A 280931-nucleotide genomic window follows, 5' to 3' on the forward strand; every position below is an offset into this window, starting at 1 on the left:
GGAGGAGAGGGAGGGGGGGGAGAGGGAGGGGGGAGAGGGAGGGGGGGGAGAGGGAGGGGGGGGAGAGGGGAGGAGAGGGGAGGAGAGGAGAGGGAGAGGGGAGGAGAGGAGAGGGAGAGGGGAGGGAGAGGGGAGGGAGAGGAGAGGGAGAGGGGAGGGAGAGGGGAGGGAGAGGGGAGGGAGAGGGGAGGGAGAGGGGAGGGAGAGGGAGAGGGGAGGGAGAGAGCTGGCTCAGCCATCCCCACCCATCCAGGAAGGATCCAAAGCCCCCTGAGCACCCAGAGCTGCAGGAAAGGACCTTCTCAAAAACAAAAGCACAGTTCTGGTCCTTCAAAAGACACTTCGTGTGAAACAATCGATAGAGGTGAATCCCAACAGTCACTTTTTCCTTCCAATCCTTGGGGACATCCCTGCTCCCACCACAGACAAGGGAACTGCAGCCAGGAATGCTGGTGTGGACCTTCCCCCCCCACCACCAGCCTGGGGGGGTCACAACACCCCTTTTAACACTGTCAGACTTGTTTGAACAACTTCTTGTCTCCTTTCCTGGGTTTCTTTGGACATTCCTAATCCAATAACAGTTACTGACCCCACTGTATCCCCCTGCTGAGTCTGTTGCACCAGGTGGTGCCAGCGGGAATTCCACAACCCACGTGGGAATTCAGGCATTGTTTTCCCCCTTCACAAGTTGCACCATTTATTTGGCTGTCTCAGCCCCCCCATCACATCCCAGAGCTCGGCAAGGCTGGTTTGGGTCTCAGGGCTCCTCCCCAAATAATTAACGCACTTAATTAGTTACTGCCCTTGATTGCAGATGTTTCCTTGGCAACAGCTCTTGAGCTGAGACAGAGACACCTGCAGAGTCACCAGGAGGGGAACCTCTGGGAGCTGCTGGTGCCACAAATCTGGGGAACTCCAGCACTTGGAAAGTGCAGCATCCCCACCCCTGGGCTGTGCGAGGGGTCCCTGCCCAGGGCAGAAGGTGGGACTGGTCCCTCCCAACCCAAATCATTCCAGATATCCAATATCAAGCAAAGATTAAAATTTACAGGGGTGGTTCTTAAAAAACCCAGTTTTAAAGCAAATAAACCTCTATCTCACATAAACCCCACACACAACACTTAAATTTAAACTACTATAATTTTTCATTTCCTGCTTTAATATTTCAGGCATTGCATGTTGAGAAACTGCTCACACATCAAGCCCCACAGAAATACCCTTTTGTCTTGCTGAGATGTGCAGAAATCTCCCTTTTTCTGCAGTGCTGACTTGGTGTTTGTGGGACAGCAACTCAAACGAAGTTAAGGCCAATTATTTCTCATCTCAGGACCTCAAGCACATATAAAATATTCTTTGCACATTGTAGTGGAGACCAGGCTGGGAAAGGGTCCCAGACTCCTCCCATCAGTGGCACAGGGAGGGTCTCCCAAGCCCCGATTTCCCTGCTGGGATCACCAGAAAATGCTCCTTCCTTGTTACCAAGAATGGCCAATAAATTCAGAGGGTGCAAAGCAGGACCAGAGTAAGTGGGAGAGCCCAGAGTGAGCAGCAGCAAGCCCAGGGGAGCCAGCAGGATTTGGGAATTTCCCTCTCAAACAAAGCCCTCTGTGCTCCCAGAGCTGCAAATGAACCTGTTCTAAGCCAGGGCAGGAGGTTTGGCTGGGGCTGGGAAGCACCTTGAGCTCCTCACCCACCTCCCATCCCAGTTTCCCCCTGAGGACCAGCCAGGACCAGCCCCTGCAAACTGGGCTGAAAAGACACCTGAGAGCACAAAGATGTTGTCCCACCTCACTGACCTCACTCCCAAATCAAATTAATTAAGAAATAGTGTATCCTACCTCTCATTCCATGTGGTGCTTCCAGGACAGGCTCTGCTGCAGCTTCTCCTGGGACAGGTGACAAACTCAGGCCCAGCTCAGAGGTGGGGTTTATCCAAGCCTGGCACAGCCTCTTCCTCCCTTGCCCAGGCTCCCCCCAGCCCAGGACACCTGGAGCTGCTGACCAGGAGGTGGGAAGGGCTGGACCCTCAGCCTGGTTCCCTTTATTCCATTCCCAGCTCCCAAAGTAAGAGGTGACTCCATCCCATCCAAATAAACCCCCTCTCTCATCCCTTATCCATCGAAACAGGGACTGGGTGTTGTTCTGTGGGAAAAGGATCTGGTGGCATTGGCAGATTAATGGGATTTTTAATTGCCCTTTGCAAAGGACACTGTCAGCTGCTACTCTGAGCAGAGTGTTCCACATTATCCCAAGATCCAAGGCCTTTGAGAAGCCTGAAATATTAAGGAAATATTGATTATACATTGCCAGATTGTGAAGTTTGTTGTGTGGACCAGGAATTTGTTGGGATCAAACTGAGAACTGACTCTAAAATGGATTTTCAGTCCCAGAGATTTTTTGGTGTTTTCACCCCATGCACTTGAGCTCTGCATGGGAATGTTTTCCAGCACATCTGCACCAGCTGGAACCTCTTCCCCACAGCCTCTGGATTTCTCCACAGGTGCCAGTGCAACATCTCCCAGGTGGATTTGGGAATTACCAGCAGATTGGCTTCCAGCTGCTCACAGATGGCACTTCGGGATGTGACTGATGGCACAGCAACCCAGAGGCTGCTTTCCTTAAAATGGTGCTTTGCTCAGTCTTGCTTTTCCCAAAAAATCTATCAAAACATAATTTAAGTTAATTTAAATACCAGGTGTTAATTATTCCTTGGTTTGATAGAATCCTGGAATGTTTGGTTGGAAGGATCTTAAAGATCATCTCAGTCCATGGGCAGGGACACCTCCCACCAGCCCAGGTGGCTCCAGCCTGGCCTTGGACACTCCCAAGGATCCAGGGGCAGCCACAGCTTCTCTGCCCAACCTGTGCCAGGGTCTGCCCACCCTCCCACCCACCAATTCCTTCCCAATATCCCCCCAGCCCTGCCCTCTGGCAGTGGGAAGCCATTCCCTGTGTCCTGTCCCTCCATCCCTTGTCCCCAGTCCCTCTCCAGCTCTCCTGGAGCCCCTTCAGGCCCTGCCAGGGGCTCTCAGGTGTCCCTGGAGCCTTCTCTTCTCCAGGTGACCCTCCCAGCTCTCCCAGCCTGGCTCCAGCCCAGAGGGATCCAGCCCTGCAGCATCTCTGGGGCCTCCCCTGGACTCTCCAGCAGCTCCAGGTCCTTGTGCTGCTGTTCCCAGGGCTGGGGCAGCTCTGCAGGGTGAGGGGTCCCACCTGAGGGGGCAGAGGGGCAGAGTCCCCCCCTCTCCTGCTGCCCACACTGTGGGATCAGCCCAGCACAGGGGGGATTTTCTGGAATGTGAACACACTTGGCATGGGCATGTGGAGCTTCTTCTCCACCAACAGCCCCAAGTCCTTCTCCCCAGGGCTGCTCTCCCTGCAAAACTGAATCAAACCCCACCAATCCCTGGGATTGGTTTCCACACTTCCATTATGGATTTTTCCACTTTTTCTAACAAAGTGGAGGAGAACCAAGTTGAGAATATTTATAGCCTGGAGGATCCCGTGGTGGGACATGAGCTGTGCTGCCAGCAGGGGGTTCCCAGCTGGAGCCTGGGATGAAAGGGATCCTGGCACAATCCTGCCTCAACATTCAAAGGAAAAGCTCCTGAAAACACCTGCCTGTTCTCTTCATTAAGCTCTGCTGATGAGCAGCTCGGGGGAGCTGATCAGCACAGATAATTCTCCATGTCTAAGTAGAATAAACAAATCCAGTTCAAGTCAGCCCCCAAATGAGGGTGTATTTATGGGTAATTACAGTGGGATTCACCCGGAATGGCACCCAGTGTGTTTCCTCCATCCCCTGACCGAGGTGTTTTATAAATACTCCATTTCTCACTGCCTCACATCGAGCAGTTGAAAAGCCCAAGTCTTGTTTTCATTGCACTGATGAAAACAGAACAAATTCAGACAGTAAGTAAAGTGAAAATGTGGAAAAAATATATGAAAAAACCCCACAAAGCTGCAAGGGTTCTAAAATCTCCCTGGGGACATCCCCAGACTTTCATGAGCCACTGGAATTCCCAGGGTAAATCCCACAGCAGAGGGGGGTGTTTAGGAGGCGTGTTCTACCCCCGGGATCCATCCAGGGTACCCTAAGCCTGGCACGTGGGTACCCGGAGAGGGGCTGTGCCCCTCAGTGCCCCTCGGTGGTCCCCAGGCTGGGGGTGTAATGATTTCCACTGCCAGAGGGCAGGGCTGGGGGGGATATTGGGAAGGAATTGGTGGCTGGAAGGGTGGGCAGGCCCTGGCACAGGTTGGGCAGAGAAGCTGTAGCTGCCACTGGATCCCTGGGAGTGCCCAAGGCCAGGCTGGAGCACCCTGGGCAGGTGGGAGGTGTCCCTGCCATGGACAGGACGAGATGGGCTTTAAAGTTCTGGGATTCCACGGCTCGTCATTCCAGCCTGGTCGGGCAGGGCCAGGGATCTGGAGCTGGGGCAGGAGAGGGGCTCTGCGGGGACAGAGACTCGGGCGGGCGCTCCCCCGAGTTCAGATGGGATTTCTGCCCCGAAGAGAAGCTCTGTCCGTCCCCACGCTCGCCCCCGTGGCCATCCCCGTGGCCATCCCCGTGGCCAGCCCCGGTGCCCGGTGCCCACGGTGTCACCAGGTGGCACTGCTGCCCCGGCAATCCCGGCTCGCTCCGCAACCCGGGGGCGCGCCCGGATCGGGCACGGCGCGGTGGGACAGGAACCGGGACAGGGACGGAAACCCAGAGCCGGGACAGGGACGGATACCCAGAGCCGGGACAGGGACGGATACCCAGAGCCGGGACAGGGACAGGGACGGACAGAGCCCAGAACCGGGACAGGGACGGACACCCAGAGCCGGGACAGGGACGGACACCCAGGGCCGGGACAGGGACGGACAGAGCCCAGAACCGGGACAGGGACGGACACCCAGAGCCGGGACAGGGACGGACAGAGCCCAGAGCCGGGACAGGGACGGACAGAGCCCAGAACCGGGACAGGGACGGACACCCAGAGCCGGGACAGGGACGGACAGAGCCCAGAGCCGGGACAGGGACGGACAGAGCCCAGAGCCGGGACAGGGACGGACACCCAGGGCCGGGACAGGGAGTGACAGAGCCCAGAGCCGGGACAGGGACGGACAGAGCCCAGAGCCGGGACAGGGACGGACAGAGCCCAGAGCCGGGACAGGGAGTGACAGAGCCCAGAGCCGGGACAGGAGCGGACAGAGCCCAGAGCCGGGACAGGGAGTGACAGGAGCCCAGAGCCGGGACAGGGACAATCCCCTCCCTGAGCCTTGACAGGCTCTGCACCCACCTGACACTGCACTGCCCGAAATCTCTATCCCCAAAGCTCTGAGCAGCTTTTGTCACTGGGAAGCAGCAATACAATTTACTTTTCAATGCTAATCCAATTCCAGTTTGCAAACTGTAAGGATAAAAGTGCCCAAAGCAGTGCCAGGGATGAGAAGAGATTCAATCACAAATCCTGCCTTCATCCTGCCTTGAAATTCCAGTGGAGAGATAGGAAAACCACCCAAGTGGGCCTGCTCAGACCAAGGCTACTCTTGATACTGTTTCCTTATCCCAGAAAACTAATAAAGATGAAACCACCATGTTAAAGATACTGTGCTATCCATAATTTCCCTTTTTGGTACATTTTGGACACAGTTGTGGTATTTTTCTGACACAACCATTACCACCATGAGGCTGCAATGCCCCCCCAAGTCGGGTCTAACTGCTGCTGCCTCACGGCTCCGGTAGAAAACACTCCCAAAGCACTTTCAGTTTAGGAATTGCAAGTGATAATCCATGGAAAACGCTAGAGATCCATGGAGCAGGAGTGGGCATGTGGATCCAGCTCTCCTTGCCCTCAGCCACTCCCTTCCCAGAGCTGAAAGCACACACAGGACCTCCCAGACATAACTTAGGGAGGGGATCAATTTTCCTGTCGTAACTGAGGGATGGGAATAATTTTCCCAACTCCTGCTGAGGTGCCAAGAGCTGGGAGGTGGAGAGGGGCAGGAGGGCAGACCTTGACCCACGTTCCTGCTGGGAAGGCACAGACCACACGCTGCAGGAATCATGTGGAGTTCCATCGACTCCTCCAGACTTTCTCTGGCTGAAATAACTGCCAGCACTCCCATTTCTAATTAGAATGAATTCTGTCTCCTTCCTCTGGCAGGAAAAACAAACTGTTCCCGCCGTGTCCCCTGTGATGAGGCAGTGGCACATCCAGCACGGCCGCGGGGGCGGGTGGCACTCGGGGATACACCGGGAGGGGACCCCCCGAGGGGACTGTCACCCCCAAGGGGGCCAAAGGGGGGCCTGCAGCGGGACCAGGGCGTGGGGAATGGGTTATATCCAGGCTCTGGATGGTTGGGTCAGTTATTCATGGACTCATGGAATTGTTAGTTGGGAAAAGCCCTCTCGGACCATCGAGTCCACCCATCCCCCAGCGCTGCCACACCCACCACTAACCCGCGTCCCCAAGTGCCACATCCACACATGAAACAGCCACCAGAGACAAGTTCTCTGCCAGAGCTTCAAACGCATCATTTCTCCATGCCTGGCCTCGGCCTCCCCTCTGGTTTATTCCCATGGGGACAATCCCTGAACCATCCAAGGTGCCACCCGGCCACTGCACCCCCTGTGCCATGGGCAGGGTTTGTTCAGCCCCCCCAGTTCCTGGGGCTCTTTGGGATGATGGACACTCCACTCTGGCACAGGGAGGGCAGGGTTAACGACGGCAGCTCCGAGCTCTGCCTGCCTGCACAGCCTCCTCCGGCAAATATCCCCAGTCATTGCTCAGCCGAGCAGGGGAGTGCCCGTCCTGCCCAGCCCTGGGCGTGCCAGGGAGCTGGAGTGCCAGGACACACCCAAAGCCCGGCCCCGGCTCGGGGGAGCTGCTGCCACCTGCCATTTGTCCCCCAAACCTCCAAAGCTGCGAAGGGAAACTGGTCCCAGGAGCAGCACCAGGGCTGGGCACCCCCTGAGCAACTGCTGAGGGGGACCCGAATTCCCAACCATTCCCAGGCACTCGGGTGCCTCTGGGAAGCCTTTGTGGTCCCCGAACTGCTCGGGTGCCTCCCCAGGGATGGGCAGTGGATTCAGGGGGTGCAGTCCCTGTGCCCCCGTGCCCAAGTGTAGCCCCAGTGCCACACCGGGCTGTCACCTCTCCTGGTGTCACCTCACCCGGACCACGGGGAGGCTGCAAAAACTCACCCTGGCTGGATCTTCAGTGAAAACAGACCGGGGGGTCTTTGGGAGGGGGTTCAACCAACTCAGCCCACAGGTCCCCAGAGGGCTGGTGTGGCTCTTCCTACAGCCCCCGGGACTGGCACTGCACCCCCTCACTGCAGAAACCTCCTCCAGAACAAGTTTCCCCCCAAACACACCCGAAATCCACTCCTTAGAAACGCACTCGGGAACTCCTGCTCCCCCCAAATCTGATCTCTGCAAGTCCATTCCCCTAAACACACTCCCGAACCCCATTCCCTCAGAGCCATCCCCCAAAGCTCCTTCCCGCAGGAAAAGTCCATCCCCGAAATCCATTTGCCAAAGCCACAGTACAAACCCCACTGGCCAAAGTCCTGCTCCCCTCCCCATCCCCTTCCCACGCCGACCCTCCCTCCGGCCCCCCAAACCCGCTCCCCAATCCCCCTCCCCAATCCCCCTCCCTGCCCTCCCGCCCCACAACCCTCTCCCCTCCCTCCTTTCCCCCCGCCCTTCTCGACCCCTCCCCACTCCCACCCTCCCTCCGGCCCCCAAACCCGCTCCCCAATCCCCCTCCCCAATCCCCCTCCCTGCCCTCCCGCCCCACAACCCTCTCCCCTCCCTCCTTTCCCCCCGCCCTTCTCGACCCCTCCCCACTTCCACCCTCCCTCCGGCCCCCCAAACCCGCTCCTTCCTCCCCTTTCCCGCTCCCCTCCCCGATTCCTTCCCACTCCCACCCTCCCTCCGGCCCCCCAACCTCTCCCTCCGCTCCCCTCGCTCCCCACTCCCACCCTCCCCTCCCTCCGTTCCTCCTCCCCTCCCTCCGTTCCTCCTCCCCTCTGCGCTCCCTCCCTCTCTCCGTGGCCCTGCGGGGCGGGGCGGGCACTGCGGGGCGGGGGCGCGGAGGCTCCGCGGGCGCGGGGGCAGCGCGGAGCGGGCACGGTGCGCTCGGCTGGGCTCGGCACGGCTCGGCCCGGCCCGGCACGGCCCGCCTGCATGCGGCGGCGGCGGCGACGGGGCTGCCGGGCGGCACGAACGGCTCGGGAATCCTCCGGGCGGGGCTGGGCGGGATGAACGGCTCGGCGGCGGCAATGCCGGCCGGGATGAGCGGCCCCGCGGGGCTCCCCGGAGCTCTGAGCGGCCCCGCGGGGATCCCGGGGGGCCCGACCGACCCGTCGGCGGGCGCGGGGCTGCTGGCGGGCGCGGGGAGCGCGGCGCTGGAGCTGGAGCGGGCGCTGCGCTGCTGCACCGCCGCCTCCGTGGTGACCGACGGCAGCGGCGCGGCGGGCGAGGAGCGCAGCCTGTACATCATGCGGGTCGTGCAGATCGCCGTCATGTGCGTGCTCGCCCTCACCGTCGTCTTCGGCATCTTCTTCCTCGGCTGCAACCTCCTCATCAAGTCCGAGGGGATGATCAACTTCCTGGTGAAGGACCGCCGGCCGTCCAAGGAGGTGGAGGCGGTGGTGGTGGGGCCGTACTGACCGCCCGAGCCCCGGGGGACAGCGCCCGGCCCTCCTGCAGACACACCGCCGGGCTGACTTGGAGCTTTTTCCTCCTTGAAAACCCTTCCACGGAGGATTCCCGGGATCCCGGAGGCCGCGGAGATACGCGGGGCGCCCGGAGCCGCCCGCCCCGTCCCGTCCCGTCCCGTCCGCCCGCGGGCTGCCAAGTAAAACGTGCTCTGATGGCAACAGGTCTGGGGGTCCTTATTCCGTCCTGCTCCATCCAAACCTCCCTCCCTGCGGGTCGCGGGTGCCGCGGGAGGGGCTCGGGGGGCGGCCGGGCTGCGTCGGGATGAAGCTTTCCCTCTCCCCTCGGGCCCGGCCGTGCAGGTTTGTCCTCGCAGCTGTGCTAAACCCTCCCTTTCCCAGCGCTTTTCCAGCCGCCCCGGGCTCACAAGGCTGCTGAACGTGGGACCCGCGTCCCTGGGTGCGGGGATGATGCTGGGACCGCGGTCCTGCCCCGCGCATCCCGTGCATCCCGCGTATCCCGCGCATCCCGCGGATCCTGCGCATCCCGGGCATCCCGCGCATCCCGTGGATCCCGCGCATCCCGTGGATCCCGTCCGTGGCCACGGAAACAACCCAAAGCACGGCTGTTGTGTCCCCTCAGCCCGGGTTTGGCTCTGGAAAACCGCAGCCCCCGGTTTTTGTCAATCCAACTAAAAGCCTGACCAACAGGTGACTTTGCTCGGTCACGTTTAAAGGAGGCAGGAGCTGCTGCTCGCCCAGGGTTGTGTTTTCTCCGTCCGTTTCTAACGCAGGGACACCAGAGCATCTCTCTGAGCTGTTTATCACATCCCCGGGGGCTCCGCTGGCTGCTGGTGATAAATCAATGTCTCCGCCTTTGCTGGAAGGGCGGTGGGACCGGCACAGACGCTGCCAGGGACCACAGCAGCAGGATGGGGGCAAAAAGGGCTTAACTGTGTGTCTGGGAGATAATAGTTCTCATGACACCCCAATTCCTGCAGTAAGATGTTAATTGTCGGTATTTTTAACGCTGAGAGGAATCGGGAAGTTTTCTGGGGCAGCCGCACAGCTCTCGGGCTTCTTGGTTTATTATCCTGGGTGTGAAGATGGCCGAGCTGCCAAAGTGTTCCAGACACCTCCAGGAGATGTTATCAGGAGTGTTTAAATTGTGATGGACAAGGTGAAACTCATTGACACCTGAGCTAGAAATAAAGCTGGAACCTGCCACAGCCAGTTCCGAGGGAGCCTGAACCAAAGCAGAGCACCCCGAGCAGCCCAGTCCCCGCGGGCTCCCTCATTTACTGCCACATTTAAGGCAAAGACAAAGAACAGATCTGCCTGTTCTCTGGGGAACAAACACGCTGCGGACTCGGTCATTACATCCAAATAAATGTTCCTGAGCCAGCTCAGCTGAAACAGCCCCGAGAAATTGAACCAAAACTCTCCTTTGTTTACCCTTTAGTGCCAGAGATATGGTAGATAAGGCAGAATTTTAAGATAATAAGAGGGATAAACCATAAGAGAGAAAATTAATACAGATGTTGCAGCCCTTGCAGAGCATTTCCTGCTGTTTAATCTGCATCACTTGGTGGTGTTATGGAGAACAGAATCACTCCCATGTCCTGCCGTGCAAGGAGTGCCCTGCGTGCTTGGACACTTGGGGAGCTGGATTCATTAGGCATCTTTTATTAATTAAGGGGAATGTTTGGAGTATAACACATTTTGATGAACCTTTGCCAGAGGCCACAGGTTTTTCCATAAATCTGAGGGACCCTCAGGAGGTGGGAGCCCCCACCCTAATCCAGCGCTCATGACTCTTTAATCCCTGAGAAGATGCTCCATTTTAGGCAGGAAAAGGGCTGAGCAGATGCTCAGACACATCCAGCCCGTCCGTGGTGCTTGGATCCCTCTCTGTACCCTGGGGATTTGGAACTGGCACAGGGAATAGATGGAGACTGGGATCTCCATGACCCCTCGGTGGGCAGGAGGATGGATGGGGAATGTCTCAGACCCCCCAGAGCTCTGGCATTGCCTCCCCCCAACACTGTGCAGGGGGATGGAGGGGCCCAGCTCCGAGTGGTGCCCGGGCAGGTGCCACCTGCCCATCCTCTGGGTGCCACAGGCACCTCCCTGCCCCAGGAACCTGCTCCTCCTGCCCAGGGAGTGCCTTGGGCCCTTCAAACACGTGTGTAGAGCCATGACCTGCATGTTCTAGAGTCAGGAACCTCCAGGGAGTGCCTTGGACCCTTCAAACTCATGTGTAGAGCCATGACCTGCGTGTTCCAGGGGCAGGAACCTCCAGGGAGTGCCTTGGGCCCTTCAAACTCATGTGTAGAGCCATGACCTGCGTGTTCCAGGGGCAGGAACCTCCAGGGAGTGCCTTGGGCCCTTCAAACACGTGTGTAGAGCCATGACCTGTGTGTTCAGGGGCAGGAACCTTCAGGGAGTGCCTTGGGCCCCTCAAACACGTGTGTAGAGCCATGACCTGTGTGTTCCAGGGGCAGGAACCTCCCAGGGAGTGCCTTGGGCCCCTCAAACACGTGTGTAGAGCCATGACCTGTGTGTTCCAGGGGCAGGAACCTCCCAGGGAGTGCCTTGGGCCCTTCAAACACGTGTGTAGAGCCATGACCTGTGTGTTCCAGGGGCAGGAACCTCCCAGGGAACGGAGATTCTTTGGCTGCACCCATCATTTCAGGGGCACTTTGGGGAAAGCTCCTGGAAAGCTGGGAGGGGAGTCTGGGGGTCCCCAAGCCCAGCTCCATCTGCCTCTTGTGGTGCTGAGGGGTCAGGAAATGGGGGGATTTGGGATCAGAGCAGGGTGGATACCCCAGAGGGGGCTCCCCAGTCCTGCAGTTGGGATGAGGACAGTCCAACCCACTGCCCTGCTGCTTCTCTGTGCTGGTGCCTTCTTTGTTGGGCTGAAATGGTTGAGCAGTTCCATTTCAACACCAAAGCTCCAGGGGCCTCTTGGTGATGTGCATTCCTGTTTCTCCATAATGTTTCCATCCATCACATTCCCAGAGGAGCAGACTGAGTGACCTGGGAGGCCTGAGCACCTCTCAGTCATTGCTGACAGATGATGGAAAGGGAGAATCCTGGAATGTCTTGGGACCTTTAACAGTCAGATAGTCCCACCCCTGCCATGGGCAAGGACACCTCCCACCAGCCCAGGGGGCTCCAGCCTGGCCTTGGACACTCCCAGGGATCCAGGGGCAGCCACAGCTTCTCTGCCCAACCTGTGCCAGGGCCTGCCCACCCTCCCACCCAGCAATTCCTTCCCAATATCCCACCTGTCCCTGCCCTCTGGCAGTGGGAAGCCATTCCCTGTGTCCTGTCCCTCCAGGCCCTGCTACAACACCATCTCATACAAGGAATATTTCCAGCCTGTGAGACAGTCCTGCCCCTTGCAATTCCCAGGGACTCCCGGGGTGACAAGGACTTGGCAGCCACACCTGTCCCAGTGGGATTCCCACCGGGACCTGCCCATGGCTGTGGAGTTGGAACTGGATGATCTTTAAGGTCCCTTCCCACCCAAACCTTTGTGGGACTCTCTGACCTCCCACTTCAGCCTCCCAGAGGCTGTTTGGGGGAAAACAACACCCAGAAAGTCTGTTCAGCCCCAACCAGAGCAGGTCCCTCATGGTGTATTTGCAATTCTCCGAGTGCTACAATAAAACAGCTCAAATGGGACTTTTCTGAAGTCAAGGGTGAAGTGGCCTCACCTCAGACTGCCTGAATTCCCAGTTACTGTCTCCACAGTCATCCCATCACGGCTTTTGCCTGGAATTAAACTCGTGGTGTTGGTGCAGCAGAGCTTGAGGCCACACAGAGCTCAGTTCCCAGCAGGAAAACCTCTGGAGTCAGAGCAATCCTGGGAATAAACCCCCCAAACTCGTCCTGGCCTCCTGCTGCCCCTCAGCCCTCCTGCCCTCCCACCTCCCCAGGAACAGCAGGGCATGGATTTCACCCTTCCACCTCTCCAGGAACAGCAGGGCATGGATTTCACCCTTCCATCTCCCCAGGAACAGCAGGGCATGGATTTCACCCTTCCACCTCCCCAGGAACAGCAGGGCATGGATTTCACCCTTCCACCTCCCCAGGAACAGCAGGGCATGGATTTCACCCTTCCATCTCCCCAGGAACAGCAGGGCATGGATTTCACCCTTCCACCTCCCCAAGAACAGCAGGGCATGGATTTCACCCTTCCATCTCCCCAAGAACAGCAGAGCATGGATTTCACCCTTCCACCTCCCCAGGAACAGCAGGGCATGGATTTCATCCTTCCATCTCCCCAGGAACAGCAGGGCATGGATTTCATCCTTCCATCTCCCCAGGAACAGCAGGGCATGGATTTCACCCTCCCACCTCCCCAGGAACAGCAGGGCATGGATTTCACCCTTCCATGTCCCCAGGAACAGCAGGGCATGGATTTCACCCTTCCACCTCCCCAAGAACAGCAGGGCATGGATTTCATCCTTCCATCTCCCCAGGAACAGCAGGGCATGGATTTCACCCTCCCACCTCCAAACTCCTGCGAGTCCTCCAGGACAGACACAGGAGCTGCCTCAGTCACTCCCCCGACACCCTCTGCAGTGGTTTATTCCCTCTCTCAAATGGGAGACGCTCCTGGAAGCCACTCCAGCACCTGCAATTGCTGTCAGAGAAGCCTGGGAGTGCTCTCAGCCTAATTGCTCGAGACGGCTGAACAGTTTTAATTGTCTGCTTTCCACCTCTTTGGGGTGATAATGATCCAGCGCTGTCTGAGAGGTGAGCAGAAGATGCACTTTAGCAGCTCAGCCACACTCAGCTGGGGGGGAACTGCAGCCTCACATTCAGGCAAAGTCCCATCGATTTTTAGAGCAGTTCAGCTCTAATAAAGAAAACAAGATCCTGCAGTCCATTTGCAGGTTAAAAAAAATCAAACTTCACCGTAAGGGACAGTTGCAACTTCAGGATTTGCCTTAATGTTTATAATTATATCATAATAATTAGGTATGGAGTGATCCTGGATCCTGCAGCTCTGCCAGGATGCCCAGCTGGGCATGGGGCTCCCAACCCTCAATGTGAGTGTGCCCCCTGAAATGCCCCTGCCCGGCTGGGCACCCTCTTTAGCAGGAGCCCGCAGTGCTGCTCATTAGGGAGGGATCATTAGAGGAGCTGCCCTCCCTCCCTCCCTCCCTCCCTCCCTCCCTCCCTCCCTCCCTCCCTCCTGGCCCCGTGTGGGGCGGGAATGGATTGTTGCCATTGATTCCAGCCAGCGCTGGGAATGTCTGACAGCCCCTGGAGCCCGGGGGGACAGCAGAGCTTTCAGTTCTTTCAGGAGATGAACCAGCAGTGTCATCTCCATCACTGAGGTTCAAACTTGCTGTCCAAGCCCTCATTTTCTGTAGCTGCCCCTGAGCTGCTCCTGGAGCCAAATTCTGCTCCTGGAGCCAATTCTGGAGCTTCTGGAGCCTCACCCAAGGGGTGTCCCAGAGCCTGAGCCAGGAAATGTGTTTCACAAACACAGGAGTTGTGGGGCTGTTGCAGAAACCATTTGTTGGTGCTCAGGCACCTTCTTGCATTCAGGTTTGGCTTCTCTCCCACCCCAAAGCTGTCCATGTGCTCCAAGGAAGAATTTCACCAGCACCAGCTTCTCCTCCCTTCTTCAGTGACCTTAAACCCAGAGCAAGGTTGTTGGGGAATGTGCAGTTTGTACTCTCTGTAATATGGACACAGGCTGGGAGAGCTGGGAATGTTCCCCTGGAGAAGAGAAGGCTCCAGGGATACCTGAGAGCCCCTGGCAGGGCCTGAAGGGGCTCCAGGAGAGCTGGAGAGGGACTGGGGACAAGGGCTGGAGGGACAGGACACAGGGAATGGCTTCCCACTGCCAGAGGGCAGGGCTGGGAAAGGGGATATTGGGAAGGAATTGGTGGCTGGGAGGGTGGGCAGGCCCTGGCACAGGTTGGGCAGAGAAGCTGTGGCTGCCCCTGGATCCCTGGGAGTGTCCAAGGCCAGGTTGGAGCCACTTGGGCTGGTGGGAGGTGTCCCTGCCCATGGCAGGGGGTGGGACTGGATGAACTTTGAGGTCTCTTCCATCCCAAACCATTCCAGGATTCCATGACTCCCTCTAAGGTCACTGCTGTATTTATGGGAGGCAAATTGTTCATGTGACACCTCAAGTTTTTGATGCCAAAATTTAGATTTTTTTTCTCACTGAGGACCAGCCACTTTCTCTGAAGCCAGAAAGCAAAGGAAGCCTGAGCTCCTCAGGGCTGAGCTTATCCATCACCTCAGCACCAGCAGCTTGGGACCTATTCTGCAGTTATGGGATGTATTTTTAGCACATGGAAAAACAATGTCATGAGCACATGATATGAAAAATACACAAAGCAATATATCACTTTTCTGTCCTTTATTCCATCATAATCAGGTTAGGAGGCTTTTTCTCCCCCTACTTTCTTCTATTTTGGAAGTGTCTCCAAGGAGCCCAACTGGAGGAACCTCAGGGCCATCAAACCCACAGCAAAGGTGTCCAGCACAGTGAAGGAGATGGAGTGACACTGCACTGGGATGGAGGGGATGGAGTGACACAGCACTGGGATGGAGTGACATGGCACTGGGATGGAGGGGATGGAGTGACACGGCACTGGGATGGAGTGACACAGCACTGGGATGGAGTGACACGGCACTGGGATGGAGGGGATGGAGTGACACAGAACTGGGATGGAGTGACATGGCACTGGGATGGAGTGACACGGCACTGGGATGGAGTGACAGAGCACTGGGATGGAGGGGATGGAGTGACAGAGCACTGGGATGGAGTGACATGGCACTGGGATGGAGTGACAGAGCACTGGGATGGAGGGGATGGAGTGACAGAGCACTGGGATGGAGTGACATGGCACTGGGATGGAGTGACATGGCACTGGGATGGAGTGACAGAACACTGGGATGGAGGGGTTGGAGTGACAGAGCACTGGGATGGAGGGGATGGAGTGGTAGAGCACTGGGATGGAGTGACACGGCACTGGGATGGAGTGACAGAACACTGGGATGGAGGGGATGGAGTGACAGAGCACTGGGATGGAGGGGATGGAGTGACAGAGCACTGGGATGGAGGGGATGGAGTGGTAGAGCACTGGGATGGAGTGACAGAGCACTGGGATGGAGTGACAGAGCACTGGGATGGCGGGGAATGAAGGGAGAGGTTCTGGTGGGACCCCAGGAGGGCAGGAGGGGCCCAGTCCCAGTGGTGCTGTGGAGCTCTGTGCTCCTATTCCATCCCTGTGCTCCCATTCCATCCCTGTGCTCCCATTCCATCCCTGTGCTCCCATTCCATCCCTGTACTCCATTCCATCCCTGTGCTCCCATTCCATCCCTGTGCTCCATTCCATCCCTGTTCTCCCATTCCATCCCTGTGCTCCCATTCCATTCCTGTGCTCCCAGTGCTCCCATTCCATCCCTGTGCTCCCATTCCATCCCTGTGCTCCATTCCATCCCTGTGCTCCCATTCCATCCCTGTTCTCCCATTCCATCCCGGTTCTCCCTGTGCTCCCATTCCATCCCTGTGCTCCCAGTGCTCCCATTCCATCCCTGTGCTCCCATTCCATCCCTGTGCTCCCATTCCATCCCTGTGCTCCCATGCCATCCCTGTGCTCCCATTCCAACCCTGTGCTCCCATTCCATCCCTGTGCTCCCATTCCATCCCTGTGCTCCCATTCCATCCCTGTTCTCCCTGTGCTCCCATTCCAACCCTGTGCTCCCATTCCATCCCTGTGCTCCCATTCCAACCCTGTGCTCCCATTCCATTCCTGTGCTCCCATTCCATCCCTGTGTTTCCATTCCATCCCTTTGCTCCCAGTGCTCCCATTCCATTCTTGTGCTCCCATTCCATTCCTGTGCTCCATTCCATCCCAGTGCTCCATTCCATCCCTTTGCTCCATTCCATCCCTGTGTTTCCATTCCATCCCTTTGCTCCCAGTGCTCCCATTCCATCCCAGTGCTCCCATTCCATCCCTGTTCTCCCATTCCATTCCTGCCATTTCCTCGGTGCAAATTCCCTTTTATTTCTCTCATTTCAACTCCTTTCATTCCCTGTCACAGCAAATAGAGAAGAAGATGCTCAGTGGAGGGAGCAGGTGACTTACATTGAGGGGCAATATCACAAAATCAGGACATAGAAGGGGTGTCCTTGCCCTCATTCCCACAAAACCCAAGTCCTTCCCGAGCTCCAGGAGCTGAAGTGATGGACACAAAGGTTTCCTCACAGACTTTGGGTCTACAAAGAAGTTTGTGATGATTTTACAGTGTGAAAAATGTAAATGGGCACCAAAAACTCTCCCATGAAATCCCAGCTTTGTTTGGGGCTCGGGAACACCCCATGAAACAAATGATGGACTCGCAGTCCCTGCTCTGGGAACAGCAACAACAGGTGCAAAAAACCTCACAGAGAAACAAATCCACCTGAAAAACCCACCTGTGGGCTTGGACAAAGGAGTGGAAACAAGGGCATGGAATGTGTGATGCACAACCTGCTGGGGTGGAAACCAGTTTGGAGGTGAGTTCTGTCCAGAAAAGATGGGCTGGAAGAGGCCAGGATGGAATAAAGCAATTTTGTTGGGTTGTAGGAAAGGCTTGTCAGTGAGAGCTGCTGGCTGTGGAAAAATCCCTGTAGGGAAGACAGAAAACTTCTTTTATTTATGACTTGAGAATAATTTCCCTGTGGGCTGTTGCTGCTTCCACCAGCAGCTCGCTGTGGTTTCCCTGTGCAGGTTCTCCATCACTGTCTGCTGGAGCTCCCTGGCCAGGCTGATCCTGTCTCTCTCCAAGGCTGTGGGAATGCCACGTGCCAATCAGGCTGCAAATATTAATTCCACCTGAAAACCACTCAGAAGTTATTAGGAAAAGAGAACCAGCTGAATTCCACTGGGTAGTTTCAGGGAATGGAGGAAAGGAGCCGATTTTCTGAATTCCCTCCCCTGCAGACCCACCCTGGCTGTGGGACAGGGGACAGGGCTCAAATCCTGCTGCTCCTCAGGGAATTTGGGAAGGGGGAGTGATGGAGCTGCCACAAGGGATGGAGGGACAGGACACAGGGAATGGGATATTGGGAATAGATGGGATATTGGGAAGGAATTGGTGGCTGGGAGGGTGGGCAGGCCCTGGCACAGGTTGGGCAGAGAAGCTGTGGCTGCCCCTGGATCCATCCCTGGGAGTGTCCAAGGCCAGGCTGGAGCCACCTGGGCTGGTGGGAGGTGTCCCTGCCCATGGCAGGGGTGGCACTGGGTGACCCTCAATGTCCTTTCCACCCCAAACCATCCTGGGATTCCATGACTCAGTTTCACTAAACCCCCCATGGGTGACCAAAGCCACAACTCCCCTTCCCTTTGGCAGACTCTGAGCTGCTGAAGAGCAGCTGTGGGAGATGGAGGAGACCCCTGAGACCACCTGGAGCTCTTCCCCCAGCTGAGCCCATGCTGCCAGCACAGACAAACCACCCCCTGGTGTCACATCCTTAGAAAGGTCACAAATGTTGGGCTGACTCATTCCCTGGCAGAGAAGTGCCCTGTGGGCTCACAGACCTCCCTTCCTCTTGTACCAATCCACAAATAATCCCTAATTCCACATCTCTGGTTTTCCCTGGTGGCAAAACTGCTTGGAATATCAGCAGAGAGGAAACCACACCTCACCTCAGTTCTGTGCTTTGCACACTTCAGATCCCTTTTCCCCTGTTCAAACACCACACCACGACTTTTTTATACACAAATAACACTCTGAGCCTGAACAAAGCAAATCCACGGGATGCTCTTTGAGTGAGAAATGAATTACCTTGGGAGAAAATACAGAGTTGTTGGCAAATGGAGCCCAGCAGGTGGTAGTTGATGACACCTCCCATTCATCAGAGCTGGGACAGAAAATGAAAATACACACATTAATTAAAAGGAGGCTTTGGGGGAAAAATGATTAACTTGTGCTATAATAAGAGCTAAAGGCTCCCAGGGAGCTCCAGTGTGCTGTGGGTTGGTTGAAGTTGTGCAGTGGGTTTGGTTAAAGGCAGAGGCTCAGCAGGGCAGGGAACAGCTTTGGGAAAGGGACAAGAGGGGTGGGACATCCCGGGGGACTGGGACACTCAGTGTGGAATTGTGGAATCCTCAAGGCTGGAAAAATCCTTTAGGTCATCAAGTCCAACCATCAACCAGCACCACCACCCTGGTCCCCACTGCCCCGTGGCCTCAGGTGCCACATCCACAGGGTTTGAGCACTTCCAGGGACTGGGATCCACCCCTGCCCTGCAAGGGCGCACCACCCTTTCCATGCAGCAATTCCTGCTCTGTGCCCCCTGCCCTGCCCTGGGCACTGTGCCAGTGCCTGACAGCCCTTTCCATGCCACAATTCCTGCTCTGTGTCCCCTGCCCTGCCCTGGGCAGCTCCTGCCAGGGCCTGCCCACCTTTCCATGCAGCAATTCCTGCTCTGTGCCCCCTGCCATGGGCACTGTGCCAGCGCCTGACAGCCCTTTCCATGCCACAATTCCTGCTCTGTGCCCCCTGCCCTGCCCTGAGCACTGTGCCAGGGCCTGCCCACCTTTCCATGCAGCAATTCCTGCTCTGTGCCCCCTGCCCTGCCCTGGCCCAGCCTGAGGCCGTGCCCTCCCCTCCTGTCCCTGTGCCCTGGGGCACAGCCCGACCCCCTGTCCCGGCTCCCCCCTCCTGGCAGGGATTGCAGAGCCAGAAGGTGCCCCCTGAGCCTCCTTTGCTCCAGCTGAGCCCCCCCAGCTCCCTCAGCTGCTGCTCCAGCCCCTTCCCAGCTCCACTCCCTGCCCTGGGCACCTCCAGCCCCTCCGTGTCCCTCCTGGCTGAGGGGCCAGAGCTGCCCCAGCACTGGAGGTGCCCCAGCAGTGCCAGGGCAGGGACGGGCACTGCCCTGGGCTGTGACACACTGGGGCTGGCACAGCCCAGGGGCCACTGCCCTGTGCCCACCTGGGCACACCCACATCTGGGTGCTGGGCAAGACTTCACCTCCTCACTAAATACTTTGACCAAAACAGCCCCCATTTGTCCCCCTCAGAGGAGAAATCAGAGTCCCACCTCACTCCGGTGACTCTCCTCAGTCAAACAAAGATGGATCAAGGAAGAAAACCACAATTCCATATTTCCTACCTCGCCCTCAGAGCTGGTGGGCACTGCCCGTGGCACGGGCTGTGCCTGTGGGAGTCCAACTCAACCATGGCAAGTGTGAAGTTAGGCTGGAAAATCACTTCTACCAGATTTGTGCCAATTATTGACCTCCTGGCATTTGCCAGCTGAGGGCTGGCAGCGTTTGGGGCACTCGATTGTATCAGGGCACTGTTTTAGCTTTAATTCGCAGCCCCGCGATGGGCACAGCCACTCCCCGCCCACCCAGGGTGGCACCGCGGCTCAGCCTCTGGAAACAGCCCCTTTTGTTCCTCTCTCCGTGCCCTGATTGCCTGACGGGGGAGGGTTTAGCAACACACCAGCGGTGGAAAGTGCGAACTGCCATCGATCCCCCCCAGCGCTCGGGATCAGGCTGGAAATGATGTGTCTGCCCTTCCCCAGCGCGGGCACGATCGATAGCCCGGCGGCAGAGAGCCAGCCGGGGTGCCAGGGGGTGCCAGGGGCACCCAGCAGCTCTGGGGGCACCGAGTCCCCAGCCAGGACTGCGTTTCTTCCTTTATTCTTGAAGGGTTTATGTCAAAAGGCCAAATCAAGCCTGACAGAACTAATGCCCTGGCACCTCCTGATGGGGGCTGTGGGTGCCCCTGGTGACGGCTGTGGGTGCCCCTGGTGAGGGCTGTGGAAGTCCCTGGTGGGGGGCTGTGGGTGCCCCTGGTGGGGGCTGTGGGTGCCTCAGGTGGGGGGCTGTGGGTGCCCCTGGTGAGGGCTGTGGGTGCCTCAGGTGGGGGGCTGTGGGTGCCCCTGGTGAGGGCTGTGGATGCCCCTGGTGGGGGCTGTGGGTGCCCCTGGTGGGGGGCTGTGGGTGCCCCTGGTGAGGGCTGTGGGTGCCCCTGGTGGGGGGCTGTGGGTGCCCCTGGTGAGGGCTGTGGGTGCCCCTGGTGGGGGGCTGTGGGTGCCCCTGGTGAGGGCTGTGGGTGCCCCTGGTGGGGGGCTGTGGGTGCCCCTGGTGAGGGCTGTGGGTGCCCATTGTGGGGACTGTGGATGCCCCTGGTGGGGGCTGTGGGTGCCCCTGGTGGGGGCTGTGGGTGCCCCTGGTGGGGGGCTGTGGATGCCCATTGTGGGGACTGTGGGTGCCCCTGGTGGGAGGCTGTGGGTACCCCTGGTGAGGGCTGTGGGTGCCCCAGGTGGGGGGTTGTGGATGCCCATTGTGGGGACTGTGGATGCCCCTGGTGAGGGGCTGTGGGTGCCCCTGGTGGGGGGCTGTGGGTGCCCCTGGTGAGGGGCTGTGTGTGCCCATGGTGGGGGGCTGTGGGTGCCCATTGTGGGGACTGTGTGTGCCCCTGGTGGGGGGCTGTGGATGCCCCTGGTGGGGGGCTGTGGGTGCCCCTGGTGGGGGCTGTGGGTGCCCCTGGTGGGGGGCTGTGGGTGCCCCTGGTGGGGGCTGTGGGTGCCCATTGGGGAGGGCTGTGGATGCCCCTGGTGGGGGCTGTGGGTGCCCCTGGTGGGGGCTGTGGATGCCCCTGGTGGGGGGCTGTGGGTGCCCCTGGTGGGGGGCTGTGGGTGCCCCTGGTGATCCCAGGGTCTGCCCACATCCCTGCTCCAGGATTCCCACTCCCTTCCCTCTGGAATTTTGGATTGCCATTAACAGAACCCCAATTTTTACCAAGAGCAGCTTTAAAAACCCACTTTTTGTGGCTCAGTCCCCAGAAAACCATCCGGCTGATGCTCGTGGCAGTTCCAAGAGATGCTCCCAAGTACAGACTCCCAAAAATTCCTGCCATTTCTTCCCTCCCTTTGGCAATTTTAGCCCTAATGAAGAGCTCATGAATTAAATTATCAGGGATTTTTTGCTCTTTCTTTGCTAATAACACCATATGGAGCCCCCAGAACCAGCAGGGCATAAAAAGCTTTATTTTGGCTCTTTTTTTTAATAACTCTGTGTTGCTTTTTCCACCCAAATTTATGGGGTGACCAGAGGAGCACCTTGAACTTCCCTCTGCCTGAGCAGGATAAAAACACTGAGCAATGTTTTGAAAGGCAGGAGGGCTCTGCAGAGGGAGCTGGACAGGCAGGAGGGCTCTGCAGAGGGAGCTGGACAGGCAGGAGGGCTCTGCAGAGGGACCTGGACAGGCAGGAGGGCTCTGCAGAGGGAGCTGGACAGGCAGGAGGGCTCTGCAGAGGGACCTGGACAGGCAGGAGGGCTCTGCAGAGGGAGCTGGACAGGCAGGAGGGCTCTGCAGAGGGAGCTGGACAGGCAGGAGGGCTCTGCAGAGGGACCTGGACAGGCAGGAGGGCTCTGCAGAGGGAGCTGGACAGGCAGGAGGGCTCTGCAGAGGGACCTGGACAGGCAGGAGGGCTCTGCAGAGGGAGCTGGACAGGCAGGAGGGCTCTGCAGAGGGAGCTGGACAGGCAGGAGGGCTCTGCAGAGGGACCTGGACAGGCAGGAGGGATGGGCTGATTCCAATGGGATGAGGTTCAACAAGGCCAAGTGCAGGTCCTGCCCTTTGGCCACCCCAAGCCCTGCAGCGCTCCAGGCTGGGCACAGAGTGGCTGGAGAGCAGCCAGGCAGAGGGACCTGGGGGGACTGAGGGACAGGGAGCTCAACAGGAGCCACCAGTGTGCCCAGGTGGCCAAGAAGGCCAAGGGGATCCTGGCCTGGATCCAAACTAGCGTGGCCAGCAGGCCCAGGGCAGTGACCCTTCCCCTGGACTCTGCCTTGGGGAGGCCACACCTTGAGTGTTGTGTTCAGTTCTGGGCCCCTCAGTTGAGGAAAGAGATTGAGGGGCTGGAGAAGGGACTGGATGTGGCACTGAGTGTCCTCTGAAACACCTCCAGGGGCAGAGAATCCACCATGTCTTGATCCAACCCCACTGTGATCACTCTGTGCCCTGGGCTGGTGATCCCAGTGGGGTTGGATCAAGGGTTGATGATCTCAGAGGTCTCTTCCAACCCAACTGAGAAGAGCAACGAGGCTGGAGAAGGGACTGGAGCACAAGTGCTGTGGGGAGAGGCTGAGGGAGCTGGGGGTGTTCAGCCTGGAGAAGAGGAGGCTCAGAGGTGACCTCAGCACTGTCTGGAACCTGACCTGAGCAGCTGAAGATGTTCATTGGTGCTTCTGCTGCTTGACAGGTAAAAAGAATAAAAAATAATAAAAGCTATAAATGTAAAAAGTAAATAAAAATAAAAATTAAAAATAAAAATTAAAATAAATAAAAATAAAATAAATAAAAATAAATAAAAATTAAAATAAAATAAAAATAAAAATAAATAAAAATAAAATAAAAATAAAAATAAATAAAAATAAAAATAAATAAAAATAAAATAAAAATAAAAATAAATAAAAATAAAATAAAAATAAAGTAAAATAAAAATAAAAAATAAAAAATAAAAATAAAAATTAAAGTAAAATAAAAATAAAAAAATAAAAATAAAAATAAAATAAATTAAAAAATAAAAATAAAAAGTAAATTCTGGGCATTTAAACTCCCAGAACTTACAGAGCCACAGGGAAGTCCTGGGTTGTCCAGCCCTGGAGGGGTTTCAAAGCCCTGTGGATGTGGCACTCAGGGACACGGGGCAGGGGTGGCCCTGGCATTGCCCAGGGGATGGTTGGACTCGATGAGCTCTGAGGGTTTTTCCAACCTAAATAATTCCATAATTCCATGACTTTATGCATCCCACAGCACGAGCAGAAAGTCCCCTGAGGGACCCTGAGGGTCACTTTGAGTGCTGAGGGACCAGTTTCTTTCAGGATGAAGATGAAGGTGCAAAGAGTGGGATGCAAACAGGGAATGGGGCTGAGGGAAAAATCAGTAAGTGAAATATCCTTTAACTCTGAATTCTGAGTGACTCCAAAGACTTCCCAAGGAGCAAGAAGTGCCCTGAAGTCCCACTGGCACTGGGAGAGGCTGAGGGTTCATGGAAGGGAGGAATGCAGAGCTGTTCTCTCCCTCAGTCAGGCTCCAAAGCCCCTTCCCCTGGGAGGGATTGCAAGGGGAGAAAAGCCCCTTCCAGCAGCTCCTGCCCATCTCCTGGTCCTGCCCAAGGGGTGCTCTGGGTGGCAGCACAGCCAGCTGGGCCATATTGCTGTGCCAGGATGGACACTGTGCCACAGAAATGGTTCCACCTCTGCTGGTGTCTCTGAGTTTTGTTGTTCTCCTTCCAAAAGCCAGGGCAGAGCAACAGGGACAATTCATTCCCTGAGGGCTTTGTGCTTCCACTGACAAACGAGATGTCTCTGCATCTCCTTTTCATTCCTTCTAATTCAGGAGCCCACAGGGGGTGGGAGAGAAGCAGGGAGAGAGAGAGGACAAAGCCCCCACTCAGAGCCAGGGCTGCTCCTCTCTGAAGGGGCTGTCACCAGGATGGGAGAACAAGGAGCAACTCACAAAGCCAATTAAACTTAAAAGAAATTGAGTTTTGTAGCTTCGTGAGAGGGAAAAAAAACAATCCCACATTCATTTAGTTGGTTTAAATATTTAGAAGAGTCAGACACTCAGGCCATACAACATTTTGGCAGGTGAAGCTGCTGCAGCCAATTCATAACGTGGCAGATGAAGCTGTCACTGGAGCTGACACTGCAAATTAAACCCTGAATTCCCTGAGCAGCCACCCCGGAGCAGCTGGACTGAGCCTGCCTGGCTGTGGATGTGGGGCTGGGCTGGGTGGCTCAGTGGGCTGGGAGAGCTTCCCCGTGAGAACCCTCTGCCCCAGTGTGGTCACCACAACCAGCCCTGCTCTGGCTGGAAGGGGACAAGGCTTGTCCCACAGCAGCATCTTCAGAGCAGGGTGTCCTTGGGCCCAGCAAAGGCAGAGCTGGGCATGGAATCAGGGAATGGGTTGGGTTGGGAAGGACTCAAAGCTCATCTGTCCCATGGGCAGGGGCACCTTCTGCTATGCCAGGTTGCTCCAAGCCCTGTCCAGCCTGGCCTGGGACACTCCCAGGGATGGGGAGCAATAATTGTATTTTCTGTGCTTCAAATAGCCAATAAGTACTAATTAATATTCCCTGTATTTCAGTCACACTTTGGCTTGAATCCTTCTCCGAAAATTCCACATGCAGGCTGAGAAGGAATGAAGGAACCTGGTGGTGCTTCCATGGATTGATTGTGCCCTCACAAATGCCCCCAGTGATCCCCTCCCCATGGAAAGGGGGCTCCTCTCTGCACTCCCTTTTTAGACAGTTTTAATGGGCACTTAGTTTGGTTTTGGAATACAAGGGCACCACTGCCAGGAAACGGGCCCTGGATGCCCACAGTGGTCAGTGCCAGGTATTTTGCCCCAGTTCCCAGAGATGCCACCTGGATCTCTGTGGCTCCTGTGGGGATGAGCTGGAGCAGAAAGGGAAGGAAGACAACCTGGTTTGCAGCACACAGGAGGGCTTAGCCCTGTCTCGTTTGAAACTGAAAAATAACCTGCTGTGGTTCAGCCTCCAGGAGAGGATTAGAAACTGTCTGGGATACGGAGAAGGAAAATAAAAGATGAAGGGTCTTATGACAGAAGAAAAATGAACAATATGAAAATCCTCTATTGTCCATTCTCCGGGGGAGAGAAGGAGCCAATCTGAGCTTTCGGAGGCTTTTGGCTGCAAATAATGTAATTTCTCAGGCCTTTCACTGCCTGATCAGTGGGGGTGGAGTGTTTGTTTCAGGAGAATTGGGCACGGCCAGGACGGAGCGGGGAAGAAAAGCTCGGGCGAGGGGATGAGCGGGGAGAGGAGAATGGAGATGGTATCGGGGCTGGCACAGGCTGGCCAGGCTGCCCGTGCTAATTAGCCGGAATTAGAGCCCCGCCGCAAACCCCCTCGGAAAGCCCATTACGGGCTCAATTAAAACTCCCCGATCAGCAGCTCATTAGCACGTGGGCAGACACGGGGGTGAGGAAGGAGAGATCTGAAGAGCAGCAGAAGCAGAGCCAGCCCCGGCGCCTCCGGGCAGCGCTCGGCTGGAGCCCCCCGGGCAGGGGCAGGGGCAGGGAAAGGGGCAGGGAAAGGGGCAGGGAATGGGCATGGGCAGGGAAAGGGGCAGGGAAAGGGGCATGGGCATGGGCAGGGACACGGGCAGGGGCAGGGAAAGGGGCAGGGACAGGGACAGGGAAAGGGGCATGGGCAGGGACAGGGACACGGGCACAGGAATGGGCACGGGAATGGACACGGGCATGGGCACTGGAATGGGCATGGGCTTGGGAATGGGCAGGAGAATGGGGGCACGGGCATGGACACGGGCATGAACAGAGGCATGGGCACAGACATGGACACTGGAATGGGAATGGGCACGGGAATGGGCACAGGCATGGGAACGGGAATGAGCACAGGAATGGGCATGGGCATGGGTACAGGAATGAGCATGGGAATGGGCACAGGAATGGGCATGGGAATGAGCACAGGAATGGGCATGGGAATGGGCATGGGCACACAGCTGCCTCCGGGATCAGGGCTCCAGCTTGGGGTCAGGGAGCTGAGACCCCTGGGAACCCCCAGCAGATCCACCCCAAGCCTGGCTTGGAGGGCAGAGAGGGCCAGCCTGTGCCCAGGGTTGGCTTTAGGCTCAGGTTGGCTCTGGGGGCAGAGAGGGCCAGCCCATGCCCGGGGCTGATTTCAGGCTCAGGTTGGCTCTGGGGGCAGAGAGGACCAGCCCATGCCCGGGGCTGATTTCAGGCTCAGGTTGGCTTTGGTTTAACTTCGGGTCACGCGTCTCCTCCCCGTGTGTGCTCACCAGGTAGGACTTCCCACTAAGGGTGGGTTCCCCTGTTCCTCCTGCAGCCCCAGCTGTGGTTCAGGGATGGGGCAGGACCATCCCTGCCTTCCTCCTCCTCCTCCTCTTCCTCCCAGCTACATCACTATCTCCAAGGTCCCTTCAGGAAAGGCTGGACACCAATTCAGTCTTCCCATAAAATGTCAAGAGCATCCTGCAAATCCCCAGAGAAATCATGGAATGCTCAAGGTTGGAAAGGCCCTCTGAGGTCACCGAGCCCATCTGTGACCCCAACACCACCGTGGTCACCACCGACCCCTGACCCCAAGGGACAGTCATGGAGCCCAATCTTGACTTGCTCTTAAAAACTGCCTCGTGCTGGACCAGACCAGGATTTCTGCCCCCACTCTGTGATTCTGCTCCTGCTCTGCCAGAGGAGAGAACTGGAACCCCACCAAAGTCCTAAAACCTTGGGAGGGCTTCTCCAAACACTGGCAGAAGTGAGACAGGGGAGAGCAGGGACTTGTGCCAGTTTGGGGAGTTTTGAGATCCAGACTGGTGAGCACAGATGAGGGAGGGAAAACTTTCAGTAACCCAGAGGTTTCCAGCAGCAGCTTGTCCTGCCAGGCCAATAACCCAGCCCTGCCCTCCCTGCTGCTAAATTTAAAATTTGGAATGACCTTTGGGGCTGCTCCTCACCCAAAAAGATGCCAGAAATTTCCCTGTGGGGGGAAAGCCCATCAGCCAAACTCTTGGGCCCATTTTCTCCCCTTTAAAAAGTGGTTCCATTAACACTCCTCCAGTTTTCCTCAGCCTTTAGGTCTGGAAAATTCCAGCAGAATATTCTTATGGAAAATTCAGGATGGCCAGATATAACAGATATCCAAGGAAAGTCAGGCCACCTGGGGTTGACCATGACAAGTGTTTATGTTTTCCCACCACAACTCATTTAAACATCCTGTCAGGCTCAGGAATCTGCTTTGCCAGAAATAACACTGATTTTTGAGTAAAATCCAATTGTTTTCAGGAATCTGCTTCATTTGGTAAAATCTTTCAAGCCCTGGAAACTCTTCAGAGTGACCTCCCTTAAAATACTCTAAAGAAGAAAAGCTGAGCTGGCTGGAGAACACTCTGAAGACAAACAATTCTTGAATTTGTGGTTTTCCATCGTGTCTTATTGTCAGAAATGAACCCCAGCAGCTCCACAAGGGTGGCAGAAACTCCAGGATAAAGTGCCACAAGGTGCTGGAGGCTCTGCCAGGCAATGCAGTGAGACTGGCAGAGTTTCTGTGCCTTGCTCAGACACTTCTCCAACGGCCACACAAAGGGAAAAGGGCAATTCCAGCCGTGGAAACAGCTCGGTGGTTTCCCTGGCAATTGTCACTGTGCAAAGCCTTGGCCTTCCTGCCCAGTGACAGCAAATGTTGGGGCCTGGTCCATGAGGATCAGCCCAAGGGAAATCACACCCTCATTGACTGCACATCACAGGGACACATCCAGGGAAATGGAGTTGCACCAAGGGATGTTTATCAGGTTGGATATCAGGGAAATTCCTTCCTGGAAAGGGTTGTCCAGGCCTGGCACAGGGTGGAGTCCCCAGCCCTGGAGGGATTTGAAGTCTATGTTGATGTGACACTTGGGGACATGGGTTGGTGGTGGCCTTGGCAGTGCCAGGGGATGGTTGGCCATGATGACCTCAGAGAGCTTTTCCAACTCAAAGCATTCCGTGGTTTACTACAGCCCTGGGAGCATTCCTGAGTCCCAGGGGCTCCCTGGAAGCTTCTCAGGAGCCCTAAAAAGCACTAAATGGAATATTTGCATATAAATTAACAGCAAACCACAACAGAATTTACATTAACTCGTCCCATTGGCCTCCCCAGCACTCTGAGAGCTGAGTTTGGCTCACAAACCCATCCTGAACATTCAGACCTCGATTTCCTTTTCCTCATTTCTTGTCATTCCTTGTATTTTTGGGCTCACTGCTCTGGCTGTGGCACCTCAGCACTGGGCAAACGAGCCCTGGGCTTTGGAGGGATGAGGAGGACCCTGTGGGGCACCACTCCAGCCTTTCCTCCTGGTCTCACCAGGGGAGGTGGAATGGAGCAGGGCAGGGAGCAGGTCTGTGGTGCCCTCATGGAATTCCTCAGGGATTCAAAGAACCCCTGGCTGCAGCAAACAGACAGATTGGTGGCAGCACACCCAGAAAACTCCCCTTTTCCAGGCAATCAGGATGCTCTGCAAAGACTTCCAGTAGCTCCCAAGCTCCTGTTGGACCTGCAGGGAGAAGGAAAAGACTGGAAGAGCTGGGTGTGGGGGGGAGGGTGGTTCTCATCTCTCAGGACCTCACGTGGTGCCTTGGGACAACCAGCTCCTGGCTCTCAACCCAAAGCCAAGAGCTACTGAAGCGATTTCCCAACGCTGAGAGTGCCTGAGAGCTGCTGTGATGGGCACCATAAATCTCTGCAGGCACAGAGAGCAGAGCCAGGACCAGCAGCTCTGCTCTGCCAGCCCTGGGGCACACGCTGCTCCCACTGCTCCTGCAGGGACAGGGGCACGACTGGCTGGGGCACTCAGTGCCCTGGGCTGGGGGACAGGGTGGGCATCGGGCACAGGGTGGGCTCCAGGGGCTGGGAGGGCTTTGCCAAGGTGGGCATCGGGCACAGGGTGGGCTCCATGGGCTGGGAGGGCTTTGCCAAGGTGGGCATCGGGCACAGGATGGGCTCCGTGGGCTGGGAGGGCTTTGCCAAGGTGGGCATTGGGCACAGGATGGGCTCCAGGGGCTGGGAGGGCTTTTCCAAGGTGGGCATCGGGCACAGGGTGGGCTCCAAGGGCTGGAAGGGCTTTGCCAAGGTGGGCATCGGGCACAGGATGGGCTCCGTGGGCTGGGAGGGCTTTGCCAAGGTGGGCATCAGGCACAGGGTGGGCTCCAGGGGCTGGGAGGGCTTTGCTAAGGAGGGCATTGGGCACAGGGTGGGCTCCAGGGGCTGGGAGGGCTTTGCCAACCTCAGAGATCCTGGGATTCTGTGCTATTGCCAAGCACAGCAGTGAGACATCAGGGACCAGCCTGATTTCCAACCCTCACCATGGCCCTCCATTAACACCCTAATCTCCAATAACTCATTCCAGAGGCTTGGCACCATCCCTGGAGGCCCTGGCACCATCCCTGGAGGCCGTGGCACCATCCCTGGAGGCCAACCCTCACCATGGCCCTCAGTTACACCCTAATATCCAGTAACTCATTCCAAGGGTTTGGCACCATCCCTGGGGCTGTGACACCATCCCTGAGGCCACAACACCGTCCCTGGGGCTGTGGCACCATCCCTGGGGGTTGTGGCACCATCCCTGGGGCCCTGGTACCATCCCTGGGGCTGTGACACCATCCCTCGGGCTGTGGCACCGTCCCTGAGGTCACAACACTGTCCCTGGGGGCTGTGGCTCTGTCTGTGGGGTTGTGGCACCGTCTCTGGGGCCATGGCACCATCCCTGGGTTGTGGAACCATCTCTGAGGCCATGGCACCAACCCTGGGGGCCCTGGTACCATTCCTGGGGACATGGCACCATCCCTGGAGTCGTGGCACCATCCCTGGAGTCGTGGCACACACAGAGCCCGAGGTGGCTTCTCCTGGAGATCACTGGGCTTGATTAGTTCCCTCATTTCCTCAGTTATTAACATTAATGAAATTTTGCCCTCTAATAGCTGCAAAGCCATTGATTTTTAATTGGTCTGTTTGTGCCTTGAATTGATGAATCTCCACTCCAGAGGAGGCCCAGCAGGGACAGCCATTTCTCATCTGCCAATTAACACAAAACCCAAACGAATCTCGTGAGGGACCTCCTGGAGCATCCCTGGCCCAGACCCAGGGGGTCCTGGGATGGTTTGGGTGGGAAGGGACCTCAGAGCCCACCCAGTCCCACCCCCTGCCATGGGCAGGGACACCTCCCACCAACCCAGGGTGCTCCAGCCTGGCCTTGGACACTCCCAGGGATGGATCCAGGAGCAGCCACAGCTGCTCTGGCCAACCTGTGCCAGGGCCTGCCCACCCCGTGGTTTGCACTTTTGAAAGAGCTTTGAGATCATTCAAAAATCTTATTTTCCCATTGAAAGGAAACTTATGAGTTGGAAAACAGAGTGAGCAAAGAGATGGAAGACAGGAAATGTGTGGTCACAGTGAGTGTGAAGGAGCAGCTTCTGTTCATCCTTCAGTGACTGCAGAAGTCCAGTCTTGGTCTCATTAAAGTGTGAAGAGCTCACTGTGGTTGTTCAAGAGAGTTGGAAGTTATTTGTTTCTTTAGAAAACATTCTGGAGTGGAGTTCTGGCATTACAGAACTGCCCTTTCCACAACTTCTGCTTTGCTGAGCTGCTTCTTCAAAAAAAAAACCCAAACAAAACCCAAACCAGCCAACCAAAGTCACCCCCAAACAGCCCAACAAACCCCCAATATCGTTTCCTGGCAGGTGCTGTCCTGGTGGGGCTTCAGCTCTTGCTGCTTTTTGAGCACATTTTAATGGACAAAACATGGTGGAAATCACCAGTTCCTGACCAGTCTGTGCCCCTGATGATTCCCAGCACATCCCTGGCGTTCCCAGCACATCCCTGGCGTTCCCAGCACATCCCTGGCATTCCCAGCAGTGTCCCTGGCATTCCCAGCACATCCCTGCCGTTCCCAGCACATCCCTGCCGTTCCCAGCGGCATCCCTGCCATTCCCAGCGGCATCCCTGCCATTCCCAGCGGCATTCCTGACATTCCCAGCACATCCCTGCCATTCCCAGCGGCATTCCTGACATTCCCAGCACATCCCTGCCATTCCCAGCAGCACCCCTGCCATTCCCAGCAGCTTCCCTGCCATTCCCAGCACATCCCTGCCATTCCCAGCGGCTTCCCTGCCATTCCCAGCGGCTTCCCTGCCATTCCCAGCGGCTTCCCTGACATTCCCAGCGGCTTCCCTGACATTCCCAGCGGCTTCCCTGACATTCCCAGCGGCATCCCTGGCATTCCCAGCAGCATTCCTGCTATTCCCAGCACTCCTGGCATTCCCAGCACATCCCTGCCATTCCCAGCAGCACCCCTGCCATTCCCAGCGGCATCCCTGGCATTCCCAGCACATCCCTGACATTCCCAGCACATCCCTGCCATTCCCAGCACATCCCTGCCATTCCCAGCATGACTCTTGCTTTACCAAGGCACTTTACCCCTGAGCACTGTCCTGCTGCAATCCAGTGCCAGGGCATTTCTGGGGCATTTCTGGGGCATTTCTGCCCCCCACCGGGAGCCCAAAGCCCAGCCCAGGGCAGAGCCCACCCGTGCCCAGCCTGGGGTGACTCTGCAAAGGCTGCTCAGCCCCGACCTCCTGGCTCAGCTCCTCAGGGGCACTTAAGGGCCAGACCTGGTGAGTGCCACGGAGCCATTTCCCAGCTGGCACTGCCCCTCTCAGCAGATGCTCCCCCGGGCTGGGCCTGGCAGGTGGATGTGGCTCTCCAGGAGGTCAGGGCTGCTCTGCCCCATCTCCCCAGGGCTTTTCACCTAATGCAAGGCTGGGCTCAGGCCAAGCCCAGCTCCTCAAGGGTTTTCCTGCAGAAAGCACAATACACTGAGTGCCACCTTGTACAGAGAAAGCCAAGGGGAAGAGGGAAAGGAGGTTTGCAAGAAACATCTACAGAAGCAGCTGCAGGTGCAGCCCTTTGTGGATAAAAAGGTTCATCTGGAGAAAATAATTTATAAAGAGCAGAGGAGGAAAGGGGGGAAACCACCCCATTGTTCTCCACATCTCTGGACAGGAGAAAACAGCCTTGAGTCCTATCAGGGGAGGCTGAGGTTGGATATTGGGAAAAATCCCTGCCCAGGAAGGTGCCAGGCACTGAACAGGCTGCCCAGGGCACTGGTGGAGTCCCCAGCCCGGGGTGGGATCAGCTCCTGCCTGGGAAGGGCTCCAGAGCTGGCCCTGACATCACGTCTGGCCTAACCCAGCTTGTCAATATGTGCATTTTCCAAAACACTGGGAGAAGACCAACCCTTTCCCACGTGTCCCCTCAACCCCCACTCTGCTTTCCCTGCTCCTCCTCCTGCCTAAACCAGCACAGCAACATCTCCCCACGTTATAAACAAGAGGCATTCACCAAATTCTCAAACCTTGGCTGGGTGTTTTTGTCTTTTTTAATCCCATTTTTCAAATCCCCCCATAAGTGAGAGGAAAATATTTCAGCTTCCAAAGTTAGGGCTGGTTGGAGTCCTGCACAATCCACAGAGAATCCCAGAATGGTTTGGCTGGAAGGGGCTTTAAATCCCATCCCATGGGCAGGGACACCTCCCACCAGCCCAGGTGGCTCCAGCCTGGCCTTGGACACTCCCAGAGATCCAGGGGCAGCCACAGCTTCTCTGCCCAACCTGTGCCAGGGCCTGCCCACCCTCCCAGCAGGAATTTCTCCCCAGTATCCCATCCAGCCCTGCTGTTCTGTGAGCCTTACACAGAATCACAATCCCACACTGGGTTGGGTTGGAAGGGACATTCCTTAAAGATGCTCCAGTGCCACCCCTGCCATGGGCAGGGACACCTCCCACCAGCCCAGGGTGCTCCAGCCTGGCCTTGGACACTCCCAGGGATCCAGGGGCAGCCACAGCTGCTCTGCCCAACCTGTGCCAGGGCCTGCCCACCCTCCCAGCCACCAATTCCTTCCCAATACCCCCCCCAGCCCTGCCCTCTGCAGTGGGAAGCCATTCCCTGTGTCCTGTCCCTCCATCCCTTGTCCCAAGTCCTTCTCCAGAGGGACTGATTCTGATCCATGTTTGAGGCATCACTCAGAGCTCCTTGACCTGCTCATGGATAATGATTCCCATGGTCAGGCTGTAATTTAGAACCAAAATAGGGCAGGGAATGCCCGTGGGACTCAGATTTTACAGGGGTAAACCCATGGATTGATTTCATACAATCCCAGAAAGTTTGCGTTGCAGGGACCTCAAAGCCCACCCAGTGCCACCCCTGCCATAGGCAGGGACACCTCCCACCAGCCCAGCTGGCTCCAACCTGGCCTTGGACACTCCCAGGGATCCAGGGGCAGCCACAGCTTCTCTGCCCAACCTGTGCCAGGGCCTGCCCACCCTCTCAGCCACCAATTCCTGCCCCAAATCCCACCTGACAGCAAGAACAACCTGTTCAGGTGACATTTGAACAACCCCCCAACACCTTCAAAGGAAAATTTGGTTTTGGAAATCTTTACTTTTCCCCCACACAACAATAAAGTCAGTGCTGGAAGAGCTCCAGAAGTGGCTCCTTTCTGACTGAATAAAGGAAGGAGGCTCAAGCCTTGACTGCAGCTCCTTCTCCAGACCTTGGAGGGGTTTACTCTGCACACCCAGAGTGTCTGAGCTGTTGGATTTGAGGGGTGGGTTCTTTGGGGTGTTTTCAGTTGGGTTTTGATTTTTTCCTAAGACAGTGAAACACTAAAACCAAACCCATCACCAGAAACAAAGTCAGACCCCCCTTCTGTGATGGGTTTCATTTGCTGCTGCCAACCCCCCTGGGTGTCTTTTCCTCCAGCCCCAGCCCCTGGTTGGGTGCAGTTACTTTGCAGTTATTTTCTGCACAGCTGAAGACAACAAATTAAATTTTTAGTGCTCCAAAGAGCAAAGCCCATCCCTTGCAATAATTAAATCCACTTTAAGGGCTGGAGGAAGCACCACAATGACATTAAGAGGTTTCTCCTCACTGACTCCCACAACCTGCCCTGGCAGGACCTCAACTTTCCTCAGAGCTTCAGCATCTTCCCCAGGCTCACCCAGCCCTCATTACAGACGTGCATAATTCACCCCCTAATGGTCATTAATTATTCTCATTCCTTAATGTTGCCACTGCCCTGAATTGCCATCCCACAGAATTCCTTCCCAAGCCCTTTTCTTTCCTGGGGTGTTTTCTCATTTTCCCGGAGTTTTCCCTTCAGGAAAAGCCTTTCCTGGGGCCTGAGGCAGTTCCTTTGTTGGATGGGACCCTTTGGGCCACTCAGCAGCACTTGGGAAGCTGCAGAAAACAACCTGGGCTATTTTGGGCTGCACTTAAGGAGCAATTTCATCTTATTACAAGGCCAAGTTCTTCTCAACTTGGAGAAATATTTGGATGACTCTCCCAAGTTCTATTCCAGTGCAATTCCTTCGTTTGGAGGAGTTCATTGAACAGTCACAACAACCAGCTGAGTGGGTTTGAGCTGCACATCCAGCCTGGAACTGCAAAGCCCAACTGGGGGTGGTGGATCCTCAGCCAAACAGCCCCCAGAGGAGCAGGACCAGCCCCAAATAACTCAGTTTGTCTCCAGGGGGTCCCTATCTCAGTTCCCACTTGTACAACAGCACAGGGAACAACCTCAACCCCCCCTGCAGAACAGGAATAACAAAACCCCTGAGATATCAGAGGGGAAATAAAATTTAAATTAATTTTAAGCATGGTATTGTTGGACTTTGATGGAAATTATTCACTCAGTTTGGCAGCAAGAAATAAAAAGTATTTTCATCCCTCACAGACTAATTTATTGCTCTGTTTTATTTGATCTGAATGGATTTTGCTTGGGAAACAAACATGTGAGTTTAGATGGAAACTCTTGGTACTCTCTGTCCTCATTAAGAACTAATTGCTGCTGTTTATCTGGCCAGCCCTTCTCAACAAGACAACCCTTCCAAAGCCCTTTTTTCTCCTTTAAATCAACCCACATTTGTTGGAATAAATGGAGCAGCTTCAGATCTATTTCTGATTAATTCTATTTCCTCCCATACCACCCCAACCTCTCCAGGCAGCCCAGGGGGAGTTTGGGGGAGCAGCTTTGCTGCATTTCCCCCAGGGCAGGGGGGGTTTGGGTTCCTGCTGCCAACCAGGGCACAGCCCCTGCAGCTCTGGGGCAAGAGATGCTGCAAAACCCTTGGACAGGCTTTGGAGCCACCTGGGCTGGTGGGAGGTGTCCCTGTCCATGGCAGGGGTGGGAAGGGATGAGCTTCAAGATCCCTCCCAACTCTTTTGGGGTTCCATGAGCCAAATCCACATTTTTTTGTGTGTTTCTGTGGGTTTGTGGCACAGGGAAATCAAGGCCAAGGGCAGGAAGAGCCTCTGGCCACTCCTTGCAGCCCAAGATCACCCACAGCCCCAGCTCTCATCTCCTTCTGGGGGAGAACTTCCCAAATCCTGTCCCTCCCTCCACCTCCCAGCCTTTCATTCATTTCCACCACCATCCCTGAGCTGAGATGGTGCAACAGGACATAAAAATCCCTGGATTTCACCCAGTTTGGGGGGGCTGGAGCTGTGCAGGCCCAAAGGTGCTGGGCTGTGAGTCAGTCCCACCTTTCCCTCCATCCTTCTCCATCCCAACCCACCTGTGGAGCTCCACAGGGCTGGACAGGAAGGATTCTCAGAGCTCTCACCCATCCTTTATGGATAGAGGGTGACACAACAGCACAGCCTGGGAAGCAAAAAATGCAGCCAGAAAATCCAATAAACCTGAGAGTGCCTGTCCTGCCTCCAGCCCAAGGCACTGCCCAAATCACATCAAGGGATAAAGCCCTTCCTGCCTTTATGAGGAGAAAGGGCAGCAAACTGGGCCTAAAATAAGAACCAGACACGGATTAAACTCCATCTATCAGGAGCAACAATGGCCTTGGGGGTTAAAGTGCATTTCAAGTCATTTTTCCTCTCACTCATTTTCCTTTAAATTTATAATCCAGGGGGAAATTAGGAGCCTGTGGCCACCAGCAGGAGGTTGCACAAGCACATGGACAGTGAGAAGCTCCTGCCCAAACTCCTGCCCAGACTCCTGCCCAAACCCAAACTCCTGCCCAGACTCCTGCCCAGACTCCTGCCCAGACTCCTGCCCAGACTCCTGCCCAGACTCCTGCCCAGACTCCTGCCCAGACTCCTGCCCAGACTCCTGTCCAAACCCAAACTCCTGCTCAGACTCCTGCCCAGACTCCTGCCCAGACTCCTGCCCAGACCCAGACTCCTGCCCAGACTCCTGCCCAGACTCCTGCCCAAACCCAAACTCCTGCCCAGACCCCTACCCAGACCCCTGCCCAGACCCCTGCCCAGACTCCTGCCCAGACTCCTGCCCAGACCCAGACTCCTGCCCAGACTCCTGCCCAGACTCCTGCCCAGACCCAGACCCCTGCCCAGACTCCTGCCCAGACTCCTGCCCAGACTCCTGCCCAGACCCAGACTCCTGCCCAGACTCCTGCCCAGACTCCTGCCCAAAGCTGGCACTGCTGCCAGGGGGAAGAGGGAACTCTTCAAGCACTGTCAGCCAAGCCCCAGAGGGCAGAGAGGGGCAGAGAGGAAGGGGGGAGATGGTAACCAGAAAATCCAGCTTTGTTGGGCTGGTCTCTGTCATGGAGAAAATGCCACCTCAAGGACAGCAGGTCTGGAAGGGCTTTTCTCACTGAGGCTGAACTGGCTTTGAAATGGGGAACTTTCCATGTCCTTGGAAAGGATTTCAGGGCATTGTGTAGGAAAAGCCAAAGGAATTGTTGAGGGTTAAACATCTAGAGAAGGTCAGAAAGGTTCTCCATTGCCCAGAGCAGCTGTGGCTGGCTCCTGGATCCCTGGGGTGTCCAAGGCCAGGCTGGACAGGGCTTGGAGCCACCTGGGCTGGTGGGAGGTGTCCCTGCCATGGCAGGGGTGGAATTAATGATCAGAATCATTTCACTCTTATTTTTCTGGTCCTAACCCTGGAGTTTTATTTCCAGGGAACATCAAGGGAGGGAATGAAGAAAGAAAGACTTTCTGAAGGCATCAGGAATTTATCTGTAACTCTGGAGTGGTTCAAACTACCCCAGAGTGCTGGGAAATGGTGGGGCATGAAGGGACTGTGGTGCTGAGTGACTTCTCCCTGCACAGGAGGGGGCAGAGCCTGTCATAGAATCACAGAATGATGGAATGGATTGGGTTGGAAAAGCCCTCTGAGATCATCAAGTCCAACCCTTGGGCCAACTCCAGTCCCTTTACCAGATCATGGCACTCAGTGCCACGGCCAAGCTCAGCTGAAAAACCTCCAGGGATGGGGAATCCACCCCCTCTCTGGGCAGCCCATTCCAATGCCTGAGCACTCTCTCTGCAAAGAATTTCTTCCTGCTCTCCAACTTCAATTTCCCCTGGCAGAGCTTGAGCCCATCGTGCCCCCTTGTCCTATTGCTGAGTGCCTGGGAGAAGAGACCAACCCCCAGCTGGCCAGAACTTCCCTTCAGGCAGTTCCAGACAGTGCTGAGGTCACCTCTGAGCCTCCTCTTCTCCAGGCTGAACACCCCCAGCTCCCTCAGCCTCTCCCCACAGCACTTGTGCTCCAGTCCCTTCTCCAGCCTCGTTGCTCTTCTCACTTGGGTTGGAAGAGACCTCTGAGATCATCAACCCTTGATCCAACCCCACTGTGATCACCAGGCCCAGACCTCCCCCCTGGTGCTTCCCTTCGACTGGGCTTTCATTTTATCCAGAATCACTTTGTGGAGCTCTGAAAGCTCCAGGACCCCCTTTCTGTATGTCAGTGACTTGCACAGGTCTCTCCCAGAGCAGGTGATGGTTTGGGGGCCACAGGATGGAACTGCTCATGGGAAGCAAATTCCCTTCCTCCCTGAGCTGAGTGACCACAAACCCCCTGAATCTCTGCCATGAGAAACCTGAACTCAGTGACCACAAATCCCCTGAACTTTGCCATGAGAAACCTGAACTCAGTGACCACAAACCCCCTGAAGCTCTGCCATGAGAAACCTGAACTCAGTGACCACAAACCCCCTGAAGTTTGCCATGAGAAACCTGAACTCAGTGACCACAAACCCCCTGAAGTTTTGCCATGAGAAACCTGAACTCAGTGACTCCAAACCCCCTGAAGCTCTGCCATGAGAAGGTGTTTCCCTGAGGATGGCACAGGATGCCATCTGGGAAGAGGGGACACCCCAGTATTCCAGGGGAATTAATTCCCTGAGGGTCAGGGTTTGTTTGTTCCCCCACCCAGGACAGCAGACTTGGCTCACCAGAGTCCAACACCCCCCAAAAATGCCACCCAGGATTTGGTGACAACCAAAGGCAGCTTTGCCAAGGGAACATCACCCAAAGGTACAGAAGGTCCAACAGGGGCTTTTCCCATCTCCATTCCCCCCAAAAGCCATCCCAGGTGGACACAGGACCCCCCCAGGTGATCCCCCAGGGCAGGAGCTCCAGCCTTGCCCCCCAAACCTCCCACAGCCCAGCACCAAGCCCTGAGCCACTGGAATCTTCCATCCCCTCCAGGCACCAGAGGGCTCAGCCCAAACGTTCCCCTGCTCAGCTCTCCCCCCTCAGACTCCAGATGGAAACCACACGACTTATTCCTGGTATTTACTTTTCATCTTCCATTTTGTCATAAAATAAATTCCACCTCAGACTCCACTGCATTTCAAAGCTTTGCCTCTTCAGGGGAATGGGGGAGATGAAGGAGGGTTTTATTCCTGGGAAAAATAGCTACAAAAACTGCTGAAGAATTCAATTAACTTGGAAAACTTCCTGTCATTGCAGATGATTGAAGAGAAAAGATGAAAATAAACACATTTACAGGTGTGGGACTGAGGAAAGGCTTCTCCCAGTGCTTGGGGCACACAATCCATCAGCTCTAATTGGCACAGTGCAAACTCCTGGTGGCAGAGCACACTTTTACCTGGTTTCTGGAATTTTCCAGGCTGCTTTCCCTGCCCCATGAACCACCCAAGCCAGCCCAGATGTCCCATGGCCAGACCCAGCTGGCAGGTGGTGCTGCTCCAGCAGGGACTTCCCAGCAGAGACTCTCCTGCATCTCCTTTAGTGGAAAAATCCCAATAAAATCCTGTTTGAGGCCCAATTCCCCAGCCCAGCTCTGCTCTGCCCCCAGCCCAGGCTGTTCCCCTCCCTCTTCACTTGAGCCTTGGATCCAAACCCTGTTCTGCTGCTCACAACTCCTGATTCCTGAGGAGGGGCAGGAGCAGGGGCAGAACCACCCCCAGGGAACTGCAGAGCCCCTTCCTGGGGCAGAACCACAAACAGGGAATAGGGCAGAACCATCCCAGGGAACTGCAAAGCCCCTTCCTGGGGCAGAACCATCCCAGGGAACTGCAAAGCCCCTTCCTGGGGCAGAACCATCCCAGGGAACTGCAAAGCCCCTTCCTGGGGCAGAACCATCCCAGGGAACTGCAAAGCCCCTTCCTGGGGCAGAACCACCCCCAGGGAACTGCAGAGCCCCTTCCTGGGGCAGAACCACAAACAGGGAACTGCAGAGCCCCTTCCTGGGGCAGAACCAAAACCAGGGAACTGCAGAGCCCCTTCCTGGGGCAGAACCACCCCCAGGGAACTTCAGAGCCCCTTCCTGGGGCAGAACCAAAACCAGGGAACTGCAGAGCCCCTTCCTGGGGCAGAACCACCCCCAGGGAACTGCAGAGCCCCTTCCTGGGGCAGAACCACCCCCAGGGAACTGCAGAGCCCCTTCCTGGGGCAGAACCACCCCCAGGGAACTGCAGAGCCCCATCCTGGGGCAGAACCACAAACAGGGAACTTCAGAGCTCTTTCCTGGGGCAGAACCACAAACAGGGAATGGGGCAGAACCACCCCAGGGAACTGCAGAGCCCCATCCTGGGGCAGAACCACCCCCAGGGAACTGCAGAGCCCCATCCTGGGGCAGAACCACCCCCAGGGAACTGCAGAGCTCTTTCCTGGGGCAGAACCACAAACAGGGAATGGGGCAGAACCACCCCAGGGAACTGCAGAGCCCCATCCTGAGGCAGAACCACCCCCAGGGAACTGCAGAGCCCCTTCCTGGGGCAGAGCCACCCCCAGGGAGCTGCAGAACTCACCTTTCTCCAGGTGTTTCCCAGGCAGAGCTGCATCCAGCACACAGACTGTTTGTTCCCATGGCCCAGCTATTCCTGGGCCTTCCCAGGTGCAAAGTGCCAGCAGAGACTCAGGAGGTTCCAATTAAGAGCAATTAATTCCCAGCTTCTGTCCTACCCCAGGTTTTGTGCCAAGGGAGCACAAGGGGGAAAAGCAACAATTGCTCAGGAAGGACCAATTTCTTACAGACATTTGTACCCAGCACTTCAGGGGGAGCCCAAACAAGCCACTCCCATTGGAAATCCTGGGACATCCTGAGCTGGGAGGGTCCCCCAAGGATCAAATCTTGCCCCTGCACAGGATGCCCCAATCCCACCATGTGTCTGATGTTGTACAAACACTCCTTGAGCTGCAGCTGAGGGAAAGCTGAGCAGGTTTTGGCTCCAGCTGGTGGCCCAAAGACCCAGAGCCAGGCAGGTCCCACCAGGGAGATCCCACCAGGCAGAGCCCACCAGGCAGAGCCCACCAGGGAGATCCCACCAGGCAAGTCCCACCAGGGAGGTCCCACCAGGAAGGTTCCACCAGGGAGGTCCCACCAGGCAGAGCCCACCAGGCAGGTAGGTCCCACCAGGCAGGTCCCACCAGGGAGATCCCACCAGGGAGGTCCCACCAGGCAGAGCCCACCAGGGAGGTCCCACCAGGAAGGTCCCACCAGGGAGGTCCCACCAGGCAGAGCCCACCAGGCAGGTCCCACCAGGCAGAGCCCACCAGGCAGAGCCCACCAGGGAGATCCCACCAGGCAGAGCCCACCAGGGAGTTCCCACCAGGAAGGTCCCACCAGGCAGAGCCCACCAGGCAGGTCCCACCAGCGAGATCCCACCAGGGAGGTCCCACCAGGCAGAGCCCACCAGGCAGGTCCCACCAGGGAGATCCCACCAGGCAGAGCCCACCAGGGAGGTCCCACCAGGCAGAGCCCACCAGGCAGGTCCCACCAGGGAGGTCCCACCAGGCAGGTCCCACCAGGGAGATCCCACCAGGGAGGTCCCACCAGGGAGATCCCACCAGGGAGGTCCCACCAGGCAGAGCCCACCAGGCAGGTCCCACCAGGCAGAGCCCACCAGGCAGAGCCCAACAGGCAGAGCCCACCAGGCAGGTCCCACCAGGGAGGTCCCACCAGGCAGAGCTCACCAGGGAGGTCCCACCAGGCAGAGCCCACCAGGCAGAGCCCAACAGGCAGAGCCCACCAGGCAGGTCCCACCAGGGAGGTCCCACCAGGCAGGTCCCACCAGGCAGAGCCCAGGGAATCCTTCAGGCAATGACCAGCTCCATTCCCAACATTCCACTCCATCCAGGGAGGGTTTGTAACCTCATCCCCCTCACTCCCTGCAGAAGGTCCTGATGTGCTTCCCAGGGCTCCTCAAAGGGGGAAAACACAGCAGGAAAGTTGGGAAAGGGGCTGGAGCTCCAAGGGAATGGCGGATTGCAGGGTGGGGTTCATTGTGGAGCTCTCAGAGCACCCACAGCTCCTCTGCCAGCCCATTTTCTGGGGGCAGCCATTCCCAAGGGAATTCCCTGGCCAGGAACAGCTTTCCAAGCTCTCTGCTCCCCCTGCCCAGCTCTGAGCAGGGTTTAAAGGAGGGGAAATCTCCTGTCTGGGAGCCTGGGCTGCCTCCATGTGCCCAATAAACCCCCAAAGCAGAGCTGTTGTCCCCCCCTGGCTGAGTGGGAGGACTGGGCACCACTCCAGCCCCCCAGCCATGGACTGGGACAGGGTCAGGGACACGGACAGGGACAGCTCCAAGGCTCCAAACATCCATCCCAAATCGCTTTGTGAATCATTTTCCCCTCTGGGAAACCGAAAAAAAACAACAAAGCAAACCAGCCTCAGCCCCGCAGTTATTTTGTGTTTCTTTGCCATCATGTCCCGGTGCCACCTGCTGGGGGAGGGTTTGTGCTCCATTTCCTCCAGTTCTCTGTTTCTGGGGGGGGAAACTCATTTATTCTGTGCAGGTTTGGGGGGTGAGGGGGGGTGTGGGGGGTGGGTGCTGCTCTCCAGGGCTGGAGGTCCGTGGGGTGGGAGGAACAGGAGCACTGGTGTGGCACAAGGGGCAGTGCCCTGTGGGCACAGCGAGCTCTGAGGACCCCCCAACCACCCTCAGCAGGGCCATTCTGCTTTGGGGGTTCAGGAACCCAGCAGGGCAGGAGGAGTTCTGTGACCCAAGCAGGGGACAAGCTGCTCCAGGAACCTGCTGTCCCCAAGTGCCACCAGCCCAGGAGGCTCCTCTGAGCCCAAGGGGCAGTGCCCTGCCCGGGGGGGCTGCAGGACTGTCCTGCTGTCCCCCCAGCAGAGCTGCCCTGGTCCCCCTTCCCTTCCAGCCCCAGGAGGAACCTGATGCCTGAAGTTTTCTCCTTTCCTCGGTCTCCTGCAAGGCAAAGCCCCCCGTGCTGTCAGTGCCCTCCCAGCCCCGCAGGGGTTGTTGAGCAGCTGCTCCAGGACCCGGGGCAGCTCCTCCAGACCCACATCCAGGACCCGGGGCAGCTCCTCCAGACCCACATCCAGGACCCGGGGCAGCTCCTCCAGACCCACATCCAGGACCCGGGGCAGCTCCTCCAGACCCACATCCAGGACCCGGGGCAGCTCCTCCAGACCCACATCCAGGACCCGGGGCAGCTCCTCCAGACCCACATCCATCTCTCCGGGAGGCTGATGGGCCTTGTCCTCCAGGCAGGGATTGCCTCAGACACGGAGGGAGGTTTATTGATCACTGAGACAGGACGTTGATGCTCCTCACCCTTCAGGAGGCCAAAGGGAGAGGCTGGGGAGGCTCAGGGGTGGCACAAAGCTGTGCCCACCTCTGCCAGCAGTGCTGCTGCCCCAGGACAGCCCCCCATGGATGGGGTACAGAGGGAGGAGGTTCAGGGGTGGCACAAAGCCATGCCCACCTCCTCACCTCTGCCAGCAGTGCTGCTGCCCCAGGGCACCCCAGCCACGGGTGGGATGCAGAGAGAGGAGGCTCAGGGGTGGCACAAAGCCATGCCCACCTCCTCACCTCTGCCAGCAGTGCTGCTGCCCCAGGACAGCCCCCCATGGATGGGGTACAGAGAGAGGAGGCTCAGGGGTGGCACAAAGCTGTGCCCACTCTGCTGCCCCAGGACAGCCCAGCCATGGGTGGGATGCAGAGAGAGGAGGCTCAGGGGTGGCACAAAGCCATGCCCACCTCTGCCATCTGTGCTGCTGCCCCAGGACAGCCCAGCCATGGGTGGGATGCAGAGAGAGGAGGCTCAGGGGTGGCACAAAGCCATGCCCACCTCTGCCATCTGTGCTGCTGCCCCAGGACAGCCCAGCCATGGGTGGGATGCAGAGAGAGGAGGCTCAGGGGTGGCACAAAGCTGTGCCCACCTCCTCACCTCTGCCATCTGTGCTGCTGCCCCAGGACAGCCCAGCCATGGGTGGGATGCAGAGAGAGGAGGCTCAGGGGTGGCACAAAGCTGTGCCCACCTCCTCACCTCTGCCAGCAGTGCTGCTGCCCCAGGACAGCCCCCCATGGATGGGATTCAGAGGGAGGGGGCTCAGGGGTGGCACAAAGCTGTGCCCACCTCTCCCATCAGTGCTGCTGCCCCAGGACAGCCCAGCCATGGGTGGGATGCAGAGAGAGGAGGCTCAGGGTGGCACAAAGCTGTGCCCACCTCTGCCAGCAGTGCTGCTGCCCCAGGATCCTTGGGCAGACCCAGAGGAGCTGCCCCTGCTCTGCAGCCCTTTGACAAACCCCAATTTAGTGTCACCCCAGCAAGGACAGGTTTGTCTCTCCACACATTCACCACTGATGTCCATGTTGGTGTGAACACCTGTCCATGTCCCTCTGGATCTCCAGCATTCCAAGGAAGCACAGAGAGTTTTCCTGGCTGATTGCTGATGTTCTCCCGTTTGTCCAAGCCCTGGCTCTTGCAGAAGCCACCAGAGCAGCAGCAGAAGAGAAGGGGAAGCAGAAACCCAATTTCTCTTGTCTTTCTTGTCACACCTGATGCTCCAACTGGTCCCCACCTGCTCCTGCTCCCACCTGGCCCAGCACTGGCACCCCCAGGACCACTGGGCACGACCCACCACCCATTTCCCAGAGCTCTGACGTTCCTTTGCCATCCAGCATGGGGTGGTTTGTGTTCTCCTTCCTGGTAAAAAGCAGGAATCTTTAGAGTTTCAGCAGGAAGAAAAACCTCCAGCAGAGACATCCCAATATTCTGCATTTTCCATGCAGGGCAATAATGGTCAGTACACCCTTGGGATAAAAAATTCTAATTAACTTTGGAAATGGCCACTTGCTGATGTTTTATTGCTCATTAGATGCTAAAAAGTCTTGATTTCTGTGAAGCACTTCAATTAGTCCCAGCCCAGTCCCTTCTGGTAAATATTAAACTGAACATTAAGAGATAAAGAACAACCTCCCCCACCCACCCTGGAGCTTCCCAGCGTTCCTTTCCTGTCAGAAACACAACCCCAAAGGGCATTTATGAAACCCAGGCTGCAGTTCCAGCCTGGATGTCCCTCTGGAGCCTCCACCCCCTGTGACATCACAGCTGGTTCCAGCAGAACCCATTCCATGCCCCGGGCACAAACTGGGGGGAAGCAGCAGGAGCAGGGGGAGCTCAGATGGAATATTTGTGTGGCTCTTCCCTGCAGTGTGGGCAGGGCCAGGGATGCTCCTGGAACCAGGATTGGTCCTGGAACCAGGATTAGTCCTGGAACCAAGATTAGTCCTGGAACTAAGGGTAGTCCTGGAACCAGGATTAGTCCTGGAACCAGGATTAGTCCTGGAACTAAGGGTAGTCCTGGAACTAAGGGTAGTCCTGGAACCAGGATTAGTCCTGGAACCAGGATTGGTCCTGGAACCAGGATTAGTCCTGGAACCAAGATTAGTCCTGGAACCAAGGGTAGTCCTGGAACTAAGGGTAGTCCTGGAACTAAGGGTAGTCCTGGAACCAGGATTAGTCCTGGAACCAGGATTAGTCCTGGAACCAAGATTAGTCCTGGAACTAAGGGTAGTCCTGGAACCAGGATTAGTCCTGGAACCAAGGGTAGTCCTGAAACCAGGATTAGTCCTGGAACCAGGATTAGTTCTGGAACCAAGGGTAGTCCTGGAACAAGGATTGGTGTCCCCTCAGGATGAAAGGGAAGGGTTGGAGCTCTGGGGGGTGTCAGAGCTCAGATAAAGCCCAACTGCTACTGCCTGGGGAGAAGAAACCAAAATAAAATCCTGCAGATGTTCCTGTGAGAGGCAGGAAAAACAACTCAGCAGGTGGAATGGAGCAAAGTCAGTGCCTGAAGGGGCTCCAGGAGAGCTGGAGAGGGACTGGGGACAAGGATGGAGGGACAGGACACAGGGAATGTCTTCACATGGACAGAGGGCAGGGCTGGGGGGGATATTGGGAAGGAATTGGTGGCTGGGAGGGTGGGCAGGCCCTGGCACAGGTTGGGCAGAGCAGCTGTGGCTGCCCCTGGATCCATCCCTGGGAGTGTCCAAGGCCAGGCTGGAGCACCCTGGGCTGGTGGGAGGTGTCCCTGCCCATGGACTGAGATGGACTTTAAGGTCCCCTCTCATCCAAACCATCCTGGGATTCCAGGATTCCATTTACTGTTCTGGCACAGGAATCTGACAGAGGAAGAGCTGTGACCATTTGGAGCCTCCTCCTGGAACAGGAGGGATCATTTCTGCCAGCCAGGAATGCCCCTGTGCCCTGCAGCCCAGCTGGCACCTGGCACAGTGCAGAGCTCTCCCTCCTGGGCCGAGCTGCTCCTCAGATCCCACTCCTGGAACAAAGAAATCCCAAACCCACTCCTGGAAATGCCAACTGGCAGCACATGCTCATACAAGGTCCCCATTTTCCATGAGGACTTTCTGATTTTCCTAAGAATAATTTTATAACTGTGGCATGAGGACCCACCACTCTGGAGGAGGGTGGGAGGAATTCACCTCTGGGTTGATCTTTTGGAACATCAAATCCCATTTTATGCCTCTGGAATGGGCTGAGCCTGGAGCAGTTTAAGGAAGTCAGCAAAGACAAAGTGATATTTCCTTGAGTAAGAGCAGAAAAAGAAACTCTGCATGGAGAGCTCCATCCCTAATGACTGAAGGCTTAATATGCATTTTAAATCTTGCCTCATTAGAAGCTACTCTTAATTACAAGGCATCAATCTTTAAATTACTGCAGAGTAGAAAAAATCCTACATGGAAACCAAAGAGCACATTGTAAAGGGGTGTCTTTGCTGGAAAGGCAATTAATGGTCAGGTGTGACCCCTTCAAAGAGCCCAAATGCTCCTGACAGGAATCCAGGAGAGCTGGAGAGGGACTGGGGACAAGGATGGAGGGACAGGACACAGGGAATGGCTTCCCACTGCCAGAGGGCAGGGCTGGGGGGGATACTGAAAGGAATTGGTGGGTGAGGGTGGGCAGGCCCTGGCACAGGTTGGGCAGAGCAGCTGTGGCTGCCCCTGGATCCATCCCTGGGAGTGTCCAAGGCCAGGCTGGAGCCACCTGGGCTGGTGGGAGGTGTCCCTGCCCATGGCAGGGGTTGGGTGGGATGAACTTTGAGGTCTATTCCCACCCAAATAATTCTGGGATTCAGAACAACAATCCTTCCACTCAGCTACTAAAGAGAGACAGTCACTCACTTGAGGGACAACATTCAGTTCCTGACAAGCCCCTTCCCCTCAGGTTATCCCACTTTCCCCTCCAGCATGGACAGCACCTGCTCCTGCTTTGCCACCTCCCAGCCCAGCTGCTCCTGAGACAAATCATCCTCCTCATTTTCTGTCATTGTTCATCCCAAGGTAAAAACCCAACCCCCAAAGTACCTGGAACTTCCCCGTGGGCAAATCCCCCGAGTGTTTGTGCAGGTGATCGATCATTAACAAACAGCCTGTTCATTAAGGGGCTGATTAAACGAGAGGAGCATCAAAGCTGCACCTGCTTTCCCCATTGATCTGCCTTCAGGGTAAATATTTTCCTTCTCAGGCTGGGCAAACAGAGTGTCCCAGTGTTGAAAGGGATGGCAGAGCCCCGGGGGGAGCAGCTCCCAGGAGGAGCCACTGCTGAGGACGGGCCTGGGCAACCCGGGCAGGGTGTTGGAGCTGGCACAGAGCTCAGAAAGGATCAGGACAGTGACAGCTGCAAAGGGACTCACTGCTGGGGCTTTTCTTCTTTCTTAACAGTTTCATTTATGCAGATCAGGGCTTTGCTTCCAGATGTTCAATGATCTGCTCCTTGAGTGATTAACCATTTTCCTCTCTATTCTGCAGCTGCCTCTCCCCAGCACACCCAGCCAGGTCTCCATTTAGCACCAACTCCCCACCCTCCCAGCCACCAATTCCTTCCCAATATCCCCCCCAGCCCTGCCCTCTGGCAGTGGGAAGCCATTCCCTGTGTCCTGTCCCTCCATCCCTTGTCCCCAGTCCCTCTCCAGCTCTCCTGGAGCCCCTTCAGACCCTGCCAGGGGCTCTCAGGTCTCCCTGGAGCCTTCTCTTCTCCAGGTGACCCCCCCAGCATTCCCAGCCTGGCTCCAGAGCAGAGGGATCCAGCCCTGCAGCATCTCCAGGGCCTTCTCTGGATTCCTCCAGCATCTCCACATCCTTCTTGGGATGTGGGACCAGGAGCTGATTTTGTTAAGTCCTGTCTTAGATTTCAAGTTCTCAATGTCCCCAAATCCACAACTTTCCCAAGAGCTCAGCAATGAATTAAGAACTGGTTTGGGCTTTGATCAAGACCAGTCATTGATATTTGAGAGCCCAAAGCCCACCCAGAGAACCCTCGTGGAGCCTGAGCAGGAGGAGCTGCTGGGAAGGAGCTGCAGGGGGACCAGGAGGGGCTGCAGGGGGAACAGGAGGAGCTGCAGGGAGAGCAGGAGGGTCTGCAGGGCAGGTGATGCTGCAGGGCAGGAGGGGCTGCAGGGGGAGCAGGAGGGACTGCAGAGGGAGCAGGAGGAGCTGCAGGGCAGGTGATGCTGCAGGGGGAGCAGGAGGGGCTGCAGGGGGAGCAGGAGGGACTGCAGGGGGAGCAGGAGGGGCTGCAGAGGGAGCAGGAGATGCTGCAGGGCAGGAGGGGCTGCAGAGGGAGCAGGAGGGACTGCAGGGGGAGCAGGAGATGCTGCAGGGCAGGAGGGGCTGCAGGGCAGGAGGGGCTGCAGGACAGGAGGAGCTGCAGGGGGAGCAGGAGGAGCTGCAGGGGGAGCAGGAGGGGCTGCAGGGGGAGCAGGAGGGGCTGCAGGGGGAGCAGGAGGGGCTGCAGGGGGAGCAGGAGGAGCTGCAGGGCAGGAGGAGCTGCAGGGCAGGAGGGGCTGCAGGGCAGAAGATGCTGCAGGGCAGGATCCAATCCTGGCGTCTTTGATGGGCATTTGGGACTAAGAAGTCTTTGTGCTGATGTCAGGACGGTCAGAGCTTTGTCACTGGGTGTGAAAGGAGGCAAATGAGCCCCAGAGCAAATAGCTCGTTACAATCCGAGCCAGAAAGACTCCAGATGGAAAGTAAAGTCTCCGTAAGCCGCTCCCGCAAAGCCCCTCCGGGATCAGGGACGTCCTCGTGTAACTCCGGCCAAGTTCAGGAATCCCTTCCTTGGCTCTGGGTTTGAACAGCTCAGACCAACCCCGACCTCCACCTTCCCACCCAGCCCTTGGGGCAGTCCCACCAGGCACAGCCTCCAGGGGGGCACTTTGGGCACTGGGAGCTCCTCCGTCCCTGGGGATGGGCACTGGGATGGGCACTGGGGTGGGCAAACCCGCCGTGCCGTGCCTGGGTCAGCACAGGGGGCCGTGGGGTGAGGGGCTCCATCAGCTTCATCAGAGGTTGGACCTGATGTTCTTGGAGGTGTTTTCCAGCCCTAATGGCTCTGGGATGGCTCTGGGATTGCAGGAGCTGCAGGTGGGCACGACCCAGGCAGGGGCAGCTCCATCAGGCTCTTATTGCACCTCCATGGATTGCAAAGGCACTGCCACTTCCACACTGAAAGGGGGAACTTCACCCAAAATGTCACATTAATGCAGGCATATGACAGTCCAGAATGTCCCAGTCATGCAGATATATTAAATATAGGTTGAATATATTCAATATCAAATATTATATAATAATATCTTGATTATATGTTGATACAATTATGTGTATTATGTGTAATATGCATTTATTGTTGGCTGCTTGGGGGAGTGAGGGCTACCAGAGACCATCCTTCTCCTTCCCATCCTTCTCCTTCCCATCCTTTTCCTTCCCATCCTTCTCCTTCCCTCCCTTCTCCTTCCCGCCCTTCTCCTTCCCACCCTTCTCCTTCCCATCCTCCTTCCAGTGCTTCTTCCCGTCCTCTTTCCAATCTTTCTCCTTCCCATCCCTGCTCCTCCCAATCCTTCTCTATCTTATCCTCCTTCCCATCCTCCTTCTTCCCATCCTCCTTCTTCCCATCCTCCTTCTTCCCATCCTCCTTCTTCCCATCCTCCTTCTTCCCATCCTCCTTCTTCCCATCCTCCTTCTTCCCATCCTCCTTCTTCCCATCCTCCTTCTTCCCATCCTCCTTCTTCCCATCCTTCTCCTTCCCAACCTCCTCCTTCCCACCCTTCTCCTTCCCATCCCTGCTCCTCATCACTGTGCCCTCTGCTCAGCCATCAGCACTTCCCTGCTAATTAACATCCTGGTGCTAATTAGAGAGTGAGCCTTGCCCAGATGCTTGTCCTGCTCCCAGGTGTGATGCCAAGATGTCCAAAGCCCCGGCTGTGCCAGGAGCAGCTCCCTGTCCCTGAGCTCTGCTCATGCCCAGCTCACACCTGCCCTGCCCTTGTCCCCTCCCGTGTGGTGGCACCAACATCTGGCAGGAGCTGAAACCTCTGCGGGCCAAGCGAGGCCTGGGGCAGATGCTGCACATCTGGTGGCAGCTCTGCCATTCCAGGACACATCCCTGGAAATGTGGGATGAGGGGAGGTCCCACAAACCTGGCTCAGACAGGGACAAGGACCAGGAGCAGTGGGACAGCAGCGAAGAGCTTCAGTTGGGAAACACCCTCTGAGGGCTGAGCTGGGCACTGCCCTTTGCTCTCCAGGGAATCCTCCTTGGGATCTGTGTGGCCAGGGGGCAGGGGGACCTTCTCCATGCCCAGGACCTGGTCCCACAGTGGCAGCTGAGGGAGCTGGGGGGGGCTCAGCTGGAGCAAAGGAGGCTCAGGGGGCACCTTCTGGCTCTGCAATCCCTGCCAGGAGGGGGGAGCCGGGACAGGGGGTCGGGCAGGTGGGATAGTGGGAAAATTCCTTCCTGAAAAGGGCTGTCCAGCCCTGGCACAGCTGCCCAGAGCAGGGGGGGATCCCCATTCCCAGGAATGGTCAGAAAACACGTGGATGTGCCAGGAGGACATGGCTCACTCGTGCCTGTGCTGCTGGTGCTGGGTTGAGGGTTGAACTGTGTAATCCTAAAGATCTTTTCCAACCTTAGTCATTCCATGGTTCCATCATCTCTCAGTCACTACCAGCACCATCACTCCAAGCAGAATTCCACACAGGAATGATCAGATCCCACCTTGTGCCCTGGGTCCTGAGCAGAACCACCAGTTTTCTGAATGCCAAGCACCACCAGGGGGTATTTGAGCCCAAAGCTCAGCCCAGCCTGGGTTTGTACAACAGGAGAACTCGGAGGTGCCCAAGGACATCTCTCAAAAACCTGCTCAGGGCACCTCCACACCCTCAGCCCAATTCCTTGGATCACCCTCTGGAGTCCAGCAACACAAACTCCAGCCAGACTGCACTGTCTGTGTCTCATTCCAAGAGTTTCCAGACAGGGAAGAATTTCAACCCAGTGTGGAGGAGCCAGAGAGCAGCAAAAGGGTCGAGGCACCGCTTGGTTTTTGCTTTCTTGCATTAAAACCTCTCCCAGAAATGGGCTCTCCAGAGCCAGAATTTTATATCCCCTAAAAATTCCCTCTGATGGAAACTTTGGTGATGGACCAGTTGGAGGTCAGGGAGGCCATGCCCTCATCCCACCCATCCCAGGAACCACAGGGGGACATGGAGAACCCAGGGATGCAGAACCCAGGGATGTGGAGATATCAGGAATGGGGAGAGCCCAGGGATGGGGAGAGATCAGGAATGGGGAGAGCCCAGGGATGGGGAGAGCCCAGGGATGGGGAGAGATCAGGAATGGGGAGAGCCCAGGGATGGGGAGAGCCCAGGGATGGGGAGACATCAGGAATGGGGAGAGCCCAGGGATGGGGAGAGCCCGGGGATGGGGAGAGCCCAGGGATGGGGAGAGCCCAGGGATGGGGAGACACCAGGAATGGGGAGATCCTGGGGATGGGGAGAACCCGGGGATGGGGAGAGCCCAGGGATGCAAAGTCCAGGGATTCAAAGCCCAGGGATTCAGAGCCCAGGGATTCAGAGCCCAGGGATGCAGAGCCCAGGGATTCAGAGCCCAGGGATGGGGAGTCCAGGGTTTCAGAGTCCAGGAATGCAAACCCCATGGATGAGGAGCCCAGGGATGCAGAGCCCAGGGATGCAGAGTCCAGGGATGCAGAGTCCAGGGATGCAGAGCCCAGGGATGGAGAGCCCAGGGATGCAGGAGCCCAGGGATGCAGGAGCCCAGGGATGCAGAGCCCAGGGATGGGAAGCCCAGGGATGCAGAGCCCAGGGATGCAGAGCCCAGGGATGCAGAGCTCAGGGATGCAGAGCCCAGGGATGCAGAGCCCCAGGGATGCAGAGCCCAGGGATGGGGAGCCCAGGGATGCAGAGCCCCAGGGATGCAGAGCCCAAGGATTCAGAAGCCAAGGATTCAGAGCCCAGGGATGGGGAGCCCAGGGATGCAGAGCCCAGGGATGGGAAGCCCAGAGATGCAGAGCCCAGGGATGCAGAGCTCAGGGATGGGGAGCCCAGGGATGGGGAGCCCAGGGATGCAGAGCCCCAGGGATGCAGAGCCCAGGGATGCAGAGCTCAGGGATGCAGAGCCCAGGGATGCAGAGCCCAGGGATGCAGAGCCCAGGGATGCAGAGCCCAGGGATGGGAAGCCCAGAGATGCAAAGCCCAGGGATGGGGAGCCCAGGGATGCAGAGCTCAGGGATGCAGAGCCCAGGGATGCAGAGCCCAGGGATGCAGAGCCCAGGGATGCAGAGCCCCAGGGATGCAGAGCCCAGGGATGGGAAGCCCAGGGATGCAGAGCCCAGGCATGCAGAGCCCAGGCATGCAGGGATTCAGAGTGCAGCTTCTTTGCCTTTGCTCTCCCCTCCTGTGTATCCAGGAGATGCTCCAGCCCTGACTACCAAAGCTGGCACCTGCCACCACGTCAATGAGCTCCTTGCTCATCCAACTGGCAGCAGAGCTGCAGGAACTTGGAGAATGGTCCCAAGGTGACTTTGGAGCAGACTGAGAGGGACAACAGGAGCTGCACAAGCAGCAGGGGCAGAGGAAGCCACAGCTCGAGGAGCACCAGATGTTCTGCTGCTCGACCTGCTGTGTTGTCTGACCACTTGGACACAGAAATCAGCCAAGTGACAAGAAACCCATCCCCAGTGTCCCAAATGTCCTTGAGGGTGTGAGTTGCTGTTACTGGCTCGAATTAGGCCATTTTGGGGCTGTCACCAATGAGTGATGCCCAGTGAGAACAACCCCAGACCTGCCTCTCCAGCAGCTCGGCTGCTCCAGACACGAACTGTTCAACACAGGCAAGGCAGGAGGGTTTGATTCTTTGCATAATCTTCAACTAAAGCCTGATCTGGCCGAGAGTGCTCTCACTTTGCAGCAGAGGCTCCTAATTTGCAGCTAAACCACTTTGGGAGGGATATTCATCAGCAAATGGATTATCCCTGCATTTGTGGCCAGAGCCATTGGCAGCTCTGGCTCAGTCACCAACAGCTCGAAGGGCAGTGTGAGCACAGAGGGTCCAGTCCAGCCCACCTGCCCCTGGGGAGGGGCTGCTCCTCAGACACCTTCCCTCCTGGATGTCACAGAGTCTTCCAACATCTCCAGCCCACCCCTTCTGCTCCTGGGGAGGGGCTGCTCCTCAGTCACCTTCCCTCCTGGATGTCACAGAGTCTTCCAACATCTCCAGCCCACCCATCCTGCTCCTGGGGAGGGGCTGCTCCTCAGACACCTTCTCTCCTGGATGTCACAGAGTCTTCCAACATCTCCAGCCCACCCATCCTGCTCCTGGACAGGGGCTGCTCCTCAGCCACCTTTTCCTTCCTGGATGTCAGAGAGTCTTCCTGGGCTTGGGAGGAGATGGGGAACGTGTGAGAGGGGAGAGCAAACCTCTCCAGGGAAAGTTTTGTAAGGAAGGGACTGGGCTGAGAGTCACAGAATCATAGAATGGATTGGGTTGGGAAAACCCTTCGAGATCAGCAAGTCCAACCCTTGATCCAACCCCACTGTGATCACCAGCCCAGGGCACTCCGTGATCACAGTGGGGTTGGATCAAGACATGGTGGATTCTCACTGAGTGCCACATCCACAGAATCACAGAATGATGGAATGGATTGGGTTGGAAAAGCCCTCTGAGATCATCAAGTCCAACCCTTGGGCCAACTCCAGTCCCTTTACCAGATCATGGCACTCAGTGCCACGGCCAAGCTCAGCTGAAAAACCTCCAGGGATGGGGAATCCACCCCCTCTCTGGGCAGCCCATTCCAATCCCTGAGCACTCTCTCTGCAAAGAATTTCTTTCTCATCTCCAACTTCAGTTTCCCCTGACAGAGCTTGAGCCCCCCTTGTCCTGTTGCTGAGTGCCCAGGAGCTCCCCTGCCAGGCCCCAACATGCCAGTCCTTACTCACGGTGCCCTTGGATCTTCTCCAACACCCAAAGCAGAGGGCACGGGCCTGACTCCCCGTGGTGTTGCCCAAACTCCCACTTGTGCTCCCCAGAGCCCCCCAGGTCTGCAGGGGTGCAAAGGGAGCTGTTTTCCATCCTGGCAAAGTGCCCTGAACTCCAGGAGGACCTCGGGAACCTCCTCCCAGCTGCTGCTTCTCCCCCAGTTGGAGTCCATGGAATCAAAGGTTGCTCAGAGGTTCAAATCCAGCTCTGCCAATGCCCTCCAAGCTGCAAATTGCTCTTTACCCACAAGATCAGACAGAGCAATCCCAACAAAGACAGACACCAAACTGTCTGGACATGGGAAGTTCTCCATTTCCACTTGGGAATCTCCATCTGTTCCTCCCCAATGGATCTCCCTGGTGCTGTCAGCTGTTGGTCCATGATCTGCTGCCCCGGGTGCCTCCCAGTCCTCCATCCAGCTCCAGAGCTCTGCACACTCAGTCCTGGAACTCCTGGAGCTTGGGAGCACCTGAACACTTTGGATACAACTGGATTGGGTGCTTTGGTCAGGTCGGGGGCTGGCCCAGGTTGGACTCGACCTCTCAGGGGTCTGTTCCAGCCTCGGTGGTTCTGGGGCTTGAGGATTTTATGAAATGGAATCAACTTTATGCTTCACGTAACCAACAACGGTCACATTTGATCTGCAGGAAAACAAGTCTCTCAAGGACTTTAAAACCATTTCCATCTACAAATGAGTCATTTCCAGCAGAAAATCCATTCAAGTGTTGCCTTCTGAGCTGAGTGAAGCTCAGCAGGTGTGAAAACGCATCGGCAGCCGCTCCCCCGGGGATCTCCACCTTTCTCATGTAAAAAGCCTCATCAGCCTCTGCTGCTAATTAAAAAGGGCCACTTTCCCCCTCCCTCATCAATGCCGAAAACAGCATTTTAATCCCAGCCCAGACTGCTGAGTTGGACAACATGGAAGGGGCAGGAGAGGGTGGGGGAAAATCCCCACCCCAAAGGAACTCTCAGGAATTATGGAAGGCGTTTTTAGCTGCTTTGGAAACATAAAATTCAGCAACACTTAGAGAAAATCCAAGCCCTGATTAGCCAGGCCTCTTAATGAAGCTGCACTTCAGGGGGGAGCACATTAATGGGGGCTTTGTCATGGAATTCCCAACTGGTTTGGGTTGGAAGGGACCCCAAAGCCCACCCAGTGCCAGCCCTGCCATGGGCAGGGACACCTCCCACCTGCCCAGGTGGCTCCAGCCTGGCCTTGGACACTCCCAGGGATCCAGGGGCAGCCACAGCTGCTCTGCCCAACCTGTGCCAGGGCCTGCCCACCCTCCCAGACACCAATTCCTTCCCAATACCCCCCCCAGCCCTGCCCTCTGGCAGTGGGAAGCCATTCCCTGTGTCCTGTCCCTCCATCCCTTGTCCCAAGTCCTTCTCCAGAGGGACTGATTGTGATCCATGTTTGAGGCATCACTCAGAGGTCCTTGACCTGCTCATGGATAATGATTCCCATGGTCAGGCTGTAATTTAGAACCAAAATAGGGCAGGGAATGCCCGTGGGACTCAGATTTTACAGGGGTAAACCCATGGATTGATTTCATACAATCCCAGACTGGTTTGGGTTGGAGGGACCTCAAAGCCCACCCAGTGCCACCCCTGCCATGGGCAGGGACACCTCCCACTGTCCCAGGTGGCTCCAGCCTGGCCTTGGACACTCCCAGGGATCCAGGGGCAGCCACAGCTTCTCTGCCCAACCTGTGCCAGGGCCTGCCCACCCTCCCAGCCACCAATTCCTTCCCAATATCCCACCTAAGGCCACTCTCCAACAGCAGAAGCAAAACCAAACTGCTGGAGGATTCATCATGGAAAGGCTCCTCAAGCCCAGGGGGGCGTTTCAGGTGCCTCATTTGCATCAGGATCAGCCCCTGCAGCCAATTAAGGGATCGTGGCTGGAGGGTTTGATTGTCCTCAGGGCTCAACAGCCCTGGGAACATCCAGGTCCAGCTGGGGGTGAGCAAAGCAAGGCAAGGAGGGTGGTTATCCCTGAGGAGCAGTTCCTGCCAAGGAATGTCAGAGCCTTCCTACGAGGGTTGTGTCAGGAGGACTCCACGAAGGGACCATCCTGGAATGGGCTGAAAAACTCCTCCTAAAAGGGTGGTCCTGGGATTGTTCAGCCTGGAGAGGAGAAACTTCAGGGTGACCTAATTGTGGCCTTCCAGGACCTGAGGGGAGACTGCAGGAAACATGGAGAGGGACTGGGGACAAGGATGGAGGGACAGGACACAGGGAATGGCTTCCCACTGCCAGAGGGCAGGGCTGGGAAAGGGGATATTGGGAAGGAATTGATGGGTGGGAGGGTGGGCAGGCCCTGGCACAGGTTGGGCAGAGAAGCTGTGGCTGCCCCTGGATCCCTGGGAGTGTCCAAGGCCAGGCTGGATCACCCTGGGCTGGTGGGAGGTGTCCCTGCCCATGGCAGGGGTGGCACTGGGTGGGCTTTGAGGTCCTTCCAACCCAAACCACCCCAGAATTCTGGGATCTTCAGGCAATTCCAGGCACTGCAAACTGTGGGATGTGCCATTTAGGAACACACAATCCTTGGGGTCTGTGTCTGGTGCTGTGGGAGAAGAGGATCCAGTGATTCATTTTGGAGTCACCCCCCCAGCTCCCCCCTCCCTCTGCACCCCTGCCCAGGTGCCAGGAGAGCAGCTCAGCCCAGTGCCAGGGGCTGGGAGCTCAGAGCTCTCCAGGAAGGAAAAAGGGACAATCCTGGACCTGCAGATCCATTTACAGTGAGATGGACAAACAATGTGGCAAAGCTCAGACCCCCAAACTCCTGGCATGCCCTGGGAGGGGCACAGGGACCACTGAGCCAACTGCTGGCACTGCCACCACAGCCCTGGCCAGGTGGGGTGAGGACCTGCAGCCCCGGGGCACATCCAGAGGGCTGGGACAGGAGGGCAGAGCCAGAGGGCTGGGGCAGGAGGGCACATCCAGAGGGCTGGGGCAGGAGGGCACATCCAGAGGGCTGGGACAGGAGGGCACATCCAGAGGGCTGGGACAGGAGGGCAGAGCCAGAGGGCTGGGGCAGGAGGGCACATCCAGAGGGCTGGGGCAGGAGGGCACATCCAGAGGGCTGGGACAGGAGGGCACATCCAGAGGGCTGGGGCAGGAGGGCACATCCAGAGGGCTGGGACAGGAGGGCAGAGCCAGAGGGCTGGGGCAGGAGGGCAAAGCCAGAGGGCTGGGGCAGGAGGGCACATCCAGAGGGCTGGGGCAGGAGGGCAGAGCCAGAGGGCTGGGGCAGGAGGGCACATCCAGAGGGCTGGGGCAGGAGGGCACATCCAGAGGGCTGGGGCAGGAGGGCAAAGCCAGAGGGCTGGGGCAGGAGGGCACATCCAGAGGGCTGGGGCAGGAGGGCAGAGCCAGAGGGCTGGGGCAGAGGGGCACATGGAGGGGCAGTTCCTGGGGCATGAGAAGGGACTGAGGCCAAAGAGAGACCAAACAGCACAGTTTGCTTCATTATTTCCAGGGAAATGCTACTCAGCCCTGATTTTCACTCCCTGCCGAGCTCTGAGCCAGCAGCAGCTCCTGTTGGCAGCGCTAATTACGCTAATTACGCCCATTCCCAGGGAGATTTCGGGACTGATTGTGTGCAGAGCAGCTCTCAGGCCATCACACATTCCCTCTTGGATTCCAACACGAAGCACTCCTTAATTCTGCTGGAGAATCGGCACAGAAGTTTATTAAACACCAGTGGCACAGATGAAACACTTTTTTTCATATTAAAAATGGAGATGCAGTTCCAGCAAAGCCCAGAACAACAGAGGTTTCTGTTTATTTCTACCAAAAGCACAAAAGATGCAGCAAATGGCACTTGAACTGCTGAGGGAGGGGGTGTGGAAGTCCCGTCAGAGCCACGGTGGGATTGTGGCTGAGCTGCCACTGCAGAGACACCAAGGGAGGGCTTGGGGGGGGCTTTTAAACTGCTTTTTGCTCGTTATTTAATGGAATCATCCCAGAGGGGTTTGGGTGGGAAGGGATATGGAAGTTCATCCCATCCCACCCCTGCCATGGGCAGGGACACCTCCCACTGTCCCAGGTGGCTCCAAGCCCCATCCAACCTGGCCTTGGACACTCCCAGGGATCCAGGGGCAGCCACAGCTTCTCTGCCCAACCTGTGCCAGGGCCTGCCCACCCTCCCACCCACCAATTCCTTCCCAATATCCCTTTTCCCAGCCCTGCCCTCTGGCAGTGGGAAGCCATTCCCTGTGTCCTGTCCCTCCATCCCTTGTCCCAAGTCCTTCTCCAGAGGGACTGATTCTGATCCATGTTTGAGGCATCACTCAGAGGTCCTTGACCTGCTCATGGATAATGATTCCCATGGTCAGGCTGTAATTTAGAACCAAAATAGGGCAGGGAATGCCTGTGGGACTCAGATTTTACAGGGGTAAACCCATGGATTGGTTTCATACAATCCCAGACTGGTTTGGGTTGGAGGGACCTCAAAGCCCACCCAGTGCCATCCCTGGAGCCTTCCCTTCTCCAGGGGAACATTCCCAGCTCTCCCAGCCTGGCTCCAGAGCAGCTCTGGCATCTCTGGACCCACAAGATCATTCCCATTTATTTTCCACCAAGAGCAAAGAGGGAGCAGAAGGTTCTACTGGAGCTTCTCTCCTGTCCCACCCTGGCAGGAGGGTGAGATTTCTCCCAACCCACCAGCACAACCTTCTCCCAGTTTTCTTGCTTTTTTTCCCAGGATTTTGCTCTGGAAACAGGAGGTATTTCTTTAATGCTTCTTTATTGCCTGGAAAACACCTCAGTGACAGCTCAGCTCAGTCACCCCCAATATCTCCCTGCTGGCAAAGCAGGACAGGGATGGGCCCTTTGGAAAAGCTGAAGGAACAGGGAATTCTCCTCATTTACAGCAAATGTGCAGAGTTGTGGTGATGAAGGAATGAGCTCAGGTCACCTGCAGCTCCCCAGGACAATTTTCTTGTTCTCACCAGCCAGTTATAAAAGTGCAAATTCAAACCAGCCACGAGTTCTGCATCCAAAAGGATAAACCCCAGGGAACATTAAAATCCCTGCAAACCCAAAGTGGGTGTTTTTTTACCATTCTGGGAGTCTCTTTAGAGGAATGTTTTCCTGGAGAACTGTGTGCTTTCCTCCCCCAGCCTGCACAGGCTCCATTAGTGGCTGACACAGCGCCAGGTCAGGCATCAGGTGTGGTCCCATCTCCTCATTCCTGCCAGCACAGCCTGCCAAGCTCCAGCTGCAAACGCTGCAGCCACTCATTTCCCTGTGCCTCTTCTTTTGGTCCCTCTCAAACAGCCCCTTTCCCACATCCCCTGGAACCCAAGGAAGGAGCAGAGACTCGGAGTGCAGCGAGGGAGCTGGGAGGGGGCTGGAGGTGCCCAGAGCAGGGAATGGAGCTGGGAGGGGGCTGGAGGTGCCCAGGGCAGGGAATGGAGCTGGGAAGGGGCTGGAGGTGCCCAGGGCAGGGAATGGAGCTGGGAAGGGGCTGGAGGTGCCCAGGGCAGGGAATGGAGCTGGGAAGGGGCTGGAGGTGCCCAGGGTAGGGAATGGAGCTGGGAAGGGGCTGGAGGTGCCCAGGGCAGGGAATGGAGCTGGGAAGGGGCTGGAGGTGCCCAGGGCAGGGAATGGAGCTGGGAAGGGGCTGGAGGTGCCCAGGGCAGGGAATGGAGCTGGGAAGGGGCTGGAGCAGCAGCTGAGGGAGCTGGGGGGGCTCAGCTGGAGCAAAGGAGGCTCAGGGGGCACCTTCTGGCTCTGCAATCCCTGCCAGGAGGGGGTAGCCTGGACAGGGGGTCGGGCTGTGCCCCAGGGCACAGGGACAGGAGGAGAGGGCACGGCCTCAGGCTGGGCCAGGGCAGGGCAGGGGGCACAGAGCAGGAATTGCTGCATGGAAAGGGTGGGCAGGCCCTGGCACAGTGCCCAGGGCAGGGGGCACAGAGCAGGAATTGCTGCATGGAAAGGGTGGGCAGGCACTGGCACAGTGCCCAGGGCAGGGCAGAGGTCCCCAGCCCTGAAGGCATTTAAAATCCCTGTGGATGTGGCACTTGGGGACAAATGGTGGCCTTGGCTGTGCTGAGGGTTGGGTGGATGGTCTAAAAGCTTTTTTCCAACTTAAACACCCAATGATTCCATCCATGAGCATCATTCCCTTTAACACCATTTTCCCCTTTCTGCCCCATCTCCATCTCCTCTCTCTGCCCCTTCCCTTTCCCTTGGTGCCCTCCAGGAGCCCTTTCCCGAGGGCAGCCCGTGCCAGGTGCCAGGAGGGAGGGAGGGTGGGATGGCACAGCCCAGTGTGGATTCCCAAAGCCGCTCCTGCATCCCAGGGGGTGAGTGTGGGAATAATTCATGGCTGGGCTATCAAGCCCTGCCTTTGCAGGTCACTGTGCTGGTGACAGACACTCCCCACACCAACTGCCCGGGGTGAAACCTGATCCAAAGGGTTGAATTATTGGGAAGAGCTGCAAAGAAACCTCCAGAAATGCCCGGGGATGGTGGGAGCGCTCAGGAAGAGCAGGGAGGGGTTTCCCACCCTGGGATAGCCACAGTGAATCCCCTACACGTGCTGAGGATTTGGGGGAGCAGCTCAAGGGCTGAAAGGTCGTGTTTCAACCCCCAGTGAGGAGAAGGGAAGGCAGAAGGGCCGAGGCCACTGAGCACCACCTGAGAACTCTCAACACTCTTTCAGTGACATGGAATCGGATCCTGCTTTGCTTCCAGAGGGCTGAGTGGTGAGAGAAGTGTCAAAGCTCCAGGGAAAACCTGACCCTGCTCAGGGAAAGGTGCAAGTCCAGGGCAGGGATGGGCTGACCCATAAAACCCAGCCAGGAACTGGCACAGCTGGGGCACCTCCAGTGCTGGGGCAGCTCTGGGACCCTCAGACAGGACCGGGCTCTGCCCAACTGCCCAGGCAGGGCTGGGCTCTGCCCCACTGCCCAGGCACTGCCCAGCTCTGCCCCACTACCCAGGCACTGCCCAGCTCTGCCCCACTGCCCAGGCAGGGCTTGGCTCTGCCCCACTGTCCAGGCAATGCCCAGCCCTGCCCCACTGCCCAGGCAATGCCCCACTGCCCAGCTCTGCCCCACTACCCAGGCACTGCCCAGCTCTGCCCCACTGCCCAGGCAGGGCTTGGCTCTGCCCCACTGTCCAGGCAATGCCCAGCTCTGCCCCACTGCCCAGGTAATACCCAGCTCTGCCCCACTGCCCAGGCACTGCCCAGCCCTGCCCCACTGCCCAGGCACTGCTCAGCCCTGCCCCACTGCCCAAGTAATACCCAGCTCTGCCCCACTGCCCAGGCAATGCCCAGCCCTGCCCCACTGCCCAGGCACTGCTCAGCCCTGCCCCACTGCCCAGGCACTGCTCAGCTCTGCCCCACTGCCCAGGTAATACCCAGCCCTGCCCCACTGCCCAGGCAATGCCCCACTGCCCAGCTCTGCCCCACTACCCAGGCACTGCCCAGCCCTGCCCCACTGCCCAGGCACTGCTCAGCTCTGCCCCACTGCCCAGGCACTGCCCAGCTCTGCCCCACTGCCCAGGCAATGCCCAGCCCTGCCCCACTGCCCAGGCACTGCCCAGCCCTGCCCCACTGCCCAGGCAGTGCCCAGCTCTGCCCCACTGCCCAGGCACTGCTCAGCTCTGCCCCACTGCCCAGACACTGCCCAGCTCTGCCCCACTGCCCAGGCAGTGCCCAGCTCTGCCCCACTGCCCAGGCACTTCTCAGCTCTGCCCCACTGCCCAGGTAATGCCCAGCTCTGCCCCACTGCCCAGGCAATGCCCAGCTGTGCCAACATTCCTGCTGGGCTTCCAGCTGCATTTTGTTTACCAGGAATACTGCCTGAAACATTAAACCAGGCTCTGCAGAGCCCTGACCACTTCAACGTGGATTTATTTTGATTTTCTCCTGTCAGTGAGAGTCAGGAGAGACTCGAAAGGGGAGCAGCAGTTTGTTGTGCCAGTCGTGGCACTGCCAGCTGGGGCAGGAACAGGCCAGCCCTCCTTTGGCTGCTTTGTACAATAAATACAAAACCTGGTGGGTGGTTTCCCAGCCAGCACCTGCATTAATAAACCTGGGGGTTATACAGTTTTAATCTGAACTGTCAGTCACTCCCAAACCTGCTGTGACTGGGGCTCTGTTTCTGCACAGCTCTGAAGGCAAAGCCTCTGACAGGTCCATTTTCAGGGTTCTCCTGCAGAGCACAGAGTGAGACTTTGGGTGGATGAGGAGCTGGAAGGCAAAGCCTCTGACAGGCCCATTTTCAGGGTTCTCCTGCAGAGCAGAGCGTGGCTTGGGTGGATGAGGAGCTGGAAGGCAAAGCCTCTGACAGGCCCATTTTCAGGGTTCTCCTGCAGAGCACAGAGTGGGAGTTTGGGTGGATGAGGAGCTGGAAGGCAAAGTCTGGGGGTGGGAAGGGACTGGGGGTTGCAGGGAGGGTCAGTCAGGGAATCCCACACTGGTTTGGGGTGGGAGGGACCTCAGTGCCCACCCAGCCCCAGCCCCCTGGGCAGGGACACCTCCCACCAGCGCAGGGTGCTCAGAGCCACATCCCAGTGATTCCAACTCCTGCCCTGGTGGGATTTGGTGCCAGGGAAAGGGACCACCAGCCTCACAGCCCAGCTCTGCACTGACCTTGCCCTCCATGACTGGCACCCATGCCTGGGCACTTCAATGAAGGCAGAAATCCAGCATACTCTGGGTTGGTGGCACTTCACCCTCCCAGCTTTGTGTTGAATAAAGCTCCTTTTCCAGCTCAGCCACCTCAGTGCTTTGACACTGGCAAGGTCCACTTCAGCCAGGCATTCCCATTGCTCCAGTAAAGCAGCACATCAGGAGGGCAGACACAGGAGGGACTGAGCTAAAGTGCCCTCACCAAACCCAGCTCTGCAGCCCCTTGGACCTGGGAGGAGCTGCAATTCCAGCACAGGGAATCCAAAAAGACACTGAAGGTACAAAGAGAAGGCACATCCCTATTCCAGAGCAGCTGTGGCTGCCCCATCCTGGGAATGTCCAAGGCCAGGCAGGACAGGGCTTGGAACAACCTGGGATAGTGGGAGGTGTCCCTGGGGCTGGAACAAGATGAGCTTTAAGGTCCTTTCCCACCCAAAGTATTCCAGGATTTTCTGAGCAGGAAGAAGAACAGGCAACTTTGGCTGTTGCTGAGACTGGGCAGGTTTGGGGAAGGGAAATCCAGCTGGACAGATCCAGGTGCCAGGGCACAGGCAGCCCTTGGGACACCCCAAACCAATAATCAAGAGTGGAAATTCCAAAGAATATTGACTCAAAATCACAGCACTTTCTTAGAAGGGAATGTTTGTCCACAATAAACACAACCAGCTGAGATTTGCCTGAGCCAGATAAATCCTGATAAATCCTGACCAGCAAAAGAAGGGAGACAACCCCAACTCCACACACCACTGGAGGCCTGACCCTCCCAAAGCACAGGGAAAGTGCTGCAGGAAAGGCAGTTCAGGAAAGAGATTGAGGGGCTGGAGCTGGGCCAGAGAAGAGCAACGAGGCTGGAGAAGGGACTGGATGTGGCACTGAGTGTCCTCTGAAACACCTCCAGGGACAGAGAATCCACCATGTCTTGATCCAACCCCACTGTGATCAGGGACAGAGAATCCACCATGTCTTGATCCAACCCCACTGTGATCAGGGACAGAGAATCCACCATGTCTTGATCCAACCCTACTGTGATCAGGGACAGAGAATCCACCATGTCTTGATCCAACCCTACTGTGATCAGGGACAGAGAATCCACCATGTCTTGATCCAACCCCACTGTGATCAGGGACAGAGAATCCACCATGTCTTGATCCAACCCTACTGTGATCAGGGACAGAGAATCCACCATGTCTTGATCCAACCCTACTGTGATCACCAGCCCAGGGCACTGAGTGCCCTGGGCTGGTGATCACAGTAGGGTTGGATCAAGGGTTGATGATCTCAGAGGTCTCTTCCAACCCAACTGAGAAGAGCAACGAGGCTGGAGAAGGGACTGGAGCACAAGTGCTGTGGGGAGAGGCTGAGGGAGCTGGGGGTGTTCAGCCTGGAGAAGAGGAGGCTCAGAGGTGACCTCAGCACTGTCTGGAACTGCCTGAAGGGAAGTTCTGGCCAGCTGGGGGTTGGTCTCTTCTCCCAGGCACTCAGCAATAGGACAAGGGGGCACGATGGGCTCAAGCTCTGCCAGGGGAAATTGAAGTTGGAGATCAGGAAGAAATTCTTTGCAGAGAGAGTGCTCAGGGATTGGAATGGGCTGCCCAGAGAGGGGGTGGATTCCCCATCCCTGGAGGTTTTTCAGCTGAGCTTGGCCGTGGCACTGAGTGCCATGATCTGGTAAAGGGACTGGAGTTGGACCAAGGGTTGGACTTGATGATGTCAGAGGGCTTTTCCAACCCAATCCATTCTATGATTCTGTGATTCTATGGATGTGGCACTGAGTGAGAATCCACCATGTCTTGATCCAACCCCACTGTCTTGATCCAACCCTTCTGTCTTGATCCAACCCCACTGTGATCACCAGCCCAGGGCACTCCGTGCCCTGGGCTGATGATCACAGTAGGGTTGGATCAAGGGTTGGACTTGCTGATCTCTGAGGTCTTTTCCAACTCTGTGCCCTGGGCTGGTGATCACAGTGGGGTTGGATCAAGGGTTGGACTTGCTGATCTCGGAGGTCTTTTCCAACCCAATCCATTCTGTGATTCTACACCATTTGTAAAGACAAAAGTTGCCATAATTCCTCCTGCAGTTCTTCAGTGTCTGAACCAGCAAGCAGGTCCCAAACCACACTAATACAGAGATTGAAGTGCACAATAACACAGCAGCAATTTCGTCCTTTGTCTCTTCCTCAAAACCTTTTTATGTCCTCAGTTAAATTATTCTGGGACATTCACTAATGGCAGGAAATCCCTTGCAAGGAACTACAACTCCAGGAACTTTCACAGGAGAGATGGGTTATTAAAACCATAGCAAAGAGAAGCTGCGAAAATCAGAGAGAACAGCCACATATTTTCTCTGAATCCAATAAAAATGCCTCAATAACTTAAGTCCCTGCAGTGCTAGAAAATAAAACGGTGCTGTACAAATATCAGAGGCCAAGAATTTGACTGCATGGACTAAAAATTGCTGGTTTTTATCAGGTGCAAGTCAAACAGAAGGAGAGGTGGGGAAAAAAAAACTCACTGGACTTCATCACATTTTAATTGCAAATTGATTTACTCACCTTTGTCACCTGCCCAAAAGCAGCACAAAACTAATACCCAAAAAATCAGAAAATATCCCATGGCTTTGGAAGTTTGTCCTTCTGGAAGATGAGTAGTTATGTTTTCTATTTAAACATATTTTGGAGACCTTCCCCACCCTTCTCCACAGGGTTATTTAAGACACCAAACTCCACCCTGGGCTCTGGGGGCACCATCAGGGGAGGTCAGCAAATGTCCCTGGGTCCCACCAGGGCCCAGGAAAACACAGGAGCAGCTCCTGGCTCGAAGGATGTGCCCCTGGAAGTGTCCCAGGCCAGGTTGGGACAGCCTGGGCCAAGGGAAGGTGTCCCTGCCCGTGGCAGGGGGTGGGACAAGGTGGGCTTTGAGGTGCCTCCAACCCAAACCAGTGTGGGATTCTACAAGATGAACCCCAGGAGTGAAATGAGGTACAAAGATTTAGTCAAAGAAGAAGAAAGACAAAAGAAGAAACAAGAAGGAAAAGCCCTGCAAAGGCCATTCCCAAGGAATCCATTTGCCTTCCTTGAGGAAAGGCCATGCTGGGTCTGGAGGGAGCGGCACATCCCCAGTTACAGCCACACATTTCCTTCCAGGGCTTTTGTTCCCACCCTCCCATCCCATTCCCTGCAGAGCCTGCCCTTGGTTTGCTCTCCAGCCCCTCCTGCTGCCCTGCAGGGAAGGAGCAGCGGGCATGGCATCATCTGATCCAGCCCTGCCCAGGAGCAGCGGGCATGGCATCGTCTGACCCAGCCCTGCCCAGGAGCAGCGGGCATGGCATCATCTGATCCAGCCCCTCTTCCCTGCCCAGGAGCAGCGGGCATGGCATCATCTGACCCAGCCCTGCCCAGGAGCAGCGGGCATGGCATCATCTGATCCAGCCCCTCTTCCCTGCCCAGGAGCAGCGGGCATGGCCATCACCTGACCCAGCCCTGCCCAGGAGCAGCGGGCATGGCCATTATCCAGCCCCTCTTCCCTGCCCAGGAACAGCGGGCATGGCCATTATCCAGCCCCTCTTCCCTGCCCAGGAACAGCGGGCATGGCCATTATCCAGCCCCTCTTCCCTGCCCAGGAACAGCGGGCACGGCCATTATCCAGCCCCTCTTCCCTGCCCAGGAACAGCGGGCATGGCCATTATCCAATCCAGCCCCTTTTCCCTGCCCAGGAGCAGCGGGCATGGCCATTATCCAATCCAGCCCTGCCCAGGAGCAGCGGGCACGGCCATTATCCAATCCAGCCCCTCTTCCTTGCCCAGGAGCAGCGGGCATGGCCATCATCTGATCCAGCCCTGCCCAGGAGCAGCGGGCACGGCCATTATCCAGCTCCTCTTCCCTGCCCAGGAGCAGCGGGCACGGCCATTATCCAGCCCCTCTTCCCTGCCCAGGAGCAGCGGGCACGGCCATTATCCAGCCCCTCTTCCCTGCCCAGGAGCAGCGGGCACGGCCATTATCCAGCCCCTCTTCCCTGCCCAGGAGCAGCGGGCACGGCCATTATCCAGCCCCTCTTCCCTGCCCAGGAGCAGCGGGCATGGCCATTATCCAGCCCTGCCCAGGAGCAGCGGGCATGGCCATTATCCAGCCCCTCTCCCCCTGCCGGTTGGTGGGAATTAAACCCGGCTCTGTTGCCCTTTAAGCTTTATCCGCTCGCTTTTATCTTTTATCATCTTTTCTCTGAGTGTCCTCGGGGCACTCCTCAGCCCCAGGAGCCCCACCTGGCCCAGCCCCTGCCCTGTCCTGCCCGCTCCCCACGTCCCTCCCCCGGCATTCCCGGCTGGAGCAGGAGCTGCAGCTGCACTTTGGGCAGCAGATGCCGCCGCTCCCTTTGCTCTGCCACGTCTCTCGGGAGAGATTTTTTTTTGTATCTTTGCCCATTTTAATCCTCTCTTACGGCTCCGGATTTGGGTTTGCCCAAACAGTGCCCAGCACATTTTTATTTCTAGCACTTGCTGGAAATGAAATGGGGATTATTTGCCTTAAATCCATGAATTCATCAGCTATGCAGCAGCAGGATCAAGCCATAAGCATCACTGATCCATGTTCTGGGGCGTGAGTTCCGTGGAGCACAACGAGCATATGAGAACAATAAAGCAGGAGCTGCAATTCCTGAGCACAAAACGCCTGGTGGACCAGCAGAGGCTTTAACTGGGCCCAGGATTTTAACAGATTTCACCCTGGATTCTCCTGCAGAGCTCAGCAGGTGGGAAAAGCTGATACTTATAATAAAAACCTGCAAATGCACCAGTTACCCGTGTTGGGGTGAGAATTGCCCTGAGCCACAAGGCCCCCAAGGTGAAGATCAATTTATTTTGTGAATTATCCCAGATTTTGCTTTGCCTTTTGCCTTAACTTTGCCCCCACATCCTTCCCTTGGCTCTGGATCTGGGATGTGCTGCTCCTTGTGGACCCCAGCACTCAAACTCTGCCCTTCCTGAGCTGTTCCAAATCAGGGATTCCGGTGGTTTCCCAGGACCTGAGTTTTCCAGGCTCCCACATTCCCTCAAATGGCCCTCAGGGGACTGGACACCTTCCTGATCGAGGTGCTCAAAGGACATTCCAGAGATGGCACCTCATTCCAGAGCCATTCCTGCTGCTTCCTCTGGCATTCCCTAGAAATTATTAATCCTCACCTTTAGATTTCTTTTTTTTTTCCAGGAAGAAAAGTTGGACTTTTGTTACTTTGCCCTCTGTCACGTGAAAGGGAAGAGGGAGACAGAAATACAGAGATTTCTGGTCTTAATTGTATTAATTAAAAGTTATTAGCTGTAAGTGCTTCCAGACAGTCAGATCCTTCTGTACCCAACTCTGTCTGTCTTTTAACTGAAAACCCACAGGATGGAAGGGGTTCTGAGCTCTGATGTGAAGCCACACCTCAGCCAGGGAGAAAATCATTAGCAATAAGCACCTGCAGAAAAATTAGAGCCTTATGAACCCAGCACTGTCTGCTGAATGAGACAGAACAGGCTGGAAGGTTTTCTAACCCCTGGTGGGAGGGCCACACTGAACAGCAACAAGAGAAAAGAACCTTTCTCAGGATAACTCAAGAAATAACATTTATTATCATGGAATCATAGAATGGTTTGGGTTGGAAAAGACCTCAGAGAGCAGCAAGTCCAACCCTTGATCCAACCCCACTGTGATCACCAGCCCAGGGCACAGAGTTGGAAAAGACCTCAGAGAGCAGCAAGTCCAACCCTTGATCCAACCCCACTGTGATCACCAGCCCAGGACACTCTGTGCCCTGGGCTGGTGATCACAGTGGGGTTGGATCAAGACATGGTGGATTCTCTGTCCCTGATCACAGTAGGGTTGGATCAAGACATGGTGGATTCTCACTCAGTGCCACATCCATAGAATCACAGAATGATGGAATGGATTGGGTTGGAAAAGCCCTCTGAGATCATCAAGTCCAACCCTTGGTCCAACCCCACTGTGATCACCAGCCCAGGAAAAACAAACAACCCCGACCTCCCACACCAGATCTGAGGGTTTAAAAGTCAAAATCAATCCAATTCTTAAATTACTTATGAGCTCTAATGGAAAAAAAAAAAAGAGATAAATCCTCGTGTCTGACTCCAGGCACATCTGTTGGGAAATAACCAGCCAAGCAAAACCGGCTCCAGGAGGAATTTTATTCCCTCATTTGTATCATTTGGGATGTGCAGGGAGACTGTTGGAACTCGAGGTGTTGGAAACAACAGCTCTGACTTGTCCAAAAAATAAGCTGGTGGTTGGTGGGGCAGCTCTGCCCCCAAACCCGCCGGCTCGGGATGAACAGCCCGATGGGAGGAGCTTCCCCAGGGCCTGGGAAGCAGCACAGAATTCCAAAGGGAGAAGGAGAGGGAGAGGGAAGGGAAATGGAAAAAGGAAAATGGAAAGGAGAAAGGAAAAAGGAGAAAGGGGAAAGGGGGAAAAGGGAAAGGGGGAAAAGGGAAAGGGGAAAGGGGAAAGGGGAAAAGGGAAGGGGGAAAAGGGAAGGGGGAAAAGGGGAAGGGGGGAAAGGGGAAGGGGGGAAAGGAAAGGGGGAAAAGGGAAGGGGGAAAAGGGAAGGGGGAAAGGGAAAGGGGGAAAAGGGAAGGGGGAAAAGGGAAGGGGGAAAAGGGAAGGGGGGAAAGGGAAGGGGGAAAAAGGAAGGGGGGAAAGGGGAAGGGGGAAAAGGGGAAGGGGGGAAAGGGAAAGGGGGGAAAGGGAAGGGGGGAAAGGGAAGGGGGAAAGGGAAGGGGAAAAGGGAAGGGGGAAAAGGGAAGGGGGAAAAGGGAAGGGGGGAAAGGGGAAGGGGGGAAAGGGGAAGGGGGGAAAGGGGAAGGGGGGAAAGGGGAAGGGGGGAAAGGGGAAGGGGGGAAAGGGGAAGGGGGGAAAGGGAAGGGGGGAAAGGGAAGGGGGGAAAGGGAAGGGGGAAAAGGGAAGGGGAAAAGGGAAGGAAAGGAAAGGAAAGGAAAGGAAAGGAAAGGAAAGGAAAGGAAAGGAAAGGAAAGGAAAGGAAAGGAAAGGAAAGGAAAGGAAAGGAAAGGAAAGGAAAGGAAAGGAAAGGAAAGGAAAGGAAAGGAAAAGGGAAAGGGAAAGGGAAAGGGAAAGGAGGAAAGGAATCCCTCGCAAATGGTGTTCCCTGCAAAGGCTCATTCCCGAGTCCCAGGACAGACCAAGTGGAGCTGCACCGACACTGCCTTTGCAGCTCCGGGCTTGGAGCACATTCCGTGGGCGAGTTCTCTCCCTGCTGGTCACTCCACAGATCGCTTGGAATTCTCCAGGATTCCTAAAACAGCCATCTGGCGTCTGGGAAACATCTGAGAGCAGGTTTATATTTCATTTATCCACAGGAAATGGATCTGCGTTTGTAAGAGTAAAATAAAGAACAAGGTGTGTCTAAAAATCCTCTAACTCACAGTTACCATTCCATGGAAAAGGAATTAAAGTCCTCCCAAAAATTCTGCATTTCAGATTTTGTATCCAGAATTCTGTGTGTTTCCAGAAAATACCCATCTGTTCCTACAGCAACTGTGGAAGGAAAATTCTGAGAGTAATTTTATGTTCAGTTTATACACAGGAAATATAAATTTATTTCTAAGAGGAAAATCAAAGCTCAGTGTGTGTTTTATTACATAAAGACACACATTAAACTTGTGCCTTAATATACTACATTTAAATCCACTGTAACTGGTAGTTATTCTGCAGAAAAGGAATTTAAATGCTCCTTAAATGCTCCCAGAAAATCCTGGATTGCAGAATTTGTATTTCCCAATTTGTGTTTTAGAATTCTGGATTTCAGAGTTTGTATTTCAGATTTTCTGTGATTCCTAAAAATATCCATCAGTTCATGTAAGCAAGTGGAGTCCAGGAAACTCCTGAGAGTAAGTTGGTATTTATTATATACATAAGAAATATAAATGTGTTTCTAAGGGGAAAATAAAGACCAAGGTGGGTTTAAATATATTAAATATATTATAATTAGTTCTTGTTCTGTGGAAAAAAATGTGTGTTTAAAAACAGGGAGGAAACCTTTGTGGAGAGCCAAGAGTTACTTTTTAGGCCAAGTTATGCCAAGTTTTAACTTTGTGACACTGCTCAGGTCTCATTTCTGGGCTTTTGATACAGGCCTGGGGTGACAGGAGGAGGGAAAGGCTTCCCAGGGGATGGGTGGGATGAGGAAGGAATTCCCGGCCTTGAGGCTGGTGAGGCCTGGCTGAGGCTGCCCCTGGATCCTCCTGGAAGTGTCCCATCCCTTCAGGTGGGATGAGGAAGGAATTCCCGGCCTTGAGGCTGGTGAGGCCTGGCTGAGGCTGCCCCTGGATTCCCCTGGAAGTGTCCTGTCCCATTGGGTGGGATGAGGAAGGAATTCCCTGCTGTGAGGTTGGTGATCCCTAGCACAGGCTACCCCTGGATCCCCCTGGAAGTGTCCCATACCCTTAGGTGGGATGAGGAAGGAATTCCCTGCCATGAGGTGGGTGAGGCCTGGCACAGGCTGCCCCTGGATCCCGGGAAGTGTCCTATCCCCTTTGGATGGGATGAGGAAGGAATTCCCGGCCATGAGGTGGGTGATCCCTGGCACAGGCTGCCCCTGGATCCCTCTGGAAGTGTCCCATCCCTTCAGGTGGGATGAGGAAGGAATTCCCTGCTGTGGGGTTGGTGAGCCCTGGCACAGGCTGCCCCTGGATCCCCCTGGAAGTGTCCTGTCCCTCTGGGTGGGATGAGGAAGGAATTCCCTGCTGTGGGGTTGGTGATCCCTGGCACAGGCTGTCCCTGGATCCCCCTGGAAGTGTCCCATACCCTTAGGTGGGATGAGGAAGGAATTCCCTGCCATGAGGTGGGTGAGGCCTGGCACAGGCTGCCCCTGGATCCCGGGAAGTGTCCTATCCCCTTTGGATGGGATGAGGAAGGAATTCCTGGCCGTGAGGTGGGTGAGGCCTGGCTGAGGCAGCCCCTGGATCCCCCTGGAAGTGTCCCATCCCCTTTGGATGGGATGAGGAAGGAATTCCCTGCTGTGAGGTTGGTGAGCCCTGGCACAGGCTGCCCCTGGATCCTGGGAACTGTCTCATCCCTTCAGGCGAGATGAGGAAGGAATTCCCTGCTGTGAGGTTGGTGATCCCTGGCACAGGCTGCCCCTGGATCCTGGGAAGTGTCCCATCCCCTTTGGATGGCATGAGGAAGGAATTCCCGGCCATGAGGTGGGTGATCCCTGGCACAGGCTGCCCCTGGATCCTCCTGGAAGTGTCCCACCCCCTTTGGATGGGATGAGGAAGGAATTCCCTGCTGTAGGGTTGGTGATCCCTGGCACAGGCTGCCCCTGGATCCTGGGAAGTGTCCCATCCCTTTAGGTGGGATGAGGAAGGAATTCCCAGCCATGAGGTGGGTGAGGCCTGACAGAGACTGCCACTGGATCCTCCTGGAAGTGTCCTGTCCCATTGGGTGGGATGAGGAGGGAATTCCCTGCTGTGGGGTTGGTGATCCCTGGCACAGGCTGTCCCTGGATCCTCCTGGAAGTGTCCCATCCCTTTATGTGGGATGAGGAAGGAATTCCCTGCCATGAGGTGGGTGATCTCTGGCACAGGCTGCCCCTGGATCCCGGGAAGTGTTTCATCCCTTTAGGTGGGATGAGGAAGGAATTCCCAGCCGTGAGGTTGGTGATCCCTGGCAGAGGGACTGCCTGGGTGTGCAGGGGCAGGGGCTGCATCCCTGGTGTTTCCCATTCCCCCCGAAATTCCCCCGACATTCCCGGTTTCCCCCCGCTATTCCCGGTGCCCCCCCCATTCCCTGTCCCCCCCCGACACTCCCTTTTCCCCCGCTATTCCCTGTCCCCCCCCCATTCCCTGTCCCCCCCCACATTCCCATTCCCCCCCCCACATTCCCTGTTCCCCCCCCCCCACATTCCCATTCCCCCCCACATTCCCTGTTTCCCCCCACATTCCCTGTTTCCCCCCACACACTCCCGTTCCCCCCCCACATTCCCATTCCCCCCCCCACATTCCCTGTCCCCCCCACACTCCCATTCCCCCCTGACATTCCCTGTTCCCCCCCACATTCCCTGTTCCCCCCCCACATTCCCTGTTCCCCCCCCCACATTCCCTGTCCCCCCACACTCCCATTCCCCCCCACACTCCCATTCCCCCCCACACTCCCATTCCCCCCCCACACTCCCGTTCCCCCCCACATTCCCTGTTTCCCCCCCGCCATTCCCGCCCCTCCGCTCTCCCCTCCCGCCATGGCGGTCGCTGACCCCCAGTCGGGCCCAACCACCGCGCTCAGGGCAGAGGGGGGGGCCGGGCCGCGCTCGGCACGTACCACCCGCACCTCCGCGGAGGGGGGAGCGGTGCCCGCGCGTACCACCGCAGCGCGGCCGAGGGGGGATCTACCACTGGACTGAATGGGATTCGAATTGGCGGTGGGCGGGAATCCCCCCCTATCTCGTTGACAGTGGTGCCGCCCGCCCGCTCGCGCACCGCCCTCGGCCCCACGTGAGCGGCTTCCCGCAGTGCCCCGCGCGCCGCCGCAGCCGCCGCTTCGCTGCGCGCCCGGAGCGGCCTCGGCCACACCGGCCCGGCCCAGCCCAGCCCGGCCCGGCACAGCCCGGCCCTGCCCGGCCCGGCACAGCCCAGCCCGGTACAGCACAGCCCGGCACAGCCCAGCCCGGCACAGCCCGGCCCGGCACAGCCCAGCCCAGCCCGGCACAGCCCAGCCCGGCACAGCCCAGCCCGGCACAGCCCAGCCCGGCCCGGCCCGGCCCCGCCACCGCCGCCATGTCCAGCGGGGACTCCACCGCGGCCGCCGCCGCCGCGTCCCCGCAGCCGCTGCCGTTCTCGCTGCCGAAGCCGCCGCCCCTCATGCAGCTGACGCCGGGGGACGCCGTGCGGCCCGTGGGCTCCGGCGCCGACCAGTCCCCGAAGAGCGGGCGGCTGGGAGCGCGCCCCGATTGGCCGGCGGGCAAGCCCGTCAGTCTCCTGGCGCCGCTGCTGCCGCCCCGAGGGGACCCCGAGCCCCTCCTGCCCTTCGGGCCCGCCGCGCCCCGCCCGCCCCTGCGGGGCCGCCTGCTCGGCCGCTGCGGAGGGTCCCTGCTCAGCCCCGCCATGCGCCCCGGAGCCGTGGACAGGGGGTCCCTCATGGTGAGTGCCCGCAGCAGCCCCGCGGAGGGGGCGCGGGGTCACGGCGGGGGGCGGCGGGGGGGAGGCGCGGGGGGTCAGCGTGGGGCAGGGCCGGGACCTGAGGTACAGGCGGGGCGGGTGTGCAGAGTGTCAGGATGGGGCAGGTTGGAATGTCAGAGTCACACAGGGGGGCAGGTTGGGTACCCAGAGTCCCAGGATGGGGCAGGTTGGAATGTCAGAGTCACACAGTGGGGCAGGTTGGAATTCCAGAGTATCAGGGTGGAGCAGGGTGGAATCTCAGAGTCCCAGGATGGGGCAGGTTGGAACCTCAGAGTTACACAGTGGAGCAGGTTGGAATCCCAGAGCCCCAGGATGGGGCAGGTTGGAATCCCAGAGTCCCAGGATGGGGCAGGTTGGAATCCCAGAGTCCCAGGATGGGGCAGGTTGGAATCCCAGAGTCCCAGGAAGGGGCAGGTTGGAATCTCAAGAGTTACACAGTGGGACAGGTTGGATACCCAGAGTCCCAGAATGGAGCAGGTTGGATACCCAGAGTCACACAGTGGGACAGGTTGGAATCTCAGAGTCCCAGGATGGGGCAGGTTGGAAGCCCAGAGTCCCAGGATGGGGCAGGTTGGAATCCCAGAGTATCAGGATGGAGCAGGTTGAAATCTTGGAATGGGACAGGTTCATATCCCAGAGTATTAGGATGGGGCAGGTTGGAATCTCAGGATGGGGCAGGTTGGATACGCAGAGTATCAAAGATGGAGCAGGTTGGAATCCCAGAGTCCCAGGGTGGGCCAGGTTTAACTCCAGAGCCCCAGGGTGGGCCAGGTTTAACTCCAGAGCCCCAGGATGGGGCAGGTTGGAAGGGACTGCCCTGGGGTGCTGGTGCCACCTCCCAGCTCTATCAGGGTCACCCCCAGCTGGGTGCAGTGAGCACTCCATGGCACAGGATTGTGTCCCAGAGTTCTGGGACATCCCCAGAGAGGGAGGCTCCACCACCACTCTGGGCAACCTGGCACTTGCACAGGGAAGTTCTTCCTCCTGTCCAGGTGGCACTTCCTGGGCATCAATTCCTGCCTGTTCCTCCTGTGCCATTCCTGGGCCGCCCAAGCAGAGCCTGGTCCTGCTCTGCCCCCTCCCTGGGCATCAATTCCTGCCTGTTCCTCCTGTGCCATTCCTGTGCCCCCCAAGCAGAGCCTGGTCTGTGCTCTGCCCCCTCCCTGGGCATCAATTCCTGCCTGTTCCTCCTGTGCCATTCCTGGGCCTCCTGAGCAGAGCCTGGTCCTGCTCTGCCCCCTCCCTGGGCATCAATTCCTGCCTGTTCCTCCTGTGCCATTCCTGGGCCCCCTGAGCAGAGCCTGGTCCTGCTCTGCCCCCTCCCTGGGCATCAATTCCTGCCTGTTCCTCCTGTGCCATTCCTGGCCTCCCTGAGCAGAGCCTGGTCCTGCTCTGCCCCCTCCCTGGGCATCAATTCCTGCCTGTTCCTCCTGTGCCATTCCTGGCCTCCCTGAGCAGAGCCTGGTCCATACTCAGCCCCCTCCCTGAGGCACTGCCAGCCATGGGGAGGTGCTCTCAGTGTCCCCTGCTCTGCCCCCTCCCTGAGGCACTGCCAGCCATGGGGAGGTGCCCTCAGTGTCCCCTGCTCTGCCCCCTCCCTGAGGCACTGCCAGCCATGGGGAGGTCCCTCTCAGTGTCCCCTCTGGAGTCTGTTCTTCCAAGGAAGATCTGCCCAGGGTTTGCCCCGAGGTGCTCTCAGAGCTGCTGCTTCTGCCTTGAGTAGAAAGCTCTGAATGTGTTTTGGTAATTCAAGTAGGAAAGGGGCCCATGTCCCTTTCTGTGCTGCAGTGACCACACCAAGGTTAGGGCAGCACCAGAGTTGGGGTTTTTAGGCAAAGAGCCAGGGCTGGATGTCACTGTAGGAGCAATTCCTTGGATTTGGACATCAGGAGCAGAAGACACTTCACCTGCTGGACTCCTCTGCCATGTCTGGAAAGCACATGGAAACAGCTGAATTCCTGCTTTGTGTGGGATTTTCTGTGAGAAACCATAAGGGGAAAGGTGATGGAGGGGATTCCTTTTCCATTGGGATGTTGGCTTGAGCTTTGGAATGTTTTGTTGATGCCCATGGACTCTGGGGGTGGGGGACTGGGAGGTGCCCAGCCCTGGGACTGGTTCCAGTGCCAGTGTGGATGTTCCTCCCTCTGGGGTTGGGGCACTGGGAGGTGCCCAGCCCTGGGACTGGTTCCAGTGCCAGTGGGTGTTCCTCTCTCTGGGGTGGGTGCTGCCCTCCTGCTGACGTGCCCCATGTGCTGCTCTCTCTCTTCCAGATGGGCCACCCCGGGATGCCCCACTACCCACCCATGGGGATGCACCCCATGGGGCAGAGACCGCCCAACATGCCCCCGGTGCCCCACGGGATGATGCCCCAGATGATGCCCCCCATGGGGGGCCCCCCCATGGGACAGGTGAGGCTCTCACTGCTGGTGTTGGGGACATGACATTCCCAATGGGAATATTCCTCTTGTCTTGGGGTCTGTGCACAAGTCATTCCCAGTATGAATATTCCTCCTTTGTTTTGGGATTTGTTGACATTCCCAGTACAAATATTCCTCTTATTTTGGGATTATGGACATGTTATTCCCAATATGAATATTCCTCCTTTGTTTTGGGATTTGTTGACATTCCCAATATGAATATTCCTCTTACCTTGGGATCTGTGGACATTCCCATTATGAATATTCCTCTTATTTTGGGATTATGGACATGTTATTCCCAATATGAATATTCCTCTTAGTTTGGGATTTGTTGACATTCCCAGTACGAATATTCCTCTTATTTTGGGATCTATGGACATGTTATTCCCAACATGAATATTCCTCCTTTGGTTTGGGTTTTGTTGACATTCCCAATATGAATATTCCTGATATTTTGGGATCTATGGACATGTTATTCCCAATATGAATATTCCTCCTTTGTTTTTGGATTTGTTGACATTCCCAGTGTGAATATTCCTATTTTAGTTTGGGATCTGTGGACATGTTAGTCCCACTATGAATATTCCTTCTTTGGGGATTTGTTGACATTCCCAGTATGAATATTCCTCTTATTTTGGGATTATGGACATGTTATTCCCAATATGAATATTCCTCCTTTGTTTTGGGATTTGTTGACATTCCCAATATGAATATTCCTCTTATTTTGGGATCTGTGGCCATTCCCATTATGAATATTCCTTTTATTTTGGGATCTGTGGCCATTCCCATTATGAATATTCCTCTTATTTTGGGATCTATGGACATGTTATTCCCAATATGAACACTCCTCCTTTGGTTTGGGATCTGTGGCCATTCCCAGTACGAATATTCCTCTTTTGGGGATCTGTGGCCATTCCCAATAGGAATATTCCTCTTATTTTGGGATCTGTGGCCATTCCCATTATGAATATTCCTCTCAGTTTGGGATTATGGACATGCTATTCCCAGTATGAACATTCCCCTTGTGTTTTGGGCTCTGGGCATGTTCTTCCTAATGTGAACATTCCTCTTTGGGGGGACGTGGATTTTAATTTTTGCTGCCTTAGGGGGTGTGTTGGTTGGTTGTTTGTGGCACCCAAAGCTCTCCCCAGGTAACCTGTGCCCCCCTGTGCCCCCCGTGCCCCCCGTGCCCTGCCCTGTGCCCGCAGATGCCCGGGATGATGCAGTCGGTGATGCCCGGCATGATGATGTCCCACATGTCCCAGGCTGCCCTGCAGCCCACCGTGCCCGTGAGTGCCCCCCAGACCCTTCCTGTCCTCCAAGCCCCCCCAGACCCTTCCTATCCCCGAGACCCTTCCTGCCCTCCAAGCCCCCCGAGACCCTTCCTGCCCTCCAAGCCCCCCCAGACCCTTCCTGTCCTCCAAGCCCCCCCAGACCCTTCCTATCCCCGAGACCCTTCCTGCCCTCCAAGCCCCCCGAGACCCTTCCTGTCCTCCAAGCCCCCCCAGACCCTTCCTATCCCCGAGACCCTTCCTGCCCTCCAAGCCCCCCGAGACCCTTCCTGCCCTCCAAGCCCCCCGAGACCCTTCCTGCCCTCCAAGCCCCCCGAGACCCTTCCTGCCCTCCAAGCCCCCCGAGACCCTTCCTGCCCTCCAAGCCCCCCGAGACCCTTCCTGTCCTCCAAGCCCCCCGAGACCCTTCCTGTCCTCCAAGCACTTAGACCCTTCCTGCCCCTGAGACCCTTCCTGCCCTCCAAGCCCCCCCAGACCCTTCCTGCCCTCCAAGCCCCCCCAGACCCTTCCTGCCCTCCAAGCCCCCCCAGACCCTTCCTGCCCTCCAAGCCCCCTGAGACCCTTCCTGCCCCTGAGACCCTTCCTGCCCCTGAGACCCTTCCTGCCCTCCAAGCCCCCCCAGACCCTTCCTGCCCTCCAAGCCCCCCCAGACCCTTCCTGCCCTCCAAGCCCCCCCAGACCCTTCCTGCCCTCCAAGCCCCCCCAGACCCTTCCTGCCCTCCAAGCCCCCTGAGACCCTTCCTGCCCCTGAGACCCTTCCTGCCCTCCAAGCCCCCCGAGACCCTTCCTGCCCTCCAAGCCCCCCCAGACCCTTCCTGCCCTCCAAGCCCCCCCAGACCCTTCCTGCCCTCCAAGCCCCCCCGAGACCCTTCCTGCCCTCCAAGCCCCCCCGAGACCCTTCCTGCCCTCCAAGCCCCCCCGAGACCCTTCCTGCCCTCCAAGCCCCCCCGAGACCCTTCCTGCCCTCCAAGCCCCCCCGAGACCCTTCCTGCCCTCCAAGCCCCCCCGAGACCCTTCCTGCCCTCCAAGCCCCCCCGAGACCCTTCCTGCCCTCCAAGCCCCCCCGAGACCCTTCCTGCCCTCCAAGCCCCCCCGAGACCCTTCCTGTCCTCCAAGCCCTGAGACCCTTCCTATCCCCGAGACCCTTCCTGTCCTCCAAGCCCTGAGACCCTTCCTGCCCTCCAAGCCCCCCGAGACCCTTCCTGCCCTCCAAGCCCTGAGACCCTTCCTGCCCTCCAAGCCCTGAGACCCTTCCTGCCCTCCAAGCCCCCCGAGACCCTTCCTGTCCTCCAAGCCCCCCGAGACCCTTCCTGCCCTCCAAGCCCCCCGAGACCCTTCCTGCCCTCCAAGCCCTGAGACCCTTCCTGCCCTCCAAGCCCCCCCAGACCCTTCCTGCCCCCGAGACCCTTCCTGCCCTCCAAGCCCCCCGAGACCCTTCCTGCCCCCCAGACCCTTCCTGCCCTCCAAGCCCCCCCAGACCCTTCCTGCCCCTGAGACCCTTCCTGCCCTCCAAGCCCCCCCAGACCCTTCCTGCCCCTGAGACCCTTCCTGCCCCCCAAGCCCCTCCAAGCCCCCCCAGACCCTTCCTGCCCCTGAGACCCTTCCTGCCCTCCAAGCCCCCCCAGACCCTTCCTGCCCCCCAAGCCCCCTCCCTGCTGCCCAGCCCTGGCTTTGGGGTGGGAAGTACACCCGGGTGGTGCTCCCTGTGCTGATGTTCATCCAGCTCTTCAGCTGGGACAAATCAGATTAATTTTGGGTTAATTGGAGCAGTTGAGATTCCTGTCACAGGTAGAGCTGGTGGGGCTTGTTCTCAGCAGGGCTGAAATCCCTCTGGCTTTTCTCTCCCTGGATTCTGCTGCTCTTGTGCTTCTCTTGGAGCTCAGCAGGAACCAGTTTGGGTGGAGGGCTGAGAATCTGGCCAGTATAAATCAGATTTTTTTAATCTATTATATTGTAATTTTTAAATTTTAATTTCATTAATAAATAGATTTTGATTAAAGAGATTTTTTGTCAAAGTTCCTGAAATTCAGCACAGTGAGCAAAGTTTGTTGGAATTTGATGGAATAAAGGAGGGCTGATAATCTGGCCAATAAATCATAAACCAGATTTTTTTAATCTATTATATTGTAATTTTTAAATTTTAATTTCATTAATAAATAGATTTTGATTTACTAGAAATTCTTTTTTTATCAAAGTTCCTGAAATTCAGCAAATTGAGCAAAGTTTGTTGGAATTTGATGGAATAAAGGAGGGCTGAGAATTTGGCCAATAAATCATAAATCAGATTATTTATTATATTTTAAATTTTTAATTTCATTAATAAATAGATTTTGATTTCCTATAAAAAGATTTTTTGTCAAAGTTCCTGAAATTCAGCAAAGTGAGCGAAGTTTGTTGGAATTTGGGGGAATAAAGGAGGGCTGAGAATGTGGCCAATAAATCATAAATCAGATTTTTTTAATCTATTATATTGTAATTTTTAAATTTTAATTTCATTAATAAATAGATTTTGATTTACTAGAAATTCTTTTTTTGTCAAAGTTCCTGAAATTCAGCACAGTGAGCAAAGTTTGTTGGAATTTGGAGGAATAAAGGAGGGCTGAGAATTGGCCAATAAATCATAAATCAGATTATTTTTATCTATTATATTTTAAAATTTTAATTTAATTAATAGATTTTGATTTACTATAAAGAGATTTTTTGTCAAAGTCTCTGAAATTCAGCACAGTGAGCAAAGTTTGCTGGAATTTGGGGGAATAAAAAAGGGCTGAGAATGTGGCCAATAAATCATAAACCAGATTATTTTTATCCATTATATTTTAAAATTTTAATTTCATTAATAAATAGATTTTGATTAAAGAGATTTTTTGTCAAAGTTTCTGAAATTCAGCAAAGTGAGCAAAGTTTGTTGGAATTTGGGGGAGTAAAAGAGGACTGATAATGTGGCCAATAAATCATAAATCAGATTATTTTTATCTATTATATTGTAATTTTTAAATTTTAATTTCATTAATAAATAGATTTTGATTTACTAGAAATTCTTTTTTTTGTCAAAACTCCTGAAATTCAGCAAATTGAGCAAAGTTTGTTGGAATTGCTGGAATTTGGAGGAATAAAGGAGGGGTGATAATTGGCCAATAAATCATAAATCAGATTATTTATTATATTTTAAAATTTTAATTTCATTAATAAATAGATTTTGATTTAATAGAAATTCTTTTTTTGTCAAAGTTTCTGAAATTCAGCACAGTGAGCAAAGTTTGTTGGAATTTGGGGGAATAAAAGAGGACTGATAATGTGGCCAATAAATCATAAACCAAATTATTTATTATATTTCAAAAATTTAATTTCATTAATAAATAGATTTTGATTTACTATAAAGAGATTTTTTGTCAAAGTCTCTGAAATTCAGCAAAGTGAGCAAAGTTTGCTGGAATTTGATGGAATTTGAAGTGCTGATAATGTGGCCAATAAATCATAAATCAGATTATTTATTATATTTCATTAATAAATAGATTTTGATTTACTCTAAAGAGATTTTTTATCAAAGTTCCTGAAATTCAGGAGCAAAGTTTGCTGCAATTGCTGGAATTTGGAGGAATAAAGGAGGGCTGATAATTGGCCAATAAATCATAAATCAGATTATTTATTATATTTTAAAATTTTAATTTCATTAATAAATAGATTTTGATTAAAGAGATTTTTTGTCAAAGATTCTGAAATTCAGCAAAGTGAGCGAAGTTTGTTGGAATTGCTGGAATTTGAAGGAATAAAAGAGGGCTGAGAATGTGGCCAATAAATCATAAATCAGATTATTTTTATCTATTATTGTAATTTTAAAATTTTAATTCAATTAATAAATAGGTTTTGATTTACTCTAAAGAGATTCTTTGTCAAAGTTCCTGAAATTCAGCAAATTGAGCAAAGTTTGTTGGAATTTGATGGAATAAAGGAGGGCTGAGAATGTGGCCAATAAATCATAAATCAGATTATTTATTATATTTTAAATGTTTAATTTCATTAATAAATAGATTTTGATTTACTCAAAATAGATTTTTTGTCAAAGTTCCTGAAATTCAGGAGCAAAGTTTGCTGGAATGTGAAGGAATAAAGGAGGGATTTGGGTGGAAGTGCAGAGGGAGGAGTTCACACAGTCCAGGTGAAATCTCTGAAGTGGAAAAAACTCCATTTCTTTCCTGTGTCCACAAATTTAATTCAAATTTCAGCAGGAAATCCACTTAGAGCCAGCTGTAGCCTCTTGAATTTCTAAAGAAATGATCTGGTATTTTCTTCCCATGCAGATTTTTTATCCCTGGCTCAGATTCCAGCCTGGGAAAAGTCTGGGATTTCCTGGAGCAAACCCCTTTGCTGCTCCTTCTGTGGGTTATTTTAACACTTAACTTGGTTAATAATCCACAGGTTTGCTCATTAAGGGTTTGTTGAAAGAGAGATTTAATTAATTACTGAATATTTTTGTGGGACCAGATGTAACTGTGTCATCCAGAGCATTTAAAGGAATAAACTCCAGGGTGTTTAAAGTTCCCAGGGATACAAAATTCCTGCAAAAGAAATAAAGTCAGGAATGGGATGGAACAGGGAAATATTTAATGTACAGAAAACACTTAAAAGGCTTAAAAAAGTGGGGAGAATTTCCCTGGTCTCTCCTGGTGGAAAATATGGAACAGAATTGATCCCATGGGACCAACTTGGCTTTGGTTCTTCAAGGGTTTTGTGACTGAAATTGGTAGGACAGAAGTGAAAATAAACCTCAAATCCACCAGCTCTGGTTTGACCTCCAGGGAAAGGAATTGGGAAAACCTTTGGAATTCTGTTCATCTTTTTCCTTACTTTGAAAAAAATTCCCAAGAGGAGCATCTGGAAAAGCTCCAGACTCGTGAATGCAACACTAAGACACCCAAAGGCTTCTGGCACATAATTATCCTGCTGCTGATGTTCCTAATTGCTTATTAAGGGCCAGGAATAATTAGGGGGGAAGGTGGGAATCCCATTGAAGGAGCTGGAGCGGTTTGTGGCAGGAAGCAGCAGTTGGGATGGCCCTGGCTTGTGTTTCTTGGTGATTAATTACAGTTGCTCTCAGTAATGAGCTCTCTTGTCTCTGCAGCCAGGGGTGAACAGCATGGAGGCACAAGTAGGTGAGTAGCAAAAACTTCCTGGAATGTAAAAATATCCCACCAAAATAAGTTGAAATATCAAAATTACCCTTTTCTGTAAATGTGGCATTTCAGGGGCTGAAATCTTCTTTGCTTCCCAGGCTGGTTTTTGTTCCCCACATCAATTAATGTGCAGGAGAATGAAGCAGCCCAGCCCTTCCTAATTTCTCTGTATTTATTTTCCAGGTGTGACACCTCCTGGGACTCAGGTATGTGGAAAACCAAATTCCAGAAGGCTGGAATGCTGTGGAGATTTAAAAGACCAGCTTGGCTCTTGTTTCCCTCTCATGCAGAGCTTTGTGTTTGCTTATTTGACTGTCAGTCTGTAATTAATGCAGGCAGTTAAATTAGGGAGGTTTCTGTTGGATCTCCTTCATTTCTGAGCATTGAACTCTCTGTCCAGTTCTTCTAGAAACAAGTCCTTTCCTTACCCCTTTCCCTGCCCCCTTTCCCTGCCCCCTTTCCCTGCCCCCTTTCCCTGCCCCCTTTCCCTGCCCCCTTTCCCTGCCCCTTTCCCTGCCCCTTTCCCTGCCCCTTTCCCTGCCCCCTTGCCCTGCCCCCTTGCCCTGCCCCCTTGCCCCCCGCCCCTCTCCCCCCGCCCCTGCCCCTGTCCCTGCCCCTGTCCTTGCCCTGCCCCTCTCCCCCTGCCCCTCTCCCCCCGCCCCTCCCTTGCCCCTCTCCCCCTGCCCCTCACCCTTGCCCCTCTCCCTGCCCTTCCCTTTTGCCCCTTCCAAGGATTTCACTGTTGCCTGAAGTCTGGGGGTCTTGTCTCCTCTTAATTATTAAATACAGATGATAATCACCATTATTGCCACGAGGTTTGCAGTTGGACTGTAGGGAAGTGCAGCTCTCCCATATCCCCTCACTGATCCAGAGCAGGTGGAGCTTCTCCCAGTCTTGATTTCAGGGAGTTCAGATGGAAACTGTCCATGGCAAACAGCAGGAAACTCAAACAAGAGTTCAGTGTGAACTCAGGAAGCCACAATGTTCTCAAAGCAAACGTTCCTTAACTCTTGGAAAGAGGGTTTGCTCTTGGAACTTTGCCTTGGAGTTGTTGGAGTCTGAGCTCTTCATTTCCACTTCTGGTGGGCATTGGTGCCTTGGGAATGGAGAATGGAAGGACTGGGCAGCTCCAGTCACAGGGAATGGGCAGTGAAATTTAACTTGGAGATCAGAAAGAAATTCTTTGCAGAGAGAGTGCTCAGGGATTGGAATGGGCTGCCCAGAGAGGGGGTGGATTTCCCATCCCTGGAGGTTTTTCAGCTGAGCTTGGCCGTGGCACTGAGTGCCATGATCTGGGAAAGGGACTGGAGTTGGCCCAAGGGTTGGACTCGATGATCTTGGAGGTCTTTTCCAACCCAATCCATTCTGTGATTCTATGGATGTGGCACTGAGTGAGAATCCACCATGTCTTGATCCAACCCCACTGTCTTGATCCAACCCCACTGTGATCACCAGCCCAGGGCACTCTGTGCCCTGGGCTGGTGATCACAGTGGGGTTGGATCAAGGGTTGGACTTGCTGATCTCAGAGATCTTTTCCAACCCATTCCATTCTATGAAAGCCCTTCCTTGTGAGAGCCCTGACTCAATGTGTGCCCCTGATCCCAGGGGTTGGGTGTGTTGGCACTGGGGTCACAGCGGGGTCACAGCTCTCCTGTCTCTCCCCAGACCACCCACCCCGTGGTGCCCTCGGTTCAGCCCACGGGCACCGCCAGCAGCGCCGCCGGTGATGAGCTCTCCAAGCAGGTCTGGCTGCCTCCCCCTGGGAATCCCTTTGGCACAGCCTCAGGTGCCATCCTGGGCACTGTTCTGCTCCCTCATTCATGGGATCTTTGTGGTGTTTTCCCAGAAATCCACATGGACAGAACACAAATCTCCGGATGGAAGGACCTACTATTACAACACGGAGACAAAGCAGTCGACGTGGGAGAAGCCAGATGACCTCAAAACCCCTGCTGAGGTGACCCCAATGTCCCCTCCCAATGTCCCCTCCCAATGTCCCCTCCCAATGTCCCCCCATGTCCCCCTGTCTCCTCACACTCCGCGGTGACATTGAAGGTGACACTGCTGTGCCTGTGCTGGTTCTCTGCCTGACACTCGTACTCATCCCTGTCCCCCCAGTGTCCCCCCCAAGCCCCCCCAGTGTCCCCCCAGTGTCCCCCATGTCCTCCTGTCCCCTCCCACTCCACAGTGACATTGAAGGTGACACTGCTGTGTCCGTGCTGGTTCTCTGCCCCACACTCATACTCGCCCCTGTCCCCCCAGTGTCCCCCCCAGTGCCCCCCCAAGACCCCCCATGTCCTCCTGTCCCCTCACACTCCATGGTGACATTGAAGGTGACACTGCTGTGCCTGTGCTGGTTCTCTGCCCGACACTTGTACTCGCCCTTGTCCCCACCAGTGCCCCCCCCCAATGTCCCACCAGTGCCCCCCCAATCCCCCCCTAAGCCCCCCCAAGTCCCCCCATGCCCCCCGTCCCCTCACACTCCACGGTGACATTGAAGGTGACACTGCTGTGCCTGTGCTGGTTCTCTGCCCCACACTCATACTCGCCCCTGTTCCCCCAATGTCCCCCCCAGTGCCCCCCCCCCCAAGTCCCCCCATGTCCCCCTGTCCCCTCACACTCCACGGTGACATTGAAGGTGACACTGCTGTACCTGTGCTGGTTCTCTGCCCCACACTCATACTCGCCCCTGTCCCCACCAGTGTCCCCACCAGTGCCCCCCCAGTGTCCCCCCATGTCCCCCTGTCCCCTCCCACTCCACAGTGACATTGAATGTGACACTGCTGTGCCCGTGTTGGTTCTCTGCCCCACACTCATACTCGCCCCTGTTCCCCCAATGTCCCCCCCCAGTGCCCCCCCCAAGTCCCCCCATGTCCCCCCGTCTCCTCACACTCCACGGTGACATTGAAGGTGACACTGCTGTGCCCGTGCTGGTTCTCTGCCCCACACTCATACTTGTCCCTGTCCCCCCCAGTGTCCCCCCAATGTCCCCCCCCAGTGTCTCCCCATGGCCCCCTGTCCCCTCACACTCCACAGTGACATTGAAGGTGACACTGCTGTGCCCGTGCTGGTTCTCTGCCCCACACTCATACTCGCCCCTGTTCGCCCAATGTCCCCCCCAATGCCCCCCCGAAGTCCCCCCATGTCCCCCTGTCCCCTCACACTCCACGGTGACATTGAAGGTGACACTGCTGTGCCTGTGCTGGTTCTCTGCCCAACACTTGTACTCGCCCTTGTCCCCCCCAGTGCCCCCCCCAATGTCCCACCAGTGCCCCCCCAATCCCCCCCTAAGCCCCCCCAAGTCGCCCCATGTCCTCCTGTCCCCTCACACTCCACAGTGACATTGAAGGTGACACTGCTGTACCTGTGCTGGTTCTCTGCCCCACACTCATACTCGCCCCTGTCCCCCCAGTGTCCCCCCCAGTGCCCCCCCCAATGTCTCCCCATGGCCCCCTGTCCCCTCACACTCCATGGTGACATTGAAGGTGACACTGCTGTGCCTGTGCTGGTTCTCTGCCCGACACTTGTACTCGCCCTTGTCCCCACCAGTGCCCCCCCCACAATGTCCCACCAGTGCCCCCCTAAGCCCCCCCAAGTCCCCCCATGTCCCCCTGTCCCCTCACACTCCATGGTGACATTGAAGGTGACACAGCTGTGCCCGTACTGGTTCTCTGCCCGATACTCATGCTCGCCCTTGTCCCCCCCAGTGTCCCCCCAATGGATGGGGCTGTGGGACCCCAGGATTGCTGAGCAGAACTAACAGGCCAATGGCTCTGCCAAGGGATTTGCTTCCCACTGGGAGCAAACTCTTCAGATATCACCAAAATGTTTGTCTCCTGCTCCTTGTGTGTCGGTAGAACTTGATGCTACAAAGCAGAAAAAACTCTTCAGCTTTCCTCATTTTTAGATATTTTTTTATTATTAAAAATATGTAATTATTATTTAGATAAGTAATGTAGAATCCCAAAATCCCAGGTTGGTTTGGGTGGGAAGGGACCTTAAAGCTCGTCCCATGCCATGGGCAGGGACACCTCCCACCAGCCCAGGTGGCTCCAGCCTGGCCTTGGACACTCCCAGGGATCCAAGGGCAGCCACAGCTGCTCTGCCCAACCTGTGCCAGGGCCTGCCCACCCTCCCAGCCACCAATTCCTTCCCAATATCCCCCCCAGCCCTGCCCTCTGGCAGTGGGAAGCCATTCCCTGTGTTCTGTCCCTCCATCCCTTGTCCCAAGTCCTTCTCCAGAGGGACTGATTCTGATCCATGTTTGAGGCATCACTCAGAGCTCCTTGACCTGCTCATGGATAATGATTCCCATGGTCAGGCTGTAATTTGGAACCAAAATAGGGCAGGGAATGCCTGTGGGACTCAGATTTTACAGGGGTAAACCCATGGATTGATTTCATAGAATCCCAGACTGGTTTGGGTTGGAGGGACCTCAAAGCCCACCCAGTGCCACCCCTGCCATGGGCAGGGACACCTCCCACCAGCCCAGGGTGCTCCAGCCTGGCCTTGGACACTCCCAGGGATGGATCCAGGGGCAGCCACAGCTTCTCTGCCCAACCTGTGCCAGGGCCTGCCCACCCTCCCAGCCACCAATTCCTTCCCAGTATCCCCCCTGGGGGATTGGGATTCTGGCCACCCCCCCTCATCCCGTCACTGCCCATATAAAAGGTCCCTCTCCCTCCTTATATAACAAGCTATTTATTTGATTGGTTCTGATTTAGGATTTTGTTTTCTCTCCATCAGCAATTGCTGTCCAAGTGTCCCTGGAAGGAGTACAAATCAGACTCTGGAAAGCCTTATTACTACAATTCCCAAACCAAGGAATCCCGCTGGGCAAAACCCAAAGAGCTGGAGGACCTGGAAGGTAAAGGGAACAAGGAAAGGGCAGAGCTCGGCAGACAGACCTCAATTAGAGGGTTAATTACTGAAAGAAGCTGGAGTAGAGTTGATGCAGTTTTTATAAATAAATATATATATCTATCTAAATATATATGTATGTATAAATATATATAAATATAAATGTATATATAAATATATATATATCCATATCTGTCTATATAGATATATAAAGGCTGTGACCCCTTTGGTACAAATGCACCAATAGTTGATGCAGTTTTTATAAATATATATATATATTTCTAAATATATATATATATAAAAATACATATATTAATATAAATATGTGTCTATATCTATCTATGTAGATATATAAAGGCTGTGATCCCTTTGGTACAAATGTACCAACAGTTGATGCAGTTTTTATAAATATATATATGTATATATATCTAAATATATATATGTATAAATATATATAAATATAAATATATATATAAATATGAATATATATAAAAATATAAATATATATATCTCCATATCTATATCTATCTATGTAGATATATAAAGGCTGTGATCCCTTTGGCACAAATGTACCAACAGTTGGTGCAGTTTTTATACATACATACATACATATATATATATATATAAATATAAATCTATATCTATCTATATAGATATAGATATATCTCTAAAAATATATATATATATAAAAATATATATATTAATATAAATATCTATCTCTATATAGATATATAAAGGCTGTGACCCCTTTGGTACAAATGTACCAATAGTTAATGCAGTTTTTATAAATATATATATATATATATATATATATATATATATATATATATCTAAATATATATGTATGTATAGATATATATAAATATAAATATATATATATATATAAATATATATATCCATATCTATATCTATCTATATAGATATATAAAGGTTGTGACCCCTTTGGTACAAATGTACCAACAGTTGATGCAGTTTTTATAAATATATGTATATCTAAATATATATATAAAAATATATATATTAATACAAATATATATCTATAGCTATATAGATATAGATATCTATCTCTAAAAATATATATATATAAATATATATTAATATAAATATATATCTATATCTATATAGATAGATATAGATATATATCTCAAAATATATATATATATATAAATATATATCACTATAAATATGTATCTATATCTATCTAGATATAGATATATAGATATATAAAAATATATATATTAATATAAATTTATGTCTATATCGATATAGATATATATCTCTAAATATATATATAGATAGATATATATCTAGATCTAGATAGATAGATAGATAGATAGATAGATAGATAGATATATTAATATAAATATCTCTCTCTCTCTCTATAGATATCTAAAGGCTGTGACCCCTTTGGTACAAATGTCAATGATGGTCCCATTTTTGAACTTGCTTTGGTTTGGGACTGTGAGGAAATAAAACACCTACAAAAGCAGCTGGGAAGAAAGAGCTGTTTAAAACAGAATCAGCAGCAGTGACTCAGTTCCTGCTGGGTTTTGTTGCTTTGTAGTCCTTGTTCTTGGAGCAAGTCTGTAAAGTGGAAATAAGCCCTAATTTTTCTGGAGTGGGTTTGGTTTAGTCTGAATTGATTTCATTATTCAGTAAAATTATTGGTAGTAACAAAAGTATGCAAAGCTGTTCTTTATGATATCAATAATTGTCTCACAGGAGCTTTGTATCAAATGCATCCAAACTATTTCCAAGCTGTATTTTCACTGGTTTTCTCTTTTCTCCTCCAGCAATGATTAAAGCTGAAGAAAACAGGTATGTTTGTAATAATATCCTGATTTTTCTTTGCCTCTTCCTTACAAATGCAGGCTGCTCTTCAAATCTTCAGACATTCTCCTTGCAGCTTCGCACTCCAATGTGTGTAAATAATGCCTGAATTTTATGTATAAATAATACATAGTTTGTGGGGTTTATGAGAGGCTTGAAACCTTTTGCTCAGCCTTGAAACCTTTTTCTGAAAGTCTTTAAACTTTTTTTGAGAGTCTTTAAACAATTTCTGGGAGTCTTTAAGCAATTTCTGGGAGTCTTTAAACAATTTCTGAGAGTTTCTAAGCAATTTCTGAGCATCTTTAAACCTTATTCTGAGAGTCTTTCAAACCTTATTCTGAGAGTCTTTCAAACCTTTTTCTGAGTCTTTCAAACCTTTTTCTGAGTCTTTCAAACCTTTTTCTGAGTCTTCAAATCTTTTTCTGAGCATTTTCAAACTTTTTTCTGAGAGTCCTTAAACTTTTTCTGAGAGTCTTTCAAACTTTTTTCTGAGAGTCTTGAAACTTTTTTCTGAGAGTCTTGAAACTTTTTTCTGAGAGTCTTGAAACTTTTTTCTGAGAGTCTTGAAACTTTTTTCTGAGAGTCTTTCAAACTTTTTTCTGAGAGTCTTTCAAACTTTTTTCTGAGAGTCTTTCAAACTTTTTTCTGAGAGTCTTTCAAACTTTTTCTCAGAGTCTTTCAAACTTTTTTCTGAGAGTCTTTCAAACCCTTTTCTGAGAGTCCTTAATTTTTTTCTGAGAGTCTTGAAACAATTTCTCAGCCTTGAAACCTTTTCCTGAGAGTCTTGAAACTTTTTCTGAGAGCCTTTAAATCTTGTTGCCCCTTTTCCAGAGGTGTTTCTCTAACCCAGTGCCCTCCTTCCCTCCCTGCTGAGTCCCTGCCCTGTGCCCCTGTGCCCTGTCCTGTGCTGTGCCCTGTCCTGTGCTGTGCCCTGTCCTGTGCTGTGCCCTGTTCTGTGCTGTGCCCTGTCCTGTGCTGTGCCTGTCCTGAGTGTGCCGTGCCCCTGAGTGTGCCGTGCCCCTGAGTGTGCCGTGCCCCTGAGTGTGCCGTGCCCCTGAGTGTGCCGTGCCCCTGAGTGTGCCGTGCCCCTGAGTGTGCCGTGCCCCTGAGTGTGCCGTGCCCCTGAGTGTGCCGTGCCCTGAGTGTGCCGTGCCCTGTGTGTTCCCTGCCCTGTGTGTTCCCTGCCCTGTGTGTTCCCTGCCCTGTGTGTTCCCTGCCCTGAGTGTGCCCTGCCCTGTGCTGTGCCCTGTGCTGTGCCCTGTCCTGTGCTGTGCCCTGTCCTGGCTGTCCCCTGTCCTGTGCTGTGCCTGTCCTGAGTGTGCCCTGCCCTGTGCTGTGCCCCTGTGTGTGCCCTGCCCTGAGTGTGCCCTGCCCTGAGTCTGCCCTGCCCTGTGTGTGCCCTGCCCTGTGTGTGCCCTGCCCTGTGCTGTGCCCCTGAGTGTGCCCTGCCCTGAGTGTGCCCTGTGTGTGCCCCTGTGTGTGCCCCTGAGTGTGCCCTGCCCTGAGTGTGCCCTGTGTGTGCCCTGAGTGTGCCCTGCCCCTCCTGCCCCTCTGACTGTGTTTGTGCCCCCCAGCACGAAGCCCGAGGACTCTGGCGCGGCGGCGGCTCCGGTGGCAGCCCCGGACACGGCGAGCGGTGCCAGCGCGGCCCCGGCGGGCGAGGGCACAGCCACGGGCGCTGCCACCCCGGCAGTGGCCGCTCCGGAGGGGGACACGGCCCCGGCTGCCGCGGGGACAGAGGCTGAGGGCACCGGCACTGGCACGGCCCCGGGCGAGGAGCAGGGCCAGGGCAGCGCCGCCCCCGGCACACAGGAGGGCACGGCGGACGCGGCCACCGGCGCCGAGGACACGGCCAAGCAGGACCCCGCGGCAGAGTGAGTGGCACCGTGGCACCAGGGGCATGGGGGGGAGCCCAGGGACGGGGAGCTGGGCTGGGCATTGCAGACATCCTGCCCTGGGAGGGTGGGAGGGCCTGGCACAGGCACAGACTGCCCCATCCCTGCCCAGCCACGGGCAGGTTGGACGGGGCATGGAGCAGCCTGGGCTGGTGGGAGGTGTTGGAACAGGTGACTTTGGAGCAGCCTGGGCTGGTGGGAGATGTTGGAACAAATGACCTTTGGAGCAGCCTGGGCTGGTGGGAGATGTTGGAACAGGTGACTCTGGAGCAACCTGGGCTGGTGGGAGGTGTTGGAACAAATGACCTTTGGAGCAGCCTGGGCTGGTGGGAGATGTTGGAACAAATGACCTTTGGAGCAGCCTGGGGTGGTGGGAGATGCTGGAACAGGTGACTCTGGAGCAGCCTGGGCTGGTGGGAGATGATGGAACAGGTGACTCTGGAGCAGCCTGGGCTGGTGGGAGATGATGGAACAGGTGACTTTGGAGCAGCCTGGGCTGGTGGGAGATGTTGGAACAGGTGACTCTGGAGCAGCCTGGGCTGGTGGGAGATGATGGAACAAGATGACTTTGAGGTTCCCTTCCCACCCAAACCATTCCATGGGAAAGGAGGAAGCCACGTGACTTCCTGCAGTTTTCTTTCTCTGGGCTCTGGTTTCTCCTCAGCTGAGGCTCCCCAGGCTCCTCCTGGACACGAGAGGGGGCAGTGGCACCACAGCACAACAAGGACTAAGACAGAGAGCAGGAATTGTTAAACCTGGTTTTATAAAATCAGCTCCTCTTGCCAACCTTCTCCCAAAGCTCTTAAACCTACAAAGCATCACTGACATGAACATTCCATAAATGTTTCACTAGCTGTAAAAATATCCCATTAAATACTGATTTTTTTATCTTCCTTTTCCATAGACATGCACTTGGTTGTCATTAGAATCAAAGAAAAGAATAGATTTTTATCTGTTCCAGCAGAAATGAGACACCCTTTCTTTATTAATAATGAAGAATTGATTATGTGGAGAGTTGGAGCTTGTGATTTCTGTCATTCAAAGGAGGAAATGCTGGGGGGGATTGCAGACAGCAGGAGGCAATTAAGGACAAGAGGCACATTTTTAGGCACTTTACATTTAATATGTGAATATTCCTGCTGGATTTCAGCTTTGTCTTTTCAAGGAATCATTTCTAGATAACTTGAGCAGGCAGCCAGTTGCATAAGGGGGAAATTATCTGCAATAACTTGGGTTTTTTGATGAGCTGTGTGTGGTGCCTGTGAGGAGAAGCCTTGGGCCGACTGGATTTATCACGTGTGACATCATTGCTTCACTTTGAGCTGATTGCAGTAATTGGTGACTCCTCAGGGCTCTAACTTAGCAAAACAAAGGCTTAAATAGTAAAATTCCTGCTTTTTGTTTCTAGTGCTGCTTCAAAGAAGGAGGATGAGGAGGCCCAACCCGTGAAGAAAACCTACACCTGGAACACGAAGGAAGAGGCCAAACAAGCCTTTAAAGAGCTGTTAAAAGAAAAGGTATTTGGGCCAGTTATTAAGGGTTTATTGAACTCCAAACCTGCATTTGCCCCTGCGTGTGCCCTGCCCCTGCGTGTGCCCTGCCCCTGCGTGTGCCCTGCCCCTGCGTGTGCCCTGCCCTGCATGTGCCCTGCCCTGTGTGTGCCCTGCCCTGTGTGTGCCCTGCCCTGTGTGTGCCCTGCCCTGTGTGTGCCCCTGAGTGTTCCCTGCCCTGTGTGTGCCCCTGAGTGTTCCCTGCCCTGTGTGTGCCCCTGTGTGTGCCCCTGTGTGTGCCCCTGTGTGTGCCCCTGTGTGTGCCCCTGAGCTGTGCCTGCCCTGTGTGTGCCCCTGTGTGTGCCCCTGAGCTGTGCCTGCCCTGTGTGTGCCCCTGAGTGTGCCCTGCCCTGTGTGTGCCCCTGAGTGTGCCCTGCCCTGTGTGTGCCCCTGAGTGTGCCCTGCCCTGTGCTGTGCCCCTGAGTGTGCCCTGCCCTGTGCTGTGCCCCTGAGTGTGCCCTGCCCTGTGCTGTGCCCCTGAGTGTGCCCTGCCCTGTGCTGTGCCCCTGAGTGTGCCCTGCCCTGTGTGTGCCCTGCCCTGTGTGTGCCCTGTGTGTGCCCTGCCCCTGTGTGTGCCCCTGAGTGTTCCCTGCCCTGTGTGTGCCCCTGAGTGTGCCCTGCCCTGTGTGTGCCCCTGAGTGTGCCCTGCCCTGTACTGTGCCCCTGATTGTGCCCTGCCCTGTGTGTGCCCCTGATTGTGCCCTGCCCTGCGTGTGCCCCTGAGTGTGCCCTGCCCTGTGTGTGCCCTGCCCTGTACTGTGCCCCTGTGTGTGCCCTGCCCCTGTGTGTGCCCTGCCCTGTGTGTGCCCTGCCCTGTGTGTGCCCCTGAGTGTGCCCTGCCCTGTGCTGTGCCCCTGAGTGTACCCTGCCCTGTGCTGTGCCCCTGAGTGTGCCCTGCCCTGTGCTGTGCCCCTGAGTGTGCCCTGCCCTGTACTGTGCCCCTGAGTGTGCCCTGCCCTGTACTGTGCCCCTGAGTGTGCCCTGCCCTGTACTGTGCCCCTGAGTGTGCCCTGCCCTGTGTGTGCCCCTGAGTGTGCCCTGCCCTGTACTGTGCCCCTGAGTGTGCCCTGCCCTGTACTGTGCCCCTGAGTGTGCCCTGCCCTGTACTGTGCCCCTGAATGTGCCCTGCCCTGTGTGTGCCCTGTGTGTACCCTGCCCTGTGCTGTGCCCTGCCCTGTGCTGTGCCCCTGAGTGTGCCCTGCCCTGAGTGTGCCCTGCCCTGAGTGTGCCCTGCCCTGTGTGTGCCCCTGAGTGTGCCCTGCCCTGTACTGTGCCCCTGAGTGTGCCCTGCCCTGTGTGTGCCCTGTGTGTGCCCTGCCCTGTACTGTGCCCCTGATTGTGCCCTGCCCTGTACTGTGCCCCTGATTGTGCCCTGCCCTGTACTGTGCCCCTGATTGTGCCCTGCCCTGTGTGTGCCCCTGAGTGTGCCCTGCCCTGAGTGTGCCCTGCCCTGTGTGTGCCCTGCCCTGTACTGTGCCCCTGTGTGTGCCCTGCCCCTGTGTGTGCCCTGCCCCTGTGTGTGCCCTGCCCCTGTGTGTGCCCTGCCCTGTGTGTGCCCCTGAGTGTGCCCCGCCCTGTGTGTGCCCCGCCCTGTGTGTGCCCCGCCCTGTGTGTGCCCGAGTGTGCCCTGCCCTGTGTGTGCCCTGCCCTGAGTGTGCCCTGCCCTGTGCTGTGCCCCTGTATGTGCCCTGCCCTATGTGTGCCCCTGGGTGTGCCCTGTGCTGTGCCCTGCCCTGTGCTGTGCCCTGCCCTGTGCTGTGCCCTGCCCTGTGTGTGCCCTGCCCTGTGTGTGCCCTGCCCTGTGTGTGCCCTGCCCTATGTGTGCCCCTGGGTGTGCCCTGTGTGTGCCCTGCCCTGTGTGTGCCCTGCCCTGTGTGTGCCCTGCCCTGTGCTGTGCCCCTGTGTGTGCCCTGCCCTGTGTGTGCCCTGAGTGTGCCCTGCCCTGTGCCAGGTTTGATCCTGTTTCTGCCCTGCTGGCTGTGCTTTAAGGAGCTGTCCCTGGGGCCTGTGGGTTCCCAAGCTAATCCAGCCATGCTTTGCTGTTTTCCCAGCGAGTCCCATCCAACGCCTCGTGGGAGCAGGCGATGAAAATGATCATCAACGACCCCAGATACAGGTACTGCTCCTCCCTTCCCCTGAGACCCCCAGCCCTGCTGGAGGCAGCTGCACAAGCAGAGCTGGGCCAGTGACAGCCTCTGGCAGCTTGTGCTGCTGGCAGGAACTTTGTTCCTTCCCTCCATGAAGAAATACTGAATTTGCCCTTTGGGAGTTGGTATTTTCTGCTGTTTACATCATTTTCTTGGGAATAAAAACACACATTTGTAATGATGGAGCTGAAGACTCTGTGGGTAACTTTGGAAATGAGTGGCTGCCACAATCACTGGCAGGAAAGGGGTTGATGCCTGTGATAAAAATATAATTGTCACCTGAAATGTGTGAATGCAGCAGGGTAAGAACTTGTGTTTTGTGATTAACTGCCTCATTAATTGCTGCTGTTCTGACTGGTCTCCACTGATCCTGAGGCTGTGCTGTGGTGACTGGGCATTGAGATCAGGTTTAATTCTGGCTCAAATCAGGATTACTCAGACGTGTCACCTCTTGGTTCTTCGTGTTTTCTTATTTGATCCCTCTGTATAAATGACATTATTGTTATTTTCTTTTTCTCTGCTGTGAAGTGCTCTGGCAAAACTGAGTGAGAAAAAACAAGCTTTTAATGCTTACAAAGTTCAGACAGAGAAAGAGGAGAAAGAAGAAGCAAGATCCAAGTACAAAGAAGCCAAAGAATCCTTCCAGCGTTTCCTGGAGAACCACGAGAAGATGACATCGACCACCAGATACAAGTAAGGCACTGCTGGGGCAGGGCCTGAGCCCTTGGAGGAGATCCTGTTGGAATCAGAGGGTGTGCAGTGGCATCAACTTGCATTTTGAGCTCTTCAGAGACAGAATCCCAGACTATGCTGAGTTGGGAGGGACCCACAAGGACCATCAAGTCCAACTCTTCAGTCAATGCCCACACAGGGGATTGAACCCATGACCTTGGCATTGTTACAGCCAAGTTTTAACCAACTGAGCTCATCTATCCATCCATCCGTCCACCCATCTATTTATCTATCACTCCCTCCCTCCATCCCTCCCTCTATCCCAGAATCCCAGACTATTCTGAGTAGGAAGGACCCACAAGGACCATCGAGTCCAACTCTTCAGTCAATGGCCCACACAGGGGATTGAACCCATGGCCTTGGCATTGTTACAGCCAAGTTTGAACCAACTGAGCTCATCCATCCCTCCCTCCATCCCTCCCTCCATCCAATCTCTCTATCCCAGAATCCCAGACTGTTCTGAGTTGGAAGGACCCACAAGGACCATCGAGTCCAACTCTTCAGTCAATGCCCACACAGGGATTGAACCCATGACCTTGGCATTGTTACAGCCAAGTTTTAACCAGCTGAGCCAATCTCAGGGTCTTCCCTTCATTTGTAAAAGATAAAAAGGTGTCATGGAAAAATTCCCAAGGGGGAAAATCCGGGAGATGTCCTACAGAAGTGTCCTGCTTGTAACAGAGTTCAGTGGTGTCATTGGGAGCTGGTGGGGCAGTTTTAGTCAGCAGTAAATGTTTGCCCTTTGCCCAGGAAAGCTGAGCAGATGTTTGGGGAGATGGAAGTGTGGAATGCCATCTCGGAGCGGGATCGGCTGGAAATCTATGAGGATGTCCTGTTCTTCCTGTCCAAGAAGGAGAAGGTGAGTCCCTTTCTCATGTGCCTTGTTACCCCTCAGTGACCTCTCCTGAGAGCTGGGACAGGGTGAGCCCCTGTGGGAGATACACAGCAAAAGGTCTTTGTACTGAGAGAAGTTCTGCTGCATTTGCCACGTGTTGAATTTTTAGTGTGATTTTAATTAATTAAAACGTGGCTTTTATTGTGAACTGCTCTGAATTATTGTGAAACAGTAACAACAGGTCAAAACTGTGTGGGTCCAAGTTGTGTTGTGTTCCAAGCCAGGCTGGAGGGGGCTTGGAGCAACCTGGGATAGTGAGGGTGTCCCTGCCCATGGCAGGGGTGGCACTGGATGGGCTTTAATGTCCCTTCCAACCCAAACCACCCCAGAATTCTGGGATCTTCAGGCAGTTCCAGGCACTGCAAACTGTGGGATGTGCCATTTAGGAACACACAATCCTTGGGGTCTGTTTCTGGTGCTGTGGGAGAAGAGGATCCAGTGATTCATTTTGGAGTGGCACTGGATGGGGTTTAAGGTCCTTTCCAACCCAAACCAGGCTGGGATTGTCTGGAAATGAAAGGTTAATTCTGGGTTTCCTTGGAGCTGCCTCAGTGTCCTGCCTTTGTGTCCACACAGCCTCCAATGTAATCCCAAATCCTTGTGTTTTCTCCTCAGGAACAAGCCAAGCAGTTACGGAAGAGGAACTGGGAAGCCCTGAAGAACATTCTGGATAACATGGCCAATGTCACCTACTGCACCACGTGGTCAGAGGCCCAGCAGTACCTGATGGACAACCCCACCTTCGCCGAGGACGAGGAGCTGCAGAGTGGGTGCCAGGCTGGGGGTGCCCAGGGAGGGGCTGGGGGTGCCCAGGGAGGGGCTGGGGGTGCCCAGGTGACAGGAGGAACTGACCTGATCTCTCCTCCCTGTTCTCCTGCCAGACATGGATAAGGAGGATGCCCTGATCTGCTTTGAGGAACACATCCGGGCCCTGGAGAAGGAGGAGGAGGAGGAGAAGCAGAAGAGTTTGCTGAGGGAAAGGAGGAGGCAGCGGAAAAACAGGGAGTCCTTTCAGGTGGGTGGCATTGGCTTCCTGCCCTCACCGTGTCAGGGGTGGGATTTCTGTTCCTTGGGGCTGGTCTGGGGCTGGGTTTGATGCCTCAGGTGGGTGGCATTGGCTTCCTGCCCTCACTGTGTCAGGGGGGGATTTCTAGTCCTTAGGGCTGGTCAGGGGGTGGGTTTGATGCCTCAGGTGGGTGGGTGGCATTGCCTTCCCTGCCCTCACTGTGTCAGGGGAGGGATTCTATTCCTTAGGGCTGGTGAAGGGTGGGTTTGATGCCTCAGGTGGGTGGCATTGGCTTCCCTGCCCTCACTGTGTCAGGGGGGGCATTTCTGTTCCTTAGGGCTGGTCAGGGGGTAGGTTTGATGCCTCAGGTGGGTGGCATTGCCTTCCCTGCCCTCACTGTGTCAGGGGGGGCATTTCTGTTCCTTAGGGCTGGTCAGGGGGTAGGTTTGATGCCTCAGGTGGGTGGCATTGGCTTCCCTGCCCTCACTGTGTCAGGGGTGGGATTTCTGTTCCTTAGGGCTGGTCAGGGGGTGGGTTTGATGCCTCAGGTGGGTGGCATTCCCTGCCCTCACCATGTCAGGGGTGGGATTTCTGTTCCTTAGGGCTGGTCAGGGGGTGGGTTTGATGCCTCAGGTGGGAGAGTTTGTAGCATTTCCTCTGCTCTGTTTGCCAGAAAGCTGCAGGAGTGGGGGAGAACAGGAGGAAAGAGATGGAATGTTGTAACTGGTGGAGGAGAACGGGCTTTTTCCCTGATATTTGAGGCCAGGTGGGATTGCAGGTGCCAGGGGTGCCCATGCCAGGGCCTTGGCACTGTGCCTGTGTCTTGCAGCTGTTCCTGGACGAGCTGCACGAGCATGGGCAGCTGCACTCCATGTCCTCCTGGATGGAGCTGTACCCGGCCATCAGCTCTGACATCAGGTTCACCAGCATGCTGGGCCAGCCAGGTGAGGCTCTGGGGCAGCTCAAACACCAGCCAGACACCTAAAAAAACCATTTTAAGCCTTTGCAAAGTCTCCAAAATGTCTGGGAAAAAAGGCGAAAAAAATTCTAAAAATATCGTAATGTAGAAGATGCCTATAAATATTTTACAGGTCTGTCTTGATCTACAAATCTTAAAGGAAATAGCTAAAAAATATCTAAGAAACCTAAAAGTATCTTAAATCTAAAGAGTATCTTGAAAACTAAAAAAAAAAATTAAAATCTAAAAGGTATCTGAAAATATATTTTTAAAGATGGAAATAGCTAAAAATGTTCTCTAAAAGCTCTAAAAAAGTTGTCCTGAAAAATATGAAAAGTTGTCCTGAAAATTTGAAAAAGGTGCCTAGAAAAATCTGGGCAAGTTACTCTGGGAAAAAAAAATCTGGGAAAGTTGTTAAAAATCTGAAAAGTGGTCCTGAAAATTCTAAAACGTGGTTCAGAAAAAGAATGTGAAAGGTTGTCCTGAAAAATCTGAAAAGTTGTCCTGAAAATTGTAAAAAGTTGTCCTGGAAAAATGTGGAAAAGATGTTCTGGAAAAATATGAAAAGTTGTCCTAAAAAATCTGAAAAGTTGTCCTAAAAATTCTGGAAAAGTTGTAAAAAAAAAGAAAAGAAAAGTTGTCCTGAAAAATCTGGAAAATTGTCCTAGAAAATGTGGAAAAGATGTCCTAAAAAAAACTTGGAAAAATTGTCCTAAAAAATTCTGGAAAAGTTGTAAAAAAAAAAAAAAAAAAGGAAAAAATCTGGAAAAGTCCTAAAAAAAATCTGAAAAGTTGTCCTAAAAAGTCTGGGAAAGTTGTCCTAAAAAAAAAAACGGAAAAGTTGTCCTGAAAACTCTGAAAAAGTTGTCCTGAAAAAGTTGTGTTGAAAAATGTGAAAAGTTGTCCTGGAAAATCTGAAAAAACTACCTTAAAATAATCTAAAAACCCCCTAAAATAATAGTAAAAATCTCAACAATCTAAATCTAAAAATCATCTAAAACACCTGCAAAAAACCCTCAAAATCTAAAAAATTCTGTCTACAAAAGCCTAAAAAAGTAAAGGAAAATTTGAAAATTTAAAAACCTCTAAAAAAATGTTCCAAAATCTCAGGAAAAATCTTTAAAATATCTTTGAAACACCCCAAACCTCACGATCCAAGTGCTCCCTGCCAGCCCCGAGTGCCGCCGGTGCCCAGAGGTGCCCGGAGGTGCCCAGAGGTGCCCCTGACTCCTGTCCCTCCTCAGGCTCCACCGCCCTGGACCTCTTCAAGTTCTACGTGGAGGACCTCAAGGCTCGGTACCATGATGAGAAGAAGATCATCAAGGACATCCTGAAGGTGAGGAGATGCCCTTCCCTCTGTGGTGCCCCTCCACAGGCTGGGCACAGAGTGGCTGGAGAGCAGCCAGGCAGAGGGACCTGGGGGGACTGAGGGACAGGAAGCTCAACAGGAGCCACCAGTGTGCCCAGGTGGCCAAGAAGGCCAAGGGGATCCTGGCCTGGATCCAAACTAGCGTGGCCAGCAGGCCCAGGGCAGTGACCCTTCCCCTGGACTCTGCCTTGGGGAGGCCACACCTTGAGTGTTGTGTTCAGTTCTGGGCCCCTCAGTTGAGGAAAGAGCTTGAGGGGCTGGAGAAGGGACTGGATGTGGCACTGAGTGTCCTCTGAAACACCTCCAGGGACAGAGAATCCACCATGTCTTGATCCAACCCTACTGTGATCACCAGCCCAGGGCACTCTGTGCCCTGGGCTGGTGATCACAGTGGGGTTGAATCAAGGTTGGATTTGATGATCTCAGAGGTCTCTTCCAACCCAAGTGAGAAGAGCAACGAGGCTGGAGAAGGGACTGGATGTGGCTCTGAGTGTCCTCTTGAACACCTCCAGGGACAGAGAATCCACCATGTCTTGATCCAACCCCACTGTGATCAGGGACAGAGAATCCACCATGTCTTGATCCAACCCTACTGTGATCACCAGCCCAGGGCACTCAGTGCCAGAGTGATCACAGTGGGGTTGGATCAAGGTTGGATTTGATGATCTCAGAGGTCTCTTCCAACCCAACTGAGATGAGCAACGAGGCTGGAGAAGGGCCTGGAGCACAAGTGCTGTGGGGAGAGGCTGAGGGAGCTGGGGGTGTTCAGCCTGGAGAAGAGGAGGCTCAGAGGTGACCTCAGCACTGTCTGGAACTGCCTGAAGGGAAGTTGTGGCCAGGTGGGGGTTGGTCTCTTCTCCCAGGCACTCAGCAATAGGACAAGGGGGCACGATGGGCTCAAGCTCTGCCAGGGGAACTTGAAGTTGGAGAGCAGGAAGAAATTCTTTGCAGAGAGAGTGCTCAGGCATTGGAATGGGCTGCCCAGAGAGGGGGTGGATTCCCCATCCCTGGAGGTTTTTCAGCTGAGCTTGGCCGTGGCACTGAGTGCCATGATCTGGTAAAGGGACTGGAGTTGGCCCAAGGGTTGGACTTGATGATCTCAGAGGGCTTTTCCAACCCAATCCATTCCATCATTCTGTGATTCTATGGATGTGGCACTGAGTGAGAAACCACCATGCCTTGATCCAACCCTACTGTCTTGATCCAACCCTACTGTCTTGATCCAACCCTTCTGTCTTGATCCAACCCCACTGTGATCACCAGCCCAGGGCACTCCGTGCCCTGGGCTGATGATCACAGTAGGGTTGGATCAAGGGTTGGACTTGCTGATCTCTGAGGTCTTTTCCAACTCTGTGCCCTGGGCTGGTGATCACAGTAGGGTTGGATCAAGGGTTGGACTTGCTGATCTCGGAGGTCTTTTCCAACTCTGTGCCCTGGGCTGGTGATCACAGTGGGGTTGGATCAAGGGTTGGACTTGCTGATCTCTGAGGTCTTTTCCAACCCAATCCATTCTATGGAGAGCCAGCCTGGAAGGGAGGGCTCTGCCCCAGGATCTGGGATGGCACAGCAGCCCTGAGGGCATTCCCTGGTGCCCAAGGAGCCCTTTCCTTGCAGGACAAAGGCTTTGTGGTGGAGGTGAACACTTCCTTCGAGGATTTTGTCACAGTCATCAGCTCCACCAAGAGAGCCACCACTTTGGATGCAGGAAACATCAAACTGGCTTTCAACAGTGTGAGTATGGATAGAGACAGTGATTGCAACAGAGACTTACATATATCAAAAATTATATTTAATATATATAATTATTACATGTTTGGAGACATCTTGTCACAGGTCTGGCCTGGCTGTTGCCAACCCTGGACTGAGCCCCCTTCCCCCTCCCAGAACTTTCCCAGCAAAGGAAAGGGAAAAAAGAACTGAAAAGAAATGAGCTCAAGAGAAACTGAAGTGAATAAAAAGAATAAATTATATTTTCTAACATTCCCAATCACACTGTATAGACAGTACAGAGGATCCCACCCCCAGGGGAAAGGGAAAAAGGGGAACTGATTAACCAGAAAATTGAGAAGAAAACAAAACCAGACCAAAAGAAACAAATGAATCAGACAAACACAATTAAAAACCTCAAGGAAGGGGAACAAGCATGAAACAATCTCACCCAGGACAGGAGAACCACCAACAACCAGAGGGATCAGACTCCAACTACCTCCCAGGAGCTCCCCAGCCAAGCAAGAAGGAAAAACTAAACCCCTCCTGCCCTGCTTTGTGGGAGGCACTGTGGAATACTTGTAACTTCCTTAGATACAGTGGGTACTGAGGAAGCCACGGGGCAGACCAGTACACATCTTTAATTAATGAGGATTTAGGGTATGAAACCTCCTGTCCAAACAAGAATTAACATTTATTTCCACTGTATTTCTTTCCCTCCTTCCCCAATATTTGAAAGGTGCTTAAAACTGCCAGAATCATGGCAGGGCTTTATCTTAATTCAAACCATCACCATTCCAGCTTGAGGAATTCCATGGCAGGAATTAAGTGGGGTTCTCTCACTGCTGCCTCATTTCTCCCCTGGTTGGTGTGTGTGTTCCTCGAGTTCTGCCCTGCAGGATCAGCTCTGCTTTGGGTTCTCAGCAGTTCCGTGCTCTGAAATCCAGTAATTGATGAACTGCCATTAGAGCTGATGTAACAGACAGCTCTGCAGGTGCCCTGGGTTTGCAGAGGGTGGGTTGTTGCCCTCCCCCTTGGCCCTGGTGGCAGTGTGTGTGTGCCCCCCTGTGCTGCAGCTGCTGGAGAAGGCGGAGGCGCGGGAGAGGGAGCGGGAGAAGGAGGAGGCGCGCAAGATGAAGCGCAAGGAGTCGGCCTTCAAGAGCATGTTGAAACAGGCCACGCCTGCCATCGAGCTGGACGCTGTCTGGGAGGATGTGAGTGGGGAATTGCTCTGGGGAGAGTTCCCAGAGGGGTTCCTGCTGACCCTGACCCTGATCCTGACCCTGATCCTAACCCTGATCCCACTCTCCCATCGAGCTGGACGCTGTCTGGGAGGATGTGAGTGGGGAATTGCTCTGGGAAGAGTTCCCAGAGGGGTTCCTGCTGACCCTAATCCTAACCCTAATCCACCCCTCCATTGAGCCTGATACCGTGCAGGAGGATGTGAGTGGGGAATTGCTCTGGGGAGAGTTCCCACAGGGGATCCTGCTGACCCTGACCCTCATCCTAACCCTGATCCTAACCCTGATCCACCCCTCCATTGAGCTGGATACCGTGCAGGAGGATGTGAGTGGGGAATTACTCTGGGGAGAGTTCCCAGAGGGGTTCCTGCTGCCCCCGACCCTGATCCTAACCCTGATCCTAACCCTGATCCCACTCTCCCATCGAGCTGGATGCTGTCTGGGAGGATGTGAGTGGGGAATTGCTCTGGGGAGAGTTCCCACAGGGGTTCCTGCTGCCCCCTGACCCTAACCCTGATCCCACCCTCCCATCGAGCTGGATGCTGTCTGGGAGGATGTGAGTGGGGAATTGCTCTGGAAACAGTTCCCAGAGGGGTTCCTGCTGCCCCTGCCCCTGATCCTAACCCTAACCCCTAACCCTAATCTGCCACCCATCGAGCTGGACGCTGTCGGGGAGGATGTGAGTGGAGAATTGCTCTGGGGAGAGTTCCTGGAGGGGTTCCTGCTGACCCTGACCCTGATCCTAACCCTGATCCAGCTCTTTATCAAGCTGGATGCTGTCTGAGAGGATGTGAGTGGGGGGAATTACTCTGGAAACAATCCCCAAAAGCATTCCTGCTTCACTCTGACCCTGATCCTAACCCAAATCCTAACCCTAATCTGCCCCCCATCGAGCTGGACACCGAGTGGGAGGATGTGAGTGGGGGAACTGCTCTGGAAACAGTTCCCAGAGGGGTTCCTGCTGCCCCTAATCCTAACCCTAACCCTAATCCACCCCTCCATCGATCTGGATGCCATGTGGGAGGATGTGAGTGGGGGAACTGCTCTGGAAACACCTCCCAAAGGGGTTCCTGCTGATCCTAACCCTGATCCACCTTCCCATTGTGCTGGATGCTGTCTGGGAGGATGTGAGTGGGGGAATTGCTCTGGAAACAGTTCTCAAAGGGGTTCCTGCTGCCCCTGATCCTGATCCTAACCCTGATCCACCCCCCTGTCAAGCTGGTCACTGTGTGGGAGGACATGAGTGCATTATTTACATTATCCTAACTATTGTTGTTGTTATTTTTACAAGGTTGTGTTTGATCTTAGAAATTGCTTGCTGTTTTTGTGACAGATCAGAGACAGGTTTGTGAAGGAAGCAGCATTTGAAGACATCACTCTGGAGTCTGAGAGAAAAAGGATATTTAAAGACTTCTTACATGTACTAGAGGTAATTATTAATTCATTTGTTCCCTTCTTAGAGAACATACAAAACAAAGTTCTTATTCCTCCTATATTGGGTGGGAATGGGAAGGATTTAAGAGATTTCTGTTACACTGGGAGTTATGGAAAGAGGATGGATATCCAACCTCATCTCCCAGGTGAGGAGCTGAAGAAACATCTTCCAGTTGTTTGAGAAACATTTACTCTTTCAATCTCCTTCTGCAGGAGTTTGGGAGTTGCCATGAAAATTCCCCAGTTTATTGTAGGCAATTTCTTGCTGGGATTTCATAGAAAACAAGATGAAATTGGAACTGAACTCCTCCTCCAGCAGAGGGATCCCAGGGCACAGGGAGCTCTCCAGCTTGGATTTCCATGCTGTGGCATTACTGCATTTTGCAGCCCGTGCTCCTTGGGGGGTTATTTCATTTTCTGCAATTTCTAAGAATTTTGGCTAAAAATGGGTTCATTTGACAATTTGAAATCTGGCAAAGCTTTAAATTTTAAATTCTAGGCCAGCTTTAAATTGAGTCCAGGTGCCAAATCTTGTGTTCCTTGTCCCTGGTGCTTTTATTACAGCTCCAGCCTGGCCACACTGCCCATTTTAGGGGTTTGGCAGTAAATGTGCCCAGGGGGGGTTTGGGCTCTCCCAGGTCTGTGGAGGGTGAGGAACATCCCAGTTCTTGTGGGGCACGGTGGGTGGTGCTGCCCAGCCCTGCAGAGGGGCTGCTCTTCAGGAGCTGCACTGGCAGGACACAGGGAATGGCTTCAGACTGAGAGTGGGAATTCAGGCTGGATATTGGGAAGGGATTCCTGGCTGGGAGGGTGGGCAGGCCCTGGCACAGGGTGCCCAGAGAGGCTGTGGGTGCTCCATCCCTGGAAGTGCCCAAGGCCTGCTTGGAGCATCCTGCACCCGTGGAAGGTGTTGGGTGTGGACCTGGATGGACTTGAAGGTCCTTTGCACCCCAGAGCAGTGTGGAATTCCAGGCTGAGCCCTTCTCCTCTCCCACAGCACGAGTGTCAGCACCACCACTCCAAGACCAAGAAACATTCTAAGAAGTCCAAGAAGCATCACCGGAAACGCTCCCGTTCCCGCTCCGTAAGTGGTGCCCTGAAATCCACCTCTGCCTCCTCAGAACTGCAGCTAATTGCTGCTGTAATTAGTGGTGATGTAATTAGTGACTCCCCTGGGTTTGTGTGTGAAGGGCTCAGAGTCTGAGGACGACGACAGCCACTCCAAGAAGAAGCGGCAGCGCTCGGAGTCCCGCTCGGTGTCGGAGCGCTCCTCCAGCGCCGAGTCTGGTATGATGGCACTGCCTGGCTGGGCTGGACAGTCTCACTCCAGCTTTGCTGCTGGGTCTTCATCCTTTCTTTGTGGTCTGTTTCTGTGCCTGCAGAGAGGAGTTACAAGAAGTCCAAAAAGCACAAGAAGAAGAGCAAGAAGAGGAGACACAAATCGGTAGGTGCAGTTCGTGTTGGGGTGGCTGGTGGGCAACCTGGCACTGCTGTCGCTGGTCCTGGGGGACTTGCAGGGGGAAAGACTTGCTTGGGGTGGGATCAGGCTCTGGGATGGGCTTGCCAACATAATACAAGGACTCGATGGTTCTTGTAGGTCCCTCCCAACTCAGAATAGTCTGGGATTCTGTGATAGAGAGAGAGATGGATGGATGGAGGGATGGATGGAGTGATGGATAACTGGATGGATGGATGGATGGATGGATGGATGGATGGATGGATGGATGGATGGATAGATGAGCTCAGTTGGTTAAAACTTGGCTGTAACAATGCCAAGATCATGGGTTCAATCCCCTGTGTGGGCCATTGACTGAAGAGTTGGACTCAATGGTCCTTGTGGGTCCTTCCAACTCAGAATAGTCTGGGATTCTGGGATAGAGAGATGGATGGAGGGGTGGGTGGGATGGATGGATAGATGGATAGATGGATAGAGTGATAGATAAATAGATGAATGGATGTATAGATTGGCTCAGTTGGTTAAAACTTGGCTGTAACAATGCCAAGGTCATGGGTTCAATCCCCTGTGTGGGCCATTGACTGAAGAGTTGGACTCAATGGTCCTTGTGGGTCCTTCCAACTCAGAATAGTCTGGGATTCTGTCTCTGAAGAGTTCAAAGAGTTCTTATGTTATGTATATATATTTATATCTCAATATTCAACCCCTGCTAAATGTGGGGGGTTTAACTGCAGATGTGAGTGTGAGGAACCTGCACTGCTCTGAGCTGGTACTGGATGTTTGTCCTGGCAAATCCCGGTGTTCACTGTTACCATGGAGAGCTGGGAAGACTCCCAGCCATTCCCTGTGTGTGCCTGAGTGGCAGGGTTGTGTTGGAGGCTCTGAATCCTCATATGGGAGCAGCGAAAGGATGGGATAATCCTTAGTGTCCCCTCCAGGCCCAGCCATTCTGCACTTCCCCAGAATGGAGTTGGATTTTCTGCCTGTGGTTGTTCTATAAATTAATATTTAACATGGTCAGCTCTAACATTGCCCCTTCCATGCCCAGGACTCCCCAGAGTCAGACCTGGAGCGAGACAAGGACAAGAAGGAGAGGGAGAGGGACAGTGAGAAGGAGCGGGGCCGGCAGAGATCCGAGTCCAAGCACAAATCCCCCACCAAGAAACGGCCTGGGAAGGATTCCGTAAGCTCTGCTGTTCCCTGCGGGCTGGGGCTCCCCTGGCTCTTCTCAGGTCACAGGGGGGGCTCCATGGCCTGGCAGGTGTTTCCCATTCCCAGCTAACGGGGTGTTTGGGGTTCCTGAGGGTCCCAGAGGGCACAGGTGGCACCTCCTGACTCTGCCCTCGTGTCTGCGCAGGGGAACTGGGACACGTCGGGCAGCGAGCTGAGTGAGGGCGAGCTGGAGAAGCAGAGGAGGACACTCTTGGAACAACTGGATGAAGATCAATGAGAACCTTATTTATACCAAAAATGTTTACAGGTGGCAGCAGCAGCCAGCAGTGTGTGGTGGGGCCGTGGGCACTGCCCACCAGCCGCGGCCACGGCGCCTTTTAGTTTGTTCCCACGTCGACCCCCTCAGTCCCTATGGCAGCAATTGTAGGAAATGGATGGAATCCCCAGGGCAAAGCTGGGCCTGGCCTGGAGCTGTGGGGTGGGGTGGGGTGGGGTGGGGTGGGGTGGGTGGCAGGTGTGGCCCCAAGCCCAGGGGACCCTCCTGGCCAGGAGTGTCTTCCCTGAGGCCCTTCCCAGGCAGGGCCAGTGCTGGGCTGTGGGGCAGAGCCAGTTCAGCTGCAGGGGCAGGCTCTGCCCTTGGTCCCTTGGGGTCCCTTCCTGGGATGGGCCTGGCCCGTGCTTTGTTCTGGAAAGGCAGCAGAGCAACGAGTCCGTGTCCAGCCTGTCCTGCAGAGCCCCAGATTTTGGGATCACTGTGGGTCACTGGCCAAACCAGTGGGGAGTTTCGGACAAGACCGATCCTTATCCAGGCACTGAGTGTTCCCAGGAATTCCCAAGGCCCTGGGAATGTGGCTGGGCAGCAGTGCCAGCAGAGGGGTGTGTGAGACACAACCTCCTCCTCCTCCCCAGTCCCGCCCGCGGGGGCTCCTCCAGCGCTTACCCACCTTCATCTCCTCCACCTTCTCTCTCCATCTTCGGCAAATTCAGGAATAAAACTCAAATTTCAAACCACTTTCCATGTGTTGCCTTAAGAACCTGCTGCAGAATGTCCCTGCCAGCCCAGAGGAGGGAGGAGGAGGCAATTCCAGCCCTGCTTTCCAGCCCGTGTGCCCAGGAAGGTGCCCCAGCCCTGCTCGGGGACAAAGTTGGGAACCCTCTCCTTGGAATATTTTTGTACATTTTTATGGATGATTAAACCTTGTCTTCTAGCACGGACTGGCCTTCATTTGTCCTGGCAATGCTCTGACAAACCACAGCTCTCCTCTCCAGGGATTTCAGCAGCTTCCCCCTCCCCAGAGCCCGCTGAGGGCTGGTCAGAGTTCGGTTCCTCTCCAGGGGCCTTTCCCTCCTTTGCCACTTCCCCTGGGGCAGAAACACCCAAAGGTGGATCCATCCAGGGAATTCTCTCCTGGGGTCATTCCAGGGCTCAGACTCCTTAAGGAAACCTGGAAAGGGGAATTACTTGGAAATATAAAAGTCTGTAACTGTTTTTTCTGGGGTCACTTGGCATTCTTTTCCTGGAATGATTTGGGATTTTTCCTGAGATGATTTGGGATTCTCTCCCTGAGGTGATCTGGGATTTTTTTCCTGGGGTGATTTGGGGATTTTCCTGGGATGATTTGGGTGTTTTTCTGGGATAATTTGGGATTTTTTTCCTGGGATAATTTGGGATTTTTTTCCTGGGATAATTTGGGATTTTATTTCCTGGGATAATTTGGGATTTTTTTCCTGGGATAGTTTCCTGGGGTTTTTTTCCTGGGATAATTCAGGAATTTTTTTTCCTGGGATGATTTGGCATTTTTTTTCTGGGATAACTTGGGACTTTTTTTCCTGGGATAATTTGGGATTTTATTTCCTGGGATAATTTGGGATTTTTTTTTTCCAGGGATAATTTGGGATTTTTTTTCCTGGGATAATTTGGCGCTTTTTTTTCCTGCAATAATTTGGGAATTTTTTTCCTGGGATAATTCAGGATTTTTTTTCCTGGGATAATTTGGCTTTTTTTTTCTGGGATAATTTGGGATTTTTTTTTCCTGGGATAATTTGGGATTTTTTTCCTGGAATAATTTGGGGTTTTATTTCCTGGGATAATTCAGGTATTTTTTTTCCTGGGATAATTCAGGATTTTTTTTCCTGGGATAATTTGGCTTTTTTTTTTCTGGGATAATTTGGGATTTTTTTTTTCCTGGGATAATTTGGGATTTTTTTCCTGGAATAATTTGGGGTTTTATTTCCTGGGATAATTCAGGATTTTTTTTCTGGGATAATTTGGCGCTTTTTTTCCTGGGATAATTCAGGATTTTTTTTCCTGGGATAATTCAGGATTTTTTTTCCTGGGATAATTTGGCTTTTTTTTTCCTGGGATTATTTGGGATTTTATTTCCTGGGATAATTTGGGATTTTATTTCCTGGGATAATTCAGGTATTTTTTTTTCCTGGGATAATTCAGGATTTTTTATTTCCTGGGATAATTCAGGATTTTATTTCCTGGGATAATTTGGGAATTTTTTTTTCCTGGGATAATTTGGGAATTTTTTTTTCCTGGGATTATTTGGGATTTTATTTCCTGGGATAATTCGGGATTTTATTTCCTGGGATAATTCAGGTATTTTTTTCCTGGGATAATTTGGGATTTTATTTCCTGGGATAATTTGGGATTTTTTTTCCTGGGATAATTTGGCATTTTTTTTCTGGGATAATTCAGGAATCTTTTTCCTGGGATAATTCAGGATTTTTTTTCCTGGGATAATTTGGGATTTTTTTTCTGGGATAATTCAGGATTTTTTTTCTGGGATAATTTGGCTTCTTTTTTTTCTGGGATAATTCAGGTATTTTTTCCCTGGGATAATTCAGGATTTTTTTTTCCTGGGATAATTTGAGATTTTATTTCCTGGGATGTTCAGGAATAAATATCTGTGGAGATTTGTATTTATGGCAAATATTAATGAATGAATCCCCCTCATTTCCCTGCTGGTCCAGCCTGTACCTGATCCAGGTGTCCTCCCGTGGGAACACCCCCAGTGTGTCCCCTCAGCCTCTTCCAGAGCAACACGAGTCAGTTGATGCTGAAAATCACCTGGAGAGTTCTGTGAGTGCTGAACCCCCCGGGCTGCCCCAACCTCCAGCTCTTCTCCTGCCAAACAGCCCCAGCTGGGAAGGAATAAAAACATAAAAGTGACCAAAAAAAATAACCCTCAGGCTTTGGGTGTAGTTGTGTAAATAGTTTATTTGATTTATGCCAGAACAGACCAGGAAAGTAACATGAACTGCTTTATAAAACTCTAATCTTGCTAAGAAGCAGATCCATTACTAGAAAAATATTAAAGAGAACATGCCAAGCTTGGGAAACTTGGGGGTTTAATTAAAAAAATACCTTTGAGCTGAAGAAGGGGAGAGCTGGAGCTTGCAAGCAATAATTTATTGCATTTGAATTAAAATAATCCAATTTCTGTTGGTTCCAACACTCCCTGTCACTGGCAGGGAAGGGTCAGGACGTGGCATGTTCTCTTTAGCAGGGCAGGTGCTGCAAAGGCAAGAAATGGGCAGTTCTGGGAGGAAAACTCCCCGTGAATAGGTCAGTGTGTAACTCTGAGCCCCAAACTGTCTGTTTAGTTAAATATAAACCCAGCAACTATAAGTTAAAATAACATTCAGATTGTATAGCACAGGCTTGATGCATTTATTTCATTTTAAACAATATTTACAATATTACCCAGAGGCTAAAGGGGGGGGATAAAAGAGAAGTGTAAAAACCATAAAAAACTGCACCAATTTTGTAGCAAAATATCTGTACATTTAAAAACAGATTATGATATAACTACACATTATCCAGGGGGGGGAAAAAAAAATCCAGGGACCTTCACCAGTGGTTCACAGGAGCACAACATAAAAGGAAAAGGAGGCTCAGTGGTTAAATACTATACAAGAAATTTTACAATTAACATACGGGTGTGAGGAGCCCAGGGAGGGAAAGCTGGAAGCAAAACGGGGCAGGACAAACCTCTCAGTCCAGTTCCTCCCAGCTGGGAGAGTTGGATCCACCCCCTGCTCCTGGAGCTGGGGCAGCACAAAGGGCCAGAGCCTCTCCTGCCCCTTCTGGGGCTTGGAAATGCCCCTGAGAGCCCAAAACCTCCTGGGTATTTGGGGCACTTTGGGCATGGCTTGGCTTTGTGGCCCAAAGGAGGCTCAGGGAGTGGGACTGTCCCAGCCAGGAGCTGGACTGCCCAGAGCCTAATACTGATTACTGAGGTGTTAATGGCTTAGTGCTAATTAATCAGAGCTGTTACTGCAGAGCTGGAGCGCCGGCCCGGCCTCCCCCTCCTCATGCCCTGGCACCCAAACCCCCAGCTCGGGGGTCCTCCTTTGGTGCCCCTCCCTGGGCCACCCGAGGTGCTCCCCAGCCCGGCTGCAGAGGCTGCCTGGGCTGGGAGAGAAGGGCCAGGTGGCTCTTGGGGTTCTCCTTCCCCTCTCCCCTCCAGCAAGCCCTTGGATGTGCCCCTTTCCCACGAGGCCAAGGCAGCGAGAGCAGCCCTGGGAGCACAGCAGAGCCTTCCAGTGCTCCCAGTGTCCAACCAGTGATGCCCACGGGGCACTCCAGTCCCGGAGCTCCGACCTCACCCAACCGGAGCACGCGGAGTTTCCAGTTTGGTCCGAGCACCGCGGGCCGTGTCGGTGTCCAAAGCCAAGCCAGTCCCTTTGCTTTCCTCGGAGCGGGGCCGTCCGTCTCAGGCACTTGTTGGCTGCGGGGCAGCGAGGGCGGGCGGAGGGCGGGCAGTGCCAGCCGTGCCCGCGCTCAGAGCCCCACGTCGGTGCCCGCGGCCGAGCGCAGCCCGTGCTCGTCGAAGCGGCGGCGGACGCTCCTCCTCAGCGCGTCGGCGCGGCGGTACGGCTGGTTGCGCAGATCTGCGGGCAGGGAAGGCGTCAGGCGGGCACGGGGCTGGGCACAGGGCATGGCACAGGGCACGGGGGGTGCGCTGCTGGCAGCCAATCAAAGCAGCTTGGGGGGCACAGCGGGGAGCCCAAGCGGGGGGCATAGTGGTGGGACCCTGGGGTGAGGCTGATGGACCTTGGGGTGGTGCTGGTGGGACCTTGGGGTGATGCTGGTGGGACCCTGGGGTGATGGTGGACCTTGGAGTGATACTGGTGGGACCTTGGAGTGATACTGGTGGGACCTTGGAGTGATACTGGTGGGACCTTGGGATGATGGTGGTGGACCTTGGAGTGATACTGGTGGGACCTTGGGGTGATGTTGGTGGACCTTGGGGTGATGCTGGTGGGACCCTGGGGTGATGTTGGTGGACCTTGGAGTGATACTGGTGGGACCTTGGAGTGATACTGGTGGGACCTTGGGGTGATGGTGGTGGACCTTGGAGTGATACTGGTGGGACCTTGGAGTGATACTGGTGGGACCTTGGGGTGATGGTGGTGGACCTTGGAGTGATACTGGTGGGACCCTGGGGTGGTGCTGGTGGGACAGTGGAATAATGCCAGTGGACCTTGGGGTGATGCTGGTGAGATCGTGGGGTAATACTGGTAGCACCTGTGTGGTCACACTGGTGGGTCCCCAGGGTGATACTGGTGGGACATTGGGGTGATACTGGTGGGACATTGGGATGATGCTGGTGGACCTTGGACTAAGTGGTCAGACTGTGGGTCCCCAGGGTGATACTGGTGGGACCCCACGATCATACTGGTGGGACCACAGAGTCGTAGTGGAGGGACCCCCGGGTGATACTGGTGGGACTGGAGAATGATACTGGTGGGCCCTGGGGACAGGCTGGGGGTCTGTCCCACACCCATCCCAAAGGCAGCACTGCCCCAGTCCAGGCTCAGGGTGTGCCTCGTCCTGCAAACCCTGGTGGGAGCAGGGGATGTTCCCACAGTTGGGATGAGGCTTATGGGGGTGTGGGACCCTCGGCCTGGGCACAGGGGGGCACCAGCCCAGGAGGGATTGGGAGCCCTGTGCCCACTGACCATGGTTGGCAAAGACCTCTTAGATCGAGTCCAAGCAAATCTAAAGGTGGGAAGAGCAGCTGGTGCCTGGGATGCTCCAACTGCTGTCCTGCCCCGGGGCTGGGGCAAAGCTCCATCACCCAAAGGTGGTGGAGTGGCCAAGCCCTCCCTCCTAAACCCTCCTCCTCCTCCTCCTCACCTGCAGCAAAGCCTGGCCCAACCCACCCCCTGTGGGAGGTGAGAGCTCGGGAGGGAACACTGAGCATGGGAGGGAGGGATGGACAGATGGATGAAAGGAGGGATGAAGGGATGGATGGATGGATGGATGGAAGAATGGGAAAGCTGCTGCATGGGTTGATGAAGCCCATTCATTCCAGGTGTCACATGTGCTGTTGTTACCTGTGCAACTACAAGGAGCACACTCGGCCCCCCTGGAGATGACTCCAGTTAAAGTATTTCTCTCCTGGCCCCCAAATTTGAGTGGGACTGGGCAAACCCTCCCTCAGATTTCCTGGATAATTCTGTCAGGGTTTAGACACAACTCCCAAACTTCTGAGCTGCTGGTTGAGCACCTCGTGCCCTGTTCTGTGGTCCACCATGAGGCAGCAGAACCTCCTGGGCACTTTGGGGCTACAAAACCTGGTGACAAGACTATTTTGGGCTGAACTTGAAGAGAAATGGCCCAAACAGGGTGTGAAAATGGTCACCAGCCAATGGCCTGTGGATTCCCTGCACCTCCAAGGGTGCCAGCCAAGAATGTGGGTCTCCACAAGGCCTGGAGGGTCTCACCAGCATTAGCTCAGCCCCATCTACCACCAGCTCCTGGCAGACAGAGAGAGGAGGAAGCCAAGTAAAAAGTGATGCTTGCCAGCTCTGGGTATCCTCCACCACCGGGGTGCTAGAAGAAATCCTTACCCTCGAGTGAACATTGGGGAATTTAGTGATATTATTCTTCTTTAGGGCTAAACAGAAAAAAAAAAACAAACAAAAACAAAACAGAACACAAAATGATGGTTAAGTAAAAAAATGGGATGGAAGATGAAGAGCAAGTCAAGTCAGCGTTCAAACCTCCCGGCGGGGCAACCACAGAGCAAGAGGGTGAGGCCAAGGCTGTGAGGGGTTAGGGGGGCAGGAGGAGGGGCAGGAGGAGGGGCAGGGCCCTCCTGGCCTCTCCCACCCCAGTTCCAAGCTGCTTTGAAGGTTGGCTCCAGCAAGAGAACGCGGCAACGGACTCGGAAGAGCGAAGACCCGGCGAGTGGATTAGTTGGTGGGTTTGTTGCAGTGTTAGTGAGAGCACCCAGGGCAGGGGGACACACTGTTGGCTTCTCAAGCTGCTGGGCCTTGAAGAAGACAACAGTGCTGGGGCCATGCAGGGTCAGGCACGTTCTCCCCCACGGACACCACCTTGGCAAGCGCTCAGTTCCGTGCCAGCCTTTCCATCGGCACCACCTCGGCCGTCCTGGCCCCGAGCTGGCCCCCCAGCCCTGCCCCTCTACCCCCAGCACTGCAGGGAATGCTCAGGGCACACTCCTGGTTGTCCTGAAATAAGGCTGGCATGGAACTGGAGAAGTGAAATGTGGGTGTGACCCATGAGCAGGGACCGGCCCCGCTGGTCCCACATGCAGCCAACATGCTGGTGCTGGTTAGCAAGTCTACACCAAACCAGGTGTGTTAGCACAGAGAGCCCTCCCCAGGCAGGGGCCACCCCAGGGATGTCCCCTCAGTCCATGCAGGCCACAGTCCCACTGGGGTATGGCATGCACGGCACCCAGAGCTGGGCAGCCCTCAGAGGTGACATAGAAAAGCCAAGTGAGTGTCACTGCTTGACTCCATTTGGTCTCCCCAGTCCTCGAACTGCAGGAAACTCAGCCCAGTGACTCCCACCACTTGGTGTTCTATGGCACTGGAACACAGGGATGGCCAGAAGTGGATGGGATGGATGGAGGAGTTACTGAGACACACGACGTGCAACGGAGGGGACACCACTACAACGTCAGGGGACGCTGACACCACTAAACACTCAACATTCACAGGTCCTGGCTGAGATCCACATGGACAGGGGGGACAACAAAGCTACAGCCACCTTGCTGTGTGCTAAGAGCGCCAGGTGTGAGAGAGGAATAGTTTAGTAATGGAATTCCTCAGTGAGAACAGGGTCGCAGAAGAACCGAGAGCCGCGCTTGGCGCTCCGGGCGGTGAACGGCACCGTCTTCAGCACTGCATGGGAACAACAACAGCCACACACACAAACCAAGGTCAGCAGAGCCCCAGGGCATTAGTGCAGGGTTAGTGCTCCGTGGGCAGTGCCCAGGGACGCTCTGGCACGGCCCAGCAGCGCCCTGCAAGCTGCTCCTCAGCGCCCTTGGGCAAGGCAGATGGAATGGCTGAGGAAGGATTTCCTCGACTCGTGGAATCACAGAATGGGCTGGGTGGGATGGGGACTCAAAACTCCTCTTGTTAAGCCACAGCAGGGACACCTTCCACCAGCCCAGGCTGCTCCAAGCCCTGTCCAACCTGGCCTTGGCCACTCCCAGGGATGGGGAGCTCCATGATTTCCAGGGATGAGGAGGTGGCCTCGGTCCCACCTGCCTTTCTGTGCCTCCCCTTCACTACTCCACAGCCTGAGCCACCCCCACAATGGGAAATACCAGGCCCAGGAGCACAGAAGTGTTTAGTTTGAGTTTAAATGTCTAATCTGGCCCCCTCCCCACTGGATGACTTTTCCATGGCCATTTGCCACACAGTTTCTCCCCCAGAGCAGCAGAACCACTTTCCCAACCAAACAAGCTCCCAGGAGTCTGGAGGAGCTGGAGCAGCAGTGACAGATGGGACATTATTGCCAGCCTGCCCTGGAGCTCCAGAACGTTCTCAGGAAGCCTTTCATCAAGTTAAAGAGTTGGGAAACCTCACACACAGCCCTGACCTCCAGCTGGGCAAAACCTGCCTGCCTTTCCCTGGTGAGGGGTGAAACAGCTCCTGCCCTTCTGCAGGGAAAACTCCTGGCAAAAACTTCCAGGAGCAGAAGGAAAAGATGTTTTTTTGAGCTTCTGTGCAAGGAAACCCAGGACTGCAGAGCTCCTGAAGTGTTAAATTGTGTTCCTTCCACTGTGCAAGGAAACCCAGGATTGCAGAGCTCCTAAAGTGTTGTGTTCCTTCCACTGTGCAAGGAAACCCAGGATTGCAGAGCTCCTGAAGTGTTAAATTGTGTTCCTTCCACACCCCAGTGGGCAGAAAACTCCAAGTGCTGCCAATCAGAGCAGCTGTGAAGGCCAAAAAAGCAGTTTAGGTGATGCTTTTCCTCAGCAAATATTGCCCCCAAGTGGTGCCTGTGCCAGGGCCCGTGTCCCTCCCTCTGGAATGAGCCCAGAGCTGGAGCAGGGACAGGGTGGGGCCCCCTGAGGTGGGACTGATGATTTGCTGGCACTGAGCAACCCCCTTAGGACATTTAATGGCAGTGGAGGCTCCTCCTCACGTTACACACCCATCACTGGGGGCAGAAGGGGCTGTGGGACAGCCCTGCAGGACAAGCCCAGCCCAGGACTCGGCCCAGGCTCTCCCTGCCTGCTCTGAGGCCCAGGGGACATCCCCCCATCGGGGAGGGAAGGGATCAGACCCTGAGCAGAACCTTCCAGACTCTGCACACCAGCACCCAACGCCCTCGGCTCTGCTCCAGGCGTGGGAGGACAGGGAGCAGCTGCTGGGGGAGCCCTGGGGCAGCAGGGGAGCCTCTACCTGTGATGATGTCCTCGATGGCCCCATCCTTGCCCTCGTAGACGTGCCGGTTGTCCTTGACCTGGCGCCGCCGCAGCTCCGCGATCAGCTCCTGCTGCTGCCGCTTCGTCTTGTGCGAGGGGGACTGGGGACAGGGGCAGGGCCTGAGGGACTGCCCTGCAGCCCTCCTGCCCTGCTGGCCCTGCCACACCCAGCTGGGGGGCCACCAGCACCCAGGAGGCTCCAGCTGTCCCCACTGTGCCGGGTGGGACACCCACGTGTCGCCCACCCACAGCCCCCGGGGCTGGAGGAGGACAAAGCTCAGCCCTGGCCATGGGGACACAACTCTGCACTTCATTCCCCTTCATTTCTCAGACTTCCAAAGCAGCAGAACCACCCACTGTACATTTTCCACCTTATTCCAGCTATCTCCACATAAGGAGGAAACTTCCAGAGAACATTTCCAGGCGACAACAGGTTGGGCAACTCAATTCCTCCCCCACCAGGGGGGTGGTCCCACCTGGGAGGAGTATCTGGGCCGTACCTTTTGGTCCTGCTGCTCCATCAACGCCTCCTGCTCCATAAGTTTTTCCATTAAAGCCTGTTCCTGCTTTTTCCTCAACTCATTCTCTTCTTCTGCTTGCTGTTTGTGGGGAAAGCCACAGGTCAGAGGTCCCAGGGGAGACAGAGATCCCAACCCCTGACAGGGAGGGACTGCAGGGGCTACTGGGAGGGGAGGAGGGAGAGGGAGAGGAGGAGGAGGAGGGAGAGGAGGAGGAGGGAGAGGAGGAGGAGGGAGAGGAGGAGGAGGAGGGAGAGGAGGAGGAGGGAGAGGAGGAGGAGGGAGAGGAGGAGGAGGAGGGAGAGGAGGAGGAGGGAGAGGAGGAGGAGGAGGAGGAGGGAGAGGAGGAGGAGGAGGAGGAGGGAGAGGAGGAGGAGGAGGAGGAGGGAGAGGAGGAGGAGGGAGAGGAGGAGGAGGGAGAGGAGGAGGAGGGAGAGGAGGAGGAGGGAGAGGAGGAGGAGGAGGAGGGAGAGGAGGAGGAGGAGGAGGGAGAGGAGGAGGAGGAGGAGGGAGAGGGAGAGGGGGAGGAGAAAAAAGGGGGAGGAGAAAAAAGGGGGAGGAGAAAAAAGGGGGAGGAGAAAAAAGGGGGAGGAGAAAAAAGGGGGAGGAGAAAAAAGGGGGAGGAGAAAAAAGGGGGAGGAGAAAAAAGGGGGAGGAGAAAAAAGGGGGAGGAGAAAAAAGGGGGAGGAGAAAAAAAGGGGGAGGAAGAGGAAGAGGAAGAGGAAGAGGAAGAGGAAGAGGAAGAGGAAGAGGAAGAGGAAGAGGAAGAGGAAGAGGAAGAGGAAGAGGAAGAGGAAGAGGAAGAGGAAGAGGAGGAGGAGGAGGAGGAAGAGGAAGAGGAAGAGGAAGAGGAAGAGGAAGAGGAAGAGGAAGAGGAAGAGGAAGAGGAAGAGGAAGAGGAAGAGGAAGAGGAAGAGGAAGAGGAAGAGGAAGAGGAAGAGGAAGAAGAGGAAGAAGAGGAAGAAGAGGAAGAAGAGGAAGAGGAAGAGGAAGAGGAAGAGGAAGAGGAAGAGGAAGAGGAAGAGGAAGAGGAAGAGGAAGAGGAAGAGGAAGAAGAGGAAGAGGAAGAAGAGGAAGAGGAAGAAGAGGAAGAGGAAGAAGAGGAAGAGGAAGAAGAGGAAGAGGAAGAAGAGGAAGAGGAAGAAGAGGAAGAGGAAGAAGAGGAAGAGGAAGAAGAGGAAGAGGAAGAAGAGGAAGAGGAAGAAGAGGAAGAGGAAGAAGAGGAAGAGGAAGAAGAGGAAGAGGAAGAAGAGGAAGAGGAGGAAGAGGAAGAGGAGGAAGAGGAAGAGGAGGAAGAGGAGGAAGAGGAGGAAGAGGAGGAAGAGGAGGAAGAGGAGGAAGAGGAGGAAGAGGAGGAAGAGGAGGAAGAGGAGGAAGAGGAGGAAGAGGAGGAAGAGGAGGAAGAGGAGGAAGAGGAGGAAGAGGAGGAAGAGGAGGAAGAGGAGGAAGAGGAGGAAGAGGAGGAAGAGGAGGAAGAGGAGGAAGAGGAAAAGGAGGAAGAGGAGGAAGCTCCTGGTTACCTTGTAGGCCTTCACAAAGCGCACAAACACAGGGAAGAAGACCGAGGGGGGTGTTGTCTTGGGATTCTCCCCAAAGTATTTCACAGCATCATCAAAGGCATCCTGGAAGCAGCTCAGACTCAGTGCCCTGCCCACTGCCCGGGGCCCCTCCCCACCCCTGGGCACAGGGCACAAAGTGGTGACCCCCCTGGGCACACAACACAAGGTGGTGACCCCCCTGAGCACAGGGCACACGGGGGTGACCCCCCTGGGCAGAGGGCACAAGGTGGTGACCCCCCTGAGCACAGGGTGCACAGGGGGTGACACCCCTGGGCACAGGGCACAATGTGGTGACCTCCAGCCCACCCCAAGGGGCACCTGGGCGATCTTGGCATCGTCCTGCAGCTTCTTGAGCTTGCCCTCGTTGCTGTGGATGAAGTCCTTGAGCAGCGTGTTGTGGTCGTGCATGCTGTACTCGCGCTTGGTCAGCTCCAGGCCCCGCTGCAGCTCCTTCACGTCCAGCAGAACGTTCTCCAGGGACACTGCGGGCACAGCCACTGCCACCCACGGCCGGGGCGGGCACGGGGCACGGGGCAGGGGGCAGGGGGAGGAGGGTGGAGAAGGGTGATGGAGGGTGGAGGAGGGTGATGGAGGGTGGAGGAGGGTGATGGAGGGTGGAGGAGGGTGATGGAGGGTGATGGAGGGTGATGGAGGGTGATGGAGGGTGATGGAGGGTGATGGAGGGTGATGGAGGGTGATGGAGGGTGATGGAGGGTGATGGAGGGTGATGGAGGGTGATGGAGGGTGATGGAGGGTGATGGAGGGTGATGGAGGAGGAGGGTGATGGAGGGTGATGGAGGGTGATGGAGGAGGAGGGTGATGGAGGAGGAGGGTGATGGAGGAGGAGGGTGATGGAGGAGGAGGGTGATGGAGGAGGGTGGAGGGTGGAGGATGACAGAGGATGACAGAGGATGATTGATGGAGGCTGGAGGAGGAGGACGGAGGCTGGAGGAGGAGGACGGAGGCTGGAGGATGACAGAGGATGATTGATGGAGGGTGGAGGAGGAGGGTGGAGGAGGAGGGTGGAGGATGGAGGGTGGAGGGTGGAGGATGGAGGGTGGAGGATGGAGGGTGGAGGATGGAGGGTGGAGGGTGGAGGGTGGAGGGTGGAGGGTGGAGGGTGGAGGGTGGAAGAAGGTGATGGAGGAGGCTGGAGGAGGGTGGAAGAGGGTGGAAGAGGGTGATGGAGGGTGAAGGAAGGTGATAGAGGCTGAGGGAGGCTGATGGAGGGTGGAGGATGGTGATGGAGGCTGAAGGAGGCTGAGGGAGGCTGGAGGATGGTGATGATGGATAGAGGAGGATGATGGAGGGTGGAGGAAGGTGATGGAGGGTGAAAAAACTGAAGGAAGGTGATGGAGGCTGGAGTGGGCTGGAGTAGGGTGAAGGAGATTGAAAGAGGATGATGGAGGGTGGAGGAAGGTGATGGAGGATGGAGGAAGATGATGGAGGATGGTGAAGGAGGATGGAAACGCCTGAAGGAGCATGGAGGAGGGTAAAGGAAGGTGATGGAGGGTGATGAAGGAAGAGTCTGGAGAAGGCTGAAGGATGGTGGAGGAGGAGGATGGAAGGTGATGGAGGGTGGAGGAGGGTGATAGAGGATGGAGGAGGGTGATGGAGGGTGATGGAGGGTGGAGGCTGGTGCCAGTACCTGCTGCTGCCTTCTCCACATAGTGCAGCTCGTTGTAGAAGAGGGACACGTGCTGGTACTTCTCCTTGACCACGTTGGAGATGTAGTGCAGCAGTGTCTGCTTCCGGTCTGTGGACTTGGTTTCCAGGAGCTGTGGGGAGCAGCAGGAGGTGCTGGGTGGGGAGCAGCAGGAGGTGCTGGGGGGGGGTACAGGCAGGAGGTGCTGGGTGGGGAGCAGCAGGAGGTGCTGGGTGGGGAGCAGCAGGAGGTGCTGGGTGGGGAGCAGGCAGGAGGTGCTGGGTGGGGAGCAGGCAGGAGGTGCTGGGTGGGGAGCAGGCAGGAGGTGCTGGGTGGGGAGCAGGCAGGAGGTGCTGGGGGGGAGCAGCAGGAGGTGCTGGGTGGGGAACAGGCAGGAGGTGCTGGGGGGGAAGCAGCAGGAGGTGCTGGGGGGGGAGCAGCAGGACCCAAGCACAGGGACCCAGAGGTGCTTCTGCACCTCCATCATGGTTTTCTATGCTGGGAAGGACCAGCCCAGTCCCCCAGCAGGGCCCTGCCCTGAACATCCCTGCCCTTGGGCCACCACAAACCCTGAGGGGCTCAAGGCTTGGGGCAGAGGGGCTGGAAAGATGGAAAAGGCTCTGGGGGTGCTGAACATGAGCCCAGGTGGGCACAGGGCAGTGGCCCCTGGGCTGTGCCAGCCCCAGTGTGTCACAGCCCAGGGCAGTGCCCGTCCCTGCCCTGGCACTGCTGGGGCACCTCCAGTGCTGGGGCAGCTCTGGCCCCTCAGCCAGGAGGGACATGGAGGGGCTGGAGGTGCCCAGGGCAGGGAGTGGAGCTGGGAAGGGGCTGGAGCAGCAGCTGAGGGAGCTGGGGGGGCTCAGCTGGAGCAAAGGAGGCTCAGGGGGCACCTTCTGGCTCTGCAATCCCTGCCAGGAGGGGGGAGCCGGGACAGGGGGTCGGGCTGTGCCCCAGGGCACAGGGACAGGAGGAGAGGGCACGGCCTCAGGCTGGGCCAGGGCAGGGCAGGGGGCACAGAGCAGGAATTGCTGCATGGAAAGGGTGGGCAGGCCCTGGCACAGTGCCCAGGGCAGGGGGCACAGAGCAGGAATTGCTGCATGGAAAGGGTGGGCAGGCCCTGGCACAACTGCCCAGGGCAGGGCAGGGGGCACAGAGCAGGAATTGCTGCATGGAAAGGGTGGGCAGGCCCTGGCACAGTGCCCAGGGCAGGGGGCACAGCAGCAGGAATTGCTGCATGGAAAGGGCTGTCCAGCCCTGGCACAGCTGCCCAGGGCAGGGGTGGATCCCCAGCCCTGGAGGGATTCAAAGCCCTGTGGATGTGGCACTTGGGGACATGGTCAGAGGTGGCCTGGGCAGTGCTGGGGGATGTTGGACTCCATGGGCTCAGAGGGCTTTTCCAACCCAAATGACTCCACAGCCTCAGGGCCCACCTGCCCCCACGGCCCCTCCTGCTTCACTCACCAGGTCCAAGCTCTGCAGTTTAAACCCGTACACGGCCCCTCGTTTGCTGCTGTTCATGTAGTTCCCCAGGGCCAGGATGATCTGCCAGGGGCAAACAAGCAGAGCAGGAACCTTCAGGACAAATGCCCAGGCCTTTAGAAACCCCTGGAAGCAGAGGTGGGGTCAGACCTACCTCCAGGATCTTCTTCAGCTTCTGAGATGACTTTATGGAGACTGACGCTGCGATGATCGCGTGGAGTTGCTGCAGGAGAACAAGGAAAGAGCTTTGGTTACTGCAGGTCCCACCAGGAGCCAAATTCACACCCCACCACTCAGAGCCTGGAAAACCCTCTTGTGTTTCATCCACACCAGGGGCCTGAGCACGGATGTCCCTCTGCTCTGGAGCCAGGCTGGGAGAGCTGGGGGGGTCACCTGAAGAAGAGAAGGCTCCAGGGACACCTGAGAGCCCCTGGCAGGGCCTGAAGGGGCTCCAGGAGAGCTGGAGAGGGACTGGGGACAAGGGATGGAGGGACAGGACACAGGGAATGGCTTCCCACTGCCAGAGGGCAGGGCTGGGGGGGGTATTGGGAAGGAATTGGTGGCTGGGAGGGTGGGCAGGCCCTGGCAGAGAAGCCGTGGCTGCCCCTGGATCCATCCCTGGGAGTGTCCAAGGCCAGGTTGGAGCACCCTGGGCTGGTGGGAGGTGTCCCTGCCCATGGCACTGGATGGGCTTTAAGGTCCCTTCCCACCCAAACCAGTTGGTGATTCTGAGGATGTTCCCCTGCCCTGCCACACCAGCATCTCACACCTTTCCTTTGCCCACCAGAGTCACCCCACTCAGCTGGGTTTGGGTCAAAGAGGATCCACATTCCAATCCTTATGGCTGGGACAGGTGCTTTGGGTTGGATGGGACAGAATTCCAGGAGCCCACAGACCAGGACCAGCCATAATCTGATTGGCCCATGAGTTTGGGCTGCATGGGACACAATTCCAGGACCCCATGGACCAGGACCAGCCATAACCTGATTGGCCCATGAGTTTGGGCTGGATGGGACACAATTCCAGGACCCCATGGACCAGGACCAGCCATAATCTAATTGGCCCATGAGTTTGGGCTGGATGGGACACAATTCCAGGAGCCAACAGACCAGGACCAGCCATAACCTGATTGGCCCATGAGGCCTGTGGGGTCTCTGGGGCCTTTGGGTCCTATGGGGTCTGTGGGGTAGTCCCCAGTGGCCATGAAGGTGCACCTGAGAGATGGAAATACAGCCAGGAAATCCCTGCATTTGTGGGAGTGTTTCCTGGAGGGTGGGGGACACTGACCAGGCTCCCCAGGGCAGTGGGCACAGTCAGAGCTCCAGAGGGTTTGGATGATCCTCTCAGGGACAGGGTGGGATTGTTGGGGTGTCTGTGCAGGGCCAGGGGAGGGACTGATGCTCCCTGGGGGTCCCTCCCAGCCCAGGAGCTCCGGCAGCTCACCGGGGTCAGCATCTGGATGCTCTCGGCGAAGTTGCCGATGAAGGCCATGATGGTCATTTTCTGCATGAGCCTCTCGATCTTGCTGAAGTGCAGCATGAACCTGTCCTCGTCCGACAGGTTCTCCAGGGGCTTCCTCTCGCGCTCGTAGAGCCGCAGCACCTTCACCTCGTTCTCCGTGGGCAGGAACCGCATCAGGCACTCCACGAAATCCACCGGCAGCGTCTTCAGGTCGAACCTGTGGGACAGCACCCAACGGTCACACCAGCCTGGGGGGACTGGGAGCAGCCTGGAGGGGACTGGGAGCACAATGGGGGGGGCTGGGAGCACAATGGGGGGGGCTGGGAGCACAATGGGGGGGGCTGGGAGCACAATGGGGGGGGCTGGGAGCAGAATGGAGGGGACTGGGAGCAGAATGGGGGGGGGCTGGGAGCAGAATGGGGGGGGGCTGGGAGCACAATGGGGGGGGCTGGGAGCACAATGGGGGGGGCTGGGAGCACAATGGGGGGGGGCTGGGAGCACAATGGGGGGGGCTGGGAGCACAATGGAGGGGGCTGGGAGCAGAATGGAGGGGGCTGGGAGCAGAATGGGGGGGGCTGGGAGCAGAATGGGGGGGGGCTGGGAGCAGAATGGGGGGGACTGGGAGCAGAATGGGGGGGACTGGGAGCAGAATGGGGGGGACTGGGAGCAGAATGGGGGGGACTGGGAGCAGAATGGAGGGGACTGGGAGCAGAATGGAGGGGACTGGGAGCAGAATGGAGGGGACTGGGAGCAGAATGGAGGGGACTGGGAGCAGAATGGAGGGGACTGGGAGCAGAATGGAGGGGGCTGGGAGCAGAATGGGGGGGGCTGGGAGCAGAATGGGGGGGGCTGGGAGCAGAATGGGGGGGGCTGGGAGCAGAATGGGGGGGGCTGGGAGCAGAATGGGGGGGGCTGGGAGCAGAATGGGGGGGACTGGGAGCAGAATGGGGGGGGCTGGGAGCAGAATGGGGGGGACTGGGAGCAGAATGGGGGGGACTGGGAGCAGAATGGGGGGGACTGGGAGCAGAATGGGGGGGACTGGGAGCAGAATGGGGGGGACTGGGAGCAGAATGGGGGGGACTGGGAGCAGAATGGGGGGGACTGGGAGCAGCCTGGAGGGGACTGGGAGCAGAATGGGGGGTGTGAGGTGGGGCTGGATGAGCTTTAAGGTCCTGTCACCAGGCTGGGATTCGGCTCCATGTGAGCCCAGGATGGCACAGAGGAAGCTCTTGAGGTTCCCCCTCCCTGTGTACAGCCCTGAACCTGAAGGTCCCTGCACATGGAGATGGGAACAGGCCACTGGGCTGATGGGAATGGTGCTGCTGACCCTCCTCTCCTTCCCATGGGAATTCCCATGGGAATGGTGCTGCTGACTCTCTCCTTCCCATGGGAATTCCCATGGGAATGGTGCTGCTGACCCTCTCCTTCCCATGGGAATTCCCATGGGAATGGTGCTGCTGACCCTCTCCTTCCCATGGGAATTCCCATGGGAATGGTGCTGCTGACCCTCTGCTTCCCATGGGAATTCCCAAGGGAATGGTGCTGCTGACCCTCCTCTGCTTCCCATGGGAATGGTGCTGCTGACCCTCCTCTGCTTCCCATGGGAATTCCCATGGGAATGGTGCTGCTGACCCTCTCCTTCCCATGGGAATTCCCATGGGAATGGTGCTGCTGACCCTCTCCTTCCCATGGGAATTCCCATGGGAATGGTGCTGCTGACCCTCTCTTTCCCATGGGAATTCCCATGGGAATGGTGCTGCTGACCCTCTGCTTCCCATGGGAATTCCCATGGGAATGGTGCTGCTGACCCTCCTCTCCTTCCCATGGGAATTCCCATGGGAATGGTGCTGCTGACCCTCCTCTCCTTCCCATGGCAATTCCCATGGGAATGGTGCTGCTGACCCTCCTCTCCTTCCCATGGGAATTCCCATGGGAATGGTGCTGCTGACCCTCCTCTCCTTCCCATGGGAATTCCCATGGGAATGGTGCTGCTGACCCTCCTCTGCTTCCCATGGGAATTCCCATGGGAATGGTGCTGCTGACCCTCTGCTTCCCATGCCCCCCACCCCTCCATGGCCACACCTCATTCTGGTAAGAGAACGGAGGTGGGGAAGGAGCAAATACTTCGATTTAATTGGGACAGAGCCCATAAACCAAGTGCTGAACCTGCCTCTGTGGGGCAGGTCTGGCTCACCCTCCAGCCCAAAGAGATCCACATCCTGCAGACCTTCCTCACTGGAGGAACAGGAGATGTTTGTCCTGGAGCACAGAGAGTGTGTGGGTGGATTTGGGAGCAGCCCAAGAAGCAGGGAAGGGTTTGGATCAGGATGGGCACAGCCAAGTCCCATGGACACCCCACATGTGGCCACCCCACAAACAGAATTCCATGTAAAATCTGTTCCAGCACCTGGACCAAACTCATCCTTTTTGGGGCAAACCAAAAGAGTTGGCTCTTCCTGATTCTCTGGCTCACTGGGAGAGGAAATAGTGTGGGAGCAGATGGAGAGCAGCCATGGCAAACATGGGACATGGTGTGGATGCCCCACCCTGGCATGGCCAGGAATCAGCTGCTTCAATAAAGAAGTTCATCTGCTCAGCCTCAGCAGTGACTCAGCCACACCAAACTGGCAGCTGGTTATTTTAACTCAAGGCCCTCTGATTTCTGGGAATTCAGAACCCTTCCATCTTCACCCCTGGATTTTTTCCAGAGGCATCCACTGCCAATTCCAAACCACTGCAGGGAGCAATCCCCCCCCAGGGAGCCTCCTCGGGGTGTCTCAGCTGGCAGGGGTGCCACTCACCCGTGGATGGCCCTGCAGATCTCCTCTGCTGTCTTGCCAGCCTTGCGCAGGGTTATGGCCAAGTTCTTGGCCCTGTTGGCATCCAGCAATGTCACCTTGCTGGAGCCCTTCTGGCTGATCTTCTGCTTGCTGGAGCTCAGGTCAATGGCTGGGCCCTGGGCCTTGGTTTTGAAGATTTCCTCAAATTCATCCACGTTCAGATCCTACAAAGGAGAGCCAAAGGTTGTCCCTCCTGCAGGAGCACCAAGCCCAGCCTGGGCAGAGCTGCAGGGGAAGGGGCTGGGATGGAACAAGGATCATGGAATGGTTTGGGATAGGAGGGATCTCAAAGCCCACCCAGTGCCACCCCTGCCATGGGCAGGGACACCTCCCACTGTCTCAGGTTGCTCCAAGCCCTGTCCAGCCTGGCCTTGAAATCCAGAGTATTCCCACCAGGGATGGAAGGAGCTCCTGAGCTGGTGACCAGGAAAGGTGGGCAGAGCCCAGAAATGTGGGCAGAGCCCAGAAACGTGGGCAGAGCCCAGAAACGTGGGCAGAGCCCAGAAACGTGGGCAGAGCCCAGAAACGTGGGCAGAGCCCAGAAATCCAGCCCCAAGAGCCCTCTGGATGTTCCAAAGTTCAGTACTTGGGCTTTATCCAACCCACAGGGAGCATCCAGAGCTGGGGCAGCCCCTGGCTGAGGTCACTGCCATGGTCTGTCCCTGGGGAGACCTTCCTACTGCCCAACCCCCTGCCAGGAGGGGGAACCAGGTGGGGTGGGCACAGGGACAGGAGGAGAGGGCACAGCCTCAGGCTGGGCCAGGGCAAGGCAGAGGGCACAGAGCAGGAATTGCTGCATGGAAAGGGTGGGCAGGCACTGGCACAGTGCCCAGGGCAGGGGGCACAGAGCAGGAATTGCTGCATGGAAAGGGTGGGCAGGCCCTGGCACAGTGCCCAGGGCAGGGCAGGGGGCACAGAGCAGGAATTGCTGCCTGGAAAGGGTGGGCAGGCACTGGCAGGGGCTGCCCAGGGAGGTTTGGAGTGCCCACCCTGGAGGTGCCCAAGGCAGGTCAGGGGGCACAGAGCAGGAATTGCTGCCTGGGAAGGGTGGGCAGGCACTGGCAGGGGCTGCCCAGGGAGGGTTGGAGTGCCCACCCTGGAGGGATTTCCCAGCCCTGTGGATGTGGCACTTGGGGACACGGTTACGGTGGCCTGGGCAGTGCTGGGGGGGGGTGACTCAGTGATGCCAGAGGGCTTTTCCAAGGCAAGCCATGCATGATTCCATGGCTCCCTGGTGCCAGGGGCAGTGGGCAGGAGCAGCCCTGGTACCTCCAGGATCCTCTCGTCGTCGATCTCGTTGAAGACGGTGCCGTTGATCTGGTTGGGCTTGAGGGCGACCCAGTTGAAGACGGGCATGCGGAACTTGGTCTTGATGGGCTTCTTGATCTTCACAGCTGCACAGAGAGCAGGGGAAAGCACAGATTCCCTCAGCACTGGCTGCAGGACACCCCACATGCCCACAGGGCAGCTCTCCAGTTGGCATTTCAGCACTGGACAAATGGCCAGAGCTGAATTATCCCACTGGAATCTTGAGAAGGTGTCGCTGCCTCCAGAGGCAAAAGGGCAGAGAGGGTGTCCCAGCCCTGAGCTGCTCAGGCCTGGACTAACCCCAGAGGCTGTGGAAACTTCCCTGAAGGAAATCTGGGATTGGTTTATTCCCACAATGTCCCTGAATCAATTAAAAAGCCCAGGATTTAAATTTAAACACCCCAGAAAATGGAGACAGTGGTCAAATGTAACCCTGCCCTGCTGCTGGCAGAGCCCACCCCTGGCAGAGCCCACCCCTGGCAGAGCCCACCTGTGCCAGCTGTGGCACAAAACAGGTGCCAAGAAGGCCAAGCAGCCCCTTCCCAAGGGTGTGGGGACACTGCAGAGGGGCAGAGCTGCTCCACCCCAGGTTTGTGTTTCCAAACCTGGGCTTTACCAGGGGGCAGAAAAGGGGTTTAATTCCTGTGCTGTGCAAATCCATCAGTTAAAGCAAATCAGGAACTTCACAGTCATTCAGGAACTGCACCAGAGGAGCTCTGAAATGGAGCCTGAAAATTAAACTTGATTACTCTCATTAATTTGTGAGCAGAGCAGGAACAGCAACATGGGAGCAATGAAACCAACCCTTCCCTGTTCCTGTTCCTGTTTCTGTTCCTGTTCCTATTCCAGCAGGACACCCCCTGTGCCCCCTGCAGCCCCCCAGGCCCCAGCCAGGTCTGGAAGGTGAATTATGACTGATTTCTGTAGCTCAGTTCCCATTTCTCTGTACTTTGCTGTGAACATGAGGCTGGTCCTTGCTACCAACTCAGGGTGCTAATTAAAGAGCTCAATTAATCAACCTCTTCCCCTTGAATTACTTTAAAAAAATCTCTGTTTCTTTACAAACATGAAACACAATCCCTGGTGCTCCCTCTCCAGTGCTGGGAACAAAGAGCCACCAGTGGACACCAGGGAACATCCCAAATATTCCACTGAGCATTGTGAAAATTCAGTTTATGCAGCTGGAAGGCAGAAACCCACGTGGCCAACTTGGGCTCATCTCCACTCCACAGCTTTACTCGGCCTAATTAATGAGCTTACTTAAAATAATTCCTAAAATAAATTAAAAAAGCTTTGAACACCCATGAAAAAAGCCACGAAGCTCGTGCATAAATCAGAATATCATTAACTGGAATATCATTCCAGGCCAGGGAAAGGAGCTGATGCCTCGTGGGCCAGATCCTGATGGAGCTCAGATCTCTCCTGAGCTCCAGATCTCTCCAGATTCCCTTCCTCCTCCACCCCAAATGCTGGGGGTGGCACCTCCCCAGGGCTGCCCCTGCCCCCCTGCCCACCCCCAAGGCCCTGCACACACAGACACAGCACAGAGGGGAGAGCAGAGAACAAATACTTAGCAGGAAGCCACCTACAGAAGAGCTTGATGGGCCCATCTGAGCAGAGGCAGAGAGAGCAGAGAGAGAGTGTTAGTGATGGGCACAGGGCACAGCTGGCACTGCCCCCAGCCCTCCCACCCAAACCCTCCTTCCTGTGGGTGCACCCAGAGGAGGCACCTCCACTCCCACTCCCAATCCCACCCCACTCCTGGACAGGATTTACCACCCTGGCTCTGGGTGAGGGGCTTGGCCAGGCTTGGCTGCTGCTCCCACCCCAAATCCACAGCCAGGGTGTTGGCATGGGCACCCCCTGTGCCCCCTGTGCCCCCTGCAGCCCCCCAGGCCCCAACCAGCACCCCCTGCCCACACCAGCCACAGGCCTGTGCCACTGGTGCTTTATTTTTTTAGAGCCCACCCTGGCAGTTCCAGGATGGTTTTTGCCTTCAGGAGGGAACTTTAAAGGCTGGAATATTTAATCAGATTTTTTTCTTTAAAAAAGCTCTTTAATTAGAGCTCCTCAGCCTCTTTTTTGGACTCATAACACACTCTTGAGATCTTTGGTGAGAGTCACTTGGCACATGGCAGAGAGTGACTAAAACTTGATTAAGGAAGGTCTGCAAGTTGTTCTTCCTTCCAAAAACCTCCCCAGAGTTTGCCCTTTGTCTGCACAGACATTTCTGTTCAGAGGGAACCCACCCCTGGGGGTTTGGGTTTCCCTCCAACCCACCCCAGGGGGTTTGGGTTTCTCTCCAACCCACCCCAGGGTGTTTGGGTTTCCCTCCAACCCACCCCGGGGGGTTTGGGTTTCCCTCCAACCCACCCCGGGGGGTTTGGGTTTCCCTCCAACCCACCCCGGGGGGTTTGGGTTTCCCTCCAACCCACCCCGGGGGGTTTGGGTTTCCCTCCAACCCACCCCGGGGGGTTTGGGTTTCCCTCCAACCCACCCCGGGGGGTTTGGGTTTCCCTCCAACCCACCCCGGGGGGTTTGGGTTTCCCTCCAACCCACCCCGGGGGGTTTGGGTTTCCCTCCAACCCACCCCGGGGGGTTTGGGTTTCCCTCCAACCCACCCCGGGGGGTTTGGGTTTCCCTCCAACCCACCCCTGGGGGTTTGGGTTTCCCTCCAACCCAACCCTGGGGGTTTGGGTTTCCCTCCAACCCAACCCTGGGGGTTTGGGTTTCCCTCCAACCCAACCCTGGGGGTTTGGAAGGGACCTTAAGGATCATCTCATCCCACCCCTGCTCTGGGCAGGGGCACCTGCCCCCAGCCCAGGGGGCTCCAGCCTGGCCTGGGACACTGCCAGGGATGGCACAGCCACAGCTTCTCTGGGCACCTTGGGAGAACTTCAGGGGTTCTTTTGCTCCACAACCCCCTCGGTGTGAGCCCAGGGAGGTGGCTGAGCCTGGAGCCCCCTGAGCCGTGCCCTGTCCAGCCTGTGCCATGCACTGCCCACCCCTGTGTCCTGGAGCCCCCTGAGCCGTGCCCTGCTCACTCCTGAGCTGTGCCCTGCCCACTCCTGTGCCATGTCCTGCCCACCCCTGTGTCCTGGAGCCCCCTGAGCCGTGCCCTGTCCAGCCTGTGCCATGCACTGCCCACCCCTGTGTCCTGGAGCCCCCTGAGCCGTGCCCTGCTCACTCCTGAGCTGTGCCCTGCCCACTCCTGTGCCATGTCCTGCCCCACCCCTGTGCCCTGGAGCTCCCTGAGCTGTGCCCTGCCCACCCCTGTGCCCTGGAGCCCCCCAAGCGTTACCTGCAAGGCCAGAGTTGAAGACCACGGTGGGTGAGGCTGTGCCAGGCAGGGGGGGTGCCGAGGGTGGTGGTGGGGGTGGCACTGGAGCCACCGGAGCCGTGTCCGGAGCCGGCCCTGGCAGAGGAGGGGGGGGCGGTGGGGGCGGCGGGGGTGGCACTGGCACTGCCACGGGGCCGTTGGGCACTGCAGGGCAACGAGAGCAGGGGTCACCAGGGAGGGCACCCACACACCCCTGGCACCTACACAGAGCCACAACACCCCCTGTGCCAACACATCCCTGCCCAACATCACCCTGTGCCCACACACACCCCTGTCCAACACCCCCCTGTGCCCACACATCCCTGTCCAACACCCCCTGTGCCCATAGACCTCTGTCCAACATCCCCTGTGCCCACAGACCCCTGCCCAACATCCCCCTGTGCCCACACACCCCGCCCAACACCCCCCTGTGCCCACACACCCCTGCCCAACATCCCCCTGTGCCCACACACCCCTGTCCAACACCCCCCTGTCCAACACCCCCCTGTGCCCACAGACCTCTGTCCAACATCCCCCTGTGCCCACACACCCCTGCCCAACATTCCCCTGTCCAACACACCCCTGTGCCCACACACCCCTGCCCAACATTCCCCTGTCCAACACCCCCCTGTGCCCACACACCCCTGTCCAACACCCCCCTGTCCAACACCCCTTGTGCCCACACACCCCTGCCCAACACCCCCCTGCCCAACATCCCCCTGTGCCAACACACCCCCCTGTGCCAACACCCCCCTGTCCAACCCTCCCCAAACAAGAAGGCACCAATTTCTCCAGCCCCTGCTGGGCTCAGAACTGGCTCCCACAGTCACAGGTTCCCCCCCAGCTCCTCACCTGCCTCAGGAGTCCCTGCCACGGCGGGTAAGCGTGGTGGGGGTGGTGGCAATGGCACTGAGGATGCAGCTCCAGGTGTGCCAGGTGTCCCTGACACCTCTGCTGCTGTTGGCACCATCCCAGAGGCCAGAGCAACAGGCAGGATGGAGATGTCCCCATCCCCTTTCTTCTGGATCTTGATGGTCCCCTGCTTCTCCAGCTCGTGGATCTTCTTCTCCAGCGTGGACTGGCGCTGGATGGCTTCCTCCTTCTCCTTCACCATCTTCCTCAGGGTGTGAACTTGGGTGTTTGCATCTTTGTAGATCTCCTGGAATGATGCACAAACGTGGGATTAGAATTCCAGCCTGGCCTGGATGTCACTGAGCTCTGAGCAAACCATCAGCCTCCACTTGGTGCTTCCCAAGGATCCACCAAGGCTGTGCCAAGGCCTGGGAGAAACCTCTGCCCTGGACACCAACCCCTGGGCTGCAGAACTTCTCAGCATCACTTCTTGGTGCTGCCTCTCATGTCTGGTGCTGCCCCAGGGCACAGGGACAGGAGAGGGCACGGCCTTAGGCTGGGCCAGGGCAGGGGGCACAGTGGGGAAAATTCCTTCATGGAAAGGGCTGTCCAGCCCAGGGAGATTTGGAGTCCTCACCCCTGGGGGGATTTCAAAGCCATGTGGATGTGGCACTTGGGGACAGGGGTCAGTGGTGGCCTTGGCAGTGCTGGGGGATGGTTGGACTCGATGGTCTTGGAGGGACCCAACCTGAAGGATTGTGCAATTCCATGAGGTGGGAGAGCCCAAGGGAAGCAGCAGCAGAGCTCTTGCCCCAGAGGGGACACCACCTGCCCAAACCCAGGGCAGGACCCCAGAGGGAACCCCAACCCCCCCCACATCCTTTGGGACCTCCATGTGCCAACCCCTCCAACCCTGAGCAGTGAGATGTGTTTGTGGCACTGGCACAGTCACAGTTATGGCCTTTGGAGAGCACAGCGAGTGATTCCACTGGAAAGCTGGGCCAGGTTCAAATGCTGGAGCCAAGGCTGTTCCTGCCCCAGCCCAGGGGCACAGGAGCCCCCTGGCCCTGGAACAGCTGCCCCTGTCCCTGCCCAGGGGCACAGGAGGCCCCTGACCCAGTCCCTGCCCTTGCTCTGGGGCACAGCACCCCCGGCCCAGTCCCTGCCCCATTCCAGGGGCACAGGAGCCCCCTGGCCCAGTCCCTGCCCCATTCCAGGGGCACAGGAGCTCCCTGGCCCTGGCACAGCTGATCCTGCCCCAGCCCAGGGGCACAGGAGCTCCCTGGCCCAGTCCCTGCCCTTGCCCAGGGGCACAGGAGCCCCCTGGCCCAGTCCCTGCCCCTGCCCAGGGGCACAGCACCCCCTGGCCCTGGCACAGCTGCCCCTTCCTGCTCACCCTGATCACATCCAGCTCTTTGTTCCTTTGCATAAGTTGCTTTTCCAGTTCCACAATCTTGGCCATGGCCTCGTTCTCCGTATCTTGGAGTTTTTCAGATAACTGTCAATTAAAAGAGGAATAGATTAATTAGGTGGAAAGCTGCAGTTTTATCAAACCAGACATCAGGCTGCTTGTTGGAGCAGTGGCACGAGGTTGTTATGGATATTCCAGCAATCCCTGAAGCCTTTCTTTGGGAATGAAACGGCTCCTGCACGAGATGGGGGACACCAGGGCCCCAGTGAAGGTTCCTCTGATGAAGGTCCCCCCTCAGCCACGACCAGCAGGTGCCAGGCTGGACCATGACTGTGAACCTGTCCAGGTAAGGAAGTTTATTCTGTAATAAAGCCCTTAAAATGTAATTATTTTACTCTCCCCTGGGAGGGTGGGCAGGCCCTGGCACAGGTTGGGCAGAGAAGCTGTGGCTGCCCCTGGATCCATCCCTAGGAGTGTCCCAGGCCAGGCTGGAGCACCCTGGGCTGGTGGGAGGTGTCCCTGTCCATGGCAGGGGTGGGATGGGATGATCCTCAATGTCCCTTCCCACCCAAACCCCTCTGGGATTCCACAACACCCCAGAGGGGCAAACACTGCCCAGCAAAGTGTTTCAAACTGTATTTATTCCAAGTGTTACTGGAATGCTGAGAGAATGGAGATTGTTTTGTGACTTTTTGAAGTCTGCAAAACCACTTTTTTCATTCTTTTCCAAAGCCAAGCAGCGTGTTGTGGACCAAAGAAGTGCCACAAGGTTTAGGGGGGGGCAAAGTGTGGGCACCCCCGAGGATGCCACACCACTGATGTCCAGCCCTTCCTTCCCCCTGAGCCCAACAACGTGGCTGAGACCCAGCCAGGGGGGGTTCTGCTCCCTCCAGGCCCTGCCCTGCTGAGCAAGTGGCAATTCCCATGGAAAGCAGCTTGCCCAGCTCCTGAGGTGACTCCTGTGCCAGGTGACCCCTGTGCCGGGTGACCCCTGTGCCAGGTGACCCCCTGTGCCGGGTGACCCCTGTGCCAGGTGACCCCCTGTGCCGGGTGACCCCCTGTGCCAGCTGACCCCCTGTGCCAGCTGACTCCACAACCCACTTACCCCCAACCCAGCCATGCCAAGGCTCCTCCCAAGAGACCCTCACTCCAAAGGCTGTGCCCTGCAGTGCCTGTGCCCCCTCCCAGCGCAGAGCCATGCCCAGGGTGCCCACCCAGCCCTGGTACTGACATGGGAGATGTTTTCTTCCAGTTCCTCCACCCTCTCCAGGGCCGCGTTCTTGGTCTCAGCGTCCTCCAGCAAGGCCCCCACGTCGAACACGTTGTCCAGGTAGGCCTGGATCTGCACCTGCAGCTTGTCACTCTCCGTGTGCTTCAGCTTCTGCAGAGCCAAGGACACACAGGTGACCCTGGCACCCCTGGCACTGGGGTGGGAGAGCAGGGCAGCCACTTCCACCACCCAGGAAAACACTTTGATTTCATCTTTTCTGGGGTCACAGGTGAGAAGGGCATTTTTGCAGAGCAAACACCCAGAGCTTTCAAATAAAGCCAAGCAGGGCCTTGTCTTCTGTACTAGAAGATTTCTGGCTCTCCTGCCCATGGCCGGGGTTGGAACTGGATGACTTTGAGATCTCCTCCAACCCAAACCACTGTGGGATTCCATGATCTCCTCTGTGGTTTCTCAGCAAGGATCTGCTGCTCCCCAAGGACTGCAGGGCTTGTGCCACCCCCAGACCCCAAACACACCCATGGGCAGCACTGCCATGTCCAAGGGCATCTTGCAGACCCCCAGATCCTCCCTCTGGTGTAGAACTCAGCAGGGACAAGTCACTTCCCTGCCAACATGAGCAGTGATTTCCTGGGGGTGCTCCCAAGGGCAGGGACAGAGGGAAAAACAGCTGGGAGAGCTGGGAATGTTCCCCTGGAGAAGGGAAGGCTCCAGGAACACCTGAGAGCCCCTGGCAGGGTCTTAAGGGGCTCCAGGAGAGCTGGAGAGGGACTGGGGACAAGGGATGGAGGGACAGGACACAGGGAATGGCTTCCCACTGCCAGAGGGCAGGGCTGGGAAAGGGGATATTGGGAAGGAACTGGTGGGTGGGAGGGTGGGCAGGCCCTGGCACAGGTTGGGCAGAGAAGCTGTGGCTGCCCCTGGATCCCTGGGAGTGTCCAAGGCCAGGTTGGAGCAACCTGGGCTGGTAGGAGGTGTCCTTGCCCATGGCAGGGGTGGCACTGGATGTCCTCAGTGTCCCTTCCCACCCAAACCATTCTGTGATCCCAGAAAAGCAGATAAAGGTCAACAAAAGCAGCTCCTCCTGGAGCTCAGCCCTTCCCACGGGACACAGGCCAGGTCTGACTGCCAGAGAGAACCCACAGCTGGCATTTCCCAGCCCTGGGGCAGAGGGAGCCCTGGCAGCACCAGAGCCAGTGCCAGCCCGGGGCCAGCAGCCCTGGGGACGTGGCAGGGCGAGGGTGGCTGTGGCTCACCCTGCCCTTGGTGCCAGCACAGCTCCAAATCCAGCTCCAGCTGCAATGCCAGCTGGCTGCAGCCCCACTGGCTCCAGCCAGGGCCCCTGGGGCAGCCAGGACACAGCCTTGGCACAGTCCCTGGAGCAGCCAGGACAGCCCTGGGAGCTGGCACTGTGGCACAGCCCTGGGAGCTGCCATGGTGGCACAGCCCCTGGAGCAGCCAGGGCACAGCCCTGGGAGCTGGCACTGTGGCACAGCCCTGGCAGCTGGCACTGTGGCACAGCCCCTGGAGAAGCCAGGACAGCCCTGGCAGCTGGCACCGTGGCACAGCCCCTGGCAGCTGGCACTGTGAGCACAGCCCCTGGAGAAGCCAGGACAGCCCTGGGAGCTGGCACTGTGGCACAGCCCCTGGAGAAGCCAGGACACAGCCCTGGCACTGTGGCACAGCCCCTGGAGCAGCCAGGACATAGTCCTGGGAACTGGCATGGTGGCACAGCCCAGACTCTGGTGAGGGCTCTGGGGGGTTCAGGAGGGGTGGCAGGGGTGGCAGTGCCAGCCCTGGGTCACACTCACGTCCAGGTACTCGTCCAGGCCCAGCTTGGTGAACTCGTACTGCAGGTGCACCCGGAAGTTCATGTCCTCCACCGAGTGCACCACGATGTTGATGAACTGCATGCAGGCCACCTGCAGGGACAACCAGGGTCACCCCAGCACCTGCCTCAGCCCCACAGAGGGGGGACCATCCCAGGAACGGGGGCAGAGCAGGAGCCCCAGGAACGGGGGCAGAGCAGGAGCCCCAGGAACGGGGGCAGAGCAGCATCCCCAGGAACGGGGGCAGAGCAGCATCCCCAGGAACGGGGGCAGAGCAGCATCCCCAGGAACGGGGGCAGAGCAGCATCCCCAGGAACGGGGGCAGAGCAGGAGCCCCAGGAACGGGGGCAGAGCAGGAGCCCCAGGAACGGGGGCAGAGCAGGAGCCCCAGGAACGGGGGCAGAGCAGGAGCCCCAGGAACGGGGGCAGAGCAGGAGCCCCAGGAACGGGGGCAGAGCAGGAGCCCCAGGAACGGGGGCAGAGCAGGAGCCCCAGGAACGGGGGCAGAGCAGGAGCCCCAGGAACGGGGGCAGAGCAGGAGCCCCAGGAACGGGGGCACAGCAGCATCCCCAGGAACGGGGGCACAGCAGGAGCCCCAGGAACGGGGGCACAGCAGCATCCCCAGGAACGGGGGCACAGCAGCATCCCCAGGAACAGGGGAGGAACCCCACGTGGAGCAGCCACTGCTCTGCCCAGCAGCAGAAGGACAGGCAGCAGCTGGAGAGGTCCCTCCCCACTCCCTGTCTGTGGCTCCCATGACTGGCACATGGGCAGAGGTTGGTGCTGCAGAAGCTGCTGTGAGAGCACGAGTGGCCCAAGGGGCACTGCCCTCTGCCCTGGGCCTGGCATGGGGCACTTTGAGCCAAGGGAATGGGGAGCTGCAAGTGAAGGGCACTGGGCTGTAAATAGGTGGGCTCTGGCACCTCAGGCCAAGGGCAGGAGGCAGACTGGGCCATGCCAGGGGATGGAGCAGCAGCTGGAGCTGCTGGGGCTGGTCCCACTCACCATGAAGTCGATGTTGTTGTCCTCATTCCTGAAGTGCTCCATGAGCTTCTCGAAGCGCTGCTTCTCCCCACACACCTGCAAAGCAACACCACAACTCTGGTCACCCCCAGCTGGGGCAGGAGACACTGGAAAGACAGATATTTGTCCCCTCCAAACCTCTCTGGCTGCTGAGAACATTCTCCACCAAGAAATGTGGCTGACTAATTCCATGGCAACACCTGCAGTGCCAGCCAGAGGCCTCAGGTACAATCACTGCACAGATTAAATTATCAGACAGGTCTTTGTGGGTCTTTCCCCCTCTCAAATCCAAGAATTCCCAGTGCAGGAGCCACACCAGGCTGTGCCACAAGGAGGGCTCAGCCCCTCTCCTGCCCTCCCACTGTAATATCATGTAATTAGGAAGAAAAGCAAATTACAGGGAGGCCACAGAGAAAATGATCCCTGGCTAAACAAGGAGTGACAATACCCCAGTCAAGAGTGGGAATTACAGAGCTGCAGCACAGGCTGTTGGCAGGAAACCAAAGCAGTCTGGGGGAGAAGGAAGATCAGAGATAAAGCAGCTCTCAGGATATTGTTCACATCTTAATATTCCCAGAAGCCTCTTTGGCTCAGTCCTGCTCTTCTCAGCACAGAAACCACCTGAGGTAATCCCCCAAAAACACAGGGAGTAAATTAGAAGGGCAATTGCCATCCCTGGAAGTGTCCCAGGCCAGGTTGGAGCAGCCTGGTCTAGTGCAAGGTGTCCCTGGCCATGGCAGGAGCTTTAAGTTGCCTGTTTGCAGAGGGACAGGAGCAGCCCTGGCAGGGCAGAGCCAGGGGCAGGAGCAGCCCTGGCAGGGCAGAGCCAGGGGCAGGAGCAGCCCTGGCAGGGCAGAGCCAGGGGCAGGAGCAGCTCCGGGACAGGAGCAGCCCTGGCAGGGCAGAGCCAGGGACAGGAGCAGCCTTGGCTGGGCACACCCAGGAACAGGAGCAGCCCTGGCTGGGCACACACAGGGGCAGGAGCAGCTCTAGGACAGGAGCAGCCCTGGCAGGGCAGAGCCAGGGACAGGAGCAGCCCTGGCAGGACAGAGCCAGGGGCAGGAGCAGCCCTGGCAGGGCACACCCAGGGGCAGGAGCAGCCCTGGCAGGGCAGACTCAGGGGCAGGGCAGACACAGGGGCAGGAGCAGCCCTGGCAGGGCAGACACAGGGGCAGGAGCAGCCCTGGCAGGGCACACCCAGGGGCAGGAGCAGCCCTGGCTGGGCACACCCAGGGGCAGGAGCAGCCCTGGCTGGGCACACCCAGGGGCAGGAGCAGCCCTGGCTGGGCACACCCAGGGGCAGGAGAAGCTCTAGGACAGGAGCAGCCCTGGCAGGGCACACCCGGGGGCAGGAGCAGCCCTGGCAGGGCAGACTCAGGGGCAGGGCACACCCAGGGGCAGGAGCAGCCCTGGCTGGGCAGACCCGGGGCAGGAGCAGCCCTGGCTGGCTGAGGTGCAGCAACACCACCTGTGGCTTTTGGTGGCCACTCCCAGGCAGCTCCCAGTGCCACCAGCTGGGGCAGGGCTGCCCCACGTGTGCTGCAGGAGGCAGAGAACTGCCTGGCATGCAATGATATAATTCAGTCTGGGAGATTAAAGAGGGTGAGAGTGGAGCTGGAGCTCCAGCCTGAAGAGTGGCCAAAAGCCAAGGGGAGTGCTGGAGTCCAACCCCACCACAGAAGAGCAGATGTTGCCTCTTCTGCAGGAACGAAGCTCCAAGGCCTGTCATTTGGAGGCCCAGCTGGGACAAGGAGAGGCAGAGCCCTCTTTGATTGGCTTTATTCTGGGCAAGGGGCAAGAGGAAAGGAGTCAGCACAGCCAGAAACCCCCCTGTGCCCGCTGGGGCTGGGAGGAACCCACACCGGGTCACTCTGAGCCCATGGCACTGTGGAAGGGCAACGTGGGCACCCTGCAAGGGCAACGTGGGCACCGTGGAAGGGCAACGTGGGCAACCCTGCAAGGACAACGTGGGCACCCTGCAAGGACTATGGGGGCATCTTGCAAGGACTACGTGGGCACTCCCGCAAAGGGCAACGTGGGCACCCTGCAAGGGCAACGTGGGCACCCCTGCAAGGGCAACGTGGGCACCCCTGCAAGGGCAACGTGGGCACCCCTGCAAGGGCAACGTGGGCACCCCTGCAAGGGCAATGTGGCTCTGGGAACCATCCCAGAGGGGCCTTTCCCAGGAATTCCCTAACAGGAATTCCAGCATGGATCTGGGACAGAGCTACAGCACAGCCCTGGCAGGAGGATCTGTGAGGAACAATTAGTGCTGGTTGGGTCCATGCCCACCTGGCAGGGGTCACAGTGATTTCTGCACAAATAGAATTCCAGCTGAGGGTGAATCCAGGAGTTTTGTGTTGCAAGGAAGCGTGGAATGGCTCTGGGAATGGCAGACCTAGCCCAGCATTCCTGGCTGGCTCTGGGACACAACCCCTGCAGTCCAGCTTTGAAATGCCCCCAAATGATGGGACACAGTTTGACTGAGCAAAGGGAGCAACTCCCAGCCTGGATTCATCTCGTTGGAATTGCAGCTCTTTCCCTTAATGACAAAAACCATGGGATGGACACATTGGAATTGCAGCTCTTTCCCTTCATCACAAAAACCATGGGATGGACACATTGGAATTGCAGCTCTTTCCCTTCATCACAAAAACCATGGGATGGACACATTGGAATTGCAGCTCTTTCCCTTCATCACAAAAACCATGGGATGGACACATTGGAATTGCAGCTCTTTCCCTTCATCACAAAAACCATGGGATGGACACATTGGAATTGCAGCTCTTTCCCTTCATCACAAAAACCATGGGATGGACACATTGGAATTGCAGCTCTTTCCCTTCATCACAAAAACCATGGGATGGACACATTGGAATTGCAGCTCTTTCCCTTCATCACAAAAACCATGGGATGGACACATTGGAATTGCAGCTTTCCCTTCATCACAAAAACCACGGGATGGACATGTTGGAATTGCAGCTTTCCCATAACCACAAAACCATGGGATGGACAGCCCTGGGCTGCTGTGCAGCTCCAAGGAAAACCTGCAGCTGATGGGAAGCCCTTCCTCCAGGGAATGTGGCTGCTTGGGAAGGCTCCAGGGAGCAGAGGGACAACCCCAGGGAAGGGGAGCAGCCCCTGGTACCTCCTTGAAGTTGTCGAAGGCCGCCAGGATGATCTCGTGCCCCCCTCGCACCAGGCACACGGCGGCCAAGAGCTCCAGCACCAGGGCCTTGGTCCTGTGGAGAGAGGAGAAGGTGACACGGTGCCCACCTGCTCAACCAGCTCCTGCCAGCCCTGGGCAGGAGTGTGGCACATGGGGCTCCATGCCCTGTGCCTCAATGCCTGTGAATCCACAGCCCTGATCCAGGGATTCTGCCTCTCCCGGGATCATGCACCTCTCCCCCACCTTAGAGCTTCTCCAAACATGCAGGAATTGGAACCACAACTTGGAAATCCAGGCATTGGAATGGGCTGCCCAGGGAGGGGGTGGATTCTCCATCCCTGGAGGTGTTTAAGGTGAGACTGGACGTGGCACTGAGTGCCATGGGCTGGTGATCACAGTGGGGTTGGACCAAGGGTTGGACTTGATGATCTCAGAGGTCTCTTCCAACCCAACTGATTCTGTGACTCAAAGAGGCAGCTGCAGAACTCCAGGCAAGGCAGGGCATGGACTCCTGGAGAGTTCCCTGCACACACCTGGAGTTCACTTTCCCCATCCCAAGTGGCCCCTCCGAGCCCACTTTTCAAGGGAAGTGCTTCAGATTCCAACCTGCACTTTTCCTGGCCCAAATCTGAGTTATTCTCTGTGGTAATTTGGGTTATTCAGAGCCACACACACCCCCAGAGCTCACTGCAGGAACACAGGGAAATCCTGGGAAATCAGGAATAAATGCACCACGGAGAGGAACCAGCAGATCTCAGAGGAAAACCATGCAGCAAACTGGGTGTTCCCCTCAAGAAAGGAACTCCCAGGGCTTCTTTCCAGCATTCCTGGAAGGCAGGAGCCCTCCTGGGCAGCTGAGCTGTGAGCAGAGTCACACCATGCACACACATTAGTCCATGCCAAGGCATCTCCTCAAACCAGACACGGAACAGGAAATACCTGTGGCCTCCAGTGCCAGGGTGCCCTGTGGGGCCCAGGGGTCACTCCCTAGGGAATGTCACACGTGCCAGGGTCAGGTCCTGCCCAGCACAGGGCTGGTCCTGCCACAAGAACAGCCAAGGAGCTCTTGTGTGGATCTTCAGGAGTGTCCCAGCCCGGGCTGGGAGGGTGGGGAGAGGGAGGGACATCTCTGGGATCACAGAATTCCAAGGGCTCTGGAGTCCCCCACACCCCTGGGATGGGGACATGGACAGCACAGTCCCAGCTGTGCCTGTAGGAGCTGGTTGGGAATAACCAGAGGAGATGGAGCCTCCACAGTTCCCCTCCTCCTGCCACCCAGCCCTGCCCACTGAGCTCCAAACTGGGCGTGGGATCAGCCACATAATGGGAATGGGACCAGCAACATAATGGGAATGGGATCAGCCCCACAGGGGGATCAGCCACATAATGGGAATGGGATTAGCCCCACAGGGGGAATGGGACCAGCCACATAATGGGAATGGGATCAGCCCCACAGGGGGATCAGCCACATAATGGGAATGGGATTAGCCCCACAATGGGATCAGCCCCAGAGGGGGAATGGGATCAGCCCCACAGGGGGAATGGGATCAGCCACATAATGGGAATGGGATCAGGCCCACAGTGGGAATGGGATCAGGCCCACAGTGGGATCAGCCTCACAGTGGGAATGGGATCAGCCCCACAGTGGGATCAGCCCCACAGGGGGAACGGGATCAGCCCCACAGGGGGAACGGGATCAGCCCCACAGGGGGAACGGGATCAGCCCCACAGGGGGAACGGGATCAGCCCCACAGGGGGAACGGGATCAGCCCCACAGGGGGAACGGGATCAGCCCCACAGGGGGAACGGGATCAGCCCCACAGGGGGAAGGGGATCAGCCCCACAGAGGGAACAGGATCAGCCCCACAGAGGGAACGGGATCAGCCCCACAGAGGGAACGGGATCAGCCCCACAGAGGGAACGGGATCAGCCCCACAGAGGGAACGGGATCAGCCCCACAGAGGGAACGGGATCAGCCCCACAGGGGGAATGGGATCAGCCCCACAGAGGGAACGGGACCAGCCCCACAGTGGGAACGGGACCAGCTCCACAGGGGGAACGGGATCAGCCCCACAGGGGGAACGGGATCAGCCCCACAGGGGGAATGGGACCAGCCCCACAATGGGAATGGGACCAGCCCCACAATGGGAATGGGATCAGCCCCACAGGGGGAATGGGACCAGCCCCACATCCACAGCATTCCCTCTGGCACATCTCAGTCACCCCAAAGCACTCAGACCTCTGGTTTCTTCAAGCTCTGGGGCTAAACCCAAACCCAGCTGGGCTTTGAGCAGCACCAACACGAAGTTCTGTCCTCACATTGTTTTAGTCCCATTTAAAGCAATTCTTTTATGAAGAGAAATGGCAGTGACAGTTTCTTCCAAAACTGAAAGCTGAGGTTGTCTCTTGATCACCAGATTTCCAGGCACAAAAGTGATAAAAGTATCAAACTTCCCAAGGAACAAACTTCCCATGTCCTTCCTGTTTATCCCAGGATTGCTGACTTAGGGCTCAGTGAAGGACAGGAAGGAAGTCCCTGTTTGCCCCAGGACAGGATCTGTGCTCTGCAAGCCCAGAGCTCAGCCCTGCACAGACACAAATGGTGCTGCTGAGTCTCCTCATCCCACAGCTTTGCCTTTCCCTGGAAACATCTCAGTGTCCCCTTTGGCTTTACATGCACAGCTGAGCCCTGCAGGATCTGCTGGAAGTGGCTCTTGGGATCCCAGGGGTGTGGGAGAGGAGGGACAGGGCTCCAGAACCAGCAGTTGCACTGGGGAGTCCCCACTGTGGCTGGGGCTGCACAACAACCTGGCCCAGAGCAGGAGTGAAACCTCCTCCCACGGGGACTCCAACCAGGACCTTGGGAGAACATTCCATGCAGAGGATTCTCTCTCTCTTCAGTGAAACCCCACGTTAAGCTGCTCATTATCAGGGGGTTGTTGGCACTGCAGAGCTGAGGGGCTCCAGCAGCTCATTCCAGCTGAACCCCAGCCTGGGTTGGGGACAAGGGACCCCAAAGCCCACTCAGTGCCACCCCTGCCATGGGCAGGGACACCTCCCACCAGCTCAGGTGGCTCCAACCTGGTCTTGGACACTCCCAGGGATCCAGGGGCAGCCACAGCTTCTCTGCCCAACCTGTGCCAGGGCCTGCCCACCCTCCCAGCCACCAATTCCATCCCAATATCCCACCCAGCCCTGCCCTCCCAGTGGGAAACCATTACTAGAAGTGAGGAACCAGCAGCTCTGTCCCCCTGGAGCTGAAGGACAGTTGCACATCCACCACCACAGGGACTTCACCTGGTTCTGCTGCAGGTTTGGGACAGACCCAGCCTGGACACCCCTGGCCAGGCCCTTCCCCTCCTGCCAAGGCCCCCAGAGCCAGCCCAGCCTACCTGGGGTTCTTGTTGTTGAGGCTCAGAGCGATCTCATTGACGGCGTGAGGGTGGGACATCACCATGTTGAATCCATACTGGGAGAGAAGGGAAAGTCCTGCTCCAGTTCTGACACCCCAAGGACTGTCCTGACCCCCCAAGGATTGTTCTGACCCCCCAAGGACTGTCCTGACACCCCAAGGACTGTCCTGACACCCCAAGGATTGTTCTGACCCCCAAAGGATTGTTCTCACACCCAGCAAATCCCACATCCCAGGGCAGTTCTTTAAGCCAAACAAACCCTTGTGGAGTTTGCTGATCAAACCCAAGTCTTTCATTCTCCCACTGTACCTGAGAACTTCCAACTCTGCTATTACATGATCCCACCATTCCCTCAGAACTTCCAACTCTGCTATTCCATGATTCCCCCATTCCCTGAGATCTTCCAACTCTGCTCTTCCATGATCCCACCATTCCCTCAGAACTTCCAACTCTACTCTTCCATGATCCCACTATTCCCTGAGATCTTCCAACTCTGCTATTCCATGACCCCACCATTCCCTGAGAACCTCCAACTCTGCTATTCCATGACCCCACCATTCCCTCAGAACTTCCAACTCTACTCTTCCATGATCCCACTATTCCCTGAGATCTTCCAACTCTGCTATTCCATGATTCCACCATTCCCTGAGAACTTCCAGCTCTGCAATTCCATGATCCCACCATTCCCTGAGAACTTCCAGCTCTGCAATTCCATGATCCCGCCATTCCCTGAGAACTTCCAACTCTGCTATTCCATGACCCCACCATTCCCTGAGATCTTCCAACTCTGCTATTCCATGATCCCACCATTCCCTGAGAACTTCCAACTCTGCTATTCCATGACCCCACCATTCCCTGAGAACCTCCAGCTCTGCTATTCCATGATCCCACCATTCCCTGCCACTGACAGTGGTGGAATTCCTTGCTTTGGCCATATCAGCCAACAAAAAGGGCTCCAAGAGCTGCTCCAACATTATTTCCAACCCTTTTTTTCATCCTTCCCTCCCTCCAAGCCCTTTTTCGTTCTGCCAAGGGCACCATTTCATGTCTGAAGAGGAAGTGGAAGTTCAGCTGCCAAAAGCAGCTGCTCCTCTCCAAAAATGAAAAGAGAATTCCTTTGGGAAACCCTCCACTGGTTATGAGGATTGTTGTTGCTCCCTTCCCATCCCTGTAAATCCCAGGAGCTGCTGCCCCCAGGGCAAAGGGGGGTCACAGGTACCTCCTGCTCTCCTAATAAACTCCCAGGAAGGTTTTCCCCACAGCCTTTCCTTGTTTTAGCAGAAATTCCCACTCCCTGAAGCTCCCTGGACATGATCCCAACATCCCAGTGAAGAGCAAAACCCCTCAGGGAAGCAGGACTGGCTTTGGCTTAGTTGGGTCCCCTCCAGCTGTGCCACTGCCTCCCATAAATCCTTCCTGAGGGAGAGCTGGGATTTTCCATCTGCTGAAACAACCTCCCAGTTTCCAAGTGTCAGGACTAAATTCTGAGGCTAATTATAGCCTGATTGGCTGCAGGTTTAATTAGTTAGTGCACACTGAGCTCTCCCCTCCCTGTGCCCCCTCCCCACCTGCACAATCCTTAGGAATTGTGTCCTGTTGCTTCCCATTTTAATCATGAGAACTGAACCATTTGCAGCAGTTTGCCCCTAAAAATGCCCCCTGAGCTTCCCTGCCCTCCCAGCACCAGCAGAGCCCTGGGGAGCCCCCAGCAGTTACCTGGTAGTTCATGATGGCCCTCAGGCACATGATGCACACGTGGACATCGTCCTTCTTGCTCACCAACCGGGAATTCTTGAGGGTCCTCCTGCTGGGCAGGGTGTTGTACCTGCCAGGAGAGACAGGGAGGCTCCTCAGGCCAGGGTGGGCGTGGGGGGACAGGGGAGGAGGAGAAATGGCCCTTCACTGGGACAGGATGAGGATGTTCTCCAGGGGAACAGGGGGCAATGTTCATGGAGAGAAAGCAGGACAAGGTGCTGGGATGGACCCACAACAAACCCAGATCGGGGGGAGAGAGAAGGAAGGAAGGAAATGTCCCTCCACTGCGTGAGGAGGAAGATGTTCCCCAGGTGAACATGGGGCAATTTTCATGGAAATAAAGCAGGACAGGGTGCTGGGATGGATCCACAACCCAGATGGGAGGGAGAGGGAAGGAGAAATGTCCCTCCCCTGGGTGAGGATGAGGATGTTGTGTAGATGAACATGGGGCAATTTTCATGGAAATAAAGCAGGACAGGGTGCTGGGATGGACCCACAACAAACCCAGATTGGGGGGAGAGAGAAGGAAGGAAGAGAAATGTCCCTCCACTGGGTGAGGATGAGGATGTTCTCCAGGTGAACATGGGGCAATGTTCATGGATAGAAAGCAGGACAAGGTGCTGGGAGGGATCCACAACAAATCCAGATGAGAAGGAGAGGGAAGGAAGGAAATGTCCCTCCACTGGGTGAGGAGGAAGATGTTCTCCAGGTGAACAGGGGGCAATGCTCATGGAAATAAAGCAGGACAGGGTGCTGGGATGGACCCACAACAAACCCAGATCGGGGGGAGAGAGAAGGAAGGAAGGAAATGTCCCTCCACTGGGTGAGGAGGAAGATGTTCCCCAGGTGAACATGGGGCAATTTTCATGGAAATAAAGCAGGACAGGGTGCTGGGATGAATCCACAACCCAGATGGGAGGGAGAGGGAAGAAGGAGAAATGTCCCTCCCCTGGGTGAGGATGAGGATGTTGTGTAGATGAACATGGGGCAATTTTCATGGAAATAAAGCAGGACAAGGTGCTGGGATGGACCCACAACAAACCCAGACTGGGGGGAGAGAGAAGGAAGGAAGAGAAATGTCCCTCCCCTGGGTGAGGATGAGGATGTTCTCCAGGGGAACAGGGGGCAATGTTCATGGATAGAAAGCAGGACAAGGTGCTGGGAGGGATCCACAACAAATCCAGATGAGAAGGAGAGGGAAGGAAGAAAATGTCCCTCCACTGGGTGAGGAGGAAGGTGTTCCCCAGGTGAACACGGGGCAATGCTCATGGAAATAAAGCAGGACAGGGTGCTGGGATGGATCCACAACAAATCCAGATTGGGGGGAAAGGGAAGGAAGAGAAATGGCCCTTCACTGGGTGAGGATGAGAATGTTTTGTAGATGAACACGGGACAATGATCATGGAAATAAAGCAGGACAAGGTGCTGGGATGGACCCACAACAAACCCAGATGGGAGGGAGAGGGAAGGAAGGAAATGTCCCTCCACTGGGTGAGGAGGAAGATGTTCCCCAGGTGAACACGGGGCAATTTTCATGGAAATAAAGCAGGACAAGGTGCTGGGATAGACCCACAACAAACCCAGGTGGGTGGGAGAAAGAAGGAAGAGAAATGTCCCTCCATGGGCTGAGGATGAGGATGTTCTCCAGGGGAACAGGGGACAATGTTCATGGATAGAAAGCAGGACAAGGTGCTGGGAGGGATCCACAACAAACCCAGGGCAGGAGCTGCAGCCCCAGAGCAGGGCATGGAAACACCAACAATGAAGGTGAGAACCAGCAACACCACACGGGGTTTGTTCTGCTGCACTGTCAGGGTGGGACACAAACACTGCAAACCCTCCCTCTCAGTGCCCAACCCCAGAGGGATGGGAATGGTGGGGTGGGATGGGGTGGGATGGGATGGGATGGGATGGGATGGGATGGGATGGGATGGGGTGGGATGGGGTGGGATGGGGTGGGATGGGGTGGGATGGGAGGGGATGGGGTGGGGTGGGGATGGGGATGGGGATGGGATGGGATAGGATGGGGATGGGGATGGGGATGGGGATGGGGATGGGGATGGGATGGGATGGGGAGGGAGGGGACGGGATGGGGTGGGATGGGGATGGGGATGGGGATGGGGATGGGGATGGGGATGGGGATGGGATAGGATGGGATGGTGCAGTCCTGTCCATGGAGAGCCCCCAGCCCTGAGCCTTCAGCAGTTCCTCCCCTGGCTCTCATTCTCCAGCAGTGCTGAGATGAAAGGAATCCCCAACCCAAAGCAGGATGCAATGAAAGGCCTTTTCCCCATAAATATGGATGAGTAACTGAGCTCAGGGCCCTGCAGGGCTGCAGCAAAACTGACCCACTTTGGGCAGCACCACAGAGGGTGGGGGAGCTGCAGGGGGGTTGCAGGGAGGGCACCCCAAGGAGGGCACCATGCCACACCACTCACAGGGATGGGTGCTCTGCACCTGCCCCTGGACACTCCTGTGGGAATGGGGCTGCCCAGGAGCTCCAGCCAGGGCTGTGCCACCATCCTGCCCCCTTCCCAGGGACCAGCTCAGCACCCACACACCCCTCCTGTGCCCCCAGGGACCAGGTCACTGCCCACACACCCCTCCTGTGCCCCCAGGGACCAGCTCAGTGCCCACACACCCCTCCTGTGCCCCCACAGACCAGCTCAGCACCCACACACCCCTCCTGTGCCCCCAAGGACCAGCTCAGTGCCCACACACCCCTCCTGTGCCCCCAGGGACCAGCTCAGCACCCACACACCCCTCCTGTGCCCCCAGGGACCAGCTCAGCACCCACACACCCCTCCTGTGCCCCCAGGGACCAGCTCAGTGCCCACACACCCCTCCTGTGCCCCCAGGGACCAGCTCAGCACCCACACACAATGTCCCCATGGACCAGCTTAGTGCCCACACACCCCTCCTGTGCCCCCAGGGACCGGCTCAGTGCCCACACACCCCTCCTGTGCCCCCAAGGACCAGCTCAGTGCCCACACACCCCTCCTGTGCCCCCAAGGACCAGCTCAGCAGCCACACACCCCTCCTGTGCCCCCACAGACCAGCTCAGCACCCACACACAATGTCCCCAGGGATCAGCTTAGTGCCCACACACCCCTGTGCCCCCAGGGACCAGCTCAGTGCCCACACACCCCTCCTGTGCCCCCAGGGACCAGGTCAGCGCCCACACACCCCTCCTGTGCCCCCAGGGACCAGCTCAGCACCCACACGCCCCTCCTGTGCCCCCAGGGACCAGCTCAGCACCCACACACCCCTCCTGTGCCCCCAGGGACCAGCTCAGCACCCACACACCCCTCCTGTGCCCCCAGGGACCAGGTCCCTGGGCACTGAAGGTACTCATGGCACAGCCCAGACTGATGCCCTGCAGCCCAGGAGGCCCTGAAGTCCAACCCCTGGATGCAGCCAAAGCCCTTGGATGGACAGAGCTTCTGTGCCTGGACCCTCCACTCCTTACAGAGGTTTTGCAGAATTAAAATTTCTCACTTCAATCCACATAAAAACTCCAGCCCTGACTGGGAAGAAAAGGAATTTCTAATGGGCTGGGCCACTGCACATTAATATTGATCTGACAGGAGACTCTGGCCCTCTGCAAAGCTCCTTCTCCCCAAAAAGCAGCAGTAAAACCCTCAAAGCTTCAGCTCCTTTTTGATCCTTCTGCCCTCGTTTTGGTGTCATTTCCCAAATCCCTGTCCCTCCCCTTCAGGAGGAGCCTCTCAGGTGCCAAGGCAAGGCAGGGAGCAGGGCACTGGCAGGGCTGGCACAGCTGGAGTAGCTGCAGGAAGGCACCTGAGTGGGGATGGGAAGGGATGGGCTGAGCCATGAAGGGACACGCAGAGCTCTGTGTCCAATTGGGAATTATCCTGCTGAGATCTCCCAGCCTTGTCCTCTTCCAGCCAAGAGAGAGGAGCACTCCAGGCTGGAAGGGGCTTGGGGCACCCTGGGACAGTGGGAGGTGCCCCTGCCCATGCAGGAGTGGCACTGGATGGGCTTTGAGGTCCTTCCAACCCAACCCATCCTGGGATTCTGGAGCTGAATGGTTCCCATGGCAAAGTCAGAGGAGGAGCTTCCACCCAGCAGAACCTCCAGCCTGGAGGTCCACATGGCCCAGAACCCTCATCTACCACCTGGGGACAGGGCAGGACCCTCCTGGTGTGCCCAAACTCCTCATCCTGCACACCCTCAGCTGGTGAGGAGAACCTGCCTCACCCTCAGGAAAAGATCCCATTCAATTAACGAGTACTGATGAAATCTGCAAATAAAAGGGATGGAGGGAAGGAAGGGAGGAGGGAAGGGAAGGAAAGGAAGGAAAGGGAGGGAGGGAAGGAAGGAAAGGGAGGGAGGGAAGGAAGGAAAGGGAGGGAGGGAAGGAAGGAAAGGGAGGGAGGGAAGGAAGGAAAGGGAGGGAGGGAAGGAAGGGAGGGAGGAAGGAAGGAAAGGGAGGGAGGGAAGGAAGGAAAGGGAGGGAGGGAAGGAAGGAAAGGGAGGGAGGGAAGGAAGGAAAGGGAGGGAGGGAAGGAAGGAAAGGGAGGGAGGGAGGAAGGAAGGAGAAGGGAGGGGAGGAGGAAGGAAGGAAAGGAGGGAGGGAAGGAAGGAAAGGGAGGAGGGAGGGAAGGGAGGGAGGGAGGAAGGGAGGGAGGGAGAAGGGAGGGAGGGAGGAGGAAGGGAGGAAGGAGAGGAGGAGGGAGGAAGGGAGGAGGAGGAAGGAGAGGAAGGAGAGGAAGGAGGAAGGAAGGAAGGAAGGAAGGAAGGAAGGAAGGAAGGAAGGAAGGAAGAGGAAGGAAGGAAGGAAGGAAGGAAGGAAGGAAGGAAGGAAGGAAGGAAGGAAGGAAGGAAGGAAGGAAGGAAGGAAGGAAGGAAGGAAGGAAGGAAGGAAGGAAGGAAGGAAGGAAGGAAGGAAGGAAGGAAGGAAGGAAGGAAGGCGAGAGGATGGAGAGAGAGGATGGAGGGCAGGAGGGAGAGAAGGAGGGAGAGAAGGAGGGAGAGAAGGAGGATGGAGGACAGCAGGGCAGGAGGGCAGCAGGGCAGGAGGACAGCAGGGCAGGAGGCAGCAGGGCAGGAGGACAGCAGGGCAGGAGGCAGCAGGGCAGCAGGACAGCAGGCCAGCAGGGCAGAGCTCAGGAAGGTGCCCCCAGCCTCACCGCAGCGTGGAGTGTCGCCCCGCACGGGCCGCGCCGCTGCCCACGGGCGAGGGCAGGTTGGTGGTGCCCCCCCTGTGCAGGTCCTCGATGGAGCGACTCCAGGGCTTGGCCTTGTCCATGGAGCTCTCCAAGCTGCTCTCCAGGCTCTCAAAGTCAAAGCTGGAAGGCAAAGGGGGTTGCAGGGCCAGGTTAGGCAGAGGAGGGGCATGGAGTGCCCTCCTTTGGGGGCAGCCCCAAAGCCACCCAACACTGCCAAGGGCAGGGGAATTGCCCTCCCAGCCCATGGAGCCCACCTGCTCCACTGTGCCAAGGTCCCAGAGCCACCCAACACTGCCAAGGGCAGGGGAATTGCCCTCTATGCCCATGGAGCCCACCTGTGCCAAGGTCCCAGAGCCACCCAACAGTGCCAAGGGCAGGGGAAATGCCCTCCCAGCCCATGGAGCCCACCTGTGCCAAGGGCCCTCCCCCCAGAGCAGGCTGGGACTGTGGGATCTGCTGGAACAGGGATGGAAAAGGAGAGACAAACACAACGTGGGGCTTGAGGGCAAAGCCCAGGGAAAGGGGCTGAGCTACAGAGGGGGAAGGAATTCCCAGCCCCACAGATTCCCTCAGGCTGGAAAAGCCCTCTGAGACCAGCAGGTCCAACCAGCCCCAGCACTGCCCAGGCCACCTCTGACCATGTCCCCAAGTGCCACATCCACAGGGCTTTGAACTCCTCCAGGGTCACATCCCAGGCAAGATCCAACCTCACGTTATCCCAACTCAACACAACCCAAGCAGATCCCACAACCATTCCAGGTCCTCCTTCATTTCTGACTCCTTGCCCATTGTCCTGTTTTCTCCAGCAGGAATTCTGGTCCCTCCCCATTATCCTGCTGAAATTCTGCTCCCTCCCCATTGTCCTGCAGGAATTCTGGTCCCACATTTTCCTGCAGGAATTCTGCTCCCTCCACATTGTCCTGCTGAAATTCTGGTCCCTCCCCATCATCCTGCAGGAATTCTGTGCCTTCCACATTGTCCTGCTGGAATTCTGGTCCCTCCCCATTGTCCTGCAGGAATTCTGTTCCCACATTCTCCAGCAGGAATTCTGGTCCCTCCACATTGTCCTGCAGGAATTCTGGTCCCACATTGTCCTGCAGGAATTCTGTTCCCACATTCTCCAGCAGGAAATCTGGTCCCTCCCCACTGTCCTTCTGGAATTCTGGTCCCTCCCCATCATCCTGCAGGAATTCTGTGCCTTCCACATTGTCCTGCTGGAATTCTGGTCCCTCCCCATTGTCCTGCAGGAATTCTGTTCCCACATTCTCCAGCAGGAATTCTGGTCCCTCCACATTGTCCTGCAGGAATTCTGGTCCCACATTGTCCTGCAGGAATTCTGTTCCCACATTCTCCAGCAGGAAATCTGGTCCCTCCCCACTGTCCTTCTGGAATTCTGGTCCCTCCCCATCATCCTGCAGGAATTCTGTGCCTTCCACATTGTCCTGCTGGAATTCTGGTCCCACATTGTCCTGCTGGAATTCTGTTCCCACATTCTTCAGCAGAAATTCTGCTCCCTCCCCATTGTCCTGCTGGAATTCTGCTCCCTCCCCACTGTCCAGCAGGAATTCTGTTCCCTCCACATTGTCCTGCAGGAATTCTGGTCCCTCCCCATTGTCCTGCAGGAATTCTGTTCCCACATTCTCCAGCAGGAAATCTGGTCCCTCCCCACTGTCCTTCTGGAATTCTGGTCCCTCCCCATCATCCTGCAGGAATTCTGTGCCTTCCACATTGTCCTGCTGGAATTCTGGTCCCACATTGTCCTGCTGGAATTCTGTTCCCACATTCTTCAGCAGGAATTCTGCTCCCTCCCCATTGTCCTGCTGGAATTCTGCTCCCTCCCCACTGTCCTGCTGGAATTCTGGTCCCTCCCCACTGTCCTGCAGGAATTCTGCTCCCTCCCCACTGTCCTGCAGGAATTCTGCTCCCTCCCCACTGTCCTGCTGGAATTCTGGTCCCTCCCCACTGTCCTGCTGGAATTCTGCTCCCTCCCCACTGTCCTGCTGGAATTCTGCTCCCTCCCCACTGTCCTGCTGGAATTCTGCTCCCTCCCCACTGTCCTGCTGGAATTCTGCTCCCTCCCCACTGTCCTGCTGGAATTCTGCTCCCTCCCCAGCTTTGAGGTCCTTACTCATTTTTGCCACCTCAGAGGGGGAAACCAGCGAGTCCCTTCCCTACATTTGGATAAATTTGGGAAGAGTCTTTCCACAAACACTCCTCTTTGCTGGGCACAGTTTTTCCAGTCAGTAACATTCTAAAACATGTAATTTTCCCTCATTAATTTTCCTGCAAGCCCATCAAAAATCCCCTTTCTGTGCAATGACATCCAGAAATTTGAGGGCAGCTTTGCTAAAAATAAACTGTCAGTGTCTCCAACCCAAGGCTTCTTTTCAGGCACTTTTATACAAAGAAATCTCCTACAATATCCTGAATTAATGTGGAGATAATGGCCCATCCCTGGAGTGTTCAAGGCCAGGCTGGATGGGACAATCTGGGCTGGAGGAAGGTCTGGGATGGGCTTTAAGGTCCCCCCCAGCCCAGTCTGGGATGATTCCATGACACTAAAACAGATTCTCTGCTGAAGATCCATTTCAAATCATGGGATGGAACAACTCAGGAAAGCTCCTGCTCTTCAGAGCACCTCCCAGGATTTGTCACCTCCAGCACTAACCAGGAGGGAACCTCTTGGTTTGCAGCTTTCCCGAGGTGCCAACCCCCCTGAGATGCCTCCTGGGGCACAGGGGACGCCCCCAGGCTGGCAGGGAGCAGTGGGAGGTGCCCTCTGGGCACACAGACACACCATTCCTCAGGGCTGGCACCAACCCCAAACCCTTCCAGGAGTTCTCTGTCCTCCCACACCTTCATCTCCTGCACCCTGAGCTGGTGAGAGGTCAAAGCTCAGGGATGTCCCAGCACAGCCCTGGAGAGAAAGAACCTCCAGGTTTGAATTTAGGCTTGGGATGGAATAATTCCTGACCCACATTTCTGTTGTAAGGACACAGAATCCTGGAATTACTAAGGCTGGCAAAGACCCACCAAGTCCAACCTTTGCCCAAACACCCCCTTGGCAATGAAACCACGTCCCCAAGTGCCACATCCACTCATTTTTGGTGGTGCTTCCACCTCTGCCCTGGCAATGAAACCACATCCCCAAGTGCCACATCCACTCATTTTTTTTTTGGTGGTGCTTCCACCCCTTCCCTGGCAATGACACCAAGTCCCCAAGTGCCACATCCCTCCCCACCTTGTTGAAGTGGTGCCCCCACCCCAGCCCTGGGAATGAAACCAAGTCCCCAAGTGCCACATCCCTCCCCTCTTTGTTGAAGGGGTGCCCCCACCCCAGCCCTGGCAATGAAATCACGTCCCCAAGTGCCACATCCACTCTTTTTTTTTTTTGGTGGTGCCTCCACCCCTTCCCTGGCAATGAAACCAAGTCCCCAAGTGCCACATCCTCATTATTGAAGTGGTGCCCCCACCCCAGCCCTGGCAATGAAACCAAGTCCCCAAGTGCCACATCCACTCATTTTTGGTGGTGATTCCACCCCAGCCCTGGCAATGAAACCAAGTCCCCAAGTGCCACATCCACTCATTATTGGTGGTGCCTCCACCCCTGCCCTGGCAATGAAACCACGTCCCCAAGTGCCACATCCACTAATTTTTTTTTTGGTGGTGCTTCCACCCCTTCCCTGGCAATGACACCAAGTCCCCAAGTGCCACATCCCTCCCCACCTTGTTGAAGTGGTGCCCCCACCCCAGCCCTGGGAATGAAACCAAGTCCCCAAGTGCCACATCCCTCCCCTCTTTGTTGAAGGGGTGCCCCCACCCCAGCCCTGGCAATGAAATCACGTCCCCAAGTGCCACATCCACTCTTTTTTTTTTTTGGTGGTGCCTCCACCCCTTCCCTGGCAATGAAACCAAGTCCCCAAGTGCCACATCCTCATTATTGAAGTGGTGCCCCCACCCCAGCCCTGGCAATGAAACCAAGTCCCCAAGTGCCACATCCCCTCATTTTTGGTGGTGCCTCCATCCCTTCCCTGGCAATGAAACCAAGTCCCCAAGTGCCACATCCACTCATTTCTGGTGGTGCCTCCACCCCAGCCCTGGGAATTAAACCTTGTCCCCAAGTGCCACATCCCCTCCTTGTTGAAGTGGTGATTCCACCCCTGCCCTGGGAATTAAACCACGTCCCCAAGTGCCACATCCACTCTTTTTTTTTTTTGGTGGTGCTTCCACCCCTTCCCTGGCAATGAAACCACGTCCCCAAGTGCCACATCCCCTCATTTTTGGTGGTGCCTCCATCCCTTCTCTGGCAATGAAACCAAGTCCCCAAGTGCCACATCCACTCATTTTTGGTGGTGATTCCACCCCTGCCCTGGGAATGAAACCAAGTCCCCAAGTGCCACATCCCTCCCCTCTTTGTTGAAGGTGTCCCCACCCCTTCCCTGGCAATGAAACCAAGTCCCCAAGTGCCACATCCACTCATTTCTGGTGGTGCCTCCATCCCTTCCCTGGCAATGAAACCACGTCCCCAAGTACCACATCCCCTCATTTTTGGTGGTGCCTCCACCCCAGCCCTGGCAATGCAACCACGGCCCCAAGTGCCACATCCTCATTATTGAAGTGGTGCCCCCACCCCTGCCCTGGACAGCCCCTCTCAATTCCTGACCACCCTTTCAGGGATGAGCCATTCCCAAATATCCCAGAGCAGAGGATTTCCCAGCAGGCCAGCCCCAGGCTGTGCTACTCACGTGACTGCACACTGGGCAAAGGACAGGTACTCCACCAGCACATCCAGGCCCTTGTTCTCCTCGTTGAGGAACTCCCTGACCCACCTGGCCAAAAACAGCAGAGCCTGTCAGGGCTTTGGGAATCCCTGGAATTCTCAGCTCCACTGGGGGAGCAGCACCAATGAGCAAAACCCCCACTCAGGGAAAAAAAAAAAAAAAGGCTTTTTCAAAATGCCCTTCAATATTTGGAGGCCTTGGAGGGGCTTTGCAAAGGTGCTGCCACCTCCCAGTGTCACCTCTTTGTGTCACCTCCTGGTGGCTCCAGGGCTGGGACAGCACAGCAGGACAAGGAGAGCCTGATCCAGGAAAGTCAAGGAGCTTCCAAAGCTCTCTCAGATGCCAGGGCAGGTTTGGAATGTCACCCACTCAGGGGCAAAGAGCCCCAGCACTGCCCTGGGCACCAACCAGGGCAGCCAATTCCCCAGGAGTGGGGCAGTGCCACTGGAATTCCTGGGGATCCTGGGGGGAATGGGGATCCAGGGGGGGGAATGGGGATCCTGGGGGGAATATGGGGATCCGGGGGGGGAATGGGGATCCAGGGGGGGAATGGGGATCCAGGAGGGGAATGGGGATCCTGGGGGGAAATGGGGATCCAGGGAGGGGGGAATGGGGATCCTGGGCCCAGTGTGGGAATGAATTCACCAACTGGAGTTCTCTGCTCTCCAGGTTTTAAATCCTTCCCTGGTCACCTGCTGTGGGGCGGGGCAGTGGGGCACAAAGGGTGGCACCAGGGAGGGCACACAGGGGGGGACCATGGAGGGGACACAGAGTGGCACCATGGAGTGGACACAGGGTGGCACCAGGGAGGGCACACAGGGAAGCACCATGGAGGGCACACAGGGGGGACCATGCAGGGGACACACGGGGTGGCACCATGGAGGGCACACAGGGGGGACCATGCAGGGGACACACGGGGTGGCACCATGGAGGACACACGGGGGGAGCATGGAGGGGACACAGGAGGAGTTTCTGCTTTGGGGAGTGAAATGTTGGTGATTTTCCTGCCAGAGAAGCTCCAGGAGCTGCACCAGGTCCCAGCCATTACCCAGGCCATAAATATTTATATTTATATTTATATTTATATTTATATTTATATTTATATTTATATTTATATTTATACTGAGCTCTGGTTTTATCCCAGGCACAACCCCGTGCTCTGACTGGCTCAGGAGGAGCAGAAGTGGCTCCAGTCCCTCCTCAGCTTCAGAGCTGTGGCTGAGCCTCTCAGGGAAGGATTAAAGCTCAGCTCCTCCCCAGAGATGCCCAACTCTGCTTTAACCAAGCCCAGCAGGCTTTAATAACCATCAATCAACTGCTCTCACTGCTTGACATGCAAAGAGATGTTTCCTCAAAGGCATCAGGAGATGGGCAAAAATAAATCTGAGAGCAGAGGCAGCAAAATCTCTCACCCAATGTGGTTGGTCCTCAAAGAAATTTCCAGTTCTCGGAGCACTTGAGTCGACTCTTGGACTCGTCTTCTGAATTTCTGTAACAGAGGGAGCAGCAAAAAGAACAATCAGAGTCATGGGATGGTAATTAAAGAATATCAACCTCTCAGACTGAGCAAAGCAAACATGGAGGTAAACTGAGAACTCCTCAAAATCCCCAGGAATGCACCAACAGTCCAGCAGGGAACAAAAACACGTGTGGAGGAATCACTTCTGCTCCCAGAACATCCTGCAGCTCCCAGGACTGAGAAAACGAAAAGCCTGGAGATAAAGAAACATTTCTTTATAAAACAACCTTTGGTTTAGCAGCAAACTCTCTGCTGAGGTCTAGAGAAGGTCCCTCCTGCCTCTGCAGAACCAGGTACAGAGAGGGCCAAGGAGGTCCCACCTGGAGGAACATGGTCCTCTTCTCTGCTGTCCATGCTGAGGTGCCCCAACAGCTGGAGAAACCACCCTGGAGCTGCTGTGATGGCCAAGTCCCATTTCTGAGCAAGGCAAATGAGAGCCCAAGGGGATGAAGGGCAGGGCTGGGTGGGATGTTGGGAAGGAATTGGTGTCTGGGAGGGTGGGCAGGCCCTGGCACAGGTTGGGCAGAGAAGCTGTGGCTGCCCCTGGATCCATCCCTGGGAGTGTCCAAGGCCAGGCTGGAGCCACCTGGGACAGTGGGAGGTGTCCCTGCCCATGGCAGGGGTGGCACTGGGTGGGCTTTGAGGTCCCTCCAACCCAAACCAGTCTGGGATTGTATGAAATCAATCCATGGGTTTACCCCTGTAAAATCTGAGTCCCACGGGCATTCCCTGCCCTATTTTGGTTCTAAATTACAGCCTGACCATGGGAATCATTATCCATGAGCAGGTCAAGGAGCTCTGAGTGATGCCTCAAACATGGATCAGAATCAGTCCCTCTGGAGAAGGACTTGGGACAAGGGATGGAGGGACAGGACACAGGGAATGGCTTCCCACTGCCAGGTGGGATATTGGGAAGGAATTGGTGGGTGGGAGGGTGGGCAGGCCCTGGCACAGGTTGGGCAGAGAAGCTGTGGCTGTCTCTGGATCCCTGGGAGTGTCCCAGGCCAGGTTGGAGCACCCTGGGCTGGTGGGAGGTGTCCCTGCCCATGGCAGGGGTGGCACTGGGTGGGCTTTAATGTCCCTCCCCACCCAGAGCCCCCCAGGATCCCGTGCCCAGCCCATCAGAGCTGGGCTCAGCAATGCCAGAGCCACCCCCAAAGTCACCCTGGCACAGAACCCACACTCTGGCACACACCAAAGGCCCAGGCAATGTCTGACCTTTCCCAAGGGATTTCCAGACTACTCTGGATAAAATAACGTGCCAGGGATGGAGGAGGCTGTGCCAGGTGAACTGTGCCAGCTGCACCAAACCTCTGCCACCCAAATTCCCCCCAGGAAAGGGCTCCAAAGTTCAGCACCCCCTTCCAAGGGGGAGCAGAGTGCCCCCAGCCAGTGGCTGCAGTCTGTGCCCATGGGCAAGCCTGGCCCAGAGCCCAGCTCAGGGGGCACCTGGCAGGGTGGGCACAAGTCATGGATCACATGGGAGCATCCCAACATCTGCTCTCCCCTCCCTGAGCTGCAGGAGCTGCAGCAGATTCCCAGGTTGTCTCTGCAAAGAGCCTTTCCAGGGAATTCCCAGCCAGGCAGGAAAGTCGTGGCTGAGCAGGGAGGGCCTGAGGAGGGCCCAGGTTGTTCCTCACCTTCCTGGTCACTGCTGGGTCCAGGTAGCCCTTTAGTTTCTGGATGTACGTGTGGGGAGGATTCTTCACTTGGAATCTTTCCTGCAAAGGGGACAAGGACAAAGATGAGCCATTTCAGCCCCTCTGCTGTTCACTCACCCTGTGCCAAACCTGGTGCACACACACTGGAACAGCAGGAAATCAGAACAGTTTGGTGTGTCCATTGTAATCCTGAGGATATGATTTATGCACATAAGATATGGATGCAAATAAAATCTATTTACATGGATCTTGATATCCTGCAATTTGATATTTATATCAGATGCATAAAAATACATGTTGCATATTCAGGGCTAATCCTGCCCTTCAGTTGCAGGTACAAACACACAGGGAGTGATGGGGTTGCTGCTCAGCAGGAGGGGAGGGAGAAGGGTGAGGAAAGGGCCAGGTGGGAGTGAAACCATCACCACAAAAGCCCAGACACCCCTTTTACCACGTGGAAAAAGCCCAAAACCACTTTGCATGGTCATGGGAAGAGTCTCCTCATTCCTTGGGGGGATCACAGGAAGATGAACCCAAGGGATGTGTATTAGGAAGAACAAGGAATATTCCAGCTCCAGGATATTAAATGGGATGGTCTGGAAGGACCCAGCAGGTCCCAGCCCAGGGAAGGGATGGGCACCAAACCCACAGGGGCACAGCAAAGCCTGTCCATGCCACGATGCTCAGCCCACCCCACCCCCAGCATCCCACCCATCCCACCCACCATGGCACTGGGAGGGTCTCCTGCCACTCCTGTGCCACAGGAGGGCTGAGCTCAGGGACCTCCAGAGTGCTGGGAATCCCAGAACTGCAGAACCCCAGCCTGGGTTGGGCTGGGAGGGACCTCAAAGCCCACCCAGTGCCACCCCTGCCATGGGCAGGGACACCTCCCACTGTCCCAGGTGGCTCCAAGCTGGCCTGGGACACTCCCAGGGATCCAGGGGCAGCCCCAGCTTCTCCTCTCCAGGCTCAGCAATCCCAAATCTCCCAGCAGAGCTGCTCCCTCCTCTGCCCATCCTGGGGCCTCCTGGGGCCTCTCCAGCAGCTCCAGGTCCTCCCAGCAGAGCTGCTCCATCCCTGTGCCCATCCTGGGGCCTCCTCTGGCCTCTCCAGCAGCTCCAGGTCCTCCCAGCAGAGCTGCTCCATCCCTGTGCCCATCCTGAGGCCTCCTGGGGCCTCTCCAGCAGCTCCAGGTCCTCCCTGTGCTGCCCCAGGGCTGGAGCAGCTCTGCAGGGAGGGTCTCACCAGGAAGGGAACCAGCAAATGCCACCAGGGCACCATCCACTTCCCAGGGAAACGATGGATCTGATGCCCAGCCCTGCCCACTGGAATTCCCAGGAATGAGTGGGATCAATGCCAGGACAGGCAGGAAGGCAGGAGAGCTTTGCCCATGGGAAACAGCTCATGGCCCTCACCTGCCCTGCTGCTTTCCTGGCACCCAGAGCAGCATTGCAGCCCCTGCCCACCCAGAGCCACCCACCTGCTGCCAGCCCAGCCCATGAAACTCCTGCCCTGCTGCTTTCCTGGCACCCAGAGCAGCATTGCAGCTCCTGCCCTGCTGCTTTCCTGGCACACAGAGCAGCATTGCAGCCCCCTGCCCACCCAGTGCCACCCACCTGCTCCCAGCCCAGCCCAGGCCATGAAACCCCTGCCCTGCTGCTTTCCTGGCACACAGAGCAGCATTGCAGCCCCTGCCCACCCAGAGCCACCCACCTGCTGCCAGCCCAGGCCATGAAACCCCTGCCCTCCTGCCACACACAGAGCAGCATTGCAGCCCCCTGCCCACCCAGTGCCACCCACCTGCTCCCAGCCCAGCCCAGCCCATGAAACCCCTGCCTTCCTTTGAGACCCCCCCAAACTCCACCATCCAGAGGGACCCCCACCCTGCAATCCACCCCCAGCCCCACAGGGACTGGATGCCACAGTTGGGTGGCAAACCCAAGGCCTGCAGAGCCTGCAACCCCCTGGGTTTTCCCTCTTTCCAGGTGGCATTGCCAGCTGGAAGGGCATCCCACCCACCACAGGCTGTTCCAGGAGGAAGGAGCTCTGGCCAGACCTGCTGAGAGCATTTCCAAAAGCCCTCAGACTGTTTGGATCTTGGAAGGGTTTCCAGCTGTCCTGCCCCTCTCCCAGGAGGGAAGATCTCATAGCCATTTCCTCCTGCAATTCCACGTTTTCCAAGCGCTCTCTGACCCCTCCCTCCATCAGGCAGGAGGCAACTTGGACTGCACCAGCCCAAAGTGATTCCAGACCCACCAGAGCTGCTGCTGCCCAGTCACCACAACTGGCTGAGCACCACCAGCCCTTCCTGTTATTATCCTGCTGCAAAGAAAGCAACTCCTCGTGGTCAGCAGGAAGGAATGAGCTCCCAGCTCAGCCCTGATTGCTCTGCAGGACACGGAGCAGACACTTGGTCTGGGCTCCTTCCCAGCTGGTTCCTTCTCCAGGCACCTTCACACCTCCGGGCCAAGCACAGCTCTGGAACTGGCACTGCCTTTTTTTAGCTAAAAACAGGCCAGAAAATGCAAAGTTCTTCCCTGTCAGCCCTTCCCTGGGCAAAGGGACCCCCAGAGGGTCTGGCTTGCTCCATCCTCCCTCAGCACTGTGCCCAGGGGTTCCTCTTGGATCCTGGAGCCACTCTCACCTCAGGTGGCACTGCCAGGGCTGGGCTGCTGCTCCCACTGGGGTGTTCCCCCTGCCCTGGGGTCCCACATTCCCTCCTTTCCCCCCCACCTTGGGGTGACTGCCTGGCATGGGTGTTTTCCCAAGCAGGGGGGCAGGTGTGGGGTGTGGGCACTGCCAAATGCCAGCCAGGCTGTGCCAAGCCCTTGGGAAGGGCAGCACTGGGATAAGAAAGGATTTTCCTTTCTGCTCAGAATCCTGGAATATCCTGAGCTGGAAGGGACCCCCAGGGAACCCCCAGGGAGTGCCTGGTAACATCCTGGAGCTGCTGCAGAGAAGGATAAGGGAGTGTGAGTGGGATAAGGATGTCCCACTGCTGGGAAGGACCTGGATTTCTGTGCCAGGGGCAGACAGACCCTTTTCTGGAATCCCAGAATGGTCTGGGTCAAAAGGACCTTAAATCCCATTTCTTTCCAGCCCCTGCCATGGGCAGGGACACCTCCCACCAGCCCAGGTGGCTCCAGCCTGGCCTTGGACACTCCCAGGGATCCAGGGGCAGCCACAGCTTCTCTGCCCAACCTGTGCCAGGGCCTGCCCACCCTCCCAGCCACCAATTCCTTCCCAATATCCACCCTAAGCTTCCCCCTGTCAGTCTGACAGGGCTCTGCTGGGCCAGGGTCAGCCTTCCAGCCCCTCAGGACACTGACAGTGGGCAGAAATAAAGTTATTTAGCAGCATTTCCCACCCCCAGTCCCTTTCCAAACCCCCTCACTCTGGCACACAGACAAAAACCCACGTTGTAAATGAGAATCTGGCCCAGGTTCAACTGGCAAAGAGCTGTGGAGGCATCTGGACTTTGGAGACCACCCCCACCCCTCCCCATGTCCCCCTCCCCAGCTCTCCACGAGCCCCAGAGGTCCTGCAGCACTGGAACAACCCCATCCTTTGCTCCCAAACCCACACAGGGACAAGTGCCCTCACTGTGCCACTGGGCATCCAGGTCCAAATATTATTCTTTGCATCTCCAAGTGGTGGAGCACCAAGACAGAGGTCCCAGAACACCCCCAGAATGGGCTGGGCTGGCAGAGCCCTCAAGGATCACCCAGTTCTGCTGACTGGGGGTCCAGCCCAGCCAGGCTCCCCCTCCCTTTCTGGGGGCTCTCCCAGCTGGGTTTGCTCTGAGCCTCCAGAGGAGCTACTTTGCTTTCCAGGATTTATTTCCCTTCCCAACTCCTGAGCTGTTGAGGTGACAGGAGCTTTTCCCAGCTGCCAGTTTGAGAGTTGGAGTCTTCAGAATGAAATGTTTGAGAGCCTCCCAAGCACATTTCACAGTCTGGGCTGCAGATACTCCGAGTTCAGTCTGTTCTCCTCCAACCTGGCTGCAATCAGGTATTTATGGAATAATCTCCACAGCAACTCCATGTCAGGAGCTGCTGTTGTTGCTGGGAGTGCAACCCTTGGGGCTGGAGGGTTTTCCAGCCACTCTCCATGAGGAGCAGCCACCAGGAATGCTCCTCCCCAAGGAGTCATCCAGAACCTCTTGTGGGGAACATCTCCTGCTCTTGGAAACCTTTGTCCAGCCCCTCCAAGGGTTTCTTTTGCTGCTTTGGAAAGCCATGAGAGGGACTGGCCTTTCAAACTGCCCTTTCCTGGCTGGGATGCCTGGCTGGGATTACCCAGCTCTGCTTTATGTCAGAGGCTGATAAAGAAGCTGCCAGAACCAGGACTTGGTGCTGTGCCCAGGGGGCAGCCCGAGGTTCCCCCAGCCTCTGGATCCCCCTCAGTGCCAGGATACAACTGTCCTGTTCCCACCTAATGGACAGGGAGCTCAACAGGAGCCAAGAGTGTGCCCAGGTGGCCAAGAAGGCAAATGGGATCCTGGCCTGTATCCAAACTAGCGTGGCCAGCAGGCCCAGGGCAGTGACCCTTCCCCTGGACTCTGCCTTGGGGAGGCCACACCTTGAGTGTTGTGTTCAGTTCTGGGCCTCTCAGTTGAGGAAAGAGCTTGAGGGGCTGGAGAAGGGACTGGATGTGGCTCTGAGTGTCCTCTTAAACACCTCCAGGGGCAGAGAATCCACCATGTCTTGATCCAACCCTACTGTGATCACCAGCCCAGGGCACTGAGTGCCCTGGGCTGGTGATCACAGTAGGGTTGGATCAAGGGTTGATGATCTCAGAGGTCTCTCCCAACCCAACTGAGAAGAGCAACGAGGCTGGAGAAGGGACTGGAGCACAAGTGCTGTGGGGAGAGGCTGAGGGAGCTGGGGGTGTTCAGCCTGGAGAAGAGGAGGCTCAGAGGTGACCTCAGCACTGTCTGGAACTGCCTGAAGGGAAGTTCTGGCCAGGTGGGGGTTGGTCTCTTCTCCCAGGCACTCAGCAATAGGACAAGGGGGCACGAAGGGCTCAAGCTCTGCCAGGGGAAATTGAAGTTGGAGATGAGAAAGAAATTCTTTGCAGAGAGAGTGCTCAGGGATTGGAATGGGCTGCCCAGAGAGGGGGTGGATTCCCCATCCCTGGAGGTTTTTCAGCTGAGCTTGGCCATGGCACTGAGTGCCATGATCTGGTAAAGGGACTGGAGTTGGCCCAAGGGTTGGACTTGATGATCTCAGAGGGCTTTTCCAACCCAATCCATTCCATCATTCTGTGATTCTATGGATGTGGCACTGAGTGAGAATCCACCTTGTCTTGATCCAACCCCACTGTGATCACCAGCCCAGGGCACTGGGCTGGTGATCACAGTGGGGTTGGACCAAGGGTTGGACTTGATGATCTCAGAGGGCTTTTCCAACCCAATTGATTCTATGATTCTATTCTATGACAAGCTGAGTGGGAGCCCCCAGGGGTGGGAATGCAGGGCAGGGCTGGCTGGGGGCTCAATGTCCCTCTTGCCATGGGTGCTGTGGAGTTGGGGGCACTCCTGGCACCACCCCCATGACTGTGGCACTGCCCAGCAACCCACGTGCCCCAGAGACCACAGATGGAGTTCAGGCTCCCTGCCTTCCCCTGCCTGCTCCTCCTCCTCCTCCTCCCAGCCCTGGCACCTCCCAGCCCTCCCTGCCCAAAGGTGCCCTCACCAGCTGCGTTCTCATGGCAGGGTTTGCCCCTCCTTGAATGAGATCAGGGGGTTTCACCATACACAGGGACAGTTTAAACCTGGTTGGAGTGCCCAAACCCGGGGCACAAAGCCCAAGAAAGGAGTGTTTAAACTCCCCAGCCCTGTGCCCTGCAAGGTGCCCCCTGAGCCCAGGGATGCTGCTGAGGAAGCAGCTCCCAGGATGCCCCAAAACACCCTCAGGACACTCCAGGATGCCCCCAGGGTGCCCCAGGATGTCCCCAGGATGCCCCAGGACGTCCCAGGATGCCCTCAGGACGCCCCCAGGATGCCTCAGGACACCCTCAGGACACTCCCAGGATGCCCCCAGGACAGTCCCCAGGATGCCCCAGGATGCCCCCAGGATGCCCCCAGGACAGTCCCCAGGATGCCCCAGGATGCCCCCAGGATGCCCCCAGGATGCCCCAGGATGCCCCCAGGGCCCTTACCTGGTCACAGATGAGCTCCCACTTCTTCTCGTTGTCGTACTGGCGGAGCAGCCGTGCCTTGTCCGGGGGCAGGTTCATGGAGTTCTGTGGGCACAGAGAACAGCCATGAGGGAGTGGGCACGGGGCAGGGCAGGGGCTCAGGGGGCTCATGGAGTTCTGTGGGCACGGGGCAGGGCAGGGGTTCATGGGGTTCATGGAGTTCTGTGGGCACAGGAACAGCCATGAGGGAGTGGGCACGGGGCAGGGCAGGGGCTCAGGGGGCTCATGGAGTTCTGTGGGCACAGGAACAGCCATGAGGGAGTGGGCACAGGGCAGGGCAGGGGCTCAGGGGGCTCATGGAGTTCTGTGGGCACGGGGCAGGGCAGGGGCTCAGGGGGCTCATGGAGTTCTGTGGGCACAGGAACAGCCATGAGGGAGTGGGCACAGGGCAGGGCAGGGGCTCAGGGCATTCATTGGATGCTGAGAATTCCTGAGGGCAGGAATTGCTCAGAAACAGCCCCTCTGAATGTTGGGTCTGGCCCCAAAAGTGCCAGGGACCCAGAGGGCACCAAGGGCAGGGCAGGGTGTGGGGTCACACGAGGTGAGCACTGAGGACCAGCCTGAGCTCCAGTTCCCTTCTTTTAGGGAAATATTCCTGGCTGGAGGGTGGGCAGGCCCTGGCACAGGTTGGGCAGAGAAGCTGTGGCTGCCCCTGGATCCCTGGGAGAGTCCAAGGCCAGGTTGGAGCCCCCTGGGCTGGTGGGAGGTGTCCCTGCCCATGGCAGGGGTGGCACTGGATGGGCTTGAATGTCCCTTCCAGCCCAAACCATTCCATGATTCCATGACCAGCCACCTCCATCCAGCGGAGAGGATGGCACTCCCTGAGCTGCCACAGCACACACAGGAGCCACCCCAGCAGGGTCCCTGGGGTGCTGCACATGCCCTGCCCTTCCCCTGGGCAGTGCCAAGGGCAGCACCCCCTCCCCTCAGGCTGGGGCTGCCCAGGACACTCCTCTCCCAACAGCACCATCAAAGGCCACTTCACCCTAAGGCAACAACTCCTCAGGCTCCTGAATGTCCCCACGTGGGGCCTTCTCTGGGTGACACAGACCCTGAGGTGGCATTTCTGCCACCCAGCCCCACAGGGACAACCAGCCCAGCCTGGCACGGGCAGAGGCAGCAATCACATGATGCCCATCGCTCGCTGCCCACTTTGATGCCAGCACAGCTCTGCTGCCACCCCCCAGGGGCAGCTCTGCAGGGCAGTGTGGCACAGGCTGCCCCCTGGCTCCCAGGGCAGCTTTCCAGGAGTGCAGTGCCCCCGGAGAAGTGGGCAATGCCAAGGCAGGAATGCAAGGAGAGGACCCCTATCAGCCCAGCAGCACCGAGCAGGGCCAAGGGTTGGGTGGAGAACCCCTGAGCACCTCCTGGCACCCAGCACCTCTTGGTCTCCAGCACTTCCTGGTCTCCAGTTGGCATTGCCAGCCTGCCCCAGTTGTGCCCTGAGCAGCACAGCCCACCCAGGACTGCTCCAGGGTGGGAGGTTCCTGTGGCCTGTGCCACAGCAGCACTCAATAAATCCATGTTTGGCACTGAGCCCCTCCCTGAGGGATCACAGCCCTTGCCAAGCTGTGCCAGGGGCAGCCCTGCAGCTTTGGTACCAGCAGCATCCTCAGAGCATCCCAGACCCACAGCCCTGGCACTAACCCCATGCCAGGAAAGGAAGAGGAGGGATGTGGACAGCCCAGGCTGCCACCACCACCACCCCCAGGAGCCCTGTGGGCATCAGCCCCACCACCCAAGGCTGCTCAGCTCCGTGGCACCTGCAATACCAGGGCTGAAATAAATCCCTGGCAGGGCTGCAAGTGCCAAGGGCGATGCTCCCTGTGCCAGGGGATGGCGTGTGCAGTGCTGACCACACTGGTGGGCACCACAGCAGGCAGGAGAGCCCTGGGATGAGGAATTGCTGGGAGGGCAACCAGCAGGGCTGGGCATCCATGGCAAAGCTCCCCAGCCCTGGCTGGAAAGCAGGAGGGCTTGGAGTGACCCAGGAGCAGGGGTGGCACCTGCCCCCTCCAGCCCCAGAGGAGGCTCAGCACAGGGCACCCCACTCCAGGGCACCCCCAGGAGCACTGGTGGGTGCAGCCTCCCCTGGCACCAAGCCCAGGAACAGTGACCTGTGCTCCCAACACCATCCCCAGACTCAGAGGGACTGGAAACTCCTCCATGGGAATCCTGGGGACCCCGAGGGACCCCTCCAGTGCCCTGGCACCTCCTGGTCCACCCAGCAGCACCAAGGGGTGAGGGCAGCGAGGGTCCCCAGCCCATCCTGCCACCTGCAAGTTGTGTCTTCTCCTCTGTCCTCCTTCCATCCCAGCTGGAATGTCCCCTGCTCCCAGGGATCCCTCCACCCACTCCAGGGGGCTCCAGGGGATCCCTCCATGCTCCAGGGGGCTCCAGAGGATCCCTCCATGCTCCAGGGGGCTCCAGGGGATCCCTCCACGCTCTCCAGGGGGCTCCAGGGGATCCCTCCACGCTCTCCAGGGGGCTCCAGAGGATCCCTCCACGCTCTCCAGGGGGCTCCAGAGGATCCCTCCACACTCCAGGGGGCTCCAGGGGATCCCTCCACCCTCCAGGGGATCCCTCCACCCACTCCAGGGGGGCTTCAGGGGATCCCTCCATGCTCCAGGAGTACTCCAGGGGATCCCTCCATGCTCCAGGGGGCTCCAGGAGATCCCTCCACCCACTCCAGGGGGCTCCAGGGGATCCCTCCACCCTCCAGGGGATCCCTCCATGCTCCAGGGGGGCTCATGGGGATCCCTCCACCCACTCCAAGGGGCTCCAGGGGATCCCTCCACGCTCCAGGGGATCCCTCCACGCTCTCGGGGGCTCCAGAGGATCCCTCCACCCTCTCCAGGGGGCTCCAGGGGATCCCTCCACACTCCCGGAGTACTCCAGGGGATTCCTCCACACTTCAGGGGGCTCCAGGGGATCCCTCCACCCAATCCAGGGGGCTCCAGAGGATCCCTCCACCCTCTCCAGGGGGCTCCAGGGGATCCCTCCACACTCCAGGAGTACTCCAGGGGATCCCTCCACACTCCCGGAGTACTCCAGGGGATCCCTCCACACTTCAGGGGGCTCCAGGGGATCCCTCCACCCAATCCAGGGGGCTCCAGGGGATCCCTCCACCCTCCAGGGGATCCCTCCACCCAATGCAGGGGGCTCCAGGGGATCCCTCCACCCAATCCAGGGGGCTCCAGGGGATCCCCCCACTCTGCTGCCACGATCCCTGCTCTTCCTAAGGCCTGTTCTCCATCAGATACCAAATGCCCTCCCTCTGGCTGAGCGGGGCTGTCGCACTGACAGTGTTTGCAGGCTCTGAGGGAACCTGCCCTTGATTCTCCTCTCAGTCTCTCCCCAGGCTCCTTATCAGCTCCACTCCTCCTTTAATGCACTTCTTGGCATTTTTCCTGGGGGTTTTTCCCTCCTTCCTCCCCTCTGAGGATGCAAACACGTTCCACAGCTGCATGAAAAGCTTCCCTGTTCACCTGGCACCCCCCTCGTGCCCAGCCCTGATCTCCTCAGAGCTAATCAGCTCAGCCAGCCAGGCTGGCACCGGGCAGGGACCTGCTGGGAAGCTCAGCCTGGCAGGAGGGCAGAGCCTGGGGCAGGGCACAAGAGGAGCAGGTGCCAGTGAGCTCACCTGGAAATGAGCTCAGTGTGACCTCACTGGGCACAGGGAACTCCTTCATGCCACTGCAGGAACAACTGCCAGGACCTCAGTGGAATTTGCCAGAGATCCAACCTAACCCTCCCTGGCACAGCTCCAGCTGCTCCCTGGGTGCTGTGCCTGCTCACAGGGAGCAGAGATTGGGCATTTTCCTGTACCCCACTGGCCTGTGCCCCCTCCACTGCCCTGTGCCCCACTGTCCTGCATCCCCACTGCCCTATGCCCCACTGTCCTGCATCCCACTGGCCTGTGCCCCCTCCACTGCCCTATGCCCCCCCACTGCCCTGAGCCCCCCCCCACTGTCCTGCACTCCACTGGCCTGTACCCCCCATTGGCCTGTGCCCCACCGTCCCACACCCCCACTGTCCTGTGCCTCCCACAGTCCCGTGCCCCCCACTGCCCTGTGCCCTCAATGCCTTGTACCTGACTGTCTTGTACCCCACTGTCCTGTGCCCCACTATCCTGCATCCCACTGCCCTGTGCCCCCAATGCCTTGTACCCCACTGTCCTGTGCCCCCCACTGCCCTGTGCCCCCAATGCCTTGTACCCCACTGTCCTCTGCCCCCCACTGCCCTGTGCCCCCAATGCCTTGTACCCCACTGTCCTGTGCCCCACTGTCCCGTGCCCCCCACTGCCCTGTGCCCCCAATGCCTTGTACCCCATTGCCCTGTGCCCCACTGTCCTGCACCCCCCACTGTCCTGTGCCCCCCACTGCCCTGTGCCCCCAATGCCTTGTACCCCACTGTCCTGTGCCCCCCCCACTGTCCTGTGCCCCCCCACTGTCCTGTGCCCCCCCACTGTCCCGTGCCCCCACTGCCCCACTGCCCTGTGCCCCATGCCCACCCTCCTTCCCCCCCATGCCCACCCCATTGCCACCTGCCCCTGCACCCCCCACACCCCTCGTGGCTCCCCCCAAACACAATCTGGACTCAAAAGCCCCATTTTTAGCCCCACAATTTGCCCCCCTGGCAGAGCCCCCATACCCAGGAGAGCCCCAAGGTTGGCTCCTTACCCCAGAGCCCGAGGAGCTCAGCCCCACCTTCCCACCACCCTCCAGATCTCCAGGAGGGGGGCACCAGCCAGCCCTGGCACACTCCCTGCCTGGCAGGGAATGGGCACCTCAGGGACACCCACCAGCCCCAGCCTGGAGGAGCCCCAGGCCCTCCTGCCCAGCACCCTGCAGTGTGCCAGGGCTGTGTGCCAACCACAGCGGGCTCCAAACCCCCCCAGCTCCCCCTTCCCCCCGAATTCCAGCGTTATTCACGTCTGCTGTGCCGTGCCAAGGAATGGAGGAGCTTTCCACTCCCTGGGGCTGGGCTGGCAAGGCAGAGCCAGAACTTCCATCAATCACGGGAGCAGATGGAAAACTGGGGGAAATACGAGCAGGGGCTCCAAAATATTGAGTGGCTTCAGAGCTAAAAATAAAACCAAGAGCACAGCAAGGAAATGGATGGATTCTGGAGCTGTGAAACAAAGCCCAGCTCTGTCCACACTGGCACAGCCTCCAGTCCTGGGCTTTGGCACTAAAGCTGAGGTTTGTGGATGGATCTACAAGAGTTGGGCACCAGCACTTTGCCCCTGGCCTCAAACATGCCCCTTGGAAAAGGGGCACCAGGAGCTGGTGGTGGCCCCAGGCCTTGGGAGCTCACCTGGAAATGAGCTCAGTGTGACCTCACTGGGCACGGGGAACTCCTTCATGCCACTGCAGGAACATCTGCCAGGACCTCAGAGGAATTTGCCAGAGATCCAACCTAACCCTCCCTGGCACAGCTCCAGCTGCTCCCTGGGTGCTGTCCCTGCTCACAGGGAGCAGAGATTGGGCATTGTCCTGTACCCCACTGCCCTGTGCCCTCTCCACTGCCCTGTGCCCCACTGTCCTGTGCCCCCCACTGCCCTATGCCCCACTGTCCTGCATCCCCACTGTCCTGTGCCCCCTCCACTGCCCTGTGCCCCACTGCCCTGTGCCCCATTGCCCTGTGCCCCCCACTGCCCTACGCCCCACTGTCCTGTGCCCCCTCCACTGCCCTGTGCCCCACTGTCCTGTGCCCCCTCCACTGCCCTGTGCCCCACTGCCCTGTGCCCCCCTGTCCTCTGCCCCCTCCACTGCCCTATGCCCCACTGCCCTGTGCCCCCTCCACTGCCCTGTGCCCCACTGTCCTGTGCCCCACTGTCCTGTGCCCCCCTGTCCTCTGCCCCCTCCACTGCCCTATGCCCCACTGTCCTGTGCCCCCTCCACTGCCCTGTGCCCCCTCCACTGCCCTATGCCCCACTGCCCTGTGCCCCCTCCACTGCCCTATGCCCCACTGTCCTGCATCCCCACTGGCCTGTGCCCCCCACTGTCCAGGGGCTCCAAAATATTGAGTGGCTTCAGAGCTAAAAATAAAACCAAGAGCACAGCAAGGAAATGGATGGATTCTGGAACTGTGAAACAAAGCCCAGCTCTGTCCACACTGGCACAGCCTCCAGTCCCGGGCTTTGGCACTAAAGCTGAGGTTTGTGGATGGATCTACAAGAGTTGGGCACCAGCACTGTGCCCCTGGCCTCAACATGCCCCTTGGAAAAGGGGCACCGGGAGCTGGTGGTGGCCCCAGGCCTTGGGAGCAACCACCATTATCCAGGGAAAACACTGCAACACATCCCAGCTGGAAGCTGCCAGGTGGGAAGGGAAGGACCAGCCTGTGCCTCCAGGTGGGACCTGCACACCAGGTCAGAGCAGCTGCAGTGGTGGGGGGGTGGCTGAGCTGGGCTTTGTCCTGCTTATTCCTGGCTTTAATGGCAATTAAAAGGTTCAGTGGTTTGGAAAATGAGGGTGGCACCAGGCTGGGTGACTCAAAGGCTGAGCATCAGTAACTCATGGCAGGGGCTGATGCCCTCACTGCCCACATCATCTCCAAGTCCACAAGGCTTTGATGAACCAACAGGGCAGTGATGAGTTGGTATGAACACCACAGAGCCCTTGTGACCCATTTGTTCCAAAACCAGCCTTGAAAGCCTCAATAAAAGCAGAGGAACCCCTAAAAGGTGAGGTGTGCCCACCATCCACAGGGTGGGGATGGAAAAAGCCAGCCCTGCCCAGCTCCAGGTGCCAGGGGGGCACCACAGGTGAGTCACACACCACTGCCAATGCCATTCCACAGCCCTTCCAGCAAAGGGTTAAACTTTCCTCTTCCACAAGGCACTGGCAACCTTGAGAGAAATCAAAGTATCCCAAGAAAACCTTATCTGCAAGAACACACCCTTGGGAGGGTGAAGGCAATTCCCATTCCTGGGGAGACACCACCTAATTCCCAACAGGCTCTCTCCTCCCATCCCTCCTGCCTGGGATTATTCCCTCCTTCCAGCACCACCTGAGAGACAGAAAAACAGTGGGGTTGGATCAAGGGTTGGACTTGATGACCTCGAAGGTCTTTTCCAACCCAATCCATTCTATGATTCTAAGTCAGGGATGAAAAGCCTGGCCCAGGTTTTGTGAGGGGAGGGCACAGCAGTGAGGGGAGGGCACCTTGGCATTAACTCCCCTCAGCTTCCCACGCCCAGAGCTCAGGGAGTGATGGGGCTGAGGTGAAAGAGCTGTGAGCTCCCACTGCAGCCCAGCATGGCACAGAATGCCAAGGAGCCTGGGTGGCTGCCAGAGCTCCCCCCTGGCACATGACTGGCATGACCAGCAGCATTAATTCCTCTGCAGCAGCGCCAGCCCCCGAGCTGGCACAGGGCAGGAGGCCACGGGCACAGCCTGAAATGCCTCAGATTCCACTTCAGACCTTACAAAACCAACAGAAAATCCTTCTGTGTGCTAAGTGTGATCCAGCCCTGGCACAGGGTGCCCAGGGAGGATGTGCAGCCACAGCCTCCAAAGGGGATCCAGCCCTCAGCAACCTGCTGGGGGCACCTCAGCCCACCCCTGACTCCAGGAACAGTGCCAGGAACGGTGCCAGGATCTGCTGGGCATGGCACAAGCAGCAGCAATCCCAATGTGAACCAGACCTTTTCCTTTGGCTGGAGCTGGCACAGAAATCCAGGTCCTTCCCAGCAGTGGGACATCCTTATCCCACTCACACTCCCTTATCCTTCTCTGCAGCAGCTCCAGGATGTTACCAGGCACTCCCTGGGGGTTCCCTGGGGGTCCCTTCCAGCTCAGGATATTCCAGGATTCTGAGCAGAAAGGAAAATCCTTTCTTATCCCAGTGCTGCCCTTCCCAAGGGCTTGGCACAGCCTGGCTGGCATTTGGCAGTGCCCACACCCCACACCTGCCCCCCTGCTTGGGAAAACACCCATGCCAGGCAGTCACCCCAAGGTGGGGGGGAAAGGAGGGAATGTGGGACCCCAGGGCAGGGGGAACACCCCAGTGGGAGCAGCAGCCCAGCCCTGGCAGTGCCACCTGAGGTGAGAGTGGCTCCAGGATCCAAGAGGAACCCCTGGGCACAGTGCTGAGGGAGGATGGAGCAAGCCAGACCCTCTGGGGGTCCCTTTGCCCAGGGAAGGGCTGACAGGGAAGAACTTTGCATTTTCTGGCCTGTTTTTAGCTAAAAAAAGGCAGTGCCAGTTCCAGAGCTGTGCTTGGCCTGGAGGTGTGAAGGTGCCTGGAGAAGGAACCAGCTGGGAAGGAGCCCAGACCAAGTGTCTGCTCCGTGTCCTGCAGAGCAATCAGGGCTGAGCTGGGGAAACACCCCAGTGGGAGCAGCAGCCCAGCCCTGGCAGTGCCAACCCTCCCAGCAGTGCCTGGCCCTGCCCCTGGGAACAGCACAGCCAGAGCCCAGCACAGCTAATTAGTGCTCCTTTCTGCTCAGCTAACGAGCCCTGGCAGTGCCACTGTGATGTCTGTATTCCAGGGGCTGGAAAGGACATTTTCCTGCTGGGCAGGACTGGGATGAGCAGGAGGGGCAGGTCCTTATGGTGCCAGGTGTGCCCACAGCAGTGAAGGGCATCCCAACCTGCTGCTCCATCCCCAGAGCAGTCTGTAATAATAATAATAATAATAATAATAATAATAATAATAATAATAATAATAATAATAATAATAATAATAATAATAATAAAAGAAATCAATCAATCAATCAATCAATCCTGTAATAACCCCAGCAGGGAAAATCCTGGGTCAGGGACATCATTTCCCCTGGATGCCCAGTGGAGGGGAGTTTCCTACCAACAAAGGTGCCCCCACTGAGGTGGCACATGGTGAGGGCAGGTGGGGCTTTTGGGGAGGAAATGGGTCAAACCAAACCAAACCAACCAAACCAAACCAACCCAACCAAACCAACCAAACCAACCCTCACACAAAGCAGCAATTCCAGAACACAAACCACCCCACTCCCTTTGGGCAGCCAGGCCTCTGCCAGCTGTCAAAGGTCAGTGCCCCAGCCCTTGGCACAACCCCACCTCTTGTTTTCCTGTCTCTGAGCCCTTTAAGGACTGTAAGGTAAAGCCACACCTGCAGTGCCCTGCCCTGTCTGTGTCTCACACCAGCCCCGGGCACAGGGGGCAGCCCCAGGGCACCTCCAGTTCAAATGCCACCTGATCAGATGCCAGAGAAGCAGGAAGGGACAGCTGGTAGGAAAGGTTGCCACAGGCCTCCTCTGACCTTTCCTTCAAAACCACGTGGCATCAAAACCAACCTGGCACCAACCACGACTGTGGAACGAGGCCAGGACCGGGCACGGCCCCTTCCTGGATTTCAGCAGCTCTTGGGGAGTCTGAGGGGCTGCCCTGGGCTCCAACAGCAGTTTGGGGACATGCCCAGGGGTGGCCTGGGCAGTGCTGGGGGAACTTGGTGGTCTCAGAGGGTTTTCCCAACCCAATCAATCCTGAGATTCCACGGCACCCCTGGAAAGAACAGCCCCACCCCGTGCAAGCAAACGGTTCCTCCCCTTCTCTTCACCCCAGGAATGGATTTCAAGCCCTTTGCTCATCCCACCCAACCCTGGATGCCCCTGGGCCAGGCAGAAGGACCTCCTGGCTACCACTGTGGCCAAAATGCCCACTGGCCAGGCTGGCAGGAAAAGGGAACACAAACATTTGCAGGTCTAGGCTGGGATTCCACAGCCAGCGCTGCCCATTAATATGAGGAATATTAATATTCATGCCATTAAAAAGGACATTTTACTGCTCAGTCACACAATTAACACCAGCTAAAATTCTGACCAAAAGAGAGCACCATAAAGCCAGTATAATAATAATAATAATAAATAATAAATCCTGTAATAACCCCAGCAGGGAAAATCCTGGATCAGGGACATCATTTCCCCTGGATGCCCAGTGGAGGGGAGTTTCCTACCACAGCCACCTTCATTCCTCCCTCCCTGCAGCAGCAAATGCAGCACCTGCTGGGCAATGCCCATGCTCAGCTCTGCCAAGATAAACCCACCAACCAGCCCCATCAGAGCTCCCTGGCATTAGCCAAGACCATCAATTCCCACCTCACTGAACTCCAACCAGCACCCCTGATGCTCCTTCCAGGCAGACACATCCACTCCCAGGGCACCAGGGGGCTCCTGGGCAGGAGGTGGCTCTGGGAGGAGCTGCAGGGACCCCCCAAATGTGAGCCTGATGGAGCCCCAAATGTGAGCCTGATGGAACCCCAAATGTGAGCCTGAGGGCATCCTGAACTGAGCCTGATGGAACCCCAAATGTGAGCCTGATGGAACCCCAAATGGGAGCCTGATGGAACCCCAAATGGGAGCCTGAGGGCATCCTAAACTGAGCCTGATGGAACCCCAAATGTGAGCCTGAGGGCATCCTGAACTGAGCCTGATGGAACCCCAAATGGGAGCCTGAGGGCATCCTAAACTGAGCCTGATGGAACCCCAAATGGGAGCCTGAGGGCATCCTAAACTGAGCCTGATGGAGCCCCAAATGTCAGCCTGATGGAATCCTAAATGTGATCATGATGGAACCCCAAATGCGAGCCTGATGGAGCCCCAAATGGGAGCCTGATGGAACCCCAAATGGGAGCCTGATGGAACCCCAAATGTGAGCCTGAGGGCATCCTAAACTGAGCCTGATGGAACCCTAAATGTGAGCCCGAGGGCACCTTTAACATGAGCCTGATGGGATCCTTAACATGGTCAGATGTGGCTCTGCTCCTTCCCACTCAGCATTCCCTCTGCTGGAGCTGCAGAACAGCAAAGGATGCTTGGAAAGTGCAGCTTCCAGGCTGGCAGAACAGGGCACCTGGGGGGCACACCTGGGGGGCACACCTGAAGCACAGGAACCTAGGGGCACACTGGGGGGGCACCCCTGCAGCACAGGGCACTTGGGGGCACACCTGGGGGGCACACAGGGCACCTGAGGGTCACCTGGGGGCACACCTGCAGCACAGGGCACGTGGGAGGGCACACCTGGGGGCACATCATGCAGCACAGGGCACCTGGGGGCACACAGGGCACCTGGGGGCACACTTGGCGGCACCCCTGCAGCACAGGGCACCTGGGGGGCACACCTGGGGGTACCCGTGCATACAGGGCGTCTAAGGGGGCACACCTGCAGCACAGGGCACCTGGAGGGCACATCTGGGGGGCACACCTGCAGCACAGGGCACCTGGGGGCACACCTGGGGGTACCTGTGCATACAGGGCGTCTAAGGGGGCACCCCTGCAGCACAGGGCACCTGGGGGGCACACCTGGGGGCACACCTGCAGCACAGGGCACCTGGGGGGCACACCTGGGGGCACACCTGCAGCACAGGGCACCTGGGGGACACACCTGCAGCACAGGGCAGCTGGGGGCACAAAGGGCACCTGAGGGGCACCCCTGCAGCACAGGGCACCTGGGGGGCACACCTGCAGCACAGGGCACCTGGGGGGCACACCTGGGGGCACACCTGCAGCACAGGGCACCTCGGGGCACAGATCTGCCCCTCCTGCTGCTCAGGGCAGCTTCCCCCAACTCACCTGGCCCAGGCTCAGTCCAGGGGCAGGATCTGGCCCAGGCTCAGTCCAGGGCAGGACTTGGATGTCCCCAAAGGAGGCCCAGCCCAGGTGGCTCCAGCCCAGCCCTGCCCTGAGGAACCCACAGACACCCCCTGGGACAGGAATATGCTGGTTTATGGAATCATTCAGAGTTTAGGAATCTGTCTTTAGATCCCAGGGAGTTTTCTGAACGGCTGATGAAGCGGCAGCCCAATTTTTAGGAAGAGTGGAAAGGCTGAGAGGAGAACAATCCACGGATACACAGAAAGAGCAGAAGATCCAACGAGGTGTGTCCAACAGAGACTCGACAGCCACTGCTGGGGGAGCTGCTCCCACCCTCTGCTCCCTCCAGGAAAGGCTCCTCTTATCCCCAGGGAGCAGGGCAGGAGAGCTCAGGGAGCACCACCACAAGTGCCAAACACAGACTTAACCCTTCTCAAACTCCTTTTGACAATTCTCAAACTGCTTCTCACTTCTGTGGCCTGATCTCTGTAATCCCCCCAAAACAGCCTTTAAAAGAAACAACAGCCTAAAAGCCCAAAATTCAACTCATGAGCAAACTCCAGGTGTAAAACTCCACACAGGCACTGCAGAGATGGGGGTTATAAACTAAAATATTAGCAGGAAAAGCAACCCCAAAGCTCCCCAAGATTCCTCTCTAATGGGATTTGTTTCCAAGAGCAAGAGCATCACCCTGGAGATATTCTGGGCAGGGATTTCCCCCCTCCTCCTCCTCCTCCTCCTCCTCCTCCTCAGTGGGGAAGGTCAGGCAGGGGGCAGATGCAGCACTTCCATGGACTTCCATCTGCTGGAGCATCCGGAGCACAGAGGAGGAGGCAGGAAAGGCTGGAGTCAGCCAAGCCCTCCCTGATGTGTCACTGGCCAAACAACATTCCTTTTTGGCTTTTGGAACCCCAGGACAATCCAGTCAGCCTGGCTGGGGGTGTGTCAGGGCTTGCTCTGCAAAGCTCTCCCTGGTGGTGAAACGGGGCTGGGACTGAGGGCTGAGGTCACCTCTGGCTCTGGGGGGACCACACGGGTGGGTGGGAGCTCCTTCAGCCTCAGCTCAGCTCCACAGGAGACCTTTGGGAACCAGGAAAAACCATCCCCATCGCTGCTGGTTTACCAAGAACACAAATTAATTACAGCCAAACACGGGAGGACCTCCACAGAAAGGGCAACTCTCACTCCTGCCTGTTGATGCCTTTCACTCCTGGATCCAAGTTCTTCCCAGAGCTGACTCAGAGGCTCCCAAAGCCCCTGGGAATCCCACCCCCTTTATCAGTGACCCCTCAAGCAGAGCTGAGCCTGAGAGGAGACACTCCTGCTGCTCTGAGGGTTGTTCAGTTATTCAGGACACAGAGGTGAGAGGTCTCTGTGACTTCCCCATCCCTGGGAGTGTCCAAGGCCAGCCTGGACAGGGCTTGGAGCAACCTGGGACAGTGGAAGGGGTGAGATGGTCCTTCCAAGCCCAACCAGTGTGGATTCTGGAATTCTGGAACTCTGGGATCACTGAAGTCCCAGATGACTTCTCAAAAACCTGAAATTTATGTTGGGAATGATGAAAACTTGGGACTGACATTCCCCACACTAATGATGGGATCTACACTGCAGGCTCATGCCCTGGCAGAGCCCAGGCAAGGTGTGTTCCCCTCTCTGTGTCTTTCCCATGGTTTGACCCTCTCCTTAACCCTATTTGCATAACTAATTACAACACTGGGTTTGTTGCATTTAAACTTTAACAACCCTCAAGGCTCTGGAAGGAGCTTTAAAAGTTAACGTGTCACAGAGTCCTGGAATCATTAAGGCTGGAAAAGCCCTCCAAGGTCACCAAGTCCACACTGTGCCCGATGCCAACCTTGTCACCCAAGAGCCAGAAGGTGCCCCCTGAGCCTCCTTTTCTCCAGCTGAGCCCCCCCAGCTCCCTCAGCTGCTCCTTCCCAGCTCCATTCCCTGCCCTGGGCACCTCCAGCCCCTCCATGTCCCTCCTGGCTGAGGGAAAAATAAAAAAACAGGGGAAAAAACAGAGTTAAAAATTGAGGAAAGTTTGGTCTGTGTCCCTGTGGGTGCTCCAAGCCCCTGCAGGGCAGATGATCCCACAGCTGGTGTCCCTTTTCCACACCTCCATTCCCAACTGCTGGAAAACCTGCCCTGCAGCTCCAGCAGGGCACAAATAAATGGAGGGAACTGGAGGAAAGGGAGAAAACAAGCTCTGTAAATACACATTCCTGGGTGGTCTTCCAGACAGCCAGGAGAGGGTTTGGAGGCAGCAGGATGAGCTGTGGGATGTTCAGAGTGTCCTGGATCCTGGAGACAGCAGGATGAGCTGTGGGATGTTCAGAGTGTCCTGGATCCTGCAGGATGAGCTGTGGGATGCTCACAGAGTGTCCTGGATCCTGCAGGATGAGCTGTGGGATGTTCAGAGTGTCCTGGATCCTGGATCCTGCAGGATGAGCTGTGGGATGCTCACAGAGTGTCCTGGATCCTGGAGGCAGCAGGATGAGCTGTGGGATGTTCAGAGTGTCCTGGATCCTGGAGACAGCAGGATGAGCTGTGGGATGTTCAGAGTGTCCTGGATCCTGCAGGATGAGCTGTGGGATGCTCACAGAGTGTCCTGGATCCTGCAGGATGAGCTGTGGGATGTTCAGAGTGTCCTGGATCCTGCAGGCAGAGCTGTGGGATGTTCAGAGTGTCCTGGATCCTGCAGGATGAGCTGTGGGATGTTCAGAGTGTCCTGGATCCTGCAGGATGAGCTGTGGGATGTTCAGAGTGTCCTGGATCCTGCAGGCAGCAGGATGAGCTGTGGGATGTTCACAGAGTGTCTTGGATCCTGCAGGCAGCAGGATGAGCTGTGGGATGCTCACAGAGTGTCCTGGATCCTGCAGGATGAGCTGTGGGATGTTCAGAGTGTCCTGGATCCTGCAGGATGAGCTGTGGGATGTTCACAGAGTGTCCTGGATCCTGCAGGATGAGCTGTGGGATGTTCAGAGTGTCCTGGATCCTGGATCCTGCAGGATGAGCTGTGGGATGTTCAGAGTGTCCTGGATCCTGCAGGATGAGCTGTGGGATGTTCAGAGTGTCCTGGATCCTGCAGGATGAGCTGTGGGATGTTCAGAGTGTCCTGGATCCTGCAGGATGAGCTGTGGGATGTTCAGAATGTCCTGGATCCTGCAGGATGAGCTGTGGGATGTTCAGAGTGTCCTGGATCCTGCAGGATGAGCTGTGGGATGTTCAGAATGTCCTGGATCCTGCAGGATGAGCTGTGGGATGTTCAGAGTGTCCTGGATCCTGCAGGATGAGCTGTGGGATGCTCACAGAGTGTCCTGGATCCTGCAGGATGAGCTGTGGAATGTTCAGAGTGTCCTGGATCCTGCAGGATGAGCTGTGGGATGTTCAGAGTGTCCTGGATCCTGGAGGCAGCAGGATGAGCTGTGGGATGTTCAGAGTGTTCTGGATCCTGCAGGATGAGCTGTGGGATGTTCAGAGTGTCCTGAACCCTGCAGACAGCAGGATGAGCTGTGGGATGTTCACAGAGTGTCCTGGATCCTGGATCCTGCAGGATGAGCTGTGGGATGCTCACAGAGTGTCCTGGATCCTGGAGACAGCAGGATGAGCTGTGGGATGTTCAGAGTGTCCTGGATCCTGAAGGATGAGCTGTGGGATGTTCAGAGTGTCCTGGATCCTGCAGGCAGCAGGATGAGCTGTGGAATGTTCAGAGTGTCCTGGATCCTGCAGGATGAGCTGTGGGATGTTCAGAGTGTCCTGGATCCTGAAGGATGAGCTGTGGGATGTTCACAGAGTGTCCTGGATCCTGGATCCTGCAGGATGAGCTGTGGGATGCCCACAGAGTGTCCTGGATCCCACAGCTCCTCTTTTCCAGGTAATTCAGGAGCATCCCTGAGCTCCACACCAGGATCTGAGCTCAGCAGAGACACATTCCCAAGAAACCAGGACAGAACAGCCACTCCTCTGGAGCACTCCAGGTCTGGCATCAACTTCACTCCCAGATTCCCTCCCTCCCTCCCATCCCAGCTCCCCCTCCCTGTCTGGTCCCTGCCCTGCCAAAAAGCAGCACTGAGGTTTTTATGGAGTCCCTTCCCACGTGCCCTGAGTGGAGCTCACACAGTTCATGTGCCGGGTCCTAAATCCCTTTGGATTCTCCTTCCTGCCCCTCCTTGGCAGCCCCAAAAACCAAAACCCACCCAGTGCAGGTGTTTGGGTCAGAGAGAACCCAGAGGGGTTTGGGGCTCTGTCTGTCTGACCACTGGGCTTTTAGTTTTTTCTATTTTTCTACAAAATATCAGGAAAACACTGAAAACCCCACCTGAAATCAGGAACAAAAACCCCTTTCTGGTCTCCTGTGTCCTGCCCCCAAATGTGGGGGTCACACAGACCCACAGCCCTGCTGGCCCTGAGCTCTGGGGACACCCAGGGCCACCTGGAAATGACATTCAGGGGGAGCAGAGTGGCCCAAACCCTCCCAGGCAGTGCCAAGGGGTGAAGCAAACAAAGACTTCTTGGACAGGAGTCAGAGGAACAGCCTGAAATTGGGCTTTGGGATCCCTTTCCTTGAGTCAGGCAGCAAATCTGAGCTTCAAAAATGACTGTGGAAAATGGAGCAAAGCTGGGAAAAGGCAAGAGGAGCTTTCTTAAGTCCAGTATTAAGGACAGTGAGCTCTGGCCACCACACACCTCTGTCCATGGGCCCTTTGCAGTGGGGAGGGACTGGATTCTTGGAGTAGCACCTGGAGATGTCCCACCAGGCAACCATAAACCCTCTTGTGGTGTTACTGCTACTCACAGAGCTGTGCTGGCCACCTCACCCCACCCCAGCCTGGTGATGTTCCCCAGCCCAGAGAGCTGCAAACCCTCCCAGCTCAGGACACCAGAGCTGCTCCCACCAGGATGCTCCTGGTGGCTCCACACTCCACTGTCCCGTCTCCAGGTGCTGCCCTGATGGTGCCAATCACAAGAGGTGGCACTCACAGGAGTGGTTTGCACCTGGACAGCTCCAAACTCTCCATGTGGGTTACCCAGAGAAGGGGCACAACCAAAGGAGGGCCACAAAGATGGGGAGGGTCTGGAGGGGCCACACCAGGAGCAGCTGGGGGGAGTTGGTTTGGTGGGGAAGGGGAGACTGAGGGGAGAATCCTCAGGGTCTGCAGCTCCTCAGGAGGGGCAGGAACCTTCTCTGCTCCCTGTGGGACCAGGGACAGCACCCAGGGAAGGGCTGGAGCTGTGTCAGGGCAGGGACAGCACCCAGGGAAGGGCTGGAGCTGTGCCAGGGCAGGGACAGCACCCAGGGAATGGCTGGGGCTGTGCCAGGGCAGGGACAGCACCCAGGGAATGGCTGGAGCTGTGCCAGGGCAGGGACAGCACCCAGGGAATGGCTGGGGCTGTGCCAGGGCAGGGACAGGGTGGATTTTAGGACAAGGCTCTTCCCCCAGAGGGTGGTGGGCACTGACCAGGCTCCCCAGGGCAGTGGGCACAGCCCCAAGGCTGCCATAGCTTCAGGAGGGTTTGGACAATGGGACAGGGACAGGGTGGGATTGTTGGGGTGTCTGTGCAGGGCCAGGGATTGGACTGTGATCCCTGGGAGTCCCCTCCATGAACCCCACAAGGGGAGGGTGATGCTCCTGCTGCCAGGAGTTCATGGCTCAAAAAGCTCTGACCCAACTGAGCAGCTTCTCCCAGACAGAATCCCAGACTGTTCTGGGTTGGAAGGACCCACAAGGACCATCGAGTCCAACTCTTCAGTCAATGGCCCACACAGGGGATTGAACCCATGACCTTGGCATTGTTACAGCCAAGTTTTATCCAGCTGAGCCAATGCCAGGGTCCCACCCCTGCCAGGTGTGCCCTGCAGGAACCAAAGGGGCACCTCACCCAGTGCAAATGCCCCAGCAATTCCTTGGGCTGCTCCTCAGGCTGCTGCTGCCCCAGCCAGACAAAAAGAGTGTCCCTGCCCCACTCCAACTGCCAGCCAAGGTGACAAGAGCTGAGCAGAGGGGAGGGAGCACCTGAGCCACCTAAATTAACACTAATTACCTTGAAACCCAGCACTGCCCCCCTCCCTCCCTCCCTCCAACTGCTGAGCCACCCATGGGATAAATAAATGCAGGATGCAAAAAGGCCTCTCAGCCAACCTGGGGCTTTGAGGTGTTTGAGTGGCTCAGATTTGCATCCCAGCAGAATCTCTGGGGGTTGATCCCGAGTTCCTCCTTCCCAGGCACTTCCTGCTGATGCCACTGGGAATTTTCCCTGCGTGGGATGGCAAGTCAGGGACCTCAGACACAGGAACTGCTCCCTGGAGCTCACACTGATGGGAAGTGGCCCCTGAAACCCGGAATTTCCTAAAGACTCTCAGCAGAGAACTGAAATCCTGGTCACTGAGAGGAAAAGAGGAATAAACCCCCTTGGCTTAACTCAAGCTCAGATTTCACTGCCTGGGTCTAAGATTTTATCTCCCAACCTTCCTTAGCAGGTACCAAAAAATGCCCCCAGTTTGTGCCTGTTTGTTTGTGGCTGTTTTGAATAGCAGATATTTTTGTGATTTATTTCTCCTTTAATCTCTCTCACGCTGAGGGAAATTGTGCCTGTTGATTTGCTTGGAATATTAATTGGTTAAAACTGGAATGCTGGGCAGGGACCTGGGATGCCGAGGGCAGGGATCTGGGATGCTGGGCAGGGATCTGGGATGCTGTGCTCCCCAGGGAAAGGATCTGGAATGCTGGACAGGGATCTGGAATGCTGTTCTTCCCAGGGCAGGGATCTGGGACACTCCCCACCCCCTGGATGCCATGCAGGGAACTGGAATGCCAGGACAGGGATCTGGGATGCTCCCCACCCCCTAGATGCCATGCAGGGATCTGGAATGCCAGGACACGGATCTGGAATGCCAGGACACGGATCTGGAATGCTCCCCACTCCCTGGATGTCATGCAGGGATCTGGAATGCCAGGACAGGGATCTGGGATGCCAGGACAGGGATCTGGGATGCTCCCCACCCCCTGGATGCCATGCAGGGATCTGGGATGCCCAGGACAGGGATCTGGGATGCTCCCCACTCCCTGGATGTCATGCAGGGATCTGGGATGCCCAGGACAGGGATCTGGGATGCTCCCCACTCCCTGGATGTCATGCAGGGATCTGGGATGCCCAGGACAGGGATCTGGGATGCTCCCCACTCCCTGGATGTCATGCAGGGATCTGGAATGCCAGGACAGGGATCTGGAATGCCAGGACACGGATCTGGGATGCTCCCCACCCCCTGGATGCCGTGCAGGGATCTGGGATGCCCAGGACAGGGATCTGGGATGCTCCCCACCCCCTGGATGCCGGGCAGGGTGAGGCCGGGGCGATGCCGGTGCTGTTCCTGCTGTTCCTCACAGAGAGGCCACACCAGCTAATTCTTGGAGGCAGCCAAAGGAGTCTGGATTGGAAACATCTGGCGAAGGCAGCGGCCTCAGCTCAGTCACCCCAGCCCTGCACAGCCCTTGGCAGCTCCTCATGGAGGGGCTGCTTCCCACCAGGACAGCTCCCCATGGAGGGGCTGCTTCCCACCAGGACAGCTCCCCATGGAGGGGCTGCTTCCCACCAGGACAGCTCCCCATGGAGGGGCTGCTTCCCACCAGGACAGCTCCCCATGGAGGGGCTGCTTCCCACCAGGACAGCTCCCCATGGAGGGGCTGCTTCCCACCAGGACAGCTCCCCATGGAGGGGCTGCTTCCCACCAGGACAGCTCCCCATGGAGGGGCTGCTTCCCACCAGGACAGCCCCCCATGGAGGGGCTGCTTCCCACCAGGACAGCTCCCCATGGAGGGGCTGCTTCCTACCAGGACACCATGGAGTGGCTGCTTCCCACCAGGACAGCTCAGCCCCTCAGACACCTCTTCAGCCCAACCCTTCCTGGTGGCTCCTGTCCAAGCCCTACAACTGCCCCATCTCCTCCTTTTCCTTTGTGCCAGTGGCACCAAGAGCCACCTGGATGAAGGGGAAGCTCCAATTTTCAGTTCCCTCCTTGATTATGGAACCTGTCCCAGGTCCCTGCCCATGGAGCTGGTCCTGCCCACCTCAATTCATGGAATCCCAGAATGGTCTGGGCTGGAAAGGACCTCAAACCCACCTCAGTGCACCCTCTGTCACCTCCCACCAGCCCAGGTTGCTCCAGGGGAATGCAGGACACGGATGGAACTTCTCAGCACTGTGGGAAAACATTCCCTGTTTGTCATTGCTCCCAACACGGAGTTTCCTGCAGGACCTGCAGCATCTCCACAGGAAAATACACTTTACTTGATTTCCTACCCCTTTTTCTTTCCAGAACATAAAGGCACAACACCCATCACGTCCCTCCCTCCCTCCCTCCCTGGGCAGTTCTGCTGCTCTGGGCTCTCCACGCCAGAACTTGGAGCAGAAAATCTTTTGTGCTGCCTCAGTCACTTTGTGTTCCCTCAGATCTGGTATTTTTAACAGCAATAATCCAACACTCCACCTACAGATTATCTCATGGCCTCTGAATTCAATGGCTTTGGGGGAAAACAGAAAACATTTCCAGGAATAATGTTAAAAAGGCACCAAAATAGATTTCAGGATCTTCAATAACTTTTAACACTTTGGATTAAGCATCTGCTTAAACCCACAGAGCCCCCACTCACAGAGCTCTTCCACACACAGGGTGAGGAATCTCACAGAAGCCCAGGATAAGGAAGGTGGCAAAGCCCTGCCAGCCCCTGGAGCCCACCCTGTGCCCAATGCCCACCTTGGCAAAGCCCTCCCAGCCCATGGAGCCCACCCTGTGCCCGATGCCCACCTTGGCAAAGCCCTCCCAGCCCATGGAGCCCACCCTGTGCCCAATGCCCACCTTGGCAAAGCCCTCCCAGTCCATGGAGCCCACCCTGTGCCAAATGCCCACCTTGTCCCCCAGCCCAGAGCACTCAGTGCCACAGCCAGTCCTGCCTTGGGCACCTCCAGGGGTGGGCACCTCAAACCTCCCTGGGCAGCCCCTGCCAGGGCCTGCCCACCCTTTCCATGCAGCAATTCCTGCTCTGTGCCCCCTGCCATGGGCACTGTGCCAGTGCCTGCCCACCCTTTCCATGCAGCAATTCCTGCTCTGTGCCCCCTGCCCTGCCCTGGCCCAGCCTGAGGCCGTGCCCTCCCCTCCTGTCCCTGTGCCCTGGGGCACAGCCCGACTCCCTGTCCCGGTTCCCCCCTCCTGGCAGGGATTGCAGAGCCAGAAGGTGCCCCCTGAGCCTCCTTTGCCCCAGCTGAGCCCCCCCAGCTCCCTCTCACAGGGCTCTCCAGACCCTTCACCTTCACACAATCCCAGACTATTCTGAGCTGGAAGGACCCACAAGGACCATTGAGTCCAACCCTTCAATGGCCCACCCAGGGGATTTGAACCCACGACCTTGGCATTGTTACCCTGCCAGGTTCAACACAGAAGGTGCAGAACCTCAGAGTGGGTCATGTCAAACCCCAACACAGACAGATGCTGAAGCTGATGAGGGTTGGGGGTTCCCTCCCCACAGCTGTGACCTCCTGTCACGGATGGGACTCCTCTCCAGGTCCCTCCGTGGCCAAGGCAGAGGAAGGAGCAGGTCCAGCCCCACCTCCCCATGGCCAACTCACCTGCTTGTCCCTGTGCTATAAGGGGGAGTTCAGATGGAACCACCCCAGTGCAGAGGGAGAGGAACACCCTCCCTGTGCCCAGGGGTGGCACTCAGGGCTCAGCCTTTACCCTGATGGGATGCTTGGAAAATCTGGTTGTTCCTTCACTACTTCAGTAGGAGCTGAGCCTTTTGAAAATCTAGTCCTGACTGGCCACTGGGCTTCCTTAGAGAGCTGGTCCTTAATCTCTCCACATCTTGGTTTCCTCACCTTTAATTAAAAGGTATTTAATATCTAAACCTCCTCCACGGAGGCTCCAGCAGGCAAAGAGCACTTGGTTTGCCCATCCTGGGAAGGGCTGGGCAAATATCCTTGAGAGACAGACCCAGACACTGCTCCCAAATCCTGGGATCCCAGAGGGACCCCCAACAGACACAGACACTGCTCCTAAATCCTGGAATCCCAGAGGGACCCCCAACAGACCCAGACACTGCTCCCAAATCCTGGGATTCCAAAGAGAGTCAGGGGGGACCCCCAACAGACCCAGACACTGCTCCCAAATCCTGGGATCCCAGAGGGGACCCCCAACAGACCCAGACACTGCTCCCAAATCCTGGGATCCCAGAGGGGACACCCCAACAGACACTGCTCCCAAATCCTGGGATCCCAGAGGGGACACCCCAACAGACACTGCTCCCAAATCCTGGGATCCCAGAGGGGACCCCCAACAGACACAGACACTGCTCCCAAATCCTGGGATCCCAGAGGGGACCCCCAACAGACCCAGACACTGCTCCCAAATCCTGGGATCCCAGAGTGGACACCCCAACAGACCCAGACACTGCTCCCAAATCCTGGGATCCCAGAGGGGACCCCCAACAGACCCAGACACTGCTCCAAAATCCTGGGATCCCAGAGGGGACCCCCAACAGACCCAGACACTGCTCCCAAATCCTGGGATCCCAGAGGGACACCCCAATGGACACCAGGCTGTTGTACAGGCACAGGCACTGCTCCATTCCTGAGATAAACCCAGCTTGGGTTCTGCCTCCATGGGGATCCCATTCCTGAGATAAACCCAACTTGGGTTCTGCCTCCCTGTGGATCCCATTCCCGAGATAAACCCAACTTGGGTTCTGCCTCTATGGGGAGCCCATTCCTGAGATAAACCCAGCTTGGGCTCTGCCTCCATGGGGATCCCATTCCTGAGACAAACCCAGCTCTGAGCCAGACACTGAACTGCAGCACAAGCATAAGGAGAGATGGATCTCCTGGCTCTTCCCTGCCCTGGGGCTGCAGCCCCACCTGCCAAGGCTGTCCCCTGGCTCAGCATTCCCAGCTTTCACAACTCAAGTTCCCTCAGCTTTGAGTCAGGAGAGCAAATCACTTCCTGTGGGTTTTCCATTGATCCCTCCCTGAGATCGGCCCTGCCATGACTCAGAACTCGGTGCATCCCTGAATTTCCAGTTAACCCATCCCTGTCTCCTTAATGGGATTAGCTCCATGGGATTGGGAAGCCATGGAGCTCAGCACCAGTCCAGCACCCACAGCAGGTGCTGCCCCCATGGAATGGGGCAGGATGGGGCTCCCCCAAGCCACACCCCCAACTCCCAACCTTGTGTCCCACTTTTCTCCTCTGGGGTGTTTATGCCTCAAACCTCCTTCTCCAAAGCACCACAGGGCTTGGAAACCTTTCTGCAGTCCCTGGGAGCAGGGCTGGCCCTCACACACCCCCTGAGGCTGAGACCAGCAGGGGAGGAGCAGGGACTGAGCCCTCCCAGTCCTGGAATCCAAGAGATCCAACTCCCTGTGGCACCACAGAGCTCTCAGCTGATGGAACACACCACACCCAGCAGCTCCCCGGGCTCCAGGGGCTTCATCCATCCCAAAATCCCTGTGCAGGAAGGATGCCACTGCCAACCAGATCCTGGCACACATAGAACTGCATTTCCACTGCCCTAATTGTCCCATAAAGTCCCTTCAGCTCTCACCTGTTTTGAAAGGAGGGATTATTGCCATTGCTTCAAGGAGAATATTCCTATTAAAAGTGAGGAAACAATATGGGGTTTCTCCTCCAACATTCCAAGTGGTGACAGAACCACCAGCAGGTCACAGCCTGTCCTGTGTTCGATGCCTGGACCTGCAGCCACAGCTGAAAGGAGGAACAGTCCCCAAAACCCACCCCATAAACCAGCCCAAGGCTTTTACTGACTTTTCCTGCCATTTTCCACAATGGGATGCTCAGCTGGGCTGCTGAGGACCTTCCACACAGCTCTCCCTGCACAGGGCTTGGATGACCAGCAGCCCCTCCCAACCTTGGGGTGTCCATGGGGTGTCCATGGGTCCAACTGGCTCTTCCCAGGAACTGGGGCTGTGGGAGGCAAAGTGCCCTGCACTGCCAACTGCCTGGAATTTCATTCCTCCCGTGGCATCAATGCTCCTTCTGTGCTCCCTCAGCTGACTCCATCCCCATGGAAGGGATCCAGGGACACCACAGATCCATGGCATTTTCCAGGGTGATGCTGAGGAGAGGGACCCTCGCTGGGATGGATGAGCTTTCCCTGCTGCCCAGGATGGAGCTCCAGGAAGCTGATGCTTCCCCTGCCAAAGGGTGGGGGGAGAGCAGAGCCCCTTCCTGTCCATAAACATTCTGCTGCCATAAGCAGAGCCCTTCCAGATTTTCTGGTGGAGGGAAGGAGCCTTGGGCTGGCTCTGATGCAGAGCCTGGAGCAGCTCCAGGGGATCAAACACAGAGCGAGGCAAGAGTTGGGCACAACCCACAACATGAACCCCCACCACTGCTCTCCTGCCACTGGCTTCCCCCAATCCCTGTGCCCACCTTCCTTCCAATCCCTGTGCCCACCTTTGCCTTCCCCTCAATCCCTGTCCCTGCCTTTGCCTTCCCCTAATCCCTGTGCCCGCCTTTGCCCCCCAATCCCTGTGCCCACCTTTGCCTTCCCCCCAATCCCTGTCCCTGCCTTTGCCTTCCCCTAATCCCTGTGCCCGCCTTTGCCTTCCCCCCAATCCCTGTGCCCATGCCCACCTTTGCCTTTCCCCCAATCCCTGTGCCCATCTTTGCCCCCCAATCCCTGTCCCTGCCCCAATCCCTGTGCCTGCCTTTGCCCCCCAATCCCTGTGCCCACCTTTGCCTTCCCCCAATCCCTGTCCCTGCCTTTGCCTTGCCCCCAATCCCTGTGCCTGCCTTTGCCTTCCCCCAATCCCTGTGCCCACCTTTGCCCCCCAATCCCTGTGCCCACCTTTGCCTTCCCCCAATCCCTGTGCCTGCCTTTGCCTTCCCCCAATCCCTGTGCCTGCCTTTGCCTTCCCCCAATCCCTGTGCCTGCCTTTGCCCCCCAATCCCTGTGCCTGCCTTTGCCCCCCAATCCCTGTGCCCACCTTTGCCTTCCCCCAATCCCTGTCCCTGCCTTTGCCTTTCCCCAACCCCTGTGCCCACCTTTGCCCCCCAATCCCTGTGCCCACCTTCCCCCCAATCCCTGTGCCCGCCTTTGCCCCCAATCCCTGTTCCTGCCTTTGCTTTCCTGCCATCCCTGTGCCCACCTTTGCCTTCCCCCAATCCCTGTGCCTGCCTTTGCCCCCCAATCCCTGTGCCCACCTTTTTCCTCCAATCCCTGTGCCCACCTTTGCTTTCCTGCCATCCCTGTGCCCACCTTTGCCTTCCCCCCAATCCCTGTGCCCACCTTTGCCCCCCAATCCCTGTGCCCACCTTCCCCCAATCCCCGTCCCTGCCTCTGCCCCCCAATCCCTGTGCCCACCTTTTTCCCCCAATCCCTGTGCCCACCTTTTTCCCCCAATCCCTGTGCCCACCTTTGTCTTCCCCCCAATCCCTGTCCCTGCCTTTGCCCCCAATCCCTGTGCCCACCTTTGCCCCCCAATCCCTGTGCCCACCTTTGCCCCCATCCCTGTGCCCACCTTTGCCCCCCAGCTCTCCCCAGGGAGACGCCTCCACCCCATCCCACACTGCCATTCCCTGAGGATGCTCCTGCTCCCTTATCCGGGGCTGGACTCCCAAATTCCAGCAGCAGGTGGTTGGGAATGGGAAAAGAGGAAGCCTTAATGTGCCTCCTGCTTTTGTGGAGCCTCCAGAGCCACCTGTGCCACGTGCAGGGAGAGAAGGGGAGAGAGGTCCGGAATGTTCTCCCCAAAATCAGGGCACTGGGGCTGTCCCTGCCATCTGCTCCCCAGCTGTGCCCTGTCCCAGGGCTCTGAGCCCAGCCCAGCTGTGCAGAAGAGCCTTCCAAGTGTCCTGCTGTGTGACCTCCCCCCTGGCCTCGTGTTCTCCTTCCCCTGCACGAATCGTCCTTTTTTTTCCACTCCACCTCCGATTGTTTCCCCTTTTATCCCAAAGGCTTCAAAGCCATAAGGAAGTGCCTCGGCAGCAATTCATGGCCAGGGCAGGAGCTTGTGCAGCTCCCTGGAAAGGCTGAGATGCCCCCGAGGGCCCAGCACTCCCCAGACAGCTCCGAAAGCCAAACAAAGGGCACTGCACTCCCCAAAGGGCTGGGCTGGCCCTTCCTCCCCAGCTCCTGAGAAACACTGAATGGCACGAGCATTAATGGCTCCTCCATTCTTCCAGCACGTTGGGTTGACCTCTTTGGATGCCCAGAGCCCAGCAAGGCTTGTGCTGTGCCCTCCCTGCCACCCCCAGCACGTTCTGATGCCACAGGACGCCCTCCCTGCTGCTGCCTGGGCACGGGTGGGATCCTGGAAAATCCTGAGCTGGGAGGGACCCCCAGGGATCAGAGTCCAAGTTCTAATCCTGCACAGACCCCCCAGCAATCCCACCCTGTCACTGAGAGCATCATCCAAACCCTCCTGGAGCTCTGGCAGCCCTGGGGCTGTGCCCACTGCCCTGGGGAGCCTGGGCAGTGCCCACCACCCTCTGGGGGAAGGACCTTTCCCTAAAATATAACCTGACCCTCCCTGGGGAGCCTGGGCAGTGCCCACCATCCTCTGGGGGAAGGACCTTGTGCTGAGATCCAACCTGAGCCCCCCTGAGGAGCCTGGTCAGTGCCCACCACCCTCTGGGGGAAGAGCCTTTCCCTAAAATATAACCTGACCCTCCCTGGCACAGCTCCAGCCATTCCTCGTGCCCTGACCCTGCCCTGGCACAGCTCCGGCCATTCCCTGTGCCCTGTCCCTGCCCTGGCACAGCTCCAGCCCTTCCCTGTGCCCTGTCCCTGCCCTGGCACAGCTCCAGCCATTCCCTGTGCCCTGTCCCTGCCCTGGCACAGCCCCAGCCATTCCCTGGGTGCTGTCTCTGCCCTGGCACAGCTCCAGCCATTCCCTGTGCCCTGTCCCTGCCCTGGCACAGCTCCAGCCCTTCCCTGGGTGCTGTTCCTGCCCTGGCAAAGCTCCGGCCATTCCCTGGGTGCTGTCCCTGCCCTGGCACAGCTCCAGCCATTCCCTGGGTGCTGTTCCTGCCCTGGCACAGCTCCTGCCATTCCCTGTGCCCTGTCCCTGCCCTGGCACAGCTCCAGCCATTCCCCATGCCCTGTCCCTGCCCTGGCACAGCTCCAGCCATTCCCTGGGTGCTCTCCCTGCCCTGGCACAGCTCCAGCAATTCCCTGGGTGCTCTCCCTGCCCTGGCACAGCTCTGGCCATTCCCTGGGTGCTGTCCCTGCCCTGGCAAAGCTCCAGCCCTTCCCTGTGCCCTGTCCTGGCACAGCTCTGGCCATTCCCTGGGTGCTGCCCCTGCCCTGGCACAGCCCCAGCCATTCCCTGGGTGCTCTCCCTGCCCTGGCACAGCCCCAGCCATTCCCTGGGTGCTGACCCTGCCCTGGCACAGCCCCAGCCATTCCCTGTGCCCTGTCCCTGCCCTGGCACAGCTCCGGCCATTCCCTGGGTGTTGTCCCTGCCCTGGCACAGCCCCAGCCATTCCCTGGGTGCTGTGCCTGCTCCCCCAGAGCAGAGCTCAGTGCCTGCCCCTCCTCTGCCCCTGGTTGGCACAGGTGACCCCAGGGACACGTCCCTGTCCCGCCCATGCCACTGACACCTCCCTGATCCTTCTGCAGGGACAGCAGGAAGCTCTCAGAGTTCACAAAGAGCTTCCTGACACTGAGCCTGGAAAACACATGGCACGGTGCCACACACAGCTCATCCAAACAACCTTCAAACCCTGCAGCCTGGAGCTGGTGCCAGGCGAGGATATGGATGTGCCACTGACCCAGTGACACAGTGACTGCGGGCACAGCTGGCACCAGCAGCACCACAGCCCTGGGAGGGCGTGGAAGGGGCTAAACACAAGAGGTGGAACAGAAAAAGCTGCACTGGGCAAGGCTCCTGCACTCTGGGAAAGGCTCCTGGAGTGTAAAGGAGAGGTGAAGAAAATAGAAAAAACTGTTCCTGTCCCCTGGAGCCACATTCCAAAGTTGTTTATCTTCCACCTATTTTAGTGCTCCAAAGGAAATGTGTTTGCTGGCCCGTTTGCTCTCAAGGGTTTCGCCCTCTGCAGCAGCACAAACTCCCCCAACGGAACCGCAGGAGAAGCCTCAGCACCCCCCGAGCTGGACCCGGGCTGGGCCAGAGGGGGAAATTCCTGCCGAGGGTTGGGAAAAGCCCCCCCTGTTTGCACTCTGTGTGCAGGGTCATCAACCCCAGCAGCACGGCTGGGCTCCCCTGCTCAGCACCAGCTGGCACTGCAGCCTGGCACAGCTGGCACTGCAGCCCTGGGACTGCAGCCCTGGCACAGCTGGCACTGCAGCCTGGCATTGCAGCCTGGCACTGCAGCCTGGCACAGCTGGCATTGCAGCCCTGGCATTGCAGCCTGGCACTGCAGCCTGGCACAGCTGGCACTGCAGCCTGGCATTGCAGCCCTGGCACAGCTGGCATTGCAGCCTGGCACAGCTGGCATTGCAGCCTGGCATTGCAGCCCTGGCATTGCAGCCCTTGGACTGCAGCCTGGCACAGCTGGCATTGCAGCCCTGGCATTGCAGCCTGGCACTGCAGCCTGGCATTGCAGCCTGGCATTGCAGCCCTGGGACTGCAGCCTGGCATTGCAGCCCTGGCACAGCTGGCACTGCAGCCTGGCACAGCTGGCACTGCAGCCCTGGGACTGCAGCCTGGCATTGCAGCCTGGCATTGCAGCCTGGCACAGCTGGCACTGCAGCCCTGGGACTGCAGCCCTGGCACAGCTGGAATTGCAGCCCTGGCATTGCAGCCCTGGCACAGCTGGCATTGCAGCCTGGCATTGCAGCCTGGCACAGCTGGCATTGCAGCCCTGGCATTGCAGCCCTGACACAGCTGGCACTGCAGCCTGGCACAGCTGGCATTGCAGCCTGGCACTGCAGCCTGGCATTGCAGCCTGGCACAGCTGGCACTGCAGCCTGGCACAGCAGCCTGGCACAGCTAGCATTGCAGCCTGGCACAGCAGCCTGGCACAGCTGGCACTGCAGCCCTGGCACAGCTGGCATTGCAGCCCTGGCATTGCAGCCCTAGCACAGCTGGCATTTTATCCTTGGAGCTGGGATTGCAGCCTGGCACAGCTGGGATGGCAGACCTGGCATTGCAGCCTGGCACAACTGGGATGGCAGCCCTGGGATGGTAGCCCTGGCACAGCTGGGATTGCAGTCCTGGGATGGCAGCCCTGGCACAGCTGGGATTGCAGCCCTGGCACAGCTGGGATGGCAGCCCTGGGATGGCAGCCCTGGCACAGCTGGGATTGCAGCCCTGGCACAGCTGGGATGGCAGCCCTGGGATGGCAGCCCTGGCACAACTGGGATGGCAGCCCTGGGATGGCAGCCCTGGCACAACTGGGATTACAGCCCTGGCATTGCAGCCCTGGGACTGCAGCCCTGGCACAGCTGGCATTGCAGCCTGGCACTGCAGCCTGGCATTGCAGCCTGGCACAGCTGGGATTACAGCCCTGGCATTGCAGCCCTGGCACAGCTAGCATTTTATCCTTGGAGCTGGGATTGCAGCCCTGGCATTGCAGCAGTATCTGAGCCATCCAGGGATCCCTTCCAGCCCCAGTGCCAATGCACCCCCTGAGCCCATTCCCAGCCCAGGTGCCAGGGGTTGGCACTCAGAGCCTCCCACATCCCAGTGCCACCAGCCCAGGGGCACCAGCATGGCCAGGGGGCCATTCCCTGTGGGCTTTGTGTCCCAGGTGCCACCCCCAGAGCTGTCCCTGCCCACCCCCCTGAGCCCGTGCAGGGGGTGGCACCAGCCCAGCCCTGCTGCCCTCTGGCCATGGCACCCAAAGCCACTTCCCTGGATTTGCTGCCACAATCCTTGAAATAGGAAACTTGTTCAGACCCAAACCAGACACACCCACAGTGGGACAAAACTGCCTCCAGAATAAAACCAAACCTGCAGAATAAAACCAAACCTGCTCTCTGCCCCTTTTCTCCCAGCACTTCACTGGCACCCCAAGCACCAAGATTTGCTTTGTGCCTTTGACTTTCCCTTGGATTTTATAACAAAAACCTCCAGGAGCAAACCCTACAGACACCAACCTTCCCCTGCCACCCCCCAAACTCACTGGAGCTTCTTTTCCTTGCTTTGAAACGCTATAAAAGCAAACAGGGGGTGGGGCTTTGACTTCTGAGAAGTGACATCTTCACTACTGAAGTCACCACTCTCTTGTTTGCCAAAAATCAGCTGCGTGGAAACAACCAAAGGCCTGGTCAGGATGATGAGCTACAGAATCCCGGGATTATGGAATCCCTCAGGTTGGAAAAGATCTCTGAGATCAAGAGATGAAGATCTGCAGCATCAAATCACGTCCCAAGGTGCCTCTGGAACACTTCCAGGGCTGATGGTGACCCCACCACTTCCCTGGGCAGGCTGTTCCAGGGCCTGTGGGGACATCAGGAGGTGGCCCCAGTGGGGGACACCCAAAAGGAGTCACCAAAACCACCAGCCCAGGCAGCGATGCCAGGGGGGCAGGAGGGGCCAAGCACATCCAAACCCCCACCTTGGGGTGGGTGGGCAGCCCTGCGTGCCCCCAGGCACCCGGGAAGGAGGGAAGGGACAGGAATTCCATGCAGACACCTTGGCAGCAGCAGCAGGTGCCCAGCACGGGCAGGAGCCCACAGACAATCCAAACCCTCTCTGCAAACCCTTCCCAAACTGAGCTCTCCCATCAGACACAGACACTGAGCCCTCAGCACACAAAGCCACAACAAAAGGGCTGCTCTGCAGGGGGGTTTGGGGGGATGAAAGAGCCCTTTCAACTCCCCGAGGTACGAGGAGGAAGCGAACACGCCCGTGGGTGTGAGGAAATAAAGGCTTTTCATTGGGGCCACACTTACCAGAATCTCTGCAAGAACAAGAAAATCCAGGCGAGCTCCTGCTCCTGAGCCTGGCACTGGATAGAGATCCAGGTGTGCTCCTGCTCCTCTGAGCCTGGCACTGGATAGAGATCCAGGTGTGCTCCTGCTCCTGAGCCTGGCACTGGATAGAACTCCAGGTGTGCTCCTGCTCCTCTGAGCCTGGCACTGGATACAAATCCAGGTGTGCTCCTGCTCCTCTGAGCCTGGCACTGGACACGAATCCAGGTGTGCTCCTGCTCCTCTGAGCCTGGCACTGGATAGAGATCCAGGTGGGTTCCTGCTCCTCTGAGCCTGGCACTGGATACAAATCCAGGTGTGCTCCTGCTCCTCTGAGCCTGGCACTGGATATGAATCCAGGTGTGCTCCTGCTCCTCTGAGCCTGGCACTGGATAGAGATCCAGGTGGGTTCCTGCTCCTCTGAGCCTGGCACTGGATACAAATCCAGGTGTGCTCCTGCTCCTCTGAGCCTGGCACTGGATAGAGATCCAGGTGTGCTCCTGCTCCTGAGCCTGGCACTGGATACAAATCCAGGTGTGCTCCTGCTCCTCTGAGCCTGGCACTGGATAGAGATCCAGGTGTGCTCCTGCTCCTCTGAGCCTGGCACTGGATATGAATCCAGGTGTGCTCCTGCTCCTCTGAGCCTGGCACTGGGCTGGGCACCTTCAGAGTGGGCACAAAGCCCGGGGTACCCCCCAGGCCATCCCTGCTGCTCCCCTGGAAGGCTCTTCCAAAGCCACTGGAGTTACAGGAACTCTGGGGTAACTTCAAAGCTTTAGTGAATCTTCAAGGACAATCTGGGGGGACACAGACCAGGCTGGGTCTCCTCTCCTGCCCCAGCTCACCCCGTGGGGCACACACACCATGCTGGGTCTCTTCTCTTGCCCCATCTGGGCACACAGACCAGGCTGGGTCTCTTCCCTTGCCCCATCTGGGCACACAGACCAGGCTGGGTCTCCTCTCCTGCCCCAGCTCACCCCGTGGGGCACACAGTCCATGCTGGGTCTCTCCTCTTACCCCATCTGGGCACACAGACCATGCTGGGTCTCTTCTCTTGCCCCATCTGGGCACACAGACCATGCTGGGTCTCCTCTCTTGCCCCATCTGGGCACACAGACCATGCTGGGTCTCTTTTACCCCATCTGGGCACACAGACCATGCTGGGTCTCTTCTCTTGCCCCATCTGGGCACACAGACCATGCTGGGTCTCTTCTCTTGCCCCATCTGGGCACACAGACCATGCTGGGTCTCTTCTCTTGCCCCATCTGGGCACACAGACCATGCTGGGTCTCTCCTCTTACCCCATCTGGGCACACAGACCATGCTGGGTCTCTTCTCTTGCCCCATCTGGGCACACAGACCATGCTGGGTCTCTTTTACCCCATCTGGGCACACAGACCATGCTGGGTCTCTTCTCTTGCCCCATCTGGGCACACAGACCATGCTGGGTCTCTTCCCTTGCCCCATCTGGGCACACAGACCAGGCTGGGTCTCTTCTCTTACCCCATCTGGGCACACAGACCAGGCTGGGTCTCCTCTCTTGCCCCATCTCACCCATCTGGGCACACAGACCATGCTGGGTCTCTTCTCTTACGCCATCTGGGCACACAGACCAGGCTGGGTCTCTTCCCTTGCCCCATCTGGGCACACAGACCAGGCTGGGTCTCTTCCCTTGCCAAGCCACAGGTGTCAGTGGTAACAAACACCTGGCCTCATTAAGGGATGATTAGCAATTAGCACGTTGGTCCCACGGTTATTGGATAACGAGGCCAGCCCACCCCACGCCCCCTGGAGTGCCCACTGGGCACCCAAATTGCTTGCAGCTGTGAGGGCACTGGTCACACCTCCACTGGAGAGTCTAATTAGTCCTGCCAGGTGATCAACTCACTCACTAATTGTCATCCCAAACAAGGGGAAATTCTTCACTCTCAGAAGCCACCTCTAAACACCCACAGAGTCCCAGCAAAAAAGCAATTTTTTGACCATTCCAGCTGCAATCCCTCCCCCCAGGGCAGCATTTCTTCCCCCCAGGGCACTCAGGGCCTCCTCCATCCATGCCAGGAGGCTCCTGGCACCAAAATTCCTCCTGTTGGAGACAGCTGGGAGACAGGGAATGTCAGAAGGGATGGTGGTGATGCTGAACTCTGAACACCTTGGCCACGGTGCCTCTGCCACCCTGAGAGCCCTGGGGAGGAGGGCACAGGAGCACAGGAGGGCACAGAAGCAGAGCACACCCTGGTCCCACAGGGGCAGGGCTGGGCAAAGGAACCCCCTCCTCAAACCCCAACCCAGCTAAAACCCCTTGTCTGTGACAATCACACAGAAATCAGCATTCCCCAGTTGCCTCTCAATGGCTCCCCAAAATACAGTATTTTCTTGAGGGACCTCACCTGCCTCAGTCCTTGCCCTCAGATTCTGCTTCACAGCAGGAACTCTGCACTCATTTTGCTTTCCAGGCTCAGATTTCTCAGGGTTTGATCAAGAGGGAGAAGTGAACTGTGATATTTTCTGGATTTCAGGGGAACCAGGGAAGGTTCAGCTGGTTTTAACTTTGCACTTGGGATTTGCTGCCCAGAGAAGCTGTGGCTGCCCCTGGATCCATCCCTGGGAGTGTCCAAGGCCAGGCTGGAGCCCCCTGGGCTGGTGGGAGGTGTCCCTGCCCATGGCAGGGGTGGCACTGGGTGGGCTTTGAGGTGCCTTCAACCCAAACCATTCTGGGATTGTATGAAATCAATCCATGGGTTTACCCCTGTAAAATCTGAGTCCCACGGGCATTCCCTGCCCTATTTTGGTTCTAAATTACAGCCTGACCATGGGAATCATTATCCATGAGCAGGTCAAGGACCTCTGAGTGATGCCTCAAACATGGATCAGAATCAGTCCCTCTGGAGAAGGACTTGGGACAAGGGATGGAGGGACAGGACACAGGGAATGGCTTCCCACTGCCAGAGGGCAGGGTTGGGGGGGTATTGGGAAGGAATTGGTGGCTGGGAGGGTGGGCAGGCCCTGGCACAGGTTGGGCAGAGAAGCTGTGGCTGCCCCTGGATCCCTGGGAGTGTCCAAGGCCAGGCTGGAGCACCCTGGGCTGGTGGGAGGTGTCCCTGCCCATGGCAGGGGTGGGATGGGATGAGCTTTGAGGTCCCTTCCAGCCCAAATCAGTCTGGGATTCCATGATTTATTAATGAGTTAATGCTCCAGACTCATTAAAGGTCCTCAGTGTCCCTGAGGTCGGGCTGTGATGACACTGAGCTCCCAGGGCAGATCCCCCCTGGAATTCCAGGCTGCCACCCCCAGCCCCGGGCACAGGGATCTGTCCAGGCAGGTCTGGAGCTGGGGCTGGGATTTCTCAGGAGGAAGCAGCTCCTGGGAAACGCCTTCCCGGGAATTGGGGCAGGTATTTACAGTTATCCCAGCACCAAACATGCCAACTGAGCTGCTCAGACATGTGGCTTGACTTGGCAGCACCGGGGGGTTCGTGGAGCAGCTCTGGAAGTGCTGCAGGACAGACCCCACTCTGCTGGTACCACTGTCCTTTTTTATTATTTAATAACACAATGTCTTTTGCTGATCCTTAATTTTTCATTAGGACTCTAATTTTTAACTAGTGAGTACTTGGAAAGGGCTGAGAATTCCAAGCAATTCCAATTAAAGCATTTTAATCACCCTCTTGTTCACTTGGAGGTGACTGACTTGGGAGGGTTTTATTTCATTTCCAGGCTGAGCAAACTCACTTCATTAAACTCAATGAGGCTTCAACAGGGAGCCTTGGTAGAAATTACCTCTAGTAACAAAAGGAAGGGAAGGAGACACCCCCCACACCATTCCTGGGATCCTTTTCCAAGGGGAAAGGAGTGGAAGAGGCACAGGCAGCCTGGGCTGTCCTGGGGCCAAACCAGCACCACGACCCTGCAGTGCCAGGGCACTGCTCCTGCCAAAGTCCTGCCAGATCCTCACCCTCATCCCACCTGGAGTGGCTACACCATTCAGGGCTGGGCCCAGGAATCACCATCACCCCCTGGAATCACCACCCAGAGAAGGGTTTAAAACAGGTGTGGCTGTGGCACTTGGGGACATGGGCAGGGGTGGCCTGGGCAGTGCTGGGGATGGTTGGACTCGATGGACTCAGGGGGTTTTTCCAGCCTAAATAACTCTGATTCCATGACAAACACATCCCCCAGGATGGGAATGTTGCTGCTTCCTCCACAATCCCATTTTTCCTACCACACAAAGGCATTCCAAGGATGGGCACTGGTGTGACAGAGGGCCCCGTGCCAGCTCTGGCGCGTGGCACGAGGGCACCCACAGCGTGACCCAGCCCCACCACCTGAGCACTGGTGTCACAATGCCCACGACAGATGGCACTGCCTCCAGCTCTGCCAGCAGCTCCTGCACGTGCCACGAGCCCAAAGGTGCCAAGAATCCACCAGGAATGGCCAAGGTCGAGCGGGGACAATGCCCAGCAGCTCCAGAAGCTTCTCCGCACTCCAGGAGTATCCAGGTCAGGGGGCCACACACCCCTCCTGCCCCTCTGCAGCAACTCAGCACTACTGCCATTTTTGAGGGTGAAAAAGGCCTTTTTGGGTTTTTTTGGGGGGCTGATGCTTAGTCCAGACACACCTGGTTTGGTGTCACCCTCCCACGAGTTAAAGAGCTGCTCCTTTTGGGCTTCCCCATCACGGTTTGCAGCATCCCACCAGGAGAGCCCCCGGCTGGCCCAGTGCAGGTGGCACCTCCCCAGGAGCAACCTGGGCACGACCAGAAGGGTCCTGCTGCTCCTGGCCCTGCCCAGCACACCCACAGCACCCACGGGCACCCCAGGGGCACACACAGCTCACCCCGGGTCGGAACGGAGGCACCGGAGTGGGACAGAGTCAGAGCTGGAAGGGGCAATGCCACATCCATGTGTATCCATGTCCATCCATGTCCATCCATGTCCATCCATGCCCATCCATGCCCATCCATGCCCATCCATGTCCATCCATGTCCATCCATGTCCATCTATGTCCATCCATGTCCATCCATGTCCATCCATGTGCATCCATTTACATCCATACATCCACGTCCATCCATGTGCATCCATATCCCTCCATGTCCATCCATGTCCATCTATGTGCATCCATGTCCATCCATGTCCATCCAGGTCCATCCATGTACATCCATGTCAATCCATGTGCATCCATGTCCATCCATGTGCATCCAGGTCCATCCATTTACATCCATGTACATCCATGTCAATCCATGTGCATCCATATCCATCCATTTACATCCATGTATATCCATGTGCATCCACCTCCATCCACGTCCATCAATGACCATCCATGTGCATCTGTGTAAATCCATGTCCATCCATGTACATCCATATCAATCCATGTGCACCCATGTCCATCCATGTGCATCCATGTCCATCTGTGTACATCCATGTCCATCCATGTCCATCTGTGTACATCCAGATCCATCCATTTACATCCATGTACATCCATGTGTATCCATGTCCATCCATGTCCATCCATGTCCATCCACGTGCATCCATGTGAATCACATCCATGTCCATCCATGTGCATCCATGTGAATCCACACATCCATGTCCATCCATGCCCATCTATGTCCATCCATGTACATCCCCATCCATCCCTGTCCATCCGTGTACATCCGTGTACATCCATGCCCATCCATGCCATCTGTCCCCAGGCAGGGAACATCCTTTCACTTCCAAGTGACAAACGTGTGTCCCAGCACCCAAAAATGTCACCAAATGGAATCCCAGAAGCTCAGGATGGTTTGGGCTGAAAGGACATTGAGGATCATCCAGTCCCACCCCCTGCCATGGGCAGGGACACCTCCCACCAGCCCAGGGGGCTCCAGCCTGGCCTGGGACACTCCCAGGGATGGATCCAGGGGCAGCCACAGCTTCTCTGCCCAACCTGTGCCAGGGCCTGCCCACCCTCCCAGCCACCAATTCCTTCCCAATATCCCCTTTCCCAGCCCTGCCCTCTGGCAGTGGGAAGCCATTCCCTGTGTCCTGTCCCTCCATCCCTTGTCCCCAGTCCCTCTCCAGAGGGACTGATTCTGATCCATGTTTGAGGCATCACTCAGAGGTCCTTGACCTGCTCATGGATAATGATTCCCATGGTCAGGCTGTAATTTAGAACCAAAATATGGCAGGGAATGCCCGTGGGACTCAGATTTTACAGGGGTAAACCCATGGATTGGTTTCATAGAATCCCAGAATGGTTTGGGTTGAAGGCACCTCAAAGCCCACCCAGTGTCCCCCCTGCCATGGGCAGGGACACCTCCCACTGTCCCAGGTGGCTCCAGCCTGGCCTTGGACACTCCCAGGGATGGATCCAGGGGCAGCCACAGCTTCTCTGTCCAACCTGTGCCAGGGCCTGCCCACCCTCCCAGCCAGGAATTCCATCCCAATATCCCACCTGTCCCTGCCCTCTGGCAGCTGAGTCCATCCCCCCGTCCTTTACCACAGGACAAACACAGCCACACAAACCTGAACCACATCCCCATTTTCCCCCAGCTGTAAAACCCCAAATGGAGAACATGGAAAGAGCAAAGCAAGGAATTGTTAACACTGTGAGGCTGCACCATTTCACCCCCCTGATGAGTCCCTGACCCACCACAGCAGTTCAGCAAGAGCAGGGCAAGGGCACAGACCAGCCCTGAGTGGGGCAGGAACAAAGCTGGGTCTGAAATGAGGGGCACCTGCTCCTTGTAAGGACAGACCCCACAGCTGGGCAGCCAAGAGGGGGGCAACGAGGGCACCAAAGCCCCTCCCTTGGCTCCAGCTCCTCCTGATGCCAACCCACGTGCCCAGGTCAACCCAAAGCAGAGCATGGCCAGGAACACACCCAGGAGGGAGGAGGAATCCAGGGAAAACTGAACCCTCCAAAGGCAGCAGGAGAGAAGCCCCAGGGAATGTGAGGGATGAGGGTGAGGATTCCAGAGCAGCCAGCACAGCTCGGCATTCCTGAAAGCAGGAATTGCACAGCCACAAAGCCAACCCTTGGGCAGGGGGTGCAGACTGGGAGGGGTTTCTATGTGCATCCCAGGACAACCAGGAGCTCCTGGAGCTGGAGCAGGGCTTGGGGCACAGCAGGATTCAAAGGGGACTCCAGGAGCTGCTCCCAGGAGCCAGCCAGGAGTTCCTGGAGCTGGAGCAGGGCTTGGAGCACAGCAGGATTTAAGAGGGACTCCAGGAGCTGCTCCCAGGAACCAGCCAGGAGCTCCTGGAGCTGGAGCAGGGCTTGGAGCACAGCAGGATTTAAGAGGGACTCCAGGAGCTGCTCCCAGGACAACCAGGAGCTCCTGGAGCTGGGTGGGAGCACACCAGAATTCAAAGGGGGCTTCAGGAGCTGCTCCCAAGACAACCAGGAGCTCCTGGAGCTGGAGCAGGGCTTGGAGCACAGCAGGATTTAAGAGGGACTCCAGGAGCTGCTCCCAGGAACCAGCCAGGAGCTCCTGGAGCTGAGTGGGAGCACACCAGGATTAAAAGGGGGCTCCAGGAGCCAGCCAGGAGCTCCTGGAGCTGGAGCAGGGCTTGGACCACACCAGGATTCAAAGGGGGCTCCAGGAGCTGCTCCCAGGACAGCCAGGAGCTCCTGGAGCTGGAGCAGGGCTTGGGGCACACCAGGATTCAAAGGGGGCTCCAGCAGCTGCTCCCAGGAGCCAGCCAGGAGCTCCTGGAGCTGGAGCAGGGCTTGGAGCACACCAGGATTTATAGGAAGCTCCAGTTTCTGTCCCAGAGTGGCTGAGGCACAGCAGAACAGGCACCAGGGGACAGGACCCCCCAAACCTCAGCTGCCCTGGAGGTGCCCACCCCTAACCCACTGCCTGGCACGAGCTGGGGATCCCACCATGCTCCAGCTGAGTGGAATTGCTTTGATTATTCCCCCTCTGTGCAGCAAATCTGAACAGCAATTAAAGTGATTAACTTTCCAAGTTCCATTTTCCTGATGAACACCTTGCACAGCCACGTGAGGTCTCACAGTGCTGCAAAGGGGCCAGGCCAGACACAGCTTCAATAAATAACATAATTTAAAATAATGCCTTCTCTCTTCACTGCATCTCATCCCTCTCCAAGCCTGAATTGCTCTTCCTTGGCCATTAACCACTTGTGTCCCACCTTCCCCAAGACCTGCTCCCCCAACCAGGGCTGTGGTGCTGAGCCCAGGGCTGGGTCTGAACAAGGACTGCCAAGCTCTGCATTTAAACAGTTTATTATCATTTGTTCCAGTGCAAAGTCAATAAACAGCTCTCAATAAGGAGCATTTTGCACTGATAAGCCTAAATTTGGGCTTGCTGGTGAGAAAGCTGAAGGGATTGAGAAAGTCAAATGAATTCCATGTGGTTCAGTTTATCACCCCCTATTAAAAACACTTGCTGGAATTATTTTTGTGAGGACACCCATTCACTCCTATTAATTACTCTCATTTCCAAGTGTTCTCAGCTACTGCCACAATAACAGCACGAGTCAACCCACTCTGCATTAAACATGCTCCTATTTTTGCACACATTTCTACCTCACACAACTCCACCAGAGGCCCAACTTCAAGGTCCACCTGCTCCTTAAAGCCCAGGGAAAGGAGAGCTCTGGCAGGGCCTGGATCAGCCTGGACTTTGGCATTCCTAAGCTTTTCCAACCCTGCCCTACATTAATGATGAGCAAACCCGTTCCTGCTCCCTGCAGGTGTCCTGTGCCATCAGTGCTCCTGCCCAGAGGAATTCAGGGAGATTTCTGGAGCAGGGAAAGGCATTGCTGGGAGTGTTTTCACTCCTCCCTGTTCACCTGAACCTTCTGGAAATGCTGGGGAGGAAAGAGGAGCTGGAGCCAACACAAGCTGTGCTCATGGAGATGTGACCCAGGCTCTGGTCCTGCTGGGAGCTCTGGCACTCACCCCACTCATCCCATCCATCCCACTCATCCCACTTATCCCAGTCACTCCACTCACCCCACTCATCCCATCCATCCCACTCATCCCAGTCACTCCACTCACCCCACTCATCCCATCCATCCCACTCACCCCACTCATCCCATCCATCCCACTTATCCCACTCACCCCACTCATCCCATCCATCCCACTCATCCCACTTATTCCAGTCACCCCACTCACTCCACTCATCCCACCCATCCCACCCATCCCACTCACCCCACTCATCCCATCCATCCCACGCATCCCACTCACTCCACCCATCCCATTGATCCCACTCACCCCACTCACTCCACTCATCCCATCCATCCCACTCATCCCATCCATCCCACTCATCCCACTCACTCCACTCATCCCACTCACTCCACTCATCCCACTCACTCCACTCATCCCACTCACCCCATAGCACCCACTGCAAGGAAAAGGGCAGGTTCACCTCCCACCATGCAGGAGGGACCCCCAGCTGAGGAGGAAAGACAGGAAAGCTCAGTCCATCCCAACATCTGGGACCCTGGAAGGATGGGCAGCTCTGGCCATCCCAACATCTGGGACCTGGAAGGACGGGCAGCTCTGGCCATCCCAACATCTGGGACTCTGGAAGGACGGGCAGCTCTGGCCATCCCAACATGTGGCCCCTGGACAGACAGGGAAGGAATTGGTGGCTGAGAGGGTGGGCAGGCCCTGGCACAGGCTGGGCAGAGCAGCTGTGGCTGCCCCTAGATCCCTGGGAGTGTCCAAGGCCAGGCTGGAGCACCCTGGGCTGGTGGGAGGTGTCCCTGCCCATGGCAGGGGTGGCACTGGGTGACCCTCAATGTCCCCTCCAACCCAACCCACTCTTTGATCCAATGAATCCAGTCCCAAGTGTCCCTTCACTCCTGCCTGGTCCCTCCTTCCCATCCATGGAGCCACCACAGCTCGAGCTCTCCAGGCTCCTCCAACCCTCCACAGCTGCCTGTGCAATAAATAACCCCCCTGAATTACTGGAACAACTAAAACTTAATTGAGTAACCCAGGAAATTACTAGAAAATGATCCTCATCTTTATCCCTAAGCTACTTAAGGGCCAGGCAAGTAAACCTGCAGAATATTGAACAGGGCCAGGCAGGGGATAATCAAAAACCTGGACTGATTCAAGCAGACAAGGATTAGGTTATGGCAAAGCAGCTCTGCAGACATCAGGAGAGAGCCCCAGGATGAGGAGCTGCAGGAGGAATCACGTGGAGAGGGAGAGGGAAAGGACCTCTGGAAGGCCAAGGGGAGAGAAGATGCAGAAACACCCAATGAAGGAGATTTTGGACCCCCACACTGGGCAGAGAAGATGCAGAAACACACAATGAAGGAGATTTTGGGACCCACACTGGGCAGAGAAGATGCAGAAACACCCAATGAAGGAGATTTTGGGACCCACCACTGGGCAGAGAAGATGCAGAAACACCCAGTGAAGGAGATTTAAAGACCACACACTGGACAGAGAAGATGCAGAAACACCCAATGAAGGAGATTTTGGGACCCAACACTGAGCAGAGAAGATGCAGAAAGACACAATGAAGGAGATTTTGGGAGCCCACACTGGGCTCACCAACCCCCCAACAGGGCTGAGAGTGGGGGAATAAACTCCTCAGTCTCCAGTCTGAGCAAACATAAAGGGAGAATAAAAGAGTGGGAGCTGCCACTCAACAGCAGAGCTGAGTCCCTTCATCACCAGGAGGGATTTCACAAAACCAGATCCAAACTGGCACCAAAACACTCCCAGTTCAAGAGTCCTGAGTGTTTTAAGAGGTGAAGGAAACCTGAATTCTCCTGCAGAGGGAGGTGAGCAGGGCTGGTGCCACACACCCCCCTCCAAATGGGAAACCAGGGGAAAGGAATATCCCCTTTCACAGGCAGCCAAGAAACAGAAGGGACAGAGGGGACCTGAGCCCAGCAAAGCTGAGAAATTCAACCCACAGCACCAGACAAGGGCCAGGCTTTGCCCAGACCTCTGAAACCTCCACAGAAACTGCTGGAGCTGCTGCTGCAAGTGGTGAACAAGGTGAGCATTAAATAGAACAGGTCCACTTCCTCCCAGGTTATTTACTGCTTGGAAACAACTGAATTCTCTGCATTTTCAGTTCTCTTTAAGAGCTTTAGAATATCCTGAGGGGCAGTTAAGGGATAAAACCCCCCACTGGTGATGCCAATCACTGCTGGACCATGTCCTGGAGAGATGAGCTGTGTCACCAACAGCTCCTGCCTCACCCACACTCTGAGTGAGGCTCCTTGGGCTGGGAGGGAACAGATCCAGCTCTCCAGGGACACTGGGGGGGCTGGCACTGGGAAAGGGCCACCACAGGGTTGTCCCAAGGTTGCTCCAAGGTTGCTCCAGGGTTGCTCGAAGCTCCACCTTCCACCCAGAGGCCAGGACTGGGTGGGATGTGCAGTCTGGGACACTGGGAGCATCCTGCTCCAGTGGGATGGGCTGCTGGCAGCTCCTCCCCTTGGATCCCCTGGGCATGGAGCAATCCTGCCCTGGGCTCACCCTGCTGGGTCCTGCCCACCATCCCGTGCCCATGGATGGGTTGGGCATCCCTCTCTCTGGAAATCCTGGATCACACCCCACCATTGCCTGGGGTGGAATCACCCCCAGCACAGCTCCTGGCTGGAGCAGAGACCCCTAATTAATCCTCTGGGATAGGTGATAAAACCCTAATGAAAATTAAGAACCTCATAAAACTACAAATTCAGAATTATCTGGTCCAATCTGAGTTCAGCAACAGCTTTTCCAGCCCTTCCAAAGCAGAGGCAACACTGGAACCCAACCTGGAGAGACTCCCCCTGAACACAAACACCAATCAGGAGCTTTGCTCTGCCCTGGCTCCCAGGAATTCCCTGGCTCCCAATAATTCCCTGGCTCCCAGGAATTCTCTGGCTCCCAGCAATTCTCTGGCTCCCAGGAATTCTCTGGCTCCCAATAATTCTCTGGCTCCCAATAATTCCCTGGCTCCCAATAATTCCCTGGATCCCAATAATTCCCTGGCTCCCAGCAATTCCCTGGCTCCCAGCAATTCCCTGGCTCCCAATAATTCCCTGGCTCCCAGCAATTCCCTGGCTCCCAATAATTCCCTGGCTCCCAGCAATTCCCTGGCTCCCAGGAATTCCCTGGCTCCCAATAACTCCCTGGCTCCCAGGAATTCCCTGGCTCCCAGGAATTCTCTGGCTCCCAGCAATTCCCTGGACCAAAGTTTCCCTCCCAGCTCCTTCCCCAGCCCTGGATCCCTTTTCCTGCATCACCTCCTGGAACCCACATTGCAGAACTCTCCCCTAAATCCCAACATTTAATGGAAAGGCTTCTCATTTTACACCCATTCCAGGCATCTGCCCCTCCTGGATCTGAAGGACTTTGGTGCAATTCCAGCTCCAATATCCACATGTTAAGACAAAAACAACACCCTATGGAAAAGCTGGAAGCCCCTCTTTAAATTACACATTTCCAGAGGCAAAACCTCCTTGTTCTGGTGAGAGCTGTGACTGACTTGGGGCCGTCCCCAACACCCCCCATGTCACTGTCCCACCACCCAAACCCACACAATTCCTGCGTTTCTCAGCACTGCAGGGCTGTGTTTGAGCGGGATGGTGCTTTGTTTCTCCCTGGATTTCTGCTCCAGATGCTTCAGTCCCAGTTAGCAGAACACAAGGCGCCTGCTCTGCATCTCTCTTTGGGAAGCAGCTGATCCATTAGCTGGTAATTAGCACAAATTGTGCTGCTGGAAGCTCAGTCTCCATCACCCTCCAAACCCCCTGCCCGAGGGGAAAAGGGACCCGCCAGCAAAGCTCTGCTTTTTCTGTAACTCAATTCACCTTCTGCCTAAATCCTGGTAAGGGAGTTTTTAAAGCTCATTTTTGGTTTTCTGCCTTCCTGAGAGGCCCAAATTGACAGAACTGACCTGAGGTTTGAACGGGAACCTTTAGAGGACTTGAAGGTGGGACTTGTCAGAGTCACAGACAGCCCAACTCGGTGGCTCCTGCACTCAGGGGAGGCTCCTGCACTCGGGAATGGCTCCTGCACTCAGGGGTGGCTCCTGCACTCAGGGGTGGCTCCTGCACTCAGGGGTGGCTCCTGCACTCAGGAGAGGCTCCTGCACTCAGGAGAGGCTCCTGCACTCAGGGGTGGCTCCTGCACTCACAGGTGGCTCCTGCACTCACAGGTGGCTCCTGCACTCAGGGGAGGCTCCTGCACTCAGGGGTGGCTCCTGCACTCAGGGAGAGGCTCCTGCACTCAGGGAGAGGCTCCTGCACTCAGGGGAGGCTCCTGCACTCAGGAATGGCTCCTGCACTCAGGAGGCTCCCAGCTCTGGCTGGCACAGGAGAGCCTTTCCATGCCCTTTGCCACTGCTCCCAGGGGGAGAATCCAGCCTGGAATCTGCATTCCCAGTGCCCAGTCTGGAATCTGAATTCCCAGTGCCCAGTCTGGCATCTGCATTCCCAGTGCCCAGCCTGGAACCTGCATCCCCAGCCTGGAATCTGCATTCCCAGTGCCAGCCTGGAATCTGCATTCCCAGTGCCCAGTCTGGAATCTGCACTCCCAGTGCCCAGCCTGGCATCTGCATTCCCAGCCTGGAATCTGCATTCCCAGTGCCCAGCCTGGAATCTGCATTCCCAGTCTGGCATCTGCATTCCCAGTGCCCAGCCTGGCTGGGTCCCACACTGGTACCCAAAGAGGTGCCAACACCCTGTGGAAGGAGGTCACTGCATCCCAGTATCATCCCAGCATCATCCCAGCATCATCCCAGCAGCAACTCACTAATCATTCCAGTATAATTCCAGCATCATCCCAGTATCATCCCAGCACTATCCCAGCTCCATCCCGGCTCCATCCCGGCACCATCCCGGCTTCATCCCGGCTCCATCCCGGCACCATCCCGGCACCACCCCAGTATCATCCCAGCATCATCCCAGCATCATCCCAGCTCCATCCCAGCATTATCCCAGCTCCATCCCAGCTCCATCCCAGCTCCATCCCAGCTCCATCCCAGCACCATCCCAGCACCATCCCAGTCCCTCCTGCTCATCCCCCCCAGTAACTGTTCCAGGAGGGCACGGGGCAGATCTGGGAGCAGGAGGCAGAGCCCGTGCCAAGGCCATGCCAGGCTGGAGGGACCTGCTGTGTTTTCCTATAAAATCACAATTCCCTGGCACAGGAGCTGGACAATAAAAGGCTGGGATTTTTTCCCACCCTGTCCCTGTAGCCACACCTGCTTCTCCCTGCCCTCAGTTACAGGAGCTGTTTAGAAATCAAGACAATCCAGTGCTGGGGGTTATTCCTGGGCTCACTGTGCCAGCTTTGGGGAGGAGCTCAGAGGAATCCCACTCAGTCTGGGGGCTCCGGGGGTCAGGGCAGCCACTCTGAAGGTCAGATCAGGGGTTTGGCTGCACAGCTTTGTTTGTCAGGGGCATCTCTGGGAGCAAAGGCCCCACTGCAGCCACCAAAGCACCAAAACACGAGTGGCCCCTGGGGGGAACAACAACCCACCAACACAGGGCTGTGCCAGCCAGCACAGAGCTCCCAAACACACCATTCCTGACCACCAAACCAACCCCAAAACCAGGAATTCTGCCATGCCAAAGAGCTGGAGGGGCTTTCCTTACACCTCTTTTCTCTGAGATATTTTGGCACAGCACGGGGAGAACGTCCCCAAATAAATTTCCTGTAGGTTAAACTTAATACAACATGAATTATTTTAAGTGTTTCAGTGTGTCTACACATCCATAGATTTACTTATGGGCTTGTTCAACACCAGACTGTGCTTTGCAACACTCAACTCCTCCCCAGGGCTTTGCACCTCAAGGACCAGCAGCCACTTCCTCGGAGCACCCACAACAATTCCAGCAATCCCAACAGTTCCAGCAATCCCAACAGTTCCAGCAATCCCAACAGTTCCAGCAATCCCAACAGTTCCAACAATCCCAACAGTTCCAACAATCCCAACAGTTCCAGCAATCCCAACAGTTCCAGCAATCCCAACAGTTCCAGCAATCCCAGCAACTCCAGCAATCCCAACAGTTCCAGCAATCCCAACAGTTCCAGCAAACCCAACAGTTCCAGCAATCCCAACAGTTCCAGCAATCCCAACAGTTCCAACAATCCCAGCAATTCCAGCAATCCCAACAGTTCCAACAATCCCAACAGTTCCAGCAATCCCAACAGTTCCAGCAATCCCAACAGTTCCAGCAATCCCAACAATTCCCCAAATGCCTCCCAAGTCCATCTGGGCTGTTCTCACTCTGAACAGAAGGGACAATTCACCTTTAACAAAGATTTGCCACCAGACAGAAAATAAACACCAGCAAAACCAAACAAACAATAGCTTGGAGCTTTCCAAGTGAAATTCCTTTTCCTTTTCAGTTGTGCAACCTTTTGTCCCTCAGCCAGCTCTGAGTTCACTGCCAGAGAAAATTTCAGGCTTAATCAATTTTTGCCTCACTGGTGCTGGAGGTATCTGAGTTGTTCCTTTTCCCTGCAAATGCAGCTCAGGACACGCTGGATCTGCTTCCCCCAAGGATGCAGGAGCACCATCAGCACGGGAAAGATGAGCTGCTTTTCCTGCCCTGCTCTGGGAAACAAGGAATTCATTTCCAGCCCCCTCCCTGCTGAGCAGGGAAGGGCCCAGCTCACCCAAACTCTTGCACAATTGAGTTTATTTTATATTTTATGTTCTAATTGAAGCACTTAAATCTGTCACAATCCCTCCCTAGCAGGGACAAAGCCCACCTGCCTTCTGGAGGGAGCAACAGCCTGGATTTACAGGAACATGCACACAGTTATTCCTGGAAAACTCCTCCTGCTCCCACCCCAAGTGATGGGCACAAAGGGAGGGCTGGCACGGGGGGGAGCCCAAAGCTCTGCAGCCCAGAGAAGCCTCTGCCAGGAGGGAACGTCCCCACCACAGCCCTGCAAAGCTCCAGCTGGGCTGGGCTGGGCTGGAAGGTCACTGAGCTCTGATCTGCACAAAGGCTGAGGCTCAGCTTCCTAAATTCCTCCTCTTTTGCCATCTGAGTCAGCTGAGTCCCTCCCTCCCTCCCTCCCCACGCACCAGGAGGACACTGAGGACCATCCCAGGTGCTCATGGAAAAGGAGTTAAACCCCAACATTTAAAAGGAAAAGCATTTTCCTGCAGTGTTTGATGCACAAGATTCATCTGCTCGAGCACAAACCTGTGGAATTCCAGAACCAGGGCCTGGGGTGGGCCAGAAGGGACCTTACAGATCATCCCATTCCCTGGGGATGGTGATTCCTGCCCTAGAATCCAAACCCATCCCAACCTGCCTAGATGGGGTTGCTCCAAACCCATCCCAACCTGTGGAATTCCAGAACCAGGGCCTGGGGTGGGCTGGAAGGGACCTTAAAGATCATCCCATTCCCTGGGGATGGTGATTCCTGCCCTAGATGGGGTTGCTCCAAACCCATCCCAACCTGAACCAGGGCCTGGGGTGGGCTGGAAAGGACCTTAAAGATCATCCCATTCCCTGGGGATGGTGATTCCTGCCCTACACTGGGTTGCTCCAAACCCATCCCACTCCTCTCCTTCCTCCCCAGCACCACGAGAAACATCCATGGATAGAACTGCAGAGTCCAAAACTGGTTTATTTTCCAGAAGGAACGCTGAGCATTGGCACACTGAGCTTCTCATGCCCAGGGTGAGCAGGGCAGGATTTGTGCCAGGGCTTGGACACGGTGCTGGGAACAGCCCCAACTCCCACACTGTTTGAGGAGGCTGCAATTACAGACACCAAGACTCCCAACCTCTGCAGCCACCTGGAAAGAGATGCTGTCACCCAGGGAGGAAATGCCAACATTCCCTGGCACCATCCACGGGGCACTGCCACAATTAGCACCATGTTAATTGGTTCTCTTTACCTGGTGAGCTGTTGGGAGGACAAACCACCTGTGGGGCAAAGCTCTCTGTGGGCACATCCAGCCCCACAACCCTCCAAGGAGTGACTTCAGCATCCCATCAGTTCCCAGCAAAGCTCTGGGAGCCCCATTTCACCTGATGCCAACCAATACCAACCAATACCAACCAATACCAACCAATATCAACCAATACCAACCAATACCAGCTCCCCAGCAAAGCTCTGGGAGCCCCATTTCCCCTGATGCCAACCAATACCAACCAATATCAACCAACACCAACCAGTATCAGCTCCCAGCAAAGCTCTGGGAGCCCCATTTCCCCTGATGCCAACCAATACTAACCAACACCAGCTCCCCAGCAAAGCTCTGGGAGCCCCATCTCACCCTGATGCCAACCAATACCAACCAATATCAGCTCCCCAGCAAAGCTCTGGCAGCCCCATTTCACCTGATGCCAACCAATGCCAACCAATACCAACCAATTCCAACCAATACCAACCAATATCAGCTCCCAGCAAAGCTCTGGCAGCCCCATTTCACCTGATGCCAACCCATACCAACCAATACCAACCAACACCAACCAATACCAACCAGTATCAGCTCCCAGCAAAGCTCTGGCAGCCCCATCTCACCCTGATGCCAACCAATGCCAACCAATATCAACCAATACCAACCAAAACCAGCTCCCAGTAAAGCTCTGGGAGCCCCATCTCACCCTGATGCCAACCAATACCAACCAATATCAACCAATACCAACCAATATCAGCTCCCAGCAAAGCTCTGGGAGCCCCATTTCACCTGATGCCAACCAATACCAACCAATATCAACCAATACCAGCTTCCCAACAGCTCCCAGCAAAGCTCTGGGAGCCCCATCTCACCCTGATGCCAACCAATACCAACCAATATCAACCAATACCAACCAATATCAGCTCCCAGCAAAGCTCTAGGAGCCCCATTTCACCTGATGCCAACCAATGCCAACCAACACCAACCAATTCCAACTAATACCAACCAATACCAGCTCCCTAGCAAAGCTCTGGGAGTCCCATCTCACCCTGATGCCAACCAATACCAACCAATACCAACCAACACCAACCAATACCAACCAGTATCAGCTCCCCATCAAAGCTCTGGGAGCCCCATTTCACTCTGATGCCAACCAATACCAACCAATACCAACCAATACCAGCTTCCCATCAGCTCCCAGCAAAGCTCTGGGAGCCCCATTTCACCTGATGCCAACCAATGCCAACCAACACCAACCAATTCCAACTAATACCAACCAATACCAGCTCCCTAGCAAAGCTCTGGGAGTCCCATCTCACCCTGATGCCAACCAATACCAACCAATACCAACTAACACCAACCAATACCAACCAATATCAGCTCCCAGCAAAGCTCTAGGAGCCCCATTTCACCTGATGCCAACCAATACCAACCAACACCAACCAATACCAACCAGTATCAGCTCCCCATCAAAGCTCTGGGAGCCCCATTTCACTCTGATGCCAACCAATACCAACCAATACCAACCAATACCAGCTCCCAGTAAAGCTCTGGGAGCCCCATCTCACCCTGATGCCAACCAATACCAACCAATACCAACCAACACCAACCAACACCAACCAACACCCACCAATACCAACCAACACCAACCTGCTGCCCACGGAGGTCCAAGATAATTCTTGCCACTTCCAGCTTTGGGCTCCTTGTGTGTGAGAGCAGAGACAAACCCCAGGCTCCCCCAGCACTGAGGGTGTGCAGACCCCCAGAGGTTCCCCCACCCACGACACCAAAGCCCTTCTTTGCCCAGGCTTTAAGTTAAATATTTGTGAGAGTTCATGGATTTGATGGTCTGAGCTCGCAGGGCTCAGAGCTGGGCAGGGAGCCCTTTGAAGCACCCCCAGCCACATGAAATTATGGGATATCTCTGTGAAAACCACTGCATAGATCAGCCAGGTGACCTCCAGCCCTTCCCAGCCCTTCCCCACCCTTCCCCTTTCCCAGCCCTTTCCCAGCCCCTTCCCAGCCCTTCCCCTTTCCCAGCCCTTCCCAGCCCTTTCCCATCCCTTCCCAGCCCTTTCCCAGCCCTTCCCAGCCCTTTCCCAGCCCTTCCCAGACCCTTCCCAGCCCTTTCCCAGCCCTTCCCAGCCCCTTCCCATCACTTCCCATCCCTTCCCAGCCCTTTCCATCCCTTCCCAGCCCTTCCCATCCCTTCCCAGCCCTTTCCCATCCCTTCCCATCCCTTCCCAGCCCTTTCCATCCCTTCCCAGCCCTTCCCATCCCTTCCCAGCCCTTTCCCATCCCTTCCCAGCCCTTTCCCATCCCTTCCCAGCCCAGTTATCCACCTGTCCCCCACAGAGCAGGACAGCAGGGACACCAGAGGGATGTGCCAGGCTTGGATGGATGAACAGCCAGAGCTCCTGGACTGGCCACTTTGGTGCTTCCCTGTAATTAGTGCCCTCTGAAAGGCTGCAGCAGCTCTGCCAACTCCTCCAACCCTCCATTCTCTGCTTTTGGCCTCCTCTGCACAGTCATTTTGCAGACAAACAAGGACCAGATGTCCCATCTACAGTCGCCCCAAGGCCTTTTATAGGAAATGATTTCTGGCCAAATAATGTATATTAAAAACCACCTCCCACCAACAGACATTAATTCTTGTCTTTTTTAAGGTGTCTCCCATAACAGCCCAAAATTTCCTCATTTGCTTCTGGAATATCCTGTGTGGGAGCAACTTCTGCCCTGGACCAACATTCCTGTAGGGAGAGTGGCCAGAGAGTGAGTGGCCAGAGGTGCCCATGGAATTGGGAGACACCAAGGGCAGCCCTGTGGGCTCCTCCTGCCATCACCAACCACTGGACCACCAGGATACAACTTCTGGTATAGAATCACACACTGGTTTGGGTTGGAAGGGACATTAAGGATTGTCTCATCCCAAGGTCAGGGACACCTCCCACCAGCCCAGGTTGCTCCAACCTGGCCTTGGACACTCCCAGGGATCCAGGGACAGCCACAGCTGCCCTGCCCAACCTGTGCCAGGGCCTGCCCACCCTCACAGCCACCAATTCCTTCCCAATATCCCACCTATTCCCAGTATCCCATTCCCTGTGTCCTGTCCCTCCATCCCTTGTCCCCAGTCCCTCTCCAGCTTTCCTGGAGCCCCTTCAGGCCCTGCCAAGGGCTCTCAGGTGTCCCTGGAGCCTTCTCTTCTCCAGGTGAACATTCCCAGCTCTCTCAGTCTCCCAATAAAGGATAAATGGGCAACCTGTGCCAGAGCCTGCCCACCCTCCCAGCCAGGAATTCCTTCCCAACATCCCACCTCATCCTGCCCTCCTTCACCTTCAGCCCATTCCCCCTGTCCTCCCACCCCACGGCTCACACAGCCCTGTGCCCATCACACAACACACCCAGAGGACTCTCGACTTCCAGGAGTTTTCCAGTGGATCTCTGTGACACGGGGCTTTCCCTGGCCCCCAGCCCAGGCTGTGCCCAGCCCAGCCCTGGCAGGACAGTTCCCTCCCAGGCTGCCCGTGCCGAGGTGTCCCCACTTGCCTCTGGGACGGGCACGTTTCCAGCTCATGCCCAGGACACTCAGCTGCTCTGCAGAGCTGCAGTGCCGAGTGCTGGAGGTCCCCACAGCCCCAGCACTCATGAGAAGCCCATTCATGGCCAGCACAAAGCCACCATTCTGCTGCTTGATGAATCTCCTCCCCAAATATATGTTTAATGCTGGGCAGGACCAGCTGACGGGCACTCCACTTGTTGAGAGACCCCTCAGCACACTGAAAAGCAACACATGGTGAGTCTCTGCAAGTTCTGCACTGCCCAGGCCCTCCTGCAGTGAAACACTTGGGAAAGGCACTATTTTAGGAGAGACACAGCCTGGGACAAATTAGTGCTTGTGTTTTCCAACACATCCCTGTGAAACGTTGTGCATCTCAACAAAGCAGATGGGGAAGGGCAGAACAACCAGAGCAAGTGGAACAACACTGGGTTAAAACAGGGGGTCACATCATGGGCTTTCCACAGAACCCTGGAAGATCCTGAGCTGGGAGGGATCCCCAGGGATGGTCAGTCCAAGCCCTGGCCCTGCACAGACCCCCCAACAATCCCACCCTGTCCCTGTCCCATTGTCCAAACCCTCCTGGAGCTCTGGCAGTCCTGGGACTGTGCCCCCTGCCCTGAGGAGCCTGGGCAGTGCCCACCACCCTCTGGGGGAAGGACCTTTCCCTAAAATCCACCCTGACCCTCCCTGGGCAGGCTGGTCAGTGCCCACCACCCTCTGGGGGAAGGACCTTTCCCTGAGATCCAACCCAACCCTGCCCTGGGCAGGCTGGTCAGTGCCCACCACCCTCTGGGGGAAGGACCTTTCCCTGAGATCCAACCCAATCCTGCCCTGGGGAGCCTGGGCAGTGCCCACCACCCTCTGGGGGAAGGACCTTTCCCTGAGATCCAACCCAACCCTGCCCTGGGCAGGCTGGTCAGTGCCCACCACCCTCTGGGGGAAGGACCTTTCCCTGAGATCCAACCCAATCCTCCCTGGGGAACCTGGTCAGTGCCCACCACCCTCTGGGGGAAGGACCTTTCCCTGAGATCCAGCTCCAACTGGAGCCCTTTGCAGGACGAACTCTTTCCTCAGTGCCAATTCTGGGTGGGCAAAGCAAAGCCCTCCAGGATCAACTGATTTGAGTGTGTGAAGGCCACGGGATGCAAATCTGCTCCTCTGACTGCACTGACCCTCCAGAACCACAATTAGCAGGGTGTGATAAAAGGGAAATTAGCCCTTTTTAAGGGGCAGAGCTGTTACCTGCCCATCCCCTGGGCTCAGGGATGCTGCAGCCTCACTCCAGAGAGGTTTTTCTAACCCAAACATAAATCAAATGGAACAAGTTGGTGTCACTTCTTTCCCACACCAAATTCCCTCCAAACAAAGCAGAAAACAAACAATAATTCAGCCCAGTTTGTCTCAAATGTGGCTGCACATTGCTGGCCCCAGAAACCCCCCAGCAGCTGCCCCAGCTGCTTCCACACTGCCTGGGAGCACCTCCTGCTACTTTTTTAAGGCCTAATCTTCTTGTTACCAGAAAAAAAATCCCATTTCCATGTCCCAGGAGTGAGCAGGGCACGTTCCAGCCACAGCCCATCCTCCTGCTGCCACTGCCCCTTCTGAGGGCACAGCACCCAAAAGGCACCAGGAAAACCACCCGGGGCTTCCAGGGCTGGGCAGCACTTTGATCCTGACCATGAGGTGCTTGGTTCAAGCTCAGGAGGCAGCCCAGGTGCCCAGAGCTGACCTGGGGCTGGGGTGGGGCTGCATTAGCATGTCCTGCATCATTCACTTGCTCTCCATTCCCATGCAGGGCACGGGGGCACCGTGGGCACCACGTGCTGCTCCACAGCCTCCTCCTGGCACTCACCAGCATTCCCTGCCCATCCCAGGCCAGCTGCAGGGACATGGAATGCAAGGATGGGCTGGGCTGGGCTGCCCAGAGAAGCTGTGGCTGCCCCTGGATCCCTGGGAGTGTCCAAGGCCAGGCTGGAGCCACCTGGGACACTGGGAGGTGTCCCTGCCCATGGCAGGGGGTGGCACTGGGTGGGCTTTGAGGTCCCTCCAACCCAAACCAGTCTGGGATTGTATGAAATCAATCCATGGGTTTACCCCTGTAAAATCTGAGTCCCACGGGCATTCCCTGCCCTATTTTGGTTCTAAATTACAGCTTGACCATGGGAATCATTATCCATGAGCAGGTCAAGGAGCTCTGAGTGATGCCTCAAACATGGATCAGAATCAGTCCCTCTGGAGAAGGACTTGGGACAAGGGATGGAGGGACAGGACACAGGGAATGGCTTCCCACTGCCAGAGGGCAGGGCTGGGGGGGGTATTGGGAAGGAATTGGTGGCTGGGAGGGTGGGCAGGGACTGGCACAGGTTGGGCAGAGAAGCTGTGGCTGCCCCTGGATCCATCCCTGGGAGTGTCCAAGGTCAGGCTGGAGCACCCTGGGCTGGTGGGAGGTGTCCCTGCTTGGGTTTAAGGTCCCTTCCAACCCAAACCATTCCATGCCCAGTGTGAGTGGCACCAAAGCCTCCTGTGAGGGGCACCACCAACTCCTGACAACAACCTGTGCAGCAGAACCTGCAGCAAAACCAAACCAACCCCACCGGGCACCAGTGCCAACGTGGCACCCCTTCCCCTGGAGGCACAGGAGGTGCCCCTGGAGCACAAACCCACCCCCTGAGACCCTCCCTGGTCCCTCACACCCCCCCGAGGTTGGTGCCAGGGCAGGGGCCCCACTGACACTGCAAAGCAAAAGCAAAAGTGCCACCCAGCCCAGGGATTCTGCAGCTCTGAACAGACCAGTGGGCACTGCCCAGTCTCACTTCCCAGCTGCTGAAAGGGCAGCAAGAGTCTGGGGAACAACAGAAATGCTGAAAGCTCCAAACTGAAACTGCTTTTGGGGAAAAAGGTTTGTCCCCAAGTAACCCCCAGAGAGCAAACAAAAGATGAGAAGGGGAATGGCACAGCTTGGTCTGATTCAGGGCAGAAATAATGAGGAAAAGAAACCAAACTGCTCCTGGAGGGTCATCCCCTCTCCTGGCTGTGAAGGGACAGCCCAAGGGGACAGATTTAAAGCACCTTTTCTGACAGATTGGGAAGGCAAATGCTTTGCTGCAGCAGGTGCTGACCTCGAAAGGAGCCCCAGTTAAACCTGCTAAAAACAGGGGTGGTGCTGACCCAGCTGGAGCACCAGGTCAGGCCCTTCTGCAGCAACAAAGAGCATCCAGCTCCCAAAATTCCAGCAGGGAAACACTCCCCTTCTCTCAGGGAGCCACCCAGGGACACAGGCTGATAATTACCACACACACCTTCACAGGGATGTTTCATTTTTAGTCTTTAAGAAGTGCCTGAATAATTTATAAACTTTGTGGAACGACACAAAACTATAATAAAAATAACAAGTGCTTTTGAACAAACACAAGGAAATCAAACATTTCAGTCTGGGGTTGTTTCTGCTCAGTTCTGCTGTTTGGGGGGAGAAGTTTCTGTCAGTTTTGACTCCTTTTCTTGCAGTTTCTGTTTATAAATGAAAGACTAAAAGCAGCCACTGGTGACTTGGAGCCACTCAGTGATGAACTGAACACAACTCAAGAGCTGCTGGTTTGTGTAAGATCATCTTGTAATGTCATTCTGCCCCTCTCCCAGATCCTTTGCCCTCATCACCCACCACATGCAGGACCACAGAGCTGAACATCTCACCCCTCAGGGCCAAGGCTGGGGTGACCTTGCTGGTGAAGACAAAATAAAAATAATAAACCCCTTTTATCTTGCACCCAAGGTTAAGGAAGTGGATAAAAGTCTGCCAGAGTTCAGTGCCCTGGTGGGGCAGGGGGAAGGCAGGGCCTTTCCACACCAAGAACTTGCTTGCTCACCTCAGAGCTCACGTTCCAGACATTCACATTAAAAATCAGTGCTATAAAAATATTCTCCCGTGATGTCTGGGTGGAAAAAGTTACAAATGGCACCGAGTGACTGACACAGCAGCTTGGCAGGAGTGTCCCCACCCACCCTGAAATAAAGACATTTAACAACCTGATTTATTGGCTTGTTTCTTCAGGCAAGAGGTGCCAATGCCCCAGTTATTTCAGGAGACCTCGAGGGAAAGCCCAGGGCAGGGACACGTCTGAGATGGAGCCTGAACAAGGGACCCAACAGGGCTCAATTCCAGAAATCTCCTTTGCCTGAGATTCCCAAACCTGGTGCAGGATCTCCCAATTCCACATCCTGCCTCTCAATCCCACAAACCCACCACGGATCCCACCTGGCACAGGAGCATAATCAGGGAGTGCTTCCCAACCCCACAAACCCACCACAGATCCCACCTGGCACAGGAGCATCATCAGACAGTTCAGGATCTCCCAATTCCACATCCTGACTCTCAATCCCACAAACCCACCATGGATCCCACCTGGCACAGGAGCATCAGGGAGTGCTTCCCAACCCCACAAACCCACCACGGATCCCACCTGGCACAGGAGCATCATCAGACAGTTCAGGATCTCCCAATTCCACATCCTGACTCTCAATCCCACAAACCCACCATGGATCCCACCTGGCACAGGAGCATCAGGGAGTGCTTCCCAACCCCAAAAACCCACCACGGATCCCACCTGGCATGGGAGCATCAGGGAGTGCTTCCCAACCCCACAAACCCACCACAGATCCCACCTGGCACAGGAGCATCATCAGGGAGTTCAGGATCTCCCAATTTCATATCCTGCCTCTCAATTCCACAAACCCACCATGGATCCCACCTGGCACAGGAGCATCAGGGAGTGCTTCCCAACCCCACAAACCCACCACGAATCCCACCTGGCATGGGAGCATCAGGGAGTTCAGGATCTCCCAATTCTACATCCTGCCTCCCAACCCCACAAACCCACCACGGATCCCACCTGGCACAGGAGCATCATCAGACAGTTCAAGATCTCCCAATTTCACATCCTGCCTCCCAACCCCACAAACCCACCACAGATCCCACCTGGCACAGGAGCATCATCAGGCAGTTCAGGATCTCCCAAGTTCCACATCCTGCCTCCCAACCCCACAAACCCCACCTGGCACGGGAGCATCATCAGGCAGTTCAGGATCTCAGCTGAAATCCAGCCCACTTCTGTTCAATTTAGGAATTCCACCAAGGACTGCAGTGCCCCACCAAGTGCCCCACGAGGGGCCTGCCCTGCCCCCAGACATGCCCCTCATGTCCTGCTCTTTAATGCCTTGCAGCCCCTCAGCACATATATTATAAAACAGAGCCTAAATATACGTGATGGACCAGCGAGGGGGATGGAAAACAGCTGGGAAATATTAAGGGTTTTCACACTGAGCTTTGGAATTCTTGAGCAGGAGACACTCAAAGTGCCTTTGCTGGTGTGGGAAGCGGCGCTGGGACAAACCCAGCCAGGAGGGAAGTTCAGGGGAAGGGGAAGGTGCCCTGGGCAGCACCAGAGCCCTCCTGCCAACCTGAGGGTGGCACACAGAGCCCTGCCCGCTGCCCAAGCCCCTTCCCTGCATCCCACAGAGGCCTCTTTGTGCAGAGCAATCCCACCCGGAGGGGAAGAGGAGATTTCCTGTGAGCCCCGGCACAGATTTGTAATCCAGCAGTGCAATGATGTCAATCCCAGCTCATTAGGCAGAACTTCCCCTGCCAGCCCTGGCCAGGCTGGGCCTCCAACCCCCCTGGCGTGGGGTGGGGCAGGGAGAGACCACCCTGCAGCAGAGCTGGGAGCCTGGAAGGCACCCCGTGGGTGCCACTGCCCACATGGCACAGCAGTGCCACTGGTGCCACCGTGTCTGCAACACTCCTGGCACGCTGGGTTTGCTCAGCAATGGTTTCCTCTGCAGCAAAGCAGGGCTGGGTACCAGAGCCCAGGGCTGGGTACCAGAACTTGGGGCTGGGTACCAGAGCCCAGGGCTGGGCACCAGAACCCAGGGCTGGGCACCAGAGCCCACAGCTGGGTACCAGAACCCAGGGCTGGGTACCAGAGCCCACAGCTGGGTACCAGAACCCAGGGCTGGGTACCAGAGCCCACAGCTGGGTACCAGAGCCCACAGCTGGGTAACAAAACCCAGGGCTGGGTAACAAAACCCACAGCTGGGTACCAGAGCCCAGAACCGGGTACCAGAACCCAAGGCTGGGTACCAACACCCAGGGCTGGGTACCAGAACCCACAGCTGGGTACCAGAGCCCAGAACCGGGTACCAGAACCCACAGCTGGGTACCAGAACCCACAGCTGGGTACCAGCACCCAGGGCTGGGTACCAGAACCCACAGCTGGGTACCAGAACCCACAGCTGGGTACCAGAGCCCAGGACCGGGTACCAGAACCCAAGGCTGGGTACCAGAGCCCAGAGATGGGTACCAGAGCCCACAGCTGGGTACCAGAACACAGGGCTGAGTACCAGCACCTAAGGGTGGGTACCAGAGCCCAGGGATGGGTACCAGCACCCAGGGCTGGGCACCAGAGCCCAGGGCTGGGTACCAGAGCCCACAGGTGGATATCAACACCCAGGGCTCCTGCATCCTCACCCCACACCCCCATGGGATACAGCCAGGAAAGCATCCCACATGGCTGAGGAGGAACAGGGAGCCTGGTGGGGAAGGGACCACAGCCAGAGGTTCCTGCAGGGGATGTGCCAGTGCTGGGAAGGCTCCAAGGCAGCTCTGGCATCCAGATCTCAGTTTGGCCATCACCCCTCCCAGGCAAAGGGGGAACTGGGTGGGCAGTGCCACACCAGCACTTGCCTGCACCTCACACTCTGTGTAAACTTGAGACTCAGGGAATCATTTCCCAGGAAAAGGGAACAATTCACATCAGGCTGAGAGGTGGAAGAAACAACCCAGCTCTCAGACAGAACCTGGATGGCTCCTGGATTATCCTCCATGAAGTGCATCCCACCAAACACAACACACCCCCTGGGCCTCACCAGCACAGACCCAGCACAACACACAAACCATGGAGGCACCTTTACTACAGCCTGCCAAACACAGCCCCAGGAGACACAGATGCCCAGGGACATCCTCTCATGCCAGGAGGGGTGGCACAGCCACACCTGGCACCACTGTCCCACATCCCTGTCCCCCATCCCTGTCCCCCACCCCTGTCCCCCATCCCTGTCCCTCCTGTGTGCTCAGCACAGCCCTGGTAACACCAAGGGCACCGTGACACACACGAGATGGGAGAGCTTCACCCACAGAGTGTGCCCTGGGGCACTGCCCATCACCCCCTGCCATTCACACACCTCCAAGAGAGAGGTGCCCAAGGGGGCAGCGAGTGACTGTGGGTGTTTGAGGTCACTCTGCCTGTTTGGGGTGGACAAGCCACCTCAGCAGAGTCTTCCTCAACACAAAGTCCTCTAATAGCACTCAGGTCCATCAGCTGCAGGGCCCCCAGAGAGCCTGGAGGGGCTCAGGAGAGCGTGTTCAAAGTGGGAAAAGCAAACCAGTCGATGTCATGGCACTTGTGGTAAATCACAGCCCCCCTGAGCTCCCCTGGGGGCCACGGGCACCCTTTGGAGGGTGTTGGCTCATTGTTCTGCACCAGGGGCAACGACAGCAACTCCAAACCACCCCTGTGAGGCTGCACAGGAGGGACCTGTCCCCATGACCCCATCCTGACCCCCAGCACTGGGCACAAACCCCTGGGCACGCCGATTCCAGCCCTGCAGGAGCTGCCCAGCAGAACTGCACGTTCATCAGCGTCACAAACACTCCTGGAGACCTGAGCAGGGACAGGAAAATTGCTGCTGTCAGCAAAGCCCTCCAGGACCTCACCAGGGCTCCCGAGTGGGCAAGCAGAGCTCGTGCCAGGCTAATTTCTGGAGACAGCGTGTAAAGAAAGGGAGGTTTAGTCCTACAACCTTCAGCTGCTTCTTCATACTCACATCTCCTGACTAACCCTCCCTCCCCACAGAAAATATTCCTCATCTTTTTTCCCCCAACTATTCCTTTCTGACTAATCCCTGCACTCCTCCTGCCTGCCCAGCTCTGGGGTTTGACCAGTGGCACACTCATCCCTCCCTCAGAGCCACAGAGAAAGCCAAATAATAACAGCCTGTGAGTTTATTCAGTCAGAAACTGCTCAGATATTTCCTGGAAGCTGCACCACCACCAGCCAGCCCTGCCTGGCTTCAAGAGGGGCATGAAGGTGATTTTTGGGCCCCATCTTGCAGCTTCTCCCAGCGGGAGGAGGAGTGAATGGGAGCAAACCATCCAACATCCCTTCTGCTTGGGCAGCCTCTCCCTCCAGCAAAGCCACGGCCACAGCATCGCCCTCCAAGCCTTAATTTAAGTCCAGCCTTAAAACCACAGGGCCATCTCCTCCTTGCAAGTACCTCAGGAAACAACGGGCATGGTCCTGCTGGCTCCGCTATTGGCCTTCCACGTCTCTCCCTCTGCCTCTGACTGATCTGATCCATCAGCCCGAACTCACACCCACCGATGTTCTGCCACAGACCACGCGGGCAGGGGCACCCAGACCACCCCGTGCCAGGCTCAGGTGAACCCAGCCTGGATTCTGAGGATGGGATGCTCCTCAATGGGAGCATCTCCCACCTGCAAACCCACCACGGCTGTCCCGACAGGAGCAACACCAGCTCAGGGTTTTCCACCACGGCTGTCCCGACAGGAGCAACACCATGTCAGGATTTTCCACCACGGCTCTCCCGACAGGAGCAACACCATGTCAGGGGTTTCCACCACAGCTCTCCCGACAGGAGCAACACCATGTCAGGGGTTTCCACCGTGCCCAACAATCGGGACATGTCCCTCGCCATGTGGCTCGGCCGTGGGGGTTCTGCCTCAATAGGCTTATGCTTTTCTTAGACATGATAATCTAATTGGGTCTAACCAGAAATAATCCCCAACACACACCAGTTTGTGAATCCTCGCCCAGCGCCGGGAGCGTTTCAAGGACCGGGGAGGGGGGGCAGGGGCTGCTCTGGGATGAGCTGGGAATGGCTCGGGCTGCTCTGGGATGTGAGATGGGAATGGCTCGGGCTGCTCTGGGATGTGAGATGGGAATGGCTCAGGCTGCTCTGGGATGTGAGATGGGAATGGCTCGGGCAGCTCTGGGATGAGCTGGGAATGGCTCGGGCAGCTCTGGGATGTGAGATGGGAATTGCTCAGGCTGCTCTGGGATGTGAGCTGGGAATGGCTCGGGCTGCTCTGGGATGGGAGCTGGGAATGGCTCGGGCAGTGGCTCTTCTTGCTGGGCTCCCCCTGGCACTGCAGGGAGCGCAGGGCATGGCACGCACATGAGCCCGTGCTGCCCCAGCCGCTGCCCCACATGTAACCCTGGCTCAAAGTGGGCATGACATGGCAGAGGAGATGGGTCGCGATAATCCTGAGAACGAGCGGGTCTGCCCGATGCAGCGCACGGGGGAGCACCGAAGGGAGAACCGAAGGAAGGACTAAAGGGAGAACCAAAGGGGGCACCAAAGGGAGAACCAAAGGAAGCACCGAAGAGGGCACCGAAGGGGGCACCGAGGGGGGCACAGCCCTGCCCTGCCGAGCTGATCGCAAACACCGAGCCCGTCCCGCTCATACAAACCCGCGCCCCGCACCGGCCCCCGGTGCCCGCACAAACCGGGGGGACAGGGCGGGGGTGTCCCCGGGGAGAGTGGGACAGGATCGGGGTGTCCCCCGGGAGGGGGTAGTGCCACGGCGTCCCCGGGGTGGGCACACATGCCCGGGGAGTCCCGGGGCACACACACATGCCCGGGGAGTCCCGGGGCACACACACATGCCCGGGGTGGCCCGGGGGTGTCCCGGCGGGTCGTGCCGCCCCCGCACTCCCTCCCCGCCCTGCCCGCTCCCCCCGCGGTCCGCACTGCCCCTGCCCGGGGCGCTCCGGAGGGGGCTCTGCCCGGGGGACTCTGCCCGGGGCGCTCCGGAGGGGTCTCTGCCCGGGGGGCTCCGGAGGGGGCTCTGCCCGGGGGGCTCCGGAGGGGGCTCTGCCCGGGGGACTCTGCCCGGGGCGCTCCGGAGGGGGCTCTGCCCGGGGGACTCTGCCCGGGGCGCTCCGGAGGGGGCTCTGCCCGGGGGACTCTGCCCGGGGCGCTCCGGAGGGGGCTCTGCCCGGGGCGCTCCGGAGGGGGCTCTGCCCGGGGGACTCTGCCCGGGGAGCTCCGGCGGGGGCTCTGCCTCGGGCTCTCCGGCGGGGGCTTTGCCCCGGGCTCTCCGGCGGGGGCTCTGCCCGGGGCTCTCCGGCGGGGGCTCTGCCCGGGGCTCTCCGGCGGGGGCTCCGCCCGGGCCGCGCTCCCGGCGGCTCTCGGGGGGCTCGGAGACAAAGAGCGCGGCCCGTCCCGCGGGCGGGGGCCGAGCCCGGAGGCAGCTCCCGGCCCGAGCGGCGGCTGCGGGCGGACAATGGCCGGGCTCGGCACACACTCACTCCCTCCCTCACTCACCAGCACGGCGGCGAAGCGCTCCTCCAGCTCGGCGGGCTCGGGCATGGGCAGGCGCAGGGGCGCGCCGTGTGCCCGCAGCTCCGCGTGCGGCGCCTCCACGCTGCCCGCGTTGCCCATGGCTGCCCCTCCGCTCCCTCCGCTCCGCTCCGCTCCGCTCGGCCCCGCTCGTCCTACCGCGGCCGCGGCGGCTGCACCAGCACCAGCGCCGCCCGCCCGCCCGGCATGGCCCGCCGGCCTCGCCCTCCGCCCCGCGGGGCGGGCTCGCTCCGGCTCCGGCTCCGGCTGCGGCTGCGGCGGCGGCGGCTCCGACGGCAGCTCCGGCTCCAGCCCCGGCTGCCGCTCCCCCGCATGCCGCCCGCACAAAGCCCGCTCCGCCCCCGCCCCGCGCCGCACTGTGGGACTCGTAGTCCGGCGGCCCGAGGCGGGAGGGGCGTGGGGAGTGGGATGGGCATGGGACGGGGGATAGGAAAGGAATGGAACAGGGATGGGACAGGAGTGGGACTGGGACAGAGATGGGGAAGGGATGGGACTGGGATGGGACTGGGATGAGACAGGAATGGGACTGGGACAGGGATGGGGAAGGGATGGGACTGGGATGGGACAGGGATGAGACAGGAGTGGAACTGGGACTGGGATGAGGATGGGACTGGGACAGGGATGGGGAAGGGATGGGACAGGAGTGGGACTAGGACGGGACAGGAGTGGGACTGGGACAGAGATGGGGAAGGGATGGGACAGGGATGAGACAGGAGTGGTACTGGGACAGAGATGGGGAACGGATGGGACTGAGATGGGGAAGGGATGGGACTGGGACAGGGATGGGGAAGGAATGGGACTGGGACAGGGATGGGGAAGGAATGGGACTAGGACAGGACAGGAGTGGGACTGGGCCAGGGATGAGACAGGAGTGGGACTGGGACAGGGATGGGGAAGGGATGGGACTGGGATGGAACAGGGATGGGATTGAGATGGAACAGGGGATGGGACAGGGATGGGACAGAAGTGGGACTGGGACGGGACAGGAGTGGGACTGGGACAGGGATGGGGAAGGGATGGGACTGGGATGGGGATGGGACTGGGACGGGGATGGGACTGGGATGGGATGGGGATGGGACAGGGACAGGGAAGGGTCTGGAGCGGGGTGGGGGGGATGCTCCACCACCTCCATTTCGCCTCAACGGCCACGCTGGACAAAGATGGAAGGGCAGGACACCGGGAATGGCCTTGTGCTGCCAGGGCAGGGAGAGGGGAGATGGGGACAAATCCTGTCCTGGTAGGGTGGGCAGGCCCTGGCACAGGTTGGGCAGAGCAGCTGTGGCTGCCCCTGGATCCCTGGGAGTGTCCCAGGCCAGGTTGGAGCAGCCTGGGCTGGTGGGAGGTGTCCCTGCCCACGGCAGGGGTGGCACTGGATGATCCTTCAGGTTCCTTCCAACCAAACCAGCCTGAGGTTCCATGATCTCCATCCTCAGCTCTGCCACTGCAGCCACAGGGACAACAGGGGAGCAGCTCCTGCCCCTCTGAGGGGCTTTCCAGGGTGCCCCCCAAGCCCACCCCCCACTGATCCACGTCATTCCTCCCTTAATTCCCTCTGGGCTGGCAGTGGTGCCAGAGGCACGGGTGGCACACCAGGAATCCTGTGTGGCACCACACACAGCCCTGCCATGGAAATCCATGGAAGTGACAGGGAGCCTTTCTCAGGGTGTGCTCTAAATCCATGACTAATTAAATGTGCTTGCTCTAATTAGGAAAAAAGACATAATACATCCCTGAGTGGGACAGAGAGGAACAGCCTGTCCTGGATTACACCCACCCTGCCCACGGAGCACCAGGGACCTGGGCAATGCCAAAGGTGTGGGTTCCTGCTCCACAGGCACTGGGGAAAGTGTTGCCCCAGGGACAGCTCAGAATTCCACACAAGTGCTGTGGGAAAAGCCTGGAATTCTTGCAGTACCCTTAATAAACCACGGGTTAAACCCAGGGAGCCCCCGGGAGGGAATAACAACGTTATTGTGCTGGTGAAGGGAACGGTAACAGATACTTTGCTCGGTGTCTTTTATCTGGAACTATCACCATTCTTGGAAAGATTAATTAGTTAATTAAGCTTCCCAGCCCTGCTGTGAGATAAGGGAGCAGTGGAGTGTCCCTGATAACAGAGCAGGGCACACTGAGCTGGGGACAATCCCAGTCCAGGCTCCTTGTCCCTCCCAGCAGCAAATTCCCAGCTGGGATTCACCTGTGACGACAAAGTTGCTCCAACAGGAGGAATCCCAGCACTTCCCAACAGGAATTCCCACCATGGAAGCTCTCAGGAGCTGGAGTTTCCTCAACCAAGGGCAAATCACCTCAGCATTTCATGTCCCTCCTCACACAGGGGCACATTCCGGGCCCGGGAGCTGTGCCAGCCACAACACCTGGCACAGGTTGGGGCAATTCAGGGCATCCTGAATTCCTTGGCTTAGGGCTCGGCAGGAAGGCACAGGCAGCTCCAAATCCTGCTCTGAGGCACATCCAGGGCAAAAGCAGCTTGCAAAGTTTGCCATGAAATCAGCCACCCTCACACAGCAGCTGCCTGACATCGATGTGCAGCGCAGGGAAGGAATTCTTTGAAGGGAATAAGAGGATTTTTGGAAGTCATTTGTCGTCTGTCACTGGGAAGGTGACGGTTGCAAATGCCACAATCAGCCTGGCAGCAGTGCCAGATAAAACAGGGCTCAGCTGGCACAAGGCTGAGAGATGACTCTGGGATAAACATTCAGGAGCAACACCTCTGGTTTTACCTTTATTTATGCAAATTAAATAAGCAGCTACACAATGTGCAGCTCCCAGAGCTCATCCCAGCACACCTGGACCATCCACACCAGGTGATGCCACCAGGATCAATGGCCATCCCTGCTCTGTGCCAGGAGCACGTGTGGAATTTCTCTGGAGAATGAGACACCTCAGCCCCTCCTCCAGCTAATTGGTCTGTTTGTCACCCAAATCTCCACATAAAAAGCTGGAAGTTTGGGGCTGAGTCATTCCTAAATTCCCCTGAACCTTTGCCTACTTATCTCTCCATGGAAGGAGCTCTGAAGGGAGAGGATTAGTTTATGGGCCCTCCTCTTCCCTGGTGCTCAGCACTTGCAGAGGGACCCTGACCTGCTGTGATGTTCTTAAAGCTGGAGGGGTTTCATAAATAACCTCAGCAGTGGCAGAGGAGGTTTCATTCCTGATAAAGCTGTGGAGCCACCAAAACCTCCATGGAGAGCTGAGCTGAGCACATGGAATGAGGGTTATTGATGGCACCACGTCAAGGCTGACCTTGCCTGGAACATGGACAGGGTTTGCTGTAAGAAGTGGGAAAAATGGTTAAAACCCCATGGGCTGCTCTCTAAGAACAGTTTTCTCAAGGAAAATGGGAAGAAGCTGCAGGGTGGGCAGGCCCTGGCACAGGTTGGGCAGAGAAGCTGTGGCTGCCCCTGGATCCCTGGGAGTGTCCAAGGCCAGGTTGGAGCAGCCTGGGCTGGTGGGAGGTGTCCCTGCCCATGGCAGGGGTGGGATGGGATGATCTTTAAGGTCCCTTCAACCCAAACCATCCTGTGACTCCATGATTCCATGAAAATCACCTGGAAGCAGAAAAGTTCCCACCCATCCCCACAGACCTTTCCATTGCCACATCCACATCTTTTCTGCAGCCACCTGGATGTCACCACAAGAACCCTGTGGGGTCTGACCCCCTCTCCTGCACAGGGATGGGCTCATCTGCCTGTCTGCTCCTCCCTGTCCGTGCCCATGTCCACACCCTCAGTGTGGCTCCAGCCCGTGCTGAGCTCCAGGCGTGGATGGAAACGCTCCCTCTTGGCACTGCCAGGTATTGGGGTCATTCTAACCAGCCCTCTGCTTTATCTCCATCTGCCAAAACCTGAGTTATTCCCTTTGGATGGGATTTCCCTGCAGCAGCTCTGCTCTGCTCTGCTCTGCTCTGGCCCTGCTGACACCCTTTGGTGCCACTTCCAGCACTTGGGAGATCAGAGGAGCATCACCAAAGCCACCTGAGATGTCAGTGGGATGGGAGCAGCCCCAGGCCCTGCCCAGGACCACTCCCCTGCCAGCTCCCAGCACTGAGCATCACCCCCCACCTCCTGCAGGAGGGTGCAGAGCTACACCCACTTAATCCCAGACTAATCAATCCTTTTAGTCCCTCTGCTCCTTCCCAGGGCGTGGGCACAACTCCCAGCCCGTGGCACTGCACTGGCAATGATGAGACACAGCAACACTCAGGAGGGTTAAGTGCAACCCTGATGGTTCTTACATGGATGGGGAGAAAACCTTGGCTGAGGGTGGGCAGGCCCTGGCACAGGTTGGGCAGAGAAGCTGTGGCTGCCCCTGGATCCCTGGGAGTGTCCCAGGCCAGGCTGGAGCCACCTGGGCTGGTGGGAGGTGTCCCTGCCCATGGCAGGGGTTGGCACTGGGTGGGCTTTGAGGTCCCTTCCCACCCAAACCATTGTGGAATTCTGTGGTTAATGATTCCATGATTCCATGGGCACATCTCTTCCCTGCAGCTCCAGGTGCCCTCAGTGCCACCATATGGCCCAGGAGGACTTTGGGGAGGGACAGGACCCCCCCTTCCCTCTCCAGCACAGACCAGCCCCACTCCAGCTCCAGTTCAGCACTAGGGTGGCTCCTGGGGAGCACCTCCAGCACAGCTCCCTCTGCCCCAGGGAAAGAGAGGGGCACTCTGCAGGCACCTCCCTGGCACTTGGCAGTGCAGGATCATGCCAGTCTGGAAAGGAGAGGCTCAGCTGTGCCACCAAAACTGGGATTGCTCTGCTCAGAGTGGCACAAACCTGCCTGGCACCACGGGCTGCCAAGGGGCCAGGCCAGCTCCTGGTCAGCACAGCTCAGATTCTTCTTCCCTGGACACCAGTGGGAATGAGCTGCTGCAGTGTGGGGACAAAGCAGTGACAGCAAAGAGCAGGAGCAGCTGCTCCATTGGGGGGAGAGAGAGAAAATGTGTCCCTGGGGGAGGCCACTCATCTCCAGACTGCTCTGAGCAATCAGTGCAGCTTGAGGCTGAAACAAGGGATGGGGCTCTGCCCAACCTGTGCCAGGGCCTGCCCACCCTCCCACCCACCAATTCCTTCCCAATATCCCACCTGGCAGTGGGAAGCCATTCCCTGTGTCCTGGTCCTCCAGGCCTTGTCCCCAGTCCCTCTCCAGCTCTCCTGGAGCCCCTTTAGGCACTGGAAGGGGCTCCAAGGTCTCCCTGGAGCCTTCTCTCCTCCAGGCTGAACATCCCTCCGGGTGAAAACTGAGTTTAAAACCAGGTGCAAAGGCTGGGATGGAGAATCCCCAGGGATCCCTGGGCTGTGGATGAGCCCCTGGAGCTGTACAATCCCCAGGGATCCCTGGGCTGTGAGGACGAGCCCCTGGACCTGTACAATCCCCAGGGATCCCTGGGCTGTGGATGAGGCCCTGGAGCTGGAGGATCCCCAGGGATCCCTGGGCTGTGGATGAACCCCTGGAGCTGGAGAATCCCCAGGGATCCCTGGGCTGTGGATGAGCCCCTGGAGCTGGAGAATCCCCAGGGATCTCTGGACTGTGAGGATGAACCCCTGGAGCTGGAGGAACCCCAGGGATCCCTGGGCTGTGGATGAGCCCCTGGACCTGTACAATCCCCAGGGATCCCTGGGCTGTGGACGAGCCCCGGCACCTGTAGAATCCCCAGGGATCCCTGGGCTGTGGATGAGCCCCTGGAGCTGGGGGACACCTCCCTCACAGACTGGGGTGGTGCCCCCTGGAGCAGACACGGAATCTCCGTGTCCCTGCCCTGTCCTTGGGAGCAGACGCAACTCGAGTGTTGTTTCCTGGTGGGACTCAGCCCGGCCAGGAGCTCGTCCATGATTTATGGGCAGGAAGGCAGGCAGACAAAACACAACTTTGGAATTCCCAGCAAGGAGAGGGACTGCAAATGGAAATGAAAGGGAGATAATGGAGCAGAAAACAGCGGCGGGGAGGGAGTCAATATTTAATAAACCTGCAGTGGGAGCCAAGAGCAGCACAGGGAGATGGGGAGCGCCTGGAGGAGACAACAACTGCCAGAGGGTCTCCCTCTCTGCTGTCCCTGGGCTGCAGCTCGGCCCTCAGCTGGCTCCTGCTCAAAGGCCACCGGTGGGACAATGGCAGGCATTGTCCCCAGGCAGGGACAGCTCCGTGTGCTGCCACTGCCACGCACACAAGCGCCGCACAAGTTCCCATTGTTTCCCCCCAAAGGCTCCTGACAAAGAGCTCCTGAGGATGCTTAGGCGAGAGGAATGAAATTAATTTAATTCTTTCTCTTTAGAGGCCTTAAATGGGTTTCAGAACTCCTGAGGAAAATATGGATTTCAGTTTCCAGGGCTGCTGAATCACGTTTGTATCCCAGCAAGGAGGGGCAGGGGGAGGCTCTGCCAGCACAGGAGTTGTGCAGTCACTGCAAACACCTTCTCCAGACCTTGACATCAGGTCACCAGCCCCTTCCCTGATGTCTCACTGAGCAGTGCTGAGCTCTCCTGGCCTCCCTTCCCATGGTGCCTCCAGGATGCCCCATGGGCACAGGGTGGGTGGCACTGTTGCCTCTCCCTGTTTTAATTTTAAATTTAGGGACTCCTCTGCGTGTGCCAAGTGAAGGAGCTGCCTGTGTGTCCGTGTCTGCACCCCTGGCAGCTGGAGATGTGTGGAGTGGGAGCACTCCCAGCAGTAACTCAGCATCGGGACACCTCGACCTCCGTGACACTGAGGACCTTTAATAAGTCTGGAGCATTAATTTATGAATAAATCAAGGAATCCCAGACTGGTTTGGGTTGGAAGGGATCTTAAAGATGATCCCATTCCACCCCTGCCGTGGGCAGGGACACCTCCCACCAGCCCAGGGTGCTCCAACCTGGCCTTGGACACTCCCAGGGATGGATCCAGGGGCAGCCACAGCTTCTCTGCCCAACCTGTGCCAGGGCCTGCCCACCCTCCCAGACACCAATTCCTTCCCAATACCCCACCTAACCCTACTCTCTGTCAGCTTGAATCCATTCCCCCTGTCCTGTCCCTCCATGCCCTTGTCCAACATCCCTCTCCATCCTCCCTGCAGGCTCCCCCCAGGCACGGGGAGGCCACAATTAGGTCACACTTCCCTTCTCCAGGGCATCACAAGGTTTTGTTCCACTGCTAAATGAAGCCAAAGGCCAACAAGGCAGCTGTTCCCACAGAACACACATTTCCCCTTTCCAGCCAGCCCCCAACAGCTCCACTGCTGGTACACGACGAGAGAACAGAAGTTCACCCTGAATTATTTACTGCCCGTGTCTGGCTGACCCAGCCAGGAGGGAGCTGATGGTGCAGGCAGTGGGAAGAAGACCTGCTGCATCTTTAATGGCCTCTTGGAGCAGCCAGCTGGGAGCATTTGGAGATTCCAGTGGATGCAACTTCCAAAGCTCCAAGTGCTTTCTGCCCCGCCCTGCCAGGGAAAGGCCCTTCCCAAACCCTCCAAAACACTGGGCATGTTGGCTGGGTGGGGTTCCTGGGCAGCTGCAGGGCATCCCCCTCCTCAGGGCACTTGTGGGGTGCAGCTGAACCTGCCAGCACCAGGACAGGGTGAGGGCCTGGCATGGAGCAGGGGGCATGGACAGGTGGGCATGGAATAGTGGGAATGGACAGGTGGGGGTGGAATAGTGGGATGGAGCAGGGGGCATGGATGTGTGTGGATGGAATAGTGGGCATGGACAGGTTGGGATGGAATAGTGGGCATGGACAGGTGGGCATGGAATAGTGGGAATGGACAGGTGGGCATGGAATAGTGGGAATGGACAGGTGGGGGTGGAATAGTGGGATGGAGCAGGGGGCATGGATGTGTGTGGATGGAATAGTGGGCGTGGACAGGTTGGGATGGAATAGTGGGAATGGACAGGTGGGCATGGAATAGTGGGAAATGGACACATGGGGGTGGAATAGTGGGATGGAGCAGTTGGATGGAACCATGGGGATGGACTACTGGGATGGAGCAGTAGGGATGGACATGTGAGGGTGGGATATTGAGATGTAACAATGGGGATGGACATGTGGCAATGGAGCAGTAGGGATGGAATAGTGGGCATGGACAGGTGGGGATGGAATAGTGGGTATGGACAAGTTGGGATGGAATAGGGGGCATGGACAGGTGGGGATGGAGCAGTGGGCATGGACAGGTGGGGTTGGAATAGGGGGCATGGACAGGTGGGGATGGAGCAGTGGGCATGGACAGGTGGGCATGGAGCAGTGGGCATGGACAGTTCGGGATGGAATAGTGGGCATAGACAGGTGGAGATGGAATAGGGGGCATGGACAGGTGGGCATGGACAGGGGGGCATGGACAGGGGGGCATGGACAGGGGGGCATGGACAGGGGGGCATGGAATAGTGGGATGGACACATGGGGATGGAATAGTGGGATGGAGCAGTTGGATGGAACCATGGGGATGGACTACTGGGATGGAGCAGTAGGGATGGACATGTGAGGGTGGGATATTGAGATGTAACAATGGGGATGGACATGTGGCAATGGAGCAGTAGGGATGGAATAGTGGGCATGGACAGGTGGGGATGGAATAGTGGGTGTGGACAAGTTGGGATGGAATAGGGGGCATGGACAGGTGGGGATGGACAGGTGGGGTTGGAATAGGGGGCATGGACAGGTGGGGATGGAGCAGTGGGGATGGACAGGTGGGCATGGACAGGTGGGGTTGGAATAGGGGCATGGACAGGTGGGGATGGAGCAGTGGGCATGGACAGGTGGGGATGGACAGGTGGGCATGGACAGGTGGGCATGGAGCAGTGGGGATGGACAGTTCGGGATGGAATAGTGGGCATGGACAGGTGGAGATGGAATAGGGGGCATGGACAGGTGGGCATGGACAGGTGGGCATGGACAGGTGGACATGGATACATGGGGATGGAATAGTGGGATGGACACATGGGGATGGAATAGTGGGATGGAGCAGAGGTGCTGGAGCAGTCCCTTACCAGCTCACACACAATTTGTTTTGGAGTAAAGCCAGGAACAAACACTTCAGAGCCCAGAAAACAGGACAGGGTGACAAACTGAGCCTTGTCTTTTCATGACACAAACCCCGGCCCAAACCAAGCCCTGTGGACGTGCCCAGGATGTGTTTTGAGCCTCGTGCTCCACATTCCACCTGCCACCTTCTTGACACTGAACACTCCTGCTGGAGAAACCCTCCCAGCCAATGGGCAGAGGGAGGGCAGCCCTGGAGAAACCCTCCCAGCTGATGGGCAGCCCCGGAGAAACCCTCCCAGCTCATGTTCAGAGGGAGGGCAGCCCTGGAGAAACCCTTCCAGCTGATGGGCAGCCCTGGAGAAACCCTCCCAGCCAATGGGCAGCCCCGGAGAAACCCTCCCAGCTGATGGGCAGCCCTAGAGAAACCCTCCCAGATGATGGGCAGCCCTGGAGAAACCCTTCCAGCTGATGGACAGAGGGAGGGCAGCCCTGGAGAAACCCTCCCAGCTGATGGACAGGGGGAGGGCAGCCCTGGAGAAACCCTCCCAGCTGATGGACAGAGGGAGGGCAGCCCTGGACAAACCCTCCCAGCTGATGGACAGAGGGAGGGCAGCCCTGGAGAAACCCTCCCAGCTGATGGACAGAGGGAGGGCAGCCCTGGAGAAACCCTCCCAGCTCATGTTCAGAGGAAGGGCAGCCCTGGAGAAACCCTCCCAGCTGATGGGCAGCCCTGGAGAAACCCTCCCAGCTCATGTTCAGAGGAAGGGCAGTCCTGGAGAAACCCTCCCAGCTCATGTTCAGAGGAAGGGCAGCCCTGGAGAAACCCTCCCAGCTGATGGGCAGAGGGAGGGCAGTCCCTCCATCCCTGGGCTGGCACCTGCACTCTTGCTTTGCAAATCTCAGCCAGCCACAAGCCAGGCCAAGCCGGTACCGATTGTTTGGGATGTGAGGCAGGCACTGAGTGTGAGCAGTGGCCCTGCAGAGTGCTGAGATGGGTGGCAGGGAGGTGCTGATTCAGAGGGACTGGCAGTGCCCTGCGCTGGATGCCCAGCGTTATCCCAGCCCCGGCCCTGCCGACTCAGCTCCTCTTTGTTCTGCTGCTCCTTGCGGGCTGGCCAGAGACGCTGCAGGGCACGCTGGGTGGGTGAGCTCAGCCCCAGTGCCAAACGGATGACTGAGCTGCACACAGCAAACACAGCCCATTGTCTGCCCCCTGAAATGCCAGCTTTGTCCCACGTGGAGCTGCAGGGTTATGGCTGTAACCCCTTCCGTGCTGCCCCCGTGGCTGCACCGCCCTCCCTGCCCTCCCTCGGGTGTTTGAACAACAGGGGGGGCACAGAAGGGCTTGTTTTGCCCCTGGCAGGGGGCAGAGCTGGTGGGGTGACAGTGGGGCAGTGGCACCCACCAAACAACACAAGCTCCCTGGGCAGATACCCCCAGTGTGGTGCAACCCACCCCAAATGGGCTGGAGTCGTCTCTGGGGGTGGTTAAATCTGGGGTGAGCTGGAGAAATACTTTTGTACAAAACTGTCACAACCTCCACAGTGACTGGGCAGGGTGCCCTCCTGGAAACAGCACCTGTGGGCTGGTTTTGCAGGGAGCAGGACAGAGCCCAGCCTGGTCCATGCTGGGATGGACACCTTGTCCTGGGGGATCTTTGGCCAGAGCTCAGGGCGGTGACTGACAGGACAGGAGGACCCTCAGAGCTGCAAATCCCTCTCAGTGCCAACTTGGTTTCCAGGCACAGAAAATGCTGGTTCCTGCCAAACAGAGCAGGGGACAGTTGTGTCCCACATGGCTGTGGTGAGTGCCAGGCTGGTTGGAAGCTCCTCCAGCTCCATCACTTGGAGGAGCACGACTGTACCTCCTGCTCTCAGATGCCTCTTGAGGGATGAGCTGAGCACTGAATCCCTTCCTGGCTGATCCACCAGCTCAGGAATGTGATGGTGAACTTGCTGTTGGGTTTTCCAAGTGCTTTGACAGGTGTCCAGCAGGATTGCTCCAAGGTCCAGGGAGCACATTCCCAGCAGGGTGGGAGATGGGTGAGAGCAGGGGCTGAGCACGGGGGGGGACCTTCAGTGTGTCCCTCTCTGATGGCTCCCACTCACCAAATACAGAGAGACACAGACAAGGAACACCTGAGAGCCCCTGGCAGGGCCTGAAGGGGCTCCAGGAGAGCTGGAGAGGGACTGGGGACAAGGCCTGGAGGGCCAGGACACAGGGAATGGCTTCCCACTGCCAGAGGGCAGGGACAGATGGGATATTGGGAAGATAAAATGTCTGTGTATTAGATAAGCCATTGCTGTGTTAACAAGGACAAATATGGGATTAAAAGCAAAGCTACAAACCCTCCAGGGTGGCAGAACAGGGAATCCCCTCCTGGAGTGGGTTTGCAGGGCACCACTGCCCAGGACAGACATCCCAGTGCCCACCGTGCCCGCTGCCCCCTCCTCCCGCAGCTCATCCTTCCCTTCCCGGGACTTACCCCGAGCGGGAGGGAAGAGCAGAGTTTTTGCGCATCGCAGCCCCGAGGGCCGGGCAGGGACTGTGCCGGTTCTCCCCGCCCAGGCAGAGCCATCCCTGCCCCCTGGCCATGCCACCCCACCGGGGCCGTGTTTGGGCAACACAAGTAAATAAAATAAACAGCCATCCCACAAGCAGCAGGAGCCGCCCCGGCCCAACCTCATCCCCTCCCTCCCTCTGCGGCCGCACCGGAGCCGGTGGGTTCGCACCACGTGGGTGTGATTAACGAACTTACTTAATCACAGGACACTTTGATCCGTGCCTTGTTTTTAAAGGGTAGCCGAAAACAAGAACTGCCACCCTTTGTGCTCCTGTAATTTAGTTAATCGTGGAAACCGGGGAGCCTTTTGCATACTCAGCACTTGCATGTATTAGACGGTGTATTTGCAAACACAGCCCTGGCTCTGCTGTCCCGCAGCCAGAGAGCGGATCCCAGCTGGCCGAGAGCTCAAAGGAGGGTTATGGAGACCCAGAAATCTGCAGGAATTTAATTAAACCCTGATCTTGGTAGCACTCCCGTGGATCTGGGTTGGCTCCGGGCACGGCTGGCTCTGGCTCTGCTCGGCTCCCGTGGCTGTTGCTCATCAGCATCACACAGGGCTGGGGGTGGCTCTTCCTCAGCCAGTCCCTCTGTCCCCAAGTCCTTTGGTCCTCCTGCCACACAGAGGGGATGGGGACAAAGTGCCTTTTTGTGCCAAGTGCCGTTTTGTGGTGCTGTGCAAAGTGCTGCTCCACAGGAAAATCAGTGGCTGGAAAAGAACTTTTTTTGGTTTATTTGTGCTTTGGGGATGGAGCAGAGACTGCAAGGGCTGGTCATGGAGTGGGCTGGGCACAGAAGGGGCACATCTGCCACCCCTCACATGGCAGAGCCATTGGTGCCACCCCTCTCAGTGTCAGTCTCAGTCTCAGTGCTGGGCTGGTCCCCAGCGTGGCCAAAGTGCAGATCAGCCCTTCCCCTTGGCCTCTCAACTGCAGCACTGCTTTGAAACAGGAAAAACCCCAAACCTTTCATGTCCTGCAGGACAATCCCAGTCCCTGCTGCCCCTGCCCCATGTCCTGTGCCCCCCCAGCACACCCAGCCCAGGGTGGGGAGCAGGAAAAGCAGAGGGGTGACCCCTCCCTCCCCAGCAGTGCCCTCAGAGAGCAGACACAACACAGGAAATTTAGGCTGAGTCCCGAAGTGAAACTTTTTTAATTAGTAAACTCTGTGCCGAGGAAGGATTTCCATTGGTGGGGACGTGATTCCTCATTGCTTGAGGGATTCCAAACCAGACTGGTCTCTGCTCCAAAAAAGTGCTACGAGCAACAGTTCTGTGCTTGTAACGAGCTGGAAGTCCTGGCACGTCTCCATCTCCTTCACATATTTTCCCTTGTATCTTCAGAGGTTCAAATAAATTATTCTGAGATGGAACAGATGGAGAGTGTAGCCAGTGACACTGCTCCAGCCTTTTCCAGGGAATGTTCTTTCCTCATGGACAGGTCTGTGGCCCATGGCACTGTCACCCTGCTGGGCTTTGGGAGGTGACCTTGGCCCCCAGAGCCCCGTCCTGAGCCCACCCAGCTCTGGAACAAGGCAAACTCCACCTCTGAACTGCCAGCCACACAGGTCATTAGCACTGGTGTTAATGAAGCTACTGGAAAACCCTGCTGGAGAGGTGGAGCCCTTCCAGCAGCTTCTGGGAGCCATCACTCAGCAAGTGGCACGGGAGGGATGGCAGGATGGAGGTGACAGCCCCAGGAGTGGCCCAGGAGGCAGCAGGAGTGGGAAGCACAAGGGACGGAGCTGTGTGGAATCTTCTCATGGATTCAGGTGCCACATCCCAACACCAGCGTGGTCTGGTGAGCCCAGAGAGGGACCCTGGAGCAGCTGAGCTGGGGAGGAAGGAGGGGCACAGGAGCAGGACCTGGGGGGCTTTAACCACAGAGCTGCTCTGCAACAGATTTACCACGGACAAGACCCTGCTGCTTTTGGGGCAGTTCCATCTCTGGATCCTGCTCAGCCCAACAGGCACCACCAGCCCCTACTCCTCTCATTTTTGGGTAATTTTTGGGAATTCCATCACTGGATCCTGCTCAGCCCAGCAGCACCACCAGCACCTCCTCCCTTCATTTTTGGGTATTTTTTGGGAATTCCATCTCTGGATCCTGCTCAACAGCAGCACCACCAGCCCCTCCTGCCCTCAGTTTTGGGAATTCCATCTCTGGATCCTGCTCAGCCCAACAGGCACCACCAGTCCCTACTCCTCTCATTTTTGGGTAATTTTTGGGAATTCCATCACTGGATCCTGCTCAGCCCAGCAGCACCACCAGCACCTCCTCCCTTCATTTTTGGGTATTTTTTGGGAATTCCATCTCTGGATCCTGCTCAACAGCAGCACCACCATCCCCTCCTGCCCTCAGTTTTGGGAATTCCATCTCTGGATCCTGCTCAGCCCAGCAGCACCACCAGCCCCTCCTGCCCTCAGTTTTGGGTAATTTTTGGGAATTCCATCTCTGGATCCTGCTCAGCCCACCAGGCACCACCAGCACCTCCTGCCCTCATTTTTGGGAATTCCATCTCTGGATCCTGCTCAGCCCACCAGGCACCACCAGCACCTCCTGCCCTCAGTTTTGGGAATTCCAGGATTGGATCCCACTCAGCCCAGCAGCACCACCAGCACCTTCTCCCCTCAGTTTTGGGAATTCCATCTCTGGATCCTGCTCAGCAGCAGCACCACCAGCACCTCCTGCCCTCAGTTTTGGGAATTCCAGGACTGGATCCCACTCAGCCCAGCAGCACCACCAGCACCTCCTGCCCTCTCCAGCCAAACTGTCCAAACTCACTCCATGTCCCAGGGTGAGGGTCACACAATTCTGGTCCTGGAGCAGCAAGGAAATGACACCTTTTTGAATGTGCAAACTGGAGCTCCCCCAGGATTCCACCTCCCACACTCAGTCACTCCTTGTACTTATTATTTGTTGCCCACAGAGGTTGTGGGTTCCTCATCCCTGGAAGTGCCCAAGGCCAGGTTGGAGCAACCTGAGCTGGTGGGAGGTGTCCCTGCCCACGGCAGGGGGTGGAACTGATGAGCTTTAAGGTCCCTCCAACCCAAACCAGCCTGGGATTCCATGATTTTTCCAAGAACACTTTGGGTTTCCACACAAACCAGAGACAGGGAGGTGCAAGCAGAGGTATTCAAATGACCCATCCAGAGCTTGCTGGGGAAATGCAGCCACTCAGAAGTGGTTGAACAGGAATTATTTGACAACACCAACATGTCTGGGTGAGGCTTTTACACATCCACAGGTTTCTCTGGCAAGGAGGGCACAGAATCATAGAATGGATTGGGTTGGAAAAGCCCTCTGAGATCAGCAAGTCCAACCCTTGATCCAACCCCACTGTGACCACCAGCCTGGGGGGTTCCATGGGGGTGGCTGTGCCCAGAGGGTGCCATGGGGATGGCTGTGCCCAGAGGGTGACAGAGATCTGGCTGTGGCCAAGGTGTCACAGGGCTGGCTGTGCACAGAGGGTGCCATGGGGGTGGCTGTGGCCAAGGTGTCACAGGGCTGGCTGTGACCATGGGGTGCCATGGGGGTGGCTGTGCCCAGAGGGTGCCATGGGGGTGGCTGTGCCCAGAGGGTGACAGAGAGCTGGCTGTGGCCAAGGTGTCACAGGGCTGGCTGTCCCCATGGGGTGCCATGGGGGTGGCTGTGCCCAGAGGGTGCCATGGGGCTGCTGGTTGTGGTCAAGGTGTCACAGGGCTGGCTGTGCACAGAGGGTGCCATGGGGGTGGCTGTGGCCAAGGTGTCACAGGGCTGGCTGTGCCCAGGGGGTGCCACGGGGCTGGTTGTGGTCAAGGAGTCACAGGGCTGGCTGTGACCACGGGGTGCCATGGGGGTGGCTGTGCCCAGAGGGTGCCATGGGGGTGGCTGTGCCCAGAGGATGCCATGGGGCTGGTTGTGGTCAAAGAGTCACAGGGCTGGCTGTCTCTGGGGTGCCACAGGGCTGGCTGTGCCCAGAGGGTGCCATGGGGGTGGCTGTGCCCAGAGGGTGCCATGGGGGTGGCTGTGGCCAAGGTGTCACAGGGCTGGCTGTGCCCAGAGGGTGCCATGGGGCTGGCTGTGGCCAAGGTGTCACAGGGCTGGCTGTGCCCAGGGGTGCCATGGGGCTGGCTGTGCCCAGGGGTGCCACGGGGCTGGCTGTGGCCAAGGTGTCACAGGGCTGGCTGTCCCCAGAGGGTGCCATGGGGGTGGCTGTGCCCAGGGGTGCCATGAGGCTGGCTGTGGCCAAGGTGTCACAGGGCTGGCTGTGGCCAAGGTGTCACAGGGCTGGCTGTCCCCAGGGTGCCACAGGGCTGGCTGTGCCCAGGGGTGCCACAGGGCTGCTCTGCCATCCCACTGCTCCATATGGAGCATCCAACCCTCAGGCCTGAGCAGGGAACAGGAGCAGGGCTCTCATCAGGGCTCATTCATTAGATTAAGCTGTAATTATGTTGCCTTCTGTTCAGATGGGAGCCAGCACAGCCTCCACAGCCTGTCCTGGCAGGGAGCTCTGCCAGGAGCACCAGCAGCAGGGCAGACTCCCAGCTCTGCCCCTGGCCCTGAGAGGGGCACCCACGGGCAGGAGCTCCCCATGGGTGTGTTGGGCTCCTGCTGACTGGGAAAGGTTTCCTGGAAGGAGCCTCTGAAACGCTCCCTGAGGAGAGATTTGCTCTGCTCAGGGCTGGGGGAGCTCTGCCCTGGCAGGGTGGGAAACTCAGAGCACCAGAACAGGGGGGGATGTGGGTCCTGGAAGGAATCAGGGGCTGAGTTTGGGCATTCCCAGGATGGGGAAGCTCAAGGAGGAATGTGGATCCTGGAAGGAATCAGGGGGCTGAGGTTGGGCATTCCCAGGATGGGGAAGCTCAGGGTGGGAATGTGGGTCCTGGAAGGAATCAGGAGGTGAGGCTGAACATGAGAACCCAGGGAGGGAAAGTGAATCCTGGAAGGAATTGGGGGCTGAGGTTGGGCATTCCCAGGATGGGGAAGCCCAGGGAGGGAAAGTGAATCCTGGAAGGAATCAGGGGCTGAGGCTGAGCATTCCCAGGATGGGGAAGCTCAGGGTGGGAATGTGGATCCTGGAAGGAATCAGGGGCTGAGGCTGAGCATTCCCAGGATGGGGAACCCAGGGAGGAATGTGGATCCTGGAAGGACTCAGGGGGTTGAAGCTGAGCATTCCTGGGATGGAGAAGCCCAGGGAGAGGATGTGGATCCTGGAAGAAATCAGGGGGCTGAGGCTGAGCATTCCCAGGATGGGGAAGCCCAGGGAGGGGCTGGAATGAAACAGGGGCTGAGTTTGGGCATTCCCAGGAGGAGGAGGAGAAGGAGGAGGAGGAGGGGGAGGAGGAGGAGAGAAGGAGGGGGAGGAGGAGGAGGAGAAGAGGAGGAGGAGGAGGAGGAGAAGAGGAGGAGGAGAAGAGGAGGAGGAGGATGAGGAGAAGAGGAGGAGGAGGAGGAGGAGGAGGAGGAGGAGGAGGAGAGGAGGAGGAGAAGAAGAGGAGGAGGAGGAGGAGGAGGAGGAGAGAAGGAGGAGGAGGAGAAGGAGGAGGAGGAGGAGGCAGGATCCGCTACCCAATTGTTTGGGTGGTGTCGCAGTGAATGGCCCCACAACAAACTCGGTCGCTGCAGTTCGTGTGAATAAAGGAACAAAGTCAGGCCGGGCTGAATTGATTCCCACATTTCAGTCCCTGTTTCCAGGAAGCTTTGCCCTAATGCCACGTGAATGGGGCACAACGAGAGAAACAAAAGGAGCAGGAGGGCAGCGAAAAACAAACGAGTTGCCAATTTTAGAAAGAGGAAAACACCTTTAAAAAGGCTTTTTTTCTTTCAATTGATGATAAAACACCCGGCTGGGTTTGCAGAATTGGAGGCAATTCTGCGCTTGGAGCTCCCGGGATGGGTGATGGAAACTGTTCCCGGCCCACTTGTACGATCTTGCCCTCCTCGGTGTCTCCCCGAAAGTCAAACGATGTGTTTATGAGGTTAGAAACAGTTTGGCAACTTCTTACTCTGCACAAATGGTTTTCTCTCAGATCTCAGGGTAGTTTATAAACATCACCGAAGCCACAAAGCGCCGGCGGGGCCTCTCCCATCGCGCTGGTCCGACGGGTGCGGGAGCGGAGCGGAGCCTGCCCGGCTCTGCCCGGGAGGGGAGGGCAGTGCCCGGGCACCGGGGCAGCTCCTGGAGCCGCGCTGGGCAGGCTTGGATGTGCTAAAAAACAAACAAAGCAGCGGGACAAGGAAAGCGGCGGAAATATTTGCATAAAGCTGATGGTAAATTGGGAAAGTCGGGAAAACTTCTCTGATACAGCGTTAGTGGCAAATTGTACTGGCACGGGGGCAACTTATCCTGGGGCAAGGACAGCCTGGCATTGCTGATCCTGGGGCAGGGACAGCCTGGCATTGCTGATCCTGGGGCAGGAGTATCCTGGTATTGATCTGGGGGCAGGGACAGCCTGGCATCGCTGATCCTGGGGCAGGGACAGCCTGGCATTGCTGATCCAGGGGTAGGGACAGCCTGGCATTGCTGATCCTGGGACAGGAGTGTCCTGGTATTGATCCTGGGGTAGGGACAGCCTGGCATTGCTGATCCTGGGGCAGGGAGAGCCTGGCATTGCTCATCCTGGGACAGGGAGAGCCTGGCATTGCTGATCCTGGGGCAGGGACAGCCTGGCATTGCTGATCCTGGGGCAGGGAGAGCCTGGCATCGCTGATCCTGGGACAGGAGTGTCCTGGTATTGATCCTGGGGCAGGAACAGCCTGGCATTGCTGATCCTGGGGCAGGGACAGCCTGGCATCGCTGATCCTGGGGCAGGGAGAGCCTGGCATTGCTGATCCTGGGGCAGGGAGAGCCTGGCATTGCTGATCCTGGGGTAGGGACAGCCTGGCATTGCTGATCCTGGGGCAGGGAGAGCCTGGCATTGCTGATCCTGGGGCAGGGACAGCCTGGCATTGCTGATCCTGGGGCAGGGACAGCCTGGCATTGTGGATCCTGGGGCAGGGAGAGCCTGGCATTGTGGATCCTGGGGCAGGGAGAGCCTGGCATTGCTGATCCTGGGGCAGGGACAGCCTGGCATTGCTGATCCTGGGGTAGGGACAGCCTGGCATTGTGGATCCTGGGGCAGGGAGAGCCTGGCATTGCTGATCCTGGGACAGGGACAGCCTGGCATTGCTGATCCTGGGGCAGGGAGAGCCTGGCATTGCTGATCCTGGAACAGGGACAGCCTGGCATTGCTGATCCTGGGGGAGGGAGAGCCTGGCATTGCTCATCCTGGGGCAGGGACATCCTGGCATCCCATCTGGGTACCACAACAACCCCCTGTTCTTTCCCTCAAGCTACAAGAGGGTCCTGCTGGGAGTGGGTCCCTCTGGAGACCGAAGGATGTTTCTGGTCCTCTCCCCTCCCAAAGGCTCCGTTAACCCTTCTGGAATTTGACTCCGGAGAAAGAAGAATTCCCCAGGACACACCCAAAGGCCAAGGTGCCAGAGGGGATGGGGAGCAGGGCAGGAGCTTCCCTGGCATCCTGTTGCAAGGCCAGGACTCCCCCGGTCCCTGCCAGTGCCATGGGAGGGAGAGGACATGGATATACATCCCAGGAGCAGCTCTTCCCGCTGAGCCTTCCCCTCCAGAGGTGCCTGTGGATCCCTCCCAAGCCTTGCACCCCAGCCGTGGATCCCTCCCAAGCCTTGCACCCCAGCTGTGGATCCATCCCAAGCCTTGCAGCCCAGCTGTGGATCCATCCCAAGCCTTGCAGCCCAGCCATGGATCCATCCCAAGCCTTGCAGCCCAGCCATGGATCCATCCCAAGCCTTGCACCCCAGCTGTGGATCCATCCCAAGCCTTGCAGCCCAGCCATGGATCCATCCCAAGCCTTGCACCCCAGCTGTGGATCCATCCCAAGCCTTGCAGCCCAGCCGTGGATCCATCCCAAGCCTTGCAGCCCAGCCATGGATCCATCCCAAGCCTTGCAGCCCAGCCATGGATCCATCCCAAGCCTTGCACCCCAGCTGTGGATCCATCCCAAGCCTTGAACCCCAGCTGTGGATCCCTCCCAAGCCTTGCAGCCCAGCCATGGATCCATCCCAAGCCTTGAACCCCAGCCGTGGATCCCTCCCAAGCCTTGAACCCCAGCTGTGGATCCCTCCCAAGCCTTGCAGCCCAGCCGTGGATCCATCCCAAGCCTTGCAGCCCAGCCATGGATCCCTCCCAAGTCTTGCAGCCCAGCCATGGATCCATCCCAAGCCTTGCAGCCCAGCCGTGGATCTCCAGGTGCCTGCACTGTTAAGCACAGCAGAGGTCCCGTCCCTTCTTGGAGTATCTCCCACCCCAGTTATCGGGAAATCAAATTTCAATGAGCAGGAAAATTCCTCTTTTTGCCACCGTTTAGGAAAGGATTCAGCCCATCGCTCGCTGTCCCTCCCCACTCCATCCATCCCTGGCACCCTGAGCTTTACCCCGCGGGTGGGGGTTAATCCTGGAGTGTCTCATCACCCCCTCGGTTCCGTTTTTGTTGGTTTTGTTTTCCTGTGGCGATCGGGAGCCCGCTGGGCACGGTGTGTGCCTGGCACTCAGCCGATCCCGAGCTCCAGCCCGTGCCAGCCCGGCCGGCTGCGCTGCCCGCCCGCTCCCCTCCTGCAACCCCTGCACATGGTTGGGCGTCTCCACAGCTAATTAAAAAAGCACATTTGCATATTCCAGACTGTTTGTTAATGATGCGCTGCCAGGCGTGGCACGTCCGGGCGCTCAGCTGGGCTGAGCATCCCAAAATCCCGCGGGGTCGCGTCCCGGCTCGGAAAAGCAGGAGCGGAAACCGAGGGATTTGGGGATCCTGGAGCGTGGATAAAGGCAGAGCAGCCCCGGCCCCGCAGACAGAGCCCAGACAGAGGCAAAGCTGGCCCAGAGAGAATCGCTTACACGCTGTCTGGGCGCCGGCGGGGAACGGGCTGCAAAGCACCGCGCCGGCACTTTCCATTCAGGATAAATGCCCGCGGTGAAAGGACTGCGAGCTCTGCGGCTCCAGGGGAAGCAGCTGATCCACACTTTGGCCAGGGCTGTGACACAATCCCTGATCCCCAATCAGGGCTGTGACACATCCCCTGATCCCACTCTGGGCTGGGACACATCCCCTGATCCCCAGTTAGGGCTGTGACACATCCCCTGATCCCACTCTGGGCTGTGACACATCCTCTGATCCCACTTTGGGCTGGGACACATCCCCTGATCCCACTCTGGGCTGTGACACATCCCCTGAACCCCACTCTGGGTGTGACACATCCCCTGAACCCCACTCTGGGTGTGACACATCCCCTGATCCCACCCTGGGCTGTGACACATCCCCTGATCCCACTCTGGGCTGTGACACATCCCCTGATCCCCAATTAGGGCTGTGACACATCCCCTGAACCCCACTCTGGGTGTGACACATCCCCTGAACCCCACTCTGGGTGTGACACATCCCCTGATCCCACTCTGGGCTGTGACACATCCCCTGATCCCACTCTGGGCTGTGACACATCCCCTGATCCCCAATTAGGGCTGGGACACATCCCCTGATCCCACTTTGGGCTGTGACACATCCCCTGATCCCCAATTAGGGCTGTGACACATCCCCTGATCCCCAATTAGGGCTGGGACACATCCCCTGATCCCACTCTGGGCTGTGACACATCCCCTGATCCCCAATTAGGGCTGTGACACATCCCCTGATCCCACTTTGGGCTGTGACACATCCCCTGATCCCCACTCTGGGTGTGACACATCCCCTGATCCCACTTTGGGCTGTGACACATCCCCTGATCCCCACTCTGGGTGTGACACATCCCCTGATCCCCAATTAGGGCTGTGACACATCCCCTGATCCCCAGTTAGGGGTGTGACACATCCCCTGATCCCCAATTAGGGCTGTGACACATTCCCTGATCCCCAATTAGGGCTGTGACACATCCCATGATCCCACTCTGGGCTGTGACACATCCCCTGAACCCACTCTGGGTGTGACACATCCCCTGATCCCACTCTGGGTGTGACACATCCCCTGATCCCCAATTAGGGCTGGGACACATCCCCTGATCCCCAATTAGGGCTGGGACACATCCCCTGATCCCCACTCTGGGTGTGACACATCCCCTGATCCCACTCTGGGTGTGACACATCCCCTGATCCCCATTCCGGGTGTGACACATCCCCTGATCCCACCCTGGGCTGTGACACATCCCCTGATACCACTCTGGGTGTGACACATCCCCTGATCCCCAATTAGGGCTGTGACACATCCCCTGATCCCACTCTGGGTGTGACACATCCCCTGATCCCACCCTGGGCTGTGACACATCCCCTGATCCCACTCTGGGCTGTGACACATCCCCTGATCCCACTCTGGGTGTGACACATCCCCTGATCCCACTCTGGGCTGTGACACATCCCATGATCCCACTCTGGGTGTGACACATCCCATGATCCCACTCTGGGTGTGACACATCCCCTGATCCCACTCTGGGCTGTGACACATCCCCTGATCCCCACTCTGGGTGTGACACATCCCATGATCCCACTCTGGGTGTGACACATCCCCTGATCCCCAGTTAGGGCTGTGACACATCCCCTGATCCCACTCTGGGTGTGACACATCCCCTGATCCCACTCTGGGTGTGACACATCCCCTGATCCCACCCTGGGCTGTGACACATCCCCTGATCCCACTCTGGGTGTGACACATCCCCTGATCCCCAGTTAGGGCTGTGACACATCCCCTGATCCCACTCTGGGCTGTGACACATCCCCTGATCCCACTCTGGGCTGTGACACATCCCCTGATCCCACTCTGGGCTGTGACACATCCCCTGATCCCACTCTGGGCTGTGACACATCCCCTGATCCCACTCTGGCTGTGACACATCCCCTGATCCCCAATTAGGGCTGGGACACATCCCCTGATCGCCAGTTAGGGCTGTGACACATCCCCTGATCCCACTCTGGGTGTGACACATCCCCTGATCCCACCCTGGGCTGTGACACATCCCCTGATCCCACTCTGGGTGTGACACATCCCCTGATCCCACATTGGGTGTGACACATCCCCTGATCCCACTCTGGGCTGGGACACATCCCCTGATCCCACTCTGGCTGTGACACATCCCGTGATCCCACTCTGGGTGTGACACATCCCCTGATCCCACTCTGGGTGTGACACATCCCCTGATCCCACATTGGGTGTGACACATCCCCTGATCCCACTCTGGGCTGTGACACATCCCCTGATCCCACTCTGGCTGTGACACATCCCCTGATCCCACTTTGGGCTGGGACACATCCCCTGATCCCACTCTGGGCTGGGACACATCCCCTGATCCCCAATTAGGGCTGTGACACATCCCCTGATCCCCAATTAGGGCTGTGACACATCCCCTGATCCCCAGTTAGGGCTGTGACACATCCCATGATCCCACTCTGGGTGTGACACAATCCCTGATCCCACTCTGGCTGTGACACATCCCCTGATCCCCAATTAGGGCTGGGACACATCCCCTGATCCCACTCTGGGTGTGACACATCCCCTGATCCCACTCTGGGTGTGACACATCCCCTGATCCCACTCTGGGTGGGACACATCCCCTGATCCCACTCTGGGCTGGGACACATCCCCTGATCCCACTCTGGGTGTGACACATCCCCTGATCCCACTCTGGGTGTGACACATCCCCTGATCCCACTCTGGGTGTGACACATCCCCTGATCCCACTCTGGGTGTGACACATCCCCTGATCCCCAATTAGGGCTGTGACACATCCCCTGATCCCACTCTGGGTGTGACACATCCCCTGATCCCACTCTGGGCTGGGACACAATCCCAGAGAAGCTGTGGCTGCCCCTGGATCCCTGGGAGTGTCCCAGGCCAGGTTGGAGCCCCCTGGGCTGGTGGGAGGTGCCCCTGCCCATGGCACGGCTGGCACTGGATAATCCTCACTGTCCTCTCACCCTGAACCACTCAGTGATTCCAGGACTCTTTGCAGAGTTCCCTCCTGGAAACAGCAAGAGCTGTGGCTGGAATTCCCAGAGATAAAAGCCAGGGCCAAGCAGTGTCCTTGGATCTTCTGGCTGCTCCAGGAGGAGTTTCCCACCCTGCTGGCACAACCCTGCCCTGGCTGAGGCTTTTTTGGGAGAGGCAACACAACCCCAGGGCAGCATCCATGATCCAAGACTTTTGCCAGTGGAATTGTCTCCTGGGGAAAATGTGGGATCCACCTGCCCTGGGGCAGCTGCTGGAAGGGAGAGGAATCCCAACCTGCAACAACAGGCACGAGAAAATAAAGGATGAGTAGAAAAAGAAAATTTTTCCAGCTAACACCAACCTGCTCCCAACAGCCACATGTGGAAAAGTCTTGGAGACCCTCCTGGGAGGAACCTCAAGGGCAACAAAGGGCAAACTGAACCAACTCCTCTCCCCAGTGAGGGGATATTCCCTGGGAGTGGAAGGGGATATTCCCAGAGTGTGTGGACAGGGATGTTTGGTACTAAACCCCCCCCAGAGTTTCCCTGCTGGTCTCAGGCAGTGACGTTTTCCATGTGGGAATATCCTGGTGGATACAAATCACGTCCAAGTGCTCAGCAGGGCTGTGAAAAGACAAAACTCTGACACCTCAGAGAGGGGGTTCCTCCCCCAGGGCTGTGTCTCCAGCCTCACCTACAATTCCAAGAATTCCAGCACATCCCGAGTGCTCCTGGCTCCCAGCTTGGAATGCTTGGCATGGAATTCCTTCCAGCATTTCTGTGTTTCCTGGGCTGTCTGTCTGCCTGACTCCCACACGGAGCAGAGTGAAGGAAGAGGAAAGAAACATTCCAGCAAACCACGGAGTGAAGGAAAGGGCAGCTGGAGAAATCCAGAGGATCCAGCCAGATCCAAAGAAAAGCTGGAAGGCAGAGCAAGCCAGGAAAAGCTTCCTGGGAGCTCCCCCAGGGACCCCCAAGCACTTTGGGGAGTCCAAAGTGTCCCTTAAAACAACACCTGCTGCCAAAGCCTGGGCTGGAGATTGTGCCAAGAGAAAGCCGGGAAAGCTGAGCTGGCCCCTGGATTGGGACACGGAGGAGAGGAGGGGGATCCTCCTGTGGATCCCTCACATCCAGCAGGAGCTGGACACCAAAGCTGCAGGTCCTCAGGGTGGTGAAGCAGCTGGGACATGGAGGCACAGCCTGCCCAGGGATAGAGAGATTCCCAGATCCAGGGCCTGGAAAAGCAGCTTTGGAAGTAACTGATTCCCTAAAAGTGTTTCCTCCCCTCAAGCCCTTCCCGCTCTCCCGTAAGGAGAAGGTTTGTCCCTGGGTACCTGTCACTGGCCTGACATTCCCTTTGCTCTTCCCAGGTCTTCTTGTTCCTGGGGATTTTATAATTTCCTGGGAATTTCACCCTTTCCTGGGGATTTCATAATTTCCTGGGGATTTCACCATTCCCTGGGGATTTCACCCTTTCCTGTGGGATTTCACCCTTTCCTGGGAATTTCACCCTTTCCTGGGGATTTCACCATTTCCTGGGAATTTCACCATTCCCTGGGGATTTCACCCTTTCCTGTGGATTTCATAATTTCCTGGGGATTTCACCATTCCCTGGGGATTTCACCATTTCCTGGGAATTTCACCATTTCCTGGGAATTTCACCCTTTCCTGGAGATTTCACCCTTTCCTGTGGATTTCATAATTTCCTGGGGATTTCACCATTCCCTGGGGATTTCACCCATTCCTGGGGATTTCACCATTTCCTGGGAATTTCACCCTTTCCTGGGAATTTCACCCTTTCCTGGAGATTTCACCCTTTCCTGGGGTTTTCACCCATTCCTGGGGATTTCACCCTTTCCTGGGAATTTCACCCTTTCCTGTGGATTTCACCCTTTCCTGGGGATTTCACCCTTTCCTGGGAATTTCATAATTTCCTGGGAATTTCACCATTTCCTGGGGATTTCACCATTCCCTGGGGATTTCACCATTTCCTGGGAATTTCACCATTTCCTGGGGATTTCACCCTTTCCTGGGAATTTCACCCTTTCCTGGGGATTTCACCCATTCCTGGGGATTTCATCCTTTCCTGTGGGATTTCACCATTTCCTGGGAATTTCACCCTTTCCTGGGGATTTCACCCTTTCCTGGGGATTTCACCATTTCCTGTGGATTTCACCCTTTCCTGGGGATTTCACCATTTCCTGGGAATTTCACCATTCCCTGGGGATTTCACCCATTCCTGGGAATTTCACCCTTTCCTGTGGATTTCACCATTCCCTGGGGATTTTATAATTCCCTGGGGATTTCACCCTTTCCTGGGGATTTCACCCTTTCCTGGGGATTTCACCCTTTCCTGGGGATTTTCCCCCGGGAATTGTCCTGTGGCTCTGGCTGTGCTGTCACCCAGAGCAGGAATTCTGGAGCTGCTCCAGAACTGGATGTTCTGCTGCTTGAGCCAGTGGAAGATCCTTCCCAGCGTTTCATTCCCAGGAGGAGCAGCAGGTCTGGGATAAATTATCCCACCACGGGTGAAAAAACAGAGGGAAATTCCATGGAAACGTGTGGAATTTGACAGAAGGTGACAAAGCCAATGGGAACGGGAGAGCCATTCCTGCATTTCCTGCATTTCCAGGGGCAGCCGCCGTGATTGTTCCACCGCGTGGGATCCGGGGGGTCAACGGGAGGCAAAATTCCCCCTCTGGAATTCCGCGGGATCCATTGGAATCCCACGCGGCGTCGGCGCTCAGGGATCTCCCGCACACACGGGCTCGTCCCGCCTCTTTTCAGGCAATTAAACCAATTAGTGCCAACCTCGGGCTGAGCCACGGCGGGAATTCCCAGTTTCGGTGCAATTGGGAATTCGGGATTGCCTTGGAAACCTGAGCGAGCTCATTCCCGGCAGCTCCTTCGGGATGGACCAGGATGGAAAATGGGAATGTGGTGCGACTGTGCCCCCTGCAGCCAGCCTGGATCCGTGGGAATGGGAATGGGAATGGGGGAACAGGCAGGCTGGATCCGTGGGAATGGGAATGGGAATGGGAATGGGAATGGGGGGACAGGCAGGCTGGATCCATGGGAATGGGAATGGGAATGGGAATGGAGCGACAGCCAGCCTGGATCCGTGGGAATGGGAATGGGAATGGAGGGACAGCCAGCCTGGATCCGTGGGAATGGGAATGGGAATGGAGGGACAGCCAGCCTGGATCCATGGGAATGGGAATGGGAATGGGAATGGGGGGACAGCCAGCCTAGATCCATGGGAATGGGAATGGGAATGGGAATGGGAATGGAGGGAAAGGCAGGCTGGATCCATGGGAATGGGAATGGGAATGGGAATGGAGGGAAAGGCAGGCTGGATCCATGGGAATGGGAATGGGAATGGAGGGACAGACAGGCTGGATCCATGGGAATGGGAATGGGAATGGGAATGGAGGGAAAGGCGGGCTGGATCCATGGGAATGGGAATGGGAATGGGAATGGGAATGGGAATGGAAGGACAGCCAGCCTGAATCCATGGGAATGGATCCATGGAATGGGAATGGGAATGGGAATGGGAATGGGGGGAAAGGCAGGCTGGATCCATGGGAATGGGAATGGGAATGGAGGGAAAGGCAGGCTGGATCCATGGGAATGGGAATGGAGGGAGAGCTCTGTGCTGCTGCTCTGCCTGTTCCCACATTCCAGCCCCTTCCAGGGAATGCTGCTCCTGCTCCCACAGTTCCAGGGCAGGCACTCGGTGCCACTCGGGGGCAGTGACTCAGTGGCACTCCCGGGAGGTGACTCAGGGTCAGGGACAATGACAGAGAACATTCCAGAGGCACTGCCAGGCCCCGGGCTCCAGAGGCACCTCATTCCTGGGGGGAATGCCAGGCTGGAGCCGCTGGGGCACTGCCAGGCCCTGGAGAGCTGCAGGGTGCCCATGCCATGCCATGCCTGGCCATCCCACCCCATTCCATCCCATCCCATCCCATCCCATCCCATTCCATCCCACCCCATCCCATCCCATCCCACCCCATTCCATCCCATCCCATCCCATCCCATCCCATCCCATCCCATCCCATTCCATCCCATCCCATCCCATCCCATCCCATCCCATCCCACCCCATCTCATCCCATCCCATCCCATCCCACCCCACCCCATCCCACCCCATCCCATCCCATCCCATCCCATCCCATCCCATCCCACCCCATTCCATCCCACCCCACCCCACCCCATCCCATTCCATCCCACCCCATCCCATCCCATCCCATCCCATCCCACCCCATCCCATCATTCCCATCCCATCCCATCCCATCATTCCCATCCCACCCCATCCCATCCCATCCCACCCCATCCCATCCCACCCCATCCCATCATTCCCATCCCATCCCACCCCATCCCATCCCATCCCATCCCATCCCATCCCATCCCGCCCCTCCCGTGACGTCACGGGCACGCCCAACGCCCCGCCCCGTTTCCGCCTCTCCTCCAGGGCCTCCCCGCCAGGCCCCCTCCCGATTGGGCTGCCCCGACCAGCGCCTGTCTCCGCCGCTCGCTGCCGCCGCCGCCTCCCGCCCCGCTCCGCTCCCTCCGCGCCTCTCCCCGTTCCGCGCTGCCCACCGAGATCTCCCCTCACCGCCGTCCCTCCCGTGCCGCCGTCCCGGCGGGGCGCGGCGCTCGGTGTTGCGGGCGGGCGGGCACGGGGCGGCCCCGCGGGCCGGGCCGGGCCGCGCTGTGTTGGAGGCGCTCGGCGGGAGCGGCCGCGATGCCGCTGTTCGGTCCCGGCGCCTTCGAGCAGGACGTGGGTGAGCGGCGGGGACCGGGCACGGCAGCGGGCACGGGGAGGGGCACGGGGAAGGGACCCGGGCACGGGGAAGGGCACCGGGCACGGGGAAGGGCACCGGGCACGGACACGGACACCCGGAACTGGCCATGGCACCGGGAATGAGCACTGGGCAGGACACCGGGCACGGGGAATGGCACCGGGCATGGGGAAGGAACCCGGGCATGAGGAAGGGCACCGGGTGCGGCACCGGGTACGGCAGAGGGCACGGGGAAGGGCTCCGGACACGGCACAGGGTACGGGGAAGGGCACCGGGCACGGGCACCGGGCACGGACACCCGGAACCGGCAATGGCACCGGGAATGAGCTCTGGGCAGGGCACCGGGCACGGGCACCAGGCATGGCAGTGGGCACCCGGAACCGGACATCGGGCACGGGCAGAGAGCAGTGGGCACCGGGCAGTGGGCACTCGGAACCGGGCACGGCAGAGGGCAGTGGGCACCCGGAACCAGCCATGGCACCGGGCACGGGCAGGGCAGGGCCGGGACACTCAGCCAAGCTGAGCCCGGCCCGGCCCGCGGGGCACAACAACAACCGGGAACGGTCTGGGGGGGCCGGACACGGGCACAGGTGGGCACAGGGCAGTGACCCCTGGGCTGTGCCAGCCTCGGTGTGCCCGTCCCTGCCCTGGCACTGCTGGGGCACCTCCAGTGCTGGGGCAGCTCTGGCCCCTCAGCCAGGAGGGACACGGAGGGGCTGGAGGTGCCCAGGGCAGGGAGTGGAGCTGGGAAGGGGCTGGAGCAGCAGCTGAGGGAGCTGGGGGGGCTCAGCTGGAGCAAAGGAGGCTCAGGGGGCACCTTCTGGCTCTGCAATCCCTGCCAGGAGGGGGAGCCGGGACAGGGGGTCGGGCTGTGCCCCAGGGCACAGGGACAGGAGGAGAGGGCACAGCCTCAGGCTGGGCCAGGGCAGGGCAGGGGGCACAGAGCAGGAATTGCTGCATGGAAAGGGTGGGCAGGCACTGGCACAGTGCCCAGGGCAGGGCAGGGGGCACAGAGCAGGAATTGCTGCATGGAAAGGGTGGGCATCTGGCAGGGGCTGCCCAGGGAGGTTTGGAGTGCCCAGCCCTGGAGGTGCCCAAGGCAGGACTGGCCGTGGCACTCAGTGCTCTGGGCTGGGGGACAAGGTGGGCATCGGGCACAGGGTGGGCTCCAGGGGCTGGGAGGGCTTTGCCAAGGTGGGCATCGGGCACAGGGTGGGCTCCAGGGGCTGGGAGGGCTTTGCCAGCCTGAGCAATCCTGGGATTGTGCCAAGGACCCCCCGAGGCTGCCCCCAGCCCCCCAGGTGCCCAAAGCAGGGCAGGGGGCACAGAGCAGGAATTGCTGCATGGAAAGGGTGGGCAGGCACAGGCAGGGGCTGCCCAGAGAGGTTTGGAGTGCCCAGCCCTGGAGGTGCCCAAGGCAGGACTGGCTGTGGCACTCGGAGCTCTGAACTGGGGAGCAAGGTGGGCATTTGGCACAGGGTGGGCTCCGTGGGCTGGGAGGGCTTTGCCAAGGTGGGCATTGGGCACAGGGTGGGCTCCAGGGGCTGGGAGGGCTTTGCCAGCCTGAGCAATCCTGGGATTGTGCCAAGGACCCCCCAAGGCTGCCCCCAGCCCCCCAGGTGCCCAAAGCAGGGCAGGGGGCACAGAGCAGGAATTGCTGCATGGAAAGGGTGGGCAGACCCTGGCACAGTGCCCAGGGCAGGGGGCACAGAGCAGGAATTGCTGCCTGGGTAGGGCTGTCAGACACTCATTTATTTACAACAATATCAATGATTTTTTGTTATTATGAGTTTTGTTTCTTTTTTTAAATATTGATGCACTGAAAAGCAAATTTCACCCCGATGCCATTTGGGGGTAAATTTGGGCTTTGGTCTCAAGATAAATTTTTTTTTCCTGTTTATTCCAGTTATGGAGATAAATTGGGGCCAGAATTGGACATTCCCTTTTGTTTCCCATCTGGAACCAGAGGGATTGGAGCCACTGGAGGACCAGACTAAAGGAATCTAAAAACACTCATCTTTGAGTTCAGTTCAAACATCCAGCTGGGAGGTTAAAATGAAATCTTGAGGCAGCAAATTCCAGGGATTAAATAATTATTTTGCTGCTCAGAAAATTCAGCTGCAACACTTGGATGGGATTGAAACACCCTGAGTGATAAACACTGAAAAACACAAATAAATGACATTGAGTCCTATCAGTTTATCTCTAAAATGAGTGTCCTGCCCGTGGCAGGGGTGGAACAGGATGAGCTTGGAGATCCCTTCAACCCGTTCCATGAAATATTAATTGCTAATTAATATTCATTAATTTGGCAGGATAGTTGCCTGGACTCTTCCCCTGAATAAATCCTGTTTTTCTTCCCAGAAAAAGCTACCAATGAGTACAACACCAGTGAGGACTGGGGCCTTATCCTGGACATCTGTGACAGAGTTGGGAGCACTCCCAATGGGTGAGTTGTGTCCTGGAATTCCATGGAATTCCCTGATGGTGGGAAGGCCATTTCAGAGGGAACACCCTCTACATGCTCCATCTCCACAAATACGTGGGCATGGCCCTGAGATTCTTTGGCAGAAATATTCCAGCAGGATTTGCTGAGGGTCTTCCAGCTTTTTTCTGGAATTTTGCACGGCAGCCCAAGTTATTCCTTTGATGCTTTCTGTGCCCAGCCTTTTCATGGGGATTTCACATTTTCCCTGTCCCCCAGCTCCCTTCCCTGTCCCCCAGCTCCCTTCCCTGTCCCCCAGCTCCCTTCCCTATTCCCCCAGATCCCTTCCCTGTCCCCCAGATCCCTTCCCTGCCTCCCAGATCCCATCTCTGTATCCCAAAATCCCTTCCCTGTCCCCCAGATCCCTTCCCTATTCCCCCAGATCCCTTCCCTATTCCCCCAGATCCCTTCCCTGCCTCCCAGATCTCTTCCCTGCCTCCCAGATCTCTTCCCTGCCTCCCAGATCCCTTCCCTGCCTCCCAGATCCCTTCCCTGCCTCCCAGATCCCTTCCCTGTCCCCCAAATTCCTTCCCTCTCTCCCAAATCCCTTCCCTGTCCCCCAGCTCCCTTCCCTGTTCCCCCAGCATCCCTTCCCTGTTCCCCCAGCATCCCTTCCCTGTTCCCCCAGCATCCCTTCCCTGTTCCCCCAGCATCCCTTCCCTGTTCCCCCAGCATCCCTTCCCTGTTCCCCCAACATCCCTTCCCTGTTCCCCCAGCATCCCTTCCCTGTTCCCCCAACATCCCTTCCCTGTTCCCCCAACATCCCTTCCCTGTTCCCCCAGCATCCCTTCCCTGCCTCCCAGATCCCTTCCCTGCCTCCCAGATCCCTTCCCTGCCTCCCAGATCCCTTCCCTGCCTCCCAGATCCCTTCCCTGCCTCCCAGATCCCTTCCCTGCCTCCCAGATCCCTTCCCTGCCTCCCAGATCCCTTCCCTGTTCTCCCAGCTCCCTTCCCTGTTCCCCCAGATCCCTTCCCTGCCTCCCAAATCCCTTCCCTGCCTCCCAAATCCCTTCCCTGTCCCCCCAGATCCCTTCCCTGTTCCCCCAGATCCCTTCCCTGTTCCCCCAGATCCCTTCCCTGTTCCCCCAGATCCCTTCCCTGTTCCCCCAGATCCCTTCCCTGTTCCCCCAGATCCCTTCCCTGTCCCCCAAATCCCTTCCCTATTCCCCCAGATCCCTTCCCTGTCCCCAAAATCCCATCCCTGGCTCCCAGATCCCTTCCCTGGCTCCCAGATCCCTTCCCTGTCCCCCAAAATCCCTTCCCTGTCTCCCAAATCCCAGCTGAGGCTGGGTGGTCTCTCCTCTCCTCCCCCAGCCCTGGCAGAGGGGCAGTTTGGGGGGTTTGCCCCAGCCCCAGTTGTGTGTGTTGCCCCTCCAGGCTGTTCCTGGTCCCATTCCCTCTGTCCCTCTGGGATCCCTGACCGTGTCCTTGTTCCTTTGGCAGGCCCAGGGATTGTCTCAAGGCCATCATGAAGAGGGTCAACCACAAAGTGCCCCACGTGGCTCTGCAAGCACTGACAGTGAGTAAATCTCACCCTGGCTCCAGAAAACTGGATATTCTCCATGGAATACACATTTAATCAATCAGATTATTTAATCAATTAATCATAGAATCACAGAATGATGGAATGGATTGGGTTGGAAAAGCCCTCTGAGATCATCAAGTCCAACCCTTGGGCCAACTCCAGTCCCTTTACCAGATCATGGCACTCAGTGCCACGGCCAAGCTCAGCTGAAAAACCTCCAGGGATGGGGAATCCACCCCCTCTCTGGGCAGCCCATTCCAATGCCTGAGCACTCTCTCTGCAAAGAATTTCTTTCTCATCTCCAACTTCAATTTCCCCTGGCAGAGCTTGAGCCCATCGTGCCCCCTTGTCCTATTGCTGAGTGCCTGGGAGAAGAGACCAACCCCCAGCTGGCCAGAACTTCCCTTCAGGCAGTTCCAGACAGTGCTGAGGTCACCTCTGAGCCTCCTCTTCTCCAGGCTGAACACCCCCAGCTCCCTCAGCCTCTCCCCACAGCACTTGTGCTCCAGTCCCTTCTCCAGCCTCGTTGCTCTTCTCAGTTGGGTTGGAAGAGACCTCTGAGATCATCAACCCTTGATCCAACCCTACTGTGATCACTCTGGCACTCTGTGCCCTGGGCTGGTGATCACAGTAGGGTTGGATCAAGACTTGTTGGATTCTCTGTCCCTGGAGGTGTTTCAGAGGACACTCAGTGCCACATCCAGTCCCTTCTCCAGCCCCTCAAGCTCTTTCCTCAACTGAGGGGCCCAGAACTGAACACAACACTCAAGGTGTGGCCTCCCCAAGGCAGAGTCCAGGGGAAGGGTCACTGCCCTGGGCCTGCTGGCCACGCTAGTTTGGATCCAGGCCAGGATCCCCTTGGCCTTCTTGGCCACCTGGGCACACTGGTGGCTCCTGTTGAGCTTCCTGTCCCTCAGTCCCCCCAGGTCCCTCTGCCTGGCTGCTCTCCAGCCACTCTGTGCCCAGCCTGGAGCGCTGCAGGGGTTGGGGTGGCCAAAGGGCAGGACCTGCACTTGGCCTTGTGGAACCTCATCCCATTGGAATCAGCCCATCCCTCCTGCCTGTCCAGCTCCCTCTGCACAGCCCTCCTGCCTGTCCAGGTCCCTCTGCAGAGCCCACCAGTCTCTCCAGGTCCCTCTGCAGAGCCCTCCTGCCTGTCCAGCTCCCTCTGCAGAGCCCTCCTGCCTTCCAGCAGGTCGACACTCCCTCCCAACTTGGTGTCAGCAGCAAATTTGCTGCTGATGGACTCAATCCCCTCATCTAAATCATCACTAAAGATGTTAAACAGGACTGGACCCCACACAGACCCCTGGGGACACCACTGGTGACCAGCTGGATGCAGCTCCATTCACCAGCACTCTCTGGGCCAGCTCCTGACCCAGCAGAGGGTACACCTGTCCAGGCCATGGGCTACCAGCTTTGCCAGGAGTATGTTATGCCCTTATTAACTCCAGTGCACCAGAGTGTGTGTGCTGAGCAGAGGGTTGGGCTGAGCTCTGAATTTCTTTCAGTGTTTTTGTGCTTTTTTCACAGCTGTTCCTTCTCTTTCCAGCTTTTAGGAGCCTGTGTGTCCAACTGTGGGAAGATCTTCCACCTGGAAGTGTGTTCCAGGGATTTTGCCACCGAGGCTCGAGCCATCATCAACAAGGTGACACTTCCACAGCCTCAAATGCTGGGCCAGGGTTGTTCTGGTGACTTCCAAGAAGTGGCAGAAAGGATGTTCTGGTTAATTCCCATTTTCTAGTTCTGGTGCAGTTGTTGCAGGAACTGCCCTTTGTGTTTTCTCTGGGATTTGTGTGCCTGAATTTTTACTGTCAAAAATAAGGGATTGAGGAAGTGACAGCTGGAAATACCCCAAAGTTTTACAGCACTTTTAATTAACATGAAAACCTGTACTCTTCCTAAGCTTGATTAATTTGATAATGGCAAATGCAGCTTTTATTGAGGAGAGTTTTATTTGCCTTGAGAGAAACTCCTGGGCTGGAGTGGAAGGGAAAGTGTGAGCAGGTTAAATCACATTTTTGGAAGGGAATTAAAGCCTGCAGACAATTTTCTAGAGGTTCTGTAGAATCTTGAAAGGGAAAATCACCCAGAAAGGAAGACCTGAAGGGTTGGGGTCCAGCAGCTGATGGGATGTAAATCTGGGTGTGAGGAATTGAAAAGCACAACCAGCTTTTCTTCCCAAATCTCTGCTCCAGCTGGAGCCCCAACTGCTGAACTGGTTCCCTGCTCAGGGTCACTGGTTTTCTGTGAAAGCCTCAGATCTGTCTCTGATTTAACACCCAGGGGGTTCAATCCATCTGTGAAAGCCTCAGATCTGTCTCTGATTTCATGTGCAGGGGGTTCAACCCATCTGTGAAAGCCTCAGGTCTGTCTCTGATTTAACACCCAGGGGTTCAATCCATCTGTGAAAGCCTCAGATCTGTCTCTGATTTCATGTCCAGGGGGTTCAATCCACCTGTGAAAGCCTCAGATCTGTCTCTGATTTAACACCCAGGGGGTTCAATCCATCTGTGAAAGCCTCAGATCTGTCTCTGATTTCATGTCCAGGGGGTTCAACCCACCTGTGAAAGCCTCAGATCTGTCTCTGATTTAATGTCCAGGAGGTTCAACCCACCTGTGAAAGCCTCAGATCTGTCTCTGATTTCATGTCCAGGGGGTTCAATCCACCTGTGAAAGCCTCAGATCTGTCTCTGATTTCATGTCCAGGGGGTTCAATCCATCTGTGAAAGCCTCAGATCTGTCTCTGATTTAACACCCAGAGGGTTCAATCCATCTTTGTGCCCCCAGTGATGCCAACTGGTGGAAGGGAGAGAACCAGCTGGAGCCCCAACTGGTGAACTGGTTACAAAGGGGTTTCCAGCTCCATGGGAGCCCTGCAATCACCAGGGGTTGAGCAGAGCAATTAAGGAAATTAATAAAATTGCTGGGAAGCAAAATGAGTTCAGAGCTCTCCTGCTTCTTGCTTTCTATGGAAAAATAGGTCTCCAGGTGCTCCCATTCCTGGCTATCCATGGGCAGGGAGAACCAGAACAGGCTCCTGAGAGGAGAGGGCACAGATTGCAGGTGTCACACACAAATCACTCCATGAAGAAAGAAAAAGGAAAAACAGAAAAAAGACAAGCAAAAAGAATAAAAGATACCCTCTAAGTGCAAGTTACACAATATATGTTGTCAAATCCCACCCACAGCCAGTTCCATGGGTTGTAGTGCATGTCTATAAACCTCATTACAGCTTCTAATTGGGTGGTACTGATTGCCCAGATGTTCTTTGTTGTGGGAAAAATTTCTCTCTCCAACATTGTTTTTCTCACACCTGCTTCTCTCTCAAAACCTTCTTATCTCATTCTTTTTTTTTTTTGCCAGCCTGCTGGTTTTCCTCACAGGACTAATTAAGTTTCAGTGTTCCCATCTCTGTACCAAAGGGTACCAATTACTGGGCTTGAGACTCTGCCTGCAGCTCCAAAGGCTTTTCTCAACTCCAAAACCCTTTTTTATCCTCACACCTGGGTTTGGTGTGCCAGGCAAACATCCCAGGCTGTGCCAGCCCTCAGCTCCAGTGTGGGAGCACAAACTGCCCTGTGGATAATCCCCCTCTGGATAATCCCCCTGTGGATAATCCCCCTCTGGGGACACAGAGGCTGATTCAGGGAGACACAGCCATGCCCAGAGATCAGGCTGTGCTGAGAGTCTCCCTGCTGGGTGTTGTGGCACCTGGGGAGGGGTCAGGAAAGGTGGGGAAGGGCTTTGTCTGGGAGGGAAACCCACTGTCCTACATCAAACCAACTGGGGTGGGTGGGAGGGGAATAACAAAAGGAATGAAGAGGAAACTGAGGCAAAATGAGAATAACTAACACAGAGGGGCAGGAATTTGGTAAGAGTGGCAGGTGGCCTGAATTTCTCCAAAATTAGTGAGGTGGAAACGTGGCTAACAGTTGAAAAGTCAAATAGTTGGACTTTTAACCCTTCCTTACCCACCTAAAAGTGAATTTAAGATCCCAACAGTGTGTGGGGGGGGAGCTGCCTGCATGAGCCAAGAGAATTTGCCTTGGAGGATCTCTGGGATAGGGGAGGAAGGAGCCCTGATCTCAAATATCCAGTTCTTGGGTAGAATCAGGGAAATCTGAAGTGCCTTCAGCCTCTGCTGCCCTGGAGTGGTGGTGCTGGATTGCTCCAGCTTTGCCATGGAATGCTCCAGCTTTGCCATGGAATGCTCCAGCTTTCCTATGGAATGCTCCAGCTTTGCCATGGAATGCTCCAGCCTTCCCATGGAATGCTCCAGCTTTGCCATGGAATGCTCCAGCTTTGCCATGGAATGCTCCAGCCTTCCCATGGAATGCTCCAGCTTTGCCATGGATTGCTCCAGCTTTGCCATGGAATGCTCCAGCTTTCCCAAGGATCGCTCCAGCCTTCCCATGGAATGCTCCAGCCTTCCCATGGAATGCTCCAGCTTTGCCATGGAATGCTCCAGCCTTCCCATGGAATGCTCCAGCTTTGCCATGGATTGCTCCAGCCTTCCCATGGAATGCTCCAGCTTTGCCATGGAATGCTCCAGCTTTGCCATGGAATGCTCCAGCCTTCCCATGGAATGCTCCAGCTTTGCCATGGAATGCTCCAGCTTTGCCATGGAATGCTCCAGCCTTCCCATGGAATGCTCCAGCTTTGCCATGGAATGCTCCAGCTTTGCCATGGAATGCTCCAGCCTTCCCATGGAATGCTCCAGCTTTGCCATGGAATGCTCCAGCTTTCCCGTGGAGTGCTCCAGCTTTGCCATGGAATGCTCCAGCTTTCCCGTGGAGTGCTCCAGCTTTCCCGTGGAATGCTCCAGCCTTCCCATGGAATGCTCCAGCAGCTCTGCCTGGTCCCTGTAGTATCCCAGCAGTGTGTAAAGGGCCACATGTTCAGACTGTTGCCCAAATTTTCTCAATCAACACAATCACTGATGGTTAAAGGTGCTGCAGTAACATGGGTTTGGTTCTACTGAGAGGGACAACTCTTGTTTTCTCTGTGAGGTTCAGCCATCCCCTCCTGTGCAATTTTGTCTTCCAGGCTCACCCCAAAGTGTGTGAAAAGCTCAAAACCCTCATGGTGGAGTGGGCAGAAGAATTTCAGAAGGACCCCCAGTGTAGCTTAATATCTGCAACTATCAAGTCTTTAAAGGAGGAAGGAGTCACCTTTCCTGCAGCTGGATCCCAGGTGAGCTGCTCTGGGGTGGTGCTGGGAACAAGGGAAGGGACAGCTGGCTGTGGGGACTGGAGTTTGGATCCAGGGAGAGCAGGATCCTGTCCCAGTTGGGTTCCTCCTTGGGCTCAGCTTCACTTCAGGCCATTCTGCTGTTTAATCAATCAAAAAAAAAATCAGAAACTAAATAAAAGAAGACCAGACTAAAGAACATTCCATGACACCCCTCTGAGTTGTGTCATTTTCTTCATTTTGCTGCCACCACCTTAAACCAAAAGAACTCTCCACCCACAGTTGGAATTTGGTGTCTCCTGGCTCTCATTTTGCTGCCATGGAGCACACACCCCTTCATTCTCTGCCCAGAGCCTCCCAAAACCAAGGGCAGTGGAATGGAGACATTTTGGAAGAGGCTTTGGGCTGTGGTTTCCTTTTCCAGGCCCCCATTCCCTGTCTGTGTCCCTGTCTGGAACTGGGCTGGGAGGGAGGGCTGCTCCAGTCCCTTGGGTGTTTATTTATTGTGCCCTCTCTGACTGGCAGATGTGATGCCAGGTGGGTTCTTTGTAACCTTTATTCTTGATGGCTCTCAATATTTCCATGTTAATCCCCAGTCAGGGGAAGATGAGCTCTGAAAATCCAAATCACAGCTTCTCTTCTGTATTCCCTACACCAGGTTCACTTCCCTCTGCATTAAACACAGAGGGGGTTTCAACTTGTACAATCTTTCCTTCCTCCACAGAGATGTTTTCACTTCCCAATCCAGGCTATGTGTTAGAACATATGGCAGAGACACAGAGGGTTGGAGCACTGGCACCCAATTCCACTTCCAGTGGGAATGGGAACTCCAGGAATGATGTCCCTGTGCTGGTGTGGGGACTCCTGGTGTGTCACTCAGGAGAGCCCAACTGGAGCTGCTTCCACTGGAAGGGAGGGGTGAGGGAAAAGGTGGAAAGAGCCATTCCAAAGAGCAGCCTCACTTTGATAAATACACCTAAATACACCAAATATGACTTATTTAAATGAGCAGTGATTTAAATTAAACCTCAGTATTTATTTCCCTTCTTTCCCTGCTGAAAACAAAGGCAGACCTGACTGAGGGTCTGAGTGGTGCTGATTTTCCACTGTGGGAACTCCCCTGGATCCCATGAGGCAGCAGAGCAGGAACAGCTTCGTGCTGATCTTTACAAACACTTCACTACAGAGATTTCTTTGCTGCTGTAACCTGATCCTTGTGTTGTTGGCACCTTTGCAGGCTGCCAGCAGTGCTGCCAAGAGTGGGGCATCAGCCAGCAAAAGCAGAGAGGAGGAGGACATAGCCAGAGGTGGGTGCTGCCCATGCCCTGGCACTGGGGAGGTGCTGGAGGGCAGGCAGGGGCAAGGAAGGGGCTTTTCCTGCTCCAGGGAATTGCAATCAAACTGCCAGCAGGTTGGGAAGTGGAATATTGGGGCCATTTCCCTCATCCATGAGGATTTGGGGTGGGATAGTCCTCCCCATCACAGCCATTTAAACTTTAGAGAGGCAGACTGGGTTTAAATAACACAATAAATATGGGTTTGTCCAATGAAGGAAGGAAAGTGCCTCTGTGTGCAGGGATTGGTACAGGGACCCCTCAAGAAAATGGGGTTTATCCCTTCTCCATAAAATCATGTGGTCCTCACTAATTTTTAATCAGACCTGTACTAACTTTGTGTTTTATATTAATTTTTTATTTTAGCTTGTAGTCAACTTCATCAATTCCCTTAACCTTGCAGAGCTTCAGACAAAAAAACATTAACCCTGGAGCTGTAAGATGAACTTGAAGAAATAAACCAAAACCTTGGTTAGATCAGAGGCTGAGCTGTAGGAAATAAACCAAAACCTTGGTTAGATCAGAGGCTGAGCTTTAGGAAATAAACCCAAACCCTGTTTAGATCAGAGGCTGAGCTGTAAGAGATAAACCCAAACCCTGTTTAGATCAGAGGCTGAGCTGTAAGAAATAAACCCAAACCCTGTTTAGATCAGAGGCTGAGCTGTAAGAAATAAACCAAAACCCTGTTTAGATCAGAGGCTGAGCTGTAAGAAATAAACCCAAACCCTGTTTAGATCAGAGGCTGAGCTGTAAGAAATAAACCAAACTCTGTTTAGATCAGAGGCTGAGCTGTAGGAAATAAACCCAAACCCTGTTTAGATCAGAGGCTGAGCTGTAAGAAATAAACCCAAACACTGTTTAGATCAGAGGCTGAGCTGTAAGAAATAAACCCAAACACTGTTTAGATCAGAGGCTGAGCTGTAAGAAATAAACCCAAACCCTGTCTAGGTTGCAGCTGTACCATTGTTTAGCTGAAAGGAAATGCAGAGCTGCAGAGATCAGGGCAGCCCATCAGAGTGTTCAGAGTCCCCCAAATATCCTGCCTGACTCTGGGGAGGGGTTTGCAGTTGTAGCTCAGGATATAAACCTGGAAACACAAAAGTCTCGTGGAACATCTTTGGTGGAATTATCCCCCATGTTCCCAGCCCTGGATAAAAGGAAGGGGTTTCATAGAATCCTAGAATGGATTGGGTTGGAAAAGCCCTCTGAGATCATCAAGTCCAACCCTTGGGCCAACTCCAGTCCCTTTACCAGATCATGGCACTCAGTGCCACGGCCAAGCTCAGGTTCAAAACCTCCAGGGATGGGGAATCCACCCACTCTCTGGGCAGCCCATTCCAATCCCTGAGCACTCTCTCTGCAAAGAATTTTTTCCTGATCTCCAACTTCAATTTCCCCTGGCAGAGCTTGAGCCCATCGTGCCCCCTTGTCCTATTGCTGAGTGCCTGGGAGAAGAGACCAACCCCCACCTGGCCAGAACTTCCCTTCAGGCAGTTCCAGACAGTGCTGAGGTCACCTCTGAGCCTCCTCTTCTCCAGGCTGAACACCCCCAGCTCCCTCAGCCTCTCCCCACAGCACTTGTGCTCCAGTCCCTTCTCCAGCCTCGTTGCTCTTCTCAGTTGGGTTGGAAGAGACCTCTGAGCTCATCAACCCTTGATCCAACCCTACTGTGATCACTGTGGCACTGAGTGCCCTGGGCTGGTGATCACAGTGGGGTTGGATCAAGACATGGTGGATTCTCTGTCCCTGGAGGTGTTTCAGAGGACACTCAGTGCCACATCCAGTCCCTTCTCCAGCCTCGTTGCTCTTCTCTGGCCCCGCTCCAGCCCCTCAAGCTCTTTCCTCAACTGAGGGGCCCAGAACTGACCACAACACTCAAGGTGTGGCCTCCCCAAGGCAGAGTCCAGGGGAAGGGTCACTGCCCTGGGCCTGCTGGCCACGCTAGTTTGGATCCAGGCCAGGATCCCCTTGGCCTTCTTGGCCACCTGGGCACACTGGTGGCTCCTGTTGAGCTTCCTGTCCCTCAGTCCCCCCAGGTCCCTTCCTGCCTGGCTTTTTTTGCTACATTAGTTAGCTTTGTTCTGTTCTGTTGGGTTTGGGTGGTTGTTGATTGAGGCCAGGACACAGAGAGATGCTGTTTGTGCTTGTGCCCTGCCTGCAGCCATCGAGCTGTCCCTGCAGGAGCAGCAGCAGCAGCAGCAGGAGCCCCCCAGGGCTGTGCCCCCCGAGCCCACCCCGACCCTGCGCAAGGTTCGAGCCCTCTACGACTTCGAGGCTGTGGAGGACAACGAGCTCACCTTTCAGAGTGGAGAGATCATTCTGGTTCTGGATGACAGGTACAGCACTCTCACCTGAGGGGACTTCCTTCCACAATTTATGGTTCCAGGGTGGCAGTTTTCCCACTGGTGCTTTCCCCCTCCCATGGAAACATTTCACTCTGTCCTCCCTCACATCCTTTATCTTCCTTTTATCTTTCCTTTTATCTTTCCATGCCTCTGGGCTTTGACCTCAGGTGGTGTTTTGGTGCAGGGAAACTCAGGTATTTCGTGCAATTTGTAGTTCTTTAGGTAAATATTAGTTGGTTGTATGTCATAAGAATGTGCAGAGGCATCACAGGGCTGAATTCCAGGTGCTTCCAGCATTTGTGAAATCTCTGCCTGTCAAGGATCACATTTCCTAAGAATAAAACTGACTGAAAAAGAGCTGAAGTCGTTATTGTTGTTATCAGCTGTAGATACATTCACAGCCACAAAGGAATCAGTATAAAGAGTTGATGAATTGTGTTAAATGTTGAGTGACTGCTGCTCCCTGACTCCTCTTCTCCCTTCCCTGCCCTGCCCGTGTCCTGTCTGTGCTTTGTGTCCATCTCAGCAAATGTCCCTGCTCAGGGTCACAGGTTGTCTGTGAAAGCCTCAGATCTGTCTCTAATTTAACACCCAGGGGGTTCAATCCATCTGTGGAAGCCTCAGATCTGTCTCTGATTAACACCCAGGGCTTTAATCCATCTTTGTGTCCCCAGTGATGCCAACTGGTGGAAGGGGGAGAACCACAGAGGAGTGGGGCTGTTCCCCTCCAATTTCGTGACCTCTGACCTGAGTGTGGAGCCCGAGGCAGGTGAGTCCCTGCCAAACCCAGCCATTCTTTCAGAAAGGCACGTTCCTAATTAGCCCATCAGCCAGCTAATTGCCTGCCATCAGCCCGGGGAAAGAGCTGAGAGACACCCTGCCCTCCTTTCCAGCACAGAGCACTCCACGCTCCCTGGAATTTCCATTTGCTCTTCCAAGCTCTCCATTCCTTTTTCCTCTCACAAATTCGGTTCAGCTCACCAGAACTCTTTGCCAGTGACATATTCCATGTGCCTGCAATGAATTTAAAAGTCACATTCTCTTTTCAGACACAAGGACAGCAGGGGGTTGTTGGCTCTGCCCATGCCCACGATGCCAAGATAAAGCTCAGCCCTCAGGCCTTGGCTGGCACTAAATGTGCTGGGGTGGGGTTTGGGTTTTCCAACAAACCCATCTCCCTTTCACTGGGGGCATCTCTGCTTCAAGGCCTTATCAAACACCTGCCCTGCAAAGACTTGATGGATCACCAGGAGAAAATGTGGGTTTTAAGGTGATGTGGTGACAGAGCTGCAGGAAAGAACCTCCTGTTTGTCCTTCCAGCAGCTGTGGATAAAGCTCCTGTTCCTGAGGACTCTGCAGAGGAGACTGAGAAGGCAGAGCCTGAGCCAGTGTGCATAGATGAGGTATGGAGCCAGCTCAGACACAAACCAGAGCTCAGCATTTGCATCTTCTGCTGCTGAACGTTGGCAGATAATTCTGTTTATGTGAAGAAATTTTATTGGAAAATTCAAACAGTCTCTGCAATGGTGGAGAAATAAAAGTTCTTCATCTTCCCTTCACCTTCCAGGACAAGATGGATAAAACCCTGCAGGTGCTCCAGAGTATAGATCCTACAGATTTAAAGCTGGATTCTCCAGATCTGCTCGACTCAGAAGGTACTGGGAGCACTGAGCTTTTTTGCATATTCCTTCTGCTCACAATTACCTTTTGTGGATTGAGCTGGTGGTTCTTTTGTGTTTATTTTAAGCTCGTAGGAGCCGAGGGCTGTGCAAGAGTGTGCCTGGGACAGCTGATCTCACAGGGGGAGTGTGGGGCTCTCTGTGGAGTTTGAATTTATTGAATAGTTCCAAGCCAGCTCCACGTTCAGCAGAGCCATTTGCATAACTCTCAGCTCCTGTGAAATGCCTGATCTTTGCAAGATCCAACTCCCAGCTCTGAACTAACCAGTTGTTGGAATAAGATAATAAATGGGATGAAGTGTTTTTACCCAACCACACCAAAATGAATTGCTTATTTCAATAAGTGCTTTAAACTTTTAATAGTGCCAGTCATTGACTGCCTCACCACTGTGTCTTCACAGATATTTGCCAGCAGATGGGCCCAATGATAGATGAAAAACTAGAAGAGATAGACAGGTGAGCCTAACCAAGCTTCTCCTAGTTACTGATTTCCTTCAAACTCTGCACTGATAATGATATTTTTTTTTGGTACTTTCATCTCCCAAGCTGGAAAATCTTGCAAGAAAAATGTGACAACCCTCCCATTGTCTTTTAATGCTGAAGAATTGAGTTCCCAGTGTGTGCCCTCAGGTTTGGTTGCTGCTCCAGAAGTGGCTGCACAAGCCATGGCTGCCTTTTATTTGGGCATTTTTTGGCTGTGGCCTTTTACAGCCTGTCCAGAGTTTGGAATGTTCAGTCTCCTGCTCACTGTCCAGGACAGGAAAATCCCTTCAGTGTCACCTTCACCTCTTCCTCCTCATTTTTTGGGCTTCCAGTACCTGGAGGAGCCAAGAAGGATGGAGAGAGACTATTTACAAGGGATGGAGGGACAGGACACAGGGAATGGCTTCCCACTGCCAGAGGGCAGGGCTGGGAAAGGGGATATTGGAAGGAATTGGTGTCTGGGAGGGTGGGCAGGCCCTGGCACAGGTTGGGCAGAGAAGCTGTGGCTGCCCCTGGATCCATCCCTGGGAGTGTCCAAGGCCAGGCTGGAGCACCCTGGGCTGGTGGGAGGTGTCCCTGCCCATGACAGGGATGATCCTCAATGTCCCTTCCCACCCAAACCATTCCATGATCCTGTGATTCCTGGAGATACCTGAGGCTGAAGATGAAGGTGGGCACAGCTGGGAGTTGCTGTCTCAGGGAGTTGAGCTCCACTTGGACTCTCCCTCCAGTCCCAGAACAGCAACTTTCCAGTACAAATGGGAGCCAAACTGACCATTTGCCTTTCAGGGGCTGATTTTTCTTGCAGATGAACCACTTTCCTTTGTGCCCACTGGAGGAGCTCAGTGTCTCCATTCCTCTGTTTTGGAACAGGAAACATTCCGAGCTGTCGGAGCTGAACGTGAAGGTTCTGGAAGCTCTGGAGCTCTACAACAAGCTGATGAATGAAAGCCCCTTGTACTCAGCCTACTCCAAACTGCCCCACCCTGCCCAGTTCCCTGCCACCTCCTCGGGGGTCTCTGTGCAGGTCAGTGGGGTCTGGGGCACAAACAGCCCTCCCTGGCACTGCCTGGGGGGTTTTACAGCCCTGCCAGGAGGGCTGGGGGCTGCCCCCGTGGCTTGGCCCTTCCTGCAGATCCCCAGAGATGCTGCCATGATTCATTCCTGACACCTGGAGCTGTGTTGGAGCAGCTTGGTGGCTGTTCTTGCTGTGAGTCACGTCACTCTCCCAGGGAAATGTTCCCTTCTTGGCTGATGGGGAGGGAGCTGCAAGATAATATTAATGCCAGGGGGATTTTTCCTAAATCTGGAAGCACTCCTGCTTTTAGCTCTTAAAAATGAACGTGTTGGATCAGTTGTAAGACATGGATAATAATATGTTTATTACTTATAAATACATATTGGGGCTCAAAAGTGCTTTACAGTGTCCCCAATGTGCCTACTGATGGTTTAGGAAAAATATGGAGGGGAAAGAGAGATTTGAAAGAACAGAATGAGGGTTTGTACTTGAAGTGAATTTTACTTTAATGTTAATTGTTCAGTGGGAAAAGAATAGTTGCCATGGCAACTGCCAGCTCTGAAAATATGTCAGTTAAAAGTAATTCTGTGTCCTTAACTCCTGGTGACGATGGAAAAGTCATTATATTTGGAGGTTACAAAGTAATTTAAGCCAAAAGGCAGCTGGAGTTTGCTCTTTCTTCCAAGATTGCTGCTCCCAGTGCTCAGGAATGCAGGATACTGCTGGCCTGGAGTGGTTATTTGGGACAAACTGTCCCCTCAGTGCCCAGGAATTACCCTGAATCCCAACCCAAGGAGCACCTTCAGCCTCTGATCTTGCTTTATTTACACCAGAAGTGCAGGGCACTGGAGGGGTTTGTGCTGCAGCCTCAGGATGTTCTGGTGGTTTGGTTTCCCAGCTGTGCTGACCAGCAATGCTCAGGCTCCTGCTTTCCCTTGCAGCCTTATCCCATGCAGGCTCCCAGCGGGAATTTCGTGCTCCAGGGGGTCCAGCAGGTGCCCCTGGCCCCGGGGTACAGCCTGGCCCCCTCTGCAGCCACCCAGCCAGCCCAGGCTGCTTATCTCAGGTATGGACCCACCTCCTCCTCCTCCTCCTCCTGCTCCTCCAGGTGGGAATTCCACTGCTTTTCCCAGAGGTTCCATGTTCCATATTTATATTTACAGTGACACCCAGTTTGGAAAGGCCAACTCCCAATTTTCCTGGGCTAAGTGTCAGTCAGAGCATCCTTAGGGATAACATTGGGCCTTCAAGAGGATGTTTCCCAGGAAGCTTTTAAGAGAGAAGGGCTGGAAAGGAATGTCTGAGCTCAGGTTTGGCCCCCCAGCCCAGAGAGGAAAAATTAAAGAGACTTCCCAGACATTTAATGTATTAATTTAATATATTTCACCCAACAGTCTGAGTTGGGAGGGACCCACCAGGGTCACTGAGTAGTAACATTATTGAGCTGCTGGGAGGATTTTGAGGGTGAAAAGATCATTTTTTCTGCAAAAACATAAAAACCTGCTGCATGACAGGCATGAAAAACATGGAAATGGGAAATTCTGTTGATTTGCAAGGGAGAGTAACAGGAGGGGAACCTGGGGCTGATTTCAGTTCTGAGGGGGTGTGTGTAAAAACTGTGTTGGAAAAGCACCAAATACCTTAAAAATTAGCATTTTATTCATCTTCTTGTCCAAATTGACATGTTTTGAAGGCCCCCACCTTGCTCCTGGGGGAAGCAGTGGGGTGGGGTGGGGTGTCAGTGCCCAGCCCTGGGCTGGGGGTTGTTTCCCTGGGCTGGGGGTTGTTTCCCTGAGCTGGGGGTTGTTTCCCTGAGCTGGGGGTTGTTTCCCTGAGCTGGGTGGTGTATCCCTGGGCTGGGTGGTGTATCCCTGGGCTGGGTGTTGTTTCCCCAGCCCTGGGCTCTGTGTAGTCTCCCTGAGTTGGGTGTTGTGTCCCCGAGTGAGCTGGGTGTTGTTGTGTCCCTGAGTGAGCTGGGTGTTGTTGTGTCCCTGAGTGAGCTGGGTGTTGTTGTGTCCCTGGGCTGGGTGTTGTGTCCCTGGGCTGGGTGGTGTATCCCTGAGATGGGTGTTGTTGTTTCCCCTGAGCTGTGTGTTGTCTTCCTGGGCTGGCTGTTGTCTCCCTGGGCTGTGTGTACTCTCCCTGAGCCGGCTGTTGTCTCCCTGGGCTGTGTGTTGTCTCCCTGAGTGAGCTGGGTGTTGTGTCCCTGCATCCCAGCCCTGAGCTGGGTGTTGTGTCCCTGCATTCCAGCCCTGAGCTGGGTGTTGTGTCCCTGAGCCAGCTGAACTCTCCCTGGGCCGACTGTTGTCTCCCTGGGTTTTGTACTCTCCCTGGGTGGTGTTGTACTCTCCCTGGGCTGTCTGTTGTCTCCCTGGGTGTTGCACTCTCCCTGAATGAGCCAGCTGTTGTCTCCCATGGCTGTGTGTTGTCTCCCATGGCTGTGTGTTGGTTCCCTGGGCTGTGTGTACTCTCCCTGAGCGGGCTCTTGTCTCCCATGGCTGTCTGTACTCTCTCTGGGTTGTGTGTACTCTCCTTGGGTTGTGTGTACTCTCCCTGACCCGGCTGTTCTCTCCCTGGGCTGTGTGTTTTCTCCCTGGGTGTTGTACTCTCCCTGAGCTGCTGTTGTCTCCCTGACCCACTGTTGTCTCCCTGGGTGTTGTTGCCCTCTCCTGACCCGCTGTTGCCTCCCTGGGTGTTGTTGCCCTCTCCTGACCCGCTGTTGTCTCCCTGGGTGTTGTTGCCCTCTCCTGACCCGCTGTTGCCTCCCTGGGTGTTGTTGCCCTCTCCCTGAGCTGTCTGTACTCTGCCTGGGTGTTGTTGCCCTCTCCTGACCCGCTGTTCCCTCCCTGGGTGTTGTTGCCCTCTCCTGACCCGCTGTTGCCTCCCTGGGTGTTGTTGCCCTCTCCTGACCCGCTGTTGTCTCCCTGGGTGTTGTTGCCCTCTCCTGACCCGCTGTTGTCTCCCTGGGTGTTGTTGCCCTCTCCCTGAGCTGTCTGTACTCTCCCTGGGTGTTGTCGCCCTCTCCTGACCCGCTGTTCCCTCCCTGGCTGTTGTTGCCCTCTCCTGACCCACTGTTGTCTCCCTGGGTGTTGTTGCCCTCTCCTGACCCGCTGTTGTCTCCCTGGGTGTTGTTGCCCTCTCCCTGAGCTGTCTGTACTCTCCCTGGGTGTTGTTGCCCTCTCCTGACCCGCTGTTGTCTCCCTGGGTGTTGTTGCCCTCTCCTGACCCGCTGTTGCCTCCCTGGGTGTTGTTGCCCTCTCCTGACCCACTGTTCCCTCCCTGGGTGTTGTTGCCCTCTCCTGACCCGCTGTTGTCTCCCACAGCCCCGCTCCCGAGCCGGCCCTGCCTCCTTTCCCTCCTGCTCCGGGTCCTGGCGCGTTCCCGCAGCCGCCGCCGCCGCTCCAGCTGGGCCTGGCCTCAGACATGGCATCGTTCCCGAGCAGCTCGGCCTCTCTGCCTGCAGGACCAGCCTACCCCGGGGCCCTCCCTGCCCACTCCCTGCTCCAGCAGCAGCCCAGTTACCACCAGCAGCCTCTGCTGTGACACAGCCTGCTCCTCTTCCTCAGTTAAGGAATAATCACCTGGCTAATGATCTTTACCAATCCCTGTCGTGGATATCCAAGTACAGTTTCCTTTTCCAATAACCCAGCTCACTGCAGAGTAAAAATAGGCACCAGCTCTGATGGTGATTTGCATATTTGCATCTTGAACTAGATTAAGGGATGGTTTAAAATAATTCCAGCTTCCTTTGAGCCCTTTCTCCTGCGCTGTCAGGAAACGCCGCTTGTGAGTCTCGAAAGATTGGCCCGAAATAATTCCCTTTGAAATGTGGTTCTGGGAGCTGGAGGGAGCTGAGACGTCGTGCAGTGTTGCTTTGCCTCCTCTGGTGTCTCCTGTGATCCTCCTGTGCCAGTGGCTGTGGGGAATTCTGCAGCTGGAGGCTGGAGCTGGAGCCATGCAGGAGGGGTTGGTGTGGTGACAGTGAGGACCCCACGGTCCTGTGCAAACAGGAGGGGATTGTGGTGCTGCCTCGGGATCCTTGTTTGGAAAATCCAGAGGACTGGAGTGTTCTTCTTGAAGAAAACAAGTTTTACCAGAATTCCCTTGTCTTTTGGCAGAGGTGGCACTGCAAGCACAAGTCTCCCTGGGAAGAGCTGGCAAGGGATGCTCCCAGCTGGGTCCAAGGTGCTGAGCCAGGAACTTGCACAGAACCTCTTTTTCTTTTCCTTTTTGGATGTATTTAGAAGTGAAGGACTGTTGTCATTCCTTGTGGGAAAGGAGGGGGCTCAGGAGTGTTTGAAGCTCCTTAAGACTGTGAGGATCTGCCTTGTTCCCCTCCCAAGGGGGAGCTGAGGGGAACAGGAATTGTTTTGGTGGGACCAGGAGGCTTTTTGTGTCTTGGATTTCCTTCCTCTGCCACCACATCCACTTCTGAACAACCACAGAGCCCAGAGGAACCCTCACCCCTGGGAAAGGGGGTTTGAGGCAGAATCCACGTGCTGGTGGGTGGGAATGAGCTCCCCACACAAGGAGTGTGGCAAACAACAGCCATGGCCCTGGAGAAGGAGAATCCTCAGAGCTGGGAGCGTGGCTGAGAAAGGAAATCCAAGAACTTCTTCCCTGATGCACTTTGAAAGGGGTGAGGTTTGTACAAGGGGGCAGATGAGCTGCATTATCCTTTGGCAATGTGGGATTTCTTTCTTTTCTTGTTGCAACACTGAAAAAATCAGTTTGTTCTCTTCCTTTGACCTCCTCACTGCAGCAAGGTCACACTGACACCTGCTCTAACAATCCCTGGAGAGCAATCCTTGGATTGGGGAAACAATGGAAGCAATTCACTGAGAGAAACCTCCTCACTGAATCCATGAAGCTCCCACATGTCTAAATAAGTCTTTTTGGTGGCTGAATTCTGTCCCAGTTGGAACTCCTGGATTCTGGGTGACAAACCCACCCTTCCCTCAGCACCTCCTGCACCTCCTTTGCCTTGTGCTTCATTCTCTTGCCCTTCTGTTCACTTGCAGCCTCGTGCTCCTGCAATAAGGGCTTGAGAACCTGCTCTTCCCATCCCTTTTCATTGAAATGTGTGCACTTGGAAGGGAGAGTTTGTTTCTTTTTGACAGGACTTTAGTTTGTCTTGTTCCTGCCCCTGGAAGCAGCTCAGTGCAAACAACCCACGTGGCAATACTGAAGTGTTTGGTAACTTGTTCTTGTGTCTTTTAAGGAAATTCATTGATTCCAATGCTGCTGTTCCAAATTCCTGTTGTTTGGAGCTTTTATTGGAAGAGTTTTCTTTGTTCCCAGTCGGTTTGTGCTCAGATTAAACCTTGTTGGTGGTGGTGTAAATCCTCCCTGTTTGGCAGGAATTTGGGATTGGTGTTTTTGTTGGATTCCAAGAGGAGTCCTGGCTGGGCCAGCCAGATGTGGGGGGTTTGTTCAGTATAAAGAATGTACATAAAGAACATCCCCACTTGTCTGAGGTTTTCTACACACAGGCCTGAACTTTTCTAAAAGCAGGATTTGTCCTCTCTCATCCCTCCTGTCCCTAACTCTGTGATATGCAATTTGTAGATAGTGTAAAATAATTTAATTATAATTAACCCAGTGGACTAGAGGGGGCTGCTGTTTCTCTTCACACTTCCAGACACGACCATATTTATTTTTAAGGCCTGATTGTAACTGAATGTGCTGCCAAAGGATTTCTCTAACTCCAGATTTCTACCTTGGGTTTGTACCTGCTGTTTTCTACCAGGAACTCCCAGTGGAGAACTCCTGCTTTTCATATAAACCCTTCCCATAGGAACCTGGGCAACTTTATACTGGGAATTTTATTGGAATATGTTTGTTTCATGGGGGTTCAATACCAGGAATGGATCCATTTTCTCCTCGTGTGGGTTGGTGACCTGCTGTGTCTGTGAGACTTGTGTTGTTCCCCCCAGGGTGGGCTGAGGGGTTGTGCTGTCCCCTGATGTCACCAAGGCTTTGTCTTGTTGGATTTGCTACAAAAATAATGGTAAAAAGCAGATTGTTCAAACCTTCCAGGCCACGTGGTGTGTTCTTTGTGCTGTGGGTTTGGTGCTGGAGGTCCCAGCGTGGTGGGACGGGGGCACTGCAGGCTGGGCTGGGGCTCTCACCTCTCCCTGGAGGCACCTCCTGGCAGGAGGAGGAGTTTTGTCCTTGTTTTTGTCTTTTCTAAGAACCTCTTGGCTGCACTGGACACGGTGGGGTGTCTGTGGGGTGAGTGATGTTGGTAACAGACACACCTGAGGAGGATTCTCTTTGCCAAGTGGTCAATTCCACTTTAAAAAGGGAATTCTCTTTGCCAAGTGGTCAATTCCATGTTAAAAAAGGAATTCTCTTTGCCAAGTGGTCAGTTCCCTGTTAAAAAGGGAATTCTCTTTGCCAAGTGGTCAGTTCCCTGTTAAAAGAGGAATTCTCTTTACCAAGTGGTCAGTTCCATGTTAAAAGAGGAATTCTCTTTGCCAAGTGGTTAATTCCCTGTTAAAAAGGGAATTCTCTTTGCCAAGTGGTTAATTCCCTGTTAAAAAGGGAATTCTCTTTGCTAAGTGGTTAATTCCACATTAAAAAAGGAATTCTCTTTGCCAAGTGGTTAATTCCATGTTAAAAGAGGAATTGGCACAGGGTTAATTCCCTGTTAAAGAAGCAAAATCTGAGTTGTCTGAATGACTGAGATTTCTGGTTCATCCCAAATAAAAATCCTTGTGCTTTAATCCTGCTGCTGGAGCTGGGCATGGACACCAAAACCATCTGTGAGGAGCCTGAGAACAACCCCAAAAATTGTTCTTTGGACAGAAATCCCTGGTTTTCCTCCTTATTTGCAGCCCCTTGGAGTTGCTGACCCTGGTGGGTTGATCCTGGGTCACTTCAGGCTGCAAATACAAACCAATACAAAGCCAAGTCATGCCTTGAATTCCAGGGAAATGCTGAGCTGGTTTCCCTTTTGAGTCTCAGCCCTGTCTTGCTGGAGAGAGACCCTGATCTGCAGGATTTGTGGAGAGAACCTTTCCTTGGGAAATCAGCCACCACACCACGAATGTTTCAAGAAAAGGACCAATGCAATGTAAAAATAATCCAGTTTACCCTCCAGCCTTCGTGACCCACATTGTCCTTGGACACAAACCAGGCTGGGCTGCTCCTCAGCCAAGGAACTGAAGGATTTGGTGTCTGGAGCACAGGAGGCCCCTGCCCAGAACCCTCCCCAGAGTGCAGGGGGAGTCACTCCAAGCTGGGCCCTTCCTCCTCCTGCTGATCCCAGTGGGAGGTGCCTGCAGGTGAAACGCGGCAGTGGAAAGCAGGAAATCCAGGTCCTGCTTCCAGTTCTTCCCAAGGTTTGAGCTTCACACAAATCACCTCATCTCCTGCTTTAGCTTTTCTTTCTGCATTCCCTGGGACTTGTGGGGCTCTCCATGGCTGGAAGTGGGTGCTGGTGGATCTGGGAAGGGTTGGTGGTGTTGGTGGTCCTGGGAGTTGTGGCTCAGCTTGAGGGGATTCAACTGGGCTCAGAGGGTGGTGCTGCCCTGAGCATCTCTGGCACATCTCCCCTTTGCCAGCTCGCTGGGGAACCTGGAATGCTTTGGGATACAGGAGGGACCTTAAAGCCCACCCAGTGCCACCCCTGCCATGGGCAGGGACACCTCCCACCAGCCCAGGGGGCTCCAGCCTGGCCTTGGACACTCCCAGGGATCCAGGGGCAGCCACAGCTTCTCTGCCCAACCTGTGCCAGGGCCTGCCCACCCTCCCAGCCACCAATTCCTTCCCAATATCCCCTTTCCCAGCCCTGCCCTCTGGCAGTGGGAAGCCTTTCCCTATGTCCTGTCCCTCCATCCCTTGTCCCCAGTCCCTCTCCAGCTCTCCTGGAGCCCCTTCAGGCCCTGCCAGGGGCTCTCAGGTGTTCCTGGAGCCTTCTCTTCTCCAGGTGAGCCCCCCAGCTCTCCCAGCCTGGCTCCAGAGCAGAGGGATCCAGCCCTGGCTGCAGTGGGGTCAGGAGCCGGGACAAGGCAGTGGGAATGTCCCTTCGGGTGGGACGGGGCAGGGGGAATGTCCCTTCGGGTGGGACGGGGCAGGGGGAATGTCCCTTCGGGTGGGACGGGGCAGGGGGAATGTCCCTTCGGGTGGGACGGGGCAGGGGGAAGGTCCCCCCGGGTGGGACGGGGCAGGGGGAAGGTCCCCCCGGGTGGGACGGGGCAGGGGGAAGGTCCCCGCAGGTGGGACGGGGCAGGGGGAAGGTCCCCCCAGGTGGGACGGGGCAGGGGGAATGTCCCCGGTCCCGCTCCAGCCCCGCCCCGGGGCCGCCCCCACCCAGCGCGCTCCGCCCCGGGCTCGGCTGCGCCCCGAGAGCCGGGCCGGGATCGGGAGCGGCGGATCCGGGAGCGCCGGGAGCGGGGCCATGGCCGCGGTGGGTGCGGGGGTCCGGGGGGTGGCAGCGGGGGTGGGGGGCGGCGGGGCCACGACCTTGACGCTTTGTCCCCCCGCGCAGGTGACCAGGGGCACCGCCACGCGCCGCAGCCGCCTCAAGCGCTCGGACGGCAGCACCACCTCCACCAGCTTCATCCTGCGCCAGGTCAGCCCGGGGGGCAGCCGGGGGGGCTGGGGGGCAGCGAGGGCGGCTGCGGGCCGGGCAGGCTCCGGCCGGCCGGTCCCAGCGGCGTTGGCAGCCCCTGACCCGGTCCGGTGCCGCAGCCGGGGGATGCTCCGGGGATGGGCCGGGTCTGGGGGATGCTCCGGGTCCGGCTCTGCCCGGGGGATGCTCCGGGTCCGGCTCAGTCAGGGGGATGCTCCGGGGCCGGCTCTGCCGGGGATTCTCTCCGGGTCCGGGGATGGTCCGGGTCCGGCTCTGCCGGGGATGCTCCGAGTCTGCCGGGCATTCTCCGGGTCCGGCTCAGACCGAGGGATGTTCTGAGTCCGAGAGAAGCTCCGGGTCCGCCTCTGCCCGGGGGATGTTCGGGGTCTGGGGGATGCTCTGGATCCGGCTCTGCCCGGGGGATGCTCCGGGTCCGGCACCTCAGGAGGTGCGACCGCTCCGCGCCCGGGCCGGGGCAGTTCGGGCTCAGGGCAGGGCTGGGACCCCGCGTGGCTCCGGAGCGCGGCCCCGAACCCCGCTGGAGTCGCGGCCCCGAACCCCGCCGGAGTCGCGGCCCCGAACCCCGCTGGAGCCGCGGCCCCGAACCCCGCTGGAGCCGCGGCCCCGAACCCCGCCGGAGTCGCGGCCCCGAACCCCGCTGGAGCCGCGGCCCCGAACCCCGCTGGAGCCGCGGCCCCGAACCCCGCCGGAGTCGCGGCCCCGAACCCCGCCGGAGTCGCGGCCCCGAACCCCGCTGGAGTTGCGGTTTAACGGGATAAACGCACACCTTGTCCTCGCCTTCCCTTCCCCGGGGGGCTGTGACTGACCCCTCAGGCTGGTCCCTCTGGTTATTCCCTGTGCCACCCAGAGCAAGAGCTGCACTTGTCTGAGGGAATGGGAGCTGAGGTTTTAGTGAGCTCCTGGCTTTGGAATTTCTGGGAAAAAAATCTTTTAAAGATGCCAAGAGCATCGGCAGCTCAGGCTGGGGCTCCTGGGTGCTGGTTCTGCAGCTCCCTGGGCTCCCCTGGCACTGCAGGAGCAGTGGTGCCACCATGGAACCCCTTTTCCCTTCCCTGTCACCCTTTCCCTTCCCTGTTCCCCTTTTCCATCTCTATTCCCAGCCTCCCACTCCTGCCTGCCTGAGTAAAACACAGCCTGACATCCCCAGTCTCCCTGAAGAATCACTCACCTAAAAGATGCCTCATCAAGTGAACATTATTAATTTGGTTTAAAAGTAGAGGAGGTGGAACGTTTCTCAGAGCATGGCCCTGTATCCTTGGTGACTTTAGCAGAAATTTCAGGAAGCTCAGGAAGGGCTGAGCTGGGCCCCTGATGGATTTGGGGACACTTGTCCTGTGTTGTGCTCAGGATGTGGCAGCTGCCAGGTCAGACTGCCAGGGACAGAGATTTCAGTAGCCCAGGGCAGGTTTCTCTTGCTTTGGGGCATCTCCTCATCAGCTCCAGCCCAAGAGTGCCCATTCCCAGAGTGACATGTGAGAGTCTCAGCAGGATTTGATGTTCAGTGTGATCTCAGCCGTGGAACTGGAGTGGGAACAAGGATAAAGGAATATTTAAGGCAGTCTCAGGCTGGGCTGGGTGTGGAGGGGGCGTTGCTGGAGCTCTGTGCCCTCCTGGGGCATGTCCTGGAGTTGCTCAGCAGGGATGGTGTCCCCAGAGGTGGATTTTGTGCCATGTGGTTCAGGCAGAGGGTCGTGGCATCCCTGGGTGTGTGGGGAGCAGGGCACAGTGGGATTTGGGAAGCCTGGCTCCTGTTGGGTGGGCTTGGGAGGACAGAGGGGGCCTC

At 56.4% G+C, this 280931-nt stretch overlaps 5 protein-coding genes across 15 annotated transcripts in view; 4 read left to right on the forward strand and 1 right to left on the reverse strand.

Moving 5' to 3' along the window:
- Window positions 1–8015: 8015 nt before the first annotated feature.
- On the forward strand, window positions 8016–8868 carry RPRM (reprimo, TP53 dependent G2 arrest mediator homolog). The gene has a single exon (XM_071562375.1). The coding sequence runs from the start codon at window positions 8248–8250 to the stop codon at window positions 8656–8658; it is 411 nt and encodes a 136-aa protein (XP_071418476.1). The 5' UTR covers window positions 8016–8247; the 3' UTR covers window positions 8659–8868.
- A 64367-nt stretch (window positions 8869–73235) lies between these two features.
- On the forward strand, window positions 73236–108229 carry PRPF40A (pre-mRNA processing factor 40 homolog A). Its single transcript, XM_071562029.1, has 26 exons — window positions 73236–73845; window positions 76155–76292; window positions 77510–77590; window positions 82716–82746; window positions 82951–82973; window positions 84434–84511; window positions 84615–84725; window positions 87515–87635; window positions 89422–89446; window positions 91033–91332; window positions 92762–92870; window positions 94955–95019; window positions 95579–95743; window positions 96533–96641; window positions 97293–97443; window positions 97559–97692; window positions 98513–98627; window positions 99886–99977; window positions 101625–101741; window positions 102794–102931; window positions 104292–104387; window positions 105390–105476; window positions 105583–105679; window positions 105775–105836; window positions 106897–107031; window positions 107206–108229. The coding sequence occupies exons 1-26, from the start codon at window positions 73483–73485 to the stop codon at window positions 107296–107298; spliced, it is 3036 nt and encodes a 1011-aa protein (XP_071418130.1). The 5' UTR covers window positions 73236–73482; the 3' UTR covers window positions 107299–108229.
- A 1998-nt stretch (window positions 108230–110227) lies between these two features.
- Window positions 110228–226505, reverse strand: FMNL2 (formin like 2). Of its 4 annotated transcripts, none has more exons than XM_071562250.1 (27): window positions 226155–226505; window positions 164853–164936; window positions 158670–158750; window positions 156923–156999; window positions 155475–155558; window positions 150691–150849; window positions 145499–145607; window positions 143762–143838; window positions 140349–140442; window positions 137183–137257; window positions 136160–136270; window positions 134352–134501; window positions 133106–133207; window positions 131710–132016; window positions 130840–131022; window positions 127500–127624; window positions 126192–126394; window positions 123373–123607; window positions 122084–122152; window positions 121912–121992; window positions 120454–120583; window positions 119124–119287; window positions 118767–118868; window positions 117229–117327; window positions 116706–116829; window positions 113889–113935; window positions 111803–111923 (listed from the first exon to the last, which is right to left on the reverse strand). In XM_071562250.1, exons 1-27 carry the CDS (start codon window positions 226269–226271, stop codon window positions 111885–111887), a joined length of 3228 nt encoding a protein of 1075 aa, XP_071418351.1. In that variant the 5' UTR covers window positions 226272–226505; the 3' UTR covers window positions 111803–111884. The 4 variants fall into 4 exon arrangements, with proteins under 4 accessions (XP_071418348.1, XP_071418351.1, XP_071418350.1 ...); XM_071562249.1 differs by lacking the exon at window positions 113889–113935 and adding an exon at window positions 115057–115190 and having other exon boundaries at window positions 111838–111923; XM_071562248.1 differs by having other exon boundaries at window positions 111839–111923; window positions 113842–113935.
- A 27819-nt stretch (window positions 226506–254324) lies between these two features.
- On the forward strand, window positions 254325–276584 carry STAM2 (signal transducing adaptor molecule 2). Of its 2 annotated transcripts, none has more exons than XM_071562328.1 (14): window positions 254325–254469; window positions 256852–256936; window positions 258416–258491; window positions 260050–260145; window positions 263547–263693; window positions 264928–264997; window positions 267186–267360; window positions 268044–268138; window positions 268690–268772; window positions 268937–269024; window positions 269450–269504; window positions 270405–270558; window positions 271491–271615; window positions 273873–276584. In XM_071562328.1, exons 1-14 carry the CDS (start codon window positions 254430–254432, stop codon window positions 274090–274092), a joined length of 1509 nt encoding a protein of 502 aa, XP_071418429.1. In that variant the 5' UTR covers window positions 254325–254429; the 3' UTR covers window positions 274093–276584. The 2 variants fall into 2 exon arrangements, with proteins under 2 accessions (XP_071418429.1, XP_071418430.1); XM_071562329.1 differs by having other exon boundaries at window positions 254326–254469; window positions 268693–268772.
- Window positions 276585–278887: 2303 nt separating this feature from the next.
- Window positions 278888–280931, forward strand: part of CACNB4 (calcium voltage-gated channel auxiliary subunit beta 4) — a 94069-nt gene continuing 92025 nt past the window's right edge. For all 7 annotated transcript variants that reach the window (XR_011698370.1, XR_011698371.1, XM_071561745.1 and 4 more), the window contains exons 1-2: window positions 278888–278962; window positions 279044–279127. Coding sequence is in view for 5 of the 7 variants with exons in the window: in XM_071561745.1 (XP_071417846.1) it covers window positions 278954–278962; window positions 279044–279127 (93 nt within the window). In the remaining 2 variants the exon portion in view is untranslated. The remainder of the gene's footprint in view (window positions 278963–279043; window positions 279128–280931) is intronic.

The sequence above is a fragment of the Pithys albifrons genome, chromosome 8 (genome assembly GCF_047495875.1).
Source record: "Pithys albifrons albifrons isolate INPA30051 chromosome 8, PitAlb_v1, whole genome shotgun sequence".
Classification (NCBI taxonomy): domain Eukaryota; kingdom Metazoa; phylum Chordata; class Aves; order Passeriformes; family Thamnophilidae; genus Pithys; species Pithys albifrons.

Excerpts from the sequence above, each read along its gene's own strand:
- RPRM (XM_071562375.1), top strand. The coding sequence starts at position 8,248 with ATGAACGGCTCGGCGGCGGCAATGCCGGCCGGGATGAGCGGCCCCGCG.
- PRPF40A (XM_071562029.1), top strand. The coding sequence starts at position 73,483 with ATGTCCAGCGGGGACTCCACCGCGGCCGCCGCCGCCGCGTCCCCGCAG. Across the intron at positions 82,747-82,950 it reads CAGCATGGAGGCACAAGTAG|GTGTGACACCTCCTGGGACT; the intron begins GTGAGTAGCAAA and ends TTTATTTTCCAG. Across the intron at positions 98,628-99,885 it reads CAGCATGCTGGGCCAGCCAG|GCTCCACCGCCCTGGACCTC; the intron begins GTGAGGCTCTGG and ends GTCCCTCCTCAG.
- STAM2 (XM_071562328.1), top strand. The coding sequence starts at position 254,430 with ATGCCGCTGTTCGGTCCCGGCGCCTTCGAGCAGGACGTGG. Across the intron at positions 263,694-264,927 it reads TTCCTGCAGCTGGATCCCAG|GCTGCCAGCAGTGCTGCCAA; the intron begins GTGAGCTGCTCT and ends GCACCTTTGCAG. Across the intron at positions 264,998-267,185 it reads GGAGGAGGACATAGCCAGAG|CCATCGAGCTGTCCCTGCAG; the intron begins GTGGGTGCTGCC and ends CCCTGCCTGCAG.
- FMNL2 (XM_071562247.1), bottom strand. The coding sequence starts at position 226,271 with ATGGGCAACGCGGGCAGCGTGGAGGCGCCGCACGCGGAGCTGCGGGCA. Across the intron at positions 158,751-164,852 it reads GGGAGCTCATCTGTGACCAG|GAAAGATTCCAAGTGAAGAA; the intron begins GTAAGGGCCCTG and ends TCCCCTTTGCAG. Across the intron at positions 137,258-140,348 it reads CCTTCGACAACTTCAAGGAG|GTGTGTGGGGAGAAGCAGCG; the intron begins GTACCAGGGGCT and ends GTTGCTTTGCAG.